At 45.6% G+C, this 285,000-nt stretch overlaps 2 protein-coding genes and 3 long non-coding RNA genes across 5 annotated transcripts; all 5 read right to left on the bottom strand.

The window, feature by feature from the left end:
* Positions 1-80,418: 80,418 nt before the first annotated feature.
* On the bottom strand, positions 80,419-84,566 carry LOC136569555 (uncharacterized). Its single transcript, XR_010785383.1, has 5 exons — positions 84,156-84,566; positions 83,569-83,633; positions 82,886-82,949; positions 82,120-82,195; positions 80,419-82,013 (listed from the first exon to the last, which is right to left on the bottom strand). It is a non-coding gene; the product is annotated as an uncharacterized lncRNA (long non-coding RNA).
* A 9,417-nt stretch (positions 84,567-93,983) lies between these two features.
* Positions 93,984-98,761, bottom strand: LOC136569554 (uncharacterized). The gene is made up of 5 exons (XR_010785382.1): positions 98,351-98,761; positions 97,763-97,827; positions 97,080-97,143; positions 96,353-96,428; positions 93,984-96,246 (listed from the first exon to the last, which is right to left on the bottom strand). It is a non-coding gene; the product is annotated as an uncharacterized lncRNA (long non-coding RNA).
* Positions 98,762-125,260: 26,499 nt separating this feature from the next.
* Positions 125,261-229,410, bottom strand: LOC136569556 (polypeptide N-acetylgalactosaminyltransferase 18-like). Its single transcript, XM_066569938.1, has 13 exons — positions 229,369-229,410; positions 228,514-228,555; positions 228,252-228,419; positions 228,089-228,173; positions 221,051-221,234; positions 219,985-220,182; positions 217,118-217,232; positions 201,184-201,313; positions 200,501-200,562; positions 196,109-196,246; positions 187,267-187,362; positions 161,673-161,837; positions 125,261-125,740 (listed from the first exon to the last, which is right to left on the bottom strand). Exons 1-13 carry the CDS (start codon positions 229,408-229,410, stop codon positions 125,594-125,596), a joined length of 1,572 nt encoding a protein of 523 aa, XP_066426035.1. The 3' UTR covers positions 125,261-125,593.
* Positions 224,843-226,503, bottom strand: LOC136569558 (uncharacterized). Its single transcript, XR_010785384.1, has 2 exons — positions 226,392-226,503; positions 224,843-226,314 (listed from the first exon to the last, which is right to left on the bottom strand). It is a non-coding gene; the product is annotated as an uncharacterized lncRNA (long non-coding RNA).
* A 9,147-nt stretch (positions 229,411-238,557) lies between the features above and the next one.
* On the bottom strand, positions 238,558-253,598 carry LOC136569557 (DNA-dependent protein kinase catalytic subunit-like). The gene is made up of 8 exons (XM_066569939.1): positions 253,517-253,598; positions 253,098-253,224; positions 242,363-242,427; positions 241,680-241,743; positions 241,359-241,385; positions 240,926-241,001; positions 240,053-240,174; positions 238,558-239,629 (listed from the first exon to the last, which is right to left on the bottom strand). Exons 6-8 carry the CDS (start codon positions 240,968-240,970, stop codon positions 239,542-239,544), a joined length of 255 nt encoding a protein of 84 aa, XP_066426036.1. The 5' UTR covers positions 240,971-241,001; positions 241,359-241,385; positions 241,680-241,743; positions 242,363-242,427; positions 253,098-253,224; positions 253,517-253,598; the 3' UTR covers positions 238,558-239,541.
* Between the last annotated feature and the right edge of the window lie 31,402 nt (positions 253,599-285,000).

Below are 285,000 nucleotides of genomic sequence, written 5' to 3'. Positions count from 1 at the left end.
AAAATGAGTTGAAAAACCTGAAAAGCAAAAGTCATACAAGGTGACAACCCTAGAACCCTTCAACACACACACAATTCCTTCAGCTTACACACAAACCCACACTAAATCACACCTCGACTGCTCTGCTAACCCTCAGCACACACTCACGCCGCTCCTCGGGAACGTGGTTCCCGGGAGCCTCCAAAAAATCCTCCTGCCTGACGAAAACCCCGGTCCCTGGAGGGTCCGCACCCAAACTTTGGCGATGAACATCGCCTCGCAGACCAACCAGGACCGGGGAAAAAAAAACCCAGCCGGGGGGAAAAAAAAAAAACCCCCCGGCTGGGGATTTTTTATTCTAAATTTAAAAATGAGTTGAAAAACCTGAAAAGCAAAAGTCATACAAGGTGACAACCCTAGAACCCTTCAACACACACACAATTCCTTCAGCTTACACACAAACCCACACTAAATCACACCTCGACTGCTCTGCTAACCCTCAGCACACACTCACGCCGCTCCTCGGGAACGTGGTTCCCGGGAGCCTCCAAAAAATCCTCCTGCCTGACGAAAACCCCGGTCCCTGGAGGGTCCGCGCCCAAACTTTGGCGATGAACATCGCCTCGCAGACCGACTGGGACCGGGGAAAAAAAAACCCAGCCGGGGGGAAAAAAAAAAAAAAAACCCCGGCTGGGGATTTTTTATTCTAAATTTAAAAATGAGTTGAAAAACCTGAAAAGCAAAAGTCATACAAGGTTACAACCCTAGAACCCTTCAACACACACACAATTCCTTCAGCTTACACACAAACCCACACTAAATCACACCTCGACTGCTCTGCTAACCCTCAGCACACGCTCACACCCCTCCTCGGGAACGTGGTTCCTGGGAGCCTCCAAAAAATCCTCCTGCCTGACAAAAACCCCAGTCCCTGGAGGGTCCGCGCCCAAACTTTGGCGATGGACATCGCCTCACAGACCGACCAGGACCGGGGAAAAAAAAAACCCAGCCAGGGGGGGAAAAAAAAACCCCCCAGCTGGGGATTTTTTATTCTAAATTTACAAATGAGTTGAAAAACCTGAAAGGCAAAAGTCACACACACAAGGTTAAATCCAGTCAGCATGCACTCACACACGCAGACAGACATATGCTGTCACTCACGCTCTTCCCATTTACATGCTTGGTGTGGCCCTTACTCGAGACACTGAAGAACGCGCTTCCACGCTTCTTCTGGCTGCCGCTCCTTGACATCAAATGGTAGATTCGGGGGAAATCGGTAGCCTCGGGGACCTGTGAGACAACAGGAAGCAGTCAATGAGTGGCTATCTGACAGCTAGGACTTGTCCCTGCTCTGACCGATAAATTTTCTACCCAAAACCCCATTAAAGACAGATGAACAGTAAAGTTTTTAAAACTCTTCTACCTAACTGTGACTACATGCCAGGGCAGGGCAGCTCCAAGCATAAGTGGTACAGTGTAAGTACATACAGTATAAACCAGCATAGGCACACGCAATATAAGTACATACAGTATAAGCCAGCATAGGTACACACAGTGTAAGTACATACAGTATAAGTACATACAGTATAAACCAGCATAGGCACACGCAATATAAGTACATACAGTATAAGCCAGCACAGGTACACACGGTGTAAGTAGATACAGTACAAGTACATACAGTATAAGCCAGCATAGGTACACACAGTGTAAGTAGATACAGTACAAGTACATACAGTATAAGCCAGCACACACACACAGTGTAAGTACATACAGTACAAGTACATACAGTATAAGCCAGCAGAGGTACACACAGTGTAAGTACATACAGTGTAAGTACATACAGTATAAACCAGCATAGGCACACACAATATAAGTACATACAGTATAAGCCAACACAGGTACACACAGTGTAAGTACATACAGTATAAGCCAGCATAGGTACACACAGTGTAAGTAGATACAGTACAAGTACATATAGTATAAGCCAGCACACATACACACAGTGTAAGTACATACAGTACAAGTACATACAGTATAAGCCAGCACACACACACAGTGTAAGTACATACAGTACAAGTACATACAGTATAAGCCAGCAGAGGTACACACAGTGTAAGTACATACAGTGTAAGTACATACAGTATAAACCAGCATAGGCACACACAATATAAGTACATACAGTATAAGCCAACACAGGTACACACAGTGTAAGTACATACAGTATAAGCCAGCATAGGTACACACAGTGTAAGTAGATACAGTACAAGTACATATAGTATAAGCCAGCACACATACACACAGTGTAAGTACATACAGTACAAGTACATACAGTATAAGCCAGCAGAGGTACACACAGTGTAAGTACATACAGTAAAAGTACATACAGTATAAACCAGCATAGGCACACACAATATAAGTACATACAGTATAAGCCAACACAGGTACACACAGTGTAAGTACATACAGTATAAGCCAACACAGGTACACACAATGTAAGTACATACAGTATAAGCCAGCATAGGTACACACAATATAAGTACATACAGTATAAGCCAACATAGGTACATGCAATGTAAGCCAGGACTTGAGATAGCTCTCTGGAAGATGAATTCTTGAGCCCTATACCCCTTAGTAGGATGGAACATATCGAACTCCTGCGGTCACGTGAGGAGGGTGTAAGACGCTCCCTCGGGAAGTCCAAGAGAATGGCGTGGAAAAAAAGGCACTACCAAAGCCGGTAGTGAGAAGGAAGACGGATGAGAACATTTTGTCCCTTTGAGGATCTTGTCCCTTCCTGTCTCAAAGAGTAAAAATGTAAAGATGCTGGAATAAGGGATATCCGGAAAGGAACATGAGTAGAATATGGCCTACGTGGCACGGAATAGTGCCGATAAAGCGTCGAGACGAGACAAGGACCTGTGACATGGAAGATGACAGACACAGACTACATAACACAGACACAGACGACATAACATAGACACAGATGACATAACACAGAGACGAGTGGCAACTGCCTGGCACTGTCCCCTTAGGGACCCAAGATGCATAGCCCAAGATGAGCCAGAGGCTGATGATGCCAAAGGAAAGGAAGCCCTATGACGATGGCACGTGATGATGAAATGGAACTCGTCAAAACAAGTTAGTGCCAAAGCACTTAAGAGGATGCTCGAGAGGCTCGGCGAGCCTAGAGAAGGAAGCCGACTGCCGGGTGACCGTGGCCGTAGCTCCGGACGTGAAGGCGAGCTCCTCGGGGGAAAGATCCCTGACGACATCGGGCCGAGGGAGGCGGACGACGCAAAGTACGCGAAAATGTGAAGATGGGTCGGAACTGCCCTGCCCAGCAAAGGCTCTGGCGAGGCTGAGGGGAAACCCTCTCCCTTTACTTCCAGAGAGCCCGCCCCACTACAGACCTCTCCAGTAAGCTGACATCAAATTGCCTCCTGTGAGAGTAAAGGCTATTCCCCTTGTCCCAGCCACTGGCCCCCGACACTTAGCTTTTGGAAGAGGAGAGGGCAAAATCCATCCTCGGTCGGACGTGGACGTTGAGATGCTCTCCGTGTGTGCTTCGGTGCTGCCGTTTCCAAGCTTTGGCTACGAGCCTCCTCAGGGTACCTAAGACAAAACAGAAAACCTGACTATTGCCCTCAAAAACAGTAATTCCCGTGACTCCTCCGCACCGCTGCCCCCGCTCACCTCAAATCTTGATTTGACTCCGGAGGGTGCCCGGAAGAGACCTGCAAAGAGAAAAGGGACACGCTTCGCATGCTGCTGTGTAACGCTCACCTAGGAGTCAGCCTGCCTAAACTCCGACTCACCTGCCCTCCTCTGTTCCTTGGCGTGCCTAGGGCAGCGACAGCACCTGCAAAGAAACAAAGCGGAAAAGCATGCTGAGATACTGTGAAAACGCAACCTCCCAAATCTGACAAGGATGCCACACCGATACCTTAAGCTCTCACCCACCTGGCATAGGCATGCTCGGCCAGGAGAGATAGCAAGTGGACCACCTAAAATAAAAAAAAAGTGGAGATGCTTAGAGCTGCACCAAAACTGAGACCTCAGCAATAACAACTGCTTCTGTATGCTATTCAATGCTCACCTCACCCACTCGGCCTTGACTGCTGCTCTCAGCCTTGAGTTCCTAAAAAGACAGACAAAGAACAATGCTGTAACAGCCACCATTTATGCTTCCTCTGCAGAGACAAACAGTGACTGACCTGCTCAGGGCAATCCCCGCACCTGGGATGGGGGGCTCTGCCCTGGATTTTATCCTTCTGCATCTGAAAGAAAGTTAGGACAAGAGTCAAACTGTTGCAGGATAACTTAAGAGCTCCTGATATCCTGTGTCCATCTACAAATCCCACCTAGAGTCCAACTACACCCCACATTACAAACTTCAAGTCCCCAGGACTTCTCCTATTGCACCGGGCTATGCGGCAGGACAGAGCAGCTGCGGCACAAATGTGTGCTGACACCCGTGACACAGGACAGGACGTGACAGACAACGGGGACACGACACAGACAGAAATCTCGAGACAAGAAGCATGACTACAAGGAGCACAAGGACAGAAAATTAGATGACTGAGGTAAGACCGATGGCGAGCTGATGAGGCTCAGAGAAACCGGGAGGAAGAAGATGCTAAACTGAATGATTTAGTCCAAAAACTGCAAAGATGGATGCCCAAGAATCCTACGGCCAGAAGCCTCTACCTGCCCTCACGTTCTTTCAAGTCCTAGTCCGCCATAATGGATCCTGGCGGGGCAGAGCTGTCCATACAACTCAGAAGAAGACCTGAAAAGACATCTGACCGGATGCTTCTAAAGAGACAAGAGAGTCTGATGCCTGTCTGAGCTCCTGAGGCAAAAGTTCTATGGCCTGGGTTCCAGGCCAAGAAATGCAGAGATCGCAGATGCTAACAATGATGCCAGGGTGTCTGACAGGCCCCTCAAAGGCCTAAGGTAAAGGACATGACATATCCAAACAACACATAATACACAAAAGACAAGTGACACGATACACACCGGGACTGCTCTGCCCTGCGCACATCAGCACTGTGATCAAAAGTCAGGCTTTGCTTTTATGGGGCCTAAGGGGTCGCCCAATGGACAGCCCCTATCACCAAAGTGGACTCAAAAACCCCTCCCAGTAATTCCCAAACCAGCCCCCTGCTTTCATCCCCTCTGTGGGTCGTGGCCCTCTACTTATCTCTCGCACAGCTGGGGATGCCGGTCTCGGGTGCGAAGAAAGGCCACCTCGTCAGCTGGGAAGGTCCTGGTGGCACCAGGCTGGTGTCTCTCAGACAACTGTATTACAGAAAACCAAACATCCTGATCTTGGCAGCCCCTCGGCCAAAACCCCACAAGTCTGCTACTCACCGTGCTCCTAAGAACGCTCAGCTCCTCGGGCCGCACGCTTCGGGCACGCTCGGAGACCGAGGCCGTCGTCACAGGGGGTGCCTGGGTTAAGAGGAGATGAGGTGATTGGGCATGGCTGAAAAGTGAGGGGACCCTCGCTCCTCCTCCCTACTTCCCCGACTCACCCCAACTCCTTGGCAGGTGCCCAAGGTCACCTGGATGGCACCTTGAAATAGAAAAGTTCAGGGCTTCATCACCAGGTCCTGTAATGCATCCACAGGGCTCACACGGGCAGGGAACCCGGTGCATCGGCCGGCTGGTGACGGGGGCTTGGCAGGCTCCGAGTGGATCGCCTAAATCACAAAAAAGAGAATGGAAGCTTAGAGCAGCACCAGAAACTGAGACCTGAGCAATAACAGCTACTTCTCTCCACTGCTCACCTTGACTGCTGGTATCCAGATTTACTTCCCAAAAAGAAAGACAAAGAACAGAGCTGTAACAGAGTCACCACAAACACTTCTGCTGCAGAGATAAACGGTGCCTCACTTGGTTGGGGGAAACCACTCACCCGGGATGGGGCCCTCTGGCACATATTTAATCCATCTGAATCTGAAAAAAAAGTTAGGACAAGAGTCAAACTGTTGCAGGATAACTTAAGAGCTCCAGATATCCTGTGTCCATCTACAAATCCCACCTAGAGTCCAACTACACCCCACATTACAAACTTCAAGTCCCCGGGACTTCTCCTATTGCACCAGGCTATGCGGCAGGGCAGAGCAGCTCCGGCACAAATGTGTGTGCAGACACCCGTGACACAGGACAGGACGTGACAGACAACGGGGACACGACACGGACAGAAAGCTCCTGGCAAAGAAAATGGCTGCGAGGACTGAGAGAATGCAAAAGGAGATGACCGAGGGGAGACCAAAGGTGAGCTGATGAGGCTCAGAGAAACCTGGAGGAACAAGATGCTAACCGAATTATTTATTCCAAGAACTGCATACATGGATGCCCGAGAATCCTATGGCCAGAAGCCTCTACCTGCCCTCACGTTCTTTCAAGTCCTCGTCCGCCATAATGGATCCTGGCGGGGCAGAGCTGTCCACACAGCTCAGAACAAGACCTGAAAGGACATCTGACCAGATGCTTCTAAAGAGACAAGAGAGTCTGATGCCTGAGCTCCCAAGCCAAAAGTTCCATTGCTTGGCTGCCAGGCCAAGGAATGCAGAGAGCACAGATGCTAACAATGATGCCAGGGTTTCTGACAGGCCCCTCAAAGGCCTAAGGTAAAGGACATGACATATCCAAACAACACATAATACACAAAAGACAAGTGACACAATACACACTAGGACTGCTCTGCCCTGCGCACCTCAGCACTGTGATCCAAAGTCAGGCTTTGCTTTTATGGGGCCTAAGGGGTCGCCCCATGGACACCCCCCACCTCCAAAGTGGACTGAAAAACCCCTCCCAGTAATTCCCAAACCAGCACCCTGCTTTCATCCCCTCTGTGGGTCGTGGCCCTCTACTTATCTCTCGCACAGCTGGGGATGCCGGTCTCGGGTGCGAAGAAAGACCACCTCGTCAGCTGGGAAGGTCCTGCTGGCACCAGGCTGGTGTCTCTCAGACAACTGTATTACAGAAAACCAAACATCAGTGCCTGATCTTGGCAGCCCCTCGGCCAAAACCCCACAAGTCTGCTACTCACCGTGCTCCTAAGAACGCTCAGCTCCTCGGGCCGCACGCTTCGGGCACGTTCGGAGACCGAGGCCGTCGTCACAGGGGGTGCCTGGGTTAAGAGGAGATGAGGTGATTGGGCATGGCTGAAAAGTGAGGGGACCCTCGCTCCTCCTCCCTACTTCCCCGACTCACCCCAACTCCTTGGCAGCTGCTGAAGGCCACCTGGATGGCACCTTGAAATAGAAGAGTTCAGGGCTTCATCACCAGGTCCTGTAATGCATCCACAGGGCTCACACGGGCAGGGAACCCGGTGCATCGGCCGGCTGGTGACGGGGGCTTGGCAGGCTCCGAGTGGATTGCCTAAATCACAAAAAAGAGAATGGAAGCTTAGAGCAGCACCAGAAACTGAGACCTGAGCAATAACAGCTACTTCTCTCCACTGCTCACCTTGACTGCTGGTATCCAGATTTACTTCCCAAAAAGAAAGACAAAGAACAGAGCTGTAACAGAGTCACCACAAACACTTCTGCTGCAGAGATAAACGGTGCCTCACCTGGTTGGGGGAAACCACTCACCCGGGATGGGGCCCTCTGGCACATATTTAATCCATCTGAATCTGAAAAAAAAGTTAGGACAAGAGTCAAACTGTTGCAGGATAACTTAAGAGCTCCAGATATCCTGTGTCCATCTACAAATCCCACCTAGAGTCCAACTACACCCCACATTACAAACTTCAAGTCCCCGGGACTTCTCCTATTGCACCAGGCTATGCGGCAGGGCAGAGCAGCTCCGGCACAAATGTGTGTGCAGACACCCGTGACACGGGACAGGACATGACAGACAACGGGGACACGACACAGACAGAAAGCTCCTGGCAAGGAAAATGGCTGCGAGGACTGAGAGAATGCAAAAGGAGATGACCGAGGGGAGACCGATGGTGAGCTGATGAGGCTCAGAGAAACCTGGAGGAAGAAGATACTAACTGAATGATTTAGTCCAAAAACTGCAAAGATGGATGCCCAAGAATCCTACGGCCAGAAGCCTCTACCTGCCCTCACGTTCTTTCAAGTCCTAGTCCGCCATAATGGATCCTGGCGGGGCAGAGCTGTCCATACAACTCAGAACAAGACCTGAAAAGACATCCGACCGGATGCTTCTAAAGAGACAAGAGAGTCTGATGCCTGTCTGAGCTCCTGAATCCAAAGGTCTAATCCAAAGGCCTGGCATTGGTGCCAGGCCGAAGAATGCAGAGATCACAGATGCAAACAATGATGCCAGGGTTTCTGACAGGCCCCTCCAAGGCCTAAGGTAAAGGACATGACATATCCAAACACACATAATACACAAAAGACAAGTGACACAATACACACCGGGACTGCTCTGCCCTGCGCACATCAGCACTGTGATCAAAAGTCAGGCTTTGCTTTTATGGGGCCTAAGGGGTCGCCCAATGGAGAGCCCCTATCACCAAAGTGGACTGAAAAACCCCTCCCAGTAATTCCCAAACCAGCACCCTGCTTTCATCCCCTCTGTGGGTCGTGGCCCTCTACTTATCTCTCGCACAGCTGGGGATGCCGGTCTCGGGTGCGAAGAAAGGCCACCTCGTCAGCTGGGAAGGTCCTGCTGGCACCAGGCTGGTGTCTCTCAGACAACTGTATTACAGAAAACCAAACACCAGTGCCTGATCTTGGCAGCCCCTCGGCCAAAACCCCACAAGTCTGCTACTCACCGTGCTCCTAAGAACGCTCAGCTCCTCGGGCCGCACGCTTCGGGCACGCTCGGAGACCGAGGCCGTCGTCACAGGGGGTGCCTGGGTTAAGAGGAGATGAGGTGATTGGGCATGGCTGAAAAGTGAGGGGACCCTCGCTCCTCCTCCCTACTTCCCCGACTCACCCCAACTCCTTGGCAGCTGCTGAAGGCCACCTGGATGGCACCTTGAAATAGAAGAGTTCAGGGCTTCATCACCAGGTCCTGTAATGCATCCACAGGGCTCACACGGGCAGGGAACCCGGTGCATCGGCCGGCTGGTGACGGGGGCTTGGCAGGCTCCGAGTGGATTGCCTAAATCACAAAAAAGAGAATGGAAGCTTAGAGCAGCACCAGAAACTGAGACCTGAGCAATAACAGCTACTTCTCTCCACTGCTCACCTTGACTGCTGGTATCCAGATTTACTTCCCAAAAAGAAAGACAAAGAACAGAGCTGTAACAGAGTCACCACAAACACTTCTGCTGCAGAGATAAACGGTGCCTCACTTGGTTGGGGGAAACCACTCACCCGGGATGGGGCCCTCTGGCACATATTTAATCCATCTGAATCTGAAAAAAAAGTTAGGACAAGAGTCAAACTGTTGCAGGATAACTTAAGAGCTCCAGATATCCTGTGTCCATCTACAAATCCCACCTAGAGTCCAACTACACCCCACATTACAAACTTCAAGTCCCCGGGACTTCTCCTATTGCACCAGGCTATGCGGCAGGGCAGAGCAGCTCCGGCACAAATGTGTGTGCAGACACCCGTGACACAGGACAGGACGTGACAGACAACGGGGACACGACACGGACAGAAAGCTCCTGGCAAAGAAAATGGCTGCGAGGACTGAGAGAATGCAAAAGGAGATGACCGAGGGGAGACCAAAGGTGAGCTGATGAGGCTCAGAGAAACCTGGAGGAACAAGATGCTAACCGAATTATTTATTCCAAGAACTGCATACATGGATGCCCGAGAATCCTATGGCCAGAAGCCTCTACCTGCCCTCACGTTCTTTCAAGTCCTCGTCCGCCATAATGGATCCTGGCGGGGCAGAGCTGTCCACACAGCTCAGAACAAGACCTGAAAGGACATCTGACCAGATGCTTCTAAAGAGACAAGAGAGTCTGATGCCTGAGCTCCCAAGCCAAAAGTTCCATTGCTTGGCTGCCAGGCCAAGGAATGCAGAGAGCACAGATGCTAACAATGATGCCAGGGTTTCTGACAGGCCCCTCAAAGGCCTAAGGTAAAGGACATGACATATCCAAACAACACATAATACACAAAAGACAAGTGACACAATACACACCGGGACTGCTCTGCCCTGCGCACCTCAGCACTGTGATCCAAAGTCAGGCTTTGCTTTTATGGGGCCTAAGGGGTCGCCCCATGGACACCCCCCACCTCCAAAGTGGACTGAAAAACCCCTCCCAGTAATTCCCAAACCAGCACCCTGCTTTCATCCCCTCTGTGGGTCGTGGCCCTCTACTTATCTCTCGCACAGCTGGGGATGCCGGTCTCGGGTGCGAAGAAAGACCACCTCGTCAGCTAGGAAGGTCCTGCTGGCACCAGGCTGGTGTCTCTCAGACAACTGTATTACAGAAAACCAAACATCAGTGCCTGATCTTGGCAGCCCCTCGGCCAAAACCCCACAAGTCTGCTACTCACCGTGCTCCTAAGAACGCTCAGCTCCTCGGGCCGCACGCTTCGGGCACGCTCGGAGACCGAGGCCGTCGTCACAGGGGGTGCCTGGGTTAAGAGGAGATGAGGTGATTGGGCATGGCTGAAAAGTGAGGGGACCCTCGCTCCTCCTCCCTACTTCCCCGACTCACCCCAACTCCTTGGCAGGTGCCCAAGGTCCCCTGGATGGCACCTTGAAATAGAAGAGTTCAGGGCTTCATCACCAGGTCCTGTAATGCATCCACAGGGCTCACACGGGCAGGGAACCCGGTGCATCGGCCGGCTGGTGACGGGGGCTTGGCAGGCTCCGAGTAGATTGCCTAAATCACAAAAAAGAGAATGGAAGCTTAGAGCAGCACCAGAAACTGAGACCTGAGCAATAACAGCTACTTCTCTCCACTGCTCACCTTGACTGCTGGTATCCAGATTTACTTCCCAAAAAGAAAGACAAAGAACAGAGCTGTAACAGAGTCACCACAAACACTTCTGCTGCAGAGATAAACGGTGCCTCACCTGGTTGGGGGAAACCACTCACCCGGGATGGGGCCCTCTGGCACATATTTAATCCATCTGAATCTGAAAAAAAAGTTAGGACAAGAGTCAAACTGTTGCAGGATAACTTAAGAGCTCCAGATATCCTGTGTCCATCTACAAATCCCACCTAGAGTCCAACTACACCCCACATTACAAACTTCAAGTCCCCGGGACTTCTCCTATTGCACCAGGCTATGCGGCAGGGCAGAGCAGCTCCGGCACAAATGTGTGTGCAGACACCCGTGACACAGGACAGGACGTGACAGACAACGGGGACACGACACGGACAGAAAGCTCCTGGCAAAGAAAATGGCTGCGAGGACTGAGAGAATGCAAAAGGAGATGACCGAGGGGAGACCAAAGGTGAGCTGATGAGGCTCAGAGAAACCTGGAGGAACAAGATGCTAACCGAATTATTTATTCCAAGAACTGCATACATGGATGCCCGAGAATCCTATGGCCAGAAGCCTCTACCTGCCCTCACGTTCTTTCAAGTCCTCGTCCGCCATAATGGATCCTGGCGGGGCAGAGCTGTCCACACAGCTCAGAACAAGACCTGAAAGGACATCTGACCAGATGCTTCTAAAGAGACAAGAGAGTCTGATGCCTGAGCTCCCAAGCCAAAAGTTCCATTGCTTGGCTGCCAGGCCAAGGAATGCAGAGAGCACAGATGCTAACAATGATGCCAGGGTTTCTGACAGGCCCCTCAAAGGCCTAAGGTAAAGGACATGACATATCCAAACAACACATAATACACAAAAGACAAGTGACACAATACACACCGGGACTGCTCTGCCCTGCGCACCTCAGCACTGTGATCCAAAGTCAGGCTTTGCTTTTATGGGGCCTAAGGGGTCGCCCCATGGACACCCCCCACCTCCAAAGTGGACTGAAAAACCCCTCCCAGTAATTCCCAAACCAGCACCCTGCTTTCATCCCCTCTGTGGGTCGTGGCCCTCTACTTATCTCTCGCACAGCTGGGGATGCCGGTCTCGGGTGCGAAGAAAGACCACCTCGTCAGCTGGGAAGGTCCTGCTGGCACCAGGCTGGTGTCTCTCAGACAACTGTATTACAGAAAACCAAACATCAGTGCCTGATCTTGGCAGCCCCTCGGCCAAAACCCCACAAGTCTGCTACTCACCGTGCTCCTAAGAACGCTCAGCTCCTCGGGCCGCACGCTTCGGGCACGCTCGGAGACCGAGGCCGTCGTCACAGGGGGTGCCTGGGTTAAGAGGAGATGAGGTGATTGGGCATGGCTGAAAAGTGAGGGGACCCTCGCTCCTCCTCCCTACTTCCCCGACTCACCCCAACTCCTTGGCAGGTGCCCAAGGTCCCCTGGATGGCACCTTGAAATAGAAGAGTTCAGGGCTTCATCACCAGGTCCTGTAATGCATCCACAGGGCTCACACGGGCAGGGAACCCGGTGCATCGGCCGGCTGGTGACGGGGGCTTGGCAGGCTCCGAGTAGATTGCCTAAATCACAAAAAAGAGAATGGAAGCTTAGAGCAGCACCAGAAACTGAGACCTGAGCAATAACAGCTACTTCTCTCCACTGCTCACCTTGACTGCTGGTATCCAGATTTACTTCCCAAAAAGAAAGACAAAGAACAGAGCTGTAACAGAGTCACCACAAACACTTCTGCTGCAGAGATAAACGGTGCCTCACCTGGTTGGGGGAAACCACTCACCCGGGATGGGGCCCTCTGGCACATATTTAATCCATCTGAATCTGAAAAAAAAGTTAGGACAAGAGTCAAACTGTTGCAGGATAACTTAAGAGCTCCAGATATCCTGTGTCCATCTACAAATCCCACCTAGAGTCCAACTACACCCCACATTACAAACTTCAAGTCCCCGGGACTTCTCCTATTGCACCAGGCTATGCGGCAGGGCAGAGCAGCTCCGGCACAAATGTGTGTGCAGACACCCGTGACACAGGACAGGACGTGACAGACAACGGGGACACGACACGGACAGAAAGCTCCTGGCAAAGAAAATGGCTGCGAGGACTGAGAGAATGCAAAAGGAGATGACCGAGGGGAGACCAAAGGTGAGCTGATGAGGCTCAGAGAAACCTGGAGGAACAAGATGCTAACCGAATTATTTATTCCAAGAACTGCATACATGGATGCCCGAGAATCCTATGGCCAGAAGCCTCTACCTGCCCTCACGTTCTTTCAAGTCCTCGTCCGCCATAATGGATCCTGGCGGGGCAGAGCTGTCCACACAGCTCAGAACAAGACCTGAAAGGACATCTGACCAGATGCTTCTAAAGAGACAAGAGAGTCTGATGCCTGAGCTCCCAAGCCAAAAGTTCCATTGCTTGGCTGCCAGGCCAAGGAATGCAGAGAGCACAGATGCTAACAATGATGCCAGGGTTTCTGACAGGCCCCTCAAAGGCCTAAGGTAAAGGACATGACATATCCAAACAACACATAATACACAAAAGACAAGTGACACAATACACACCGGGACTGCTCTGCCCTGCGCACCTCAGCACTGTGATCCAAAGTCAGGCTTTGCTTTTATGGGGCCTAAGGGGTCGCCCCATGGACACCCCCCACCTCCAAAGTGGACTGAAAAACCCCTCCCAGTAATTCCCAAACCAGCACCCTGCTTTCATCCCCTCTGTGGGTCGTGGCCCTCTACTTATCTCTCGCACAGCTGGGGATGCCGGTCTCGGGTGCGAAGAAAGACCACCTCGTCAGCTGGGAAGGTCCTGCTGGCACCAGGCTGGTGTCTCTCAGACAACTGTATTACAGAAAACCAAACATCAGTGCCTGATCTTGGCAGCCCCTCGGCCAAAACCCCACAAGTCTGCTACTCACCGTGCTCCTAAGAACGCTCAGCTCCTCGGGCCGCACGCTTCGGGCACGCTCGGAGACCGAGGCCGTCGTCACAGGGGGTGCCTGGGTTAAGAGGAGATGAGGTGATTGGGCATGGCTGAAAAGTGAGGGGACCCTCGCTCCTCCTCCCTACTTCCCCGACTCACCCCAACTCCTTGGCAGCTGCTGAAGGCCACCTGGATGGCACCTTGAAATAGAAGAGTTCAGGGCTTCATCACCAGGTCCTGTAATGCATCCACAGGGCTCACACGGGCAGGGAACCCGGTGCATCGGCCGGCTGGTGACGGGGGCTTGGCAGGCTCCGAGTAGATTGCCTAAATCACAAAAAAGAGAATGGAAGCTTAGAGCAGCACCAGAAACTGAGACCTGAGCAATAACAGCTACTTCTCTCCACTGCTCACCTTGACTGCTGGTATCCAGATTTACTTCCCAAAAAGAAAGACAAAGAACAGAGCTGTAACAGAGTCACCACAAACACTTCTGCTGCAGAGATAAACGGTGCCTCACCTGGTTGGGGGAAACCACTCACCCGGGATGGGGCCCTCTGGCACATATTTAATCCATCTGAATCTGAAAAAAAAGTTAGGACAAGAGTCAAACTGTTGCAGGATAACTTAAGAGCTCCAGATATCCTGTGTCCATCTACAAATCCCACCTAGAGTCCAACTACACCCCACATTACAAACTTCAAGTCCCCGGGACTTCTCCTATTGCACCAGGCTATGCGGCAGGGCAGAGCAGCTCCGGCACAAATGTGTGTGCAGACACCCGTGACACGGGACAGGACATGACAGACAACGGGGACACGACACAGACAGAAAGCTCCTGGCAAGGAAAATGGCTGCGAGGACTGAGAGAATGCAAAAGGAGATGACCGAGGGGAGACCGATGGTGAGCTGATGAGGCTCAGAGAAACCTGGAGGAAGAAGATACTAACTGAATGATTTAGTCCAAAAACTGCAAAGATGGATGCCCAAGAATCCTACGGCCAGAAGCCTCTACCTGCCCTCACGTTCTTTCAAGTCCTAGTCCGCCATAATGGATCCTGGCGGGGCAGAGCTGTCCATACAACTCAGAACAAGACCTGAAAAGACATCCGACCGGATGCTTCTAAAGAGACAAGAGAGTCTGATGCCTGTCTGAGCTCCTGAATCCAAAGGTCTAATCCAAAGGCCTGGCATTGGTGCCAGGCCGAAGAATGCAGAGATCACAGATGCAAACAATGATGCCAGGGTTTCTGACAGGCCCCTCCAAGGCCTAAGGTAAAGGACATGACATATCCAAACACACATAATACACAAAAGACAAGTGACACAATACACACCGGGACTGCTCTGCCCTGCGCACCTCAGCACTGTGATCCAAAGTCAGGCTTTGCTTTTATGGGGCCTAAGGGGTCGCCCAATGGACAGCCCCTATCACCAAAGTGGACTGAAAAACCCCTCCCAGTAATTCCCAAACCAGCACCCTGCTTTCATCCCCTCTGTGGGTCGTGGCCCTCTACTTATCTCTCGCACAGCTGGGGATGCCAGTCTCGGGTGCGAAGAAAGGCCACCTCGTCAGCTGGGAAGGTCCTGCTGGCACCAGGCTGGTGTCTCTCAGACAACTGTATTACAGAAAACCAAACATCAGTGCCTGATCTTGGCAGCCCCTCGGCCAAAACCCCACAAGTCTGCTACTCACCGTGCTCCTAAGAACGCTCAGCTCCTCGGGCCGCACGCTTCGGGCACGCTCGGAGACCGAGGCCGTCGTCACAGGGGGTGCCTGGGTTAAGAGGAGATGAGGTGATTGGGCATGGCTGAAAAGTGAGGGGACCCTCGCTCCTCCTCCCTACTTCCCCGACTCACCCCAACTCCTTGGCAGGTGCCCAAGGTCCCCTGGATGGCACCTTGAAATAGAAGAGTTCAGGGCTTCATCACCAGGTCCTGTAATGCATCCACAGGGCTCACACGGGCAGGGAACCCGGTGCATCGGCCGGCTGGTGACGGGGGCTTGGCAGGCTCCGAGTAGATTGCCTAAATCACAAAAAAGAGAATGGAAGCTTAGAGCAGCACCAGAAACTGAGACCTGAGCAATAACAGCTACTTCTCTCCACTGCTCACCTTGACTGCTGGTATCCAGATTTACTTCCCAAAAAGAAAGACAAAGAACAGAGCTGTAACAGAGTCACCACAAACACTTCTGCTGCAGAGATAAACGGTGCCTCACCTGGTTGGGGGAAACCACTCACCCGGGATGGGGCCCTCTGGCACATATTTAATCCATCTGAATCTGAAAAAAAAGTTAGGACAAGAGTCAAACTGTTGCAGGATAACTTAAGAGCTCCAGATATCCTGTGTCCATCTACAAATCCCACCTAGAGTCCAACTACACCCCACATTACAAACTTCAAGTCCCCGGGACTTCTCCTATTGCACCAGGCTATGCGGCAGGGCAGAGCAGCTCCGGCACAAATGTGTGTGCAGACACCCGTGACACAGGACAGGACGTGACAGACAACGGGGACACGACACGGACAGAAAGCTCCTGGCAAAGAAAATGGCTGCGAGGACTGAGAGAATGCAAAAGGAGATGACCGAGGGGAGACCAAAGGTGAGCTGATGAGGCTCAGAGAAACCTGGAGGAACAAGATGCTAACCGAATTATTTATTCCAAGAACTGCATACATGGATGCCCGAGAATCCTATGGCCAGAAGCCTCTACCTGCCCTCACGTTCTTTCAAGTCCTCGTCCGCCATAATGGATCCTGGCGGGGCAGAGCTGTCCACACAGCTCAGAACAAGACCTGAAAGGACATCTGACCAGATGCTTCTAAAGAGACAAGAGAGTCTGATGCCTGAGCTCCCAAGCCAAAAGTTCCATTGCTTGGCTGCCAGGCCAAGGAATGCAGAGAGCACAGATGCTAACAATGATGCCAGGGTTTCTGACAGGCCCCTCAAAGGCCTAAGGTAAAGGACATGACATATCCAAACAACACATAATACACAAAAGACAAGTGACACAATACACACCGGGACTGCTCTGCCCTGCGCACCTCAGCACTGTGATCCAAAGTCAGGCTTTGCTTTTATGGGGCCTAAGGGGTCGCCCCATGGACACCCCCCACCTCCAAAGTGGACTGAAAAACCCCTCCCAGTAATTCCCAAACCAGCACCCTGCTTTCATCCCCTCTGTGGGTCGTGGCCCTCTACTTATCTCTCGCACAGCTGGGGATGCCGGTCTCGGGTGCGAAGAAAGACCACCTCGTCAGCTGGGAAGGTCCTGCTGGCACCAGGCTGGTGTCTCTCAGACAACTGTATTACAGAAAACCAAACATCAGTGCCTGATCTTGGCAGCCCCTCGGCCAAAACCCCACAAGTCTGCTACTCACCGTGCTCCTAAGAACGCTCAGCTCCTCGGGCCGCACGCTTCGGGCACGCTCGGAGACCGAGGCCGTCGTCACAGGGGGTGCCTGGGTTAAGAGGAGATGAGGTGATTGGGCATGGCTGAAAAGTGAGGGGACCCTCGCTCCTCCTCCCTACTTCCCCGACTCACCCCAACTCCTTGGCAGCTGCTGAAGGCCACCTGGATGGCACCTTGAAATAGAAGAGTTCAGGGCTTCATCACCAGGTCCTGTAATGCATCCACAGGGCTCACACGGGCAGGGAACCCGGTGCATCGGCCGGCTGGTGACGGGGGCTTGGCAGGCTCCGAGTGGATTGCCTAAATCACAAAAAAGAGAATGGAAGCTTAGAGCAGCACCAGAAACTGAGACCTGAGCAATAACAGCTACTTCTCTCCACTGCTCACCTTGACTGCTGGTATCCAGATTTACTTCCCAAAAAGAAAGACAAAGAACAGAGCTGTAACAGAGTCACCACAAACACTTCTGCTGCAGAGATAAACGGTGCCTCACCTGGTTGGGGGAAACCACTCACCCGGGATGGGGCCCTCTGGCACATATTTAATCCATCTGAATCTGAAAAAAAAGTTAGGACAAGAGTCAAACTGTTGCAGGATAACTTAAGAGCTCCAGATATCCTGTGTCCATCTACAAATCCCACCTAGAGTCCAACTACACCCCACATTACAAACTTCAAGTCCCCGGGACTTCTCCTATTGCACCAGGCTATGCGGCAGGGCAGAGCAGCTCCGGCACAAATGTGTGTGCAGACACCCGTGACACGGGACAGGACATGACAGACAACGGGGACACGACACAGACAGAAAGCTCCTGGCAAGGAAAATGGCTGCGAGGACTGAGAGAATGCAAAAGGAGATGACCGAGGGGAGACCGATGGTGAGCTGATGAGGCTCAGAGAAACCTGGAGGAAGAAGATACTAACTGAATGATTTAGTCCAAAAACTGCAAAGATGGATGCCCAAGAATCCTACGGCCAGAAGCCTCTACCTGCCCTCACGTTCTTTCAAGTCCTAGTCCGCCATAATGGATCCTGGCGGGGCAGAGCTGTCCATACAACTCAGAACAAGACCTGAAAAGACATCCGACCGGATGCTTCTAAAGAGACAAGAGAGTCTGATGCCTGTCTGAGCTCCTGAATCCAAAGGTCTAATCCAAAGGCCTGGCATTGGTGCCAGGCCGAAGAATGCAGAGATCACAGATGCAAACAATGATGCCAGGGTTTCTGACAGGCCCCTCCAAGGCCTAAGGTAAAGGACATGACATATCCAAACACACATAATACACAAAAGACAAGTGACACAATACACACCGGGACTGCTCTGCCCTGCGCACATCAGCACTGTGATCAAAAGTCAGGCTTTGCTTTTATGGGGCCTAAGGGGTCGCCCAATGGACAGCCCCTATCACCAAAGTGGACTCAAAAACCCCTCCCAGTAATTCCCAAACCAGCCCCCTGCTTTCATCCCCTCTGTGGGTCGTGGCCCTCTACTTATCTCTCGCACAGCTGGGGATGCCAGTCTCGGGTGCGAAGAAAGGCCACCTCGTCAGCTGGGAAGGTCCTGCTGGCACCAGGCTGGTGTCTCTCAGACAACTGTATTACAGAAAACCAAACACCAGTGCCTGATCTTGGCAGCCCCTCGGCCAAAACCCCACAAGTCTGCTACTCACCGTGCTCCTAAGAACGCTCAGCTCCTCGGGCCGCACGCTTCGGGCACGCTCGGAGACCGAGGCCGTCGTCACAGGGGGTGCCTGGGTTAAGAGGAGATGAGGTGATTGGGCATGGCTGAAAAGTGAGGGGACCCTCGCTCCTCCTCCCTACTTCCCCGACTCACCCCAACTCCTTGGCAGCTGCTGAAGGCCACCTGGATGGCACCTTGAAATAGAAGAGTTCAGGGCTTCATCACCAGGTCCTGTAATGCATCCACAGGGCTCACACGGGCAGGGAACCCGGTGCATCGGCCGGCTGGTGACGGGGGCTTGGCAGGCTCCGAGTGGATTGCCTAAATCACAAAAAAGAGAATGGAAGCTTAGAGCAGCACCAGAAACTGAGACCTGAGCAATAACAGCTACTTCTCTCCACTGCTCACCTTGACTGCTGGTATCCAGATTTACTTCCCAAAAAGAAAGACAAAGAACAGAGCTGTAACAGAGTCACCACAAACACTTCTGCTGCAGAGATAAACGGTGCCTCACTTGGTTGGGGGAAACCACTCACCCGGGATGGGGCCCTCTGGCACATATTTAATCCATCTGAATCTGAAAAAAAAGTTAGGACAAGAGTCAAACTGTTGCAGGATAACTTAAGAGCTCCAGATATCCTGTGTCCATCTACAAATCCCACCTAGAGTCCAACTACACCCCACATTACAAACTTCAAGTCCCCGGGACTTCTCCTATTGCACCAGGCTATGCGGCAGGGCAGAGCAGCTCCGGCACAAATGTGTGTGCAGACACCCGTGACACAGGACAGGACGTGACAGACAACGGGGACACGACACGGACAGAAAGCTCCTGGCAAAGAAAATGGCTGCGAGGACTGAGAGAATGCAAAAGGAGATGACCGAGGGGAGACCAAAGGTGAGCTGATGAGGCTCAGAGAAACCTGGAGGAACAAGATGCTAACCGAATTATTTATTCCAAGAACTGCATACATGGATGCCCGAGAATCCTATGGCCAGAAGCCTCTACCTGCCCTCACGTTCTTTCAAGTCCTCGTCCGCCATAATGGATCCTGGCGGGGCAGAGCTGTCCACACAGCTCAGAACAAGACCTGAAAGGACATCTGACCAGATGCTTCTAAAGAGACAAGAGAGTCTGATGCCTGAGCTCCCAAGCCAAAAGTTCCATTGCTTGGCTGCCAGGCCAAGGAATGCAGAGAGCACAGATGCTAACAATGATGCCAGGGTTTCTGACAGGCCCCTCAAAGGCCTAAGGTAAAGGACATGACATATCCAAACAACACATAATACACAAAAGACAAGTGACACAATACACACCGGGACTGCTCTGCCCTGCGCACCTCAGCACTGTGATCCAAAGTCAGGCTTTGCTTTTATGGGGCCTAAGGGGTCGCCCCATGGACACCCCCCACCTCCAAAGTGGACTGAAAAACCCCTCCCAGTAATTCCCAAACCAGCACCCTGCTTTCATCCCCTCTGTGGGTCGTGGCCCTCTACTTATCTCTCGCACAGCTGGGGATGCCGGTCTCGGGTGCGAAGAAAGACCACCTCGTCAGCTGGGAAGGTCCTGCTGGCACCAGGCTGGTGTCTCTCAGACAACTGTATTACAGAAAACCAAACATCAGTGCCTGATCTTGGCAGCCCCTCGGCCAAAACCCCACAAGTCTGCTACTCACCGTGCTCCTAAGAACGCTCAGCTCCTCGGGCCGCACGCTTCGGGCACGCTCGGAGACCGAGGCCGTCGTCACAGGGGGTGCCTGGGTTAAGAGGAGATGAGGTGATTGGGCATGGCTGAAAAGTGAGGGGACCCTCGCTCCTCCTCCCTACTTCCCCGACTCACCCCAACTCCTTGGCAGGTGCCCAAGGTCCCCTGGATGGCACCTTGAAATAGAAGAGTTCAGGGCTTCATCACCAGGTCCTGTAATGCATCCACAGGGCTCACACGGGCAGGGAACCCGGTGCATCGGCCGGCTGGTGACGGGGGCTTGGCAGGCTCCGAGTAGATTGCCTAAATCACAAAAAAGAGAATGGAAGCTTAGAGCAGCACCAGAAACTGAGACCTGAGCAATAACAGCTACTTCTCTCCACTGCTCACCTTGACTGCTGGTATCCAGATTTACTTCCCAAAAAGAAAGACAAAGAACAGAGCTGTAACAGAGTCACCACAAACACTTCTGCTGCAGAGATAAACGGTGCCTCACTTGGTTGGGGGAAACCACTCAACCGGGATGGGGCCCTCTGGCACATATTTAATCCATCTGAATCTGAAAAAAAAGTTAGGACAAGAGTCAAACTGTTGCAGGATAACTTAAGAGCTCCAGATATCCTGTGTCCATCTACAAATCCCACCTAGAGTCCAACTACACCCCACATTACAAACTTCAAGTCCCCGGGACTTCTCCTATTGCACCAGGCTATGCGGCAGGGCAGAGCAGCTCCGGCACAAATGTGTGTGCAGACACCCGTGACACAGGACAGGACGTGACAGACAACGGGGACACGACACGGACAGAAAGCTCCTGGCAAAGAAAATGGCTGCGAGGACTGAGAGAATGCAAAAGGAGATGACCGAGGGGAGACCAAAGGTGAGCTGATGAGGCTCAGAGAAACCTGGAGGAACAAGATGCTAACCGAATTATTTATTCCAAGAACTGCATACATGGATGCCCGAGAATCCTATGGCCAGAAGCCTCTACCTGCCCTCACGTTCTTTCAAGTCCTCGTCCGCCATAATGGATCCTGGCGGGGCAGAGCTGTCCACACAGCTCAGAACAAGACCTGAAAGGACATCTGACCAGATGCTTCTAAAGAGACAAGAGAGTCTGATGCCTGAGCTCCCAAGCCAAAAGTTCCATTGCTTGGCTGCCAGGCCAAGGAATGCAGAGAGCACAGATGCTAACAATGATGCCAGGGTTTCTGACAGGCCCCTCAAAGGCCTAAGGTAAAGGACATGACATATCCAAACAACACATAATACACAAAAGACAAGTGACACAATACACACCGGGACTGCTCTGCCCTGCGCACCTCAGCACTGTGATCCAAAGTCAGGCTTTGCTTTTATGGGGCCTAAGGGGTCGCCCCATGGACACCCCCCACCTCCAAAGTGGACTGAAAAACCCCTCCCAGTAATTCCCAAACCAGCACCCTGCTTTCATCCCCTCTGTGGGTCGTGGCCCTCTACTTATCTCTCGCACAGCTGGGGATGCCGGTCTCGGGTGCGAAGAAAGACCACCTCGTCAGCTGGGAAGGTCCTGCTGGCACCAGGCTGGTGTCTCTCAGACAACTGTATTACAGAAAACCAAACATCAGTGCCTGATCTTGGCAGCCCCTCGGCCAAAACCCCACAAGTCTGCTACTCACCGTGCTCCTAAGAACGCTCAGCTCCTCGGGCCGCACGCTTCGGGCACGCTCGGAGACCGAGGCCGTCGTCACAGGGGGTGCCTGGGTTAAGAGGAGATGAGGTGATTGGGCATGGCTGAAAAGTGAGGGGACCCTCGCTCCTCCTCCCTACTTCCCCGACTCACCCCAACTCCTTGGCAGCTGCTGAAGGCCACCTGGATGGCACCTTGAAATAGAAGAGTTCAGGGCTTCATCACCAGGTCCTGTAATGCATCCACAGGGCTCACACGGGCAGGGAACCCGGTGCATCGGCCGGCTGGTGACGGGGGCTTGGCAGGCTCCGAGTGGATTGCCTAAATCACAAAAAAGAGAATGGAAGCTTAGAGCAGCACCAGAAACTGAGACCTGAGCAATAACAGCTACTTCTCTCCACTGCTCACCTTGACTGCTGGTATCCAGATTTACTTCCCAAAAAGAAAGACAAAGAACAGAGCTGTAACAGAGTCACCACAAACACTTCTGCTGCAGAGATAAACGGTGCCTCACCTGGTTGGGGGAAACCACTCACCCGGGATGGGGCCCTCTGGCACATATTTAATCCATCTGAATCTGAAAAAAAAGTTAGGACAAGAGTCAAACTGTTGCAGGATAACTTAAGAGCTCCAGATATCCTGTGTCCATCTACAAATCCCACCTAGAGTCCAACTACACCCCACATTACAAACTTCAAGTCCCCGGGACTTCTCCTATTGCACCAGGCTATGCGGCAGGGCAGAGCAGCTCCGGCACAAATGTGTGTGCAGACACCCGTGACACGGGACAGGACATGACAGACAACGGGGACACGACACAGACAGAAAGCTCCTGGCAAGGAAAATGGCTGCGAGGACTGAGAGAATGCAAAAGGAGATGACCGAGGGGAGACCGATGGTGAGCTGATGAGGCTCAGAGAAACCTGGAGGAAGAAGATACTAACTGAATGATTTAGTCCAAAAACTGCAAAGATGGATGCCCAAGAATCCTACGGCCAGAAGCCTCTACCTGCCCTCACGTTCTTTCAAGTCCTAGTCCGCCATAATGGATCCTGGCGGGGCAGAGCTGTCCATACAACTCAGAACAAGACCTGAAAAGACATCCGACCGGATGCTTCTAAAGAGACAAGAGAGTCTGATGCCTGTCTGAGCTCCTGAATCCAAAGGTCTAATCCAAAGGCCTGGCATTGGTGCCAGGCCGAAGAATGCAGAGATCACAGATGCAAACAATGATGCCAGGGTTTCTGACAGGCCCCTCAAAGGCCTAAGGTAAAGGACATGACATATCCAAACAACACATAATACACAAAAGACAAGTGACACAATACACACCGGGACTGCTCTGCCCTGCGCACCTCAGCACTGTGATCCAAAGTCAGGCTTTGCTTTTATGGGGCCTAAGGGGTCGCCCCATGGACAGCCCCTATCACCAAAGTGGACTGAAAAACCCCTCCCAGTAATTCCCAAACCAGCACCCTGCTTTCATCCCCTCTGTGGGTCGTGGCCCTCTACTTATCTCTCGCACAGCTGGGGATGCCGGTCTCGGGTGCGAAGAAAGACCACCTCGTCAGCTGGGAAGGTCCTGCTGGCACCAGGCTGGTGTCTCTCAGACAACTGTATTACAGAAAACCAAACATCAGTGCCTGATCTTGGCAGCCCCTCGGCCAAAACCCCACAAGTCTGCTACTCACCGTGCTCCTAAGAACGCTCAGCTCCTCGGGCCGCACGCTTCGGGCACGCTCGGAGACCGAGGCCGTCGTCACAGGGGGTGCCTGGGTTAAGAGGAGATGAGGTGATTGGGCATGGCTGAAAAGTGAGGGGACCCTCGCTCCTCCTCCCTACTTCCCCGACTCACCCCAACTCCTTGGCAGCTGCCCAAGGTCCCCTGGATGGCACCTTGAAATAGAAGAGTTCAGGGCTTCATCACCAGGTCCTGTAATGCATCCACAGGGCTCACACGGGCAGGGAACCCGGTGCATCGGCCGGCTGGTGACGGGGGCTTGGCAGGCTCCGAGTAGATTGCCTAAATCACAAAAAAGAGAATGGAAGCTTAGAGCAGCACCAGAAACTGAGACCTGAGCAATAACAGCTACTTCTCTCCACTGCTCACCTTGACTGCTGGTATCCAGATTTACTTCCTAAAAAGAACGACAAAGAACAGAGCTGTAATAGAGTCACCACAAACACTTCTGCTGCAGAGATAAACGGTGCCTCACCTGGTTGGGGGAAACCACTCACCCAGGATGGGGCCCTCTGGCACATATTTAATCCATCTGAATCTGAAAAAAAAGTTAGGACAAGAGTCAAACTGTTGCAGGATAACTTAAGAGCTCCAGATATCCTGTGTCCATCTACAAATCCCACCTAGAGTCCAACTACACCCCACATTACAAACTTCAAGTCCCCGGGACTTCTCCTATTGCACCAGGCTATGCGGCAGGGCAGAGCAGCTCCGGCACAAATGTGTGTGCAGACACCCGTGACACGGGTGACACAGGACATGACAGACAACGGGGACACGACACAGACAGAAAGCTCCTGGCAAGGAAAATGGCTGCGAGGACTGAGAGAATGCAAAAGGAGATGACCGAGGGGAGACTGATGGTGAGCTGATGAGGCTCAGAGAAACCTGGAGGAAGAAGATACTAACTGAATGATTTAGTCCAAAAACTGCAAAGATGGATGCCCAAGAATCCTACGGCCAGAAGCCTCTACCTGCCCTCATGTTCTTTCGAGTCCTCGTCCACCATAATGGATCCTGGCAGGGCAGAGCTGTCCATACAACTCAGAACAAGACCTGAAAAGACAGCTGACCGGATGCTTCTAAAGAGACAAGAGAGTCTGATGCCTGTCTGAGCTCCTGAATCCAAAGGTCTATGGCATTGGTGCCAGGCCGAAGAATGCAGAGATCACAGATGCAAACAATGATGCCAGGGTTTCTGACAGGCCCCTCCAAGGCCTAAGGTAAAGGACATGACATATCCAAACACACATAATACATAAAAGACAAGTGACACGATACACACCGGGACTGCTCTGCCCTGCGCACCTCAGCACTGTGATCCAAAGTCAGGCTTTGCTTTTATGGGGCCTAAGGGGCCGCTTCATGGACGCCCCCATCTCCAAAGGAGACTCAAAAATCCCTCCCGGTGGGTCCCTACCCTGCGCCCCGCTTTCATCCCCTCTGTGGGTTGTACGCCTCTACTTATCTCTCAGACATCTGGGGATGCAGGTCTGTGTCAGGTGCAACAGAAGGCTGCCTCAACATCTGGGAAGTTCCTGCTGGCACTGTTGTTCAACAACTTCCTGTTGTTTCTTAGTCAGCTACATGAAAGAAATGCAAATATTAATGCATGATCAATGCAGCACATTGGCCAAAACCCAACAATTCTGCCACTCACCGTTCTCCTAAGAATGCCCGGCTCCTGGGGCCGCACCCTTCGGCCGCCCTCCGAGGCTGATGCCGTTGTCACGGGGTAAGCCTGGGGTAAAAGGAGACGAGGTGATGTGGAATTGCTGAAACCTGAGCAGACCCTAGCTCCGCCTCCCTACTTCCCCGACTCACCGCGACTCCTCATCCAGTGCCCAAGGCTACCCTGGTGACACTTGTAAATAGAAAAGGCAGAGGCTTCATCAACGAGTCCCGTGATTCCTCCGCAGGGCTCGGGAGAGCGGCGCACCCGGTGCGTAGGCCGGTGGGTGACGGGGGCTCGGCATACTCCGAGTTGATTGCCTAAAGCACAGAAACAGGAATGGATACTTAGAGTTGCACTGGAAAGTGAGACTGGAGCATTAACAACAAGGTGAGCTACTCAATGCTCACCTTGCCCACCTCATCTTGACTGCTGATATCCAGCTTTACTTCCTAAAAAGAAAAAGAACAGAGCTGCAACAGAGTCACACTTTACACTCCCCCTGCAGAGACAAATGGTGACTGACCTGCTCGGGGGAACCTCCTCACTCGGGATGGGTGGATGGATTTTGCCCTGGATTTTATCCTTCTGCGTCTGAAAGAAAGTGAGGACAAAATCAAAGGGCTGCAGGATGACTTCACAGCTCCAAACATCTTCTGTCTATCTAGGAATATCATCTAGAGTCTGGCAACACCCCACAAACTGCGAGTCCCTGGGACTTGTCCTCTTGCAGCAGGCTATGCGGCAGGGCAGAGCAGCTCCGGCACAAATATGTGCAGACACCCGTGACACAGAACGTGACAAACAGGGGGACGATAAACACAACACATTATGCTTGTGGTGAGAGTCTTGAGGGGAAAAGGCAAAAGGGACCCCAAAGACACACTAGGTAACACGGTACGCCGGACAACACGACGGGGACCGGAACTGTTCTGCGCTGCCCGCCTGAAAGCTGCCATCAAAAGTAGAACCTCTCCCTTTAGCTGTCCTAAGAGGCCCCTTGGAGGAGATTGCTTTTCCCTCTGCTAATTTTTAAATCTGTCCCAGGAACTCCCAACCCGCTGCTCTCCCATTGTCCCATCTCCAGGCTGTGACTCTGACTTATCTTTTGGATGATCGGTGATGAGGATCCACGTTGCACCTGAAATGAGTCTGCCTCGGAGGGCCCCGTGATCACCTGTTAGCCTCTCGGTCAGGTACAATAAAGAAAAACAAAACCAAAGTATGAGTACAGAGTTATGTGGGCCAAATCCCAGCGAGTCAGCTACTTGCCCTCTCCTGAGTGTGCCTGGCTCCTTCAGGCTCCAGCTTCATCCTGATTCCAAGGCTGTGGCCATTATTGTGAGTGGCACCTGGGTTAGAAAAAGGCAAAGTTAAATGGCATTCCTGTGAGTGCAGTGGATGACCTTGTGTGCTGCAAGACGTGTGAATGCCTCTGCCATGCTTCTGAAAAGCCTTGGGGTGGGGGGGCCTCAAATAAACACCCTTTCTCACCCTGCTGCCTTCAAAATCACCCCCCCAACAATAACTCCTAACTGGATACCTGCTCACCCTCCCTCTCCTAGTCACAATCCTCAGCTCACCTAAAGCCTCAGTCTCAAACATCATCTTGGACACTGGGCAGATGCCTCTTGTGATACGATGAATCTGCTGAAAAAAGTGTTGTAGCTGACACAACCTGGAGTCTCTGGAAGCTGCACTTCTCCTAAAAAAATACAAAACAATATAAGAACAAAACCAGAAATTACAAATGCACTTTACCACCCCTAAACACAAAACCCAAAATTGTGAACTTAAATACTCGCTGTATTCCAGGCTGTTTTCTTCACAGTATCTTCAAAGCCTCTGTTGCTTTAGTTGCCCAGAAACACCTGCTGAAAACAAGCTGTGATAAGCTGAAAGAGCTTCTTCACTGAAATGAGAGGAGAGCTCTTATCCCAGCACCTCTCAGAGGGGGAATGAAGGCCCTGAGCCAAGGCTGGGGTTAATATACCCCTGATGGTGCCCGCCTCTCGTTCCCGTGGCACCCGGGAAAAGGGAGGGGGCGAATCCCACCGGGTATAAAAACCCTCAGAGCAGCTGCTGCTGTTTGGCTCCTCTGACTCGAGTTCAAGGGGAGTAAAGGGCTTGTTATAGAAGAAAACTCTTCTGAAAAATAACAGCGCTTTCTTTTTTTGCAACAACTACTTGGAGTTAATGGGCAGAAAACTGGTAAGAAATAAAAGTTTCTGTTTAGGCAGCATATCTAGATAAATTGGGTGATTTGCTGTTAACTTACATAATTATTCCTTAGTGGCTACTAAGTAGTATTTCATATGTGACTATGCTGGGTGGAAAAGAATGCTTATGATATGAATAGTCAAAGTCTCCTTGGGACCTCTAATTAGGTCTATCAACATTATAAGTAAAAATAAGATAAATAAAAGCTTCCCAGGCAGTGTAAGGGTTAAGTGCATGCTAGGTGCCAGGCTCACCCTGCTCTGAGATACTTGGTCCTATGGCACAGAAAGAAGGGCCATGAAATGCAGTTTTAAACCCTTAAAATGCTGAAAAAGGCAGAGCTTCCTTCCAGTGAACCCCTTAAACAGAGGCAATGGGGCAGTTACCTCTACTGAAACGAATACAATAGCAAATAAATAGTTTCTGCCCTTTAATTTATTCTCCTTAATACTGGGAAAAGAGGGATTTTCCTCACTTTAGATCTCTCCAGTGATGAAAAAAAGAGGGATTTTTTCCTCAGTTTAAACTCTTATGGAGAGATAGCTGGGCTTCTCCCACAATTTAGGCGTGAGGACAACAAAAAGGGGGTGGCTGCCCTTAATTCAAATCCATAAGAAACATTTCCAAGATTTTCCCCTTCTACTTAAACAGGAAAATAATAGAAAATGAGGACTCCCTGTCAATTAACACCCCAAACAGCATAGAAAAGGCAGGGATTCTTTCAACTGAGACCATTAAAATTGCAGGGGAAGCAGACTTCCTCCCAGTTTGAACACAAAAAATAAAGGAAAAGGATGCTTTTTCCCTTTTTTCTAAACCCTTTTTCTCCTAATAACCCCTCTCCTTTCTGGGAGTGCTGTGGAGGGTCTGGGGGCTCTGGGGAGGGACTGGCACAGTAAAAGGGGAAAGTTGAAAGCCCTCTCCTGGAACCCCACATGCTGCCTGGCCCGCTCAGATGCTGCCCCTTGGCAAAAGGGCTCTTCCCTTGGCATTTTCTCAAAGTGTTGCTCCGTGCCCGGGTGGGTCCGGCTGCTCCCTAGTCCGTGCTGGATGCTCCGCCCGTAGTTCCTAGAGGGACCCTTGGGATGCCCCTGTTACCCTGTGTTTCCTCCGACCCTGACCGTAATCTTCCAAATATGCTAAAGACTCATAAAATGGCTTTGAAAAAGCCCCAACAATACCCTAAGAAGTCCCAGAAAAGTCCCTTCCAAAATCCCCTAAATACCTGTAAAAGTCCTGGAAAAAAAGCCTCACAAAGACATGCTCAGTCTCCAAACTCTACCTCGTGCTGTCTAGCCCACAGATGTCATCCCTACCTTACTGCAGTGGGTCTGTTGTCCTCTGAGGGTTCTGTCATTGTGCTGCTGTGTGAGGGTTGCTGTCTGGTCCCGCTGTTAGGGTTGCTGCGTTGTGCTGCTGTTGGGGGAAAAGGCTGTTTTTAGGGGGGCTGCTTAGGCTGAGGTTAGGGCTGGGGTGAGGGGTGGTACAGCCGTACCCTGTACCCCTGATCTCCACTGGACTGTCCAGCCCTCAAGCCCTCTCCCTTTACCCCTCAACCGGTCCCTCTGCCCCCCAGCTCCTGTGTGTCACCCTTGACCCCTCTCCTTTGCCCCTCAGCCCCCAGCTTCTCTGTGTCACCCTACAGCTGCCCCTGCCACCCTCAGCATCTCTGTGTGTCACCTGCTGTCCCCTCTCCCTGTTCCTCCCTCAGCTCCCAGCCTCTGTCACCCTCAAGCCCCCACAGTGCCCCTCAAGCTGCCCCTCAGCCTCCATGTGTTGTGCCATGAAAAACCCTAAAAAAACCTAAAAATTCCCTGAAAAACTCCTAATCTTCAAAATGTCCTAAAAACCCCATGAAAACCTAAAAACAGCCTCAGAATGCTGTTAGAATACACTGGAAATACCCTACTTTTAAAAAACCCCTAAAAATCCCCAAAGAACCTTTAGAAATGCCTAAATATACCCTAAATAGTCCAAAAAGAGCTCTAAAAGTACCCCAAAAATCCTTAAAATGCCCTGATAAGACCCTAAAAAAGCCTAAAAATTCCCTCAAAAACCCTAAAAATACCCAAGCCCTGAAAAGTCCTCCACATCCCCTCAATAGTCCTAAAAAAGCCCCAAGAGCACACAAAGCCCCCCCCAAACAATTCTTAAAAGTACTAAGAAAGCCCTTAAAATACCCTAACAAAATCTTTTAAAAGCCCTGAAAAAGCCCTAAAAGTATCCTAAATGTTCCCAGAAATTTCCTGGAAAACTCCTCCATAAAAAGCCCTAAAATATCCTTTGAAAGCCATGAGAAAAACCCTAAAAAAAACCCTAAAAAACTGCTCAGCCCCCAACTCCTACCTCTCACTCTCTAGACCACAAACATCATTGCTACCTTTTTATTAGGGTTGCTGCCTGCAGGTGCTGGGAGACTTCTGGGGCTGTCCCAGCATTGGGGTTATTGCCTTGTGCTGCTGTTGGGGAAAACTGGGGTCCTAGGGGTGCTCTTTAGGGTTACCTTGGGGTTGGGTTGAGGGCTGCTGCACCTGTACCCTAACCCTACCTGGTACCCTGTGTCCTTTGTACCCCTAACCCTCGGTGTGAGCTCTCCGTCTGTCAAGCCTCCCCCTCCTTGCCCCTCAGCCCGCAATGTCTGCGTGCCACTCCGAGACCTCTGACATTGTCCCTTGGCCCCCTGGCCTCCACCGTGCACTCTCCGCCTGGTTAGGGGTGGTGTGAGGGCTGGTTCACCTGTCACCCTCAAGCAGCCCCCACTTTGCCCCTCAAGGCATCTGCTCCCCCTCACCCTTTTCTTGTCACCCTCAAGTTCCCCACTCCCAGCATCTCTGTGCCACCCTGGAGCCCCCCAATTGCTCCTAACGCCCCCTTCTGCCTCTCAGCTCCCCCCATCCTCTGTGTCACTCTCCAGCCCCCTCCCCTCAGCCCGCAGCCCCTTGTGACACCCTGCAGCCCACAGACGTTGTCCCTGCCTGTCTCGCCTGGGTGTTGTCCTGCTGCGAGAGCTGCGCCGTCCTCCGAGGGTTCGGGCTCCTGCGTGCTGCTGGAGGGGACTCACGGGTGGGCGGTGGGTGAAGTAATGGATGGAGCGGGAGGTGTGGTGGGACGGGTTAAGGGCGGAGTGAGGGATGGAGCAAGGGCGGGCTGGAAAATAGAGTAGGGTTAGGGGCGGAGAAGGGGACGCAGCAGCAGGGGGCTGAGGTGGGGAGGTGAGTGTTAGGAGGAAGCGTAACTCCGTAACTCCAAGACCGAGTCTGCGGCCAACGAAAACTCTGAGTGACCTGGGAGTGCCGAACGTCTTCGGCAAACTGATGTAAGGAAACTGGGGTGATGAGTTTTGTTTCCCTTGGAAAAGGGATGGGATTTGTGTCCCTGGGTCTGCACCCTGCCCGGGACCTTTGATCTCGAGTGGGCTGCCACCTCCTAAAATTCCAAACATCGCAGGTGAGACAGGGGGTTGAAAATTTTACTTGGGGTAGAAACCAATTTTGGATTTAGCTGAAGTCTGCTGGTGAAACTTCTGTAGTCTGTTAATCGGTGTGCTAGCAAAAAGGCCTGCAGAGAGAACAAAGGAAGTTCGAGGCTACTGCTGGAAAAAGAGAATCTGGGTTACGACTGAGTGCACGGCCTCGTCCCTGTGTGAGTAAAAGTTTGAGGTTTTGCCGGCAGTGTCACTGAGTGCTGAGGGGTCCCCTGGTCGATAGGGCAACTTGGGAGGGTTTGCTTCAGGCTTTGCTTGTGAAAGGTGTGAGAAAAGCTTCAGCTGTGAAGCAGATGAGCCCCCTCTTGCCTGTTGAAGTGTTGCATAAATCAAAGATAAACCTCAAGGTCCCTTCCCACCCAAGCCATTCCGTGATTCTTTGCCCTGGAGGCAAGGGTGCACCTGGCACCGCATTTCTCTTCACAGAGAAAAGCAAGGCACAATTCTTCCCAAGAATATTTCTGGGATTCACATTCTCTGAACCTCAGAGGAAGGAAAAACAATTCTTATCTCATTTGCTGTGCCTGTGTTTGTGCTGAAGTAGAATGCAGCGTGGAGATTGTTCACCCAAAGTGATGGTGTTTTGTTTCCTTGGCCTGTCAGGGCCAAGTGTGTATGTGTGTCGGGACTGTTGGGTGACAGTCATGAGTTGTGTGCGGTGTGTGTGGGGTTGAGTACTTGGCAGATTCGGTTTAGATGTAATGTAATATAGTATGATAAAACAATTAATTAGCCTTCTGATAAGGCAGAATGCAGATGGGAAATATTTGCACATATGATATTAAAGGACACGTGAGCCACCTTTCTGTGAGACAAAGACACGAGACTTGGCCCATCCCTAACTTAGGACAGAGCTAAAAAATAATAGATAAAATAATTTTTAACCTATTTTTGAAGAACTCTCTAAAACTAATGGCAGATGATATAGCTATTTTATCTGGCAAGCTTCCGTGCAAAGTTTCCTGCTGATGCTGGCTCAGACGGATGGAGATTTGGGAGGAGGGGGAAGAACAAAGTGCCACGGGGCTTTATTGGATGAGCCTTGAAAGGTTTCTGCAAGTTTCTATTGCAAGGTTGATGAACCTTGTGTTTGTTAACTTCAGTTTTGCTCAGTGTTTTAACCCTGCTTTATCTCCTGTGGTCCAGATGACACATTCACACATCTTTAGAAAATTCAGTGGGATGCTCTTCAAACAACATGTGACTTTGCACCAGTGACGGCAGAAACTTGATGCTTTTACCTCAATCTATAGTTTTTCAATATTCCTATAGAAAGTGCTTTTCTGTGAAATGTCTACTTTGGTTAGGGAAGAGAGAGGGCAAAAGGGACCCAAGGCTGCCCCCAGGGTCCCCATGCCCCTGGCTGCCCTCCCCTGCTCCGGCCCTGCAGCGAAGTGGCAGCACAGCATTGACAGCAAGGCCGTGAAAAGAGCGGGAGGGGTGCTAGCACTAAAAGATAAAATCAAAGCAGAGATTGCTGACTCTCCAAACCTCACAAAGTGGGTTGTTGTTCTTAAGTAAGAAGGTTTTTGGTTTTTTCTTTTGTGTGTTTTGTTTGCTGTTAAAAAGAAGTTTTTTTGTTTTTGTTTTTTTTTCCTGAAGAATGGGTTTGTAAGGCTAAAACAATTAAATGCTGCCCAAAAAGTAAAAAGCAATAGATGTGATACATCTCGTGTTAAAATTGGTCTAGCTTTTCTTATTTAACTAACTGTAACTCACAGAAAGAAGAATTTGCCTCTGCAGCTATTAGCACAGCTGGATAGAAGAAGAAGAGGCTGCTGTGGAAAAAGCTTTTAGCTAAACCCAGAAAGTTTGGAAGAAAAGTGAATGGTAAAAGTTAATGCAGTATTGTCTTTCTTTTATTACTATGCTATTAAGAAGTCCTTTCCAGGTACTACTGAAGCAACAATCAGAATCACAGAAAGAGGGTGAATTCATGCCAGCAGAATCAAAGGACTATCACATTTAAACCGGGTGATACCAAACTGACTTTCCAATGGGGACTGAGTGGTAATAGTTTGGGAAAAGCCAAATGATCCAAGAAATGTACAAAGAATAACACTGAATTCAGAAGTAAGACAATGCTTATACCACTAGGTTCAAGCACTGCCTGAATAAAACATCTCCTTAGGGGAGGAATACTCCAGATAGAAGGATCAAGACTGTTTTTGTGTTCTGACCTTAGCCTGAGAATTGTACAGGGGAGAAGGGGAATTACCATTTCCATCAGTAAACTTTATTTGATTCATTCCAATACTGGACATGCTAGCTGGGTTATAAGTAAATGCTTGAATTGTGAGAATAATTAGTATTGTAGTTCACAACATTTATGCCTTTATTGCAAAAAGTGTTAAAGTAATAACTTAGCTTTGTGGATGGGAATTCTTAGTGCCTGGTGAATGAGAGATACCTGAAGAACCGTAAGAGACCACAGTTAAAGGGTGTCCAAACCAATTTGCCTGGAAATTAGTTAAGAGAAAGTGACAAGGAAATAGAGGGCAAGTGCAGATTGGCCTCTGTATTTCGCCACCGAGAAGATCAAATACACCTGCTGTGGGTTGCAACCCCACAGGCCTGGGAGGTGGGAGTATAAGCCATACTGGACCTCTGTTATTCCTGTTTCTGGCACTCATTTGTTCTCTTTTCCCTTTCGGGATACCAGCAAGATTGTGTCACAAATGCTGCAGAAAGCATCACGTGGAAAGAAACCAAAGTTCCTCTTTAATTACACACACCTACGTCAACAGCCACTGTTATAACACATCCAAATTAAGAACCTGTAAGCAAAATGGAGTAAATTATTGGATTACAAGAAACTTAGGAAAAAGTGGTAATATATTTGGAATTGAATGTCCAAAAGGAGAGAGATGGATTTGTTTTACATTTAATCTTGAAGATACGGTTCGAGATTTGGTAAAAAAGCAAATAATAAAGGAAAAGCTAAAACCAGCACAGCAACTTAACTCTGTATTGACCCCAAATTATCTATTGAGTCGTATTACAAGACTCCAAGCAGTTATCGAAATGATAGCAAATGGAGCTGCCCAGGCATTGGAGTTAATACCAAGTCAGCTAAGCCAAACAAAAACTGTAGTGTATCAGAATAGGTTGGCTTTACACTATTTATTGGCCAAAGAAGGGGGTGTTTTTTGGAAAGTTTAATATATCAAATTGTAGAAAATTGATGAGCACAGAAAAGTCATTCTAAAAAAAGCAAAAGAAATCAAAGAAGAAAAAAATACATATGTATATAATAACCGAGGTACCGGTCCAAAAATTAGAAAACAATGTTAAAACCTATCTGGTAGGTAATGTATTAGAAGAAATTAAGATCTTTCATTTTATGTGTTGCAACTATTTTTATATTTCTTCCTTGTGTAATCCCCTGTTTTATTTTGCCCGCATAGTCCAGAAGGTGCAAGTAGATAAGAAATATTGCTCAAGCCAAAGGATTTACAAAGAATAAGAGTGGGGATTGTGAAAAATGCGTGTATTTTATGATTGGTTTTTGGAAATATTAAAACGAATATTATATGTGTTGTGTTAGAAAGTAATGCTGTATTAATTCTCTTAAGTAGTGTGTTAAGTATAGGTTACAAAAACTGTTAAAATAGAAACGATGCTATGTAAGATACTTTTTTTAAAGAAAGGACTTGCAGCGAGATAGCGGCCACAGGACACCTGGATCTTTCAGAGAAAAAGAATTTATTGCCCTCTTATCAGAAGAAACGAACTTGTTCCCGCCTCCAAAGCGCTGTTAGGATTAGAAGGAAGAAGTGGATGATGACCAGACAGAATCCTGTGTTTGAATGGAATTTATGCACCATGTATGAAGTGTATGACTATGCAACAGGCTATTGCTTTTAAGGGTTAATCCTTTGTTAACGGGGGTCCTTTTTCGGGCTCATGCTGCCCAGAAAAAGGTACCCCGATGTCCATAACTCTTTGTTTTTGTTGTCTCATATTGTCCTAATTCAAATTGTCCAAATTATTATTACTCTAATGTATGACTATTTTTATAACTATTTTATTACTATTAAACTTTCAAAACTTTTAAAAGCAAGTGATTGGCGTTTTTCACACCAGTCTGTTAGGTGAAAATTATCAAAAGATTTTTGTGAGTTTTCTAATTTTGGCATTAATGCTGGCGAATTTTCAGGGTTTACTATCTCATTTTGGGTCGAGAAATCTGTCCCAAACACTGAAGGGACTCTGGAGCTATTTGGGAACAGTTCTTTTTCGAAATTCTTTGGTATTGGGATCAAAGGGCTGGCATTTGCAGGGGCAAAATAATTCTCTGTCCTGTATTTATTAAAGCAGCTGTCATATTCCAGCCTCCTCCTCCTCCTCCTCCTCCTCGCACGGTTTGTGTGCATGGATGTGGCTGTGCAGACAAATCGTGACACAAAGTAGTCCCACTGGGTGCTAGGAGTGTGGAAGGCAGCGGAGCTACGGAAACGGGGCTGCGGCCGTGGAAGGGAACGCCGGGACGTCCGTGGTTGCAGGAGGCGGCGGAGCCGCGCCATCCAGCAGCTCTGAAGCGGGAGGGTGCGGTGGGGAAGGCGCGGCTCGGCCCGCCATGCAGCGGCGGCAGGAGAGGGGAAGCGACCACGGGTGGCGCTGACGGGAGCCTGGGCTGGAGCGCCGCGGCGCTGGCATGGGGTGCCTTGGGTGGCTGGGGCGCCCGGGTAAAACAGTCATTAAAACACCCTAAAAATTATTGAAAAAGCCCTAAAGGTATCCTAAACATTTCCAGAGAATTCCTAAAAAACTCCTGCAAAAAAACCCCTGAAATATCCCTAAAAATCCCTGAAAAATCACCTGAAAGACCCTAAAAAACAGTTTAACCCCTACCTGTAACACTGTGGCCTCCAAACATCATCTCTACCTATTAATCGGGGTAACTGCAAGACCCTCAAACACCACCACAATCACCAGCTTGAGTTGGTCTGGGCAGCACCAAATAAAATAAAAAAAAAAGCTTTAAAAATAGAAAAATTAAAAATAAAAATTAAATAAAAAATAAAATAAAAAAATAAAATAAATGCTTTAAAACTGGGAAAATAAAAAAAATAGAAAATTTAAAAAATAAAAAGCTTTAAAAACAGAAAAATAAAAACTAAAAATTAAAAAAAAAAATTTAAAAAATAAAAGAAATGCTTTAAAAATAGAAAAATTAAAACTAAAAATGAAATAAAAATGAAATTAAAAAATAAAAAAATGTTTTAAAAATAAAAAAATCAAAACTAAAAATTAAATAAAAAATAAAATTAAAAAAATAAAATAAAAGCTTTAAAAATAGAAAAAGCAAAAAAAAAACTTAAAAAATAAAATTAAAAAGATAAAATAAATAGTTTAAAAATAAAAAATTAAAACTAAAAATGAAATATAAAATAAAATTAAAAAATAAAAAAGCTTTAAAAATAGAAAAATTTTAAAAAATTAAATAAAAAATAAAAAAATCTTTAAAAACAGAAAGATCAAAAATAAAAATTAAATAAAAAATAATATAAAAATGCTTTAAAAATAAAAAAATCAAAACTAAAAATTAAATAAAAAAGAAAATTAAAAAGATAAAATAAATAGTTTAAAAATAAAAAATTAAAACTAAAAATGAAATAAAAAATAAAATTAAAAAATAAAAAAAAGCTTTAAAGATAGAAAAATTTTAAAAAATTAAATAAAAAATTAAAAAATCTTTAAAAACAGAAAGATCAAAAATAAAAATTAAATAAAAAATAATAAAAAATGCTTTAAAAATAAAAAAATCAAAACTAAAAATTAAATAAAAAAGAAAATTAAAAAAATAAAATAGTTTAAAAACAAAAAATTAAAACTAAAAATGAAATAAAAGATAAAATTAAAAAATAAAATAAATGTTTAAAAATAAAAAAATTAAAACTAAAAATTAAAAAAAATTTAAAAAGCTTTAAAATAGAAAGATCAAAAATAAAAATTAAATTTAAAAAAAATGCCTTAAAAATGAAAAAATCAAAACTAAAAATTAAATAAAAAATAAAATTAAAAAAATAAAATAAATGCTTTAAAAATAGAAAAAGCAAAACATAAAAATGAAAGAAAATATAAAATTAAAAAATAAAATAAATAGTTTAAAAATAAAAAATTAAAACTAAAAATGAAATAAAAAATTAAATAAAAAAATTTTTAAAAGCTTTAAAAATAGAAAGATCAAAAATTAAAATTAACTAAAAAATTAAAAAAAGCTTTAAAAATAAAAAAATCAAAACTAAAAATTAAATAAATAATAAAATTTTTTTAAAAAGCTTTAAAAATAGAAAAAAGCAAAAAAAAGAAATAAAAAATAAAATTAAAAAATAAATTATTTAAAAATAAAAAAAATTAAAACAAAAAATGAAATAAAAAATAAAATTAAAAGATAAAATAAAAAGCTTTAAAAATAGAAAAATCAAAAATAAAAACTAAATAAAAAATAAAAAATAAAATAAATGCTTTAAAAATAAAAAAATCAAATCTAAAAATAAATAAAAACTAAAAAAATAAAATAAATGCTTTAAAAATAGATAAAGCAAAAATAAATATGAAATAAAAAATAAAATTAAAAAAATAGAATAGTTTATAAGTAAAAAATGAAAACTAAAAACTAAAAAATAAAATTAAAAAAATAAATGCTTTAAAAAAATAAAACAAAAATTAAAAAAAAATTAAAAAATAAAATAAAAAGCTTTAAAAATAGATAAATCAAAAATAAAAATTAAATCATAAATAATAAGAAAAAAAGCTTTAAAAATAAAAACCTCAAAACTAAAAATTAAGAAAAAAATAAAAAAAAAAATTTTAAAATGCTTTAAAAATATAAAAATTTAAACTAAAAATTAAATAAAAAGGAAAATTAAAAAATAAAATAAATGCTTTAAAATAGAAGAATTAAAACTAAAAAAAGATTAAAAAAGCTTTAAAAATAGGAAAATTTTAAAAATTAAATAAAAATTAAATTTAAAAAAAATTAATTAAAAATAATTAAAAAACCAAATAAAATCCGTAAAGTACTGTAAAGTACCGTAAAAGGTCCATAAAAGGTAGTGTCGTAAAGCACAACTGTCGAAAAAACGCACCTTTTACGACAGTCGCGCTTTACGGCACCTTTTACGGCACCTTTTGCGACAGTCGCGCTTTACGGCACCTTTTGCGACAGTCGCGCTTTACGGCACCTTTTGCAACAGTCGCACTTTACGGCAGTTTTACGACGTTTATGGAAATTTTACGGCACTTTACAGCACTTTAGAGTTTTTATTTTGTTTTTCATGTATTCTTAATTAATTTTATTTTATTAATTTTGGGTTTTTTTAAATTTTTCTATTTTTAAAGCTTTTTATTTTATTTTTTTAATTTTTTATTTGTTTTTATTTTTAATTTTCCTATTTTTAAAACTTTTTATTTTATTTTTAAAATTTTTTTTAATTTAATTTTTAAATTTAATTTTTCTTTTTTTAAAGCATTTATTTTTTTAATTTTGTTTTTTATTTAATTTTTATTTTTCTATTTTTAAGGCTTTGTATTTTTTTTTTTTATTTCTTTTGATTTTTAAACCTTTTTATTTTTTAAATTTTTTATTTAATTTTTTTTATTTTTAAAGCATTTATTTTATTTTTTAAATATTTATATTTAATTTTTAATTTTTCTATTATTAAAGGGGTTTTTTTAATTTTATTTTTAATTTTTTTTAATTTTTCTCTTTTTAAACTATTGTTTTAATTTTTTTTTAATTTTTATTTTTCATTTTTCCATATTTAAAGATTTTTATTTTGTTAATTTTTATTTATTTTTATATTTCATTTTTTTATTTTAAAGGATTTATTATATTTTTTAATTTTGTTTTTTATTGAATGTTTATTTTTCTATTTTTAAAGCATTTATTTGATTTTTAAAATTTTTTTATTTAAGTTTTAATTTTTCTATTTTTAAAGCCTTTTTAAAATTTTTTAAATTCGTTTTTATTTTTAATTTTTCTATTTTAAAAACTTTTTATTTTATTAATTTTTTATTTAATTTTTATATTTAATTCTTTTATTTTTAAAGCATTTATTATATTTTTTAATTTTGTTTTTTATTGAATGTTTATTTTTAATTTTTCTATTTTAAAAGCATTTATTTGATTTTTAAAATTTTTTTATTTAATTTTTAATTTTTCTATTTTTTAACCTTTTTTAAATTTTTTTTGTTTTTATTTTTAATTTTTCTATTTTTAAAGGTTTTAATATTTTTAATTTTATTTTTAATTTTTTTATTTTTAAGTTTTCTATTTTTAAAGCATTTATTTTTTTAATTTCATTTTTTATTTATTTTTCTATTTTTAATTTTTGTATTTTTAAAGCATTTATTTTTAATTTTGGTGTTTTTTTAATTTTTATATTTATTTTTTCTATTTTTAAAGCATTTATTTTTTAATTTTGTTTTTTATTTAATTTTTATTTTTAAAATTTTCTATTTTCAAAGTTTTTGATCTTTTAAATTTTATTTTTTATTTATTTTTATTCTTAATTTTTTTATTTTTAAAGCATTTATTTTTTTAATTTTATTTTTTAATTTAATTTTTATTTTTAATTTTTCTATTTTCAAAGCATTTTATTACATTTTATTTGGTGCTGCCCAAACCTGCTGTAGTGCATTTTTATACTTTGTAATACTTTGAAGTAATTTTGTTTTGTATCCTCATATTTTTCCCAAATGGTTTATCCCAAACTGTACCCCCCTCCCTTTACCTGTGTTATCCCTCTCCCGGGATGAGATCATCCCCAAACCCCCACCCTGGCTCTCTGTCAATCACTCAGCCTCCCATTCCCTCCATCCAGAAGTTTCGGTCCAAGTCCTCGAGTGATTAGCCACAGGCTAGGGGTCAGCCCCCCAGGCCTTGCCCCATACGCTGTCCTATATGTCTATCCCCCAGCATCCATCCCTTAGGGTCACTTAATGGTTGGTAGGATGTTATCTACTGTCGGTTTCCACCTCCCTTCAAATGTAACCTTGGCACATCTCCCGGGGCTCTCGGCAGGAGCCCCCTGAGGTGCAGGAGCTCCTATGGGACTCCTAATAAAACCTTGCATTAACCCCTGCTAAGAGTCGGCCCTTTATCATCTACCGCTGTCTCTGGTGTCTCTTGTGCTGCAAAGGCGACCAGGCCAGGTGCCCTCAGCACCCTCGGGGCACAGAGAGTGTCTCCCCCCAGCCCAGGTGCCCTCAGTACCCTCGGGGCACAGAGAGTGTCTCCCCGCTCTCGGCCGTGCCGGGGCTGCAGACTCAGGACCGGCCGAGGGTTCCTGAGGGGCTCGCACAAACCCGCTCGGCCGCTGATTGTGGTGGTGTTTGAGGGTCCTCCAGGACAAGGGAGGAGATGAGAATCTTGACTCCCCCTTTCAGAAGGCTGAAATATTATTTTATGATCTCTATTATATTAAAAGAAAATGAGATATTAGAACTACACTAAAAGAGCAAGGAGACATCAGAAAGCTGGAAAGGAATGAATAATAAAAACCTGGGACTGATCACAGCCCCGACACCGCTGGACCATGATTGGTCATCAAGTAGAAACAATGCACAGGAGACCAACCCAAGATGCCCCTGTTGCTAAACCATCTCCAGCCCACACTCCACAGCCACCAGATTGTTATTGGTTCCATTTCTGTTCTGAGGCTTCTCAGGAGAAAAATCCCAGCGAAAGGATTTTCATCAAACTCGTCAGTGCCAGGTGATGGCACAGGCAGCATGGGCTGGCAGAGGTCACTGTGACATCCCTGCCAGCCCAGGTGTTACAGCAAGGAGGAGAGAGTTCACCCTGTGCTCACCCTGCAATACAGAGCAATACAACACAACACACATATTAACACAAGATGATAACCTTTTTCTATTTTCATTACTTGTGGATTTATTGTTACAGGACACCCAAAACAACAAAAGCACACAAAAAACAGCACTCATCTACCATTAACACCCCCGTCACATTACACACAAACTCACCATCCCTCTCACCACAACTGCTAAATTACACCCCAGCAATCATTGCTCCTTGGGAACGTGGTTCCCAGGAGCCTCCAAAAAATCCTCCTGCCTGACGAAATACCCGGTCCCTGGAGGGTCTGTGCCCAAACTTTGGCGATGAACGTCGCCTCGCAGACCGACCGGGACCAGGGAAAAAAAATCCAGCCGGGGGAAAAAAAAAGAAAAAAAAAACAGCCGGGGGGGTGGGGGGGGGTAAACCCAGCTGGGGATTTTTTACTCTAAATTTACAAATGAGTTGAAAAACCTGAAAAGCAAAAGTCACACACACAAGGTTAAATCCAGTCAGCATGCGCTCACACACGCAGAGACGAGCAGACGCAGAGTGACACAGGCACGTGCTCTCACACACGCTCACGCACTCCTCCCATTTAAACGTTCCCTGCGGCTCTTCCTCGAGACGCTGAAGAACGCGCTTCCACGCTTCTTCTGGCTGCCGCTCCTCGACGTCAAATGGTAGATTCTGGGGAAATCGGCAGCCTCGGGGACCTGTGAGACGACAGGAAGCAGTCGATGAGTGGCTGACAGCTACGACTTGTCCCCGCTCTGGACCAATAAATTTTCTACCCAAAATCCCATAAAAGACAGATGAACAGTCAAGTTTTTATAACTGTTCTACCTAACTGTGACTATGTGCCAGGGCAGGGCAGCTCTGAGCGTAAGTGGTACAACATGAGTACACACAATAAAAGCAGACGCATACAGTGCAAGTGTACAAGGAGTGTAAGTCCATACAATATAAGCCAGCATAGGTACACACAATGTAAGTACATACAGTGTAAGCCAACAGAGGTAAGCGCAATGTAAGTACATACAGTATAAGTACATACAGTACAAGCCAGGATAGGCACAAACAATGTAAGTACATACAGCATAAGCCAGGACTTGAGATAGCTCTCTGGAAGATGAATTCTTGAGCCCTATACCCCTCAGGAGGATGGAACCTATCGAACTCCTGCGGTCACGTGAGGAGGGTGTAAGACGCTCCCTCAGGAAGTCCAAGAGAATGGCGTGGAAAAAAAGGCACTACCAAAGCCGGTAGTGGGAAGGAAGACGGATGAGAACATTTTGTCCCTTTGAGACATTCCTGTCCCAAAGAGTAAAAATGTAAAGATGATGGAATAAGGGATATCCGGAAAGGAACGTGAGTAGAATATGGCCTACGGGGCACGGAATAGTGCCGATAAAGCATCGAGACGTGACAAAGGCCTGTGACACGTAAGACAATGGACACAGACTACATAACACAGACATGGACAACATAACATAGACACAGATGATATAACACAGAGACGAGTGACAACTGCCTGGCCCTGTCCCCGTAGGGACCCGAGATTCCTAGTGCAAGGTGAGCCAGAGGCTGATGATGCCAAAGGAAAGGAAGCCCTATGACGATGGCACATGATGATGAAATGTAACTCATTAAAAGAAGTTAGTGCCAAAGCAATTAAGAGGATGCTCGAGAGGCTCGGCGAGCCTAGAGAAGGAAGCCGACTGCCGGGTGACCGTGGCCGTAGCTCCGGACGTGAAGGCGAGCTCCTCGGGGGAAAGATCCCTGACGACATCGGGCCGAGGGAGGCGGACGACGCAAAGTACGCGAAAATGTGAAGATGGGTCGGAACTGCCCTGCCCAGCAAAGGCTCTGGCGAGGCTGAGGGGAAACCCTCTCCCTTTACTTCCAGAGAGCCCACACCCCTACAGACCTCTACGCTAAGCTGACATCTGATTGCCTCCTGTGAGAGTAAAGGCTTTTCCCCTTCTCCCAACCGCTGGCCCCGACACTTAGCTTTTGGAAGAGGAGCGGACAAAATCCATCCTCGGTCAGACGTGGACGTTGAGATGCTCTCCGTGTGTGCTTCGGTGCTGCCGTTTCTAAGCTTTGGCTACGAGCCTCCTCAGGGTACCTAAGACAAAACAGAAAACCTGACTATTGCCCTCAAAAACAGTAATCCCCGGGACTCCTCCGCACCGCTGCCCCAGCTCACCTCAAATCTTGATTTGACTCCGGAGGGTGCCCGGAAGAGACCTGCAAAGAGAAAAGGGACACGCTTAGCATGCTGCTGTGTAACGCTCACCTAGGAGTCAGCCTGCCTAAACTGCGACTCACCTGCCCTCCTCTTTTCCTTGGCGTGCCTAGGGCAGCGACAGCACCTGCAAAGAAACAAAGCAGAAAAGCATGCTGAGGTACTGTGAAAACGCAACCTCCCAAATCTGACAAGGATGCCACAACAATACCTTAAGCTCTCACCCACCTGGCATAGGCATGCTTGGCCAGGATAAATGGCAAGTGGACCACCTAAAATAAAAAAAAAACAAGAGGAGAAGCTTAGAGCTGCACCAAAACTGAGACCTCAGCAATAACAACTGCTTCTGTATGCTATTCAATGCTCACCTCGCCCACTCGGCCTTGACTGGTGCTCTCAGCCTTGAGTTCCTAAAAAGACAGACAAAGAACAATGCTGTAACAGCCACCATTTATACTTCCTCTGCAGATACAAATGGTGACTGACCTGCTCAGGGCAATCCCCTCACCTGGGATGGGGGGCTCTGCCCTGGATTTTATCCTTCTGCATCTGAAAGAAAGTTAGGACAAGAGTCAAACTGTGGCAGGATAACTTAAGAGCTCCAGATATCCTGTGTCCATCTACAAATCCCACCTAGAGTCCAACTGCACCCCACATTACAAACTTCAAGTCCACAGGACTTCTAATATTGCACCAGGCTATGCGGCAGGGCAGAGCAGCTCCGGCACAAATGTGCGCAGACACCCGTGACACGGGAAAGGATGTGACAGACAACGAGGACACGACACGGACAGAAATCTCCTGGCAAGGAAAATGGCTGCAAGGACTGAGAGAATGCAAAAGGAGATGACCGAGGGGAGACCGATGGTGAGCTGATGAGGCTCAGAGAAACCTGGAGGAAGAAGATGCTAACTGAATGATTTATTCCAAGAACTGCAAAGATGGATGCCCGAGAATCCTATGGCCAGAAGCCTCTACCTGCGCTCACGTTCTTTCAAGTCCAAGTCCGCCATAATAGATCCTGGTGGGGCAGCGCTGTCCATACAGCTCAGAACAAGACCTGAAAAGACATCTGACCAGATGCTTCTAAAGAGACAAGAGAGTCTGATGCCTGTCTGAGCTCCTGAGGCAAAAGTTCTATGGCATTGGCGCCACGCCAAGGAATGCAGAGAGCACAGATGCTAACAAGGATGCCAGGGTCTCTGACAGGCCCCTCAAAGGCCTAAGGTAAAAGACATGACATATGCAAACAACACATAATACACAAAAGACAAGTGACACGATACACACCGGGACTGCTCTGCCCTGCGCACCTCGGCACTGTGATCAAAAGTCAGGCTTTGCTTTTATGGGGCCTAAGGGGCCGCTTCATGGACACCGCCACCTCCGAAGTGGACTGAAAAACCCCTCCCAGTAATTCCCAAACCAGCACCCTGCTTTCATCCCCTCTGTGGGTCGTGGCCCTCTACTTATCTCTCGCACAGCTGGGGATGCCGGTCTCAGGTGCGAAGAAAGGCCACCTCGTCAGCCGGGAAGCTCCTGCTGGCACCAGGCTGGTGTCTCTCAGACAGCTGTATTAAAGAAAACCAAACATCAGTGCCCAATCTCGGCAGCCCATCGGCCAAAACCCCACAAGTCTGCTACTCACCCTTCTCCTAAGAACGCTCAGCTGCTCGGGCCGCACGCTTCGGGCACGCTCGGAGACCGAGGCCGTCGTCACAGGGGGTGCCTGGGTTAAGAGGAGATGAGGTGATTTGGCATGGCTGAAACCTGAGGGGACCATCACTCCTCCTCCCTACTTCCCCGACTCAACCCAACTCCTTGGCAGGTGCCCAAGGTCACCTGGATGGCACCTTGAAATGGAAGAGTTCAGGGCTTCATCACCAGGTCCTGTAATGCATCCACAGGGCTCACACGTGCAGGGAACCCGGTGCATCGGCCGGCTGGTGACGGGGGCTCGGCAGGCTCCGAGTGGATTGCCTAAATCACAAAAACAGAGAATGGAAACTTAGAGCTGCACCAGAAACTGAGACTGGAGCAATAACAACTACTTCTCTCCACTGCTCACCTTGACTGCTGGTACCCAGATTTACTTCCTAAAAAGAAAGACAAAGAACAGAGCTGTAACAGAGTCACCACAAACACTTCTGCTGCAGAGATAAACGGTGCCTCACCTGGTTGGGGGAAACCACTCACCCGGGATGGGGCCCTCTGGCACACATTTAATCCATCTGAATCTGAAAAAAAAGTTAGGACAAGTTATCCTGCAACAGTCTGGCTCTTAAGAGCTCCAGATATCTTGTGTCCATCTACAAATCCCACCTAGAGTCCAACTACACCCCACATTACAAACTTCAAGTCCCCGGGACTTCTCCTATTGCACCACGCTATGCGGCAGGGCAGAGCAGCTCCGGCACAAATGTGTGTGCGCACACCCGTGACACAGGACAGACAGGACATGACAAACAACGGGGACACAACACGGACAGAAATCTCCTGGCAAGGAAAATGGCTGCGAGGACTGAGAGAATGCAAAAGGAGATGACCGAGGAGAGACCGATGGTGAGCTGATGAGGCTCAGAGAAACCTGGAGGAAGAAGACGCTAACTGAATGATTTATTCCAAGAACTGCAAAGATGGATGCCCGAGAATCCTACGGCCAGAAGCCACTACCTGTACTCACGTTCTTTCAAGTCCAAGTCCGCCATAATGGATCCTGGCGGGGCATAGCTGTCCATACAGCTCAGAACAAGACCTGAAAAGACATCCGACCGGATGCTTCTAAAGAGACAAGAGAGTCTGATGCCTGTCTGAGCTCCTGAGGCAAAAGTTCTATGGCATTGGCGCCACGCCAAGGAATGCAGAGAGCACAGATGCTAACAATGATGCCAGGGTCTCTGACAGGCCCCGCAAAGGCCTAAGGTAAAAGACATGACATATGCAAACAACACATAATACACAAAAGACAAGTGACACGATACACACCGGGACTGCTCTGCCCTGCGCACCTCGGCACTGTGATCAAAAGTCAGGCTTTGCTTTTATGGGGCCTAAGGGGCCGCTTCATGGACACCGCCACCTCCGAAGTGGACTGAAAAACCCCTCCCAGTAATTCCCAAACCAGCACCCTGCTTTCATCCCCTCTGTGGGTCGTGGCCCTCTACTTATCTCTCGCACAGCTGGGGATGCCGGTCTCAGGTGCGAAGAAAGGCCACCTCGTCAGCCGGGAAGCTCCTGCTGGCACCAGGCTGGTGTCTCTCAGACAGCTGTATTAAAGAAAACCAAACATCAGTGCCCAATCTCGGCAGCCCATCGGCCAAAACCCCACAAGTCTGCTACTCACCCTTCTCCTAAGAACGCTCAGCTGCTCGGGCCGCACGCTTCGGGCACGCTCGGAGACCGAGGCCGTCGTCACAGGGGGTGCCTGGGTTAAGAGGAGATGAGGTGATTTGGCATGGCTGAAACCTGAGGGGACCATCACTCCTCCTCCCTACTTCCCCGACTCAACCCAACTCCTTGGCAGGTGCCCAAGGTCACCTGGATGGCACCTTGAAATGGAAGAGTTCAGGGCTTCATCACCAGGTCCTGTAATGCATCCACAGGGCTCACACGTGCAGGGAACCCGGTGCATCGGCCGGCTGGTGACGGGGGCTCGGCAGGCTCCGAGTGGATTGCCTAAATCACAAAAACAGAGAATGGAAACTTAGAGCTGCACCAGAAACTGAGACTGGAGCAATAACAACTACTTCTCTCCACTGCTCACCTTGACTGCTGGTACCCAGATTTACTTCCTAAAAAGAAAGACAAAGAACAGAGCTGTAACAGAGTCACCACAAACACTTCTGCTGCAGAGATAAACGGTGCCTCACCTGGTTGGGGGAAACCACTCACCCGGGATGGGGCCCTCTGGCACACATTTAATCCATCTGAATCTGAAAAAAAAGTTAGGACAAGTTATCCTGCAACAGTCTGGCTCTTAAGAGCTCCAGATATCTTGTGTCCATCTACAAATCCCACCTAGAGTCCAACTACACCCCACATTACAAACTTCAAGTCCCCGGGACTTCTCCTATTGCACCACGCTATGCGGCAGGGCAGAGCAGCTCCGGCACAAATGTGTGTGCGCACACCCGTGACACAGGACAGACAGGACATGACAAACAACGGGGACACAACACGGACAGAAATCTCCTGGCAAGGAAAATGGCTGCGAGGACTGAGAGAATGCAAAAGGAGATGACCGAGGAGAGACCGATGGTGAGCTGATGAGGCTCAGAGAAACCTGGAGGAAGAAGACGCTAACTGAATGATTTATTCCAAGAACTGCAAAGATGGATGCCCGAGAATCCTACGGCCAGAAGCCACTACCTGTACTCACGTTCTTTCAAGTCCAAGTCCGCCATAATGGATCCTGGCGGGGCATAGCTGTCCATACAGCTCAGAACAAGACCTGAAAAGACATCCGACCGGATGCTTCTAAAGAGACAAGAGAGTCTGATGCCTGTCTGAGCTCCTGAGGCAAAAGTTCTATGGCCTGGGTGCCAGGACGAGGAATGCAGAGATCACAGATGCTAACAAGATACCAGGGTTTCTGACAGGGCCCTCAAAGGGCTCAGGGAAAAGACATGACATATGCAAACAACACATAATACACAAAAGACAAGTGACACAATACACACCGGGACTGCTCTGCCCTGCGCACCTCAGCACTGTGATCAAAAGTCAGGCTTTGCTTTTATGGGGCCTAAGGGACCGCTTCATGGACCCCGCCACCTCCGAAGTGGACTGAAAAACCCCTCCCAGTAATTCCCAAACCAGCACCCTGCTTTCATCCCCTCTGTGGGTCGTGGCCCTCTACTTATCTCTCGCACATCTGGGGATGCCAGTCTCAGGTGCGAAGAAAGGCCACCTCGTCAGCCGGGAAGCTCCTGCTGGCACCAGGCTGGTGTCTCTCAGACAGCTGTATTAAAGAAAACCAAACATCAGTGCCTGATCTCGGCAGCCCCTCGGCCAAAACCCCACAAGTCTGCTACTCACCCTTCTCCTAAGAACGCTCAGCTGCTCGGGCCGCACGCTTCGGGCACGCTCGGAGACCGAGGCCGTCGTCACAGGGGGTGCCTGGGTTAAGAGGAGATGAGGTGATTTGGCATGGCTGAAACCTGAGGGGACCATCACTCCTCCTCCCTACTTCCCCGACTCAACCCAACTCCTTGGCAGGTGCCCAAGGTCACCTGGATGGCACCTTGAAATGGAAGAGTTCAGGGCTTCATCACCAGGTCCTGTAATGCATCCACAGGGCTCACACGTGCAGGGAACCCGGTGCATCGGCCGGCTGGTGACGGGGGCTCGGCAGGCTCCGAGTGGATTGCCTAAATCACAAAAACAGAGAATGGAAACTTAGAGCTGCACCAGAAACTGAGACTGGAGCAATAACAACTACTTCTCTCCACTGCTCACCTTGACTGCTGGTACCCAGATTTACTTCCTAAAAAGAAAGACAAAGAACAGAGCTGTAACAGAGTCACCACAAACACTTCTGCTGCAGAGATAAACGGTGCCTCACCTGGTTGGGGGAAACCACTCACCCGGGATGGGGCCCTCTGGCACACATTTAATCCATCTGAATCTGAAAAAAAAGTTAGGACAAGTTATCCTGCAACAGTCTGGCTCTTAAGAGCTCCAGATATCTTGTGTCCATCTACAAATCCCACCTAGAGTCCAACTACACCCCACATTACAAACTTCAAGTCCCCGGGACTTCTCCTATTGCACCACGCTATGCGGCAGGGCAGAGCAGCTCCGGCACAAATGTGTGTGCGCACACCCGTGACACAGGACAGACAGGACATGACAAACAACGGGGACACAACACGGACAGAAATCTCCTGGCAAGGAAAATGGCTGCGAGGACTGAGAGAATGCAAAAGGAGATGACCGAGGAGAGACCGATGGTGAGCTGATGAGGCTCAGAGAAACCTGGAGGAAGAAGACGCTAACTGAATGATTTATTCCAAGAACTGCAAACATGGATGCCCGAGAATCCTACGGCCAGAAGCCACTACCTGTACTCACGTTCTTTCAAGTCCAAGTCCGCCATAATGGATCCTGGCGGGGCATAGCTGTCCATACAGCTCAGAACAAGACCTGAAAAGACATCCGACCGGATGCTTCTAAAGAGACAAGAGAGTCTGATGCCTGTCTGAGCTCCTGAGGCAAAAGTTCTATGGCCTGGGTGCCAGGACGAGGAATGCAGAGATCACAGATGCTAACAAGATACCAGGGTTTCTGACAGGGCCCTCAAAGGGCTCAGGGAAAAGACATGACATATGCAAACAACACATAATACATAAAAGACAAGTGACACAATACACACCGGGACTGCTCTGCCCTGCGCACCTCAGCACTGTGATCAAAAGTCAGGCTTTGCTTTTATGGGGCCTAAGGGGCCGCTTCATGGACACCGCCACCTCCGAAGTGGACTGAAAAACCCCTCCCAGTAATTCCCAAACCAGCACCCTGCTTTCATCCCCTCTGTGGGTCGTGGCCCTCTACTTATCTCTCGCACATCTGGGGATGCCAGTCTCAGGTGCGAAGAAAGGCCACCTCGTCAGCCGGGAAGCTCCTGCTGGCACCAGGCTGGTGTCTCTCAGACAGCTGTATTAAAGAAAACCAAACATCAGTGCCTGATCTCGGCAGCCCCTCGGCCAAAACCCCACAAGTCTGCTACTCACCCTTCTCCTAAGAACGCTCAGCTGCTCGGGCCACACGCTTCGGGCACGCTCGGAGACCGAGGCCATCGTCCCGGGCGGTGCCTGGGTTAAGAGGAGATGAGGTGATTTGGCATGGCTGAAACCTGAGGGGACCCTCGCTCCTCCTCCCTACTTCCCCGACTCACCACAACTCCTTGGCAGGTGCCCAAGGTCACCTGGATGGCACCTTTAAATGGAAGAGTTCAGGGTTTCATCACCAGATCCTGTAACGCATCCACAGGGCTCACACGTGCAGGGAACCCAGTGCGTCGGCCGGCTGGTGACGGGGCCTTGACAGGCTCCGAGTGGATTGCCTAAACCACACAAAAGAGAATGGAGACTTAGACTTGCCCCAGGAATTGAGACCTCAGCAACAAGAAATGCTCCTGATCACCTTGCTCTCCTGAACGTGACTGCTGAGATCCAGCTTTACTTCCTAAAAATAAAGAAAAAGAACAGAGCTGTAACAGGGTCACCACATACACTTCTGCTGCAGAGATAAACGGTGCCTCACCTGCTCGGGGGAAACCACTCACCCAGGATGGGGGCTCTGCCATGGGTGCAATGCATCTGCACCTGAAAGAAACTCAGAACATATGTCAAACACCTGCAGGATAACTCAAAAGCTGCAAACACCTTAGGTCAATCTAGGAATGGCATCTAGATTCCAAGTACACCCCACATTACAAATTTCAACTCCCCAGGGCTTGTCCTATTGCGCCAGCCTATGTGGCAGGGCAGAGCAGCTCCGGCACAAATGTGTGCAGACACCCGTGACATGGGACAGACAAGACGTGACAGACAACGGGGACACAACACGGACAGAAATCTCCTGGCAAGGAAAATGGCTGCGAGGACTGAGAGAATGCAAAAGGAGATGACCGAGGAGTGACCGAGGGTGAGCTGATGACGCTCAGAGAAACCTGGAGGAAGAAGATGCTAACTGAATGATTTATTCCAAGAACTGCAAACATGGATGCCCGAGAATCCTACAGCCAGAAGCCTCTACCTGCCCTCATGTTCTTTCGAGTCCTAGTCCGCTATAATGGATCCTGGCGGGGCAGAGCTGTCCACACAGCTCAGAACAAGACCTGAAAAGACAGCTGACCGGATGCTTCTAAAGAGACAAGAGAGTCTGATGCCTGTCTGAGCTCCTGAGGCGAAAGTTCTATGGCATTGGTGCCAGGCCGAGGAATGCAGAGATCACAGATACTAACAATGATGCCAGGGCTCCTGACAGGCCCCTCCAAGGCCTAAGATAAAAGACATGACATATCCAAACACACATAATACACAAAAGACAAGTGACACGATACACACCGGGACTGCTCTGCCCTGCGCACCTCAGCACTGTGATGAAAAGTCAGGCTTTCCTTTTATGGGGCCTAACGGTGTCCGCTTCATGGACACCCCCATCTCCAAAGGAGACTCAAAAATCCCTCCCGGTGGGTCCCTACCCTGCGCCCCGCTTTCATCCCCTCTGTGGGTTGTACGCCTCTACTTATCTCTCAGACATCTGGGGATGCAGGTCCGTGTCAGGTGCAAAAGAAGGCAGCCTCAACATCTGGGAAGTTCCTGCTGGCACTGTTGTTCAACAACTTCCTGTTGTTTCTTAGTCAGCTACATGAAAGAAATGCAAATATCAATGCACGATCTCTGCAGCACACTGGCCAAAACCCAACAATTCTGCCACTCACCGTTCTCCTAAGAATGCCCAGCTCCTGGGGCCGCACCCTTCGGCCGCGCCCCGAGGCTGATGCCGTTGTCACGGGTTAAGCCTGGGGTAAGAGGAGACGAGGTCATGTGGCATGGCTGAAACCTGACGGGACCCTCGCTGCTCCTTCCTGCTTCCCTTACTCACCGCAACTCCTTGGCAGCTGCCCAAGACCACCTGGATGGCACCTTTAAATAGAAAAGATCAGGGCTTCATCACCAGATCCTGTAACGCATCCACAGGGCTCACACGTGCAGGGAACCCGGTGCATCAGCCAGCTGGTGACGGGGGCTTGGCAGGCTCCGAGTGGATTGCCTAAGGCACAAAAAAGAGAATGGAAACTTAGAGCAGCACCAGAAACTGAGACTGGAGCAATAACAACTACTTCTCTCCACTGCTCACCTTGACTGCTGGTATCCAGATTTACTTCCTAAAAAGAAAGACAAAGAACAGAGCTGTAACAGAGTCACCACATACACTTCTGCTGCAGAGATAAACGGTGCCTCACCTGCTCGGGGGAAACCACTCACCCGGGATGGGGCCCTCTGGCACACATTTAATCCATCTGAACCTGAAAAAAAAAGTCAGGACAAGAGTCAAACTGTGGCAGGATAATTTAAGAGCTCCAGATATCCTGTGTCCATCTACAAATCCCACCTAGAGTCCAACTACACCCCACATTACAAACTTCAAGTCCCCGGGACTTCTCCTATTGCACCACGCTATGCGGCAGGGCAGAGCAGCTCCGGCACAAATGTGTGCAGACACCCGTGACACGGGACAGACAAGACGTGACAGACAACGGGGACACGACACGGACAGAAATCTCCTGGCAAGGAAAATGGCTGCGAGGACTGAGAGAATGCAAAAGGAGATGACCGAGGAGAGACCGATGGTGAGCTGATGAGGCTCAGAGAAACCTGGAGGAAGAAGACGCTAACTGAATGATTTATTCCAAGAACTGCAAAGATGGATGCCCGAGAATCCTATGGCCAGAAGCCACTACCTGTACTCACGTTCTTTCAAGTCCTTGTCCGCCATAATGGATCCTGGCGGGGCATAGCTGTCCATACAGCTCAGAACAAGACCTGAAAAGACATCCGACCGGATGCTTCTAAAGAGACAAGAGAGTCTGATGCCTGTCTGAGATCCCGAGTCAAAAGTTCTATGGCCTGGGTGCCAGGCCGAGGAATGCAGAGATCACAGATGCTAACAAGATACCAGGGTTTCTGACAGGGCCCTCAAAGGGCTCAGGGAAAAGACATGACATATGCAAACAACACATAATACACAAAAGACAAGTGACACAATACACACCAGGACTGCTCTGCCCTGCGCACCTCAGCACTGTGATCCAAAGTCAGGCTTTGCTTTTATGGGGCCTAAGGGGCCGCTTCATGGACACCGCCACCTCCGAAGTGGACTGAAAAACCCCTCCCAGTAACTCCCAAACCAGCACCCTGCTTTCATCCCCTCTGTGGGTCGTGGCCCTCTACTTATCTCTCGCACAGCTGGGGATGCCGGTCTCGGGTGCGAAGAAAGGCCACCTCGTCAGCCGGGAAGCTCCTGCTGGCACCGGGCTGGTGTCTCTCAGACAGCTGTATTAAAGAAAACCAAACATCAGTGCCCAATCTCGGCAGCCCATCGGCCAAAACCCACAAGTCTGCTACTCACCCTTCTCCTAAGAACGCTCAGCTGCTTGGGCCGCATGCTTCGGGCACGCTCGGAGACCGAAGCCGTCGTCACAGAGGGTGCCTGGGTTAAGAGGAGATGAGGTGATTTGGCATGGCTGAAACCTGAGGGGACCATCACTCCTCCTCCCTACTTCCCCGACTCACCCCAACTCCTTGGCAGGTGCCCAAGGCCACCTGGATGGCACCTTTAAATAGAAAAGTTCTGGGCTTCATCACCAGGTCCTGTAATGCATTGTCGAGGTTTAGGGCAAATTTGGAGGAGAATTTCTAAATTAGGGCTCCTCCAGCAAGCAAACCCACACAGCCCCTCCCCCCAACCGGTTCGGGAAGGATTTCTCAGAGAGGAGTGGAAAGAACCTGTTTATTTAACAAGCACAGCACCCCCCAGCACACAAAATGAACAATACCGGATGACACCACTCTGCAAAAGATGACAAATTCAGAAAGTCTCTCTGGGGGTAGTCACTGTGTTCTCAGTCCCTCCGGCGCTGGGGCTGCTGCTGCAGGCCAGAAGGTGCAGGATCTTGGTGTTTCTCAGGTCCCAGTCCGGAGCAGGTTCGAAATGATCAGAAAAAGGAAAGGAGAAACCGTCCAGGAAGAAATTGGACAGTTTAGCTGAACTAGCTAAAGAGCAAAAGCAAGCAGAAGCAAAGCAAGCAAGAGTGAGAGAGCAAAAGCCAAAAGCAAAAAAACTGCAGTCTCTGTGTCCCGCCAGGCTGATAAGAAAACCAAAACAAAACTTTCCCTCTTCAGAGCCGGTCTTAAAGGTACAGAACATAATATCCAACATTAACAGAACACATGAATGGGGATACAAGCATCCTAACGTCACCCTAGGACATTCCACCCCTTATCCCCATATCATCAACATACTACCACACATATCATTCTCACCCCACAATCAGATCTCCCTGTGGTACACATCGTGTTGTTCCATCTCTTTGCATTATCCACCATGTGCAACCTGGTCCCTGAGCAAAGACAACCCCACGAATGGGTTTGTCTGTACTCAAGGCAGAATTGACCCATACATTCTTCCCTAACAAACCTCTAACACGTACCACTGGGACTTTATCTCCATCTGTTACATTCAGGGACTCAGACTGGGCAGGACCTGCTCGGTTGGTGGAACCTCGGGTGTTAACTAACCAGGTGGCCTTCGCTAAATGCTGCTCCCAATTTTTGAAAGATCCCCCACCCAAAGCTTTTAGCTGGGTTTTTAGTAGTCCATTGTACCTCTCCACTTTGCCTGCAGCTGGTGCATGGTAGGGGATATGGTACACCCACTCAATGCCATGTTCGCTAGCCCAGGTGTTGATAAGGCTATTCTTGAAATGAGTCCCATTGTCTGACTCAATCCTCTCAGGGGTACCATGTCTCCACAGGATTTGGTTTTCCAGGCCCAGGATGGTGTTCCGGGCAGTAGCATGAGACACAGGGTAGGTTTCCAACCATCCAGTGGTGGCTTCCACCATGGTCAGCACGTAGCGCTTGCCCTGGCGTGTCTGGGGCAGTGTGATGTAGTCAATCTGCCAGGCCTCCCCATACTTGTACTTGGACCACCGCCCGCCATACCATAGGGGCTTCACCCGCTTGGCCTGCTTGATGGCAGCACACGTCTCACAGTCATGGATAACCTGAGAAATACTGTCCATGGTTAAATCCACCCCTCGGTCTCTTGCCCACTTATAGGTGGCATCTCTGCCCTGATGGCCTGAGGCATCATGGGCCCATCGAGCTAGGAATAACTCTCCCTTGTGTTCCCAATCTAGGTCTATCTTTGACACCCCTATCTTTGCTGCCTGGTCTACCTGCTCATTGTTTTGGTGCTCCTCATTGGCTCTACTCTTGGGGACATGGGCATCTACATGGCGGACTTTCACAGGTAGCCTCCCTACCCTGGTACCAATATCTTTCCACTCATCAGCAGCCCAAATTGGTTTTCCTCTACGCTGCCAGTTAGCCTTTTTCCACCTCTCCAGCCATCCCCACAGAGCATTGGCTACCATCCATGAATCAGTGTAGAGGTAGAGCTTTGGCCATTTCTCTCTTTCTGCAATGTCCAGGGCCAGTTGAACGGCTTTGAGTTCTGCAAGTTGACTGGATCCACCTTCTCCTTCAGTAGCTTGTGCAACCTGTCGTGTGGGGCTCCATACGGCTGCTTTCCACTTCCGGTTCATCCCTAAGATGCGACAGGAACCGTCAGTGAAAAGAGCATAGCGTGTTTCCTCTGGGGGCAGTTGGTTATATGGAGGGGCCTCTTCAGCCCGTGTCACTGGTTCTTGTTCTTCATCTGTGACACCAAAATTCTCACCTTCGGGCCAATTTGTAATTACCTCCAAAATCCCAGGGCGATTCAGTTTACCTATATGGGCGCGCTGAGTGATAAGAGCAATCCACTTGCTCCAGGTGGCACTGGTGGCATGGTGAGTGGAAGGAACCTTGCCTTTGAACATCCACCCCAGCACCGGTAGTCGGGGTGCCAGGAGGAGTTGCGTTTCTGTACCAATCACCTCTGAGGCGGCTTGGACTCCTTCATAGGCTGCCAAGATTTCCTTCTCTGTGGGAGTGTAGTTGGCCTCAGAGCCTCTGTAGCCTCGACTCCAAAATCCCAGTGGTCGACCCCGAGTCTCCCCAGGCACCTTCTGCCAAAGGCTCCAGGACAAGCCATGGTTCCCGGCTGCAGAATAGAGCATGTTCTTCACATCTGGTCCCGTCCTAACTGGGCCAAGAGCTACTGCATGAGCGATCTCCTGCTTGATCTGGACAAAGGCCTGTTGCTGCTCAGGGCCCCAGTGGAAAGTGTTCTTCTTGCGGGTGACCAGGTAAAGAGGGCTCACGATCTGACTATACTCAGGAATGTGCATCCTCCAAAAGCCTATGGCACCTAGGAAAGCTTGTGTCTCTTTCTTATTGGTGGGTGGAGACATTGCTGTGATCTTGTTGATGACGTCTGTAGGAATCTGACGCCGTCCATCTTGCCACTTCACTCCCAGGAACTGAATCTCACGAGCTGGTCCCTTTACTTTGCTCTTTTTAATGGCGAAACCAGCTCCCAGGAGGATTTGGATGACTTCCTTCCCTTTCTCAAACACTTCCACAGCTGTGTTCCCCCACACAATGATGTCATCAATATATTGCAGATGTTCTGGAGCCTCACCCCTTTCTAGTGCAGTCTGGATCAGTCCATGGCAGATGGTAGGACTGTGCTTCCACCCCTGGGGCAGTCGGTTCCAGGTATACTGCACTCCCCTCCACGTGAAAGCAAACTGAGGCCTGCATTCTGCTGCCAGAGGAATGGAGAAAAATGCATTGGCAATGTCTATAGTGGCGTACCACCTCGCTGCCTTGGACTCAAGCTCGTACTAGAGCTCTAATATGTCTGGCACGGCAGCACTCAGTGGTGGAGTCACCTCATTCAATGCGCGGTAGTCCACAGTCAATCTCCATTCTCCTTCAGATTTTCGCACAGGCCAAATGGGGCTGTTGAAGGGTGAGTGGGTCTTGCTGACCACCCCTTGGCTCTCCAGCTCTCGGATCATCTTATGGATGGGGATCACAGCATCTCGAGTGGTTCTATACTGTCGTCGATGCACTATGGAGGTGGCAATTGGCACTCGTTGCTCTTCTCCCATCAGACATCCTACTGCAGATGGATTCTCAGACAGCCCAGGCAAGGTGTTCAATTGCTGGCTGCCCTCTGTCTCTACAGCAGCTATCCCAAATGCCCACTTGAGTCCTTTTGGGTCTTTGAAATACCCACTTCGAAGGTAGTCTATGCCCAAAATACATGGGGCCTCTGGGCCAGTCACAATAGGATGTTTCTTCCACTCATTCCCAGTGAGGCTCACATCAGCTTCCACCAAAGTGAAATCCTGGGATCCCCCTGTCACGCCAGCAATAGAAACAGACTCTGTCCCCACATGTCTCGATGGAATTAATGTACATTGCGCGCCAGTATCAACCAAAGCTTTATATTCTTGTGGTTTCGATGTGCCAGGCCAACGAATCCACACAGACCAGAAAACACGATTTTCCCTGGCCTCTACCTGGCTAGAGGCAGGGCCCCTCTAAGCCTGGTTATCCTTCTTTCCCTGGGCATATGTCTTGGATGTTCCTTCAAGGGGATCAGACGTGGCATCATCAGCATCATACCTGGTGGTTCGGCTACGGGCAACTGGAGCTGCTTTCTTCCTGGTGGCTTCCTTCAATTCACGCACCCGTCGTGCCAGAACAGCAGTAGGTTTTCCATCCCACTTCCTCATGTTTTCTCCACAGTCACGCAGGTAGAACCACAGCTCTGTTCGTGGGGTGTACCTTCTCTGGCCATCTGGGGAACGTCTGCCTTGGATACCAGAACCTCTGATCTGTACTGCCGAGATTTGGAGAAGGTCTTCTTTAATCTCCTCTCTGAGCTTCTTATGATTCTCCTCTATCTTATCCTCTAAGTTCTGCAGACGTGTTTCTACCGCTGCAATTCTGGCATGTGTTGGGCCATGCACAGCATCTGCATATGCTCGGAGCTTCCCTGCCATATCCAGCACAGTCTCATCCCTCTCATCCCGCTTCATTATGGCTAGGGCAGAAGCATATTCGTGTGGCCCAAGTCGCACAAGTTTCCGCCACATCACAGACGTGCATGGCACCAAGTCTGGGTTCCTAGTTGTCACATCATCTGAGAAGATAATCTCTGCCACTGCCATCTCTCTCAGGCGTTGGATCCCTTGCTCTATGGTCTTCCACTGTGTCTGTTGCATATAAAGATCATCTGCACACAGGTATCTTTGTGCAACACTTTCCAAGACCCGTGCCCAGAGGCTCTGAGGGTTTGCCCCCCTCATCATTCCTTGGTCGATGACAGGATCATGTGATAGGGATCCCAAATGCCTTGCTTCTGTGCCATCCAGAATTGTAGCCTCGCCTGCAGCATCCCAGAGACGGACTAACCAACTAATTATAGATTCATCAGGTCGTCGGGTGTAATCCTTCCGTAAGCCACGAAGGTCCTTCAGGGAAAAGGACTCAATATTTGCATCTGGTCTTGCACCTGCTGCTTTGACTCCTGATTTTATGTCAGGAGGCATTGAGGTTCCTTCTGCTGCATCATCATCATCATCATCATCCACTGGTCGATTGGTCTTGTCCGTGCATTTCCCACTTCTGGTACTGGTAGCAACAGCCATTGGTTTAGCTGCTGGCTTAGGCTCACTATCTGGTTTGGCTGCTGGCTTTGAGCCTGTGGTGTTGGCTGCAGTCTGAGTGACTGGGATAGCTGATTTATCTCCCTGCCCCCCTGCCTCCGTCTGCTGTCCTACAGTCTCCAACAGAGTGCGATAAGCATATGCCAGGGCCCAGCTCACTGCAATGACCTTTCTCTCCTTAGGCTCATCCTGGTATTTCTCTTTCAGATATTTCCCCACCTCAGCTGGGTTCTGAATTTGTTTATGGGGAAAATCCCAGACTATAGGGTCGGAGAATTCCTTCAGGATTTGGCCCATATCCTCCCATTTCCCACACCACTCAGGATGTTTCACACCTGGGTCTACTCCTGAGTCAGGGGTCTCATCAGCCCGTCTAGAAATCTCAGCCCTCATTCTGGAGAGACAGCAGACTGTATAGAAGAAGGTTACCAGACTGAATACAAGAAAGATGGTTTCTCTAACATTCAGGGGAAACTGAACATCCTTCACTACTGATGCAACCGATTCATAGGAGAAGAAGGAAAGCAAAGGCTGAAAAGCCTCATTCCCTACTGCTCCTCCTCTAACAAACTGGACGAATAACCATAACCAAGAACCATTCATACCTGGAGCAGACCCCAACATGTTTATAAACTTCTTGCACATCATTGCCATCAAGCCCAGCAGGATAGCTATTCTGGTCACTGCCCCTCTGCTGTAAAAACTACGTATGAGGGACAATACTAGAACTATTTCAGGATAGGAAAATAAACCTAGGGACCACAGAGGTATTAAAATCTCGAAAAACCCTAGGGACCAGAAGCACATGCAAGCCTTCACCCCAACACTCATCATGAATTCAAAAAGCATGGCTATTAACTGCTTCAAACAAACAGAGTAATGGCAACCAAAATACCCTCAAAACAGGGTTTTTCCACTCACTCTCTCAAGCCCAGCGTTGGGCGCCAAAATTTTGTCGAGGTTTAGGGCAAATTTGGAGGAGAATTTTTAAATTAGGGCTCCTCCAGCAAGCAAACCCACACAGCCCCTCCCCCCAACCGGTTCGGGAAGGATTTCTCGGAGAGGAGTGGAAAGAACCTGTTTATTTAACAAGCACAGCACCCCCCAGCACACAAAATGAACAATACCGGATGACACCACTCTGCAAAAGATGACAAATTCAGAAAGTCTCTCTGGGGGTAGTCACTGTGTTCTCAGTCCCTCCGGCGCTGGGGCTGCTGCTGCAGGCCAGAAGGTGCAGGATCTTGGTGTTTCTCAGGTCCCAGTCCGGAGCAGGTTCGAAATGATCAGAAAAAGGAAAGGAGAAACCGTCCAGGAAGAAATTGGACAGTTTAGCTGAACTAGCTAAAGAGCAAAAGCAAGCAGAAGCAAAGCAAGCAAGAGTGAGAGAGCAAAAGCCAAAAGCAAAAAAACTGCAGTCTCTGTGTCCCGCCAGGCTGATAAGAAAACCAAAACAAAACTTTCCCTCTTCAGAGCCGGTCTTAAAGGTACAGAACATAATATCCAACATTAACAGAACACATGAATGGGGATACAAGCATCCTAACGTCACCCTAGGACACGAATCCACAGGGCTCACACGTGCAGGGAACCCGGTGCATCGGCCAGCTGGTGACGGGGGCTCGGAAGGCTCCGAGTGGAATCCCTAAAGCACAAAAAAGAGAATGGAAACTTAGAGCTGCACCAGAAACTGAGACCGGAGCAATAACAACTACTTCTCTCCACTGCTCACCTTGACTACTGGTGTCTGGACTTACTTCCTAAAAAGAAAGACAAAGAACAGTGCTGTAACACAATCACCATTTACACTTCCTCAGCAGAGACAAATGGTGCCTCACCTGCTCGGGGGAATCCCCTCACCCGGGATGGGCGGCTCTGCCCTGGATTTTATCCTTCTGCACCTGAAAGAAAGTTAGGACGAAAGTCAATGAGCTGCAGGATAACTTAAGAGCTCCAGATATCCTGTGTCCATCTACACATCCCACCTAGAGTCCAACTACACCCCACATTACAAACATCAAGTCCCCGGGACTTCTCCTACTGCACCAGGCTATGCGGCAGGGCAGAGCAGCTCCGGCACAAATGCGTGCGTACACCGGTGACGCGGGACGGACGGGACGTGACAAACAATGGGCACGAGACACGGACGGAAATCCCTTGGAGAGGAAAATGGCTGCAAGGACTGAGAGAATGCAAAAGGAGATGATCGAGGTGAGACCGATGGTGAGGCTCAGAGAACCCTGGAGGAAGAAGATCCTAACTGAATGATTTATTTCAAGAACTGCAAAGATGAATGCCCAGGAATCCTATGGTCAGAATCCTCTCCCTAACCTCAGATTCTTACAAGTCCTAATCCACCATAATGGATCCTGGCAGGGCATAGCTATCCATACAGCTCAGAAAAAGACCTGACAAGACAAGACATCTGACTGGATGCTTCCAAAGAGAGAACTTTTGATTGCGGAGCTCAGACAGGTATCAGAATCGCATCTATGGCCTGGGTGCCGGGGCAAGGAATGCTGAGATCACAGATGCTAAGAATGATGCCAGGGTTTCTGCTAGGCCCCTCAAAGGCCTAAGGTAAAAGACCCGAGATATGCAAACAACACATAATGCACGATAGACAAGTGATACGATACACGTCGGGATTGCTCTGCCCTGTGCACCTCAGCACTGTGATCAAAAGTGAGACTTTCCTTTTATGGGCCTAAGGGCCCACTTCTTGGCTACCCTCATCTCCAGAGCTGACTCAACACCCCCCCCCCCCCCAGAGAGTCCCAACCCAGCACCCCACTTTCAGCCCCTATGTGGGTTGCAGCCCTCTACTTATCTCTCGGACGGGTGGGTGTGCCGATGCGGTGTCAGCTTCGATAGGAAGCGGATGCACCGTCTGGGAAGTCCCTGCTGACACGGGCTATTGTTCTCTTAGTCTGCCAAGAGAAAGGAAACCAAACGTGAGTGCACGATCTTAGCAGCATGGCAGCCAAAACACGACAAGTCTGCTACTCACCCTTCTCCTAAGAATGCTCAGCTCCTCGGGCTGCACGCTTCGGGCTCGCTTGGAGGCCGACGCCGTTGTCGCAGGGTGCGCCTGGGTAAAGTGGAGACGAGGTGATTTGCCATTGCTGTGACCTGAGTTGAGCCTCCCCCCTCCTCCCTACCTCCTCCGCTCACCGCAACTCCTCGGCCGCTCCCGAGGGCTCCTCGGATGGGACCGTGAAATAGAAAATTTTAAGGCTTCATCATCACGGAGTCCTGTAATACTTCCATGGAGCTCATATTTGCAGGAAACCCGGTGCATCGGCCGGTTGGTGACAGGGGCCGGACATACGCCGAGTCGATTGCCTAAATCGCACAAACGAGAATGGATGCTTGTAGTTGCACCAGAGAGTGAGACTTGAGCAATAACCACTGCTTCTGTACGCTGCTCAATGCTCACCTTGCCCACTCAGCCTTGACTGCTGCTCTCTGCTTTGACTTCCTAAAAAGAAAGACAAAGAACAGTGCTGTAACACAGACACCATTTACACTTCCTCGGCAGAGACAAATGGTGCCTCACCTGCTCGGGAGAAACCCCTCACCCGGGATGGGTACCTCTGGCATAGATTTAATCTATCTGAATCTGAAAAAGAGTTAGGACAAAAGTCAAAGGGCTGCGGGATAACTTAAGAGCTCCAGATATCTTGTGTCCATCGACAAATCCCACCTAGAGTCCAACTACACCCCACATTACAAATTCCAAGTCCCCGGGACTTCTCCTGTTGCAGCAGGTTATGCGGCAGGGCAGAGCAGCTCCGGCACAAACGCGTGCAGACACCCATGACACCGAACGCGACAAACCGGGGGATGTTAAACATGACACATTAGGCTTGTGGTGAGAGCCTCGAGGGGAAAAGGGAGAGATATCTGACCAAAGGGACCCCAAAGACACACTAGGTAACACGGTACACCGGACAACATGACGTGGACCGGAACTGCTCTGCCCTGCCCACCAGCACGCTGCCATCAACTGTGGAGTCTCTCCCTTGAGCTGTCCTAAGAGGCCTTTTGGAGAAGATTGCTTTTCCCTCTGCTATTTTTTCAATCTATCCCAAGAACTCCCAACCCACTACTCTCCCATCTCCGGGCCGTGGCCCCTGACTTATCTTTTGGATGATTGGTGATGTGAATCCACGTTGCACCTGAAATGAGTCTGCCTCGGAGGGCCCCGTGATCGCCTCTTAGCCTCTCTCGGTCAGCTACAATAAAGAAAACCAAAACCAATGTATGAGTTATGCGGGCCAAATCCCAGCAAGTCAGCTACTTGCCCTCTCCTGAGTGTGCCTGGCTCCTTCAGGCTCCAGCTTCATCCTGATTCCAAGGGTGTGACCTTTATTATCAGTGGCACCTGGGTTAGAGAAAAGCAAAGTTAAATGGCATTCCTGTGAGTGCAGTGGATGACCTTGTGTGAGGAAAACATGGGAATGCCTCTGCTATGCTTCTGAAAAGCCTTGTGTGGGGGGGCCCTCAAATAAACACCCTTTCACACCCTGCTGCCTGCAAACCCCCCTGCCCCCCAATAACTCCTAACTGGATACCTGCTCACCCTCCCTCTCCTAGTCACAACTCTCAACTCATCTGAAGCCTCAATCTCAAACATCATTTTTGACACTGGGCAGATTCCTCTTGTGACACGAATCTGCTGAAAGAAGTGCTATGCTTGGCACAACGTGGAATCTCTGAAAGCTATGCTCCTCCTAAAAATAATAAAAAAACCAAAATAAGAACAAAACCAGATATTGCAAATGCATTTTACCACCCCTAAATGCAATACCCAAAATCATGAACTTAAATACTCCCTGTATTCCATGCTGTTTTCTTCACAGTATCTTCCAAGCCTCTGTTGCTTTAGATGCCCAGAAACACCTGCTGAAAACAGGCTGAGATAAGCTGAAAGAGCCTCTTCACTGAAGTAACAGGAGAGCTGTTATCCCAGCACACCCCAGAAAGGGACTGAAGCCCCTCAGCAAAAGCTGGGGTTAATATACCCCTGATGGTGCCCGCCTCTCGTTCCCATGATGCCCGGGAAAAGGGAGGGGGCTAATCCCACCGGGTATAAAAGCCCTCAGAGCAGCTACAGCTGTTTGGCTCCTCTGACTCAAATTCAAGGGGAGTAAAGGGTTTGTTATAGAAGAAAACTCTTCAGAAAAATAGCAGTGCTTTCTTTTTTGCAGCAGCTACTCAGAGGAGAAGAACAGAAAACTGGTAAGACATAAAACTTTGTGTTAAAGTTACATAGCTAGATAAATTGAGTTATTTGCTGTTAACTCACATAATTATTCCTTGGTGATTACAAAGTAGAACATCAAGTGTGACTAAGTAGGGAGGAGAAGAACACTAATGATATAAATAGTCTAAGTCTCCTTGGGACTCCTACTTAGGCCTATCTACATTAGAAACAAAAATAAGAAAAAGAAAAAAAACCTCCTTGGCAGTGTATGGGTTAAGTACATGCCAGGCTCACCCTTCTCTGAGATAGCTGGTCCAAAGGCACAGAAAGAAGTGCCCAGAAATGAATATTTACATCCTAAAAAATGCTGAAAAAGACAGAGCTTCCTTCAAGTGAACCTGTAAAAATGAGAAACCAGGGCAGTTAGGTCCACTGAAACTGATAAAATGACAAATAAACAAATTCTGCCCTTTAATTTATTCTGCAAAGATATTGTGAAAAGAAGGGTTCTCCTCAATTTCAATCCCTCCAGCGATGAAAAAAACAGAAATTTTTCCCTCAATCAAAACCCTTAACAAGGAGGGACAACTGGGGAAGGTTTGCAGGAGGCACTTAAGACTCACGAGGCAGCCTGACTTTGCGATGGTGGCAGCTTGTGTCTGGGAGATATTTGGCGCAATGCACAGTTTTTAGCGTGCAGCTGGCCACTCTGGGCCACAGGCCTCTGAACACCAGTGCTGGCCCTTTTCCCTGGCAAACAAAACTAACTACTCCAGGTTCCTGAAGGCAGATTGCAAGAGGCACTTGGCACTACCAAAGTACCTTGAGTTGGCACTGGTGCCAGCTTGGCTCTGGGAGGCATATTTCGCAAAGTAGAATTTCACCAGGCAGCCGGCCGCTCCGGGCCACAGGCCTGTGAACACAAACACCGGCCCTTTTCCCTGGCAAACAAAACTGACCGGACTAGGTTCCTGATGGCAGATTGCAGGAGACACTTGGCACTGACTCCGCAGCCTGATTTTGCAGTGGTGGCAGCATGGGCTTGAGAGGCATCCTGCGCAATGCTGAATTTCAGAAGCCGGCCGGCCGCTCGTGGCACCTGGGCCCTTAACAAAAACGCTGGCCCTTTTCCTATGTTAACAAATCTAACCAGCCCCAGTTCCTGGTGCTGGTTTCAGGTGGCACTTGGAACTGTTAATGCAGGCCGAGTTTTCACTGGTGCCAGCTTGGGTCTGTAAGACATCTCGCACAATGCGGAATTTAAGGATCCGGACGGCCGCTCCGGACCGCAAGCCCCCATAGACCAAAGCCAGCCCTTTTCCCTGGAAAACAAAACTCACCAGACCAGGTTCCTGATGGCAAATTGCAGGAACACCTTAAGACACACAAACCAGCCGGAGCTGCAAGTGGTGCCAGCTTAGGTCCTGGAGGCATCCTGCGCAATGCGGAATTTCAGCAGGCGGCCGGACACTCCGGGCCTGAGGCACCTGAAAAAAAACGCTGGCCCAATTCCCTGGCAAACAACATTCACGAGCCTGGGGTCCTAAGGTCCACTTGAAGGAGGCCCTTCGTACCGTCAAAGCAGCCTGACTTTGCGGTGGTGGCAGCTTGGGTCTGGGAGGCATCCTGCACAATGCAGAATTTCAGGAGCCAGCCGGCCGCTCTGGGCCACAGGCCCCCAAAAAACAACGCCGGCCCTTTCCCGGGAGAAGAAAACTCCCCAGCCCAGGTTCCTGGTGGCAGTTTGAAGCAGGCACTTAGCACTGTCAAAGCAGCCTGACTTTGTGGTGGTGGCAGCTTAGGTCTGTGAGGCGTCTTGCGCAATGCGGAATTTCAGGAGCCAGACGGCCGCTCCAGCCACAGGCCCCCAAACATCAAAGCCAGGCCTTTTCCCTGGAAAACAAAACTCATTGTCCCATGTTCCTGATGTCAGATTACAGGAGCCACTTGGCACTGTCAAACCACCTCGAGTTGCAAGCGGTGCCAGCTTAGGTGTTGGAGGCATCCTGTGCAACAGGGAATTACAGCAAGCAGTGGGCCACACCAGGCCTTAGTGCCCATGAAACCAAATGCTGGCCCTTTTCTCCAGCAAACAAAACTGACCATCCCAGGTTCCTGATGGCAGATTGCAGGATGCGCTTGGGACTCTCAAATCAGCTCGAGTTGGCAGAGATTCCAGCTGAGATCGAGGAGGCATGCTGTGCAATGCGCAATTTCAGCAGCCAGAGGGCCGCTCGGGCCCACAGAGCCCCAGAACAAAAACGCCGGCCCTTTTCCCTGAGAAACAAAACTCACCGGACCAGATTCGTTAGGTCAGCTTGCAGGAGGCAGTTAGAACTGTTAAACCAGCCTGACTTTGCGGTGGTGGCAGCTTGGGTCTGGGAGGCATCCTGCGCAATGTGGAACTTCAGCGGTCAGACTGTCGCTCCGGGCCAGAGGCCCCCGAATAACAACGCCGTCCGTTTTCCCAGGTACGCAAAATTCACCGGCCCAGGTTAGCGATGTCAGTTTGAAGGAGGGACTTGGCACTGTCAAAGCAGCCTGACTTTGCGGCGGTGGCAGCTTGGGTCTGGGAGGCATCCTGCGCAATGTGGAACTTCAGCAGGCGGCCGGCCGCTCCGGGCCTTAGGTCCCTGAAACCAACGCTGACCCTTTTCCCTGGCAAACAAAACTGACCGGCCCAGGTTCCTGATGGCAGATTGCAGGAGACACTTGGCTCTCTAAATGCAGCTCGAGTGGGCACTGGGACCAGCTTGGGTCTGGGAGGTATCGCGCGCAATGCGGAATTTCAGCAGAGAGCCCGCCTCTCTGGACCGCTGGCCCCTGAACACCCGCGCTAGCCCTTTTCCCTGGGAATTAAGACTCACCGTCCCAGGTTTCAGATGGCAGATTGCAGAAACCACTTGGCGCTGTCAAGCCAGCTCGAGTGGGCACTGGTTCCAGCTCAGGTCTAGGAGGCACCTGCGCAATGCAGAATGTCAGTAGCCAGCCGGCCCGTGAGCCCTGAACACAAATGCCAGCCCTTTACACAGGTAAGCATAACTCAGCAGTCAAGGTTCCTGATGGAAGATTGCTGGAGCCACTTGGAACCCTCAAACCAGTCTGACTTTGGGGTGGTGGCAGCTTGGGTCTGGGAGGCATCCTGCGCAATGCTGGAATTTCAGGAGCCGGCCGGCTGCTCCAGGCCACGGGCCTCTGAATGCTAGCGCTGACGCTTTTCCCAAGTAAGCAAAACACGGCTGCCCAGGCTCCTGATGGCAGATTGCAGGAGGTGCTTGGGACTCTCAAACCAGCTCGACTGGGCACAGGTGGCACCTTGGTTCTGGGAGGCATCCTGCGAAATGCGGAATTTCAGGAGCCAGCCGGCCGCTAGGGGGCCCTGGCCCTGAAAGCCGATGCCGGCCCTTTACGCAGGTAAGCGTAACTCACCAACCCAGGTTCCTGATGGGAGATTTCAGGAGACACGTGCCATTGTCAAAGCAGCAGGAGTTGGCACTGGTGCCAGCTTGGGTCTGGGAGGCATATTTGGCAATCCAGACTTTCAGCAGGCAGCCTGGCACTCTGGGCCGCAGGCCCCTGAACAATAACTCCGTCCCTTTTCCCTGGAAAACAAAACTTACCAGTCCAGGTTCCTGAAGTCAGTTTGCAGGAGGTACATGGCACTGCCTACGCAGCCTGACTTTGCAGTGGTGGCAGCTTGGGTCTGGGAGGCATTCTGCGCAATGCTGAATTTCAGCAGGCAGCCGGCCGCTCCGGGCCGCAGGCCCCCAAACAACAACGCCAGCATATTCTCAGAGAAGAAACTCACCGGGCCAGGTTCCTGATGGCAGATTGCAGGAGGCGCTTGGCACTGTCTACGCAGCCTGACTTAGCGGTCGTGGCAGCTTGAGTCTCGGAGGCATCCTGCGCAATGTGGAATTTCAGCAGCTAGAAGGCCACTCAAGGCCTTAGGCCCCAAAAAAACCCACTGGCCCTTTTCCCTGGCAAACAAAACTCAGCAGTCCAGGTTCCTGATATCAGATTGCAGGAGGTACTTGGCCCTCTAAAAGTAGCCCGAATCGGCACAGGTGGCAGCTTGGGTCTGGGAGGCATATTTCACAGTGCGGAATTTAAGCAGGCAGCAGGCCACTTCCAACCACAGGCCTTCCGAAAAAAACACCAGCCCTTTCCTAGAATAGGAAAACTCACCATCCCAGGTTCCTGGTGGCAGATTGCAGAGACGCTTGGCACTGTCAAACCGGCCTGACTTTGCGGTGGTGGCGGCTTGGGTCTAGGAGGCATCCTGCGCGATGCGGAATTTACAGAGCTGGCCGGCCGCACCGGACCGCGGCCCCTGAACGACAAGGCTGGCCCTTTCCCAGAAGAAGAAAACTCACCAGGCCAGGTTCCTGGTGACAAATTGCAGGAGGCGCTTGGGACTCTAAAACCAGCTTGAGTTGGCACAGATTCCAGCTCGGGTCTGGGAGGCATCCTGCGCAATGCACAATTTCAGGAGTCTGCTGGCCACTAAGGGCCCCTGAGCCATGAACACCAATGTCAGCCCTTTACACAGGTAAGCATAACTCACCAGGCCAGGTTCATGATGGCAGATGGCAGGAGGCACTTGGCCCTCTAAATGCAGCTCAAGTGGGCACTGGGACCAGCTTGGGTCTGGGAGGCATCCTGCGCAATGCGGAAGTTCAGGACCCAGCCGGCCGCTCAGGGCCGCCCCCCTGAACACCAACGCTGCCCCTTTCCCAGGTAAACGAAACTCACCAGGGCAGGTTCCTGATGGCAGATTGCAGGAGGCGCTTGGGACTCTCAAACCAGCTCGACTTGGCACAGGTGGCAGCTTGGATCTCGGAGGCATCCTGCGCAATATGAAATTTCAGGAGCCTGCCGGCCGCTCGGGGGCACGGGCTGCTGAACGCCGGTGTTTTGCGGAGATAATCAAAACTCCACAACTTTGGTGAAAGTTGTAAAGCCTGTATGTTTATTACAGCCCTGGACGCATATGAGTATCGTTCCCCTAAAATGACATGCGTACCTCGGGGAACTTCAGGTCTCTTTTTATCCCCCTCTCAAATACATATGCATACAATTTCACAATAGGTTCGTATGTATTAATTTTTACGAATTTTGCGTTATATTTTCTGCTAGTTTTTCTTTATCGGAAAGAATTCCTAGGTCAGGTTGACCTGCTCTCACAGCAGTCTCTCTGTCTCTCTCTATCACCTTCTGTCTCCCCCACCCCTTATCTCTGTCCTTCTCTGAAGTAGTTTCTCTGAGCCTCAGCTTTGCAGTCAGGCTAAATGGCTATGTTTTCTAAGCACAGACTCAACTCAAAAATGTACATTTGATCTAAATCAAAATGGATTTCTACCCTGGAAAATTTCCACTCTGCCTCATTCCCCCCTTTCCTAAAAGGAAGAAGTAAATTCTTTTACTTCATGCAAATTCCTATGACAATAAGTGTACTTTAGTGCTTTACCGTGTACGTTTGATAAGGAGGTTAACGCAGCTACTCGCTGTAGCGTTCTCTAATTCCAAATTAGCTGTATAATGGATAATCTTAAACTTCTTCTAACTAATATTAACAAAACTACAATGGGATGACACAACTTATTAAAGATTGCATTTGCAGTTGGTGACCACCCAAAGATCACATGCCACCGGTGATGATCTGCATTTTGTTTTATTCTTTGCAGAATTACGGTTATTTCCTTTTGTATCGTGTTGGACAGTTCTCTCCGCTTTCTTGCGTTTTTCTTCAAGATCCCCAGTAGGTCTTGGTGCTTAATTAATTGTTGTACCAATGTAAGGTCCATTCCAATAGGAGTAAGTGATAGTCTGTGATACATTGTGTAATTGGTTTTAATCAACTGGTGGGATGTCACTTGGGCCAAGTACGAAAACCGCACTTGGTAATCTTAACGAATTACAAAGACAAAAATTAAAATGATTTCTGCTAGACAAAATAACATCGTTGTTATCAATTTTTACAGCGGCACAAGCAGTTCTCGGGCACACGCAACCTTTATCGGTATATACGAGCACAGTTTTCTGGTCAGTGACTGGATGAATTTCAAAGTGTTAAATACTCTGTTCAGTGTCTAGACACACATCTTGGGCATTCATAGTATTGCTTTAACAAATTAATCCCAGCTGTTCTCTAGTAATGCAGGATTTTAAGTTTACTTGTTCTAAAGGGTAGAGCACTGTTTATTTCATGATTTAATCTTAGCGCAATGACGGGATGGAAAACGTAAACAATGGCATTACATATGGTAAGCACAAAGGCAGTGGCCACATTAGAAGCAGGATAATAGGTGAAATTTACCATAGTCCACGGGGATTGAAACTTCTTTTCAAAATCAATTGCATTATCTCAGACAACTTTCCAAATTTCAGCTGGAAAATTACCTTCACCTCTTTCCCATATGATCAGAGCTGCTGTTGCTTGCATCTATAACAGTGCTTGTATACAACTGAAAGCTAAAGACACATTATCCTGAACTGTACTAAGCGCTTCTTCTATTAACTTGTGGTCTTGGTACCTGGCCTTTTCTCACTTGGGTAGGACTTTTGAAATCTGCCACTGGCTAGTTCCTAATGCCGATAGAGATGACTGTAAAGGCTGCTTCAATTTTGCTAGGCTACCTGCTGCAGTGGCCAGCTTATTCATCAGTATTTCTGAATCAATTCCATTTAAAAATCTCAATCCTGTCCTTAATATCTCAGTTAGATCCTTTCTTATTCTGCTCTTGGGGTATACTTATTTTTGTAACCATGTTGTCTAGCTCTTAAAGGATGTTCTTAGGAAAGAGCAGCAGGCTGGTTGGATTTTTGAGATGTTAATTTGCATTAGCAACTCAACACGTTTGAGAGGCCATTCTGGATTGAAGAACGGTTGTTGTTCGCCCTCATTCCTCACTACGTAAGGGCCTATTTCATATGCTTCAGGTTCACGTTTGGGTTGCGTCTGAACTATTTGATTAGTAGTGTGGGTTGTATAAGGTCCTGCTGTTGCATAAAGTGCAGTGTCTATTTTAAACTGAAATGAGAGCCTGATAGCATCCTGAGCCTAAAGGCAGGTCACTTCTACAGGCTGTATCAAGGTGAAATTACACCAACGGTATGATTCGCTTAGGCTATCGCAAACTTCCTGGTGCCTCTATACCGGAGAGGTTGAGACACTAATTGCATCTGGTCTCTCATAAGCCATCCGATTGACCACCCAGCACCCTACTTTGATTTCTTCTCTCCTGATCTCTTGAAGTGTCCACAGTTCTCGTTCCTGCCGCTCCTGCTCCTCATATACCTGATCTTCATGAATTACTACAGTGGATAGGTTTAGATCTTTTATCTCAGCAAGTTCTCCCATGGATCTAGTATACTGATTAAAAGCCTAGGACCAAGGCCATTCAGCATTGCTTTGGATAGAGGCACTCTCTAATTCTAAGACTCCGGTTATAATTATATACAAAACAATTCTGTAAATGAAATTACAAACTACCCCCGGCCACAATATACTCATTTTGTCCGAGTAAGCTTAATCTCAGTTCGTTGTCTCCTGATGTCACTCTCTGAGGGGCTCCTGGGGCCTTCTTCACTCAAGAGTGATGGATCTAGGCATTCTGCTCTTTGATCTTGATTGTGGTGAAGGTGGTGAGAAGCACTTGGAAGGGTCCCTCCCACTGTGGTTCCAAAGTCTTTTCTGCAAGAGGCTTAACATATACATAATCTCCAGACTGTATGTTATGTACTGGTCTATCTAGCTCTCTGCTCTGAGTTCCAGCCACGTGTTTCTCAATTTCTCTAAGCTGTTTGCTTAAAGCCACTGTGTAGGTGGCCAGTGTTATCTCCCCAGTGTGGGTGGACATTCCCTTTTGTATTCCATATGGTCTTCCATAAAGCATTTCAAAAGGACTCAGCTTTCCTTTAGCCCGAGGTTTAGTTCAAATTTGCAATAGTGTCGGTGGAAGATCTTGGGGCCAGGGTAGATTAACTTCCTGCCCCAGTCTTACAATCTGCTGCTTAATCAAATGATTCATTTTCTCTACCTGGCTGTTTTACCAGGGGCGGTATGGAGTGTGAAGTTCCCAATCTATGCCCAGGTGGCTACTAATCTGTTGCGCTACTTTGGAGAATAAATGTGATCCTCTAGCCGAGGATATTGTGGCTGGAACTCTGAAGCGTGGTATTATTTCTTGTAATAATACCCTGGTCACCTCTTGAGCTTTGACAGTTCTGGTGGGGAATGCCTCTGGCCACCCGGAAAATGTATCTGTTAATACCAATAAATACTGATACCACCCCTTTCCTTGGGAGTTCTGAAAAGTCAATTTGCTGCTGCTGTCCAGCCCGTGGTCTCTCCCGGTCTGACCGAGTTTCGGCCTGGGGGTATTTTTGGGGTTAGTCTGGAGGCGAGGATCACGCTGTCGGTTTACCTGAGTAACAGTGGCATATAAATTCCTGGCAACGATTCTTTCAATCAGATACGTGTCCTAGAAAGCCTGTGGAAACTACTACTTAAAAGTCAACACTTCATTTCAATGCACTCTGTATCACTGGCAGCCTTGGTCATTCTGGGAAAGGAGCCACACTTTATAAAAGCTTTTAACTAGTTAGGCCCTAGTGTGTTTTCTAGTGCTCCTCCTTCGCTAGTGACCACAAAAATGGGAAGGGATTACCAGCTCTCTTTCAATGGTAGCCCACCCCTTGTGGTTGCATGTCTCTTTTGATTAGTAGTATTATATTCTGGCTTACCTTCAAGGAAAATCTGTCCATAATTACCTCACCTTTTGCTTTCTTTGCCTCTCCATCCACCAGCTCGTTTCCTTCCTCCAATTCTGAGCTCACTCTCTGGTGTGCCTTAATATGCCTTTTCAGGCAGTTGAACCGCTTCCAGCAGCCGGATTGTCTCTTCTTTCCTTGTGAGGTTAGCAGTCCCCTCTCCTTCCAGATGGCTCCATGTGCATGCCCAGCTCTGAATGCATACCTCGAGTCTGTATAGATGTTTATTTTCTTTTCTATTTCTAAGGCATGGGTCAGGGCATTTATCTCGCCCTTCTGTGCAGAGGCACTTGTCGGTATGGGTCCAGACTCTATTACTTTATTACCTCTCTGCAGGTAGTCACCGTGTACTTAGCATGTAGCTTTCCACTGGCAACGTAGCTGCTCCCGTCAGTGAACTAGGTCTCTGCATCGTCCAGAGGAGCGTCTTTCAAGTCTGAGTTGCTGGAGTAAGTAGCTTCAGTGGTGTCTAGGCAATCGTGCCGTACTGCTTCTCCTTGATTCCACTGAGAGAAGAAGCTGGGTTGACAATATCAGTCACTACTATCTCTACATCACTTTGCTCTACCATGATGGCCTGGTATTTCAGGAACTTCTGTGGTGAGAACCAGTGGCTGCCCTTTACTGCCAGTACTGCGGACACCGTGTGGGACATTAGCGCGGTCATTTTTGTCCCAGGGTAAACTTGCGTGCCTCTTAAATGCTCAGCACGACTGCTGCTACGGCCTGAGGCAACCTGACCATCCCTTTGCTGTTGCATCTAGTTGCTTAGAGAAGTAAGCAACTGCCCTCTGGTATGGACCCAAGTCCTGAGCCAGTATTCCCAGGGCAATTCCTTATCTTTCATGGGAAAATAGAAAGAATGGTGTACTTACATCTGGAAGTCCCAAAGCTGGAGCTGACATGAGGGCACTCTTTAGCTGGTGAAAGGCCCGTGTGGCTTCTTTTGGCCACTGGAGATCTCTGTTTCCAGTGGCAATAAGAGCATAGAGGGGTCTGACGAGCGGTCTATAATTATAAACTCACAGCTGGCACTACCTTGCCGTGCCTAAGAAGGTTCGGAGTTCCTTCGTTGTCTGGGCTTTTGGGGTTTGGCTTATGGCTTCCCTGCCCTAAAGTCCGCTGCTCGGCACTCGCTCCGTACCCCAGGTAGATTACTTTCTGTTTTGCTACCTGTGCCTTTTTCTTTGATACTCTGTATCCTTGGAGTCCTAGGAAATTTGAAAGGCTTACCGTCTAGGCCACACGTGCTTCCTTTGTCCGAGTGGCTACTAGAAGATCATCTGTGTACTGCAACAGCCTCCCTTCTTCTTGTGGAGCTTACCAGGACTCTGGATCTTTGCAAGTTGTTCTCCAATCAGAGTGGGGGAATTTTTGAAGCCTTCAGGCACATGGACCATGTGAGCTGTGTTTTGCACTGCTTCTAGGGCTTTCTCACGCGAACGCAAAAATTTTCTGGCTGGCTTCGTGGATGGGGAGGCAAAAGAAGGCATCTCTCAGGTCTAAAACAGTAAACCAGGTTAACTCAGGTGTTAAACAAGTTAGTAAAGTATATGGATTTGCTACCACAGGGTATAAATTCTTGGTTATCTTATTGACAGCCCTCAATCCAGTACTATCAATTATTGGGCTGATTTCTTTCCTATCTTCTTTTGAGGGGGTACTGCTTAATTCTTACTGGTTGTGTTCCTTCCTTAAGCCTGATTACCATGGGGGGCATTTTTCACTCTCCCTGGTACAGCAGAGGAACATACCCCAAAAATACTTATTTACTTATTCTAATATCTCTTTCCTAATGTCTTTCTTAATTTCAATGGCTGTTAATGTTAAGCCTAACATCTTTATATCATTTGCCTCCAGAATAACCTACTCATTTGAGATTGTTTAGTGAATTGAGTGTATACAAAAGCTTCTAAGTACACATGTTACTTTAAAGGTTTGCAAAAGTATGCCTTCTCAGACTGGCCAGTTGTTCACCACACTACAACATAAACATTCTCCACAGGTACTAAAGCTTTATTTAAAACTGAATATATGGCCCCTGTATCAACTAAAATTCCACCTTTTTCTTTCTTCTGATCTCACTGCCTCTTGCAGAGGGGTCTGTTACCTCCTAGTTCTGGATGAAATCGGACTGCCAGGAGGGGGATGAGTGCGAATGGGTATACCTTTGGAGCCTGAGTCCTCTTCCCTTTTGGGGAGGTCATCCTTATCCTTCCTCCCTTACCTCATGAGGAGCCTTCAACAAATCATATGTACTCATTTTGCGAACTGTAATCGCTTTGCATTTCAGCATGATAATCTTTGTCTGACTTCATACATTGCTATCTTATGCTGCATACTGAACAACATGTTTGATTTGTCTTCTCTTTCCTTTGTTTTTTTCTTTTTTTTTTGTTCAAGAGCTACACCAGTAGGTCAGAGGGAGCTCTGACCCCACAGTTAATCCACCATTCTGGGTGATTTCTTAAAGCAAAAAAAACACATCAGCATACGGGACCTTATCCCGTTTACTTTTCCATTTTAAAACAGCTTTAACTGCAATGAGGTATTATAAATATTTTTATTTTCTGAGCTGCCCCTACTGACAGCCTTGTCCCAGCCAGCCCATCCCAAAAGGGGCTGGTTCAGGAACCTCTTTGCTCTGGTTAGTTCTCATTATCTCCTTCTCCTTATGCTATCTTGTTTCCCCCCAAGCCTCACAGTGTCTTTTCTCAGTTTTTCCTCACACACAGATCTCCAGGTGGCAGGTATCAGATGTGATTGTTCACACAGAAGCTTTAAGATCTCAGGTTCTGAATTGGCTTCATCAGGAACCTTTAATGTACACTTAAGACACAGTACAGCAATACTAGTGCCTCTCACAAACTCTTGCACATAAGGTGCCAGCCTCTCAATGCACCAAAAACTCCCGGGAATTGCCTGCAGGCTATTCCGTTTATCACTTCGGCATTTATTACTTAACCTCTATGGCGGGTTGTTCTCAGTCTAAACTTACTGTATTACACACTGAAGTCCCATAAATTCATTCATCTCTTCTATCTAAACTCTATTTTACAAAATCTCAGTCTATTTTAGTTCTCTTCTTGCACAATCTAATTAAAGCATTGCTTCTACTGACACTCACTTTACTGCCTTGCAAAAGGCTGTGCCTGTTACAGCAAAAACTCTGATATGCTCACACACACAGACACACACACACCACTGATCACAAATTCACTAGAGCCAGGCCGTGCCAAATTGCCCGTGTGCCTCGGCAACTGCCCAGGCCGTGCCAGGAGGGCTCCTGAGCGGGAATGTTCCAGGCCAGGCCACAGGCACAAGAAGCGCCCTCAAATGCAGCGGCACAGCCCGATTGCAGCCCTGCAAACGCTGCCAGAGCTGCAGCTTCCCGCAACTGAACCCCAAAACTGACGCCGCGGATGGGGCTCACCTTGCTTCAACAAAGGCAAAGAAATGTGTTCTCCCCTTCAAGTTCATCGCCTAGGAGAGCAGAAAAGAAGGGGCTTTCCTCCAATGAAATCCTTCAAGCCATGTGGAAAGGGGGATTTGGACCTCAATTCAAACCCTTGCAAAGGAGGGACACCAGCGCTGTCCCCTCCATTTAAATCTTAGGATGATGAAAATGGGTTGGCTGCCTTCAAATCAAACCTGCCACTGGCAACTATTTACAGACTCGAACAGGACGGGCCACTCAAAAATCAGTGTCTTGAGCTGGTATATTTCAACATCAGTCTCAACACTTAACAATGGACACACTCGATGTGAACAGCTCACTGATTTAAACAGAATGCCAAAGAAACATAATGTTACAACACAGCATAAAGCAAAATCTTCCCAAGTTTCAGCCAATCACACATAGAGCAAAAGCATATTCACATTACTTCTACCCAATTACATGGAGAATACATAGCTTTGGTTAAAACAATAGCGGCATATTTTCTAACACAATGGCTAACAAACTAACATATTCATGTAAGCCTTCTAAAATATACATCAAGTAAATTTGTTGCAACCAAAAAGGACAAACCACATAGGCTTATTATTCTATTTCTCATGTCTAAGCTGCAGCATAAAACTCATTCTGCTATCCTGGCATTTCTCTGTCTTTGCTAGGTTTTTGGGGCCTGCTTTTTTACCATTTTCTCAAAACCCTTTAACTTTATGGATTCCAGCAAACCCCATAATATGACAACAATACTTTGCCCATTCCCGTTCAAATGGAACGCAGGGATTCCCTGTCACCCCTGGGATACCCCTAACAGCCTGGAAAAGACAGGTTTCTTTCAATCAACACCCATAAAATGGCAAGTGAAGGCGGATCCCTCCCAGTTCGAACACAGACAATATTAGGAGAGTAGCTGCTTGCCTCTCCTTCATTTATTTTGTCTTCACGAGCTCCATTTTTGTTCCTGGGGAACCGGGGAGGGGGGACTGCCAAGATCAAATTGAAAAGGGAAAGGACCAAAGTCCCCGCTCCAAATCCACACGCGCTCACCCGTTCGGCTGCTGCTTCCCGGCACAAAGATTCGTCCCTCGGCACCTCCTTGAAGCGATGCTCCGCGTCTCCAAGCGCGCATCCAGGTGTTCGCCCAGACGCTGCGAGAAGCTCTCGCAGTCCTTCCATGAGACAGCCCCGGGAGCCCCCCATGAACCCCTCTTCTCAGCAGCTCCATGCAAAAGGGAGCTGAGGCGAAGCCTCCCCCTAAAACAGCCTCGCCCCCCCACCCCCCCCCCACCCCCCCCCCCCCCGGCAGGAGCCGGCCCCTCATCATCCTCACAGCTCACACCTGGCGCTGATGCCACTCTCCAACAGCGCCTCTCCCCGTCCAGCACACAGCCCGCTTCTCACAGACACAGAGCCAACAGACATCTGCTCCGGGTGCTGGCTGTTCTTAGTCCGTCTGCTTCCACAATTCAGACACGGACGTGCGCTGATGGCACTGAGGGAAAGCTTTCCAGTGCACAAAACTGTCATTCTGGTAGCACGCTTTGAGACGCCTTCAGAAAAAGCAGAATCAGCGCCACCTCCTAAGAGCCCTGCTGAGGAACCCCGCCCTCCTTGGGACACCCAATGCAGCAGAGCTCGAAAAACAAAGGGAAAAGTCAAGCTTGGAGTGGAAAAAGACAATAGAAATACAGCAGCCTTTCAAGAAAGCCTTCACACAGTAATAGTGGGACCCGGTCACATTTCTTCTTTCCTTGCTCTCTGGAATGACATCAATACGAAGTACAAAACCCACACGAAACCCAAGGCAGAGCTGGGATTTTACACGTCTTCCTTTTGGCTCTCGGGATGACAAGCGCCTCTTCCGGGACTGCGACACGATTTGGGCGCTGGCAGAGAACGGAGGCAAAAGGTGCCAGAGAGCCCCTTCTATCGCCTTCAGCCCCTGCAGCTGTTCTGAGGGTTCCAGGGCACAGCTCGGTCCGTTCCTAGATCAAAACCTCACGGCAATATCTTCAGAACTACTACCCATCTCCAGTCGGAACCTTCTACATTCCTGGAAACAAATGAGTGCGTAGAGAGGGTTTCTCCCCAGCTGAGTTTAGAGACCAATTCCTATTCTTTAGCAATACCTAGAAAACCGAACGCCTTGCCAGGTTTTAGCATCCTACACCCACTCACCCCTCCCTGTGCATTTGGTGGCAGCTTTGGGTCCCTCTGGGGGACGGCACCCAGCGTGACCCCCGCCCCTCGCCCGCCCCCCACCGGTTCCTGCGCCGCAGTGGGGCTCCCTCTCCTGGGCACCTTGGGGTGCCCCCAACGGCATCAGAGCCCCGAGTCTTCACACCCCCCCCCCCTTTTCCTGACCCCCAAAGAAGGCTCAGAACGAATCCGACTGCCCTGGACAGCAGCGCAGCGCTTCCCCCAAGCCCTTCCCACACGTGCATGGCCCCAGCAAGGGATTCTGCTGCAACAAGAAAGCGGGGGCAGCCCCCAGAAGGCTTGAGGTTCCTGCCCAGCCTCGCTGTCACGGGCCGGGGGCAGCGAGAGAGGGAGCGGCACAGACGGCGGGGACGGCCCGGCACAGGGCGGGGGCCGCTCTCAGCGCGATGCCGGCAAAGCCGCAGCTCCGGCGCTGTCGGCCGGGCTGCTTGAGCGGCACGGGGGGATCCGCCGAGAGCCTCTGGCCCCGCGCGGGGACTCCTGCAAGGGCCCAGGGCCGCCGGGCTCCGGCCCTCGGGGCTTTATTCTCCGGCAGCCCGAGCCCCGCGGCTGCGGGGCAAAGAAGGAAAGGGGGCACGGGAAGAGAGGAGCGAGAGCAGGGCATGAGAAAGGGCGGCGAGCGAGCTCGGGCTGCGCAGGAAAGCGGGACGGGAAGGGAAAGCCCGGGACGAGGGTACAGGGAGGCTGGGCAGAGGAAGGAGAGAGGGGGAACAGAAGGGAGTAGCGGGCTAGGGACAGGACAGGAAGGAGCCGGGTTTGTGGGGGGAGAGGGAATGGGGGAAAGGGAGCGAGAGAAGGCGAATACGGGGAGAAGGAAGGAGGGCTAGAGAGAGGGACAGGCGGGGAAGCCTCCCAGAGCCCCGGCTGCACCCCGAGCCCGGCCCGGCGCCTCGCCCTGCCCGGGATGCTGCGCTCGGCGGAGCTCGGCTCGCTCCGGAGACGCTCGGCTCGAGTCGGCTCTTGTCGCCTCAACTCGGCTCTTGGCGCCTGCATTCGCCTCTTCGGCAGAGCTCGCCTCGCTTCGGCCCAACTCCCAGCCGCTCTGTGCCTTGGGCGCGCCTCGGCTCCGCTCGCCTCGGTTCGCTCGAGGCCGTCAGGGTCGGCCGCTCTCGCCTTGCTTCGGCCGAGCTCGTGCGATTCCCCCGAAGGCGGCGTCGTTCGGTTGTGTTTTTAGAAATATCTTTCTCTATCGATTGTATCTTTCTATAGTTAGATTTATATTTCTAGAATACTTCTATTAATCCAAATAAAAACCCCATCTCTAACCAAAAAAATACACGAAAACACCTTCTTTTAAACGGTATCGAAATATTTTTATACTTTGCATAGTTATACTCACATTTATATATATGGTTTCTTTTGATGCAATCTATTAATAATTATCTATAATATCTATAAAATTCTAGACATGTATTTAAAGTATTATTTATATTATGTATCGTATCTACTGCTGCAACTGATTTTTTCTTCTAGTTTTAAACTTTATCTGTACGTATTTATGATATATTTCTAGACTTAGATTTCTACCTTCATATTCTTTGTATTTATCATTTTTATCATCAAAACCCTGCCTACTGGCAAGTAAAAAAAACCGCTTTCTTTAACGATTTAAAAAATATTTTTATATTTATAATTTTCCTATTTCTATTTATCATTTGCTCTCTAGTACGTGATAACATACCTGCTCCTGCACCGCAGTGGGGCTCCCTCTCCTGGGCACCTCGGGGTGCCCCCAACGGCATCAGAGCCCCGAGTCTTCACCCCCCCTTTTCCTCTAGTTAGAAACTACACTGGAACTTTTTTCTGGAAACAAAGACACGACCTAAATCCTCTCCCCATGTCCTAGACAGATAGATGTTCAGTTCTTAGTTGACTGGGCAGCAGTTTCTTCAACAGAACGAGAAACAATATGGAAACGTTTTAGCTACAAGCAAATAGGCAAATCTGAACAAGGTCCTGGTGGCCAGCCGCTGCAGTTATTTTGAAGCCATTTTTTAAACAATCAAGTACTGATCCCACAAAAAATAAAGCAAAAAGCTGACTACTGGCTAAGAAAGAAGGAAAAATTAACTTTTGACGACAACAACAACATTCCAAGGACACAGGCTTTTTTCCAATCTCATACCTTATTACTACCTCTCTTGGGAATTCTCATCGTGGATCCCAAAAGGAATAAATCCCTCAGCGTGTCCTAAAGCACCAAGGAGCTACCTACAAGTGAAGGTGGCTACTTTCAGTGCAGACACAGCTGATGACACAGCAGTAGCGCAGTTCTATGCTGCACAGGGATAATACTGTCTCCTCTTCTCCAGCAGCTGACTCTCTCCTGCCATGGTTTCTGTAAATGCATCAGAGCACGACCTTAAACACAAACAGGCAAGAAAACACCATCAGAAGTCTTTCATTAAGCACTACAAGAAGGGTTCCAAGCAGAGACCAACAGAATTTCAAGGAAGCAGTATGCAATTAAACCACCTCAGACTCGTTCAAGTATCCGGCAGGTAGATGGAACCAAAATGGAACCATTCAGAAACGACAAAGAAAACCTCCCCAAGTATTTATACAGGAGTCCTTAACGTCAGAAATGGGATGACAGGTTATGTTCAGATAAGATGAATGTTTATTTGGATGTAGAAATAAACTTCTCTCATGGTCCTTTGCCAAAAAATAGAACCTACAAGTGAACACCTACACCTGCCTAAAAAGACCTAACGAGCCCCTGGCAGCCACCGGCATCAAAGCACAGGGGATGTTTCTAATCCAGGCTAAGGAGAACAATATCACCTTTTGTTCTCTCCAGTTTGTTTCCTCTGCAGTCCTATTTGCTTCTTATGATTTTTACACTCTCTGTATCTTCTCGGGCAGCGCTGAGTCTGACGACCAGGATACGAGAGTCCTTCCCTGCCCTACGGAGAGAACCAGGAAAAAAAGTTAAAAAAAGAACAGGGCAGTTTGAAGCTAATACTTCCGACGAGAAGCAGCACCTGACAAACAGAGTGAACAAAGCGTGATACCTCCCTGGGGACAGAAGACTTACAAACTCTCCGGGATTTACAATCCTAGTAACCAAGCCCTTCAGCACAGCAGCCAAGTGTCCCATTAGGTGGTGCTGCACCAAAGAATGATCCGAGAGGTTCCAAAGAGTGAAACGCACGTTATTTTCCAAAGACGTAAAATCGTGCAAAATAACAAAACTACAATAGATCTAAACTACAGGGCAAGAGTACAAGTGTTAACTTGAGGAGCTGGAACCATCCAGGTGAGCAACTGCTAACTGGATCCTCAACAGAGTCTGAGGAACCCTCCAGGATACAGAAGGGTTTTCCCCAGAAATTACACAGGCCGAGTTTTGATAGAAGTACACTTGCCAGATGCTCAGAAACGTCACCCATCCTCCTCCGGGTGTCCTGAGAGAGCTGCGAATGGCTCTCACGTGGTTTGAGCTGGTTCTGTAAGGGCTCAGGGTGAATTTCACCAGATGCAACCAAACTGGGCAACACCCAGTGGGACAGAAGGAACCCAAAGCTTGGGTAAGCAGAGCTCCAGCAAATACTGAGGAAACGGACAGAACAGGGTAACAAATAATAAACATACCTTTTTTTTTTTTTTTTTTTTTTTCAGATGAGCAAAACAATTAAGGAGAAGGTGGAAAACTCACCATGACTGAACATTTCATCACCTGTAAGCTGACCATCCTTAGCATAGAGGACTCCAAATTTAAAATTCACCGATCCCTGGAAAATAAAACCAAATATTACTTGGTAAACAGTCAAACAGAAGACATAACAATTTGGGTCCTCTAATCTTTGCATACATCCTACACATCAGAACATACATTTGATACTATCTCCTACTACACGATAATTTACCTTTAAACTTTGATAGTATAGCATAAAACCATTAACTTAGATGGGTGATCAATTATTATTAAGTTGGTGCTTCAAGTTATTTTTGCTGTCAGGTTCAAAAAAACATTACTTCTTTTTACTGTAACGAGCAATTGATTTAGAAGTCATCAAAAGCCCATCAAAATACAAAGCTGTACTCACCGGACGGGTCTGTGAGCAAGAAGTAGTTAGGCTTGTACTCACCTCTTGCCCTTCAAGAACCAATAAATCCTGTCAACAAAAACAGCATCTTTAGCCCCCTCCTATTAAAGATTCTACAAGGATGATGGTTTTATTTGTGTTTAGAAGTTTGGATTTGAAATGGCCAGTTCAATGGATAAAGAGACAGTTTAAGTAGTATTAGATTATTATTATTGTTATTATTATTATTATTATTATTATTATTATTATTATTATTATTATTATTATTATTATTAGCTACTGGAAGAAACAAACCAGTAGTATCTATACTTAATTACTTCTATTTCCAGGAAATCATAAAGAAAAAGAACCAAACAAAAAAAAGTCACTTCCTACCTTTTGTATCTCAGGATGAAAAATGTCTCTTGGGCTCTTCTCCAGTTTCTCCAGACTCCTGGCACTGAAATGCAAATGAACAAGTGCTTTAGAGGAGGGCAAGTGCACATTCCAACCCCGAACCACCAACCGATTGCAGTTACAGCGCTTACAAAATGAATCGTTCCCAGAGCCTCTGGGAAATGGAACGGTTGGTGCAACTGCCATTTCTTCCCCAAAATACTAACTTCCAACACTTCCTAAACTTAGTTTGCATTTTAAAAACAGAAATTAGGGAGACTCAGGGTGGAGATCAGGTTGAAATTGATTTCCTTCTAAAGCACAGGGCTCTGTTCCATCACCCTTCACTTTGGCTCCACACAGAATCACGGGGAGCATTTTAGGAGGGCCCAAGAACCAATTCTATTTCTCTCTTTTTTCTAGTTCTCTCTCTTCCTAAATCATTCAAGGCAAGTCAAATGAAAAAGGACAAGTTCAGCATCAAATTCACACTTTTTCCCTTTGTCTGCTCAAGAACAGGCTTTTAAACCACTTCTTGCTGCCTTCAACGATTAAGACTTGCAAAACAGTTTCGCAAGTTTGATAGGTTTATCATAAAAACCACAGAACGCAAGCTCTGAATTACAGGAAAAGGTACACAGGCAAATATCTCAGCTGATGGTGGCTTATTTGTAAACACATACCTTAACGGAGATTGCACTGAGAATGTTTCAGTGGGACTCTAAGGGAAAAGTATTTTCTGAGTACCCTGTAAACAAGAAAAGCTAGGATATATTACAGGACATACCCACTTGTTCTGCATATTCAAATAGGATTATCAATAAAAACATTTAAGAAGGAAGAAAACCAAGGTAATTTTACTCAGCTATATTTGCTGCCGATTTAGAGAAAAAAAAAAAAAAAGTCACGGGTGCTGCAAAGAAAAAAAAAAAGTGAACCAGAAACGCCTACAGTAGAACTTTAAAACAATTGCTTGGATAAAAGCAGCTCATGGAACATGAAGTAGAAAAAAAGCGAAACCAGTATCAGACCTGCCTATTTTCTTACCATTGCACAAGAAAAATCCGACAAGCGGTATAAAGTCACTGCCTAAAACCGATCCTAGGATGTAACCAAGAACAATTGAGGCATTTGCTAATCTAAACGGAAACCTTTTCCGGACCCTAGTGTCAAATCACACGTTTTGTCTTGCAGCAGCTCGAGGCTGGAGAGCATTTCCCCTGGGGGTCGGGAGGGTAGGGGCACAAGGGGCTGAGTTTGCGGATCGCACCTGTGCCAGCAGAAGGATCCAGCCCGCGCGCTCCTTGCGCTCGCCATTCTCCGGGCCATCGCTGTGTTTTACTGCTCAGCGATGCCGCTCCATCTGTTTGCGTGGAAGAAAGAGCCACGAGCACTGAGGCACTCAGCAGCCGTGTCATTCCAGCCGCTCGTCCGCCCCCGCCCGCAGCAGCGGCAGCAGCCCGAGGGACACGGCTGCAGCTCGGCGGCTCCCGCGCCTCCGCCAGCCGCCGCACAGTGACCGCGGCAGCGCCCGGCGCCGCTCGCCCGGGGCGGCTCCTGCAGCTCCCGGCCCGCGGCAGCAAAGCACCGCCTGGCGCTCCGCCATCGGCGGGCGGCAGCGCGCCCCGCCCGAGCTGAGCCTCCGCCACCGGGACCGCTGAGCGAGGCCGAGGCACCGGGCGGACGCCCCTTCCGCGCCGCTCGGCTCCGTGCGGGCGGCCGGCCGGAGGCTTCGCCCCTCCAGCGTCGCTGCCGCGGCTCCGTCCCGCGCGGGAGAGGCGCCGGGAGCTCCCCGCGCCCAGACGGCTCCCCCGGCGCGCAGCCGCCTCTGCCCGCCAGCCATTCATATGGCGCGTCGGCCGTTGCGTCAGACGCCGCGCTTTACGGCCGCAGGGCCTGCCGGGAGTTGTAGTCTCGGACTGACAGCCACCGCTCCGTTTTCCGCCACCGGGAGCTGCGGTCCCGCCGGGGGATCAAACGGCTCCTTCGCTCCTGGGCGCGGAAGCACCTTAGGCAGCACCGCCCCTCCCGAATGTCCTTTCTTTTCCACTCCAACTCTTTTTTCTTTTTTTCACTCTGTTTTTCACCCCCTTTTCCACTTTCGCTCTTTCTTTTTCACTCTCACACTTTTCCTTTTTCATTTTTTTTTCTTCCTTTCTCTTCCTTCTTTTTTTTTTTTCTTCCTTTCCTTTTTCCTTTTCTTTCTTTCTGTCTTTCTTTCTCTCTCTCGTTCTTTCTTTCTCTGGCTCTCTTCCTGTCTCTTTCTTTCTTTCTTTCTTTCTTTCTTTCTTTCTCTCTTTCTCTCTTTCTCTCTTTCTCTCTTTCTTTCTCTCTTTCTTTCTCTCTGTCTGTCTTTCTCTATTTCTTTCTCTCTCTCTTTCTTTCTTTCTCTGGCTCTCTTCCTGTCTCTCTCTTTCTTTCTTTCTGTCTGTCTTTCTCTATTTCTTTCTCTCTCTCTTTCTTTCTTTCTCTGGCTCTCTTCCTGTCTCTCTCTTTCTTTCTCTCTGTCTGTCTTTCTCTATTTCTTTCTCTCTCTCTTTCTTTCTTTCTCTGGCTCTCTTCCTGTCTCTCTCTTTCTTTCTTTCTGTCTGTCTTTCTCTATTTCTTTCTCACTCTCTTTCTTTCTTTCTCTGGCTCTCTTCCTGTCTCTCTCTTTCTTTCTTTCTGTCTGTCTTTCTCTATTTCTTTCTCTCTCTCTTTCTTTCTTTCTCTGGCTCTCTACCTGTCTCTCTCTTTCTTTCTTTCTGTCTGTCTTTCTCTATTTCTTTCTCTCTCTCTTTCTTTCTTTCTCTGGCTCTCTTCCTGTCTCTCTCTTTCTTTCTTTCTGTCTGTCTTTCTCTATTTCTTTCTCTCTCTCTTTCTTTCTTTCTCTGGCTCTCTTCCTGTCTCTCTCGTTCTTTCTTTCTGTCTGTCTTTCTCTATTTCTTTCTCTCTCTCTTTCTTTCTTTCTCTGGCTCTCTTCCTGTCTCTCTCGTTCTTTCTTTCTGTCTGTCTTTCTCTATTTCTTTCTCTCTCTCTTTCTTTCTTTCTCTGGCTCTCTTCCTGTCTCTCTCGTTCTTTCTTTCTGTCTGTCTTTCTCTATTTCTTTCTCTCTCTCTTTCTTTCTTTCTCTGGCTCTCTTCCTGTCTCTCTCTTTCTTTCTCTCTGTCTTTCTCTCTGTCTCTCCTTCTTTCTCTCTTCCTCTCATTCTGTCTGTCTTTCCGTCTTTCTCTCTGTCTCTCCTTCTTTCTCTCTTTCTCTCATTCTGTCTGTCTTTCTGTCTTTCTCTCTGTCTCTCCTTCTTTCTCTCTTTCTCTCATTCTGTCTGTCTTTCTGTCTTTCTCTCTGTCTCTCCTTCTTTCTCTCTTTCTCTCATTCTGTCTGTCTTTCTGTCTTTCTCTCTGTCTCTCTTTCTTTCTCTCTTTCTCTCATTCTGTCTCTCTTTCTCTCTGTCTTTCTGTCTTTCTCTCTGTCTCTCTTTCTTTCTCTCTTTCTCTCATTCTGTCTCTCTTTCTTTCTCTCTGTCTTTCTGTCTTTCTCTCTGTCTCTCTTTCCTTCTCTCTTTCTCTCATTCTGTCTCTCTTTCTTTCTCTCTGTCTTTCTGTCTCTCTTTCTTTCTCTCTTTCTCTCATTCTGTCTCTCTTTCTTTCTCTCTGTCTTTCTGTCTTTCTCTCTGTCTCTCCTCTTTCTCTCTTTCTCTCATTCTGTCTGTCTTTCTGTCTTTCTCTCTGTCTCTCTTTCTTTCTCTCTGTCTCTCCTTCTTTCTCTCTTTCTTTCTCTCTGTCTCTCCTTCTTTCTCTCTTTCTCTCATTCTGTCTCTCTTTCTGTCTTTGTCTCTCTTTCTTTCTCTCATTCTCTCATTCTGTCTCTCTTTCTTTCTCTCTTTCTGTCTCTCTTTCTCTCTCACTCTTTCTTTCTTTCTCTCTTTTTCTCTCTCTATTTCTAATCTTGGCTTTCCATTCTAGCTTTAGAATAAAAAAGCAGCAGTAGAAACATTCAGGCTACCGGGGAGTGCAAAAAACCCCAAAACGGTAATGATTTTAGGAAAACTATTTCCTCCATGGGAGCCTGAAATTTTCTACAGCTGCAGGTGACATAGAGCTTTTATTTCTTCTTCTAGATAGTTGATACTTAATACTCTATTTATACAGCGCCCCCTGCCGTCTGCATGGGCGCACTGCAGGCACAGCGCCCCCTGCCGCCTGCTTTGGCGCACTGCAGGCACAGCGCCCCCTGCCGTCTGCATCGGCGCACTGCAGGCAGAGTGCCGCCTAATGACGTCACCTCGTCAACACGGCGCCCCGCCCCGGCCACGCCCCCAGCGCCCCTTGGAAAGACCCCAAGGCGTAGGCGTTTTGCCAGCTGCCTGATCAAAATGCCGACACCCACCTCGAGCCCTAGAAACGATTTCCCGCGACGCCGAACCCTGCAGGCGAACCGGAATGCCATCATCGCAATTGAAACGCCACAGAAAATCTCGTCGGGGCCGCGGCGGCGTCGGTGTTCCGTGCAGGCAGTCCGGATAGACACACCGGGGTCCTCCGGTTTCCCGCCCTTTTGGCCGCCATTTTTAGAAGGTCAAACAAACTCCCGCGACATTGGTGACGCGCCACTCCCAACATGGCGGCCGTGGGAGGACCCCCCCCCCCCCCCCCCCTCGGCCGAGAGAGGCGGTTACTCAGATGCCGGTCAGAAAACCGCCGAAATACGCCCGCCCGCGGCGCCGCTGACCGCACAGCCCGTCTCGGGTACACCTAAAACGCCACAAAAATTCCGCCGGCGCCGCGGCGGCGTCGGTGTTCCGTGCAGGCAGTCCGGATAGACACACCGGGGTCCTCCGGTTTCCCGCCCTTTTGGCCGCCATTTTTAGAAGGTCAAACCAACTCCGCCACGCGCCACGCCCAAGAGGGCTGCCTGGCGGCGGCGGGCTGCAGTACCGCGCTCTGCCCACAAGGCGGCAGCACTGCCGCCCACCCCAGCCGGGGGCGCCGCGCGCCTTGGGGCTGCGGGCAGCCAAGGCGGCAAAAAAGAACAGGGGCGATTCCCCCCCGCAAAAAACTCCTCTAAAAATAAATGCCAAAAACCTGCCTCTTACCAAACAAGAACCAAATAAGCCCCCTTTCTTTCAAGCCTTCTTGAAATAAATTTTATAGTTCTAGTTTTCCTAGTTCTATTCACACGCATATTTATACCGGACATTGATGTGTTACGTCGTTTATACAATCTATTATGCCTATTCCTATTATCTGTATTTATTCATATTTTGTGGTTTTATCAATATCATTATATATTGATTGCATATTTCTATACTTTGATTTAGATTTCTATCATACTTTTATTAGTCCAAAAAAAATCCCATCTCTAACCAAACAAATACCAAAAAACCCTTCTTTTAAACTATATTGAAATAGTTTTATATTTATAGCTTGCATAATTATATTCACTTTTATAGTCACAGTTTATACTGATGCATTCTCTTCATAATTACATATCACATATATATTATTCACATCATATAGATAAATTATTATTTTTATTATGTACCAAATCTACTGCTACAACTTCTTTTTTCTAATATTTTCAATTTTTATATCCATCTTGATGTATTCATGAGATATTCTTACAAGTAGATTTCTACCTTTCTATCATTTGTATTTGTAGTTTTTATCATAAAACCCCTGCTTTTGCCAAGTAAAAAACAAAACCATCCTTTCTTTTAAACTACTTTTAATAATATTGTTGTATTTACATTTACCATATCTATAATGTTTTAGATATTATATCATAGTGATGTACTAGATTTATGGCTATTTCCTATAATAGATCATAATAAGATATATACAGTATCACTTGTATTACGTGTTGTATGGATTTATGTCACTTTAGATTTACAATCCTTTAATAATTTTATATATATATATCTGCATAGATTCGCAACGCATTTCTATATTTAAAATTTCCTTTGAGCTGTGTTTATATTTATCATCTCTATTGATATATCTATAAACATACACAACGCTCTATTAAAAAATACAATATCTTATTGGAATATATCATGACTTATGTTACCTGTTAAATTTTAAATATAGATCGAATAGATCAAAATAAAAGTTTATTCCCATTTCTGCACATCTACTTGTTTTGTTTAAAGATAGCTATCCTTAGAATTTTACATTTAAAATCCAATTCCTAAATACAAGGACAAAACAAACAGCATCGAATTCCCACCAATGTCTTCCAAAACCATCAAGATACCTCCACCAGCCAAACAACTGCCAGCGAAAAAAACACACAACACTCTTTTCACTGACAGTTCTCATCACATCAGAAAAATGGAACCAAACGAAAAGAAAACCCTGGAGAAACACACGCAGCAAATCACAAAAGCCTCTAAAAAAACCCAAACCAACTCGCTCAACTCCAATCAGTGCCACTGACCCTGAACGTCATTTTAAAAACTAACCAAAATTCTACATCTACACTAACTCAAAGAATAAGCAATACTCTGTCAAAAGAACTTTAGAAAGCGAACTAATGAACGAAATAGAAAAAAAAACCAAAAAATCTCAACCACTAAAAAATAAGAAAATAACTACCCAAATTAAAAAAAAACAAACCAAAAACCAAAAACAAACAACTACTTAAAAAGACCCACCATATAAATACCCACGTTCCCAAAAATAAAACTGATCAACAACCACCAAATACGTCGAAGGACAACAAAAAACGAAAAGAAAAAAAAAAGAAAGGAAAAATCCAAAAGAAAATACATTTGTAAAACAAAAGTCCCCCAAACCAAATCAACTTTAATTTACAACAAAAAAATTATTCCCAGCTGAAGAATAAACGCATAGAGCCTCATTCGATCAAAATAAAAATACCACCCAGAAATAAACACAAAGCCTAAAGAGAAACGTAACCATTAACAATATCTCCCAAATGATCCCGTAACAATACAACATACACTACAATCAAACAAACCAAATCAATAAAAGCCCTGGAAGACGATAAACACGAACGCAATTAGAGAGATTTTAAAAACCCCGCTGCTATTAACGACACGACGCCACCTCGAACCCACCGAAACAAACGCTACACGCCCACGCTAATAAAAGCCACCGCGACAGAATTAAAATCCGAGCCGCTGCTTCGCGCAACGACCCGTAGAAACCATTGCACGCCTTTAAAAACAGAATAGCCCGGCAAAAAAAATATCCGACTACAGAACTCGATTCAAACCAAACCTTTATCGTCACCACCTGAACCGAGAACCGTACCGGTCAGGAAGAACGCCATAGCCCTTAGCGCACACCCACTGCGACCCACACAAAACCGTGCGATCGATCCCTACAGAGCACCTCCGAACCACGACACCCAAGAACTTGCGGCAGCCGAACCCCGCGCTGCCGGCCCCGGACAGAGCGCGGCTCCCGGCGGCAAAGCGGCTCCTCCGGCGCGCAGGGGCGGTGCCGCCCCGGAGACCCCCCCGCCCCCGCCCGCTCCCCCTGCCCGGGGGACCCCGGCGGCGCCCGAGCCCCGCGCCCGGAGCGGACAGAGCGGCCGGCACCGGCCGGGCCGGCGCAGCAGTGCCCGCGCCGCCTCTGCCGCCCTCGGCCGGCCCGGCGCCAGCCGCCCTCGGCTCCGCACGGCGGCTCGCACCTGCAGAGCGGCTCCGCCGCTGCCGCGCCAAATTCCCCGTGCGCCTCGGCAACCGCCCGGCCCGGGCCGGCAGCGCTCCCGAGCGGCAACGCTCCGGGCCGGGCCGCGGCCACAAGAAACGCCCTCAAATGCAGCGGCACAGCCCCGACTGCAGCCCTGCAAACGCTGCCAGAGCTGCGGCTTCCCGCAACTGAACCCCGAAACTGACGCCGCGGGCGGCGCTCACCTCGCTTCAACAAGGGCAAGGAAATGGGTTCTCCCCTTCAAGTTCATCCCCTGGGAGAGCAAAAAAGAAGGGGCTTTCCTCCAATGAAATCCTTCAAGCCGTGTGGAAAGGGGGATTTTGACCTCAATTCAAACCCTCGCAAAGGAGGGACACCAGCGCTGTCCCCTCCATTTAAACCTTAGGATGATGAAAATGGGCTGGCTGCCTTCAAATCAAACCCATCCGATGACAACAATACTTTGCCCATTCCCGTTCAAATGGAACGCAGGGATTCCCTGTCACCCCTGGGATACCCCTAACAGCCGGGAAAAGGCAGGTTTTCCTTCAATCAACACCCTTCGAACCGCAGGTGAAGGCGGATCCCTCCCAGTTCGAACACAGACAATATTAGGAGAGTAGCTGCTTGCCTCTCCTTCTTTTGTCTTCACAAGCTCCGTTTTTGGTCCTGGGGAACCGGGGAGGGGGGACTGCCAAGATCAAATCGAAAAGGGAAAGGACCAAAGTCCCCGCTCCAAATCCACACGCGCTCACCCGTTCGGCTGCTGCTTCCCGGCACAAAGATTCGTCCCTCGGCACCTCCTTGAAGCAATGCTCCGCGTCTCCAAGCGCGCATCCAGGTGTTCGCCCAGACGCTGCGAGAAGCTCTCGCAGTCCTTCCATGAGACAGCCCCGGGAGCCCCCCATGAACCCCCTCTTCTCAGCAGCTCCATGCAAAAGGGAGCTGAGGCGAAGCCTCCCCCTAAAACAGCCTCGCCCCCCCCCCCCGGCAGGAGCCGGCCCCTCATCATCCTCACAGCTCACACCTGGCGCTGATGCCACTCTCCAACAGCGCCTCTCCCCGTCCAACACACAGCCCGCTTCTCACAGACACAGAGCCAACAGACATCTGCTCCAGGTGCTGGCTGTTCTTAGTCCGTCTGCTTCCACAATTCAGACATGGACGTGCGCTGATGGCACTGAGGGAAAGCTTTCCAGTGCACAAAACTGTCATTCTGGTAGCACGCTTTGAGACGCCTTCAGAAAAAGCAGAATCAGCGCCACCGCCTAAGAGCCCTGCTGAGGAACCCCGCCCTCCTTGGGACACCCAATGCAGCAGAGCTCGAAAAACAAAGGGAAAAGTCAAGCTTGGAGTGGAAAAAGACAATAGAAATACAGCAGCCTTTCAAGAAAGCCTTCACGCAGTAATAGTGGGAGCCGGTCACGTTTCTTCTTTCCTTGCTCTCTGGAATGACATCAATACGAAGTAAAAAACCCACACGAAACCCAAGGCAGAGCCGGGATTTTACACGTCTTCCTTTTGGCTCTCAGGATGACAAGCGCCTCTTCCGGGACTGCGACACGATTTGGGCGCTGGCAGAGAACGGAGGCAAAAGGTGCCAGAGAGCCCCTTCTATCGCCTTCAGCCCCTGCAGCTGTTCTGAGGGTTCCAGGGCACAGCTCGGTCCGTTCCTAGATCAAAACCTCACGGCAATATCTTCAGAACTACTACCCATCTCCAGTCGGAACCTTCTACATTCCTGGAAACAAATGAGTGCGTAGAGAGGGTTTCTCCCCAGCTGAGTTTAGAGACCAATTCCTATTCTTTAGCAATACCTAGAAAACCGAACGCCTTGCCAGGTTTTAGCATCCTACACCCACTCACCCCTCCCTGTGCATTTGGTGGCAGCTTTGGGTCCCTCTGGGGGACGGCACCCAGCGTGACCCCCGCCCCTCGCCCGCCCCCCACCGGTTCCTGCGCCGCAGTGGGGCTCCCTCTCCTGGGCACCTTGGGGTGCCCCCAACGGCATCAGAGCCCCGAGTCTTCACCCCCCCTTTTCTTGACCCCCAAAGAAGGCTCAGAACGAGTCCGCCTGCCCTGGACAGCAGCGCAGCGCTTCCCCCAAGCCCTTCCCACACGTGCATGGCCCCAGCAAGGGATTCTGCTGCAACAAGAAAGCGGGGGCAGCCCCCAGAAGGCTTGAGGTTCCTGCCCAGCCTCGCTGTCACGGGCCGGGGGCAGCGAGAGAGGGAGCGGCACAGACGGCGGGGACGGCCCGGCACAGGGCGGGGGCCGCTCTCAGCGCGATGCCGGCAAAGCCGCAGCTCCGGCGCTGTCGGCCGGGCTGCTTGAGCGGCACGGGGGGATCCGCCGAGAGCCTCCGGCCCCGCGCGGGGACTCCTGCAAGGGCCCAGGGCCGCCGGGCTCCGGCCCTCGGGGCTTTATTCTCCGGCAGCCCGAGCCCCGCGGCTGCGGGGCAAAGAAGGAAAGGGGGCACGGGAAGAGAGGAGCGAGAGCAGGGCATGAGAAAGGGCGGCGAGCGAGCTCGGGCTGCGCAGGAAAGCGGGACGGGAAGGGAAAGCCCGGGACGAGGGTACAGGGAGGCTGGGCAGAGGAAGGAGAGAGGGGGAACAGAAGGGAGTAGCGGGCTAGGGACAGGACAGGAAGGAGCCGGGTTTGTGGGGGGAGAGGGAATGGGGGAAAGGGAGCGAGAGAAGGCGAATACGGGGAGAAGGAAGGAGGGCTAGAGAGAGGGACAGGCGGGGAAGCCTCCCAGAGCCCCGGCTGCACCCCGAGCCCGGCCCGGCGCCTCGCCCTGCCCGGGATGCTGCGCTCGGCGGAGCTCGGCTCGAGTCGGCTCTTCGGCTAAACTCGGCTACTGTCGGCTAAACTCGGCTACTGTCGGCTAAACTCGGCTACTGTCGGCTGCACTCGCCTCTTCGGCCGAGCTCGGCTCGCTTCGGCCCAACTCCCAGCCGCTCTGTGCCTTCGGCGCGCCTCGGCTCCGCTCGCCTCGGCTCGGCTCCCTGACGGCGGGCGGGCAAGCGCCGCCGCCTCACGTTCAGCTCGCCCAGCTCGGGGTTCTCCCGCTGCCGCGTCCCGCGGGCGGCCCGGCCATGGCGCGGACACGACCGGGAGCGCGGGCTCGGGCAGGAGCTCATTAGGCTGGGACCGCACTGGCGCTAATTAGCGCGCACGAGAGCGGCAGGCTCGCTTCGCCTGAGCTCGGCTCGCTTCGCTCCAGGCAGCCTCGGAAGCCTCGCCTCGGTTCGCTCGAGGCCGTCAGGGTCGGCCGCTCTCGCCTTGCTTCGGCCGAGCTCGTGCGATTCCCCCGAAGGCGGCGTCGTTCGGTTGTGTTTTTAGAAATATCTTTCTCTATCGATTGTATCTTTCTATAGTTAGATTTATATTTCTAGAATACTTCTATTAATCCAAATAAAAACCCCATCTCTAACCAAATAAATACAATAAATGCCTTCTTTTAAACGATATTGAAATATTTTTATTTATACTTTGTAGAATTACATTCACATTTATATTTATAGTTTCTTTTGATGCAATCTATTAATAATTATCTATAATATCTATAAAATTCTAGACATGTATTTAAAGTATTATTTATATTATGTATCGTATCTACTGCTGCAACTGATTTTTCCTTCTACTTTTAAACTGTATGTATTTATGATATATTTCTAGACTTAGTTTTCTGCCTTCATATTGTTTGTATTTTTAATTTTTATAATCAAAACCCTGCCTACTGACAAGTAAAAAAACCCTGCTTTATTTAACGACTTAAAAAATATTTTTATATTTATAATTTTCCTATTTCTATTTATCATTTGCTCTCTAGTACGTGATAACATACCTGCTCCTGCACCGCAGTGGGGCTCCCTCTCCTGGGCACCTCGGGGTGCCCCCAACGGCATCAGAGCCCCGAGTCTTCACCCCCCCTTTTCCTCTAGTTAGAAACTACACTGGAACTTTTTTCTGGAAACAAAGACACGACCTAAATCCTCTCCCCATGTCCTAGACAGATAGATGTTCAGTTCTTAGTTGACTGGGCAGCAGTTTCTTCAATAGAACGAGAAACAATATGGAAACGTTTTAGCTACAAGCAAATAGGCAAATCTGAACAAGGTCCTGGTGGCCAGCCGCTGCAGTTATTTTGAAGCCATTTTTTAAACAATCAAGTACTGATCCCACAAAAAATAAAGCAAAAAGCTGACTACTGGCTAAGAAAGAAGGAAAAATTAACTTTTGACGACAACAACAACATTCCAAGGACACAGGCTTTTTTCCAATCTCATACCTTATTACTACCTCTCTTGGGAATTCTCATCGTGGATCCCAAAAGGAATAAATCCCTCAGCGTGTCCTAAAGCACCAAGGAGCTACCTACAAGTGAAGGTGGCTACTTTCAGTGCAGACACAGCTGATGACACAGCAGTAGCGCAGTTCTATGCTGCACAGGGATAATACTGTCTCCTCTTCTCCAGCAGCTGACTCTCTCCTGCCATGGTTTCTGTAAATGCATCAGAGCACGACCTTAAACACAAACAGGCAAGAAAACACCATCAGAAGTCTTTCATTAAGCACTACAAGAAGGGTTCCAAGCAGAGACCAACAGAATTTCAAGGAAGCAGTATGCAATTAAACCACCTCAGACTCGTTCAAGTATCCGGCAGGTAGATGGAACCAAAATGGAACCATTCAGAAACGACAAAGAAAACCTCCCCAAGTATTTATACAGGAGTCCTTAACGTCAGAAATGGGATGACAGGTTATGTTCAGATAAGATGAATGTTTATTTGGATGTAGAAATAAACTTCTCTCATGGTCCTTTGCCAAAAAATAGAACCTACAAGTGAACACCTACACCTGCCTAAAAAGACCTAACGAGCCCCTGGCAGCCACCGGCATCAAAGCACAGGGGATGTTTCTAATCCAGGCTAAGGAGAACAATATCACCTTTTGTTCTCTCCAGTTTGTTTCCTCTGCAGTCCTATTTGCTTCTTATGATTTTTACACTCTCTGTATCTTCTCGGGCAGCGCTGAGTCTGACGACCAGGATACGAGAGTCCTTCCCTGCCCTACGGAGAGAACCAGGAAAAAAAGTTAAAAAAAGAACAGGGCAGTTTGAAGCTAATACTTCCGACGAGAAGCAGCACCTGACAAACAGAGTGAACAAAGCGTGATACCTCCCTGGGGACAGAAGACTTACAAACTCTCCGGGATTTACAATCCTAGTAACCAAGCCCTTCAGCACAGCAGCCAAGTGTCCCATTAGGTGGTGCTGCACCAAAGAATGATCCGAGAGGTTCCAAAGAGTGAAACGCACGTTATTTTCCAAAGACGTAAAATCGTGCAAAATAACAAAACTACAATAGATCTAAACTACAGGGCAAGAGTACAAGTGTTAACTTGAGGAGCTGGAACCATCCAGGTGAGCAACTGCTAACTGGATCCTCAACAGAGTCTGAGGAACCCTCCAGGATACAGAAGGGTTTTCCCCAGAAATTACACAGGCCGAGTTTTGATAGAAGTACACTTGCCAGATGCTCAGAAACGTCACCCATCCTCCTCCGGGTGTCCTGAGAGAGCTGCGAATGGCTCTCACGTGGTTTGAGCTGGTTCTGTAAGGGCTCAGGGTGAATTTCACCAGATGCAACCAAACTGGGCAACACCCAGTGGGACAGAAGGAACCCAAAGCTTGGGTAAGCAGAGCTCCAGCAAATACTGAGGAAACGGACAGAACAGGGTAACAAATAATAAACATACCTTTTTTTTTTTTTTTTTTTTTTTCAGATGAGCAAAACAATTAAGGAGAAGGTGGAAAACTCACCATGACTGAACATTTCATCACCTGTAAGCTGACCATCCTTAGCATAGAGGACTCCAAATTTAAAATTCACCGATCCCTGGAAAATAAAACCAAATATTACTTGGTAAACAGTCAAACAGAAGACATAACAATTTGGGTCCTCTAATCTTTGCATACATCCTACACATCAGAACATACATTTGATACTATCTCCTACTACACGATAATTTACCTTTAAACTTTGATAGTATAGCATAAAACCATTAACTTAGATGGGTGATCAATTATTATTAAGTTGGTGCTTCAAGTTATTTTTGCTGTCAGGTTCAAAAAAACATTACTTCTTTTTACTGTAACGAGCAATTGATTTAGAAGTCATCAAAAGCCCATCAAAATACAAAGCTGTACTCACCGGACGGGTCTGTGAGCAAGAAGTAGTTAGGCTTGTACTCACCTCTTGCCCTTCAAGAACCAATAAATCCTGTCAACAAAAACAGCATCTTTAGCCCCCTCCTATTAAAGATTCTACAAGGATGATGGTTTTATTTGTGTTTAGAAGTTTGGATTTGAAATGGCCAGTTCAATGGATAAAGAGACAGTTTAAGTAGTATTAGATTATTATAATTGTTATTATTATTATTATTATTAGCTACTGGAAGAAACAAACCAGTAGTATCTATACTTAATTACTTCTATTTCCAGGAAATCATAAAGAAAAAGAACCAAACAAAAAAAAGTCACTTCCTACCTTTTGTATCTCAGGATGAAAAATGTCTCTTGGGCTCTTCTCCAGTTTCTCCAGACTCCTGGCACTGAAATGCAAATGAACGAGTGCTTTAGAGGAGGGCAAGTGCACATTCCAACCCCGAACCACCAACCGATTGCAGTTACAGCGCTTACAAAATGAATCGTTCCCAGAGCCTCTGGGAAATGGAACGGTTGGTGCAACTGCCATTTCTTCCCCAAAATACTAACTTCCAACACTTCCTAAACTTAGTTTGCATTTTAAAAACAGAAATTAGGGAGACTCAGGGTGGAGATCAGGTTGAAATTGATTTCCTTCTAAAGCACAGGGCTCTGTTCCATCACCCTTCACTTTGGCTCCACACAGAATCACGGGGAGCATTTTAGGAGGGCCCAAGAACCAATTCTATTTCTCTCTTTTTTCTAGTTCTCTCTCTTCCTAAATCATTCAAGGCAAGTCAAATGAAAAAGGACAAGTTCAGCATCAAATTCACACTTTTTCCCTTTGTCTGCTCAAGAACAGGCTTTTAAACCACTTCTTGCTGCCTTCAACGATTAAGACTTGCAAAACAGTTTCGCAAGTTTGATAGGTTTATCATAAAAACCACAGAACGCAAGCTCTGAATTACAGGAAAAGGTACACAGGCAAATATCTCAGCTGATGGTGGCTTATTTGTAAACACATACCTTAACGGAGATTGCACTGAGAATGTTTCAGTGGGACTCTAAGGGAAAAGTATTTTCTGAGTACCCTGTAAACAAGAAAAGCTAGGATATATTACAGGACATACCCACTTGTTCTGCATATTCAAATAGGATTATCAATAAAAACATTTAAGAAGGAAGAAAACCAAGGTAATTTTACTCAGCTATATTTGCTGCCGATTTAGAGAAAAAAAAAAAAAAAAGTCACGGGTGCTGCAAAGAAAAAAAAAAAGTGAACCAGAAACGCCTACAGTAGAACTTTAAAACAATTGCTTGGATAAAAGCAGCTCATGGAACATGAAGTAGAAAAAAAGCGAAACCAGTATCAGACCTGCCTATTTTCTTACCATTGCACAAGAAAAATCCGACAAGCGGTATAAAGTCACTGCCTAAAACCGATCCTAGGATGTAACCAAGAACAATTGAGGCATTTGCTAATCTAAACGGAAACCTTTTCCGGACCCTAGTGTCAAATCACACGTTTTGTCTTGCAGCAGCTCGAGGCTGGAGAGCATTTCCCCTGGGGGTCGGGAGGGTAGGGGCACAAGGGGCTGAGTTTGCGGATCGCACCTGTGCCAGCAGAAGGATCCAGCCCGCGCGCTCCTTGCGCTCGCCATTCTCCGGGCCATCGCTGTGTTTTACTGCTCAGCGATGCCGCTCCATCTGTTTGCGTGGAAGAAAGAGCCACGAGCACTGAGGCACTCAGCAGCCGTGTCATTCCAGCCGCTCGTCCGCCCCCGCCCGCAGCAGCGGCAGCAGCCCGAGGGACACGGCTGCAGCTCGGCGGCTCCCGCGCCTCCGCCAGCCGCCGCACAGTGACCGCGGCAGCGCCCGGCGCCGCTCGCCCGGGGCGGCTCCTGCAGCTCCCGGCCCGCGGCAGCAAAGCACCGCCTGGCGCTCCGCCATCGGCGGGCGGCAGCGCGCCCCGCCCGAGCTGAGCCTCCGCCACCGGGACCGCTGAGCGAGGCCGAGGCACCGGGCGGACGCCCCTTCCGCGCCGCTCGGCTCCGTGCGGGCGGCCGGCCGGAGGCTTCGCCCCTCCAGCGTCGCTGCCGCGGCTCCGTCCCGCGCGGGAGAGGCGCCGGGAGCTCCCCGCGCCCAGACGGCGCCCCCGGCGCGCAGCCGCCTCTGCCCGCCAGCCATTCATATGGCGCGTCGGCCGTTGCGTCAGACGCCGCGCTTTACGGCCGCAGGGCCTGCCGGGAGTTGTAGTCTCGGACTGACAGCCACCGCTCCGTTTTCCGCCACCGGGAGCTGCGGTCCCGCCGGGGGATCAAACGGCTCCTTCGCTCCTGGGCGCGGAAGCACCTTAGGCAGCACCGCCCCTCCCGAATGTCCTTTCTTTTCCACTCCAACTCTTTTTTCTTTTTTTCACTCTGTTTTTCACCCCCTTTTCCACTTTCGCTCTTTCTTTTTCACTCTCACACTTTTCCTTTTTCATTTTTTTTTCTTCCTTTCTCTTCCTTCTTTTTTTTCCTTTTCTTCCTTTCCTTTTTCCTTTTCTTTCTTTCTGTCTGTCTTTCTCTCTCTCGTTCTTTCTTTCTCTGGCTCTCTTCCTGTCTCTTTCTTTCTTTCTTTCTTTCTTTCTTTCTTTCTTTCTTTCTTTCTCTCTTTCTCTCTTTCTTTCTTTCTTTCTTTCTTTCTTTCTTTCTTTCTTTCTTTCTTTCTCTCTTTCTCTCTTTCTCTCTTTCTCTCTTTCTCTCTTTCTTTCTCTCTGTCTGTCTTTCTCTATTTCTTTCTCTCTCTCTTTCTTTCTTTCTCTGGCTCTCTTCCTGTCTCTCTCTTTCTTTCTTTCTGTCTGTCTTTCTCTATTTCTTTCTCTCTCTCTTTCTTTCTTTCTCTGGCTCTCTTCCTGTCTCTCTCTTTCTTTCTCTCTGTCTGTCTTTCTCTATTTCTTTCTCTCTCTCTTTCTTTCTTTCTCTGGCTCTCTTCCTGTCTCTCTCTTTCTTTCTTTCTGTCTGTCTTTCTCTATTTCTTTCTCACTCTCTTTCTTTCTTTCTCTGGCTCTCTTCCTGTCTCTCTCTTTCTTTCTTTCTGTCTGTCTTTCTCTATTTCTTTCTCTCTCTCTTTCTTTCTTTCTCTGGCTCTCTACCTGTCTCTCTCTTTCTTTCTTTCTGTCTGTCTTTCTCTATTTCTTTCTCTCTCTCTTTCTTTCTTTCTCTGGCTCTCTTCCTGTCTCTCTCTTTCTTTCTTTCTGTCTGTCTTTCTCTATTTCTTTCTCTCTCTCTTTCTTTCTTTCTCTGGCTCTCTTCCTGTCTCTCTCGTTCTTTCTTTCTGTCTGTCTTTCTCTATTTCTTTCTCTCTCTCTTTCTTTCTTTCTCTGGCTCTCTTCCTGTCTCTCTCGTTCTTTCTTTCTGTCTGTCTTTCTCTATTTCTTTCTCTCTCTCTTTCTTTCTTTCTCTGGCTCTCTTCCTGTCTCTCTCTTTCTTTCTCTCTGTCTTTCTCTCTGTCTCTCCTTCTTTCTCTCTTCCTCTCATTCTGTCTGTCTTTCCGTCTTTCTCTCTGTCTCTCCTTCTTTCTCTCTTTCTCTCATTCTGTCTGTCTTTCTGTCTTTCTCTCTGTCTCTCCTTCTTTCTCTCTTTCTCTCATTCTGTCTGTCTTTCTGTCTTTCTCTCTGTCTCTCCTTCTTTCTCTCTTTCTCTCATTCTGTCTGTCTTTCTGTCTTTCTCTCTGTCTCTCTTTCTTTCTCTCTTTCTCTCATTCTGTCTCTCTTTCTCTCTGTCTTTCTGTCTTTCTCTCTGTCTCTCTTTCTTTCTCTCTTTCTCTCATTCTGTCTCTCTTTCTTTCTCTCTGTCTTTCTGTCTTTCTCTCTGTCTCTCTTTCCTTCTCTCTTTCTCTCATTCTGTCTCTCTTTCTTTCTCTCTGTCTTTCTGTCTCTCTTTCTTTCTCTCTTTCTCTCATTCTGTCTCTCTTTCTTTCTCTCTGTCTTTCTGTCTTTCTCTCTGTCTCTCCTCTTTCTCTCTTTCTCTCATTCTGTCTGTCTTTCTGTCTTTCTCTCTGTCTCTCTGTCTTTCTCTCTGTCTCTCCTTCTTTCTCTCTTTCTTTCTCTCTGTCTCTCATTCTGTCTCTCTTTCTGTCTTTGTCTCTCTTTCTTTCTCTCTTTCTCTCATTCTGTCTCTCTTTCTGTCTCTCTTTCTCTCTCACTCTTTCTTTCTTTCTCTCTTTTTCTCTCTCTATTTCTAATCTTGGCTTTCCATTCTAGCTTTAGAATAAAAAAGCAGCAGTAGAAACATTCAGGCTACCGGGGAGTGCAAAAAACCCCAAAACGGTAATGATTTTAGGAAAACTATTTCCTCCATGGGAGCCTGAAATTTTCTACAGCTGCAGGTGACATAGAGCTTTTATTTCTTCTTCTAGATAGTTGATACTTAATACTCTATTTATACAGCGCCCCCTGCCGTCTGCATGGGCGCACTGCAGGCACAGCGCCCCCTGCCGCCTGCTTTGGCGCACTGCAGGCACAGCGCCCCCTGCCGTCTGCATCGGCGCACTGCAGGCAGAGTGCCGCCTAATGACGTCACCTCGTCAACACGGCGCCCCGCCCCGGCCACGCCCCCAGCGCCCCTTGGAAAGACCCCAAGGCGTAGGCGTTTTGCCAGCTGCCTGATCAAAATGCCGACACCCACCTCGAGCCCTAGAAACGATTTCCCGCGACGCCGAACCCTGCAGGCGAACCGGAATGCCATCATCGCAATTGAAACGCCACAGAAAATCTCGTCGGGGCCGCGGCGGCGTCGGTGTTCCGTGCAGGCAGTCCGGATAGACACACCGGGGTCCTCCGGTTTCCCGCCCTTTTGGCCGCCATTTTTAGAAGGTCAAACAAACTCCCGCGACATTGGTGACGCGCCACTCCCAACATGGCGGCCGTGGGAGGACCCCCCCCCCCCCCCCCCCCTCGGCCGAGAGAGGCGGTTACTCAGATGCCGGTCAGAAAACCGCCGAAATACGCCCGCCCGCGGCGCCGCTGACCGCACAGCCCGTCTCGGGTACACCTAAAACGCCACAAAAATTCCGCCGGCGCCGCGGCGGCGTCGGTGTTCCGTGCAGGCAGTCCGGATAGACACACCGGGGTCCTCCGGTTTCCCGCCCTTTTGGCCGCCATTTTTAGAAGGTCAAACCAACTCCGCCACGCGCCACGCCCAAGAGGGCTGCCTGGCGGCGGTGGGCTGCAGTACCGCGCTCTGCCCACAAGGCGGCAGCACTGCCGCCCACCCCAGCCGGGGGCGCCGCGCGCCTTGGGGCTGCGGGCAGCCAAGGCGGCAAAAAAGAACAGGGGCGATTCCCCCCCGCAAAAAACTCCTCTAAAAATAAATGCCAAAAACCTGCCTCTTACCAAACAAGAACCAAATAAGCCCCCTTTCTTTCAAGCCTTCTTGAAATAAATTTTATAGTTCTAGTTTTCCTAGTTCTATTCACACGCATATTTATACCGGACATTGATGTGTTACGTCGTTTATACAATCTATTATGCCTATTCCTATTATCTGTATTTATTCATATTTTGTGGTTTTATCAATATCATTATATATTGATTGCATATTTCTATACTTTGATTTAGATTTCTATCATACTTTTATTAGTCCAAAAAAAATCCCATCTCTAACCAAACAAATACCAAAAAACCCTTCTTTTAAACTATATTGAAATAGTTTTATATTTATAGCTTGCATAATTATATTCACTTTTATAGTCACAGTTTATACTGATGCATTCTCTTCATAATTACATATCACATATATATTATTCACATCATATAGATAAATTATTATTTTTATTATGTACCAAATCTACTGCTACAACTTCTTTTTTCTAATATTTTCAATTTTTATATCCATCTTGATGTATTCATGAGATATTCTTACAAGTAGATTTCTACCTTTCTATCATTTGTATTTGTAGTTTTTATCATAAAACCCCTGCTTTTGCCAAGTAAAAAACAAAACCATCCTTTCTTTTAAACTACTTTTAATAATATTGTTGTATTTACATTTACCATATCTATAATGTTTTAGATATTATATCATAGTGATGTACTAGATTTATGGCTATTTCCTATAATAGATCATAATAAGATATATACAGTATCACTTGTATTACGTGTTGTATGGATTTATGTCACTTTAGATTTACAATCCTTTAATAATTTTATATATATATATCTGCATAGATTCGCAACGCATTTCTATATTTAAAATTTCCTTTGAGCTGTGTTTATATTTATCATCTCTATTGATATATCTATAAACATACACAACGCTCTATTAAAAAATACAATATCTTATTGGAATATATCATGACTTATGTTACCTGTTAAATTTTAAATATAGATCGAATAGATCAAAATAAAAGTTTATTCCCATTTCTGCACATCTACTTGTTTTGTTTAAAGATAGCTATCCTTAGAATTTTACATTTAAAATCCAATTCCTAAATACAAGGACAAAACAAACAGCATCGAATTCCCACCAATGTCTTCCAAAACCATCAAGATACCTCCACCAGCCAAACAACTGCCAGCGAAAAAAACACACAACACTCTTTTCACTGACAGTTTTCATCACATCAGAAAAATGGAACCAAACGAAAAGAAAACCCTGGAGAAACACACGCAGCAAATCACAAAAGCCTCTAAAAAAACCCAAACCAACTCGCTCAACTCCAATCAGTGCCACTGACCCTGAACGTCATTTTAAAAACTAACCAAAATTCTACATCTACACTAACTCAAAGAATAAGCAATACTCTGTCAAAAGAACTTTAGAAAGCGAACTAATGAACGAAATAGAAAAAAAAACCAAAAAATCTCAACCACTAAAAAATAAGAAAATAACTACCCAAATTAAAAAAAAACAAACCAAAAACCAAAAACAAACAACTACTTAAAAAGACCCACCATATAAATACCCACGTTCCCAAAAATAAAACTGATCAACAACCACCAAATACGTCGAAGGACAACAAAAAACGAAAAGAAAAAAAAAAGAAAGGAAAAATCCAAAAGAAAATACATTTGTAAAACAAAAGTCCCCCAAACCAAATCAACTTTAATTTACAACAAAAAAATTATTCCCAGCTGAAGAATAAACGCATAGAGCCTCATTCGATCAAAATAAAAATACCACCCAGAAATAAACACAAAGCCTAAAGAGAAACGTAACCATTAACAATATCTCCCAAATGATCCCGTAACAATACAACATACACTACAATCAAACAAACCAAATCAATAAAAGCCCTGGAAGACGATAAACACGAACGCAATTAGAGAGATTTTAAAAACCCCGCTGCTATTAACGACACGACGCCACCTCGAACCCACCGAAACAAACGCTACACGCCCACGCTAATAAAAGCCACCGCGACAGAATTAAAATCCGAGCCGCTGCTTCGCGCAACGACCCGTAGAAACCATTGCACGCCTTTAAAAACAGAATAGCCCGGCAAAAAAAATATCCGACTACAGAACTCGATTCAAACCAAACCTTTATCGTCACCACCTGAACCGAGAACCGTACCGGTCAGGAAGAACGCCATAGCCCTTAGCGCACACCCACTGCGACCCACACAAAACCGTGCGATCGATCCCTACAGAGCACCTCCGAACCACGACACCCAAGAACTTGCGGCAGCCGAACCCCGCGCTGCCGGCCCCGGACAGAGCGCGGCTCCCGGCGGCAAAGCGGCTCCTCCGGCGCGCAGGGGCGGTGCCGCCCCGGAGACCCCCCCGCCCCCGCCCGCTCCCCCTGCCCGGGGGACCCCGGCGGCGCCCGAGCCCCGCGCCCGGAGCGGACAGAGCGGCCGGCACCGGCCGGGCCGGCGCAGCAGTGCCCGCGCCGCCTCTGCCGCCCTCGGCCGGCCCGGCGCCAGCCGCCCTCGGCTCCGCGCGGCGGCTCGCACCTGCAGAGCGGCTCCGCCGCTGCCGCGCCAAATTCCCCGTGCGCCTCGGCAACCGCCCGGCCCGGGCCGGCAGCGCTCCCGAGCGGCAACGCTCCGGGCCGGGCCGCGGCCACAAGAAACGCCCTCAAATGCAGCGGCACAGCCCCGACTGCAGCCCTGCAAACGCTGCCAGAGCTGCGGCTTCCCGCAACTGAACCCCGAAACTGACGCCGCGGGCGGCGCTCACCTCGCTTCAACAAGGGCAAGGAAATGGGTTCTCCCCTTCAAGTTCATCCCCTGGGAGAGCAAAAAAGAAGGGGCTTTCCTCCAATGAAATCCTTCAAGCCGTGTGGAAAGGGGGATTTTGACCTCAATTCAAACCCTCGCAAAGGAGGGACACCAGCGCTGTCCCCTCCATTTAAACCTTAGGATGATGAAAATGGGCTGGCTGCCTTCAAATCAAACCCATCCGATGACAACAATACTTTGCCCATTCCCGTTCAAATGGAACGCAGGGATTCCCTGTCACCCCTGGGATACCCCTAACAGCCGGGAAAAGGCAGGTTTTCCTTCAATCAACACCCTTCGAACCGCAGGTGAAGGCGGATCCCTCCCAGTTCGAACACAGACAATATTAGGAGAGTAGCTGCTTGCCTCTCCTTCTTTTGTCTTCACAAGCTCCGTTTTTGGTCCTGGGGAACCGGGGAGGGGGGACTGCCAAGATCAAATCGAAAAGGGAAAGGACCAAAGTCCCCGCTCCAAATCCACACGCGCTCACCCGTTCGGCTGCTGCTTCCCGGCACAAAGATTCGTCCCTCGGCACCTCCTTGAAGCAATGCTCCGCGTCTCCAAGCGCGCATCCAGGTGTTCGCCCAGACGCTGCGAGAAGCTCTCGCAGTCCTTCCATGAGACAGCCCCGGGAGCCCCCCATGAACCCCCTCTTCTCAGCAGCTCCATGCAAAAGGGAGCTGAGGCGAAGCCTCCCCCTAAAACAGCCTCGCCCCCCCCCCCCGGCAGGAGCCGGCCCCTCATCATCCTCACAGCTCACACCTGGCGCTGATGCCACTCTCCAACAGCGCCTCTCCCCGTCCAACACACAGCCCGCTTCTCACAGACACAGAGCCAACAGACATCTGCTCCAGGTGCTGGCTGTTCTTAGTCCGTCTGCTTCCACAATTCAGACATGGACGTGCGCTGATGGCACTGAGGGAAAGCTTTCCAGTGCACAAAACTGTCATTCTGGTAGCACGCTTTGAGACGCCTTCAGAAAAAGCAGAATCAGCGCCACCGCCTAAGAGCCCTGCTGAGGAACCCCGCCCTCCTTGGGACACCCAATGCAGCAGAGCTCGAAAAACAAAGGGAAAAGTCAAGCTTGGAGTGGAAAAAGACAATAGAAATACAGCAGCCTTTCAAGAAAGCCTTCACGCAGTAATAGTGGGAGCCGGTCACGTTTCTTCTTTCCTTGCTCTCTGGAATGACATCAATACGAAGTAAAAAACCCACACGAAACCCAAGGCAGAGCCGGGATTTTACACGTCTTCCTTTTGGCTCTCAGGATGACAAGCGCCTCTTCCGGGACTGCGACACGATTTGGGCGCTGGCAGAGAACGGAGGCAAAAGGTGCCAGAGAGCCCCTTCTATCGCCTTCAGCCCCTGCAGCTGTTCTGAGGGTTCCAGGGCACAGCTCGGTCCGTTCCTAGATCAAAACCTCACGGCAATATCTTCAGAACTACTACCCATCTCCAGTCGGAACCTTCTACATTCCTGGAAACAAATGAGTGCGTAGAGAGGGTTTCTCCCCAGCTGAGTTTAGAGACCAATTCCTATTCTTTAGCAATACCTAGAAAACCGAACGCCTTGCCAGGTTTTAGCATCCTACACCCACTCACCCCTCCCTGTGCATTTGGTGGCAGCTTTGGGTCCCTCTGGGGGACGGCACCCAGCGTGACCCCCGCCCCTCGCCCGCCCCCCACCGGTTCCTGCGCCGCAGTGGGGCTCCCTCTCCTGGGCACCTTGGGGTGCCCCCAACGGCATCAGAGCCCCGAGTCTTCACCCCCCCTTTTCCTGACCCCCAAAGAAGGCTCAGAACGAGTCCGCCTGCCCTGGACAGCAGCGCAGCGCTTCCCCCAAGCCCTTCCCACACGTGCATGGCCCCAGCAAGGGATTCTGCTGCAACAAGAAAGCGGGGGCAGCCCCCAGAAGGCTTGAGGTTCCTGCCCAGCCTCGCTGTCACGGGCCGGGGGCAGCGAGAGAGGGAGCGGCACAGACAGCGGGGACGGCCCGGCACAGGGCGGGGGCCGCTCTCAGCGCGATGCCGGCAAAGCCGCAGCTCCGGCGCTGTCGGCCGGGCTGCTTGAGCGGCACGGGGGGATCCGCCGAGAGCCTCCGGCCCCGCGCGGGGACTCCTGCAAGGGCCCAGGGCCGCCGGGCTCCGGCCCTCGGGGCTTTATTCTCCGGCAGCCCGAGCCCCGCGGCTGCGGGGCAAAGAAGGAAAGGGGGCACGGGAAGAGAGGAGCGAGAGCAGGGCATGAGAAAGGGCGGCGAGCGAGCTCGGGCTGCGCAGGAAAGCGGGACGGGAAGGGAAAGCCCGGGACGAGGGTACAGGGAGGCTGGGCAGAGGAAGGAGAGAGGGGGAACAGAAGGGAGTAGCGGGCTAGGGACAGGACAGGAAGGAGCCGGGTTTGTGGGGGGAGAGGGAATGGGGGAAAGGGAGCGAGAGAAGGCGAATACGGGGAGAAGGAAGGAGGGCTAGAGAGAGGGACAGGCGGGGAAGCCCCCCAGAGCCCCGGCTGCACCCCGAGCCCGGCCCGGCGCCTCGCCCTGCCCGGGATGCTGCGCTCGGCGGAGCTCGGCTCGCTCCGGAGACGCTCGGCTCGAGTCGGCTCTTGTCGCCTCAACTCGGCTCTTGGCGCCTGCATTCGCCTCTTCGGCAGAGCTCGCCTCGCTTCGGCCCAACTCCCAGCCGCTCTGTGCCTTGGGCGCGCCTCGGCTCCGCTCGCCTCGGTTCGCTCGAGGCCGTCAGGGTCGGCCGCTCTCGCCTTGCTTCGGCCGAGCTCGTGCGATTCCCCCGAAGGCGGCGTCGTTCGGTTGTGTTTTTAGAAATATCTTTCTCTATCGATTGTATCTTTCTATAGTTAGATTTATATTTCTAGAATACTTCTATTAATCCAAATAAAAACCCCATCTCTAACCAAAAAAATACACGAAAACACCTTCTTTTAAACGGTATCGAAATATTTTTATACTTTGCATAGTTATACTCACATTTATATATATGGTTTCTTTTGATGCAATCTATTAATAATTATCTATAATATCTATAAAATTCTAGACATGTATTTAAAGTATTATTTATATTATGTATCGTATCTACTGCTGCAACTGATTTTTTCTTCTAGTTTTAAACTTTATCTGTACGTATTTATATTTCTAGACTTAGATTTCTACCTTCATATTCTTTGTATTTATCATTTTTATCATCAAAACCCTGCCTACTGGCAAGTAAAAAAAACCGCTTTCTTTAACGATTTAAAAAATATTTTTATATTTATAATTTTCCTATTTCTATTTATCATTTGCTCTCTAGTACGTGATAACATACCTGCTCCTGCACCGCAGTGGGGCTCCCTCTCCTGGGCACCTCGGGGTGCCCCCAACGGCATCAGAGCCCCGAGTCTTCACCCCCCCTTTTCCTCTAGTTAGAAACTACACTGGAACTTTTTTCTGGAAACAAAGACACGACCTAAATCCTCTCCCCATGTCCTAGACAGATAGATGTTCAGTTCTTAGCTCTCGGCCGTGTCGGGGCTGCCCCCCCGGTGTCTGCCGACTCGGGACCGGCCGAGGGTTCCTGAGGGGCTCGCACAAACCCGCTCGGCCGCTGATTGTGGTGATGAGGGTCCCCAGGACGAGGGAAGAGACGAGAATCTTGACTCCACCTTTCAGAAGGCTGAAATATTATTTTATGATCTCTATTATATTAAAAGAAAATGAGATAGTAGAACTATACTAAAAGAGCAAGGAGACATCAGAGAGCTGGAAAGGAATGAATAATAAAAACCTGGGACTGCTCACAGCCCCAACGCAGCTGGACCATGATTGGTCATCAAGTAGAAACAATGCACAGGAGACTAATCTAAGATGCCCCTGTTGCTAAACCATCTCCAGGCCACACTCCACAGCCAGCAGATTGTTACTGGTTCCATTTCTGTTCTGAGGCTTCTCAGGAGAAAAATCCCAGCAAAAGGATTTTCATCAAACACGTCAGTGCCAGGTGATGGCACAGGCAGCATCGGCCGGCCGAGGTCACTGTGTCATCCCTGCCAGCCCAGGTGTCACAGCAAGGAGGAAAGAGTTCACCCTGTGCTCACCCTGCAATACAGAGCAATACAACACAACACACATATTAACACAAGATGATAACCTTTTTCTATTTTCATTACATGTGGATTTATTGTTATAGGAAACCCAAACCAACAAAAGCACACAAAAAACAACACTCATCTACCATTAACACCCCCTTCAAATGACACACGAAGTCACCATCCCTCTCATCACAACTGCTAAATTACACCCCAGCAATCATTGGTCCTCGGGAACGTGGTTCCCGGGAGCCTCAAAAAAATCCTCCTGCTTGACAAAAAAACCCCGGTCCCTGGACGGTCCGCACCCAAACTTTGGTGATGAACGTCGCCTCACAGACTGACCGGGACCGAGGAAAAAAAAAAAAAAACAGCCGGGGGGGGGGGGGGAACCCAGCTGGGGATTTTTTATTCTAAATTTAAAAATGAGTTGAAAAACTTGAAAAGCAAAAGTCACACACACAAGGTTAAATCCAGTCAGCATGCGCTGACACATGCAGAGACGAGCAGACGCAGACAGACACGTGCTCTCACACACGCTCACACACTCTTCCCACTTACATGCTCGCTGTGGCCCTTACTCGAGACGCTGAAGAACGTGCTGCGACACATCTTCTGGCTGCGCTCCTTGACGTCAAATGGTAGATTCTGGGGAAATCGGCAGCCTCAGGGACCTGTGAGACGACAGGAAGCGGTCAACGAGTGGCTATCTGACAGCTAGGACTTGTCTCCACTCTGGACCAATAAGTTTTCTACCCAAAATCCCATAAAAGACAGATGAACAGTAAAGTTTTTATAACTCTTCTACCTAACTGTGACTATGTGCCCCGGCAGGGCAGCTCCAACCATAAGTGGTACAATATAAGTACACACAACAATGTAAGTCGATGCATACAGTGCAAGTGTACATAGAGTGTAGGTACATACAGTATAAGCCAGCACAGGTACACACAATATAAAAGCCAGGACTTGAGATAACTTGCTGGAAGATGAATTCTTGAGTCCTATATCCTTGAGAAGATGGAACCTATAGAAGTACTGCAGTCACATGAGGAGGGTGTAAGACACTCCCTCTAGCAGTCCAAGAGAATGGCATGGAAAAAAAGGCACTACCAAAGCTGGTAGTGAGAAGGAAGAGGGATGAGAACATCTTGTCCGTTTGAGACATTCCTGTCTCAAAGAGTAAAAATGTAAAGATGCCAGAATAAGGGATATCCAGAAAGGAACGTGAGTAGAATACGGCCTATATGGCACAGAATAGTGCCGATAAAGCATCGAGACGTAACAAAGGCCTATGACATGGAAGACAACGGACACAGACACGGACAACATAACATAGACATGGGTGACATAACACAGAGACAAGTGGCAACTGCCTGGCACTGTCCCCTTAGGGACCCGAGATTCCTAGCGCAAGATGAGCCAGAGGCTGATGATGCCAAAGGAAAGGAAGCCCTATGACGATGGCACGCGATGATGAAATGTAACTCGTTAAAAGAAGTTAGTGCCACAGCAGTTAAGAGGATGCTCGAGAGGCTCGGGGAGCCTAGAGAAGGAAGCGGACTGCTGGGTGACCGTGGAGATAGCTCTGGACCTGAAGGCGAGCTCCTCAGGGGAAAGATCCGTGACGATGTTGAGTTGAGGAAGGCGGACAACACAAAGTTCACGAGAATCCTGAGATGGGTTGGAACTGCCCTGCCCGGCAAAGGCTCTGGTCAGGCTGAGGAGAAACCCTCTCCCTTTACTTCCAGAGAGCCTGTCCCACTACAGACCTCTCCACCAAGCTGACATCAAATTGCCCTCTGCGACAGTAAAGGTTTTTCCCCTTCTCCCAACCACTGGCCCCGACACTTAGCTTTTGGAAAAGGAGCAGACAAAATCCATCCTCAGTCGGACGTGGATGATGAAACGTGCTCCGTGTGTGCCTTGGTGCTGTCCTTCCCAACCTTTGGCTACGAGGCTCCTCAGGGTACCTAAGACAAAACAGAAAAGGTGACTATTGCCATCAAAAACAGTAACCCCCAGGGCTTCTCCGCACCCCTGCCCCGGCTCACCTCAAATCTTGATTTGACTCCAGAGGGTGCCCAGAAGATACCTGCAAAAAGAAAAGGTACACCCTTAGCATGCTGCTGTGTAATGCTCACCTATGAGTCAGCCTGCCTAAACCCCGACTCACCTGCCCTCCTCCGTTCCTTGGCATGCCTAGGGCAGTGACAGCACCTGCAAAGAAAAAAAGCAGAAAAGCATGCTGAGACACTGAAAACACAACCTCCCAAATCTGACAAGGATGCCACACCGATACCCGAAGCTGCACACACCTGGAATGGGCATGCTCGGCCAGGAGAGATGGCAAGCGGACCACCTAAAATAAAAAAAAAAGTGGAGATGCTTAGAGCTGCACCAGAAACTGAGACATCAGCAAAAACAACTGCTTCTGTACACTACTCAATGCTCACCTCGCTCACTCGGCCTTGACTGCTGCTCTCTGCTTTGACTTCCTAAAAAGTGAGACAAAGAAGACTGCTGTAACAGCCATCATTTATGCTCCCTCTACAGAGACAAACAGTGACTGACCTGCTCGGGGGAATCCCCTCACCCGAGATGGGGGGCTCTGCCCTGGATTTTATCCTTCTGCACCTGAAAGAAAGGACAAAAATCAAAGAGCTGCAGGATAACTTAAGAGCACCAGACATCTTGTGCCCATCTACAAATCCCACCTAGAGTCCAACTACACCCCACATTACAAACATCGAGTCCCCGGGACTTCGCCTATTGCACCAGGCTATGCAGCAGGGCAGAGCAGCTCCAGCACAAATGTGTGCGCAGATACCCATGACACAGGACAGGACAAACAACGGGGACACAACAGGAACAGAAATCTCTGGGTAAGGAAAATGACAGCGAGCACCGAGAGGACGCAAAATTAGAAGACCAAGGTGAAACTGATGGCAGGCTGATGAAGTTCAGAGAACCCTGGAGGAAGAAGATGCTAACTGAATGATTTATTCCAAGAACTGCAAAGATGGATGCCCGAGAATCCTACGGTCAGAAGCCTCTACCTGTCCCCACGTTCTTACAAGTCCTAATCCATCATACCAGAACCTTGCAGGGTGCAGCTGTCCGTACAGCTCAGAACAAGACCTGAAAAGCCATCTGACCGGATGCTTCGAAAAAGAGTTGCTATTCTGATACCTGTCTGAGCTACCAAGTTAAAAGTTCCATGGCATCGGTGCCAGGGCAAGGAACGCTGAGAGTACAGATGCTAAGACTGGTGCCAAGGTTTCTGACAGGCCCCTCAAAGGGCTATGATAAAAGACATGAGATATCCAACAACACAGAATACACAAAAGACAAGTGACACAATACACACCGGGACTGCTCTGCCCCGCTCACCTCAGCACTGGGATCAAAAGTGAGATTTTGCTTTTATGGGGCCTAAGGGGCCACTTCATGGACACTCCTCACCTCCAAACCTACTCACCTCCAAAGCGGACTCAAACGCCCCCCTCCCAGTAATTCCCAAACCAGCACCCTGTTTTCACCCCCCTGGGGGTCGTGGCCCTCTACTTCTCTCTGACATCCGGGGATGCTGGTCTCAGGTGCGAAGAACGGAAACCTCGTCAGCTGGGAAGGTCCGGCTGGCACCGGGCTGGTGTCTCTTAGACAGCTATATTAAAGAAAACCAAACATCAGTGCCTGATCGTGGCACCACATCGGCCAAAACCCCACAAGCCTGCTACTCACCGTGCTCCTAAGAACGCTCAGCTGCTCGGGCCGCACGCTTCGGGCACGCTCGGAGACCGAGGCCGTCGCCACAGGGGGTGCCTGGGTTAAGAGGAGATGAGGTGATTTGGCATGGCTGAAACCTGAGTGGACCCTCGCTCCTCCCCCCTACTTCCCTGACTCACCACAACTCCTCAGCACTTGCCGGAGGCCACCTGGATGGCACCTTTAAATAGAAAAGTTCAGGGCTTCATCACCAAGTCCTGTAATGCATCCACAGGACTCACATTTGCAGGAAACCCGGTGCATCGGCCGGTTGGTGACGGGGGCTGGGCATACTCCGAGTGGATTGCCTAAAGCGCACAAACGAGAATGGAAGCTTAGAGCTGCACCAGAAATTGAGACCTGAGCAATAACAACTACTTCTCTCCACTGCTCACCTTGACTGCTGGCATCCACATTTGCTTCCTAAAAAGAAAGACAAAGAACAGTGCTGTAACAGAGGCATCATTTACACTTCTGCTGCAGAGACAAACGGGGCCTCACCTGCGCGGGGGAAACCCCTCACCCGGGATGGGGCCCTCTGGCACACATTTAATCCATCTGAATCTGAAAAAAAAGTTAGGACAAGACTCAAACTGTTGCAGGATAACTTAGGAGCTCCAGACATCTTGTGTCCATCTACAAATCCCATCTAGAGTCCAACTACACCTCACATTACAAACTCCCAGGGACTTCCCCTATTGCACCAGGCTATGCGGCAGGGCAGAGCAGCTCCGGCACAATTGTGTGCGCTGACACCCGTGACACGGGACAGGACGTGACAGACAGGGGGGACACAACAGGGACAGAAAGCTCCTGGCAAGGAAAGTGGCTGCAAGGACTGAGAGAATGCAAAAGGAGATGACCGAGGTGAGACAGATGGCAAACTGATGAGGCTCAGAGAACCCTGGAGGAAGATGCTGGCTGAAGGATTTATTCCAAGAACTGCAAAGATGGATACCCAGGAATCCTACGGTCAGAATCCTCTCCCTAACCTCGCATTCTTACAAAGCCTAATCCGTTGAAATGGAGCATTGAGGAGCACGGCTGTCCGTGCAGCTCAGAACAAGACCTGAAAAGCCACCTGACTGGATGCTTCCAAAGAGAGATGCAATTCTGATGCCTGTCGGAGCTCCCGAGTCAAAAGTTCAATGGCCTGGGTACCAGGCTGAGGAACACTGAGATCACAGATTCTAAGAATGGCGCCAAGGTTTCTGACAGGCCCTTCACAGGGCTAAGAGAAAAGACATGAGATACCCAAATATCACATAATACACAAAAGACAAGGGACACGATACACACCGGGACTGCTCTGCCCTGTGCACCTCAGCACGGTGATCAAAAGTGAGACTTTCCTTTTACGTGGCCTAAGGGGCCACATCTTGGCTACCCTCATCTCCAGAGACAACTCAACCCCCCCCCTCAGGAGCCCCGACCCAGGACCCCACTTTCATCCCCTCTGTGGGTCGTAGCCCTCAACTTATCTCTTGGACATATGGAGATGCCAGTCCATGTCAGGTGCGAAGGAAGGCCGCCTCGCCAGCCGGGAAAGTCCTGCTGGCACCGGGCTGGTGTCTCTTAGACAGCTATATCAAAGGAAACCAAACATCAATGCCAGATCGTGGCACCACATCGGCCAAAACCCCACAAGCCTGCTACTCACCCTTCTCCTAAGAAGGCCCGGCTCCTCGGGCCGCACGCTCCGGCCGCGCTCGGAGGCCAACGCCGTCGTCGTGGGGTACGCCTGGGTTAAGAGGACAGGAGGGGACGTGGCATTGCTGAAACCTGAGTGGACCCTCGCTCCTCCTCCCTACTTCCCTGACTCACCGCAACTCCACGGCAGTTCCTGATGGCTGCCTGGAACGCAGGGCTCGTGAGAGCGGCAAACCCGGTCCGTCGGCCCATTGGGGATGGGAGCTTGGCATGCTCCGAGCAGATGGCCTAAGGAACAAAAACGAGAATGGAGACTTAGACTTGCCCCAGGAATTGAGACCTCAGCAACAAGCAAGGCTACTGCTCCTCACTGCTCACCTTACCCTCTTGAACTTGACTGCTGAGATCCAGCTATACTTCCTAAAAATAAAGACAAAGAACAGTGCTGTAACAGGGCCACACTTGACACTCCCCCCGCACAGACAAATGGTGACGGACCTGCTCAGGGGAACCCCCTCACCCAGGATGGGGTGCTCTGCCATGGATGCAATGCATCTGCACCTGCAAGAGAGTTAGAACATATGTCAAACACCTGCAGGATGACTCAAAAGCTGCAAACACCTTATATCAATCTAGGAACAGCATCTAGAGTCCAAGTACACCCCACATGAAAAATTTCAACCCCCCAGGGCTTGTCCTATTACACCAGGCTATGCGGCAGGGCAGAGCAGCTGCGGCACAAATATGTGCGGACATCCGTGACACAGGACAGGACAAACAATGGACACACAACACAGACAGAAATCTCTTGGCAAAAAGGATTACTGCGAGCACCGAGAGCATGCCAAATGAGATGACAGAGGTGAGACTGATGGCAAGCTGATGTGGCTCAGAAAACACTGAAGGAAGAAGATGCTAACTGAATGATTTATTCCAAGAACTGCAAAGATGGATGCCCGAGAATCCTACGGTCAGAAGCCTCTACCTGTCCTCACATTCTTTCAAGTCCTAATCTGCCATAATGGATCCTGGCAGGGCATAGCTGTCCGTACAGCTCAGAACAAGACCTGAAAAGCCATCTGACCGGATGCTTCGAAAAAGAGTTGCTATTCTGATACCTGTCTGAGCTACCAAGTTAAAAGTTCCATGGCATCGGTGCCAGGGCAAGGAACGCTGAGAGTACAGATGCTAAGACTGGTGCCAAGGTTTCTGACAGGCCCCTCAAAGGGCTATGATAAAAGACATGAGATATCCAACAACACAGAATACACAAAAGACAAGTGACACAATACACACCGGGACTGCTCTGCCCCGCTCACCTCAGCACTGGGATCAAAAGTGAGATTTTGCTTTTATGGGGCCTAAGGGGCCACTTCATGGACACTCCTCACCTCCAAACCTACTCACCTCCAAAGCGGACTCAAACCCCCCCTCCCAGTAATTCCCAAACCAGCACCCTGCTTTCATCCCCCCTGGGGGTCGTGGCCCTCTACTTCTCTCTCAGACATCTGGGGATGCCGGTCTCAGGTGCAAAGAAAGGAAACCTCGTCAGCTGGGAAGGTCCGGCTGGCACCGGGCTGGTGTCTCTTAGACAGCTATATTAAAGAAAACCAAACATCAATGCCGGATCGTGGCACCACATCGGCCAAAACCCCACAAGCCTGCTACTCACCGTGCTCCTAAGAACGCTCAGCTGCTCGGGCCGCACGCTTCGGGCACGCTCGGAGACCGAGGCCGTCGCCACAGGGGGTGCCTGGGTTAAGAGGAGATGAGGTGATTTGGCATGGCTGAAACCTGAGTGGACCCTCGCTCCTCCCCCCTACTTCCCTGACTCACCACAACTCCTCAGCACTTGCCGGAGGCCACCTGGATGGCACCTTTAAATAGAAAAGTTCAGGGCTTCATCACCAAGTCCTGTAATGCATCCACAGGACTCACATTTGCAGGAAACCCGGTGCATCGGCCGGCTGGTGACGGGGGCTGGGCATACTCCGAGTGGATTGCCTAAAGCGCACAAACGAGAATGGAAGCTTAGAGCTGCACCAGAAATTGAGACCTGAGCAATAACAACTACTTCTCTCCACTGCTCACCTTGACTGCTGGCATCCACATTTGCTTCCTAAAAAGAAAGACAAAGAACAGTGCTGTAACAGAGGCATCATTTACACTTCTGCTGCAGAGACAAACGGGGCCTCACCTGCGCGGGGGAAACCCCTCACCCGGGATGGGGCCCTCTGGCACACATTTAATCCATCTGAATCTGAAAAAAAAGTTAGGACAAGACTCAAACTGTTGCAGGATAACTTAGGAGCTCCAGACATCTTGTGTCCATCTACAAATCCCATCTAGAGTCCCACCACACCTCACATTACAAACTCCCAGGGACTTCCCCTATTGCACCAGGCTATGCGGCAGGGCAGAGCAGCTCCGGCACAAATGTGTGCGCTGACACCCGTGACACGGGACAGGACGTGACAGACAGGGGGGACACAACAGGGACAGAAAGCTCCTGGCAAGGAAAGTGGCTGCAAGGACTGAGAGAATGCAAAAGGAGATGACCGAGGTGAGACAGATGGCAAACTGATGAGGCTCAGAGAACCCTGGAGGAAGATGCTGGCTGAAGGATTTATTCCAAGAACTGCAAAGATGGATACCCAGGAATCCTACGGTCAGAATCCTCTCCCTAACCTCGCATTCTTACAAAGCCTAATCCGTTGAAATGGAGCATTGAGGAGCACGGCTGTCCGTGCAGCTCAGAACAAGACCTGAAAAGCCACCTGACTGGATGCTTCCAAAGAGAGATGCAATTCTGATGCCTGTCGGAGCTCCTGAGTCAAAAGGTCAATGGCCTGGGTACCAGGCCAAGGAATGCAGAGATTACCGATGCTAACAGTGATGCCAGGGTTTCTGCTAGGCTCCTCAAAGGCCTAAGGTAAAGGACATGACACATCCAACCACACAGAACACTCAATAGACAATTGACACAATACACACCGGTACTGCTCTGCCCTGCGCACCTCAGCACTGAGATCAAAAGTGAGACTTTGCTTTTATTTCCCCCCCAAGCCTAAGGGGCCACTTCGTGGACACCCCCGTCTCCAAAGCGGACTCAGAAACCCCTCCCGGTGGGTCCCTGCACTGCACCCTGGTTTCATCCCCTCTGTGGGTCGTAGCCCTCTACTTATCTCTCAGGCATCTGGGGATGCTGGTCTGTGTCAGGTGCAAAGGAAGGCTGCCTCGACAGCTGGGAAGGTCCTGCTGGCACTGTTGTTAAACAGCTTCCTGTTGTTTCTTGGTCCGCTCCAATAAAGAAAACGAAATATCAATGCATAACCTCAGCAGCACATTGGCCAAAACCCAACAATTCTGCCACTCACTCTTTTCCCAAGAATGCCCGGCTCCTGGGGCCACACGCTTCAGCCACACTCGGAGGCTGACGCCATCGTCGTGGGTACGCCTGGGCTAAGAGGAGACGAGGTGATGTGGCGCTGCTGAAACCTGAGCGGAGCCTCACTCCTCCTCCCTACTTCCCTGACTCACCGCAACTCCTCGGCCATTGCTGAAGGCTACCCTGGTGACACCTTTAAACAGAAAAGGCAGAGGCTTCATTGCCAAGTCCCGTGATACTTCCCCAGGGCTCGGGAGAGCGGCACACCCGGTGCGTCGGCCGGTTGGTGACTGGGGCTCGGCGTACTCCGAGTGGATTGCCTAAAGCGCAGAAACAGGAACAGATGCTTAGAGCTGCACCGGAAAGTGAGACTTGAGCAATAACAACTGCTTCTGTACGCTACTCAATGCTCACCTTGCCCACCTCACCTTGACTGCTGATGTCCAGCTTTACTTCCTAAAAAGAAAAAGAACAGAGCTGTAACAAAGTCACACTTTACACTCCCCCTGCAGAGACAAACGGTGACTGACCTGCTCGGGGGAACCTCCTCTCCCGGGATGGGTGGATGGATTTTGCCCTGGATTTTATCCTCCTGTGTCTGAAAGAAAGCGAGGATAAACGTCAAAGGGCTGCGGGATATCTTCACAGCTCCAAACATCTTCTGTCTATCTAGGAATATCATCTAGAGTCCGGCGACACCCCACAAACTGCGTGTCCCTGAGCCTTGTCCTATTGCAGCAGCCTCTGCGGCAGGGCAGAGCAGCTCCGGCACAAACATGTGCAGACACCCGTGACACAGAATGTGACAAATGGGGGGACGTTAAACACGACACATGATGCTTGTGGTGAGGGCCTGAGGGGAAAAGGCAAAAGGGACCCCAAAGACACAGTAGGTAACACGGTACACCGGACAACACGACGTGGACCGGAACTGCTCTGCCCTGCCCACCTGCACGCTGCCATCAAATGTGGAGTCTCTCCCTTGAGCTGTCCTAAGAGGCCCCTTGGAAAAGATTGCTTTTCCCTCTGCTAATTTTAAATCTGTCCCAAGAACTCGCAACCCGCTACTCTCCCTTCTCCAGGCCGTGGCCCCCGACTTATCTTTTGGATGATCGGCGATGTGAATCCACGTTGCACCTGAAATGAGTCTGCCTCGGAGGGCCCCGTGATCGCCTGTTAGCCTCTCGGTCAGCTACAATAAAGAAAACCAAAACCAACGTATGAGTTCAGAGTTATGTGGGCCAAATCCCAGCAAGTCAGCTACTTGCCCTCTCCTGAGTGTGCCTGGCTCCTTCAGGCTCCACCTTCATCCTGATTCCAAGGCTGTGACCTTTATTATCAGTGGCACCTGGGTTAGAGAAAAGCAAAGTTAAATGGCATTCCTGTGAGTGCAGTGGATGACCTTGTGTGAGGAAGACATGGGAATGCCTCTGCTATGCTTCTGAAAAGCCTTGTGTGGGGGGGCTCTCAAATAAACACCCTCTCTCACCCTGCTGCCTGCAAACCCCCCTGCCCCCCAATAACTCCTAACTGGATACCTGCTCACCCTCCCTCTCCCAGTCACAAACCTCAACTCACCTGAAACCTCAATCTCAAACATCATTTTTGACACTGGGCAGATGCCTCCTGTGACATAATGAATCTGCTGAAAGAAGTGCTGTGCTTGACACAACCTGGGATCTCTGGAAGCTGTGCACCTCCTAAAAACAATAAAAACACAAAACAAGAACAAAACCAGAAATTGCAAATGCGCTTTATCACCCCTAAACACAAAATCCAAAATCGTCACCTTAAATACTCCCTGTATTCCATGCCATTTTCTTCACAGGATCTTCCAAGCCTCTGTTGCTTTAGATGCCCAGAAACACCTGCTGAAAGCAAGCTGAGATAAGCTGAAAGAGCCTCTTCACTGAAATGACAGGAGAGCCCTTACCCTAGCACATCCCAGAGAGGGAATGAAGCCCCTCAGCAAAGGCTGGGGTTAATATACCCCGATGGTGCCCGCCTCCCATTCCCATGATGCCTGGGAAAAGGGAGGGGGCTAATCCCACCAAATATAAAAGCCCCCAGAGCAGCTGCAGCTGTTTGGCTCCTCTGACTCAAATTCAATGGGAGGAAAGGCCTTGTTATAGAAGAAAGCTCTTCAGAAAAATAGCAGTGCTTTCTTTTTTGACACAACTACTTGGACCAGAAGAATAGAAAAATGGTAAGATATAAAGCATTGTGTTTAGGTAGCATACCTAGATAAACTGGGTAATTTGCTGTTAACTTACATAATTATTCTGTGTTTAACAAAAGCCATCTAATAAATTAACACCCAAAACTCCAGCAGCCCAGCTGGCCCTACCAAATCTCTCTGTTGATACATACAGTAAACAAAACCAAAATCCCAGGAATACCTACCAGAAGTCTAGGAAAGAAACCTCTTGAAATTAATCCTACCTCAAATACAAACCAACCCATCCAGAAAGGTAGCTTCACTCAAAAAACTATTTACACAGAGTTAATAAGACCAAGAAATAAAACAACACACCATCTACCACCAACAAATACAACAGTGAAGGAAAAAACCCACGTTTTTTTCTTTTTTTTATTTCAACTAACTTCCTTTATTACTAGAACCAAAGATTTTGCCAGGGCTGTAACAACAACAACTTCTTTTTCTTCTTTTCCTTCTGGAATGTCCCTTCTCCTTCCCAAATTCCTTACAACTTCTGAGTTTAAATCCAAGCCAAAAGCAAAATGCGTGCACTTGTGAGTCCGGTGCTCCTGTCAGATTCTCTGTCTCACTCCACATCTTCTCACACTTTCAGTCTGAACGCTGTCCTGCCCTGATGAGTTTGACAGAAGCATTGGCACATGTTAAGAGAGCATTTCCCTCCCTCCCTGCCTCCCTCGCCAGAGCTGGTTTCCTTAGCGCATTTCAATCGATCCCAAGCCCGCAATGATGCGCGCTCACCCTCAAGGCTCACAGCAAGCACGCAGCAGCTCAGGCTGACTTGGCTCCAGGGCTCCGTGCCTTGGATAGCTGAGAAAACTTCCCATGAGCCTCTGTCCCAAGACATTGGAATGCAATTTCCCTGCGCATTTGGTGGCAGCTTTGGGTCCCTCTGGGGGACGGCACCCAGCGTGACCCCCGCCCCTCGCCCGCCCCCCACCTGCTCCTGCACCGCAGTGGGGCTCCCTCTCCTGGGCACCTTGGGGTGCCCCCAACGGCATCAGAGCCCCGAGTCTTCACCCCCCCCCCCCTTTTCCTGACCCCCAAAGAAGGCTCAGAACGAGTCCGACTGCCCTGGACAGCAGCGCAGCACTTCCCCCAAGCCCTTTCCCAGATGATGAAATCTCCATGTGATTCAATCTCTCCTAGGAAAATTCAGTCAAGGGTTTAATATCTGAAAGCTTTACTCTCAAGAAGAATTATTTAAATTTGCCATCCTTGACAGGAGTTGTGATTGTGAGACCAAGTAGAGGAAGTCATGCTACGGAACAATAAAATGATTTAAATATGAACTGGTTCAAGCCTGAACTGACACTTTGAACGCTTCTGTCTCTCTGCTAAAAAAACTGGGTGTAAGAGAGGGGTTTTTCTTTAACTTTGTTCATTGCTAAATACACAGAAATCTAACATTGAAGTGCCTAGGCACAATACATACAGGTTAGAAAAATGGAGGTGGTACACATTGCATTCAGCTGCAGGCAGAAGGATTAGCTATCTCACACATACCCAATGTGCCTTCCAAGATATTCAACTGAACTTTGGACTCTGATTTCTAAGAACAGGAAAGTGAGGCAGATTAGGAAAGTGATGCCTGCCAGAAATGTAAAGCTAGCTTTGATACAGGTTTGATGGTTTTGTGGTGTTTTTTTCCCTCCTGCAATGCACGCCCAGGTAAAAGGTGTTCAATAGCAAAGCATGTGAGGCACACTAAAAGTCAAGGCAATTCACTTCTTTAGTGTGATGATCTTTCTTCATCTCTTAATAAAAGAAGCTCTCTCTGAATGGCTGCCAGATCTGATGAGATATGGTCAGCAAAAATGCCTAAAGCACGAGACCTGTTTTGGAAAGTGCTGCCCATGCACAGCTTTTGATTCTTGTCTTTGCACTGCTTGTGTTGTACTTTTTCTACTGTTTAGAAAGGTCTCAGCATCCAATATTGGTGGCAAGGTCCTTTTTGTGCAACAGGATGCTTTTTGTGGTTGTCAGTGCTTCTTCAAGGTGATCTGTCCACAAGTTTGGGACATATTTTTAGAATCTCCTCTTTAATTGTGAGCATTTCCAGAGCATTTAACTCAAGTGATACTTCTTGTGTTAACAGCTGAACAATGTCTATGAGAATACAGAAAACTATAAAATAATGGTAAATCACAAAAATATGATGCACAGAAAACCCTTATTAACAGATGCTGAAAATAAGAATGTAACCTTTGGTGGCTTGTTTTGAATTTGAACGAGTGCTCTTGTCATCTGCAGCAAAATATTCCTAACTGGTATGAGAATAACTGGCATTTATGGGCACTTAAATATGGTTATTTACTATCTGTGTTTGCAGAAAATGGGCAGATCTTCCTGAGGTTACCTGTTGGTATGCCACTTCTAGAGCAGATGGGGAAATAAAACACTGAAATCAAGTGATTTTAGCAATGAGAGAAAGTAAGGGACTATCAGTCCAAATGACAAGCTGGAGCTCACAACATTCTTTGTGTGTGCTTACAGGAGCTTTGGTTCTCTAGGAGTAAGAAAGAGTCTCTACGTTAAAATGTTTGCCTGCTATTGTTCGTTAAAGAAACCCCAAAACTGCCACCCACACAGACTTCTGATCAAGAATGTCAGCAGAGTTTAAAGGCTGAACTCTTCATACTTTTAGGCCTGAGCAGTCACCACCTTCTAAACTGTGGTCTAGTTTATTTAGACTACTCAGTTTCTTTCCTTTTAAAATTTGAATTAAAATTTCATGCACCTTTGGCCTTTTGAACTAATATATATTTGTTGTTTTCATATCCTAAGATTATATTCTTCAATTGAAAAACTATCCTATCATATATGCACCTCAAATGAGACTACTTCACTGGAAACAATATATTATCATGAAAAGTATGTTTTTGTAGTGCTAAACAGTTTTCAGCTGGTTTATCACAAAAATCCCCTCAGACTGTTCAGAACAAGACTGAATTCAGGTAAAACTGTCATTTCATGTGACAATGCAAAGCTCATGTTAGCCAGTAAACAACAATACATTGCTTTGCTGTTAAAATGTAGCCATGAAGGACAGACCTGAGACTCAACTTTTGCACTTTTAAGTATTTTTAAAGCAAGGTGTGCAGCAGGGGGAAAATTTAGAAAATCAGTAGAAAATGCACTGTTAGATAAAAGCCTTGCTAATTGCCTCCAGAGCCTCTGTGTGAACACAGCTATTTTGTATTCTGGTTGGAGAAGTTATTGTGGAAAACTTCTAACATTCACTTGAAAAAATGTTGAAAAAGGATCACGTGTTCTGCGTTTTTTGTCAGCATTAAAGATAGCTGCAGTGCAGAAGGTGATCTGTGTAGCAGTGATGTACTTGTGAACCAAAGCTGACATTTTGGTCTCTTATCTGCACGTCTCAAAAGGCTGTAGTTGGAGAAAGTGCACTTTAATGTAATTCTGCTTCTGTTGTGGTTGGCCAGTGAGCTGTCTGTGTACATGCATGCTGATGTTTTAAATATAAATTTACACGTATTTGATGATGTAGAGATATACACACACAAATACACATAATTTAGGTCTGCAAGCAAAATTGTGCAAGCAAAATGATGCTTACAGACACATTTTTACATTGATTGTAAAATGTAAGTATGACCTTCTAAAATCTGTTTCCCTTTATATCTCCAGCTAAATAAATATTCAGTGCTACCCAGTATAAAATGACATATGACAGCTACTTGCTTAATTATAATTTTTGCAACTACCTCTTGATTACCATACACAAAAAGGCTCAGTGATTAGTTTTGACTGATTAACTTCTGTTTATAAAAGACACAGAAAAAGACACATGGTGTTGGAGGATGAAATTCTGGTCCTTCAGAAAGATGAAGCCAAAGAACCTTCCCCAGCAAAAGAGGACAATCCTAAACCATGCCCTGCACAGTCACTCCCAGCAGATGTTGGCCAGCCTGGAAAGATCAGGCAGGCAAGGATAATCAGGAATTCTCCTGTCAGAGTTCCAGCTGGGAATGACTGGGTATGGTGTCAGGAATCTGTGCTCCTGAAACCTGTAGCTTTGTAAAAATAAGTATATAAACATATCAATGAATAAATTCCTGGAACCTGGATCCCTTCTGAACAGCCCATCTTCAAAAGTATTACCCAGGGTCTCTGATAGCAACCAAGCCCTAACAGCTTTTCCCTGAGGATGTGGAGATGCTCTGCAGGCTCTCCTCACATCACCAGCACAACTTTTTCCTCCTTGGTGCTGGTGGCTTGCCCCAAGTGCAAATGTGGTGAGAGAACACACAGTGGGAGACCTTGGGAAAGCACCCTAGGTGATATCCTGGCACAAGGGATGATACCTGACAAGATATTTGCTGTCCATAAATATTTAAGCAAGTACCGTAGGAAGGCGGCTTGGGGTGTCTTGCCATGTTCTATTTCCTTTAATTGTCAGTATCTCCTTATCAGCTGGTAGATGTGGTAGGTGTACTGTTATTGTCAAGAAAAACTGATCAAAATATGGGGGAATTTACATACAAATAAAAGCTGCTGGAAATGAACTCTAGTAATCCCAGTGCTCTGGTTTACCTCATCAAATTTCCTCTCCTCACCAGTCTGAGAAGAGATGAAGTGATATGGAATTGCATTCACACCTCCTTCAAGGCAGGAAGAAAAGCAGAGTGAATTCATCCCTTTTTCTCTTGGATGGAGCCACTTTTGCCCAAGTCTGCAGCACCCAGGGAACAACTGCATTAAAAAAAAAAGACTTGTAAGAACAATGAAGAATTGGAAGGAAGGTTCAGCCACTGAAATGGAGGCCAGCCCACTGTGAAATGTCAGGGTTTATATTTTACTTTTCTTCCAGTAGCTGCTGCTTTTCTCTTGGGATATTTTTTCCCTTCTTTTTAATAAATTCTCTTCCCTGCCTCACTTGAGCCCTGGAGCTTTCTCTGGGGTTTTATTAAGTGGTACTGGAGAGGAAAAATACTTGGGGACATAACACCTCCACACCCCAGACCTTTCCCCTGTATTTGCACACCGGTACCTACCGTGGCCTAGACAGATCTCTGGAGGGAGAATGGAGAAAATCCTCCCTTGCTGTAGCTGTTGGTGTGCAGGTAGAACTCTTTATCCAAAGTCTGCAGAATTCTGATGCTCTGCAGCAACATGCCAGGATCAGGCTTGGGTTAATGAAGCAATGAAACCAGCACTTAGCTTCCAAATTGATTTCCATGGAGACACCTACCCAGTAACAGTGTTTGGGCTTTTTTATTCAATAAAAGTTTGAGATATAAATATTCTCCATTTGCTTAATATTTACAGTTGTGAAATATTTTAGGATAGCCTACCCATCACCTGTCATTCAGCATCTCTATAAATGTCGTGAAAACATCATTGTGAAATAAAAACTTCTTATTTCCAGCCCACAAACCCTATTTCCACACACTCACAAAATCAAATCAGAGACAAAAAGGGGAGAGAAGGAGCTGGGGGGACGGGGAGCGGGAGGGATACAGTACAGCAGGCGACAATGCAGTACTTGCTACACAGTAGCAAAAGAAATGGGTACAAAATTTAGTCTGCTATAATGACAAGCTTCTCAGGACATTTGTTATGGACCAGCGTTGTCCCGTGCACTTGTGAAGGACCACTTGAAATCCAAATTCATTTTCATTGTTCTCCTGCAATTCCAGGCAGCGCTTGGATTTTCGGTTCTGGATAGGACCTCCCTGTAGAGATTGGGGCAAAAAGAAAAAGAAGAAGAAAAAGAGGGGTTTGTGTTAAACACTGACCTTGTTGCATTGCTCCTGCGGGGTAACAGAAGTTATAGAACATTCCAGTGTCCATCTACTGTGAAAACCTTTACAGTTAGAGACAAGGTAAGGATTTGCTGGATTTGGAATAAGGTTCCTTTGTTGCAGGCTGCTTTAATCTCTGATGCAGTTTGCAATAGTCTCAATTGCCTGGTTTCCATTTCAGCAAATGGGATTTCTGGAATTGAGCTGTGTTTCTACCCATGCATTTTAACCATAAAAAAGCCAAAAGCTTTCCTGTTTGCTTGAGTTCCCTGATTTTGTGGTTCTGCTGCACTTCTGAACACCAAAATAAGGCAAAACACAGCCATGGTATGCTGTGTAAATGATAAAATGCAAAAACTCTTTTTTCCTTGAATACTGAAATGTCTTTTATAATCTTTTCTTGCTAATTCTCAGTATTGATTCTGTTCAATTCCCAGCTTAATGCTGCCTTATTAAAGCCTTGCCTTCATTTTTGAGTTGCATCAAGCTTTAAATCTCTGCTATCACACAAAAACCTATAGACCTCAATTACAATTAAATTGTCATGCAGGTGACATAAATTACATTTCCCCCTCTTTAAATCTATTTTCAGTTGGTTGTCTCCTCCTCTCTCCTGTCTAAGGAAGGCAACAGATAGATAGATAGATAGATAGATAGATAGATAGATAGATAGATAGATAGATAGATAGATAGAGTAGAGTAAATTGCACACAGGTCTGAAAGTGGCTTTCTCTAAAAAGGACCTTGGGCTTGTGTAGAGAATCACTGGCTGAATCTGTAAATCAAAGAAAGGATTTGGTGCAGATTAGTACACCTGAAGTATGGAAGGAGCAGAAGCATTCAAATCGCTTATAGGTACGATGGGAAAAAAGAGTTTCTGTAAAAAACCCAAACTGAATACCCAATTCCATACAAAAGCCCACCACCTCATAGCTCTGTTCAAGTCTGTGTTGTACCTTGTATTATAAAGTCATTACAAAGTGGAAGGACATTGGCACAAACCCCACAGAAAGGCTGTGTGCTGTTCCCCAGCCAGGGGCAGCTTGTGCCACTCAGGGCAGGTTCTGCTTCATGCACACAGGTGGCTGAGGGTCCCCTCCTATCCCACCAGTAATGCTTAGCGAGAACCTTCTCTGAGATGGGACTTCTAAAATAGCATTTTGGGCCTGGTTAATGAAATACAGAATTAGGTTTGAAAGCTCCACATTTTAAATATAGCTTTGGACAAGAGGGAAATTTCTAGAATAATCCACAAAAATTTGAAACATGTGGCTCCCATAAATCCTCCTGGTAGGCCTATGTGCAGCCTCGATAAAACTCCCACTGATTACTTTACCAGACAGACAGGCTTGCAGAGGCATTTTAATACGCCTCCATAATGAAATGCTGAATGAACTGTATTTTCCCACTGCTGTGTAACTGTTATTGACATTTGTATTAATAACAGTAGTTAAATTTGGCTTCCTGGTGGGAAAATAAACTCCAAACTATCCAAAAGTAATAACACTGCATGACATACAAGAAATTTGAAGAAACTAGGATGAAAATTTTTTCAGTTCTGTATTAGATGCCATTTCTTGTCTTATCCTAGACACTCACACTTTATCCCTGCCCCTCCACTCATCTCATTCCCCCATTCCCTTTGTTACTTTGGCCTTCTGGAGATGACTGTAGTGAGGTTGACTTTTTTTTCTCCAAGTTAATTTAATGAGCTCTGAACCAGATTATTCACATGTGAAACTCTGAGGTAATGGATATTTTCTCACTGTGAAAGGAACAGTTATCCTGTTTTCTTCCAGAATAACATTTCCATCCTTGATGAAAGCTGTAGAGTGTGGTTTTCCACTGGGGAGACTCAGTGTTGCATGGCACCCAGGCTCAGCTCTCTTGGCTTAAACTGGCAGTTGGGAATTACACCTTACAAGTGTTTCTGCCTAAAGCCAAAACCAAGATGAACTTCCCTGTGTTCTCAGCTGATGCTGGAGGTGCTTGTGTCGCTGTTAGCTATGTAAAGCAGTTTTGCATCTTCCATTTATTGGTTGTCTCTCATCCGACTTCTGGTGCTTGAGACATTCTCAGCTCGGAACCTGCACTGGAAGCTGAGGAAAGTTGTCCCAGTTTGTCTTGTTAGAAAACTACCTTAGTTGGGGTCCATTATTTGCCTGATTTCTGGACTTGGGATATGACTCTGTGCATGGCACTCTTAGGCTTCTCCTGTCATTTCTAATTTACTGGCGTAAGAACAGGAACAGAATTCCCTCTCTCCATGTTTTTGTGAAGTAGAGCACTTGGAGCTCTGTTAGGTAGAGGAAGGCACAGGGTTAAAACTTAAAGACTGCCATGAGGAGTTGGAATTTTTCTGCTTAATTCCCATTTGTGTCAGTGGTTAAGGGTTTCTTTCACTTGAATGGGCTGAAATGCCATGTGGATTTGGGGGTGGAGGAAGGAGGATGTTCACTGTGGAGACAACGTTTTTTCCTTTTTTCTAAATTTTGTAGAGCAGACCTAGGTGTTATAGTAAATGTGTTCATGAGAAACACTAATACAGGCAGCTACACAAACTAAGTGTAAACCATTCCTAAGGAAAAACAAAACAAACAAGCAACCAAAAAACCATATTAAAAGCCCCCTCACACTCCTTCACTCTCTCTGAAGTGCCCTCATGTAAAATCTGGCTTTTATTTAACAGAAACAAGTGAGGTGAAGCCCCTAAAACAGTTACTTTCAAGAGATGATGGGTTAAAGCATAGAAAGCAGTTATGGGAAATATTCAATGTTAGGAAACCACATAGAGCAATAAATTGGGTAAGGTATGGAACACAATGACAGGGAAGAGATAAGGACAGACAGTGATAAGTTCAGTGCATTTCAGAACCAAGAAGAACTGCTGGGTAAAGCACGTTTAGGGCCAACATGTCAAATTGACCCTGAGACCCTTGCCAAGGCCTGGAGACTAAGCCAACTACACCGGGAATTGACCAAATTTGGGGAGAGGTTCAAAAGTTTAAAGAGGAAGACTCCTCGAAGCTGATGAAGGCCGACCGGAACGACCCCTGAGAAGATCCTCAAAAGAGAAGTCCCCGCCCACGCTCCGCCTACACCACTCCCCATATGTATATGCATGAATATGATGTAATCCCAAACCTAAAACTGTATAAAAAGGTACGCTTTTGCTGTAAGGATTTAGAAATCCCATTTTAGGATTTCTCCGACGTCGTAATAAAATACCTCCTGCTTATTTGACTGAGTCTCTTAAGCAGTAATTTCTCGCCTTTTGGGGCAAAAATCGGCATCATTTCTGGCGACCCAGATGGGACGAAGCAGGGGATCCAGGATCTGAGGAGTCCCCTCGCTGGGTCCGGGGCTGGGACCCTCTGGGCGCCCCTGACGACTTTTTGTCAGAAGAGACTCCCCCTCGGACCAAGCGCTCTTTGGTGGACGAAGAGTTCCCTGCATCTCCTGCTTCTCCTGCTCCAAATTAAAGAGGTATTTTTTATCATTGTTCATTGGTTTTAGGATAAAGCGCTTTATGGGAACACGGGGTCAGACGTGACCACCGGAGGGTAAACCAGAGGACGCTCTGGTAAAGAATCCCTAATTGGTATTTTTGGGTACCTTTTGGTAATTGGTGTCTTTGCTAACCAGTAATTGATGCCTTTGGTGGGTACCTTTTGGTAATTGGTGTCTTTGCTAACCAGTAATTGATGCCTTTGGTGGGTACCTTTTGGTAATTGGTGTCTTTGCTAACCAGTAATTGATGCCTTTGGTGGGTACCTTTTGGTAATTGGTGTCTTTGCTAACCAGTAATTGATGCCTTTGGTGGGTACCTTTTGGTAATTGGTGTCTTTGCTAACCAGTAATTGATGCCTTTGGTGGGTACCTTTTGGTAATTGGTGTCTTTGCTAACCAGTAATTGATGCCTTTGGTGGGTACCTTTTGGTAATTGGTGTCTTTGCTAACCAGTAATTGATGCCTTTGGTGGGTACCTTTTGGTAATTGGTGTCTTTGCTAACCAGTAATTGATGCCTTTGGTGGGTACCTTTTGGTAATTGGTGTCTTTGCTAACCAGTAATTGATGCCTTTGGTGGGTACCTTTTGGTAATTGGAAGAAAAAAAAAAAAAAAAAAAAATAAGGAGAGTAAGAAAAAAGAGGCAAGACTCTGATGCACTTGTTCTTCTTGTATTGATCTTGTTGGCTTGTTTGAAACTGTGATTTAAGGGTTAAAAAGAGTGGTCAGTTTTGTTTTTATCTGAACTGAACTAAATCCCGGGAACGGTTCCAGGCTGACCGGGAGAACGTCCAACAAATCCCGGGACTCGGTCCAATTTTCTCCACTACCTTTGTTTAACCCTGTTGTATGCTTTGATGTATTGACTGTAAGATTTTTGTAAAGGGACGAGTTTAGTGGTTTTTATGTTGTCTGAAATTTGTTGTGATATTATCGGCAAAACCGTACTATTGATTTACAGCTTTGCGAGTGTGTGACGGCCTGGAGCCGACCAATATCGGTATCTTACGGTCTGCCGGCGACATCTTGCAGTAAAGCAGTGTATTCTGATAGAACGGAAAGGTAGGACAGTTTGAATGAATTGGCACCGTGTATGAGAGAGTGTGTCTGAGACGCAGCCCGGCTGCGAAGCGAGTGGGAGTCCGGCTCTGCAGTTCCTGTCCCTCGCGAGAGGCCAGGTCAGAAAAGGACGAAGCGCTTGGATATTGTATGAATGAGGTGCTAAGATAAACTGGTATATAGTGCTTGTGGGAAGGAGATTTACTTGGTGGGATAAGAAACACCGACCCAGAAAATAGCAATGGGGAGTCAACCGAGCAAAGATATAAATATGAAAACCCCCTTAGGATGTATTCTGAAGCATTGGAAGGACTTGGGGGGGATTCCAGGAGGAAGTAAAAAGACACTCCTTAAATACTGCACGCAGTGGTGGCCGTTGTATAAATTGGATGATGGTGAGAAATGGCCACCAGAGGGGACAATTAATTATAATACCATTTTACAACTAATGCTCTTCCTCCGCCGGCTCAATAAATGGGATGAGGTGATGTATGCAGACATGTTCTTCACCCTGAGGAATAAACCTGAGTGGCAAAAGGAGTGTGGAATTAATGCAGCCCCTCAAGACCCTCTGGTACTAGCCCTGGAAAAGGATAAGAAAGGCTCAAAACCTAAAGAACGTTGCTGCGATGCATGTAGCATTGGGCAGCGATGTCTTAAGCTAACAAGGAGGGACAGTGGAAAAGAGAGTGAAATAAGCCTGTGGGAATACCATCCAGGGCCCCTCCCCAAACCAGGAGAGGAACGAGAGGATCCGACCCCATTAAAAGAACTGGAACGATGGTGGAAATCTAAGTTTGAGTGCAGCCCTGATAAGTTAGACAAGAGTTGGGGGGAGGCTAGCCCGTTATGAGACCCCATCAGAGTTCTTGGATAGACTTAGGGCAGCCATGAGACAATACACACCCCTGGACCCAGCGACGGAAGAAGGGAAACAACACCTGTTAGGATTAATGATGGGACAAAGTAATCCAGACATCAGGAAGAAATTGCAAAAGCTTGAGCATCCAGCAAATAAAAACCTAGAGACACTGCTAAATGAGGCATGGAAGGTGTATAATAATAGGGAAATTGAGGAGAAGAAAAAGGAGGACAGGAGGATAGCTCGAGTGGTGGCTGTAGCCGTGGCAGCTCAGAATACAGGTTACTCGGGACCTGGAACCAGGGGAAGAGGTAGAGGCAATCCGGCAAGAGGGGGGGGGGAGACTCCAACCCCACCCAACTAGAGTGGGGCCAAACCAGTGTGCGTACTGCCTGAAAATGGGACACTGGAAGCAGGAATGCCCCCAGTTAAGGGAGAGACTATTGGGCACTACTACGGCCACACAACAGGATAACGACTGAGGGGGACCGGTGGGCCGTTCCCTAGCAGACCCACTGGTTAAAATGGAGCTAGGGGAAGGTGAAAAGGAATTGGACTTTTTGATTGATACGGGAGCAACCTTTTCGGTTCTAAATCAGGAATTGGTACCTAAAAGTGATGAATTTGTGCAAGTTGTGGGAGCAACAGGCCAACCAGAAAAAGCTTACTTTTTGAAACCCATCAAATACAAAATTGGGAAACAAATGGGAATCCATCAGTTCCTGTATTTACCAAATTCGCCAAAGCCCTTATTGGGGAGAGACCTATTGGAGAATTTGAGAGCTATAATAAAGTTCAACAAAGACAAATTGGAATTCCAAGTAAATGAGGAACAGCTGATCACAGCTCTAAGCCTGACAATCAGCTGTGTGGAACCAAAGCCTGAGAATCATAACATCAGGCGAATCCTAAGTGAAGTATACCCACTAGTATGGGCTACTGATACACCTGGGAAATCAAAACAAGCAACACCCATCATTATTGAACTTATACCTGGAGCAAGGCCGGTGGTTAGGAAACAATACCCACTGAGGTTAGAGGATAGAAAGGGAATCGAGCCCATAATTAAAAGGTTCTTAGAATTAGGATTATTGATAGAATGTGAATCAGATTTTAACACCCCAATTCTGCCAGTAAAGAAACCTAATGGAACTTATAGATTAGTCCAAGACTTGAGAGCAGTAAATGAGATAACCAAGACATTACATCCGGTAGTTGCTAACCCATACACGCTTTTAACTAAACTGAAAGATAGTTTGACATGGTTCACCGTATTGGATTTGAAAGACGCATTCTTCTGCCTTCCTTTAGCTCCTGAGAGTCAAAAGATTTTTGCCTTTGAGTGGGAATTTGTGGATAGAGGAAGAAAGACCCAACTTACGTGGACAGTATTGCCCCAAGGATGGTGTAACTCCCCCACGATTTTCAGGAATCAGTTAGCCAAAGAGTTAGAGCAGTGGGAAAGGCCGCTGGGAGATGGCACTCTCCTACAGTACGTAGACGACCTCCTAATAGCAACAGTGACAGAGGAAGAGTGCATTGCATGGACTATTTCCCTGTTAAACTTTCTGGGTTTAAGTGGATATCGAGTCTCCCAACAGAAAGCGCAGCTGGTGCAAAAAGAAGTGGTGTACCTGGGATACGAAGTCTCCAGAGGACAGCGATCCCTGGGAGCAGCCAGAAAAGAGGCCATCTGCCAGATGCCTAAACCAGAGACGGTGAGAGAACTGCGTGCCTTCCTGGGGATGACAGGTTGGTGTCGGCTATGGATCTACCAGTACGGGATGCTCGCTAAACCGCTGTATGATTTGTTGAAGTAGACCAAGAGTGTCCTAGTTTGGACTCCCGAAGCAGAGGGGGCCTTCAAAAAGCTGAAACAGGAGCTAATGAGAGCACCAGCTTTAGGTCTCCCAGATGTATCAAAACCATTCTGGCTGTTCTCCCACGAGCGACAGGGGATGGCCCTAGGAGTCCTGGCACAGCAGTTAGGACCACGTAAGAGAGCTGTGGCCTACTTCTCCAAACAGTTGGATGAAGTAAGCAAGGGATGGCCTGGCTGCCTGAGAGCAGTGGCCGCAGTAATCATTAATATAGAAGAGGCCAGGAAACTCACGCTGGGCCAAAAGGTAACGGTGCTGGTGTCTCACACCGTCTCAGCTGTGTTGGAGCAGAAAGGTAACCACTGGCTGTCACCTTCCAGATTTTTAAAATACCAGGCCATTTTGGCTGAGTCAGATGACGTGACTATTCAGGTCACTAACATTGTGAACCCAGCTTTATTCCTAGAAGGGAGAGCCCCAGCAGAGCCGATCGAGCACGACTGCCTGGAAACAATTGAGGCCGTCTACTCCAGCCGCCCGGACCTCAAAGAAGAACCATTCGAAGATGCGGACGACTGGTTCACGGATGGAAGCAGCTTCGTGAGGCAGGGAGTGAGAATGGCCGGCTATGCAATTACCACCGCAGAAGAGGTAATTGAGTCGAACCCTTTACCTGCAGGGACTTCAGCCCAGAAGGCAGAACTGATAGCTCTGATTCGAGCCCTGGAATTGGCGGAGAACATGCGGATCAACATATGGACAGACTCTAAGTATGCCTTTTCCGTCGTACATGCTCATGGGGCCATCTGGAAAGAAAGGGGACTGTTAACTGCTCAAGGAAAAACAGTCAAACACGCAAAAGAGGTCCTGCGACTGCTGGAAGCAGTCCAGCTCCCAGCACAGGTGGCCATAATGCATTGTAAGGGACATTTAAAGGGGGACACTATCCCGGAGATAGGGAATAGAAAAGCAGACGCAGAGGCTAAATTAGCTGCTGCAAGAACTGAAGAAATAAAAGTAGCAGCTCTAGTACCAGGTGAGTTAGACACAAATTTTCGGCCAGAATATCAGGAGTCAGATCACAGGTGGATTCAGAGAAATAAAGGTAAAATGTTAGAGAATGGTTGGGGTCAATTGGAAACGGGACAGTTAATAATACCAGGGAATACGATGTGGCAGTTTGTGAAAGCAGAACACGAGAAAGCCCATTGGAGTTTGGACCCGCTATACCAGTATTTGCAGGCTCGGATAGCAGGACCAAAATTGTTCACCACTGTAAAACATGTCACATCCCAGTGTGAGAGGTGCCTGAAGAACAACCCGAATACAGGAACTAAGATACATCCAGGGGCCATAAATCGAGGTAAATTCCCAGGTGAAGTGTGGCAAATTGATTTTTCTGAGCTCCCAAGAAAAGGAAGGTTTCGATATTTGCTGGTATTAACTGATACATTTTCTGGGTGGCCTGAAGCATTCCCTTGCAGAACAAATAAGGAAAGAGAAGTGACCAAAGTACTGTTGAATGAAATCATTCCACGGTTTGGGGTACCGAAGAGCATTTCTTCGGATAGGGGTACACATTTCTGTGCAAAAGTGGTAAGGGCAATAAGCAAAGCACTACAAATCAAATGGCAATTACACACGCCCTATCGCCCACAGGCCAGCGGCCAGGTGGAAAAGATGAACCATCTTATTAAGCAGCAGATTGCCAAAATATGCCAGGAGACTAATTTGCATTGGTATCAAGCTTTGCCTATTGCTCTGCTTAGACTGAGAGTCAAGCCAAGATCGAAAGAAAGGCTAAGCCCATTTGAAATTCTGTACGGCAGACCTTATGCTATGCAAACTGTAAATGGGGACGCTGTAGATCAAATAGGTAATCAGTATATTTATGACTATGTGATTATGGTGGGGAAGCAATTTGACAAGAATGCTGCGGTGGTGATTGACCACCAACCTAAACAACCTAACTGTAAGTTGCATCCTTTTAATCCCGGTGATTGGGTGTATGTTAAGAATCCTTATTTAGCTTTGGAAAAGTTTGCTAATAAGTCTATTTTGGATGCCAGAGAATTATATGAGGCCCCTGAACAAGTGGTATTAGGGTGGTGTTTTTGGAAAGCGCAACGCTGGTTTCAAAAGTGTTTAAAGCTTAGTCGCTCTAAAGTATTAACAGCCCGATGTCATGCATCTGTTCCAAAACATTCTCTTACAATTGAACAAATAGGACCATTCAAGAAACAGAGAGATTTGGACTCAGAATTAGAAAAGGTTATTACACGAGTTAACCAAATTTATTTTAGGCAATATAGACGTCAGAATCCAGCACCACCCACACTAAGGAAATACAAATGGTAGGAAGATCAATGGGGGAAACCATACTTATGATAGTTATTTTTCTAACATCCATACAATTCGGGCAGAATGTAGTTTTTCCTCGAAACTCTGCCCCAATAGACCCATGGTCCAATGCACACCAGTGTATTCATCCGGAGTCAGGGATGAAGGGGCCCTATTTCGAGGTTTATGCCTTACGTAACAATCAGTCATACCCAAAAGAGGAATGGGATAAGCGGACATACCTAGTGGCACAGAAGGGAGATCAAATCCAAATTGGGTGCCGGGAACTTGACCCAGTAGAAGGAAAAACAAGGCGGCTGGTATTAACAATCCAACCCTTGATGCCAACTCTTAAACATAATCTGATTACCTTTAGTCCAGTGAAAATGGGCAAGCCCACCGTTTGGATCCAGCAAAAGGGCCCAATTTCATGTCTGTGGAGTGACTTCAGGGAAGACCCACCTGGATCACAACCCCGAAACTCGGTAATTTATAGAGAAGATTCACTTGGGGAATTACATCCTCAAAATATAACCTTTGACCCTCACCCTCTCCTCTTTCCTGTGGGAAAGATCGTAGCATCTAGCGGTCCCGAGGAAGGGAAAGCACAGTGTGAGATGGCATTTAGATTAGATCAGTCGATGACGTTCGCATGTGAAAGGGAGTCGAAAACGCTGGAACAGGGTACTAGTTTCCCCAGACGTGTTACCAGATACGAAGTGGCATCACCGGAAGACGTGATCTCCTTATATCCAAATTTAGACTTGCCCCAAGAAATTACTCCACCAATTGAATGTAGAAAGGTGCATAACTTAACCTTTATCGGGCCCCAGGTAGTAAGGAGGTCAGATGAACTGAAACTGCTGCTAGACCCCACGTACTCTCTGAAAAAGGTGCAGATGAATATTCAGACTAACATTACCCATCTGCAAAAGGACTGTCAACCGTTCATACAACAAAGCCTTAAAGGATGGGAGGCATGGCTAGCTACTAGGTCTTATCACAGGCGGGCGCAAAGGGATATAAGTGGATGGGTCGGCACTGGATTTGGAATACTGAATACCATAGATCAAGAGGTATTGGTTAACAAATTGAGTACTGTCACCACCAACTTAGGAAAACTTAAAGTGCCCCTGAGTTCATCTATGCTTACATTGGCAGAAACACAATCACTGGTAGTTAGGTTACTAACCCTGGTAGCAAATCACACTGCTGAAGATTTTGCTAGAATTGCCGGCTATACAGGAGACATTAGCAAGGAAATTGCGCTTGCTATCCAATGCACACAAACACAACAGTGGGTACAGTCAGTGGCAGCAGGGATAATAAGAGAAGGAACGTCAGGAACGCTGTCCCAGGAAATAAGAGAAACGATACTGAAGGATAGTCGTACTACACAATTTGAAAGGGACCATCAAGCCTGGTGGCAATTAGTAAACTTTACTTATGTACCACAGCATGAGCACATTGAAGCCTATGTTCTTACCATCAGTGCTGCAGAGGAAAGGGCGATTTTCCCTATCCTTACCTTAGGGACCATACATCAGAATGTCCTTGTTAGGCCAGTAGATCATAATGTTTGGGCGAGTTATGATGACGCCAAAAATAAGTGGCAGTCTGTTAGTACAGAAGCATGTATTCCTAGGGGGCAACTAGGATACATATGTGAAAATGCTATAGTAGATACAGAAGATTTATGCTTAGATGCTGAAAATAGTGTATGCACTTTTGAAATGCTTCCACACAATAGAGTACGGTCGCAGGTTTATTATGTAGGGAATGGATGCGCCTGCGTCAGAACAGCTTGCAGTAACGTAACTGTAGATAGTTGCCAAGAGGAAACTAACAATACTAACTTTTGTGTATGTAATTTTACCAAGATTATAGGTTGTGATTTTAACTATACCGCTCCTGTAACCACCCAGCAGCTAATTAATGCAGACTATGACCTGTATCATGAGTTGCCAAAATTACAGATAGGTATGGATGTTGAGGTTCTTAAGGCGATGCTCGTGCATCCAGAAGTAAGAAGACTGGTGCAAAAAGTGAACCAAACAGTCAAGCGCATGGTCCTACAGGTGGAGCACAACTCAGAAAGAATAAAAAACATCCTGACTGAAGTAGAACAAGTAGGCCAACACCACTGGTGGGACGTTTTCACAGGATTTTCCCCAACAGCAACACAGGTCTTTCATTACGTGGTACACCCGATACTAATTTTAACTATAGCAATGCTTATACTGACTTTTATGAACTTATGCTTGTGGTGGAGGCTGAAATCCTTGATGAGTAAGATCCAAATGATTTGGGCGATGGTGCGGGCGTATCAACGCCCCGAAGGATTAGAACTTGACGAAAGAATTCGTAAGTTATAAGAAAAGGAGGGAAATGAAGCCCCTAAAACAGTTACTTTCAAGAGATGATGGGTTAAAGCATAGAATACAAAGCAGTTATGGGAAATATTCAATGTTAGGAAACCACATAGAGCAATAAATTGGGTAAGGTATGGAACACAATGACAGGGAAGAGATAAGGACAGACAGTGATAAGTTCAGTGCATTTCAGAACCAAGAAGAACTGCTGGGTAAAGCACGTTTAGGGCCAACATGTCAAATTGACCCTGAGACCCTTGCCAAGGCCTGGAGACTAAGCCAACTACACCGGGAATTGACCAAATTTGGGGAGAGGTTCAAAAGTTTAAAGAGGAAGACTCCTCGAAGCTGATGAAGGCCGACCGGAACGACCCCTGAGAAGATCCTCAAAAGAGAAGTCCCCGCCCACGCTCCGCCTACACCACTCCCCATATGTATATGCATGAATATGATGTAATCCCAAACCTAAAACTGTATAAAAAGGTACGCTTTTGCTGTAAGGATTTAGAAATCCCATTTTAGGATTTCTCCGACGTCGTAATAAAATACCTCCTGCTTATTTGACTGAGTCTCTTAAGCAGTAATTTCTCGCCTTTTGGGGCAAAAATCGGCATCATTTCTGGCGACCCAGATGGGACGAAGCAGGGGATCCAGGATCTGAGGAGTCCCCTCGCTGGGTCCGGGGCTGGGACCCTCTGGGCGCCCCTGACGACTTTTTGTCAGAAGAGACTCCCCCTCGGACCAAGCGCTCTTTGGTGGACGAAGAGTTCCCTGCATCTCCTGCTTCTCCTGCTCCAAATTAAAGAGGTATTTTTTATCATTGTTCATTGGTTTTAGGATAAAGCGCTTTATGGGAACACGGGGTCAGACGTGACCACCGGAGGGTAAACCAGAGGACGCTCTGGTAAAGAATCCCTAATTGGTATTTTTGGGTACCTTTTGGTAATTGGTGTCTTTGCTAACCAGTAATTGATGCCTTTGGTGGGTACCTTTTGGTAATTGGTGTCTTTGCTAACCAGTAATTGATGCCTTTGGTGGGTACCTTTTGGTAATTGGTGTCTTTGCTAACCAGTAATTGATGCCTTTGGTGGGTACCTTTTGGTAATTGGTGTCTTTGCTAACCAGTAATTGATGCCTTTGGTGGGTACCTTTTGGTAATTGGTGTCTTTGCTAACCAGTAATTGATGCCTTTGGTGGGTACCTTTTGGTAATTGGTGTCTTTGCTAACCAGTAATTGATGCCTTTGGTGGGTACCTTTTGGTAATTGGTGTCTTTGCTAACCAGTAATTGATGCCTTTGGTGGGTACCTTTTGGTAATTGGTGTCTTTGCTAACCAGTAATTGATGCCTTTGGTGGGTACCTTTTGGTAATTGGTGTCTTTGCTAACCAGTAATTGATGCCTTTGGTGGGTACCTTTTGGTAATTGGAAGAAAAAAAAAAAAAAAAAAAAATAAGGAGAGTAAGAAAAAAGAGGCAAGACTCTGATGCACTTGTTCTTCTTGTATTGATCTTGTTGGCTTGTTTGAAACTGTGATTTAAGGGTTAAAAAGAGTGGTCAGTTTTGTTTTTATCTGAACTGAACTAAATCCCGGGAACGGTTCCAGGCTGACCGGGAGAACGTCCAACAAATCCCGGGACTCGGTCCAATTTTCTCCACTACCTTTGTTTAACCCTGTTGTATGCTTTGATGTATTGACTGTAAGATTTTTGTAAAGGGACGAGTTTAGTGGTTTTTATGTTGTCTGAAATTTGTTGTGATATTATCGGCAAAACCGTACTATTGATTTACAGCTTTGCGAGTGTGTGACGGCCTGGAGCCGACCAATATCGGTATCTTACGGTCTGCCGGCGACATCTTGCAGTAAAGCAGTGTATTCTGATAGAACGGAAAGGTAGGACAGTTTGAATGAATTGGCACCGTGTATGAGAGAGTGTGTCTGAGACGCAGCCCGGCTGCGAAGCGAGTGGGAGTCCGGCTCTGCAGTTCCTGTCCCTCGCGAGAGGCCAGGTCAGAAAAGGACGAAGCGCTTGGATATTGTATGAATGAGGTGCTAAGATAAACTGGTATATAGTGCTTGTGGGAAGGAGATTTACTTGGTGGGATAAGAAACACCGACCCAGAAAATAGCAATGGGGAGTCAACCGAGCAAAGATATAAATATGAAAACCCCCTTAGGATGTATTCTGAAGCATTGGAAGGACTTGGGGGGGATTCCAGGAGGAAGTAAAAAGACACTCCTTAAATACTGCACGCAGTGGTGGCCGTTGTATAAATTGGATGATGGTGAGAAATGGCCACCAGAGGGGACAATTAATTATAATACCATTTTACAACTAATGCTCTTCCTCCGCCGGCTCAATAAATGGGATGAGGTGATGTATGCAGACATGTTCTTCACCCTGAGGAATAAACCTGAGTGGCAAAAGGAGTGTGGAATTAATGCAGCCCCTCAAGACCCTCTGGTACTAGCCCTGGAAAAGGATAAGAAAGGCTCAAAACCTAAAGAACGTTGCTGCGATGCATGTAGCATTGGGCAGCGATGTCTTAAGCTAACAAGGAGGGACAGTGGAAAAGAGAGTGAAATAAGCCTGTGGGAATACCATCCAGGGCCCCTCCCCAAACCAGGAGAGGAACGAGAGGATCCGACCCCATTAAAAGAACTGGAACGATGGTGGAAATCTAAGTTTGAGTGCAGCCCTGATAAGTTAGACAAGAGTTGGGGGGAGGCTAGCCCGTTATGAGACCCCATCAGAGTTCTTGGATAGACTTAGGGCAGCCATGAGACAATACACACCCCTGGACCCAGCGACGGAAGAAGGGAAACAACACCTGTTAGGATTAATGATGGGACAAAGTAATCCAGACATCAGGAAGAAATTGCAAAAGCTTGAGCATCCAGCAAATAAAAACCTAGAGACACTGCTAAATGAGGCATGGAAGGTGTATAATAATAGGGAAATTGAGGAGAAGAAAAAGGAGGACAGGAGGATAGCTCGAGTGGTGGCTGTAGCCGTGGCAGCTCAGAATACAGGTTACTCGGGACCTGGAACCAGGGGAAGAGGTAGAGGCAATCCGGCAAGAGGGGGGGGGGAGACTCCAACCCCACCCAACTAGAGTGGGGCCAAACCAGTGTGCGTACTGCCTGAAAATGGGACACTGGAAGCAGGAATGCCCCCAGTTAAGGGAGAGACTATTGGGCACTACTACGGCCACACAACAGGATAACGACTGAGGGGGACCGGTGGGCCGTTCCCTAGCAGACCCACTGGTTAAAATGGAGCTAGGGGAAGGTGAAAAGGAATTGGACTTTTTGATTGATACGGGAGCAACCTTTTCGGTTCTAAATCAGGAATTGGTACCTAAAAGTGATGAATTTGTGCAAGTTGTGGGAGCAACAGGCCAACCAGAAAAAGCTTACTTTTTGAAACCCATCAAATACAAAATTGGGAAACAAATGGGAATCCATCAGTTCCTGTATTTACCAAATTCGCCAAAGCCCTTATTGGGGAGAGACCTATTGGAGAATTTGAGAGCTATAATAAAGTTCAACAAAGACAAATTGGAATTCCAAGTAAATGAGGAACAGCTGATCACAGCTCTAAGCCTGACAATCAGCTGTGTGGAACCAAAGCCTGAGAATCATAACATCAGGCGAATCCTAAGTGAAGTATACCCACTAGTATGGGCTACTGATACACCTGGGAAATCAAAACAAGCAACACCCATCATTATTGAACTTATACCTGGAGCAAGGCCGGTGGTTAGGAAACAATACCCACTGAGGTTAGAGGATAGAAAGGGAATCGAGCCCATAATTAAAAGGTTCTTAGAATTAGGATTATTGATAGAATGTGAATCAGATTTTAACACCCCAATTCTGCCAGTAAAGAAACCTAATGGAACTTATAGATTAGTCCAAGACTTGAGAGCAGTAAATGAGATAACCAAGACATTACATCCGGTAGTTGCTAACCCATACACGCTTTTAACTAAACTGAAAGATAGTTTGACATGGTTCACCGTATTGGATTTGAAAGACGCATTCTTCTGCCTTCCTTTAGCTCCTGAGAGTCAAAAGATTTTTGCCTTTGAGTGGGAATTTGTGGATAGAGGAAGAAAGACCCAACTTACGTGGACAGTATTGCCCCAAGGATGGTGTAACTCCCCCACGATTTTCAGGAATCAGTTAGCCAAAGAGTTAGAGCAGTGGGAAAGGCCGCTGGGAGATGGCACTCTCCTACAGTACGTAGACGACCTCCTAATAGCAACAGTGACAGAGGAAGAGTGCATTGCATGGACTATTTCCCTGTTAAACTTTCTGGGTTTAAGTGGATATCGAGTCTCCCAACAGAAAGCGCAGCTGGTGCAAAAAGAAGTGGTGTACCTGGGATACGAAGTCTCCAGAGGACAGCGATCCCTGGGAGCAGCCAGAAAAGAGGCCATCTGCCAGATGCCTAAACCAGAGACGGTGAGAGAACTGCGTGCCTTCCTGGGGATGACAGGTTGGTGTCGGCTATGGATCTACCAGTACGGGATGCTCGCTAAACCGCTGTATGATTTGTTGAAGGAGACCAAGAGTGTCCTAGTTTGGACTCCCGAAGCAGAGGGGGCCTTCAAAAAGCTGAAACAGGAGCTAATGAGAGCACCAGCTTTAGGTCTCCCAGATGTATCAAAACCATTCTGGCTGTTCTCCCACGAGCGACAGGGGATGGCCCTAGGAGTCCTGGCACAGCAGTTAGGACCACGTAAGAGAGCTGTGGCCTACTTCTCCAAACAGTTGGATGAAGTAAGCAAGGGATGGCCTGGCTGCCTGAGAGCAGTGGCCGCAGTAATCATTAATATAGAAGAGGCCAGGAAACTCACGCTGGGCCAAAAGGTAACGGTGCTGGTGTCTCACACCGTCTCAGCTGTGTTGGAGCAGAAAGGTAACCACTGGCTGTCACCTTCCAGATTTTTAAAATACCAGGCCATTTTGGCTGAGTCAGATGACGTGACTATTCAGGTCACTAACATTGTGAACCCAGCTTTATTCCTAGAAGGGAGAGCCCCAGCAGAGCCGATCGAGCACGACTGCCTGGAAACAATTGAGGCCGTCTACTCCAGCCGCCCGGACCTCAAAGAAGAACCATTCGAAGATGCGGACGACTGGTTCACGGATGGAAGCAGCTTCGTGAGGCAGGGAGTGAGAATGGCCGGCTATGCAATTACCACCGCAGAAGAGGTAATTGAGTCGAACCCTTTACCTGCAGGGACTTCAGCCCAGAAGGCAGAACTGATAGCTCTGATTCGAGCCCTGGAATTGGCGGAGAACATGCGGATCAACATATGGACAGACTCTAAGTATGCCTTTTCCGTCGTACATGCTCATGGGGCCATCTGGAAAGAAAGGGGACTGTTAACTGCTCAAGGAAAAACAGTCAAACACGCAAAAGAGGTCCTGCGACTGCTGGAAGCAGTCCAGCTCCCAGCACAGGTGGCCATAATGCATTGTAAGGGACATTTAAAGGGGGACACTATCCCGGAGATAGGGAATAGAAAAGCAGACGCAGAGGCTAAATTAGCTGCTGCAAGAACTGAAGAAATAAAAGTAGCAGCTCTAGTACCAGGTGAGTTAGACACAAATTTTCGGCCAGAATATCAGGAGTCAGATCACAGGTGGATTCAGAGAAATAAAGGTAAAATGTTAGAGAATGGTTGGGGTCAATTGGAAACGGGACAGTTAATAATACCAGGGAATACGATGTGGCAGTTTGTGAAAGCAGAACACGAGAAAGCCCATTGGAGTTTGGACCCGCTATACCAGTATTTGCAGGCTCGGATAGCAGGACCAAAATTGTTCACCACTGTAAAACATGTCACATCCCAGTGTGAGAGGTGCCTGAAGAACAACCCGAATACAGGAACTAAGATACATCCAGGGGCCATAAATCGAGGTAAATTCCCAGGTGAAGTGTGGCAAATTGATTTTTCTGAGCTCCCAAGAAAAGGAAGGTTTCGATATTTGCTGGTATTAACTGATACATTTTCTGGGTGGCCTGAAGCATTCCCTTGCAGAACAAATAAGGAAAGAGAAGTGACCAAAGTACTGTTGAATGAAATCATTCCACGGTTTGGGGTACCGAAGAGCATTTCTTCGGATAGGGGTACACATTTCTGTGCAAAAGTGGTAAGGGCAATAAGCAAAGCACTACAAATCAAATGGCAATTACACACGCCCTATCGCCCACAGGCCAGCGGCCAGGTGGAAAAGATGAACCATCTTATTAAGCAGCAGATTGCCAAAATATGCCAGGAGACTAATTTGCATTGGTATCAAGCTTTGCCTATTGCTCTGCTTAGACTGAGAGTCAAGCCAAGATCGAAAGAAAGGCTAAGCCCATTTGAAATTCTGTACGGCAGACCTTATGCTATGCAAACTGTAAATGGGGACGCTGTAGATCAAATAGGTAATCAGTATATTTATGACTATGTGATTATGGTGGGGAAGCAATTTGACAAGAATGCTGCGGTGGTGATTGACCACCAACCTAAACAACCTAACTGTAAGTTGCATCCTTTTAATCCCGGTGATTGGGTGTATGTTAAGAATCCTTATTTAGCTTTGGAAAAGTTTGCTAATAAGTCTATTTTGGATGCCAGAGAATTATATGAGGCCCCTGAACAAGTGGTATTAGGGTGGTGTTTTTGGAAAGCGCAACGCTGGTTTCAAAAGTGTTTAAAGCTTAGTCGCTCTAAAGTATTAACAGCCCGATGTCATGCATCTGTTCCAAAACATTCTCTTACAATTGAACAAATAGGACCATTCAAGAAACAGAGAGATTTGGACTCAGAATTAGAAAAGGTTATTACACGAGTTAACCAAATTTATTTTAGGCAATATAGACGTCAGAATCCAGCACCACCCACACTAAGGAAATACAAATGGTAGGAAGATCAATGGGGGAAACCATACTTATGATAGTTATTTTTCTAACATCCATACAATTCGGGCAGAATGTAGTTTTTCCTCGAAACTCTGCCCCAATAGACCCATGGTCCAATGCACACCAGTGTATTCATCCGGAGTCAGGGATGAAGGGGCCCTATTTCGAGGTTTATGCCTTACGTAACAATCAGTCATACCCAAAAGAGGAATGGGATAAGCGGACATACCTAGTGGCACAGAAGGGAGATCAAATCCAAATTGGGTGCCGGGAACTTGACCCAGTAGAAGGAAAAACAAGGCGGCTGGTATTAACAATCCAACCCTTGATGCCAACTCTTAAACATAATCTGATTACCTTTAGTCCAGTGAAAATGGGCAAGCCCACCGTTTGGATCCAGCAAAAGGGCCCAATTTCATGTCTGTGGAGTGACTTCAGGGAAGACCCACCTGGATCACAACCCCGAAACTCGGTAATTTATAGAGAAGATTCACTTGGGGAATTACATCCTCAAAATATAACCTTTGACCCTCACCCTCTCCTCTTTCCTGTGGGAAAGATCGTAGCATCTAGCGGTCCCGAGGAAGGGAAAGCACAGTGTGAGATGGCATTTAGATTAGATCAGTCGATGACGTTCGCATGTGAAAGGGAGTCGAAAACGCTGGAACAGGGTACTAGTTTCCCCAGACGTGTTACCAGATACGAAGTGGCATCACCGGAAGACGTGATCTCCTTATATCCAAATTTAGACTTGCCCCAAGAAATTACTCCACCAATTGAATGTAGAAAGGTGCATAACTTAACCTTTATCGGGCCCCAGGTAGTAAGGAGGTCAGATGAACTGAAACTGCTGCTAGACCCCACGTACTCTCTGAAAAAGGTGCAGATGAATATTCAGACTAACATTACCCATCTGCAAAAGGACTGTCAACCGTTCATACAACAAAGCCTTAAAGGATGGGAGGCATGGCTAGCTACTAGGTCTTATCACAGGCGGGCGCAAAGGGATATAAGTGGATGGGTCGGCACTGGATTTGGAATACTGAATACCATAGATCAAGAGGTATTGGTTAACAAATTGAGTACTGTCACCACCAACTTAGGAAAACTTAAAGTGCCCCTGAGTTCATCTATGCTTACATTGGCAGAAACACAATCACTGGTAGTTAGGTTACTAACCCTGGTAGCAAATCACACTGCTGAAGATTTTGCTAGAATTGCCGGCTATACAGGAGACATTAGCAAGGAAATTGCGCTTGCTATCCAATGCACACAAACACAACAGTGGGTACAGTCAGTGGCAGCAGGGATAATAAGAGAAGGAACGTCAGGAACGCTGTCCCAGGAAATAAGAGAAACGATACTGAAGGATAGTCGTACTACACAATTTGAAAGGGACCATCAAGCCTGGTGGCAATTAGTAAACTTTACTTATGTACCACAGCATGAGCACATTGAAGCCTATGTTCTTACCATCAGTGCTGCAGAGGAAAGGGCGATTTTCCCTATCCTTACCTTAGGGACCATACATCAGAATGTCCTTGTTAGGCCAGTAGATCATAATGTTTGGGCGAGTTATGATGACGCCAAAAATAAGTGGCAGTCTGTTAGTACAGAAGCATGTATTCCTAGGGGGCAACTAGGATACATATGTGAAAATGCTATAGTAGATACAGAAGATTTATGCTTAGATGCTGAAAATAGTGTATGCACTTTTGAAATGCTTCCACACAATAGAGTACGGTCGCAGGTTTATTATGTAGGGAATGGATGCGCCTGCGTCAGAACAGCTTGCAGTAACGTAACTGTAGATAGTTGCCAAGAGGAAACTAACAATACTAACTTTTGTGTATGTAATTTTACCAAGATTATAGGTTGTGATTTTAACTATACCGCTCCTGTAACCACCCAGCAGCTAATTAATGCAGACTATGACCTGTATCATGAGTTGCCAAAATTACAGATAGGTATGGATGTTGAGGTTCTTAAGGCGATGCTCGTGCATCCAGAAGTAAGAAGACTGGTGCAAAAAGTGAACCAAACAGTCAAGCGCATGGTCCTACAGGTGGAGCACAACTCAGAAAGAATAAAAAACATCCTGACTGAAGTAGAACAAGTAGGCCAACACCACTGGTGGGACGTTTTCACAGGATTTTCCCCAACAGCAACACAGGTCTTTCATTACGTGGTACACCCGATACTAATTTTAACTATAGCAATGCTTATACTGACTTTTATGAACTTATGCTTGTGGTGGAGGCTGAAATCCTTGATGAGTAAGATCCAAATGATTTGGGCGATGGTGCGGGCGTATCAACGCCCCGAAGGATTAGAACTTGACGAAAGAATTCGTAAGTTATAAGAAAAGGAGGGAAATGAAGCCCCTAAAACAGTTACTTTCAAGAGATGATGGGTTAAAGCATAGAATACAAAGCAGTTATGGGAAATATTCAATGTTAGGAAACCACATAGAGCAATAAATTGGGTAAGGTATGGAACACAATGACAGGGAAGAGATAAGGACAGACAGTGATAAGTTCAGTGCATTTCAGAACCAAGAAGAACTGCTGGGTAAAGCACGTTTAGGGCCAACATGTCAAATTGACCCTGAGACCCTTGCCAAGGCCTGGAGACTAAGCCAACTACACCGGGAATTGACCAAATTTGGGGAGAGGTTCAAAAGTTTAAAGAGGAAGACTCCTCGAAGCTGATGAAGGCCGACCGGAACGACCCCTGAGAAGATCCTCAAAAGAGAAGTCCCCGCCCACGCTCCGCCTACACCACTCCCCATATGTATATGCATGAATATGATGTAATCCCAAACCTAAAACTGTATAAAAAGGTACGCTTTTGCTGTAAGGATTTAGAAATCCCATTTTAGGATTTCTCCGACGTCGTAATAAAATACCTCCTGCTTATTTGACTGAGTCTCTTAAGCAGTAATTTCTCGCCTTTTGGGGCAAAAATCGGCATCAGAGGTGGGAGATAAAAAGCCAAGGAAGCTCTTTTTGATGTGGGGAAAGTGCTCTGCATTGGCTACTGAAAACCAGCCTGCTGAGTACATTGGAGCTGCTGTATGGAATACACAGAGACACCAAAATTAAGTAGTGGTTCATGTGTGTGAATTGAGTATTGCAGGGAGCACAGATGCTTCTAGCAAGATGTGCCTTTTTTAACCACAAAAGGGAAATGTGAAGGCTCAAGCCCTGTGAGGAGCTAAGCTGTTCTGTTTCCAAGAGATGAGAGGCCTGTGCAGAGCCACTGCCTCAGCCTTCAGAGTGGGTGCAGTGCACACTTTACTCAGAGTCATTAAGAAAATTCAATCCTCCCCAAAGAGTTAGGCCCAAACATTCTGCAAGTGTTTTGAAAGCCAGTGGCTGCACTCTGCCCCGGGGGCTCTGGTGAAATCCAGCTGTGGTGAACGTGTGAGGACGGGGCTGCAGCACAGCTGGATGAGCACTCCCAGCTCACCTGCACCGCAGCTCTTCAGGGAACTGGGCAGATCATTTAAACCCCCACAGAGCCACTTGTTCTCCTCTGCACGGGGCCTTGAATGTGTCCTACAGCAATGGCCTGGGGTGCAGCAAGGAAGAAAGGCAGGATGAGCACTGCTGGCTCTCAGATCCACAGAGACAGGGAGGAACAAGAGCAGAGCCTGGTTCAGCTCTGCCTCTGCTTTGGCTTTAGAATTGCTCTGAAGTACAGGGAGGAAGGTTTCTATACTCAATTCACACACATTACTTAAAATTTCCTGTTATTTTTCTACTTACTGTGTTTGTTTTCACCCCTTCATATGCCCAATCCAAGCCTGGGACAGTGGTACTGTCCTGTCAGCTCTGGACTGCTGACAGTGCACCTAATACAGGTTGCAAAGCCTGAACTAGTGAGCTGTGTAAGGATTAAAGCACACAAACCGAGTAACTCCAGAAAAAAAAATGAGCAGGCAGGACTGAGGCATCAAAAGCTAACACTGTCTTGTGCTCCTCTAACTGGCCTGGCCTCCAAATTCCAGCATTCCTGAATGGTTTCTGCAGTCTGTTGTCATCATTAGCATTTGGAACCCTAAAGCCAAATGCAGGCAAAGGTGCCCTTTAAGTTAATTATTTTTTTGCCTTTTTTTATAGTAAGCAGTTATCCAAACTTGTATAAAACTCTCATAATTGGATTTACTGCATGCTTGGCAAAAGGGTTTATTGTGTTACTACACTTCATGCTCACTGAAAGGAGAGATGCCCATCTGGGTTCCTTCCCCCATTCCAGGCAAGATCTCTACTTTCCAATTTAAAGGCAAAAATTGATAGCCTAGAGTAATGTCTTTAATCATGAAACATTAAACACAATTCTGTAGACTGAAAGAAGTTTCAAGAGGCATTGTGGGCAATTGAACAGAATTAGGATTAAGATCACTGATGATGAGAGACAGCTCAATGGCAGTAGGAGTCTCAAGAGGATAAATAAGCATCCAGGTCAACTCTTCTGTAAAAAATGGACTGAACGTGTCAGCACTAACAGGTTTGACTGGGAACTGCATGGTTTTTGCAAAGCAAATTGAAGCAATTCCTGTGAGAAACACAAATGCTCTCAGCTCCTGCTGGTACCCAGACACACAGAAGGCTGACTGGGTGATTTGTAAGTGTACTGTTAATGCCAACACTGTCCCAAGTCAACATCCTGGTACACAGAGTGGAAAGCAACGCTTCTGACTTCCTTCAGAGTTACTGCACTTTCTGCATTTCTACTGGATGGAAGGGGTTTCCTTCCCAGTCCTTCACTAAAGCAGAATTTATCCAGTACCATGGCATTTAAGGACACCATCTGCTGTGCCTGCAAACCCTTGCAGTACAAAGTTGTGCAAAGCAATCAGACAGTTTAGACATGCTAGTTTTTGCTGAACTGTTCTATGGGATCTTTTTTGGTTTACTGGGGGTGGTGGATGCACAGTTACCAAACCTGATCACTCTGTCAGACCCGGTCACTTGCAGAGAAGAAGGATGAGGGCTGGAGGTTGTCAGCACTACTGCAAATCAGACTGAGGCTGTTTTTAAGGACTTACTCTAAAGCGAACACTTTTCCTTTCAGAGTTTACACCTGCTTTTTGCTCATCATATTAAAGCTCCTGTTATTCTGCCTGAAAGAGAAAAAACATGCTTGCCTAAACATGGATTTTTCAGAAAAAGGTCCTTAAAGGTTAATAAGTATATCCAGCCTCCTATCACATACACTGTATAGATCACTGCATTCTCTAGTCTATTAATTTTCTATGTGGACCTCAACCAGTGACCTCAAATATTTACATGTTCACTCTGCCTTTGAGGCAGAAACTCTAATCTTTGCTGTTGCTTTGATACATTTGAATCAAAGAATTATGGTGAGGTGTATGAGACAATCTCCACTTCAAACAGAACACTTGATCTCCTTGTGCATTTCCCAGGAATACTGGGCTACATTTTCAGTGACTCTTAGTACACCAAATTTAAACCTAAAGAAAATTACTCAAATTATACAAAATATATATATATTTTTTTTTTTCCTCCGTGTGATTCACCTCTGTATGGATGTGGAAGCAATAAGAAAATGTTCACAGGAAGAAGGGAATAATTTATCCCATCCAGTAATTTATGCATTTTCAGTATTGCCCATTTCTTAGAAATATTGGCTGATGTTATTCAGTTTAAATTTTCTGCTTTTTAGCTGTATAAAGGACACAGATATATATAACATAGAGGAAATGAATTAACTTCTTCTTGAATGCAAAGAAATATGACAAATTTTCCAACTCTTTGTCTAACAGGTGTGCTGGAAGTAAAGCAGGCTCTTTAACATATCTTTTCCTGTTCAAATGTTTCATCAATTAACTTGAACTATTTTAATTCAAATATTTCTCACTGAAGTATATTGATAGCTGCCCTTACTCAAACACATGCTTCCTAATATATTTTAGATGAGTACTGTGAAAATGAGGTGCATTTAACTGCTTTTATGTATATGAAGTATCATATACAGCAGGTTCATATATTAAAAATATATTGTTATCTGTTCAGCTATTTGGATCTTTATTTAAAGGGTAGCTAAGCACATGAGAATTTTTACAAGACTCACTTAAAATCTGAATTCATTTTTCCAGTACTAAACAAAACTAATTATGATGTACAATGAAAACTTAAGTAGTGTTATAGTAGGGATCAGCCAAACCATTTCTTAAGGGAAATGTAAACTCTTTCCCTCCTCCTGCACTCAAGTTCTGTTGTCAGGTAGCCACCCAAGCACTGACATCCACTTGCTGGTACTCAGTGTGTAAATACTGTGAAACATCCTCTGACAGAGGGATCAGGCACACCATTCAACAGTTACAGAGCTTCAATGTCTACATCACAATTTTGTCTCATTCCTTTCCCAAGACATCTGAGTGTTCAGGTTTTACATGATCATAAATGCTACATTTTCCTAATGCTGCACTAAATTTTTAATACTGCAGCTGTGACAAATCAAATGAAGCAGCCTCATCTGCATGTCCAGAGCAGGATTTAATAACTAGACATCTGTGCAATCATTTTCTGTTTTCTTTACTCTAGATTGGATGGTCTGATTTGCTTACTCTCTCCAGGATGTAGAAATACACTATATTGTTAATTGAGGTATTAAAATAAAAGCAATTAAACCTGGTACAAGGAAATGCAGCTTCATTCAGAGAATGTAATTGGAATAGAAAAAAAATTAGAGAGATGCGGCATAAAAATCAGAAATGGAACACGTGGATCTATACCTATCACTAACATTTCTCCACATATAAAAAAAAATATCACAGATTTCTAACAGGTTGCAGTCCTGGTAATAGCAAGATTAGGAAAATAATAACTTGGAAATAATTAAATTCAAGCCTTTACTGAAATACCAAGAAGCTCTTCAGGATATCACAGCTGGAAATGTGTTTCACTACAGAAAATTTGGATAAGACTACAAAACCAGAAGTTTTGGAGAAGAATACATTAGCCAGACTAAGATATTTTACAGAAAGTAAACATGAATTATTATTCTATCAGCAGTGGCCAGGAAATCTTCCTGACATGCTAGAAAAACACGCAGAAACAGCTATTCTAGGTCTATGATGAGATTTTTGTAATTAATTATTGAACACTGTCTCAGGGCTGGGGGGTGGCTGTGGCAGAGTGGAAAGCAGATTAAAAAGGGAATCCTTTATCCCTACATGGCCCTGATAACGATGGGAAATGCAGAACTTAGAGCTGCATGCATTGTTTGGTTTTTATGTGGCAGCAAACCCAGATGATGCTGTGTTGTGTTGATGTTCTGAGAGCCAGGGTTACCTGGCAAGCCATTTCTGAAAAGGAAGGACTGGCTTGATGCCCTGCAGCTGAGGATGCTGTGCTGGGCTTTTCTGACCACAGCTGTCCTGAGTAACCCCTACCAGCACTCAGGAAGAACTGCCTGTTTGGGAACTTGGAGGAGTAAGCTGCAGAGATGCATGCTGATGAGGGATGATTCACAGATGGGTATTTCTGATTTTATTTTCCTCATCACTAAAGGGGATGATGTTCACACTTGTCTTTTGTGTCTTCCCTTGCCCTAATCTGCCTGCTTATGCTACTGGGCAGCACTCAGAAACCTCCATATGCAGAACCCACCACATTCAGTGCTCACTGGCTACTTCGTGCTCCAGCTCTGATACTCAAGCACTAAACGAGAACTTAAGATGTGTTTCTAAACCATGTCAGCTCACAGCAACAACTGCTACATTTTATACTCCCTCTAGTACAAGAGTTGGATATAGGCAAATCCTGCATTTTAAACACTTCTGGAGTCATATCTGAGACTTAACCTATGGAAAATATCCAAAGTTAATGCTTTGCCCAATGTTTTCTGCAGGGTAATTCTTCTCTAACTAAATCCAGAATTCTTTCCTATCTTTTCATTTATTGTGCCATGCAACAGCTGCTTTTGTAGTGAAACAATACCTTGATACAACCAAGAAAAAAACAGGAGTGCTGGAGACATTTGCTTTATTTGTTTTAGTACTGCATTTTGTGAAACTCTCAGAAAAGTTACCTTTTTCATTCTGAGATTACACAAATTATTTCTGCAAACAACTCAGGCTTGATTTATCTGCTGTGATCTAGGCTGGCTTCAAGATGTTCAAAGTGTAAGCCAGAGGAAGGCAACAAAGCTGTTTTGAAGTGTGATGGACTGTTCAGATGGTGGGGAATTACAAAATACAGTAACATGAAATAAAACCAGGACTTTGCTTAGTAGGGGAATGGACATTAGTGGGACCTGCCTTTAGTGTTCCAAAGTATGCATACCTGTGAATAGCAGTGAGGAACTGGTGAACAAAGCTTCTAAGGAAAAAATAAGTGTTAGGTTAAAAATTTGCTACAGCTATGGTGATTTATCAGAGTACAGGAAACCTGTTGAATTCCCTGTCTCAGACATCAGTGCTCAGTGACTGACTAGATGTTTTTGATGGCTGAGTTAATTTTAAGAGTGCTGATAACTCTTTTTAGGCATGCTGAGATGATCATTCAGACAAACCAAGCCTCAATCTTCTCGAAGAGAGCAAATCAGGGGTCAAGAAGGAAATCCTCCTCTTGGACTTACAGTGACTTGCTGGCTCACAACAGCTCATTTCTGTGAAACAGCAAGCACTGCCCATTGCCTGGGACAGTCTTCTGGAGTAGGTAAATAATCCACTTAATTAATTTTGTGATCTGTGATGCAGCAAATTGTATATTCCTAGGTTTTGCCTTCCTATTTGGTTTTAATAAAAGTAATATCACTGTGGTACCTGGAATTACAGAAGTGTCCTTTTAGATCACTGAGTTCAACTATTAATTCAACACTATCAATTTCATAACCAAACCAAACCATGTCCCTAAGTGCCACTTTTAGGTGTCTTTTCAATATCCAGGAATGGGGACTGCACCACTTCCCTGGGCAGCCTATTCCCCTGCCTGACAACCCTTCCCTGATATCCAATCTAAACCTCCTCTGGCACAGCTCGAGGCCATTTCCTCTCCTCCTAGCACTGAGAAAAGATACCAACATCCACCTGGCTACAGCCTCCCCTCACAAAGAGCAATGAGGGCCCCAGGAGCCTCCTTTTCTTCTGACTATACACCCCCATGCCACCATGGCATTTTTTGAAAAATCCTCTTTGCCCAGGATTTTCTCCTGGGAAGCTGAGAAGCCTCAGGGAGGAATGAAAACAATAATTATCTGATGGCTGCTCCTGTGTTTGCTGCTTTGGAATGTGGCTTGGGCATTGTTTACCAACAGGTGAATGTTTGATTGGTTCCATGTGAATTGTTTTAATTTAATGACCAATCATGGTCCAGCTGTGTTGAGGCTCTGAGGAGTCTCAAGATTTTATTATTATTCATTCTTGTGAAGCCTTCTGATGTATCCTTTCTCTTTCTTTAGTATAGTTTTAGTATAGCATTCTAGAATAGAATAGAGTAGAATAGAGTAACAGCATAGCATATCATAATAAATCAGCCCTCTGAGAACATGGAGTCAGATTTTCATCTCTCACCTCGTCCTGGGGACCCTCACAAACACCACATCCCCATCTCCCTCAGCCTCGTGCTCCAGACCTGTCACCAGCTCTGCTGCCCTTCTCTGGACACCTCCCAGCATCTCAGTGTCCTGCTGACAGTGAGGGGTCCAAACCTATTCACATTCACATCTTGCAGCTGCAGCTCATGCCTAGGAGCACCTCACTGCCTTGTTCTTTCTCTTTTTCTCTCCATGGATGAAAATATTGTTCTAATATAGCACAAGTGATGTGAAGAACACAACTTCACATTGCTATTTACCAGCCTTAGCATAGGTTATACCTAGTTACTCTTCTTCAGCCAGATAAATGAGAAACTCCTTTCAGCACAACTAGGAAACCCAAGATTTTTATATTTTTCCCAGACATGTTAACGGACTTGCAAAGGTTTATGGGGTTTAGATGAGATTATTTGTGAGAAATAACTCCCTTGGAAAACAAAAATACTGAATGATGATTTTATTTCCTTTGTGTGGGTGTTGTATTTAATTAATCTAAGTTTTCTAATCTGAATGCTTCATAAGAAGGAGGCTTAATGCATTTTAACCCAGAAACTGAACTACTTGCAAAGATTCAAACTTTCTGCTAGAAAATTACTCCAAATAGAAAACTGAACTGATACAATGAAATTTGGGTTACCACTAGCTATGGCAATAATTAACAAGTAAATTTAGCATCAGTTGGTAATAACTGCCAAGCAAATCTAACATCAGTTTTTAAAACACAATATTGTATAGTGATATTTCTATTCCATATTTTTTGCATGTTTTTAGCATTTACATTTGCAGTCAAGTACTGGTCAAATTGCAGTCAAAATGGAGAAAGCCTGTATGCATTTAAATTTTTGTACTTCTCCATTCCATTCTGCATAAATGGTACTAAAAATGTTTATAGGTTTTTAGTAAGACATAGTCCATGATGAATAAAAAAGAAATATTTTAATGCACCTTTTTTAAAATTCATATTGTCATATTGAAATATGACAAGAATATTAAGTTACACATTTAGGGACCAATTTATGAGAGAAAAATGCAAATTGAAATATGAACTACAGTTTTGTCATGTCTAAGCAGAACAATGGTTCAGCTTCCTCATCCTCCAGCCATCATTCCTTCTGCTGTTATCCAGTTAGTTCAAATATGAAGTACAGGCAAGCTGGGGTAGTATTTGAGAAAAAAAATCAGCAAAGAAGACCTAAATTTAGAAATGCTGCTGATGCACTGGACCTCTACACCAACGCTGAGCCATGGGGTTTGTGGAAGTGCTCTTTTATGTCTGAGGTTCAAAACTCCACACTTGGCAACACTGGTTACTTAAAAATCAGATTGCCTCACTAAAATACAGGGCTTAACCTGGTCTGTTGGCTCATTGAATGGAATAATTAGGTTCTGTTTTTCTTTATATTTCTCCTGCAGGATCCAAGTCTGAATTTCTTTTAACAGGATCACCATCCCTTTCTGTTCTGAGCTGCCAGGCAAACAGCACTGCCTAATCACACAGCTCTGTAGCAGTACAGCATGGCTTAAGCTACAGAGACATACTGAGAGTATTAGAAATACCACATTAATACAGATTCCTTGTAAATCAATGATGCTGCTTTGCCAGCCTGTGGCTCTCATAGTGGAAGAATCTGATGAAGGGGATGGGGGCCACTGTTCCCTTAGACACACAGAGCTCTGCTGAGATGAATCCCTCTTGTATGCTGGTGTCCTTGGCTAATGGATGGGATGCAAACAGGAGTGGACATCACAATTTGGCTGCTCTGTAATGGTGTTGGGCTCTGCTTCTGCATGCTGTGTGCTCAGCAAGGGGGCATCTGAAATTGGTACAGAGATCCTCTGCTTGCTCCCCAGCCCACCAGATTCATCTGGCTGTGCAGCTGCATTCCTCTGCTTCTCTGGGCTGTGGCACTGGGTAACCTAGCGCTGCACTACCTTTATTTTCATTAGATAAAGGTGGGTAAGAGAAATTTAAAGGCAAAAGCCTTTAGGAGGAACGAGACGTAAATTCAGTCATTTTAAGGTCTATTGTTTCTTTATACAGCTAAACAGACCTCCTTATCTAACACCTATTTAAGTAAGATCTAAATCATCATATTTATCTGAGGAATACCTGTAACAACTCAGTAATTAATATGCTTGTCTGTCTTCCCTTTTCCTTCCCAAGCAGTTCCTACTATGACATTTAGGAAATACATTTTGTAACTACAGCCATCAGCAACAAATTTCATTTACAATTTCTGGCCATAGCATAAACCACTCCCTCCAGGCATTTATGAATGGGAAGACATCCTGTGGAAACCTTCAGCAGTGACTAGAATCACAGTCCTCCACACCATGCACAAGCAATGTTATCAGAAGATATGGGAACAGGAGGGTGCTGAGAGCAGGCCCTGCACATCTTCTCCCTCCCAGGAGGGATGTGGTGAGTGCCCATCCCTAGAGATGCAGATTCTTCCTACCTTTCTATGGCAACCACACTGGAAGTGGAATTACTGAAATTAACTAAGTATGAAACAGCTGTATAGGATTGACCCCAAGTTTGTAGCTCAGCCTGGTGTCCTTTCTTTTGCCTCTTTTTACACAGAGCTCTCCCCTGTTGCATTTCTCACAACAGCAGAAAGTGAGAGCGTGGCTTGTCTGGTTAGAATGGAATGGTCACATCCCTGTCCAACTGAACAGAAACAGGACAGCTCATGATAAAGAGTAATTAAAGAAAAACTTCCCCTTTTGCCTTTGCTATGCCTCTGGAGGAGCCCTAACGAGGTAAATGAACTTTCCAACTAATCTACTGCCACCCAGGTGAGGTACATAGAGACAAATTTCACTTGTAGGGCAGGCAACTGACTCTGCATCAGCAACAAAGCTGGAAAATCAGATTGGAGACTGAGAGACTTCTTAAAATCCTGCAAATTTGGGATTTGTTCTCTGAAAAACCTGGCTGCAGCACTGAGAATGTACTGCTTCTCCAGAACATCAACAAACCTAATCCTATCAGAGGACTGATATGATGGCCACAAGCAGTTTCTACCAACAGATGTCCTGAGGCCTCACCTGCCCAGGTGCTCTGGCCTTCATTTCCCACAGCCCCTTCTCTGCCACCGACCAGACCCTGTAGCACCATCACTGCAGCAGTCCCAGCAGCTTCACTGAGCTCTGGGGACAGTGACACTGAGCTCTGGGGACAGTGACACTGAGCTCTGGGGACAGAGACACTGAGCACTGGGGAGAGTGACACTGCACAATGGGTACAGAGACACTGTACAATGGGTACAGCTTCACTGAGCTCTGGGGACAGTGACACTGAGCACTGGGGACAGTGACACAGCTCTGGGCACTGGGGACAGTGACACTGAGCTCTGGGCACTGGGGACAGAGACACTGAGCACTGGGGACAGTGACACTGAGCTCTGGGGACAGTGACACTGAGCACTGGGCACTGCGGACAGTGACACTGAGCACTGGGGACAGTGACACTGAGCACTGGGCACTGGGGACAGTGACACAGCTCTGGGCACTGGGGACAGTGACACTGAGCTCTGGGGACAGTGACACTGAGCACTGGGCACTGGGGACAGTGACACTGAGCTCTGGGCACTGGGCACAGTGACACTGAGCACTGGGGACAGTGACACTGAGCTCTGGGCACAGTGACACTGAGCTCTGGGCACTGGGCACAGTGACACTGAGCACTGGGGACAGTGACACTGAGCTCTGGGCACAGTGACACTGAGCTCTGGGCTCTGGGGACAGTGACACTGAGCTCTGGGCTCTGGGGACAGTGACACTGAGCTCTGGGGACAGTGACACTGAGCACTGGGCACTGGGGACAGTGACACTGAGCACTGGGCACTGGGCACAGTGAGAAATGCTGCTGAGCTGGTGCTTTGTCCCAGCCCTTGGTTCCATGGGAGCTGCTGCTGCTGCCAGCAGTGGCTGCACCTGCTCCTGGCCAAAACCAGCTGACAGCCTGAGGTTTTGCTTTCCTCATGCTTCATGATGCCAAAGCAGCTTCCTTGAGACCATGTTTCGAATAATATTTTACTAAAATTCTGACCTTTTTCTACCAAATAATTCTTGCCTCTATCTCCTCTGCCTTATGTAATTTCTGATCACTTACTGGGCTTTTTGCTGGAAGCTCTGGCTTGGTTCTGATTAAATGAAAAAGTGATGAGACAGACTGAACTAGGTGAGCTATCAAACACCTAGAAAACATTCCAGCATAAAAGTATTTCCAAAACAAACATTTCTCTAAGAGAAGACTTGACAAACAGCCTGAACAATCAAATTCTTGAACACCACCCAGTTGATGGGACTCTTTTCTGGGCTAATTTACATAATTTGACATAATTACTGTTGTAAACACTTGAAGATGCTTTGCAAGCAAGAATGACACCAAAGCCTGCATTTTATTGGGTCTCATTGCATTTGGCAGCTGTACAAAACTGTGGAGTATGGAAATGTGCTCAGAGAGATCCTGATTATACAAACACACACTACAAGCTTTGAATGCTCAATGCAAGTTTCTGTACAGGACAAAGACACCAGAGGCAGTGATTCCCTCCAAGTGCCTGCCCATCAAACCACAGTTTTGTCCACAAAGTAGCAGTGGACACCTGGCTGCCTGACTCCAACTGCCTGCAACTGAGGATAGCCAGGGAATTTAAAATTTTAAAACCAAAGTAAAAGATAAAATAATAAAAAAAAAATTGATATATATGCACAACATATATATATAGGTGTGTATACACATACTTCTGATCTAAAAGATGTGACTTAATAATTAATTAAATAGTTCTGTAATAGATCTACAGAAGCAAGGAGTCCCCTAACTGAGGGTAACCCATCTTCTACTTTTGCCATATGGAATTCACTCATCATAACATAGTACAAAGGAGGATCAAAGTGTTACCTGAAGGATATTTTTTTTTAAAAGCTGTGCAGTTTTCTATCAACCAGACTGCTGTACATGTCCCATCACAGATTGTTGTGGGGCCTCTCAGACTGTAGTGCTTCCTCATTCAAACTAATTTACCATAAATGTCTGTCAGGAAAAATGCAGTTTTTTGTGCTGGTCAGGGAAATCTAGTTCAGCTGGTTTATCCTACTTTGGGTGCTCAGTCTGTTTCCTGTTCCCCTTCTCACACAGTTCCCCACTTGCCCTGCTGTATTTTTACTTACCTACACCATCAGACATTCCCATGGAATGGCCCAAGAGCCCAGAGAAGTCAAAGCACAGCTCCAGCTAAAACAAAGTGCTACAAAAGGCTACAACCAGCATCTACATTTTAATTAATGGTTCACAAATTTCAAGGCAATATAAGCATCAGTATGATACTCACAGTAGTCCTGCTCACTGCACATATGGATAAGAAAAACCAGAACTTTAAAGATGTAATGAAAAGTCTTTTTAGAGAGAACTTCCAAGATGGCCACACAAATACATCTGTTCACCAGGCTAAATGGGTGCACTGCAAATGGAGTTCATCAGTGATCTTGGCAAGCCCTGATTACATTCATTAACTTTCTTCTAACTTACAGAAGGTACCCCATTGAGCAATAATGACATTTTAATTGCCTTGGGCTTAGCAAAATCCTTTCTGAACAGAAAACTTTTAATTCTTTCATTTGTCTCTTAATTTATCATGAACAAACAACTAACTAGCTTTCACTTCTCTCAGGGAGATGTTCCTTTGCAGAAGGAAGAGGGAGGCCACAGAGTTGAGTTTACCAGTGCTGCACCTTCCTTGAGAGACTGTAGCTGGAACAGGGAATTGCAACAGTCCTGATACTGCTGAATCCCATTTTTAAAGATTTTAACAGCTAAATTATCAAGGCCTTCTGCTGCTGTCCCCTGCCCCCACAGTAAGATCTAACACAATCAGTATTATGAAATAGCAGTAGTATCCTGGAGTAGAAACCATTAATTGTCACCAAAACCTTGGGGTATACAGTGCAATCACTGGAGAGGTGAACCATGCTAAAATGTTACTGAAATACTCTTCAATTTTAATTATACTTTTTAGAATTGGTATAAAAAAATCAAGTGCAGAGATGGATACAGTGAGGCTCCCCTCATGAAAAGACTAGTGTTAAAATTTGTGACAAAATATAATTGAAACTTTGCCCTTGAGTGGCCAACTTAGGGATTTAAGATCTATTGCTTGAGAGTTACCTCCTACAGACCTAGACAACTTTCAAGTATAAATACAAAATAAGCTAATACTATGCTTTAATGATTAATGTCCAGATGCTTTCTGCACCAAGATTGATACTAACTGTATTACAAATGTCCTAAAGGATATGGATAATGGCTATTAAAGAAATTATTGAGTTGACAGAAAAGATATTTGCAAATCCACATGGATGTTACAGAAAAATTAAATGTAGGAAAAAAAATTGCTTTTAATGGTGAGCCTCAGCCTGTGGGCTGGAGTACCCAACTAGATTTGTTGACTCAAAACTGCAGAGGAGCAACTATGATACCAGCAAACTCACACTAGACATGTAATGACTTAGTAATGTCATTTCATTTCATTGAGTCACCAGCATGCCAGCACCTGACATGGCAAAGTTCCACTGTGTTAAACTTACCTTAGGAAAAACTCATCTTTCTTTGAAAAACAGAATTTGACTGTCTTTGGCTTCCAACCATTGGAACCTGTTTTGTCCTCAGGGTATAGGTTAGCCTGAAGCCAAAACAGGTTCCAGTGGTTGGAAGTGTTCCACTGTGGAAGCACTGAGATGCCTTGAGTCACCCTGCTGTTTCCTCTTAGCTAAACCAGAGTGATCTCCCTAAGTGTTGGAGCACCTTTTCCAGCCCCAGAACTTCTGGGGCTTGTTTATTCTCCCTCATGTTTCTAAATCAGTTAGGAATGCAGACACCAGGCCCGGCCTTAGTGTCCTATCAGCATTCTCATCCCTGTGAAAGCACCTCTCAGCCTTTCCTCGAGCCTCTTTCTGCCTCTCTCACACTCATGTGTAAAAGCCTGAGCCTTTTTACAAAAGAAACTGCAGAACTAGCTCATTATGAGGCTGTTAGCACCAATGATCCACTACCACCATTTGTGACAGCTACTTCTAAAAGAAAACCATACAGATTTCTGTTCCTCTTTCCGAAATAGGTTACTTTGCATTTGACTCCACTGAAATAACCTTTTTTTCCCACTCCCCATAACAGTACTCTGCCTTAGAAGTTATTCATGGTGAACTCAGAAAATATAATACAAGTTTTGTACCCTACTGAGGTAGCTGACATTGGGATCAAAACTAAACCTGCACAGAGCTTCCTGGCTCTGTGCAAAGCAAGCGAGGATAAATCTGGTTCTGTTCTGCTAATAAACAGATTACTCACACTTCAACACAGAAACAGAGCTTTAAAACTTTCTGAAATGGCTGCTGGGCAAAAATTACCTGAGTAAATTGCCAGTAAAGCTTCATTCTCTTGGCTTTGGCATAATTGCATTCAATGAGCCTGGGCCTGCTGTTGACATCCACCAGGCATCTGTTGTCATCGTCGCCGATGGTGGGGCTCAGAACACCCACGTGGAGCTGCTGACTGCTTGTGTAATGAACATTCTGCAACAGGAAGCACAAACAGGATTTGTGGCCTCTACACAGAAGCAGCACTTTCACCCAAAAGCTAATGGCAAAGATAAATATGCTGAATAGGCTGACCCCATGGTGGCTTTGAAAGGATCTCCTTTCATGCAGGAAGCAACACAACATTTTAAAAGTTGGTCTAAATTAACAATTAATTGCTTAAATATTGGTTAAGTATTGAAGAGGAAATATGCAAATACAACTGATTATTGTCTCATGTGACTTTTTCCTTCTGTTTTTCCTTCTGTTTCTGAGGGTCTTCAAAGAGGAAGATAGACACCCTGGGATTGGCTTGAATATGGCCATCAGCTCTGATTAGACTGTTTCATCTGTGGATAACACCTCACTGGAGAGCTAAAAAAAGAGAACAGCAGCACAGGAGTTCAGAGCATCTCAGTCTTTTATAGGACAGATAGAAAGATAAATTAAGGTTTTCTGCAAACAAATGATAAAATCCACACTTGAAGCAGATGCTATATAGAAAGAAAAAGTTGTTAGCAACTGGTGACAGATACAGGCATGAGAGAGAACAGAATGGCCACATTGCAAGGCATTTGTTCTCATTTTACATTTCCTAAGTCAATACACACAGATACAAGAGACAAAGAAGAGGGACAGACACTGGCTGCTCTGTATTTCTAGCAGAGAAGGGCCCTCAAAGGCCTCAGGGATTACACCTGGGACCAAAGACATGAGTTTATTATGTTATACAAATTCTTTCTACTCTGTTTGACTACAAAGATATGTGGAAGGTTTCTCTGGAAGAAAGGAAAGAAGGGGAAGGATGGAGGGGATATGTCCCCTTTCAGATTGGCAGGTTACGTGTAAGCCCAGGAAGGTAACACAGGATTATACCAGGATTGCCTGATTGCTAATCACAAATAGAATTTATTTTGCTACAATCAGACCTTTTTCTTGGAAGGACCATGAGAAAGATTAAAGGGAAACATCGTGCTCCAGGTTTTAAGTCTGTGGTAACTCAGTGGTGGCAGAGTCACAACAGACAAGAGTGGACAGAAGCACCAAAATAATGCCCCTGCCATTTACTGTAACTATTCTATTTGTCTGTAACAAAAGGGAAACTGGAAATTCTGCTGGGTGTATTTGGGAATCTTTTTGGTGCCCAGATTTTCCTGGTATTTGTTCATTGTTGGTGTTGTGAACTGTTTTATGTGTGAGTGTTCTCCTTTGTGAACACTCTGGTAAAATAAGAGAGAAAGCAGAAAAGCAGAACAAGCCAGGTCTGATGAAAGATTTTGGAGCTTCATGTAATAAATAAAATTAAAAAAAAATGGAATGCTGTAAGTAGTCAATTCGGGGATTGAATACAACCACAATAAATGGTGGTGTTCTGGGCAAGACTGTGTCCCCAGTTTACCCTCCTGTAGCACTGCCAGGGCAGATGTAACCTGCCAGAGCTGCACTAAAGTTAATTACGTTACCATTAATGGTTTAGACTAAGCCAAGGTTTTGCCCCCTTAATGAAGTTTCATTGTTTTCACCCCACAGAAACAGTAACAAGCTTGAGCTGGCTGAAGTGAGGTGAGTGGAAGTTTTAAGAGGTTGAACAGAGAAAAGCTCAATAGTTTAGTTATGCCCTACAGGAGGAGAGCAGGGTAATAAAGGAACTGGCAGAGCACGTTTCCAGAATGGATGGTTACGACTGAAGTAAACTCTAAGAACTATAACAAGATCACTCTGCATCCACAAGTCAGGTTATTAACATTCCTGCAAACAAAACTGATGCCTTAGAAAACTGTTAAACATTAAGAATGCACTTTCTAGACAGGCCCAGAGCAACTATTTTAGACATGTATATGATCTATTTAGACATTTTTTTTGGAGAAACTGAGGTAGTGACCGAGCAAGGCTAAAAGATCAAGATGATCTTACAAAGGGATTGTTAGGACACCCTACAGATGAACTTTTTGTCGCAGCTCGTTTACCTCTTACCTGAAATTACGACTAGAAAACATAAAGGGAAATTGTTGGTTATTTAAATTTTTAATTAACAGGAAGGGATATTCCATTTCAGCATGTTGTCACTACAGAAAACATGATGTAAGAACATAAAGGGGGGTTGCATTTTTTTCTTATTTACACGTATCAGTGGCTGGAAACCGATGAGCAGGCTTGGCTGTAACTCTGAGAAGTGCATTCTGTGGCCTGAGGTCTGCACAGAGAAGGCAGTGTGCCTGCAAACCCTCGTGGCTGAGCTGTTTTTATCAGCTCACACACCTCAGCCTTTGGCAGCAAAGGCTGCAGGTAATCATTTCACCTTCTGGAGGGACAGAACCAACCCAGTTCACACTACAGCTCTGCCAGCTGCTTCTGGTGTCAATGCAGCCATGGCTCAGCCCGAGCCTCCTTCTGGGCAGGAGCAGAACCATGGCTCTGGCTGGAGGAACTGCTCAATTGCTTGTTGGCAACACTGTACAGAAGCAGAACAATCAAACACAGAGTTAATTAGCAGGCTGCTAATTGAAATATAACTGCATTTTTCATTGTGGGCCAGGTGGAAACAGAGGTGAGAAATCCTGAATTCTCACCCAGTGTTGGAAAGGCACCTTTCAGCTTGGTAAGTGGCACAAGCTCAAACTAAAACAGAACGTGGGAGGGGGGCAGCCTGTCCAGCAAGGCTCTTCCAAGATGTTGCTTTGCTTATCCAGTAATGTGGACAATATTTAACTGTTCTGTGTATCATTACAAACATTTTAGTCTCTTATACAATAAATCCATTTCTTATTTCCCTTCAGAATTTAACACGTTGCACAACCTCGCAGCTTGACTGCTGTCCTTTTCTACTGGAGGAATCAAATTAAAACCACACAACTTCTAAAAATTCAATTTGAGCAGCATGTTAGCCAATAGGAAGGCATTGGTTTATGTTGCACTTAGCCAGAAAACTTTTCTTAAAACCTACCAACAGCCCCTGGTTCCTGTCCCCCACTCTGAGACTTGAACAGCGCCTGCACAGAGAGAACACAGTAATAACCCTGTTGGGATGAAGGGAGGAGATCCATTTGGTAAAAGAGAGTTCACTATCACTGATTACTGTTCCAGTCTGAAACCTAAAGCTACTAAACATGAAACCATGGTAAAGCATCCCTTTAAACAGTTTCATATATTCAAAATACTTTAATTGCTTTCATACAAGACCTTCCTGTTTCTATTTGCTTATTTGCATTTTCCAAAATACTTTTTGAAGGCTTGTTTTGTTTTGGGGTTTTGTTTGGTTTTTTGGGGTTTGTTTTGTTTTGTTTGAGGTTTTTTTGTTTAAGGATGGTACACAAATTAGTTGTCTGGAGCAGGCCATAGGAGATGACCTGAGTTACATGAACTGAATTACCCTCTCAAAATGTACATGTCAGCCATGCACACTCTGCCTTTTTTTTTAACATATTTTAACTTGACCTGCAGGTAAAGTTTGGCCTTACAGATTAAAACCATGCTCATGCTTTAAGATCCTGCAGCTGTATAAACACACAGCTTGCACTTGTCACTTAAACAAGCTGTTACATACATCCTCCTTCCTTAGGAGGATGCTTTTAAGAAGCATCAACAAGCACACAAGCTGTTTTGCAGTGCACTTCAGCACAAAATGGACAATTGAGGCACTCTCGTTTAAAACACTTGAAAAGATACAGGTGAAATGCATTTCACTGGCACATTTGTTCTACAATACTGCAAACATCGCCATCAACCAACACAACAGGACAGAAATTCTGCAGTAATTCAGGGCAGTGATTTGTTGAACAACCACTCCAGTACTGCCCTGGAAGTCCAAATGACTGAACACTAAATATGAGCTTCTGAATTGTTGCGTTAACTGTGAAATTTTTACTTGGAACTTGGAGTTTTCATTTGAGCTACAACAGCAAATGTCACAGCAGTGTTTGTTCAAGGGACTAAGCCTTAGACAAAAATTTATTTTGATCCACTGCAGTCAAGACACTTGCTGTATGCTGATTTACAGCATTCATTCCAAGTTCCTTAGCAAAACAAGCACAGATTTTCACATCACCATCAAACACATACTCCTGGAGGAGCTACTGAATTTCCACAGGAAGAATCCTGCTTGAATATTGGTACCAAAGCACCAGGTAACAACTCTCTTTGTCTGTAACAAAATAAGCCTCCTTACATTTCATTAGTCTGTTCTAGCCCACAGCATTTTACCATCTTGTTTTCTCACTACAGCAGCATTGACGTACAACTGTGTCTCCTGGGCACCTGGCAGGGAGCACTTCTGTTCAGGAAATCACTTAGGTTTGACAAAAGGCACTCACCTTCTCAACAAGTGAAGCTGCAAGGACTCAGCATTGCTGTCAGTGAGAAACTCTGTGAAACCTTGGGTAGGATTTGTGACCCACAAAGTGTCAATGTGTGCCCTGAGCCTTTGGCACTGCCCCTCTCCTCCCAGCACTGTCCCAGCAGGTGGGTGAGTGCCCCGCACACAGGGACAGGATGACTGGAGGCTGCCTCCCTTCCCTGCAGGTCCAGCTGCATTCAGGGACCTCAGGAAACGCTCCCTGCAGGCCTGGGGCTCGCAGCAGACTGAAGGGATGGGAAAGGAATTCTTCAAAACAAAACCCTGGGTTATCAACCTAAAGGTTTGCAGCAAGCAAACAAATAAATAACAGAGGTTTCCTCCCTGGGTGTGAAGAGAAGCACACTGGCTGCCTCAAAGCAGGACAGAGGTGTCTGCCACAAGGCTTCTGCTCCAGTCTCTCTTGTGTTCTCAAAGACCAGCCTCATAACTAAACTCTTCATAGATAATCTTCCCCCAGACTGTAAAACGTGGGGGTTTCTTGTAAACTGTTGCCAGTATTTTTAATATCTGCTGAGAAACTTGGCTTGCAAATACCCTTTTATCCAACCGAAGGAACAATCAGTCTGCAGCTTTCTTGAATTTATTTTACTAGAAGTGTCCTATCCAAAGCCATCACTTAACTTCCGTTTGCTCTACCCAATAATCTGTCTATTCACATTAGGACAAGCAAAGTGAGATTGGTATCACATAATTAAAACTAATTAAATGGTTCCCCAAATCCTCATATGAGGTGACAATGTGTGGTTTAGTCAAGGCATACTTGTTTTCGTTAAACAATTTATCTTTTTTTCTTAAGAAAAACATTTATTTGTCCTGAAAAAAGATAGCTAAAGGATATTGAAAGGATTCATGAGAACATGAATGAGTGGTAGTTGAGAACTGCACAGGATTCTCAGGAAATCATCATAATGACTAGGAACTATTAGAGAAAATTGGGTGTTTTAAATGTTCTTCAGACATGCATTTCAGATGAACTTTTGCTCAATGTTATTTTTTTCTATTTAATATTCTAAGCTTAACATTTTCTAAGAGTTTGCTGCACTATCAAGAACGCTTACAATATTGCCAAGAGCTGTATTCAGTACTGCTACTCAGACCAACTCCAGAAGTAAGGAGAAGCAGCTTCACTCTTTATTTGTCATTGCACCAAGACACACCCTTGCTCATTTTTGGGGAATGCCAGGACTCCCCTCTCTCCTGATGCAATCTCATGTAGCAAATCAGCAGGGAAGAGGGAAAATTGAGAGTTCATGCTTGGAATCACAGTCTCCTCTAAATCTCAGTAGTTAAATTCAGAACAAAGGGTCTTTTGATCCTTCTTTCCCACCCATCTCCTCCGAGACAAATTCTGCTTTCAGCTGTAATCTTGAACTATCACTTGCACAGCCCTCTCACTGCCAAAGAGCTCATCCTCTGCTCAGCTGCTGCTCCCTGAAAAGCCCTGCAGAGTGCACCCACAGGTGCCAGGGGGCAGGGAAGGAGCACAGCACAGAGCAGAGCTGAGCAAGGAGGCCCAAAATCAGCAAATAACAGTTAGGGATGTAGAAAGGTTTAGAGCTGAGACAATGTAAATGGAACTACACATGCATGTAGAGTACTTCCTTGCTGATATTAAAGATCTGTGACAAGGTTTGGTTGCCTCTGTTTCACACAGGGGGATGATGCTAAGCACCATCCACAGAATGTCCTCCTGTACTTCAGCTCTGGCCCAGCCTGGTCAGACAGAGCCAGACCAGAAGGCTGGGCCAGACCTCACTGTACAGATCAGCCACTCAGTCAGGGCCTGCCAAAGTGAAAGGTGCTGCTGCTCTTTCTGAAAATCACCAACTCAATCACCTTGGCAGGCTTCCTGAGGGCTGGAAGGATCATCTTGGTGCAACACTCACATTTCGTGTAGCTGCGTTGCAGTGGCACAGTGCAGAACACACCTAAGCCTGCCATGGCAGAAATTACACCCAAGGTAATCCAGCCAACATTTTTTTGCCCAGTGAAAATATTTCAAACACTTACCCAAGATAAAATCTGCACAACCCCCCATGATGCTGTAGAGTACAGGGAAGGGTAAATGAGCTCTGCTTACTTGGACACAAATGCACAGCTTTGGCCTTTTCAATGCTGTCATGCAGAACTTCTGTCCTTGAGAAGTTTGCCCTGAAAGGTCAAATTGTGATTCCCGTTGCAATTAACACTGAAATTCCACTGACTTTGAGTGTGATGGGAGTCTTGGATCCAAGTTTGTTATTAAACTTTGAAAAGCCACCAGACTTCATAAAGGCTTCAGAGCTGAAGTGGGTTGCCAGTTGCAGTAAGTTATTCATGGCAGCTGGTTTATCATGTTGCAAAAAATTACACTTAGATGTTCAACTTAACACAAGATGATTATCTGAAGGATAAATTGCCAACTCCCCACTGTAAGCTTAGAGCAATACATACCAATTTTCAGGCTGAAAGCCATTTGTAATCCTTGTGGCAACGTTCCCAGATGAAATCACGCTGGAGACTGGGACACGTCTCTGCATTTATAATGAGCAAACTTAATGCTCACCACCAGCAGTATTTATTTGCTACTTTGCCTTTGGCATAGTAACTGAGGGATAAGAAGCCTGATTCACCACTGCTTTATTCCATCTTTGAACCATATTTTTTTCCAAATGAATCCATGAAGTCATTTATTGTCAGGATTAATATATTAACATACTAGGTCCAAAGTCTCAAAGCAGATTCATACTTGACTGTAACTCCAGCCAAGGAGCAGTCTGATGGATTCCAGTAAATCCAGACTTAGCTCCCATTGCCTTTATTTGGCTGTTTGTATTGTTCCTAATTCCTATTCTGGCACTTCTTGCTCCATAAATACATCAGAAAGAAAGAGCTTTCCAACCCTGATTAGAAAATGCCCAACAGAATGCAAGGTCATTCTGAACAACACAAACATATACATCACTAAGATGAAAATCAAGTGTTTTCCCATTTATTATTCATGTAGGAAGTGGCAGAGGAGAGAGGCTGTGCTGTCCTGTAGCAACAGCATCTCTCTGTCCTGTGCTGCCCTAAAACACTGCTGAGGAAGGAAATACATGAGAACATGGGCTGAGAATTACAGAAAGTTACTCCCAAGCCACAGGTCAACCCTCAGAAGATTCATGCTGGTTTTGGAGGCAGGTTTTCAGCCTGATGGTTCAACTTTAGAACCATTATGATGATACTGTACCCATGCTGAGGATCAATTAACTTGCAATCTTGCCTTCGTGAAGAGCTGACAGACAGCTCTGGTACACCAAGTGTAGCCACACCTTAACTTGGATTTTAATGGTAATAAAGTGAGATTCACTATTTCACTTCAGTGTTTAGATTTGAATCTACTGAATTAAGGCACCAGCATACTGATTATTTGACCTACTTGCTCTTCTTCATGTCCATGCACTAATTAGGACCTGAAATCCAAGCAACAATATTTGATAGTAGTAAAACCAAGGTGCTCAGAAACCTTCAATAATACACTGTGGTGCTAGAAATACATGCTTAAAATCACAAATATGTTAACATTTTGATAGAAAATAGACAGGTACTAAATGCCAGATCTTTTCTTTTTAATTTAAACTCATGAACTCATATTGCAGTGGAATACTTAATTCTGATTTTGCCTACTTTGGTATTCTGCATTGGTTTTATTTTAAACAAGCAGACAAAAATCCTATTAACTTAAGCTCCGCTTTTTAAATTGAATAAAGCTGTCAATCATGGGTTTTATATATGCTCTCAGTATTTACTGCCATAGTTCTCCTAATTCTGGTAAGTACAGAATTAACAGGAACTGGATAAATTAAAATTTACTTGATTTGGTTCCTAGTGTTTCTCTGGGTTTTGCTGTTTTCTCTGCACAAGATCTCTACATGTCTTCCACAAGACAAAAAAAAAAAAAAAAAAAACAACCAAAAAACCAGGGCAGCAAAAAAATCCAGAACCATTTTGGCACCTGTGTCCTGCTTTTTTAAAAACACGTTGTCTTACGGCTCCTGTGACTTGGACCTATCTGCAGTTTCCTTCACCCTTTCCCACTAACCTCTCTTGAACCTTCACAGTTTTCTTTGTGGATTCCTAAAGAATCCCATGTCTTTCTTACCCTGTTTTCTTTTCCTTCCACACAGACTCACCAGGGAACAAACAGCTTTTGTTTCCATTCGCTGATGGACTGGTCCATCCTTTAAAGCAGAGCTGACTTCTAGGCAAATTAAAGTCTGAGCTAGTTCACTGCCATCTGTGGATAAGCACTTGGTAACTCAGCATCAATAACTCTAAAAGCAGGGTTTTTACCTCTTCATAGCTAGACCTCCAGATTAGAATGGGCACAGTCATGTTCAGATAATTGTGTGTTTATATAATGCACATCTTCACCCTGAACCTCTTCCCAATCATCAAGACTTGCCATACAGCCTATTTTTCCTGCAATAAAATACAACTTTTCCACTTCAAGTTGACCCTTGCTGGTTTCCTCGCTGATGTCGAGATGCATGCCCACTTCAAATCCCCGAATGCTTCCTAATGTCGGTTTCCAGGCTGCCTTTCTGAAAGGCAGTATCTTTCCTCTTGTTCTGTTTTCCACACTGCTGAAACTCGCTTGTCTTCATTCTCAAAGCCCTTCTGAACCCTTCTCGTGTTACTTATCAGCCAAGCAAGTATTACCAGCTTATGATCCAGCTCCTAATTGCCAGCCTTCACTGTTCTCTGCCCATTCCACAGAACTTCCCAAATGTTCAAAATGAAAAAAAATAAACCAGTAATTTGAATTTTTCTGATTAATCCAAGAATGCTCTGTCAGTACCTCCTAGCATTCCCTTCTCCTGTCTCCCAGAATCTCCTGTTTCTAATACTCTGTTTGTAGGCTTTAGCTCTTCAAGTCAAGGGTGTACTGAGTGCATCAAGTCAAGGTTTTATTCTGAGGTTGTAGAGCACTTGATATAGAAGACATCTGGGTAATTATTGGAGTGCTTAGAACTGCAATAATAAGCATAACAATAAAAGAGATGCAGTGCCAGGGATGTATCATGCAGCTTACCACTCTTCAGAAAGTGGTTCTTCTAGTGGCATAACCTGAGAGTTTTCTAAAAAAAACTTGTTATTTCTACCAGTATTATGTTTTCTAAACTAAATTAGATGAATTTTTTTGTCTACAAGGGATAAGTTAAGGCAAATTACAGCCGAATGCCACACCCTCTTAAGATGCTCCACAGTAAACACCTCGATCTCAAGGGTTTTGAAGTTCCTGCTTGTTTGTTTGAGGTTTTCAGTTTGTAGATTCATTTAGTTTTGCTTTGTAATCCAGCCCTGTCATGTTTAATTTTGTGTGGCAGTGAGCAATGGCTGTGGATACAGAGCTCCTTTAATTCCTCTTGAGTTCCACAAGTGCTGTAATTTTTCATCATTTTGTGACAGGAACAAAGGAAGGTAGTTACTGTACAACTCTGGAAGAATCCCCAGCTCCCTACAGGTATGGCTTTACACATAAGCCTATTCTTTCCCCTGGCTTCACTTAAAGGAATCACAAATCTGTTTCTAAGATCAGATGAGCCAGTCTCACCCATTCTTAGAATCATGTCTGCATTTGATGTCAGTTTTCCAGAGGTACTACACTGGCAGCAACACATGCAAATTCAGGAAAAAAATTATCTAAAATGTAGTTACTTTTTGTGCTAAAGACAAAAGACATTAAAACTTCTGTGTGGAAGTGAACTCATTTTAACCTAAGTTGTTTAGTGACAATCTCTCTTTTGTTTGTTGTTTTTTTTTTAACTACTAGCAAGGACATATTCTTCCCCCACAGAGACACCTCAAAGAACAATACAACCACAAGAGTTCATCAGCCAGAGTTAAGTTTCTAAAGGGACCCTCATGCAAGCACCTTTAAGAAGCCAAATTGAAATGTCAAACCACCTGCAACCAAAGAATCCGCTTAGAGACTTCAGTTACAATGGCAATGCCAAAATTCTTATGCCAATTAAAACTAAAACAATAGCTTAGAACATCCCAGTGTGTCAGAGCACTTTGACAAAAGTGAAGCTCGGATGTTCTCACCTAGTCCCATTAGCAGTGCTTCCTTCAGCAGCAGTTTTAACCTCCCACTCGACCTCCTAACCTCTGAAATAATTCTACTCTGAAAGTCTAATTGTGGATATTATAAAAGCTGGAACACGACCCTTCTGGAGACCCACAGGATGAGAAGCACCAATGGTCTGGAGCACTACCAGGGCTCCAACACAGTGAGGAGGGACAAAAGCCTCTGCAGTGCAGCAGAGGGCCTCAAACACCAAAACTAAAAGAATGAAAAAGAATTTCACTTTGTTCAAGCACAGGAATGTGAGAGAAACTCAGCACAGATGCACAGCAGTCACACAGACAATCTTGTTCAGTGTTTTGTCTCTCACCTGGTTTCAGGAATTGTCTTACAGCTGAGATACGGCCACTGGGGAACCACATCTTAAAGGCTCATTACTTGCAGGTACATTGTGCATTTCCATGCACAGAACATTCAGTGCTGCCCTTTCAGTGACAAACAGCTGGTTTTGTGTCAAGCTCCACCACTTGAGCTGCTCAGTGGGTACTTCTGTGGTCCTCTCCCAGGTTAGAATTAGTCACATTTCAGAGTTCAACCTGGCACTATTTGCCTCAGGTTATCATGTCATACATGCCTACACTGACAGAAAAGACAAATACTATATGTAGCCTAGTTTCACACTCAGTAACGTTATTTTTAATCAACTAAAATAAATGAGATCTCTGTCAGGTTTAGCTGCATGCTTTGTCATAATATGAATAAAATTTCAGACATCTGATGTCTGTGCTGTGCTTTTCTTTAAATGACTTACATGACTTAGCAGCCAACTTTACAACAAAGTACGGATTAGACAGCTTGAATTCTGATGTCGCAGGCACGACTGAAAACCACCAAAGCAAAGAGCACATTTACCATTTTTTGTTGATTATCTCTGTCATCAACAGATGAGCTTTTCTCTTTTTATGAAAGAACAAAGGCTTTCTTTCCCTTTGGGCTTGTGCTGAAGGGGGCCTGTGGTGTGGCTGTTCATCAGGCAGGGGTGAGAGGTGCAGCTTGGTGCAGTTTCCCTTTCATGGAGAACAAAGCAAAGTTACTCTGTTCCCATCTGGGTGCACCCAGGAGTATTTTTCGTCTTAAACCACGTTAAAAGTCCATTAAGCTGAAGAAAATAATTTCTCCTATTTTAAATGGACAGCATCGAAATCCAAGCAAATCCTTAATCACAGTAGCCTACAAAAAGTAAAAATATTATGCCTTAGCTGTAGATAATATATTTCAAGTAATAAAGCCTATCACTTCAACTGATTTGTTTCACTCTTTACTGTTGCTCTCTCTCCATAGACTGACAGGAGCTCATGAAGTTTTATCCATCCCAACTGTATCCTAAAAGAAAATTTCTTCCCTGAAATACTTTTAAGCTTTCCAAGGCAAGTGGAAAAATATATGTGCCTTACTAGAATAGGCACTTTCCCTGCCTGCCAAATGCCTTGAGGGAGTGGCTCCACAGTTTTCAGGGTGACAGCAAATGACACTCAGAGAAAGAAGTCACAGCTAACATTTAAATGAGGATCCTGCACACTATGACCTCATGCAGAAGCTGGAGCTTCAATCCTGCCTGTGCTCATGAATAAATTGACAAGTTCAGAAGGCTCTGCAAGTCAGATTGAGATGTGTCTCGGGCTGGAATAGTGTGCTCACATCCCAGAGATTCCTCTTTTATTCTGCTCTTCAGGCACCCAAAAGAAGGGCAAAGAAAAGCATCACCTACTACATTTCTATCACTAAATGTACTTTTTGTGCTAATGGCATTTTAATGGAAAGATGGAAAAGAAGAATGCCCCTAGAAGCAACTATACACCAAGATTTCTCACCATGAGTATTTAAGTCTTAAAAGATTTTCTGAACTAGGAACAAATAAACAAACAAAGCAGTTCAAAAAGCAGAAAAGTGCTTTGATGTCAAGGAGGACAAGAATTCAACTGCCTGAGCTGTGAGGGAATCCTTACTGTGCTTGGCTGAGGGAGCTTCACTTCTCTTACACCTGCAAATGTTCCCAACTCTGTGTTGAGCCCTTTGCACAAATTAGGCTGTAAACCTTGGCAAGAAATAAAACTGCAAATGCTGTGATATGCAAAGGCATGTTGCTTAATCAGGCAAATAGTAAGATATATGCCCCCATTTTCATTCATTTCATTTAATTTCATTTCTAGGCCACTCAGTCATGCAGTGAAGGCTAGATATAAACTCAGGCCTTCACGGGCTAAGCAGAAGAGGCTCAGATTTCTGACTAGCAGCTTATCAGATGGATGAGGCAGCAAAATAAAACCAACAGCTCTAAAGCCAGGATGTTTAAATGACCTTCAAGTACAACACTGAATAGCTAAAAGAGCTCTGCTAAGCTCCAGGCCCCGAGATACCACTGGGCTGTGACGCTGAGCTGCCTTCAGCACCAAAGACAGATTATGTCAGGTTTTCCCCTGCATTTTCTGCATGCCTTTGGAGGTTTTATTTTAATATCTGAAGTAGATTATCCCAGAACAGTATCAACAGGACACAGACTTAAAGAAAAGAAAAAGCCTGCTGTCTTGCTGTTTAGAATTAATACAAAAACTAGGCACATCAGTCACTCATAATTAAAAGTCACTGAGTATTCACAATATAAATAATAGTTCTTTCAAGACTCTTTTAAGTAAATTAATTTTACAATATCCTTTCGATTGTTCTAAACCAACAACAACGCCTACTGTTAGCTTCTGAATTTGCATATGAATCGAAACACTAGTAAGGATTATTACAATTGTCTAGTGCACAGTAAACTATTTAGTGATTTGTATTATTTTGTGCAGATTGTCCCTAAAGCACAAATCTATGGCCCTACACAGGCCCTCTAGGGCTAGATGTTCCCTCAGAGGGCAGGGGCATGCTCTGGAGAAATATTGGTTTGGGAATTCATTAATAATCAGTGGAATGGAATTGTGCCCTCCTTCCCAGGGGACACTGGACCATGCCCTCAGCAATGCTGTGCTAGGACACTGCCTTGGGGAGACACCACCAGTGCAGCCCTGCCCCATGTGTGCAGCCCAAACTGTACAGAGAGAGGACAGTGACCCTCTCAGTTCCTAGAGACAGCTCCAAGGCCCAGGCAGCCTGGGCAGGAGCTCAGCAAAGAGGCAGCTCACACCCTGTCCTTGTCCCAGCTGGGCTGCTAGGACCTGGGATAGGAAATGAGTGTGGCAAAACCCCAGAAGAGCAGAGCTAGGTTTGACCCAAAACCACGCTAACTGTATCTAGCTTTTCCCCCAGACCCAACCAGACTGAGGGAAAGCACCAGATTTTTAGCCACCAAACTGTTGGTGCAGATCTCCCCTAGCTACACACCTGGAGGACTCAGCTACAGTCAGCTGCAAGTTATTCCTTCAGCGTGCTCCTTTCCCAGCCCACTGCTGGCAGCCTCCTAAGCAGAATCTCAGGGCAGAAATGTGTCAGTCTCCAGTACAACTCAGCCTGTGACTTGCACCTGTCAGATTCACTGCAGGAAGACAGTGGAACAGGTAAAATCACACCACCCACACTCTTGATGATTCAACATGAAATCTCTGCATGCTTCAAGCCAACAGAGCCCTTTCCTCATGATACTAGATTGCATCACACCTAAAAAAGGTGCCAGAAAATTTTGTTCCTTCAACAGCCATAGAACAATCTGGGAGATGAATGGGAAGCTGAGGTGACAGGCTACATCCTCACCTGAGATGCTGAGTAACACTGATGCACCTGATCCTGGTACAGTGCTGAGCACTCTCTAAATAAAACTAACTTCACATTCTCTATGGCACATGGGGCACCTGATTTACTCTCCTGTGGCACAAAGTATCTCTCAGACTTTTTTGCAGCTGCTTTACACTTAAAGCCTGATTTAACTATTATTTAATTAGCCTCATTTCATAGCTGTTACCCAGGAAGCATTTCATTAAGCACTGACTGAAATCCTTGGGCCAGGCTTGCTGAAATTAGAGCTCTAGTCACTGTCCTGTCCTGCTTCATGATCAGCTGGGGGGCTCCATCCCCACTGCTGTTTTCACTGTTGACTCACTGCTGCCACTGTTTGGTACTGAAGATGAACCATTTCATTGGGTCCCTCTATTTGGTTAGAGTTACCTTATCTCTTGAATGCTTGGTTTGCTCCTTTAAAGAAGAGCTGTCAGAAATACCAGAGTTTCTTTTCTATCTCCCTCAAGTCTTGGAGAGCTTTTAGCCTTTTGGGGAAGTGATGGACCTGAGATCGTGGAACCTTTTTTCACCCCTGTCCAGACAACATATTTGTCTTGGAGTTGGCAAATTTGGGAAGAGATTGAATTATTTTCCCACACAGGGGACTCCTCTTGCCCAAGATGAACTGGGTTTCATCTGCATTTGTGGATAGAATAGGAAAATAAAGTATCATGAGATATTTTCCTTAAGCAGAGGGGTTGGACCAGATGGACTCCAGAGGTCCCTTCCCACCTCAAACATTCTGTGACTGTGGGAAATAGTTTCCCATAAGAACAAGGCTGAAAACTGCTGAAGAGCAACGAAGTTGGAGGGACAGGAAGAATCCTAAGAGGTAAATGTTTAATTAACAAAAAAAGTTAATCAGTATTGATGTTTAGAAGTCTGAACAGTGCCAAAGAAGCTCAAGTAAACATCTAACCTGACACAGTATCTGTAGGTGGTGTTGTTTCTTCTTAGTGACCTTTACTACAGCGTTATCTCGGGGAATATTGATCAAATTACAGAATTGCTTCAAATTTATGTGCAGCAAGCTGAGTCTGCAAGGGCAGATTGAACTTACTTGAGAACACGTGACATAGGGTATTAGAAGATATTTGGAAGCCAGAAATGGGTGCCCATGCATCATTAGGTGTGCTGAAAGTGGGAATTCGGTCCCTCAGAGGGCTAACCACGTACGTCACACATCTGGCACAATGACATGCAGCTCACTTGACAGCTGAGGGTTAAATGTGCCTTGAGTGCTCCAGAAGGTCCCAAGAGTCTCAGGCTCTCTTTACACACACACTCACAGTGACTCTCATTACTATGATACTGAATTTCAAAATGCCAGCTGGGGAAAAAAACAACATGCTCCAAAAATGCTTAACACCCCCACCCCCAAATTCATAATTGCTAACAAGAATGAGGTTAAACTTGATGAGATGTTTAATTCAATGCAGTAGGTGAAAGGACTAAGTGTTTTGACTGCACTGGACACAAATAAATTAAATTAAGATTGATAATAATTTGATAATTTGATCCAGCAGTGCAGACAGCACACAACCCTGAGATCAGATGGTACCCAAAACATGTCCCATATAAAGAAAACACGTGCAGGCACAATTTAACAAAGGAAACCTTTTCAGCACACTGTATCCCTCTAATGCAATGGTATTTGATAATTTCTATTTGGACAGTTGAAGATTTCCTTGCATAAACCCATTTAAGGACAAGTAAAAATTTTAAGGATTTGGTTCTGGGTTACTATAAAAAAGAAGATCAAATTAAATCCCCAAACCAACATGAAATTTACAGCTCTGATTTACCATGATCTAATTTTTCCATACCGAGTTCTGTCCCTGCCCTTTTGGTCGCAGACCTCCATCCCAAAGGCAAAGCAGCACTATCTAAAAAATTCCAAGTTTAATGCAGTAACCTCAGTTTTATCTTTTTAAAATATTTATTTAAACCTCATGTTATTTTTACCAAAACTAGTGAGTTCATGAGCTGTGCTGCATTTTTAATTTCCCAAACTGCCATTTGTGAGTCGGTCAATGCAGACTTCACAGTTTTAAGGCTAATTTGAGAGCTTGAAAGCACCAAAAATAACTGCTGAAATGGAATATGCATGCTGAACAAATCACTACGTCTTTAATACAGCAAGAGCAACAAAGCTCCAATGTCCACAATCAGTGCAGTTCCCAGCCAAAACCCCCCAAAGTTAATTCTGTAGTAACATCAGAATTACTTAAATGCTTTTCTCAGCTTTTCCACTTGATTGCTTTGAGCCTTTGTGGACAGCCAGCTGAGCAGACAGGCCTGGCATAACACAGCTATTGCTGTATAATTTGTGCAATCACACTTTAGGAGAAATAAAACAAAAAAAAGAAAAGGAAAATTAATTCAAGAAATTCAACAACTATTTTTAAAGCTATACAGAAAAACACATTAAACCCCTACCCCCCAATTTCTTTAAAGGCACACCATGATTCATCCACTGTAACAAGCAAGCGTTATTTCTGAACCCTCTCACTGAACTGGAATGCCAAGAAGCCCGAGCTGCAATTGCCACTAGGGAAGCTGAGGTGACAGGCTACATCCTACATGTCAGAGGATTCATGAGCCAAAAAGAATAATCAGTTTTTCACTCTGCCCCCCCATATGCCACAACCTCCATATTTCCATGTGCTTACCTCTAAGTGCAATGATTTGTATTGTATTAAATTACAGTTTACAGAGTTGTGTCAGCTTGGATGATGCCAACAATTACTTCCTGTGATGGCCACTGACCTGCTCTGACAGAACATGCACCACATTCCTAATGGGCATCCAACTGGCTTTAATTTCTAGCCATTGGCTCTTGAAACTGCCCTAGATTAAAATCTCTACTATCCCATATTTTCTTGGGGAAAAATGCATCCACTCTGTAAATGTATTCAGGTTTAGACTGAACTCAAATCTTGCTAAGAGCTAGTTTGATTGCTGATTTCAAATAAATTATCTGACAAACACAGCTCCTTCCTTGGCTTCCAAATCAATGCAAGATTTCTTTTTTCAGAGTTACTCATAAAGATTCAATCAACATTTTATGTGAACAAATAATTTCTGACATTCTCTGTGCTTCCCAATTGGACAAATGCTGGTTAACCAGCAGGACAAAAAAAAAATCCCCTATTCACAGAAACACACTGTGGATACAATCATTCCATAAAATTTCTGCAAATAACCACACTCTGTAAGTGCAGAACAATCTCAGGGAGAACCCAAGCTGAAGCTGAATTGCTGATCAGAATCTGAATGAAGGCTATGGAAGTAATATGGCTCATGTAATTACAGAGGGAGTTAAATGTGCTTTCATGGGAACTGAATTTGGGCCATGAATTTTAAATGAGCCAGTGGATGACTTCAATTAATGGACTGACATAATAAAGTTATCAATAAAACTAAAGTAACTATAAAGTGAATTTTCCATCTATTGTATTAACTACCTTCTCTAATAGTTAATAACATAGTGTTAAGAATTTGAGAAACAAAAATCTGACCTTCAGAATTTCTGTCTGATGAAGCGACAGGAGACAGTGTAATATTAATCAAAAGCACGTTTAAATTGACAGCCATCCCACAATTACTACATCATCCATCTCCAAGCGCTCTACACGTACTCCAACAACTGTTAGTTTTATGCTGAATTTGGACTGTAAGCGACAATTGGTTTTAAAAACTCCTGATTGAAGTGCCAATTTGCAATGAGAAGAGACATCTTTAAAATATGGATAACTCTAGTAATAGCTACATAATATCTAACTCTGACCTATTTCAAATTAACACACTCACAAAATGTGAAATGCTCCCACAGTATTAGATGATGAGACTGGACTGCAGGTACCCAAAACAGCTGCTCTGTTTCTCCAAGAGTGTGAAATAAAACCATTTCCCAATTAGCAAAGGAAAGCCCTTCCCTTCCTTTATGGTTGTATTACATCATCTCATACAAGAAATGCTCATTTGCAAAGAGGCTGAGGGAGAGCTCGGAGGGGGCAGCTCTGGGCCCCAAGATCAGGGCAGCAACCAAGCACTGCACAAAGTGGCAGCAGCCCCAAAACCATGACACCTTGAGTATTTGGGGATGTGGGCTTCAAAGCCCTTCAGCACCAGCCCACAGCTCTCAATCCAAATCCAAAATCTAGCATCAGGCTTCCCATCTAGCAGCCCATCAATATTTCACCTCCACATTTTACGATATTTTAACCTGTTGAGATCAATTTGACCAAAACTAGCCTTACAAAAAAATCACTTGTTATAGCATAGCATAAGAAAAAAAAGAAAAAGCCTGGAAATGTACGTGCATTTTTATTTCCTAGATGAGAACAGTTCTAAACTGCTGTATAATATTCAGGGCAACAACTCTAATCTCTTCTAAATTAAAAAAGTACAAGAGAGCTTGAAATGCTCTGATAATTTTAAATTCTTAGGCACTGCAGTTGCTCTCAACAGTTTGTTTCAATTACATTTTCAATGCAGGAGTTTTTTTATTACAGATATTCTGGGCAAATTGCCTTAAAATGTAAACTAGGGAAGAAAGCTCTTACAGTGACCATGAGAAGCTCAATAATAATTATTTGAATAATATAAAATTCAAAAAACCTATCAAAAGAGGGCATTACATAGCCTGGAAGTCAGTTTTATATTCTATTTGCCTTCTTCCTGCACCAGCCTCACCTATTTAACAAAATGCTGAATAAATTGCTTCTGGTCAAACTATAAAGACAGCAGATATATGCTCCTCTCCTTCCATACCAATAACAGACATAGCAACTGTGGACAAGACATCCAAGAAAGATGATAAAGATGGATTTAGTCATACAGAAAGGCAACAGAATTCAAGATGAAGAGAATAACCCAAAGGCTGAAAGGCAAATGCAACACCTAAGCAATACAGAAAACAGGCAAGGTAATGATAACATGACACACAAAACACAAAGTGAAAACACTTTATAAATTATTAAAATAAAATCTGTGAGGAACCTTCTGTTACGTACGTTGTGGAGACCGGTGGCCCTACACACAAAGGGTCCGTGACGGTTCCTTGGAAGGACAGACCCCAAATTGGAAAAATCTCCCCTGTTCAAGGCAACTGAGCAGAGCCTCTCCCAGGATGCTTTGTTGTATATGCAAATGTACCCCAGTTCTGCCTCCCTGGTTGGCCCGCTGGCCTCTACGCCCCTTTTTCCTTATATGCATTTGCCCTAGAATGTTCTGCCGTCCCTGCTTACCCATTGGCCCCTTCTGCTGCAGTGTCCCGCCCCTTTACCCTATTGGCTGCCACCCCTTGTCCCGCCCCTGTAGTGCCCTGAGCCCTCAGCCCATTGGCCCTGATGCTGTGCTCCGCCGCGGCCCCCATTTGCAACCCTGGAGCCCGCGCTGTCCTTTTGTTTTTGTGCCTGGCCCCGTCCGTGCATGGCTGGAATAAAGCTCCTCAAAACTCAAAAGAGCCTTCCCACTTCTTTGCCATTACTGATCCTACAAGAGCTGCTGGAAGCATGTGCTGGAGTGGGGGTGTGTGAGTGATAGGGTGTGTGAGTGATAGTGTGTGAGAGTGATGGTGTGTGCCTGTGATGGTGTGTGTGCTGCAGTGATGGGGTGTGTGTGTGTGTGTGTGTGTGAGTGATGGTGTGTGTGAGAGTGATAGTGTGTGAGAGTGATGGTGTGTGCCTGTGCCTGTGATGGTGTGTGTGCTGCAGTGATGGTGTGTGTGTGCTGCAGTGATGGTGTGTGCCTGTGATAGTGTGAGTGCTGCAGTGATGGTGTGTGCCTGTGATAGTGTGAGTGCTACAGTGATGGTGTGTGTGCTGCAGTGATGGGGTGTGTGTGTGTGTGTGAGTGTTGGTGTGTGCCTGTGATAGTGTGAGTGCTGCAGTGATGGTGTGTGCCTGTGCTGGTGTGTGCTGCAGTGATGGTGTGTGTATGCTGCAGTGATGGGGTGTGTGTGCTGCAGTGATGGGGTGTGCCTGTGCCTGTAATGGTGTGTGAGTGCTGGTGTGTGCCTGTGATGCTGTGCCAGTGCTGGTGTGTGTGTGTTCCTGTGCCCCCGAGCGAGCGGCTCCGTTGCTGGATTGTCCTGGAAGGTCGTGGCACCGCTGCCTCTCGCTCGGCCGCCAATGGGCCGGTGGCTCACGACACTACAGCATCATCAACTAACCAGTTTTTCTTAAAAGCAAGAAATAAAAATCCTCCCAAAGACATCACGCAGTGAGAAAGTCCCCAGTGTAAGCCATGTGGTCCAACAGAGGGGAACAGATCTATTAATTGATTAATTGAATAATCCCACTGTCTCTCCACAGGAGCATCCCCTGTCGTCCCAGGGTGGTGCTCTGAGCACTCCACAAGCTCCCTCACTACTATTTTTTTGCTGACACAATGCCTTATTCTTTTCTGCAGTAATGTGATGAAAGCTGAGTTTATCAAGTCCAGGTAAATTCCATCAGATTTTTTTGCCAGTTGAAGTTTCTATTATCTCTATGGAAATCCTGCTTTACTCGGCAAAAGCTGAGGAACTGAATGTCTTTGATAGCATCTTCTGAGTACCCTTCTGATATTGCTTCTGATCAGCATTTGAAATTTTTCCTCCCATTAAAGGTCAACTTATGCCTCTCTATCTTTTCAGCACATCTTCTAATATATGGAAAATTGCACCAGTACCTCTACTGTAAAATATTAAATAGATCTGCTATCATAAAAGAGCTCTTACCCATTCTCTAAGATGAGCATTTCCTTCTTACTTAGAAGAATGGATGAGTGAACAGATACAGCGTATCACAGACAACTGCTCTTATTCCTGGGGCATGTACTTACTGCAACTACAACAACCATCTTTTCCATGCAGAACAGGGACACAGCAGGAAATACATCTTCTAAGACCTAAATGTAGGACTGAATTGTTGCTTTACTTTAACAAGTTCAGGAATTAAACCACTACCTTTATCCTCTTCTATATGAACCACATAAAAAAAAACCCAAAAAACTCAGCAAAACCCCCAGAGACTCACAGAACTTGGTTTTAGTTACTGTTTTGCCCAAAGTGTTCTTCTGCCTTCACATTTATCTCCTCTCACTGCCACCCCATCTCCCAGTTTTCCTGATTCCCTCAATCATCACTCTGATGGGAAGATGCTGTGTTTTCCCTCTGAGCTGATCTTATGTGATTAGAGCAACATGATTTCTACCCTCACTAAACAGTGTATTAGGAGCCTGGTTTAACTCCTGTAGTTAGATACTTTACCATGTTGCATTTACTTTTTTGGATGTTTCAACAGTTGCAGAAGCCAGGTTGTGTCCAGCTGTGCCAAGCAACTGCACTACAGGAGAGGCTTGATGTGGCAGGCTGACACAGCCACTGGAAGCCCCTGACTGTTGTTGTTCTATTATTTCTCTAGAGTCCCATAATGATATCATCAGACTTCTGAAGTCCATACCTCCTTGGTGTGTTCTCATGGCTGCAGATCTTCACTGACTCCTTCTGCTGCCTGTTGTTCTCTCCCAGTTCAGGGCTCCTCCAAGGCTCTCCCTGACTGGCCAACCCACCCCCTTTTATCCCAGTTCTCTTCATTGGTCACAGCTGCAGCCCAGTTAAGGACATGGCAGCTGCAGCCCATCAAGGACAACAGGGACCTCTGGGGCAAAGCCTCTATACAGATATTCAAGTACATTTCCTCTACTATACCTTACAGTGGCCAGCAGCACATCAGAGGTACCTAAACCACCTGATGACCTTGGTCTGTGCACATCTAACAGCTGCCTCCTGGCACTGTGGTGGCTGGAGGTGTGATGGTGATGTTCCTGCAGATGAGTTGGGGAGTTATGCCAACACTCTGTGCAGCTGTACAGATGGAGCAGAAATTACAGTGCTGGTTTGGGCAGAGACTGTCCAAAGGCAGGAATGGAAAGATGTGATGCTTAGGGAGAAATATTCTTCAGCAAAAGAACTGGGAGGATGAGCTACTTAGCCATGTTCAGATGGCACCACTTGGACAAGGATCCTCTCAACAGAAACTCTAATTATCTGGGCAGCATTTTGTAATGAATTCATTCTCACCAAATGTAAAGGAATAGCAATTCTTCCCTTCAATTCATGTGAGTGCATTGCAGGATCATGACCCTTTTTGTTTTTTCCACCAGTCAAGCATTCAAGGTGCTCCCCTCAGTGAATGGTACCGTAACTCCCGAAGTGTCCAGGCTCCTGGGGACCGGGACCAAATACAGCTGCCACAGAAGGCACCTCTGAACACAAAGGGAGGGTAGGAAACACACCTAAGCACAGACTGGAGTGTTTCAAATACCTTCTGTCTTTTCAGGCCAAGCCAAACACCCTGCTGTGAGGAATTCTTTCACATTAGCAGTATCAGAGGATACAGAAATGGACAGATTATATTTTGATTTTCTATTCCATCTTAGTACTTAACCACACATAAGATTTGCATCAGTTTATCTGTAGAATAGAAGTATGAAGTAAACACAGTTATAAAGCATTCCAAGATACTTGCAGGAATGAACTGTGAATATGCCAATGCTACTGACAGTAGACACAGAGTGGACTGTGGAAAGGTTTGGAAATCTGAATCACAGAAGTCTTAGCATCACTAATCCTGATTCTATTTAAAACGAAACAGAAACACCACAGGAAAATACACTGCTGATCATTTAATTGCAATATTTTAGGATATTTTCTACTGCTTTTAATTATGAAGCTATACGTGATGTTTTGATACTGTCTAGAAAAAAAGAACAAGCATGGAATTTTAATATCAGGTATGCAGTTCCCTTTTTACTGACTTTGATGATTTCTTTCCTATATAAAGCATATTAAAAGGAAACAGTACCTATGATTGTAAAACAATTCCTTGATGTCAAACACCTTATCTAAGCCACTTCTCATGCAAAAAGATGAGAATTCAAAAACATCTGAAAGCAGTTAGTGGAGGAAAAAAAAGAAGTTATCCAAGTTAGAAGAGAGGCTGTAGTAGTAACCAATAATAGCAACTTTCATGCATATGAGGGCGTGGTTCCTGGCAGTCAGATATATTCTTGCCCATCTAGATGCAAGTGTGCCAAGTGGTGGCAGCAATAAAACTGTAAATGGAATAGCTACAACAGAAAAACTTTGCATCTGAGCTAAGAACAGCATCACCCAAACACTCAAACAGCCAGTCCTGAATCAGGGCACTAATCTGTTTTTGTAAGGACTGCCAGGTAGGAAAAATAACAGCATTTCCCACTACTAGAATAAAATGAACATCTTACCAGTATCTTTTGTGCTATTGGCAAGATCACTAAGATTAAAAGGAATATTTATACAAATATTTCCAACATATAATAGAAAAAGTACATGGCTGGGCTGCAGCTCAGCCTAAGCAAGAGATGCAACATTGCAGTGGAAATCTCATAGGAGTATGCTGAGTGATGTTAGTTCTTTCCCTCTTAATACCATAATCCCTAACACAGAAAAAGTCTAATTCTCTTTTGAAAAAGTTCTCAGTCATTACTGGGATCTTACTCAAGTATGGGCTCTTCTGGATGTTGTTGTTAACAGTAGTTACAAAATGAAATACGTAGTAATGGGGAGGAGACACGGCATTTTAATTATGAAGGAGCAGAGTGTGCTCTAGAAAAGTTCCCCTTGTCTCTTTCTCCTCGGTCATTTGTGTGCTGCTATCTCATTTGTACAGAACTTGAGCTGACATTCAAAGGTAGTTCTTTATCTGGTGAATACTGAACTGTGCTAATTGAAGTGACTTTTGCTTTTGTTCTTTGTCTCTCAACTATAATTAAAGTTTCTAACTGGAATTTACAGGCATGCCTGCAGTGTGTTCTCACAGATGAGGTGCCACAAGAGTTAGGGTGCCCTGCCAGGAGATGAGGAATAAAGGCTCTGGCCCAGGGGTGAAGTGCACAGCTCCTTTGCAAACACTGAGGACTGTCTTGCACAGCTCCTGCAGGCAAACAGTGGCTTCCACATCATTATGTGACAAATAAGGCACAGCCCATGCAGTGAGTGAGGCTGATGGATGGGATTTTCACATATTTCTGGCTTCATCATCCATAATCTACTGCAGCACAATGTCACTAGTGATCAATCTGAAAGGCTCTTGGTGAAGGAAGCCAGTGCAGAAGAGAGCTGCAGCATGTGCAGCTGGGCAGGGCAGTAGAGAATCAATCTGCAGCTCACCCAGCCCATGCTCCCAGTTCACTGTGAGGCACAGGGGACAAGGCCACCCTGCTGCTCTCTGTTTATTCCTGAGATACTGTGAGGATTCGTCTGCTGCATAGTCAGATCAGTAACTGACAACTCCTGGGTACAACTACATTCCATTACTCCACAGGGTGGAGTGTTATGGGATCCTCCCAAGAAAGCAAATATAAAGCGTAGTCATGTAGAAAAATCATTCAAACTGGAGGGATTTTTCAGTTTCTCTGGTCACTCCCACATTTCCTTTACATCATTTTTGCATATATTACTTTTAAGTTTAAGTAATCTGCTCATCTGTCTTTGAAAACCATGTTTGAGGCCATGCAACATTATTTTTCCTGTCAAGATTTGCCTCAAAACCCTTTCACTTAAGCCCATGTGTTTAGCTGGGGAGACACAGGTCTTAACCCTCTTGTCTGCCAAGGCAATAAATCCAGCTGTTATGTAGGAAAATGGAAAGGTTTTGGTAATTTGAGTCTTTGGCACATATTACAGTAGCAGGACAAGAGCAGAGAAAGAAAAAAAGGAGATTTATAGGAGGGGTTTTCACAAGAGCAGGGTTTGGAATTTGACACAGCTGTATGGTGTGAAGAAGGTGGCTCTGCATTTCACATTTATGGAAATGACACAGTAAATGAAGTAAAAAAGCAGGCATCTTCAGAGAATCCCTAAATAAACTCTGAGTATACTATGCATGCATGCAAAATGTTTTAAAATGCATTGCTTCATTCATATGACATATGCACAGTTAAGGATCAGAAATGAAAGCTTTTATCAGCAAATCTAGGTCAGTGCTGACTCTCATATTCCTTAAATTCTTTCAAAATTAATAAATCAACTTCCTTGTCAAAGCATTATTATACCATTGCTTCTCAATCTACAGCAGGAATAATGCTGCCTCTATTTAAAAGAGCTACTAAACATCTTACCAAGGGTTTGTTGCAGGAAAACAGTGACAGGTACAAGGTGGTTCCTCCCACACAATCTGCTAACAGCAGCAGCAAAATTAGAGATCATTAGACAAACTAACCTGTGGTGTCATTCCGTGGCAGATATACATGATTGGGATATTCTCTGTGTCTGGCCCTTGATCAAGGCACAAATCACTTTTCAGGGAATTCTGCAGCTAAAACGAACAGAAAGAAAAAGAAATCAAGCAAGTTTTATATGAGAAAAAGATGGTGTGATTACTTTCTTTTCTTTGAGAATATAAATTGTATGTAGTTGAGGAAGGAAATATGCAAAATTAAAATATGTTACAGTGAAGATCTTGAAGAGAAAGCATCTAGACTAAATTCTTCCTTGCAGATAATCTAGCACCACTGATTTCAATAATGTTACACAAAGTTTCAGGCAGGGTATATTTCAAAAAGCCTTCAGAGATAGCAGTAATTTTTTGATAAATGTTTTAAAAATATTTAGTCTCTGGTACACACTATAGAGAGAACCTGAATATATCCTGCTGAGCAAGATAGATGAGGTATTAAATAGCTTGTAAGAATCTCTATGAGAATCTTCTGATTTCTGGAAGCAATTCTAAAAACTGCTTTTTTCAGCTGACATCTGGAGACTTCAGGGCAATTGTTATGCACCAGCTCCCCTGATTATTCTGGGCTAACCCATGCACAGCAATGAGCAGACTGCAAAGTACTTGGCCCTGGTCAGCACAAAGCCCTGGGAGAAACCTAGGCTATGCTAAGACAGAATTTCCTAAGAGTGAGGTGCTAAATTCATGAGCACAGATAGCAGGGAGGTCTGTCCAGAGTGTGAGGACAAAGATGTGCACTGCATACCCATGGATGTGCATAAAGGTGTTCAGTGGTGTTAGGTGGCTCAGAGAACAGGACACAACTGCCTGATGGAGGGGAGATGTGGTTTGAACCACCTGTAATTAGCTGGGCAGCTCTGTCAGCTGTGCACAGGGGCCTCTTTTGAGGAAACCAAAATAATATCTTTAGAAAGGAAGCCTAGAGCTACATGTAAGAAGAGTGGGCAAACCAGAGGCTGAAGCCAGGCAGTGAATAAAATCAAAACCATCAACTCATCTCTACAAGACTTCCATCTCTAAACCTAACTCTAAATCCAGTAATGGACAGGATGCATCTCAACACTAGAGAGAAAATATGCATTAGGTATAAATACTAGCATTACTCTCAAAAATTAAAGCCTTGACCATTACATAGAATCTTCTCTCTCAAAGCTTTCTACTTCTTATTCATCATGTCAGCATAGCCATGACTCTAATCACAAACAGATGTCTAAGCACCCCCTCTATCCAAACCAGTGATAAGTATCACCTTATTAATTCATGCCTGGGTCTATCATTACCTGTGAGAAATAAACTCAAACTTTACAATTTCAAAGGTTTATTAAACCTTAACAAATACAACAAATAAGTGAATAATGAGAAAGCACAGCACTGGGAGTGTGGAACTAAACCACCACGTGCTCCCCCACAAAGTGGCTGGCTCCACCTTTATGCAACTGGTGTTCCATCAGGTAACCCTGGCCCTCCCAAAGTCTGTCAGTCAATTCCTCACTGTCCATAGGTGGAAACTGCTTCTCTGTGAGAGGAATAGCAGATTTGTCTTTCCAAACAAGCGGTGGGGCTGCTGGTAGGTAAAACTAGCACTGGGAGATAAAAGAAACAATGGGAAGGATTCCACTGATTGATGAATGGAAAAAGATATTTGCTTTTACATATAAACTTTAGGTTTGCTGAGAAATGAAATTAGACATTGAAAGATGAAAGAAACAATGGGGTAGAAAACCCCCTAAATTCCATAGGAATTAAAAATTAAAAGGCAGGGTTGTACATTAGAGGGAAATCTTCGGTTTTAGGCATGTCGGGAAGTCTGAACCTCTCAAGTACCTCAGCCAATGGGGAATAGGAGAAGGTTTGTATATGGTAGAGATAATTCATGCTATTAATGTATAAAATATTGCAAAATCCAAGCTATGTCTTTTGACCACCCCAGCCGGGAGCAGAGTCTTATTTTTAATCAGTTAGTTCTGGACAACTGTTAAGATAATATCGAGTCTGTTAACGTATGAATGGAACCTTCCTGAGCGGGGTGATCGGGGACTTGCCTGGAATGCAAGAGAGATCCGCACCTCCAAGATTGCATCTACTGCACTGAGCACCACTTCCCTGGAATGCAAGAGAGATCTGCACCTCCAAGATTGCATCTACTGCACTGAGCACCACTTCCCTGGAATGCAAGAGAGATCTGCACCTCCAAGATTGCATCTACTGCACTGAGCACCACTTCCCTGGAATGCAAGAGAGATCTGCACCTCCAAGATTGCATCTACTGCACTGAGCACCGGTGCCGACTTCTCCGGAGTGCTCTGACAACATCCAGACACCTGGAACTGGACTTTGTCTACCCCTGCACATGTCTGGACCCAGTTCTGCACGTGAAGGGACACAAAGGAACACTGGGTCATTTCTGCCTCAGCCAGAATAAACCATATAAAAGCTCGCTGCGTGAAGCAGCCGGTGTGAACCAAAGGGGAGACTCTGACATTTTGGTGGTCGGATCCAGGTTCACCCAGCGCCAGTCCCGGGGCTGACGCTGCCCTTGGCTGAGGTGGTTTTTTTTCTGATCGAAATTCTGTTTTGCTGACAATCTAATAAATCATTGCTAAATTTTCTTATACATTTGGCTCCCGATTTGATCATGTATAACAAAGGGAAATGCAGCCAGGAAATTAGGATAAAAAGGGAGGCTGCATCCTCCAAAAATTTGAAAGATCCCAGGGGAATGCCCTGTGGCCTCTCCCTTTGTTCGAATAAAGTAAAAGGACTCTGTCTCCTTTTTGGACATAAACCTCTGGTGTTTGTGGATTAATTTTCCCAACACCTGCAATTTGACAGGAGGTCAGGTGTTGCCATGCTGTGCCTCCCAGTACCTAGCCTGCCCTCCCCTCCAAATGCCCGGCTACCCAGGCCATCCAGTGACAGCAATACAAGGAGGAGGGGAAAGAGCATATGGGGAGAACATACCACAATAACATAACTCTACACCACTAAAACTTCTCTTAACATGCACACAGTATTAATCCCTTAATTGGGAGAGCCAGCCATCGCATTACCCATCTATAACACTACCTCTGTGCTTTCAAAACTTCTTCCATCAACTCCAATCCTAATGCTTATCCTGGTGTGAACGTTATAAGCTTTTCCACAACAATCCCCATAATAAAGGAAGCAAAAAACCAGAAACAAAACAGCCACTGAGCTGTTAACTAATAATGCTGTTTCAAAATCTGAGGCCCAGATTCTCAGGAACAATCACTTCACAAAATCTAGTGGCTTTGTGGCAACCAACAATTAACCTGAGTAATGCAATTTTGGCCTACCAAGACTTAATTTTAAAAACAATACAAAATATAACAGACAATCCCTGTGCTGAAACCCACAAATAATGACTGTTACACTGAATACAACAGCTTTTGGCCCAGTGACATTGCTTTCCTCTAAATAGGAGGGTACTGCACAATTTAGAAAGAAGTTTGCTTTCCAAATATTTACTCTGCCACCAATCCCAACCCTAGCTATATTCCACAGCATAAGCTAGACCTGAATGCTGCACCCATTTTCCTAACTCTCACAGAACACGAGGAAATGTAGGATTCAGGAAATAAATATGTGGGGTGTCCCTGTAGGTGCCTGTATCCTAGCCTTTACTCCCATTCTCACAGCTTTTTCAATTACTATGATTTTTTTAAATTGATGATAATGCTATAGTAGCAGTATCTCTATTTTCTAAAAAAAAAAATGAAGCATTTAGAGAATCAGAAAGCAGCTGACTTGCCTTGAAATATCACACCTTTCTCTGGTGTAAGATGTGCAAGCAAACAGCAAAGCAGACAGAAAAGATCAGACATCCAAGTGATTCTTTTACTAGAAGGATAGGGGCATCTAATCTTGTGTCATACAACAGTATTTCATACAACAGTAAGCTGTGTATTTCACAATATGTGCCTTCTTTATCTGTTGTCAGAGTTGTTCACTACTTCCTTTGTGATGGTACAAACAGGACCTGTTCCTCCCATCTCTCTCAGCTGATGATGATGGTGTGCGTTATTGGGCAGTACCTAAATCACAGGATCATAGAATGGCTTGGGTTGTGCTGGGGGTTGGGTTTCTTCTGTTCTTTCCTTGTTACTTGTGGAATTTCTTCCCACTGAGTTGCTGAAGCCAAGCTTCCCCAAGAAGCACTGATGGCTGGGTGCTGGAGAGGAACTCCTTTGGTTTTGGGGAGTTTCTCTGGGGGGCAGGCAGAGACACCACGATGTGAAAAATGCCTATTTTATGATTGGCTTTTTGCAAATATTAAAAAGAATATTATATGTCTTATGTTAGAAAGTGATGCTGTATTAATTCTCTTAAGTACTGTGTTAAATATAGTTTTAGGTTATAACATATTGTTAAAATAGAATCTATGCTATGTAAGATACTTTTTTTAAACAGAGGACTGGCAGTGAGATTGCAGCCACAGGGCACCTGAATCTTTCAGAGAAAGAGAATTTATTGCTCCATTATCAGGAGAAACGAAATTCTTCCTGCCTCACTCGGGCAGGATGATGCCGTCAGGATTCAGAGGAAGAAGCTGACACTGCCCAGACAGAATCCTGTGTTTGAATGGAATTTATGCATCATGGATGAGGTGTATGAATATGCAACAGGCTGTTGCTTTTAAGGGTTAATCCTCTGTTGACATGGGTCCATTTTCAGGCTTATTTTGCCTAGAAAAAGTACCTTGACTGTCCGTAACTCTTTGTCCTTTCTGTCTCTTATTGTCCTAATTCAAATTGTCCAAATTATTATTACTCTAATTATATTGCTATTTTTATAACCATTTTATTACTATTAAACTTTTAAAATTTTAAAAACAAGTGATTGGTGTTTTTCACACACGAGAATGGGGGCAGGTGAAAAGAGACAGGCTTGGGGGCAGCTCTTGTCTTGCTCTTTGGCATCAGGAGAGGATGGCCAGGCTATTGCTAACTGCGAGGAGAACTCACCAGCACTGCTGAGCTCAGCTCTGAGGGACCGATCACCATCTGCTGGTGTGCCCCAGGAATGCCAAACCTCGTGTGCCCCGGGAATGCCGAACCTCGTGTGCCCCGGGAATGCCGAACCTCGTGTGCCCCGGGAATCCTGAACCTCGTGTGCCCCGGGAATGCCGAACCTCGTGTGCCCCGGGAATCCTGAACCTCGTGTGCCCCGGGAATGCCGAACCTCGTGTGCCCCAGGCATGCCGAACCTCGTGTGCCCCGGGAATGCCGAACCTCATGTGCCCCGGGAATGCCGAACCTCGTGTGCCCCAGGCATGCCGAACCTCGTGTGCCCCGGGAATGCCGAACCTCGTGTGCCCCAGGAATGCCAAACCTCGCCTCTCCCCGCCCTGCTCGGAGCTGGGCCACTGCTGTCCCGCTGTCCCTTGTCCTAGGGTGATGTTGTGATGCTGTATCCCCATTCCTGTGTTCTGTTCATGCTGGATATCATGTTCTGTGCCTTCAAGGCTGGCTCTGAAGAGCGAATGTTTTGTTTTGGTTTTGCTATCAGCCACTCCCCTATGGCTGGTGAGACACACAGACAGGGCAGTGCATGGTGCTGCTTTTGCTTTTTGCTTGGCTTTTCACTTTGCTCTTGCTCTTACTTCTGCTTAGCTCTTGCTTTTTGCTTCTGCTCAGTTAGCTTAGCTAAGCCATCCGAATTTTTCCCTGGACTGTTTCTCCTTTCCCTTTTTTGGGCCTATTTGAACCTGCTCCGGACTGGGACCTGGGAAACACCGAGAGTTTGCATCTTGTGGCTGCAGCAGCTGCCCCAGCACAGGAGGGACTGATAACAGAGCAACCACCCCCAAGAGAGACTTTCTGAAGTTGTCATCTTTGTCAGAGTGGTGACAGAGTGGTGTCACCTGGTATTGTTCATTTTGTGTGCTGGGGGTGCTGTGCCTGTTAAATAAACAGGTTCTTTCCACTTCTCTCTGAGGAATCCTTCCCGACCCGGCTGGGGGGAGGGCACATGTGGGTTTGCTTTCTGGAGGGGCCCCTTCTGGAGGTTTTCTCCCAGATTTGCCCTAAACCAGGACTGCCTGCTGTTTGTTGGGCACTGCTGTGGATTTCTGCACGCCGCAGCCGCTCCCTGAGCCTGGCCCACATGTCCCTGCAGTTCCACCTTCCGCCAAACTGCTGATCCTCCTCGCCCACCAGCCCAAGATTTCTGCTCATTCCTGTGATAGATGAGTAATGCAATGATTTGCTCTCACAATTAATGGACAACTAGCATGTACATAGGCTAAGAAAAGTTTGATAGATTTATAGTTCTGCTGTACCCCCTTATCAGGGGGCAGCTGGAGTTGGGACATCTGGGAGGGCTGGCTTGTCATCACTATGGGACACCTGATCTCCAATCAGGATTTGAGGAAGAGATCTCCACCACTGGACAGCAAAGAAGGGGTAGATGGACAGAACTTTGGCAGGTGTTAAAGGGTTAAAAAGGGAAAACCTCCATTGTGAGGGGGCTGAGCACATGGCGGGGAAAAATCTTTTGCTCCCAGCACCGTAACCTTTTTTCTTTACTCAGTCTTCTGTGGTACTTTTGATAAGGTTTAATAAGCCTTCCTAAACTATGAAAAGTGAGTATCTATTTCTCACATTCCTGCTGGCTGTGAACAACAAAGGGGAGAGTGCCTGCAGTCAAGGAGACTGGTACTGGCTCCCTGGTTCTGTTTGTTGTTAAGGCCACAGTTATTGTTTTGTTTTGCCTTGATATAGATAATAGTAAAGAACTGTTATTCCTATTCCCATATCTTTGCCTGAGAGCCCCTTTAATTTCAAAATTATAGTAATTCAGAGGGAGGGAGGGAGGGAGGGGGTTTGCATTTTCCATTCCAAGGGAGGCTTTCTGCCATCCCTAGCAGACACCTGTGTTGTAAACAGGTCAGAAGACACATTAAAGCTTATCTCATTCCAACCCCCTTCCACTAGACCAGGTTACTCAAAGACCCATCCACCCTGCTCTCAAACATCTCCAGGGACAAAGAGTTCATTATCTCTCTGGGCAACCTCTTCCAGTGCCTCACCACCCTTAAAGAATTTCTTTCAAATATCTAATTTAACCCTGCCTTTGTTCAGTTTAATGCCATTCCCTCTTGTCCTATCACTATACATCCTTGTGAAAAGTCCCTCTCCAGCTCCCTTTAGCCCTCTTTAGGTACTGGAAGGTTGCTCTAAGGTCTCCCTGAAGCCTTCTGTTCTCCAGGCTGACCACTGTGCTCAGTATTTCTGTAAAAAACTCTTCTTACTCTTTCTGGTTGATGAAAATCTCTCAGCAGAGTATAAAACCACTGTTAATGATTTTCCTTTTGACTTGCACAATGTGCAGATGATCCTAAGATGAGTACTTTAGCTCGTCCACAACCCATCTTTTATTTATATTGTATCACTTCCACCTGAAAAGATTTTTTGTCCAGAGCCACCTACAAGCAGAACCATGCACTACTTAGCTGCTATGCCTCCTTCTTCCTCAGGATATTCCCCACTTTATTGGATCACAGCATCACTGAGGGCAATTCCATGGCGTGTGGCAGAGGCTCCTCGCACACAGGTGGGATTTTGGCATTGTTCTGAACTAATTTGGGAGGTAACCATTAAGTCATTCATTTAGCAATGACCTAAACCTTTGCTGGAAGTGCTTTTCTTGTGTGCCTGTATGAAAAGCCAGCATGGTTATTTTAAGCTATTATCACAGGGGCCATGGAACTTCACAAGACGTAGCATCCCTTCATTTGCCGAAACACGGCAGCTGCTCTGCGGCACCCTCAGGGCCCTTCCAGAGCCAGACTGGCCCACTGCACAGCTCAGTTTTCTGAAGACAAACCTTTCACTTGCATCATCTGCTCTCACATTTTCTAATTAGGATTGTCTTACAAAAAGAAAAAAAACTAATTCAAAGGAATCAATTTTTGTGAAAATGACAGTGGAAGAGAATGTGAAAAGGTCATTTTCACGTTGTAGACCTACATCCTTGGTCTACTCCCTTATTATGGGCCTGTTTTAATTTACTCTGCTCATCTTCCATGCCATGCACACCTGCTCTCTCTGTTTGGGGCCCTGTCAGTGTCTGAGGGGCAAGAATTGCTTCTGCCCTAATTAGCACCATGCAACTCAAGCTTGATTGCAACACAGACAAGGGCACTACTGTCCCACAAGGAATGATGAGCCCACAATGCATGGATTTAGCTGCCCTTTCTGCTGGATGCAACGTGATTCTGGAACCTCTCTAGCGGTGCTCTCTACATGGGTTAGGTATGTGAGATTTGGTCAACTTGGAATGTTCGTCTTGGATTGTGATACCTGTTCTGGGGTGGATCAGCATTTCCCTTGAATGGCTAAATCTAGTAAGAGAAAGCATCAGCCCTTAACAGTTGGATTTGATAATATTAAAGGTCTTTCCATCCTAAATGACTCCATGATTCTAAATTAAGATCTGGCTACAATCTTAACAAGGTTGCAGTTGAAATACCGAGTCTATTTTGTGAATTCCCCTGCTGCCACAAACCTGCCAGCTCCAATGTGTCTGCAAAATCACACCTTGAGTATTTCTGTGTGGAAGGCAAGCCATGAAGCAAACAAACAAACAACAAACAACCAGGGAGGAAGGTAATGTTCAGGACATCTCAGCACAAATGACAGCAGAGCAGCTGTCTCTGTCAACTAACCATATTATTTAACTTATGACTCTAAATTGATCTGATTCTTTTACTTGAGTCAGGCATTGTCTTCATTAATTACTTCCACTATTACACCTTTTTCCCCCATGTTTGTACAAAGGGAAATGTAAACAGGATCCTTACCACCCCATAGGCGATGGTATCTGAGTACATTCTCATTTCTGGATACACACTGACAAGATACCACCTAAAGGTCTTGCACTGGAGCTTCCTCCTTAGGGCCTTCCTCTCTGAAATATCACCAATATCAACTCCAGAGTCCTGCAGAGGAAACAAAGGGCAGAAAAAGCCGGAGAGACATCAGTGATACACTTCTGTGTAAACCGCACACCCAGAACCTCCCTCACTGCAGAATCACAGAACAAACGGAGTTGGCAGGGACCCATCAGGATCATCAAGCCCAGCCCTTGGCCCTGCAGAGCACCATCTCCAAGAGACAAACACCATTTTGACTATGACAATAAACACATTTTTGCTGTGGAGTGGGTCTGTTACCCACACATACCCCAGAAGTGCCCCAGTTAAATATGATACAGTTCACCATGGCCGGGTCTCTCCCACAGTGTGCTCTGGTGAATGGCACTACTCCTGTTGACTCCACTGGGCTTTAGATCCAGTCTCCAATGAATATAACTGATGTTCTCTAATTTCCTGGCACTTTCCAAATCCAAAAGGAATTAGCAGGAAGTAGCAAGTTGCCCTAGAAACATGGGCATTGCTGGTGTCCCACTGTGGCCTAATCAATAGTGTATGACACTTTCTGGCCATTTCTGAAGTCTGGATTACTGCTTGACTGCTCACCTCTCTGAAATAGCACTTATTAAAGTTCTTTTGTAATGTAAAGAGAGAAGTTGTTATTTTTGTTAAAAGCAATTGCGGAATATTCTCTCCCATAATTTTTATTCTGTTTTGCACTTCTGGCTAACCTAGTTTCTACTTTTCATAAGAGCAGATCACAAAGCATGACTTTCATAAAGGCCCTGTATATAAAAATCAGTAATTTATCACATCAAAATCACACAGCAGAAATTTTTAGAGATGGATCTAAGTGCAAATCTGTGGCTGCTCTTGACAGGAAGTAAAATGAGACATTTTGCTGTGCTCAATGAATTCTCCCTCAGAGCAAAACACAGGATAAATACATTTTCATAGGGAAATCTTATAATCTATCTCCTTAAACAACAGCCTTTACTGGGCCATGAAAACCCCAAAGATTTTGACAAGATTAAAAAAAACCACTGAAAGCACTGAATTTTCTTAGTTACACAAGAAAAAAGGAATCTGTGTAAGTATCTATATTTCTGAGCTGCTGAAACAACCACTGCATCCCAAAGCACCGAATTAATGCTAATATGGAACAAGTATATTTTATTATAGAGGCATTTTCTAACTAAAGTAAAACTGACTTCTACATTGGCAAAGAATGCTAAAAAGTAGGAAACAGTGATCTGGCATTCACAAATTAGACATAACTATTTTAAAAATGGCGATTCCCTTTATCAAGCCCTATATAATCCGTCAAACTTTATATGGAGCCACTCCTAAAGTGGCAATTTTTTCCTGAATTTTGCAGCAAATGACTAAATAAAGAGGCAGTAGTGTGCTGAAAGACAATCAATGGGTGTTGTGAACAAATCCCACTCATGCACCACTGTGGCTGCACTTGCCAGTGTGCCTGACGCTTGTGTGAAGGAAAAGGAGGGTGCCAGCACACAAGCATTCCTCTTCAAGCATTAACCAGGCTTCCTGGGATCAAGTGCTACATTGGTCCACTGCCTCTCAAATCCTTTCTCATGCAACCCTGAAGGCACCAGTGCCTGCTCCCTCACAGCTCACAGTATAAGAAAGAGCATTAAGGGCCTCAGTAATCACATCCTTTCATGCTGCTGGAGAAGAAATATAGCTCACATGTAGCACACTGGCTTTATCAGCACCAATAAGAGAGTGCGTTCCCCAAAGCTGAGAATATGATGGGGAAAAAAACCCAGCAAACAAAACCAGAAGCACAGGCAGAACACATGCAAAGCACAGTTCCTGATTCTGAGACTTGAAGAATCTTTCCTCTGGGTTTCAAGTGCTATTCTGAATCTATTTATCCAAGTGTCAGTGATGCAGAAGTCACCATGGCAGTGGAGGTCTCCATTTGAAGCCCTCAGTACTTCAGAGAGAAGCCCACAGAGATCCCAAGAGGGCAGTCACAGCACACTGCAACATGCACCTCACTCCTCTGGATTATTATTATTATTATTATTATTATTATTATTATTATTATTATTATTATTATTATTATTATTATTATTAGTGCCCAAAGACTAAAACCTTTGGAAACATCTGACTTCTCAGAGATGTAGGAATTCTTCCATGGAAAAAATCAGGTCCCGTGTTTAACACTTTGGAATAACATATTTCATGGAAAGTCCTGACTATTGGAACTAAATACATTTCTATTACCTACACAGTCCATTACCAGTATTCATTAGCTTCTAGATAGAGAATTGCTCCTGTAATTGCCCAGCTGCAATTTACCTTTGCATTCTTTATGAATTTGATCTCTAATTGCATTCAGATCTCAAATCTGCACAAGATTAAGCAACAGCACCATCACCTCTGAATGAATATGATGCAAATCAGTGTATAGTGCTGTACATCCTTGTTAGCAAAAGGAATTTCTAAGTTTTGCGTTAATGTTCTGTTTGCGAGTCAAAAAACTAAAACTTGGATTAATCAATGAAGATGAACCAGTCTTCAAGAAAATAATTAACAATATGAAATAGAAACTGAAATGTAAATCTACCAGGCTATTCACAAATAAAATTCATTTGGGATTGCTTTGACCTAAAATAAGTAACCCTATCCTGTGCAGAAATGTCTTTATTCCTGTATGGACTTCTGTGCAACTACTTAAAACAGGGACATGTAGAGGACAGTTTGGATTCCATGAACATGGAACTTTCAGAAAAGTCCTTTCCTATATCAGGTTATAGAGGATTTTTGTTCATGGTCATAGCAAATCATGTGGCTAATGCTGCAACCTAAAATAGGACAATGACTTCCCCACTTTGCCAAAATTATCTAGTTTTAATCACAGGAGATGCAAGAAGCTACTGAGAGCAGCTGAACCAACATCAGTTTTCGTGTATTTAGCTGATTTTTTGTTTCTAACATTTTCTTCTAATTAAACTAAAGGAGAAGTACTGCATTTTATTTATTGACACAGAAATTGCAGCAAAACCAGTTTCTCGGAACTGTTGTCAAATTAGAGATATTTTATTAAAGAGAAAGTAATCTGCCCTTTAATTTAAGTCCAGACTTTGCTTTTGCTATAATGATGAGAGCTGTACTAAGTTAAACTCCAAATTCAACAGAACCATGCTTCCCAGCCTCTAGGTGGAAACAATCACCCAGATTCTGAGTAAGTGCAGTCCCCTAGCTCCGAGCCCTTCAGCTCATAGCTGCTCACAGATTAAACACCACTGACTACAGAAATGAGGAACAGCTAAAATCAAACTCAACTCTGACGCTGGCCATCTGATAGCATCTCTTCAATTCAATGGACCAAGCAGTACTCATCCATGGAAAAGAAATCAGGACAGTCCAGTGGGGAGTTGCTGCAAGAATCTGCAACATGTCATGACACCCACCAAGCCACCCTCACTCTGATGTGCAGTACTTATCAGACACCCCACGCTTGCATCAATAGATGTCAACACCCCCTGGCAGATCTCTCCTCACAAATCTGATGGAATTACAGCTCTCTGTGATGGTAAATAGGAGACTAAAATTCAAATTAAGATGTGAAATGTAGATTTGATGGTTTTTTCCCCCCTGTATTTCTGCAGCTACTAGTTTAAAATATCCATGAAGAGTCATCAGTGAAGAGAATAAACTAAACAAGAAATTAATTTTTAAGGGACCTAAAGACAAAAAAAATTCTAGAATAAGACACGACTACATATACATATTTATATGCAATTGTGTATGTATGAGCATATACCTTATGCCTGTATGTGAGACATAAATACATACCAGAAAAAAATCAAAATTCAATGTAGTAACTACTGTATTTGTGGGGTGCCCAGATGAAGGAAGGAATGATGAATCTGACTCCATGTTCTCAGAAGGCTAATTTATTATTTTATGATACTATATTATATTAAAGAATGCTACACTAAACTAAAGAATACAGAAAGGATACTTACAGAAGGCTAAAAAAGTAATAATGAAAACTCCTGACTCCCTCCAGAGCCTCAACACAGCTTGGCCCTGAGTGGCCAATAAGTCAAAATAATTCACATGAAACCAATGAAACAATCGCCAGTTGGATAAAGAATCTCCAAACACATTCCAAAGGAGCAAAACACAGGAGAAGCAAATGAGATCATTATTGTTTTCCTTTTTCTCCAAGCTTCCCAGGAGAAGAATCCTGGGCAAGGGGATTTTTCCAGAAAATATGACTGTGCCAAGTAACCAAAAGGAAAAGGATCTAAAGCTAAAGCTCAGATCTTTATGACTCACCTCCTGGGGTATGTTCCAGGCCATATAGACTTGGCTCTTAAACTCATCCATCCAGACCTCAGCTGTGGGATCTCAGCACATCGTTCCCAATGTCCAGAGATGCCAGGAGAACCCTTGGGGGTCTCGAAAATCCTGGAATGTTGCCAAGAGTGTCTGGTGGCTTGATTTTGATCCATCCACAGAAATAACGAGAGTTTGAGGACAAGAGAATCACTTTAGAGTAAAAGGTGTAAAAGGGACACATTTAGAAGGTGAAATATAGATTTTAAGGTTTTTAGGTACAGGGGGGTTATGGAGACAAGATGGAGGGATCAGGGCGTGTCTTGTCCTTCTTCTTCCTTCTTCTTGTCCTCCATCTCCTGTGGTGATGTTGGCATTTGGGGATTGGTTTATGGTGAAGGTGCACTTGCCAACATGGGTGAAAAGCATTGGGAAATAAAGGTAAATATTATGTACGTAGATATTAGTATAAAAAGACATGACCGCCCCGTGGGTGGTCAGAGAGTGCCTGTGACTGCTTGCAGATCAGACCTCTGTTGGGCAGACAGAAAATTTTGTAGATAAGAAATAATAAACAACCTGAAGACCGAAAAGCTGAAGAGTCCAGACTCATCCTTTAAAACGCGTGCCACCCAAGAACCACACTACCCGTGTCGGGGCAGAGACAGACAGCCGAACCCGACACTCAGCCACCCTGAGCGCGTTCCTGCGGACGTGAGCAGTCAGATCCTCCGTGTACGGTTTGTGTGCTCGCTCGATGTGGGCAATCCTGGAGCAAGGCAGAACCTCAACGCTTCCTCCACACTGCCACACCTATCAGGGAGAAAGCAAAGGACATCCTGCTAGTGGCAGCTCCCTGCAGCACTGCTGCCCTCCAGCAAACACGCTGCAATTTTTTACTTCATTGTTAGTCAGGAGAACAACCGCTCAAGACTTCTTGGACTACACAAAGGGGTTGTGAGGGGAGGGTTATTACTTTGCCATATCATAAATTATTACTGTTACTTCACCCTACTACAGAGTTTCTACAGTATCAGTCGCCTCTCATCACACTCTGCCTGCATCCATTCAGTTGTTTTCAGGATTATTAATAAAATTATTTCTAGGGAATTCAAAGTAATAACAACACCTGGTTCAAGTTTTAAGTCTTGCAAGACTTTTCTCTGAGGTTCTGCACAGTCCATACCAGACCATACATGCACTACTCAGAATCATAAACCAGGCAGGTTGTCATTGTAGGGAAACTAAGCCAACCAGCTTTTTAAGGCCACTGAAGTCTCAAGTCCCATGAAGATGAGGAATATAAATGCACCTTATGCTTTACTTTGACCATGGTTGAGAAAGGACCAGATCTGTTCCTTTTGAGGAGAGATGAAGACCGAGAGTGCCTAATGAAAATGCTGTGTGAACAATTTGATTAGAAACTACTCTTATTATAGCTTCTTTATGTAGGTTACTCTACCTGCTCAATTAGATTTCAATTTTGCCCACTCCCACAACTGAGCTAAAGTACACAATATTAATCATAATTACTGCTTTCATTTCTGATTTACTCTTTCTGCTTTCAACAAAAGAGAAAACCACTTTGGCAAACTTAAGAATCAGTGAAATACATGAGTTATTTTACATAGCAGCCCTTTTTCTGTCTATCTTGTATCATGTAAGCTTCCTAACAAGATCAAGGCAGCCCATTCATCATGGTTGAGTGGATGCTGCTCAGGTGAAAGACCAGATGTACCCAAACCGTTTGATTCTGCTGAACAAGTCCCTGGGTGTCCCAGAGGCAGGTGTACTCACTGAGAAGTGACAGAGTTTGCCTTATGGTAACTGCCAGCAGAAACTCCTGAGGCTTGGTACCTCAGATACTGAGAGAGCAAAACATGAGAGGAGCAAGGGTGCTTCTTTCTTGTACCCTCATCCAGGGGGTCATATTCTGGTCTCCCTCCTGGTGGCCAGGGATGTGGGCTGGAAAAACATTCTGTTCTGGAGCTGATCTCAGGCCCCTCAGATCTGTCCACCCTACAGGCACATGCTCTGCTAAGGAGGCACTTTGTTCAGTCATGCATTTTATGTATTTAGACATCTGGCTTGAATTTAGGCATTTGGCAGCTCCTGAGACCAGAAAATGTGGCATGAATTCAGAATGTTTACAAAGCTTCTTTCTGAACTGGTGCCTAATTGCATTCAGCATATGCTGGGAGAAGAGATAGAGCCCAGGTTTTCAGAGCTCTGTGGAAAGGGAGCTAACCCATGAACCTGCTGTACAGTCAAAAAGGGAGATGAAAAGACTTCAGCACATCTCTGTGTCACCAACCTGGAAGACCATTAGAGTAAATAAACATAACCATTATCAAAATCAGGGCAAAACTGAGATGATCATCAATATTTAAAAATAAATATGCAACTGATCTGGCACAAAAATAAATAATCTGGAAACAAAATTGGTGTCCTGTCTTTCTAAATATCATATTAAGTGGGCAATCCAGTTTACCAATCTAACAAAAATAATAGTTTGAAAACATTTAATTATAAATGGTCCAGCTACACCTCCTAATAGAGATTAAATGTGAAGTACCACCAGGCTGTGCTCACACAACGCCTGCTTTCAATCCAAGTAATTTCTCAGTACAGCATGGACATCCAGCTATAAATTGTTTCAGAGTTACTCACTGTACACTGCCTAAATTAGTATCATAAAAGACAAGGAAGATGTAGAGATGGTCATAACTTAGCCCAGGACAGGGCAATTCACAATCCACATGCACTGTGGACCCTGTCCTGCCTCTGCTCATTCCAAGCAGTGATGGCCTTGAGCCAAGGCCAGCAAGGGAACACCAAATCTTTTGTGGGATGGTCAGAGCTAGGTCACAATGCTGTCTTGACAACAACTTGAGCCAAAAAGTTCACAGTCGACACTAAGCTGAATTTCCAAGCATATTTCTAGGAACTAAAATTTGGAAGAGCAGTGTCGTGTATAATTTCAGCATTGATTCAGTTATCAGGAAACTATGATTTGACTTAATAATGAAGTGAGATGTCTTCAAAAAACAACCTGAGACAATCAAGTCCTTAACAAAGTTTGCAAATAAAAATTACCCACCACCTGAATAAACACCAACTAATCAATTCCAGTGGCCACTCCTTTCTCCCAGACACTGTCAGTCTTTGTTCTATTTTCAAAGAGTAATTAATTTCAATCAATTAATTAGCTATCAAAACAGAACTGCTAAGTTTCATTGAACAATTTCAAAATCATATTATTTCCAGACAAAAATTTCCTAAAATGCACAAAAATTAGCTAGAGCACTCAACAAGGAGCATGACCTTAGTTACAGGCCATGAAACCTTGCTGAGTGGAAGCAGAGGCAATGCTTTAAAAAGGCAGAAGGTACAATCCTGACATGCTCAGCTGGTCACATCTGGGACAAGGCAATGTCCCTTCTCCCTCCCACTGTTCTTTGCCAGTGGGATTACAGTCCAGCAAGAAATCTCTTTTTTATCCAAATGTTCCATTGTATTTAGGGAGCGGTGAGTTGTTAAAAAAAACCAAACCACAATAGAAATGCAGGTAGCAGGCATTAAAGCAGGATTTCCAAATGAAATTATGCTCTCGTGGAATCTCATGGAAGTGAGGATCCCCAGCTGCCTAAAATATATAAAATCTCCAGCCAAGGAATGAAGGGCTTTGCTATTCATACACTAAACACTACACTGAACTGCATGTATGAATACTAAACAATAAACATAATTAATTGCTACAAAAACCATCAGGTTTTCTTTTAAATTCTTCCCTGATTATATTTTAAACAATGGAATTTCTTGCAGTTTCTTTCCCTTCTAGCCCCAATGTCCACTTGAATCTGACCACTCCTACCTCCGCCCATCTCTTTCACTCATTTACATTAATCCCTGGTGCTCTAACCATTGTCTTGGAGCTATTGTGGATAGCTGGATGGTTTTTCAAGAGAAAACCTTGAGGTGGCATAAACCTCACATCACAAGTGCACAGAAAAGACTAATTAATTACTCTAACCAAATACCTTTCAGTCAGCTACAATGTTGATGGTTTTTTCAAAATTAACATTTTAATACTAAGAAATACATTTTCTCAAAGACTCTACTCAGAGGGAAGCTGAGAAGCCTTTTGGAGTGGCCTGTCTTCATCCAGTAAAATTCCTGTAGACAAGAAGAAATAGCAACTGAGGGGTTAGTTCCTCGCAGCTTCACACACTGCCCCTGTGGATTTTGCAGCTGGTTTTTGCTGTCATTAGCAATCTTTATTCAGGCTTTATCCACACTGAATAGCACCGTACTAGTTTTCCTGTACTGCTATTTTATTTGATGGCTATAAACACATGCAAAAGTTAAAAATCAGTAGAGCTTTTTTAAATTATCACCCATGGCTTTAGCAAGAAGTCTAAAGATAAGAAAACCATGTGGTTTGAAAGGCTTCAAAACCTTTTTCAAACCACATGGAATGGTTTGAAGTAAAATGTTCTATTTCTGAGCATACTGTGGCTGCAATCAGTAATACTTAATGACTAACCTACTTGTACACATTGCAAGGAAAACACTTGATTAATTTCCTAAACCATGGTTAAAAGGAAATTCAGCAACTTTACCTATTGCCCACGAAGATAATTTACCTATGATAGGCAAGCAGTGGAAATTACCAGCAAAAATCTCAGTTTCCTGCCAAATCCTGAAATAGACATACGCAGTTGTAAAAAATAACATATGCTTTCATCACTGTGACACAATAAATAGCAATTCACATGCCATGCTGTCAAGGCATCAATTGCAATGTACCAGCAGGCCTCAGACTTTGCCTCAGAAAGTTTTGAAATGTGATCAATGTGGTCAATGTATCTTTGGGAGTACTTTCCATGATTGCTGGAGTCTCAGGGAGGCAAAACGTTTGCTTTACTCTGGAGGAACTTCCTGAGGTTCTGGTCCTGCTGGCTTACATTGCAAAAACAGTCTTTCAGGAAAAGAACACAGCAGCTTGGAGTTTCCCTTCCAAAGAGCTCTGAGCCCACTTCAGTGCATTTTCAATGTTCCCTTCCAAGGCAGCCTGAGAAAGGGCTCTTTATTCTTGAATTTCCTGAGGAGGTTCATATATTTGGTACAGCCCCAAGAAGGGCTTAGAGAGATTTCTCTTCTTGAAAACTTTCCTTGTTTCTTCATTGCTAGGTAGCAAAATTACATAAAAAAATTCTAGGTCCAAAGGGACAGTAGCAGTGCCAAGGTGAACACTTAGAGAGCTGAAAGACTAAAATCAGCATAGCCCATGATCTAAACTAAGCAATCAAAGGAGAGATGACAGGGACATGAAATGAGTACAGAGAATCTATTGGAGGGGAGGGGAGAGGGAGGGGAAAACTCTCTTTTGCATCTTCAGGTGTTGTGCCTTGTGGACAATCTGTGCACTCTGAGCACTTGGTGCTGGTAAGTACTGAATGTTTATTGGCACATCGTTATAGCTGTGGCCCTAAATCTGGGAGTATTTCTGTTTACCAAGGTTCCAGCAGCACGTCAGAGCAACAGAAAACAGGGGCTCCACACTGGGAGAGTCAGGAGAGCAACTTAGAACCACGGAGAGGACACAGGTGGTGGCACACCTGTGCTGGAGGGGGACAGGAGCTGAGCACGGGGCAGTGCAGGGGGATGGCTGGCACAGGGGAGGCAGCTACAGGGGCAGGAGCACACCGAGTGGCTGCTCAGAGCAACTCGTGAAGTCCTGAAACCCCTGTCAGCCCTCACTCGCTCCCACCAGGCATCCCACAGCACTGCAGAGCCACGTGTCACTCACACTCCTTACAAATACCCACATCCATCTGCTAACAAGGTGTTTTAAGCAAATTCCATTCACATCTGGAAAACATCTTGCACTACATTATTTAGTAAATCCTCTCCAATTTCATTTAAATGTATTTGAATTTGCATATTTAATCCAAACAATTGCAACTCTGAAGTTGATCCCTTTCTCAAATATTTAATATATACTTCATTATAAAATGATATAACACTTCTTCATTAGAAGTTTCTTTTTATCTCTTTAATTACTGAGTGTTCTTTTTATGTTCTAGAACCTTAATCTAATAACAAAACCAAAAACCTACAAGTCATGGAGCAGTTGATTAGCATGCACTGCATTCATTAAATTTACACAGAGCGTGCAGTTCCTCCAAGAGCTGATGTGACCTTGTTTGATACCATCACCTCATTTGGACTGCAAACAAAAACCTCTTCATAATTAAGTGATTTCTCAAAAAGCTGAAGTAATTTCTAGCTTCTGTGAAGGTTGCAAACTACAAAATTAGAAGTACTCATTAAAGATGCCCCAAAGTTAAAAAAACAGTCAGTGTAAATTAATTACTACTGTGGATACAAGCTAATTAGTTACCAGTACCTTTGAAATATATTTTTGGGAACAATTTATTGTAAAAACTACTTGCAAATCTTGTCATCCTTTGTCATTACCATTAATTGTTTACTGATAAAAGTAATGAGCCTGATGTTCTACAGACAAGTATGAATAAGCTATTTGCATTTAATACCATAATCATTTTGAATCTGCATTTTTATTTTGGTATCTGGACAGGTGACTGCAGAAAGGACAGAGAGAGTGTCAGACACAAAGATCACTGAAATCAAGGTTCATATTTCTAGTTGCTATCAGTGGCTTTTCTATCACACCCTGGAAGTTTTTGGATTGTTGTGCACATTTGTTGGGTATCTGCCTCTGCAGAGCTAGAAACTATACCCACTGGATGGAATATGTTAATATTTATTTAGGTAATATCTCCACTGAATTCAGATAACCTTTACTAAATATGTCTGATCATCACACAATCCGGTCATACTTTCATGACCGGTAAACTTATTTATTTGTATGGAAGAACAGCCTTTTTTCATAACCAAGCTGATAGATTAATGTGAAACTCTAAGTAACCGACAAAAACACCCCCTCACAATCTAAAAGGCTTTTTTAAAGAAAAATAAAAGACTTGAACATAACTAGAGCTGCTCTTCAGTTTTAATATGTAAATTATCCCTTAAATCTAACTTTTGAAGTCATCATTAATTGCCTCACAGGCCTCATTTTACATTAATTGTGCCTTCATAGAACACTCTTATTGAAAACCTAATACATGTAAAGATTCTTCACAAATTAAATTGTCATTAATTTTCTTCCTCTTTTAGCTAATTGCTTCATTATGTACTTTTTAAATTGTTTTGTTCTGCAGGGATTAATTTTGCATGTATCTTCATGAGCTGTGAAACTGTTAGAGTGTACTGTTAAACTATGCATGGTGTGCTGCTGCTTTGAACTGCAGGAACCACTCTCCACCTGTGTTACTTGGAGGTAACACATGGCAAGGGTCACTTATGGCCCCATCCAGTTCTCTGCCAAGTGTGTCCATCTCATTGCCAGGCACAGATAATAACCCACACATCAATCACTGCGTTGCCAATTTAATGTTATCAACAGGAAGTAAAAGAAATCACTTTTTGTCTTAAAAAGCACAAAAGGAGACTGAAAAACAGGATTGCCACTGGTTTAGTATTCATGGAGCAATGTACTGTGCTGGCCATCTTTTATGGCTTTACCTTTCTCTCCTTACCACAGCTACACTTAGCCTGATCAGTCTTGTTAATCTTGCACTGTGCCTAAAGCCTGATCATAGAATACAACATGCTGGGGTGGGAGGGACCCACAAGGATCATCAAAGTTCAATCACTGGCCCTGCACAGGACACCACAAGAGTCACACCACGTGTCTGAGAGCATTGCCCAAACACTTCAACTCTGTCAGACTCGCTGTGGTGGCCACTTCCCTGGGGAGCCTGTTCCAGTGCCCAGCCACCTCTGTTGTCACGGTTATATTTTATGAAACATCCCTTCACCAGGATTTTCTCCTGAGACGCTGAGAAGCCTCAGAAAAGAAATGCAAACAATAATTGTCTGATTGCTTGGAATGTGGTCTGGAGGTTGCTTATCAACAAGTGCATCTTTGATTGGTGCCATGTGAATTGTTTTTAATTAATGACCAATCACAGCCAGCTGTGTCAAGACTCTAGTCAGTCATGGTTTTTTATTATTCATTCTTTGCTAGCCTTCTGATGTCTTTCTCTTTCTTTAGTATAGTTTTAATATATCATTCTCATATCATATAACATAACATCATAATATAATAAATCAACCTTCTAAAATATATAGAGTCAGATTAATGTCTCACCTCATCCTGGAAACCCTCACACCTGATGCCCTCAGGACAGGCCTGGCCCTCCTGCCTGTGCCTGATGCCTTCAGGACAGGCCTGGCCCTCCTGGCTGTGCCTGATGCCCTCAGGACAGGCCTGGCCCTCCTGCCTGTGCCTCAGGACAGGCCTGGCCCTCCTGGCTGTGCCTCAGGACAGGCCTGGCCCTCCTGGCTGTGCCTGATGCCCTCAGGACAGGCCTGGCCCTCCTGCCTGTGCCTCAGGACAGGCCTGGCCCTCCTGGCTGTGCCTGATGCCCTCAGGACAGGCCTGGCCCTCCTGCCTGTGCCTCAGGACAGGCCTGGCCCTCCTGGCTGTGCCTCAGGACAGGCCTGGCCCTCCTGGCTGTGCCTGATGCCCTCAGGACAGGCCTGGCCCTCCTGCCTGTGCCTCAGGACAGGCCTGGCCCTCCTGGCTGTGCCTCAGGACAGGCCTGGCCCTCCTGGCTGTGCCTGATATCCTCAGGACAAGCCTGGCCCTCCTGGCTGTCCCTGATGCCCTCAGGACAGGCCTGGCTCTCCTGGCTGTGCCTCAGGACAGGCCTGGCCCTCCTGCCTGTGCCTGATGCCCTCAGGACAGGCCTGGCCCTCCTGGCTGTGTCTGATGCCCTCAGGACAGGCCTGGCTCTCCTGGCTGTGCCTCAGGACAGGCCTGGCCCTCCTGGCTGTGCTGATGTCCCCAGAACAGGCCTGGCCCTCCTGGCTGTGCCTGATGCCCTCAGGACAGGCCTGGCCCTCGTGGCTGTGCCTGATGCCCTCAGGACAGGCCTGGTCCTCCTGGCTGTGCCTCAGGACAGGCCTGGCCCTCCTGCCTGTGCCTGATGCCCTCAGGACAGGCCTGGCTCTCCTGGCTGTGCCTCAGGACAGGCCTGGCCCTCCTGGCTGTGCTGATGTCCCCAGAACAGGCCTGGTCCTCCTGGCTGTGCCTCAGGACAGGCCTGGCTCTCCTGGCTGTGCCTCAGGACAGGCCTGGCCCTCCTGGCTGCAGGGCACTGCTGACCCACATTCAGTTTGCCATTGGCAGGACCCCCAGGTCCCTTTCCACAGCACAGTAGCCCAAATTCTATCAGTACTATTAAAGACTGAGGCAAGAGCTCCTGAAGAATTCCCTGTTCAGCCAGGCTGGTCTTTTGCCTCACTGCCTTGCCTTACAACATAAGGTGCTGTCACACACATAAAGGTGTCTGGCCTTCACACCTGTGACCTGAACATGCTGCATCCATCCTGGTGAACCCATCTCAGTCATCTACTCACTTCTGTACTACCACAATAACCCCTTGCTCTCCCTCACTGGTCTTCCTCTAATCTTTGTTAGATTACTAAATCAGTCTTGCAATATTAAAATATCTCAATGAAATTAAATACTAGAGGAAAGCCACAAATATGGAATCTTCCCAGCTTAGGCCGTGAAGACTTGGAATATAAGAAGGTACAATGGCAATTACACTATGACTTGAAAGTGCAGAGAGCATTAAACATGAGGCTAATAATGCACTAATTAACTTGCATCTCACCTGAGTCCATTGATGTGTAAGTGTATATTGAGTTAAACTGTTTTACTATTTCCCATACCACTATAAATAACACTTTCCTCTCATAAAACATAAATATATCTATATTACTTCCCAGTTGGTAATGTGCAACTACACATGCACAGTTGGTGAAAAAACAGTTGTGAGAAATCTCCAAGTGCCTCCTCATCCTTCCTTGTAGGGTATAGTGATGGCCCATGTTAGCTGCTGCTGTAATACTTTTCTTTCCTGTGGGAGCAGCTAATAAAATGTTCTCTCCCCAGAAATAGCAAAACCACAAAACTGATTCACTAGTAATGTATAATTACACGCGCTGTAGCTGCAGATTACCTGCTGAGGCATTCATAAGAACAGAGGGAAAAACAATTATTCCAATGTAGGAGTGACTGAAACCAGAGCAAGCCAAAAAACTCAGTAGTGTCATGACTGGCAGAATTTGGAGGCATGGCAATTACTTGTTTTGTTCTCAATAGAGCCTTTCTTTTTTTAACCTGTTGGAATTACAATCCTGTAAATAGAGAATTTTAGCCTGTGTCATCTTGGGATTCAAATTGTTGACACAGTGAGGTACTTTGCAAAACAAAATTAACCTCAGGAATAATCCTGTGCACACAGATAAGCCACTGCTGGTTACACAGGGTGCTAGGCAAGTGCTTATGCCACATTTGCACTGCTAAGGAATTATTTTCGTCTTGGTGAAAGTGTGAGCTATGAAAATCATTGGCTACATCTTGTAAGAAGCAACATTTGGTCAATCTTTACAATCTTTTTCTTTCAGGCTTCAATCTAGAAATTGTCTCCTCTTAATTTCACAAAATGGATAAAAGCAAAATAAACTTCTCTCTATTTAAAGCTTTAATGCAAATTTAAAGAGAAATCATTATATGAAAAAGCAGTATTTAAAAGTTACCTCAGAGTAACAACTAAGGCTATTTCTATTTTTGGACTTCTCAGCCCTTTGCCTTTACACATCACCAACCTTGTACTGTTGAGCAGCACTTGTGATCACGTACTGAGGATGTTTTCTGGAGAGCAAATCATTCCCTAGTGGCAAAGGATATTGGCCTTCTTACTGAAAACAAGCTAAAAACATGGCTTTAAGACTACAAGAAGTGATGATAGCTGCAAGTGCGAAAATGGGGAACATCTTGATTAATTTTCCTGAGGCATATTTGGGGAAGATCTCTATTGCTCAGTGGAGTGCAAGGGAGGTAAGCCCAGCAACAAGGACAGAAAGGGACACCAGGCACACATGGCACAGCCCACTACTCCCTCTCCATGCAAACAGTCCCACAACACAGCAGTTTGGTGAAAAATCCCTTCATCTTCTTTGTTCCTTTGCTGACATTTCTTCTACCTCTTGGTGTGAGAAATGAAACCCTGGAGATGAGAGCTCTTTTTCAGAGAAGTAATTGCTAGTTGGTGTTAATGACGTTGATAGGGTCTTAATTTGAAGTGTCGGTCTGTTGTTAAACATTGAATGTTAGAGTTCTAGGACTTGCCTTGAGTTGCTGTTGTTCTGTGTTACCATTTTACCCTGTATTTGTATCTCTCTCTGTCATACTCTGTATTTGTGCCCCTTTCCATCTCACCTTAGATTTGTATCCATTCCTGTCAGGAACCACTTCCCCTGCTCCCAGGAGGCCTTGCATCTGGACTGAATTTAAATGAGAGGCCGTGGGAACTATATGAACCCTCTCAAAACAACCAACATGAACTCTGACTTTAACCCACCAGAACCACACTAAATCACCCACCCTTGACCAGAGCCGGATTCCGTCCTGCCACCATAATTTTAATAGTGCTCATCTTGGATGATACCCCTGGACTACAAGCCAACATCATCTTCCTAAGGACTCTCTTGAGGGTGGAAGCCCCAGCTCTGCCAAGAGACAAAGCTGCACGCACCCTCCTGCTGCACTCCTCCTCCTCCTCAGCATCGTGCTGTGGGAGCAGCGGCGCTGTGCGCGACCCCTCGGGTAATAAAGGCCTTTTTAAAGGAGTCTCCTGGCCATATTTATCACACTGGCACGCCAGCCTGTCAATCTGCCTAACAAAACAGTTTGTGAGGCAGCAGGGCAAATCACTAACTGATTAGCATTACAATTAACCCTGTATTTGAAAGACAATAAAAGTTTACTGAAGCAGAGGTGTTCAGAGGCAGCAGTGTGGGGCAGACCACTGTGCTGGCAGGGCCAAAGCACTGGTGAGCTGCTGCAGGAACTAGAACAAGAGCATGGCAAGGAGAAGGAGAAAATGTAACCCAGTGTAGCCTATGTGCTGTGAAACTTCACTTGAGCTTGAACACTGTTGGTGCAGTCTAACATTATCCTCATCCTAAACCCAAAACACAGCACTGTACCAGCTTCTAGGAACGAAATTATCTCCACCCCAGCCATGGCCAGGACAGCTGTGCAAAGGCTTTCCTTAATTAAGTCAGACATCTATTTACATGCAATATAGTCCCAGTTTCGTGTCATTTATGGCCTGTGTTAGGAACACCGACAGGTAAAATTGCTGGAAACTTCCAGGTAAAGAGGAAAAGGGTGAAATGTTTCCCCATAAATATGGAGATTTGGGGCCGAGTGTAAGTACCTTCACTTGCCTGTGATTAACAAAAAGAACACTATCCCAAGGGCAATATTGTAAGAAAGATCTCAGGTGAGAAACAATCAGGATACACACACACTGTGGACTGGAAATGGCTGGAACATGTAAGCAGCCATCAGTTTCTAGGCACCAAATGGGAGAGACTCACTTAACTAAGAAGCAGTGAAAAATCACGATCCCAGAAGCATGTTGTGGGGAGGAGGTTAAAGAAAAGACAAGATAGGTAAGACCCAAAACCACATTAATAAACCCCAAACAAACAACAAACCAAGACCCAGCCCAAAACTAACAAACAAATATTAACTTCTGGAATTCAAAAACAATAGATCAGAGAGAGCCATGACAGACTTCACATCTGCTTGCTTTGCCACAGAGGGACCTTCATGGATGGAAAATACCCCAAAGAACCCTAGGACTATTTTTTGCTCAAGTAACTAATTTCTCCATCTCTATTCATTAACTGCATTCCTCCAGTTCTCCACCATCAGAAACAGCATGAGATTCACAAAAGGTCTGCAGACAAACCACCAGACTAGCAAGAAATGAAGCAATTTCACTACAGAAATATACTACACAAAAGTAGTGCGCCACACTCAGTCTAACTATAAATGCAATTTTCCTCCTGGGTCAGCCGATGTAAAGTCCTGATATAGCATTTAGTTGGAACAAGACCCAATCCCTTAAAGAGCTTTTACCTTCTAATAAATTTTCCTCTTACCCACTTAAGAGGGCCATTATATCCTAGAGAACACAAATTCATCTGCAAGCACAAAGTCTTTGTGACACACAGAATTACTCTAAGTCAAAGCCTGGGCTTGCATTCCCATGACTCTGATGATGACTTAGTCTGGGACCTGAGGCAGATCACTGAGTATTTGTTAGGGCATCCCTAAAAGTGGCACAAATAACTTCTTGTAACAGATATTCCAGAGCTTTATCAAGCATGTAGGCTGCTTTAAAAGACAAAAGAATTGCTACAGGGTTGCTTTTGATAGAAAATCTTCTTCTGACTTCAGTAGGAATTGGAAGAGGCCTTTAAGAAGCCTACTGCAAACCAGACATGAACCATGCAAAGCAGAATCTGGCTGAATGAATGCAACTGATTGCAGAGGATTTGTAGGGTCTTCCACGGCCACAAGAACTGCTTGTGCAGGCCCAAGCCAGAAGCTGAGCCCAAATGACACTGAGAAACACCAGCCTTACACTCACATTCTTTTAAGGCAGTTACCAACACAGTTCCTGCTTGGTCACATGGATGAAAATGTGATTCCAATCTGCCCTCTAAAGCAACCTGGTAATTTAAAAGCACACTTAAGTCCATTCAATTGGGAATGACTGAACAAAAAAGAAGCACCACTCATTCTAACTTGATTTTATAAATATGATGCTTCTTCACAGTAAATGAATCTTTCTAAACCCCAGTTAAAATGATTGAACTGCTCAAAGAGGATTCTATTAAGTCTTGCATCAACCAGCCTGCCTTTTTTGTCTTATGAGGCAAATAAACAGATTTACAAGAAAACATTTGGTTGAAGAGTAAAGAGTTTCTTCTAAGAATCAAATCCATTCGTGTTTTGAACTCATCTGCCAGCTTCTAGCTCAAGGCAAAAGATTTCTATTAATATTTATTTAATAATATATGTTTAGTATTTTACAAATGCTGTTACAAATCCATAGACAAGGGTAAAAATCTTAGTAGTTAAAACAGTATTCCAAATCAGAGACCAACAGAGCTGAGTAGCAGCTCTGAAGCAAATTCAGAATCAAGAGAACAATCCTCCAAAGTCCTGCTCTCTGTGGCTTGTAATGGTTTGCCAGCAATGGATCCTTCAAATACAGTTTCCAATAGTTGGTGATTTTCTTGCACTCCTATAACATAAATAACTAGATATTTGTGCAGATGATGAGGTGACAAACATAACTCCTGGGTGAGGATAGTGGGAAAAGTCTCCATTTGTCAGGGTCTAATTCCTCACAGAAGTTTTACATCCTCTGGAACAAAATCAGTGATATATGGACATGGGACCATGTTCTACCCACTGTGTTTAAGATAAACAGGTAGCTCAAATGATTCTAACATGTGCTATTTCTGCAGTCAAAAATAAACTCTCCAGTTCCTCTAGATGTTTGCTCTTACAAGCTTTTGCATAAAATTTCCCTAGCAGGCCATTTTGGACAGACAGTGTCTGCTTGTCCATTATCCTGAATGATAATGCTTTTCACACAGCAGAATAGTAAAAAAATCTAGATACTTCTTTTAAAAAAGGAAAATGACAATGAAAGAGGAGGTGCAGTGAGCCTACATAGTCACAGATTGGAGAGCAGCATTTTAAAAGGCAAACATTATTCATTGCACTAATACTGTAATTACAATGTCGTTTTTGTAGAACAATGACTATTTTGATTAAGGCATTCATCAGCAGCCCCACAGCTGAAAGCACCACAAGTACTGTAGAGATGTTCCAGCGCCCAACCACCCCTGTGAGTGAAAAACCTTTTCCTGATATCCAACCTAAACCTTCTGTGACACAACTGGAGGCCGTTCCCTTGGGTCCTGCCCCTGGCCACCCGAGTGAAGAGATCAGTGCCTGCACCTCTACCTCCCTTGGTGAGGATATTGAAGACCACACTGAGGTCTCCCCTCACTGAGTCTCACCCTTGTATGATCTCAGACACACTGAGGATTGTGAGAAGAGCATTAATAAACTGTTAAACAATCTGTAATTTATTACAGCTCTGTAATTTGCTTTCATACAGGCAGATCCAAGCCAGCATAAATTCAGATAAGGAAGCATGTATTATGTTACCTTGCACACTACAATCTGTTACAGATGAGAGTATTTTATGTAGGTCAGGCACTGCTTCCCTGGAGACAGAGAAAAAGCCATAAGGAAATCAGAGCAGTGTCAGGCCTTATTTCAGTGATCCAGCATACTCCAAAATTTCAATTATGCAGAGATTGTGTCTCTCTGGCCTTGTCTACCAACATACCAACATCAACTCCTCCAAGGCTAAGTGCTGCAGCCCAGACAGGATACATCTCATGATGCAAACCAAGAGACAACTCCTTGCACTCACGAGGAAACAATAATGTTTTGTCAGTTGGAAAAAGAACAGAAAAATCAAAGTGATGGTAATTTTCAACTCATTGCAACACTGAGCTGCAAAATAAGTTTTTGGGAGCAGAAGGCAGCTCTCTGGCCCTTACAGTGAGAAGAACAATGTTATTAAAGAAGCAGTCTTGCATTTCTCTCTCCCTTTCCTTAAAAAAGTGAAAGAGGGAGAGAGAAAGCTGAAAGAGGGTCCGTGCTTCACTCTGGCTGAAAAACCTCTTTATCTCTAACAGGCAGAAGAAAAAGAATTTCAAGTAACCCGAAATAAAAAATGAGTATTTTTTGTTATATCTTGCTGTCTCAGGAAATAATTATATATTCTTACAGTAAGTTCCCCTTTTTTTGCTATTGTACAACGGTATGCTTATATTCTGGCAGCTAAAAGGCTCAAAACACAATGTTACCTCTCCCTTACATTTCCTAGCAGGGCTCAGAATTTAGTTTTATAACACACCACCCCATTTTTCACTACCATTATCTACCTAGGAATTCCACTCTTATCAAAAACCTGAGAGATTCTCAAAGAGAACAGAAAGGTGTTTAACTGTGAAGAGATACAGAAAGAAGTACACAAATCACACACAATACTGCATTATAGTAAACAGGTGAAGAGTGTACAATGGAAAAAGAAAACATATGCACTCACAATATATTCACATTATGAATACCTTAATTCCCTTATGTCTGGAAGGCAGCATAAATGCCCCTATATTCTACTTTGCTCCACAGTGATTTTCCTAATTCAAATAAACCAAATAAACTAGAAAGGTTTTTCTCATCACACCTGCGAGAAACTTTTCTTACTGAGTCTGGGACCACAGGTAAGCAGGGAAATTTAGCTATCAACTCTGCAAAACTCTGTTGAAAGAACAATCCTAAATTCTACACATCTACTCTTGTCCCAGATTAAGTTCTGTAAAGAGAGCTATTGCTCTTTTTTCCCTCCTCTCTCCTCAAATAAATGTACATGTCTGCAGAGCTGTGGATCTCCTTTTCATGCCATCATCCATGGTTTGGACTGCTTTCCCCCTCTGCAATAAGAAGTAAGCTATATTTTAAATGTAAGCCACCAGTATGGGCTAATTGTTTTCCTTACTTACCCTGATTCCAAGCTCCACATTCTCTCCTCCATATACTTCCATGCCTTCATCCAGCAATCCAATCTCTTGGAAGTATTCTCTGTCTACTATGAAGCATCCAATCAGTGCAGGACTTCTGGAAGAATAAATCATCAGCAACCAAAATTAGCAGATAAATTATGAAGAATTTTATTTTTCAGGCACAGATTGTATTTATCATTGCTAGGTAAAATGATGCAGCAAAACAGATTCTTAAGAAAGTATTTCTCAAAGAGCTTTATTGAGCCTTGCCTTCTGACATTCCTAATTCTAAAGTGAAATGAGCACCATTGAAAGAAATTAGAGACAAATTATTGGACATAAATACTCACCAGAGCAGTAAGGATTTCAGCGCTAGTAGTGTGAGATCCAGGTGCCCCAGTTTTGTTTCTGGGGCACCAGCCAGTGTAGTCTCTGCCCTTGCTAAGTCCTCAAGGCTCTTGTCTGTGACAATTGCAAATGATGTGCAGTTCTGTGTGTTTAGCCAGAAGCCAGGTTCAGCTAGAGCTAAAAACTTGTGTCTGTAAGCTTACCTAAAGAAAGAGATTATTTCTTGAATAGGACCATCCAGATAAATTTTTTTTAATACAGAATCAAGCAAAGCCTGCCTTTACCAGCATAACATTAGTCCATTATCCTGAGCCAAACCTAAACAAACCACATCGCTTTACTGGATCAGTAAACTCTACTTATGTCATGGTGGGAACCAACCAATTTTTACTACACAGAGCAAATTTTAGTCAGGTAAGAGTTCAGCCACAGAGGGTACAATTTCACCTTATGAGTAGAGAAGGATACAGAGTCATTTAGCCTTTTCATTTTTCTCCTACCTTATAATCCACAATTGCAAGAAATAAATATGTGTTTTCAGATTATTATGCTGGCACTCTGGTAATGACAAGATATTAATTAGCAGTACAGGAGAAATCACCCTGCTTTTATGGAGAACACTCAAGCTACAGCTAGTGGACACATCTGCTTTCAAACAGATCATAGGCTGTCTTAATCACAAATTGTACAGTTCTACAGAAATCTATATATTAATGCCTCCAAATGCTATAGTACCCGTTTTATAACAATGAAAGACCATCTTTGATGTATTTATTCATGAAGAAAACAGCAGTTAACATCAATACAAAACTTATGCTTCTTTTATGATAAGGTCCTTTTGCCTTTGTTGTTGTTTTTAAGTGTTTCTCAGTGCATCTGCTTCCCTTTGCTATAATTCTAAAAGAATAATGGAGGCACGATAGAAACCATCCATCAAGACACATGGCTTTGTTTGTTGGTGTGTTTGTTTTAATTATCCAACACACACATGCAGCATATTGCACTGAATTAAAAAATGTGCCAGGGAAAGAGCTAGGGAACAAACCTGAAATTCATAAAGTACACGCACTGCCCAGTCCTCATATGGAACAGAGTTTGGGGGTAAAATGGAAAAGTGTATTCGCTCATTACTTTGTGTTTCACTACTTTTAATTTTAAAAATCATAATGGTTACTCCCTATAATTAATCCCAGGATCATAGAATGGCTTGGGCTGGAAAGGACTTTAAAGATCATCTCATTCCAAACCCCAGCCATGAGCAGGTACATCTTCAAACAGATGAGGTTGCTCAGAGCCCCATTCAGCCTGGCTTTGAACACCTCCATGAACGGACATCCATAACCTCCCTGGCAACCTGTTCCAGTGCCTCACCACACTCACAGAGAGAATTTCATCTCAATATCTAACATAACCCTGCCTTCTGTCACTTTAGAGCTGTTCCCTCTTGCCCTATCACTACCTACTTTTGTCCCTTACCAGTTTTCTTGGAATCACCATTTAGGTACTGGAAGGTGCTGTAAATCTCCCTGGAGCCTTTTCTTCTCCAGGCTGGACAACCCAAACTCTCTCAACCTGTCTTCACAGGAACATTTTTATCGTGTCAACAGAGTTCATTAACAGCAATAACTATTTCTAATGCTGTGGAAATTAACCCCTTTTTACGTTTGTCTTTGGCAAACCTGTTAATTTTTATCTCCTGCTTTCCAATTCTAGGTTCTGTTCATAGGTCAGTGCAGTTCAGAGTGTGTTAAACTGACGGAACCTGAGAAAAGTGCCTGCCTGCAAAGATAGCTGCTGGATGAAAAACAGCTGCCAGTGCTGTTTGAGGTTCTGCTTTCAGGAGGTAAGAACAGCATTCACACTTTCTTTCTGCAGGGAGCTGGAGCGCAGGTACCAGTGCCCTCCTTGGAATGAATGTGTGCCTACAAGCAAGGCCTGTACTCTCAGCAGAGCTGCTCAGTGGGTTCAGAGGGTACTACTCCCCTCCCTGAGACAAAGGTATTGTTCTGTACCAGTCTGACAACACTCTGGACATGGGAACAAAGTACAGACCCAGACTGTCCCAAAGCAAGGACCCAATACAGCCTTTGCTCACAGTGTCAGTGACCAGACATTAACTCCTGGCACACAGCACAGCTGTGCACCTATGTGACAACACTATAGAGAATACAGCTGTCAGGTCAGCTCTGCTTATGCAATGTAACTGCAAAGAAAATTCCATTTCTGGCCTGTAAGCACTAAATTAGCAGGCAAGACATTTGGAGAATGGAGTGCTGCTGAGCAGCCCTGCCTACCATTCCACTTGGGCAGGAAACCTGTTTAAAAAGATCTACTGAAAACGAAAGTTTCCTTTAAAAACATCTACTGAAAACAGGAGTTTTCTTGATGACTGTGTAGGCATCAAGGACATTTAAGTATTTGAAGTTTACAGTCAGTAAAACCTATCACACAGCTGAGCCCACTTGCCCCCTGTCACACCCAGGAGAGCTTTTAGACACTGTAATTTAGTTATTTATTACCTTATTGGAGCAGTTGTGTTCTCCAGTTTCCACCAGGACTTAGGAGGGTTCAGATACCTGCACCACAGCTCCCAGTCAAAGCCTTGTGCTGAGAGGGGATACTCCTCTATTTCAAAATTATCGTACTTAATGCTATCGAATGATGGAGAAATTACTCTTTTTCTGTTTTCTTTTATCCTGGTGAGCACTGGTTCAGCCCTAAAAAAATGAAATACACTGTTAAGATTATACCAATGCAAGCATAGCACTGATGGAAATCATGGAGTAGTTTGGTTTGGAAGGAGCCCTTAAAGAGTATTTAGTCCACCACCAAATAAACAATATAGCAGCTAATGCTGTATTTTTCAGAAGGAGCAAAGTCTAAAGCTGTTACCCATTCAGAGCCCTTTCTGCCCCAAAATAATACACGGCAACATATTCTCTAGGACGCTCTGTTGTTAACCTTGATTTGAGCTGGTGGATGGAAGAAATGAGTATCTGCATATCATAGAGCATTTATATCCTTGCTACCAAGTAATGATAACTTCAGGCTCTCAACACTACCAAGGACATCAGGAGCAGAGTTAATAATAGATCTATCCTAGAGAGAGAAGCTCTTGCCTTTTTGCCTCACTTTTACTTAAGGAGCAAGGGAGATATTAAATCCAGACTGAACATGTTAAAATACATTATTTTAGTTATGTTTACTTTTGCAGAGTGGCCAAAATAACCAAAATAGCGCTTCTTTGTTTACATTGCAGAATGTAAAAGAAACATAATATTTTTTAATGAAGATACATTCACCCTCATGGGCAAAGGGCTACATTACTGGAGCAGATTTTTAATGTGCAGTTTTCTAATATGATTTAACTACCTTGTAATTAGATCAGCAGATTACTCAAACCATAAAAATGTATCTAGATCATATTACACAGCACAAACACATTTTTCCTGCTTGTGTCCATGATTATGTCTGAATTTTCATTAAAAAGCTCAAAATTCTAACTCACCCTCTAAATGCACGTCAGTAATTTACCACCAGTGCTTGGAAAAGGTCCCTGGGTGAGAGAATGGAAGGGGCACATACCAACCCACGTTGAATTCCACATGGGCATCGAAGAGAGTGACGACTGGTGCTGTGGCTGCTCTCCAGCCGCTGACTCGGGAGCGGATCAGCCCCTCCTGCCTGCTGTGCCGGACAACCTCGATGAAACCTGGCTTGTGGGCATTCACCTCATCAACATACTGCTGCAGCTTCTCCTTGAGCTCCTCTGTAGAAGGGCAAGAATCGGGCATCAGCAAGAGATGTCAGCTTGACAAGGTGTAAAAATCCGCGCTTTCTGTTGTAGATGAGCGACCCCCATCCGGGGAATGATGTGCTCTGACTCCATGATTCCAGAAGGCTGAACAAATGCTTTATTAAGCTTTATTAAGCTGTATTATATTACACTAATACCATATTAAAACTACACTAAAGAGATACCAAATACTACTAAAGAAAAACACATGACTCTCTGGAGACAGTCACAACACAGCTTTGCCCCAATTGGCCAATCAATCCAAACAACCCTCGCTGGTGTCCAGCTCACAAATCACTTCTGGTAAACCATCTCCATGACACATTCCACATGTTCCAAACAGGAGCAGCAAGTAGAGATAAGAATTGTTTTCTCTTCTTCTCTGAGGTTTCTCACTGCCTTCCCCAGGAAAAATCCTGGGAGAGAGAATTAAATCTCTCTTTGTTCAGAGAATGCCAATACCACACTTTCAGTAAAACAGGAGTAGCCTTCACACGGCTACTCAGAACTCTCAAATAGTCAGTCTAAAAGGAGGCAAACAAAAAGGAGAAGGACCATGAAGTATTTAGCAATAAAAAAATTTCAGATATAACTATTTAGCCTACATGACTGCCATCAGAATCCTGGCACTGTTTACCAGTAACAAGCCACAAAATGAAGTTTCATAGCTACATAAGAGTATATTATTTTACTGTAACAAAAAACAAGGCACCTGTCTTATATTTCCAGGAAAAAAAATAAAAAGCCTAAGTATTTTCCATGAATATTCTCTACCAATATTGCAAGAAAAAAAGAGAACTAAGAGTAAAAGGCATTATTTTTCTCTTTCCATTTTTCTTTCTAAACTTTGACAACTGGTTTCTGTCTTGACTAAAAAGTTCAACAACTTTCGCTCTTAGAACAAAGACAAGTAAAAGCTCTAGAGAAGAATCATTCCTAATTAAAGTATAATAACTCTTAGATCAACAGCTGTTATCTCTCTGGTTTGAAGACCACTGCATGAGAAAATACAATATGTGGAGTATAAATATTGTGTTCACAATTATTATTAACTGAAAGCAATGTTCACTTCATTCTTTATTAGCATTCCTATGTTCTATTTACATTATGGTATCGCTCAGAATTCCCTTTGGGACAATAAATTCCCTTTATTCTGGATCTCTCCACAAATCCAGGAATGTCTTTGCTCTGATGCAGAATAATGCTCCTGTGGCTATTATGCTGTACTGGGCATTATCAAATCTGCATTAAAGCTCAATGCTGACTGTGAAAACCCTAGCAAGCCATTTAACTTCTCCTGAGGAACGGGTTCCCCAGGGAAGCAGTCACAGCACCAAACCTGCCCGAGTGCAGGAAGCATTTGGACAACCTGAGATACATTCTCAAGTGAATTTGGGGGTGTCCTGCCATTGAGCCCCAGGCAGTTTGAGAATCTGAGAAATCAGCCTTTCACTCTGGGAGCTGCTCACCTCCAACAGATCTGAACAAGCAGCATGCTGGAATGGGTAATGGCACAGAAAATTAAAAGCAAGCACACTTTGTGAGCCATATTAAATATTCATCCTTGGAAAGGAGGGGGGTGCGTGCTCTCTTGAGCTGACAGAACAACAGAGCTCATCAATTACAAGTTCATCCTAAAGTTCATCCCTGTTTGTGCAGACTCTTGGACATCCACCAGGTGTGATGCAGCTGTTTCTCAGGCCTTGCAGGACTCTGCATGCCATGTACCTTTGAATCAATGAACTCTGCATGAACCGAGAATATCACAGAAAAATCCTGATTCTTGCAGGTTTTCAGACAAACAAGAATTAAAAAGAAACAGTCTGCTGATCATGTCCCTCACAACATTTAAACTGCAGCAATATTTTAGGAATTGACTGGATATACTCCCAAAATTTTCAACATTACATTGCCAATATCTATTCAATTTGTTTGTCTGCGACTGCATCACCTGGAATATACAATATGAGCCACTTACATAGCATAGAGCACTCTTCTGTTTCGGATTTGACTTGCTGCTTATTGATCAATACACTTGTTCTCCTTTATGAAGTCAAAAAACCCACATTAATTTCCTTCACGCTTGTGCCAAACTCCATGTTCTTACTGCTCACCCCCTAACACACAGAGATTTGTAGCAAGCACAGAACTATCAAACCAACCACTAGCTAACAGCACATTAAATTGAAAAGAAGACATTTATGTTACTGTAATTCCATGCACCTAAAAATAGCACAAACCCGTTCTCTATTCCCAAAATGCAGCACTGCAGAGGATGACTACCAAAACGTGAAGATTAAAGCTTTGTTCTTGGTCTAAGTGGCTGCTCACAGCTCTGCAATACCAGAGGCTTTATTTGCCACAGCAATGCAGCATCACCACGGAGGACAGAACTGCGAAAGGAAAGCAGGCTCTAATGGAGGACTCGGAAATCAGTAGCCTGGACAGAGTCATTGCTCTCTCAGTCACTGCATTTCAGTAAGTGGGCTACTCTTACTCCTGCCTTACAGATGTCCTAACGTGGACTGACTTTAGAAGCTTGAGTAAACATAAAATCTATTTCATAGCTGTTGTAGTGCATTTTTATACTTTGTAATACTTTGAAGTAGTTTTGTTTTGTATTCCCATATTTTTCCCAAATGGTTTATCCCAGACTGTACCCCCCTCCTTCTACCTGTGTTATCCCTTTCCCGGGATGAGATCATCCCCAAACCCCCACCCTGCCTCTCTGTCAATCACTCAGCCTCCCATCCCCTCCATGCAGAAGTTTCGGTCCAAGTCGTCGAGTGATGAGCCAGAGGCCAGGGGTCAGCCCCCCAAGCCTTGCCCCATACGCTGTCCTGTATGTCTGGATCCCCCAGCATCCATCCCTTAGGGTCACTTAATGGTTGGTAAGATGTTATCTACTGTCGGTTTCCACCTCCCTTTAAATGTGACCTTGACACATCTCCCGGGGCTCTCGGCAGGAGGCCCCTGAGGTGCAGGAGCTCCTTTGGGACTCCTAATAAAACCTTGGATTAACCCCTGCTAAGAGTCGGCCCTTTATCTTCTACTGCTGTCTCTGGTGTCTCTTGTGCTGCATAGGGGCCCAGCCCAGGTGCCCTCAGCACCCTCGGGGCACACACAGAGAGTGTCTCCCCCCAGCCCAGGTGCCCTCAGCACCCTCAGGGCAAAGAGAGTGTCTCCCCCCAGCCCAGGTGCCCTCAGCACCCTCAGGGCAAAGAGAGTGTCTCCCTGCCAGCCCAGGTGCCCTCAGTACCCTCGGGGCACACACAGAGAGTGTCTCCCCCCAGCCAAGGTGCCCTCAGCACCCTCAGGGCAAAGAGAGTGTCTCCCTGCTGTCGGCTGTGTTGGGGCTGCTCCCCCCGGTGTCTGCCGACTCGGGACTGGCCCAGGGTTCCTGAGAGGCTCGCAGAGAAACAGAGACAACTTAGGAGCTCCAGACATCTTGTGTCCATCTACAAATCCCATCTAGAGTCCAACTACACCCTGTCGGGTTCGGCTGTCTGTCTCTGCCCCGACACGGGTAGTGTGGTTCTTGGGTGGCACGCGTTTTAAAGGACGAGTCTGGACTCTTCAGCTTTTCGGTCTTCGGGTTGTTTATTATTTCTTATCTACAAAATTTTCTGTCTGCCCAACAGAGGTCTGATCTGCAAGCAGTCACAGGCACTCTCTGACCACCCACGGGGCGGTCATGTCTTTTTATACTAATATCTACGTACACAATATTTACCTTTATTTCCCAATGCTTTTCACCCATGTTGGCAAGTGCACCTTCACCATAAACCAATCCCCAAATGCCAACATCACCACAGGAGATGGAGGACAAGAAGAAGGAAGAAGAAGGACAAGACACGCCCTGATCCCTCCATCTTGTCTCCATAACCCCCCTGTACCTAAAAAACCTTAAAATCTATATTTCACCCTCTAAATGTGTCTATTTTACACCTTTTACTCTAAAGTGATTCTCTTGTCCTCAAACTCTTGTTATTTCTGTGGATGGATCAAAATCAAGCCACCAGACACTTTTGGCAACATTCCAGGATTTTCGAGACCCCCCAAGGGTTCTCCTGGCATCTCTGAACATCAGGAATGATGTGCTGAGATCCCACAACACCCCACATTACAAACTCCCAGGGACTTCTCCTACTGCACCAGGCTATGCGGCAGGGCAGAGCAGCTCCGGCACAAATGTGTGTGCTGACACCCGTGACACGGGACAGGACGTGACAGACAGGGGGGACACAACAGGGACAGAAAGCTCCTGGCAAGGAAAGTGGCTGCAAGGACTGAGAGAATGCAAAAGGAGATGACCGAGGTGAGACAGATGGCAAACTGATGAGGCTCAGAGAACCCTGGAGGAAGATGCTGGCTGAAGGATTTATTCCAAGAACTGCAAAGATGGATACCCAGGAATCCTACGGTCAGAATCCTCTCCCTAACCTCGCATTCTTACAAAGCCTAATCCGTTGAAATGGAGCATTGAGGAGCACGGCTGTCCGTGCAGCTCAGAACAAGACCTGAAAAGCCACCTGACTGGATGCTTCCAAAGCGAGATGCAATTCTGATGCCTGTCGGAGCTCCCGAGTCAAAAGTTCCATGGCATCGGTGCCAGGGCAAGGAACGCTGAGAGTACAGATGCTAAGACTGGTGCCAAGGTTTCTGACAGGGCCCTCAAAGGGCTATGATAAAAGACATGAGATATCCAACAACACATAATACACAAAAGACAAGGGACACAATACACACCGGGACTGCTCTGCCCTGCTCACCTCAGCACTGGGATCAAAAGTGAGATTTTGCTTTTATGGGGCCTAAGGGGCCACTTCATGGACACTCCTCACCTCCAAACCTACTCACACCGCCAAAGAGGACTCAAACCCCCCCCCCTCCCAGTAATTCCCAAACCAGCACCCTGCTTTCATCCCCCCTGGGGGTCGTGGCCCTCTACTTCTCTCTCAGACATCTGGGGATGCCGGTCTCAGGTGCAAAGAAAGGAAACCTCGTCAGCTGGGAAGGTCCTGCTGGCACCGGGCTGGTGTCTCTTAGACAGCTATATCAAAGGAAACCAAACATCAATGCCAGATCGTGGCACCACATCGGCCAAAACTCCACAAGCCTGCTACTCACCCTTCTCCTAAGAAGGCCCGGCTCCTCGGGCCGCACGCTCCGGCTGCGCTCGGAGGCCGAGGCCGTCGTCGTGGGGTACGCCTGGGTTAAGAGGACAGGAGGGGACGTGGCATTGCTGAAAACTGAGTGGACCCTCGCTCCTCCTCCCTACTTCCCTGACTCACCACAACTCCTCAGCACTTGCCGGAGGCCACCTGGATGGCACCTTTAAATAGAAAAGTTCAGGGCTTCATCACCAAGTCCTGTAATGCATCCACAGGGCTCACATTTGCAGGAAAGTCGGAGCATCGGCCGGTTGGTGATGGGGGCTTGGCATACTCCGAGTGGATTGCCTAAAGCGCACAAATGAGAATGGAAGCTTAGAGCTGCACCAGAAATTGAGACCTGAGCAATAACAACTACTTCTCTCCACTGCTCACCTTGACTGCTGGCATCCACATTTGCTTCCTAAAAAGAAAGACAAAGAACAGTGCTGTAACAGAGGCATCTTCTGCTGCAGAGACAAACGGGGCCTCACCTGCGTGGGGGAAACCTCTCACCCGGGATGGGGCCCTCTGGCACACATTTAATCCATCTGAATCTGAAAAAAAGGTTAGGACAAGACTCAAACTGTTGCAGGATAACTTAGGAGCTCCAGACATCTTGTGTCCATCTACAAATCCCATCTAGAGTCCAACTACAGCTCACATTACAAACTCCCAGGGACTTCCCCTATTGCACCAGGCTATGCGGCAGGGCAGAGCAGCTCCGGCACAAATGTGTGTGCTGACACCCGTGACACGGGACAGGACGTGACAGACAGGGGGGACACAACAGGGACAGAAAGCTCCTGGCAAGGAAAGTGGCTGCAAGGACTGAGAGAATGCAAAAGGAGATGACCGAGGTGAGACAGATGGCAAACTGATGAGGCTCAGAGAACCCTGGAGGAAGATGCTGGCTGAAGGATTTATTCCAAGAACTGCAAAGATGGATACCCAGGAATCCTACGGTCAGAATCCTCTCCCTAACCTCGCATTCTTACAAAGCCTAATCCGTTGAAATGGAGCATTGAGGAGCACGGCTGTCCGTGCAGCTCAGAACAAGACCTGAAAAGCCACCTGACTGGATGCTTCCAAAGAGAGATGCAATTCTGATGCCTGTCGGAGCTCCCGAGTCAAAAGGTCAATGGCCTGGGTACCAGGCCAAGGAATGCAGAGATTACAGATGCTAACAATGATGCCAGGGTTTCTGCTAGGCTCCTCAAAGGCCTAAGGTAAAGGACATGACACATCCAACCACACAGAACACACAATAGACAAATGACACAATACACACCGGGACTGCTCTGCCCTGCGCACCTCAGCACTGTGATTAAAAGTGAGACTTTGCTTTTATTTCCCCCCCAAGCCTAAGGGGCCACTTCGTGGACACCCCCGTCTCCAAAGCGGACTCAGAAACCCCTCCCAGTGGGTCCCTGCACTGCGCCCTGGTTTCATCCCCTCTGTGGGTCGTAGCCCTCTACTTATCTCTCAGGCATCTGGGGATGCCGGTCTGTGTCAGGTGCAAGGGAAGGCTGCCTCGACAGCTGGGAAGGTCCTGCTGGCACTGTTGTTAAACAACTTCCTGTTGTTTCTTGGTCCGCTCCAATAAAGAAAACGAAATATCAATGCATAACCTCAGCAGCACATTGGCCAAAACCCAACAATTCTGCCACTCACTCTTTTCCCAAGAATGCCCGGCTCCTGGGGCCACACGCTTCAGCCGCACTCGGAGGCTGACGCCATCGTCGTGGGTACGCCTGGGCTAAGAGGAGACGAGGTGATGTGGCGCTGCTGAAACCTGAGCGGAGCCTCGCTCCTCCTCCCTACTTCCCTGACTCACCGCAACTCCTCGGCCATTGCTGAAGGCTGCCCTGGTGACACCTTTAAACAGAAAAGGCAGAGGCTTCATCGCCGAGTCCCGTGATACTTCCCCAGGGCTCGGGAGAGCGGCAAACCCGGCGCATCGGCCGGTTGGTGACTGGGGCTCGGCGTACTCCGAGTGGATTGCCTAAAGCACAGAAACAGGAACAGATGCTTAGAGCTGCACCGGAAAGTGAGACTTGAGCAATAACAACTGCTTCTGTACGCTACTCAATGTTCACCTTGCCCACCTCACCGTGACTGCTGATGTCCAGCTTTACTTCCTAAAAAGAAAAAGAACAGAGCTGTAACAGAGTCACACTTTACACTCCCCCTGCAGAGACAAACGGTGACTGACCTGCTCGGGGGAACCTCCTCACTCGGGATGGGTGGATGGATTTTGCCCTGGATTTTATCCTGCTGCGTCTGAAAGAAAGCGAGGACAAACGTCAAAGGGCTGCAGGATATCTTCACAGCTCCAAACATCTTCTGTCTATCTAGGAATATCATCTAGAGTCCGGCGACACCCCACAAACTGCCTGTCCCTGAGCCTTGTCCTATTGCAGCAGCCTCTGCGGCAGGGCAGAGCAGCTCCGGCACAAACATGTGCAGACACCCGTGACACAGAACGTGACAAACAGGGGGACGTTAAACACGACACATGATGCTTGTGGTGAGGGCCTCGAGGGGAAAAGGCAAAAGGGACCCCAAAGACACAGTAGGTAACACGGTACACCGGACAACACGACGTGGACCGGAACTGCTCTGCCCTGCCCGCCTGCACGCTGCCATCAAATGTGGAGTCTCTCCCTTGAGCTGTCCTAAGAGACCCCTTGGAAAAGATTGCTTTTCCCTCTGTTAATTTTTCAATCTGTCCCAGGAACTCGCAACCCGCTGCTCTCCCATCTCCAGGCCGTGACCCAGACTAATCTTTTGGATGATCGGCGATGTGAATCCACGTTGCACCTGAAATGAGTCTGCCTCGGAGGGCCCCGTGATCGCCTGTTAGCCTCTCGGTCAGCTACAATAAAGAAAACCAAAACCAACGTATGAGTTCAGAGTTATGTGGGCCAAATCCCAGCAAGTCAGCTACTTGCCCTCTCCTGAGTGTGCCTGGCTCCTTCAGGCTCCACCTTCATCCTGATTCCAAGGCTGTGGGCATTATTATTAGTGACACCTGGGTTAGAGAAAAGCAAAGTTAAATGGCATTCCTGTGAGTGCAGTGGATGACCTTGTGTGAGGAAGACATGGGAATGCCTCTGCTATGCTTCTGAAAAGCCTTGTGTGGGAGGCCCTAAATAAACACCCTTTCTCACCCTGCTGCCTGCAAGGAAATGTACGTACATACACACTCTTACAAATGTACCTACGGTTTTGGGGTTTTTTTTCTTCTGAAGCTCCAAGAATGATTTCCCATCTTGAGTCATTCAGAAGAAAGGGCCCCTGTGACTCAGGTCAGAAGGGCGCCTGCGTTTTTGATCACGACAGCTTTTGGGTTTACCCTGTGAGCAGGAGCAGCCAGAGCTGAGGCTCAGCAGAGGCTGACCCCGGCCAGCCCCTTCCTCCCTTCCCTGTGTCACAATGACTTCCAGGCAGAAGGGTGCAAAGCAGGTTTGTGTCTTTTCTCTTCAGTGCCAATAGGTAAAAGATGTAGGCTTTGAAATAACTAATGACCCTCTCTTTGAACTCTCCCAAGGACAGTTTTAAAGAAAAGACAGAAGATTGCTGCTAAATCCATATGGGATAAGGACGAGAGCAGCAAGGAGGGCAGGTGCGTCCCCCGCCCCCCGAGGGTGCACCCAGAGCCCCGGGCAGGGACGGAGTCACTGACTGCTCTCTGGGGACGAGACCCTCCCTGCAGGTGACACTGGCTTGTCCTCTCCCTGTGGCACAGGGACCTCCAGGCTCTATGACCAGCCTCATTTTGTCAGCATCCAGGTGCTGTGCTAGAGCCAGAGGTGTCAAGGCTTTCCAGAACCATAGGATCCTCGCGGTTGGAAAAGCCTTCTAAGGACATCGAGCCCAGCTGCTGCCCCAGCACTGCCAAGCTGCCCCCCCAAATCAGGTCCCTAAACACCACATCTTGACATCCTTGACATGTCTCCAGGCACGGGGACTTCTCTGGGCAGCCTGCTCCTATGCCTGACCACCCTTTCAGTGAAGAAATTGTCCCTCCAATCCAATCTAAGCCTTCCCTGCTGCAAGTCGAGGCCATTTCCTTTTGCCGTGTCACTTCTTACCTGGGAGATCTTGGTACTTCAACCTTACCTGCTCCTTCCCTAGGCGGTCTCTGGCTTGGCTGGATGAGAGGAGAAACACTCCCACCTCAGGAATGGCAGCTCAGGAGGTCCCACACCAAGGCCAGGGGGAGCAGCCGTCCTCGCCAGAGCTCACACATCCCTTCTCAGAGATTGGCTCTGCTTTTCCTCCCAGGCAGATCTCTGCTGAGTGCTTCACAATTGCCTGTTTGGAGGAGGGGGGGAAAAGAGGTTAGCCAAGTTTTTTATCCAGACTTAGCTGGTGGCTTTGCCTCCTCCTGACTTCCTTCTGCTACAAAAACAGCTGCCTTTGGACTTCTAGGGGCAACTTGCACGTCATGCCTGAAAAGGAACTACAGCTGGCAGGCACCAGGCCAGCTCTGCTTCTCCTTTAAGTTGTTCCCAAATCTGCTGGAAGAACTGAAGGCTACTTTGGCCTTCCATTGCTCTGCTTGTCCCGAGAAAGAGCTTTGAGAGTTGTTACCCCTCCAGAAAGGAAGGGCCTTTCTGTCTCACACGCTCGGTGACACAAGGCTACGCCAAGCTGCAGCAGCCTCTGCTCCAGGTGGGAAGGGCTTCCTTCCTCCTCTGGCACCTGGCTGGCACAGGGCATGCTCTATGGAAGCACGTCCCTGCCCACGGCAGCAGCAGCCTTGGAATGAGGTGATCTTTAGAGCCCCTTGCAACCTGAATTATTCCACGATTCTGTGAACTGAAAAAAGCGGGGAAAGAAATCTGTAAAGGTCACTAAATGCATCAAAGCCCATCCCCATGGATCCAATCCTCAGCAGCCCATCCGGCCAACGTCAGAGCTCTCTGCCCACCGAGGACACGGCAAGCAGCAGGGACCTTTCTCCCACTCTCCAGAACGGAGAAGTGGGAAGCCAGAGGGAAGTTTACAGACACCGGAAGGCGGCGGCACGGGACGGGGCGGGCGGTCTTACCTTGCAAAGCTGGCGGCAGAAAGGGCGGGCAGCGCCGCCGCCACGCCGGGATTTTCCGGCCCGCCCTCGCTTCCAGCACCTGGAGAGGGGCGTGCGTGGGCTCGGGGGGGTGCAGCCCCGTTCCGACGGCGCTCGCCCGCCCCCGCTCGCTGCTCCCGGCCCGCGGAGCGCTGCGACCGCGCCTCCGCCGCCCGCCGAAAGCGGCCCCGCCGGGCCACCCCCCGCCCGGCCATTCTTCTCAGCCATCGTGTCCCTTCTGAACTCCTGAACGTCTTTCACCCCTCCCGGCCATTTACCGAGCCCGCCCCGCCCGCCGCTCGCTCCCGCCCCTCGCCCTTGCCTCGCTCGGCAGCCGCGTCGTTGCCCCGTGCCAGCGGCGAGGGGCAGGGCTCTGGCTCGGGGGGCTGCAGTACCGCTCTCTGGCCACAGGGCGGCAGACTCCCGGGTCCGCGATTTTCCCGCGCTTTTGGCCGCCATTTTGAGAAGGTCAATGAAGCTCCGCGACATTGGCGACGCGCCGCTCCCATGATGGCAGCCGAGAAAGGACCCCCCCCCCCCCCCACCTCGGCCGAGAGAGGCGATTATGCAGATGCCGGTCAGAAAACCGCCAAAACACGCCCGCCCGCGGCGCCGCTGACCCCACAGCCCGTGCCGGGTACACCTGAAACGCAAGAGAAAATCCCGCCGGGACCGTGCCGGCGTCGGTGTTCCGTGCAGGCAGTCTGGATACACACACCGCGGTCCTCCGGCTGCCCGCCCTTTTGGCCGCCATTTTGAGACGGTCAAACAAAGTCCGCCACGCCCAAGAGGGCTGCCTGGCGGCGGTGGGCTGCAGTACCGCGCTCTGCCCACAAGGCGGCAGCACCGCCGCCCACCCCAGCCGGGGGCGCCGCGCGCCTTGGGGCTGCGGGCAGCCAAGGCGGCAAAAAAGAACAGGGGCGATTCCCCCCCGCAAAAAACTCCTCTAAAAATAAATGCCAAAAACCTGCCTCTTACCAAACAAGAACCAAATAAGCCCCCTTTCTTTCAAACCTTCTTGAAATAAATTTTATAGTTCTAGTTTTCCTAGTTCTATTCACACGTATAGTTATACCGGACATTGATGTGTTACATCATTTACACAATCTATTATGCCTATTCCTATTATCTGTATTTATTCATATTTTGTGGTTTTATCAATATCATTATATATTGATTGTATATTTCTATACTTCGATTTAGGTTTCTATCATACTTTTATTATTCCAAAAAAAAAAATCTAATCTCTAACCAAACAAATACCAAAAAACCCTTCTTTTAAACTATATTGAAATAGTTTTATATTTATAGCTTGCATAATTATATTCACTTTTATAGTCACAGTTTATACTGATGCATTCTCTTCATAATTACATATCACATATATATTATTCACATCATAGAGATAAATTATTATTTTTATTATGTACCATATCTACTGCTACAAATTATTTTTTCTAATGTTTTCAATTTTTATATCAAGCTTGATGTATTCATGAGATATTTTTACAATTAGATTTCTACCTTTCTATCATTTGTATTTGTAGTTTTTATAATAAAACCCCTGCTTTTGCCAAATAAAAAACAAAACCATCCTTTCTTTTAAACTACTTTTAATAATATTGTTGTATTTATATTTACCATATCTCTAATGTTTTAGATATTATATCATAGTGATGTACTATAACTATTTTATAGCTACTTCCTATAATATATAAGAAGATATAGACAGTATCACTTGTATTATGTGTTGTATGGATTTATGTCACTTTAGATTTACAATCCTTTAATAATTTTATATATATATCTGCATAGATTCGCAATACATTTCTATATTTAAAATTTCCTTTGAGCTGTGTTTATATTTATCATCTCTATTGATATATCTATAAACATACACAATGCTCTATTAAAAAATACAATATCTTATTGGAATATATCAAGACTTATGTTACCTGTTAAATTTTAAATATAGACTGAATAGATCAAAATAAAAGTTTATTCCCATTTCTACACATCTACTTGTTTTGTTTAAAGATAGCTATCCTTAGAATTTTACATTTAAAATCCAATTCCTAAATACAAGGACAAAACAAACAGCATCGAATTCCCACCAATGTCTTCCAAAACCATCAAGATACCTCCACCAGCCAAACAACTGCCAGCGAAAAAAACACACAACACTCTTTTCACTGACAGTTCTCATCACATCAGAAAAATGGAACCAAACGAAAAGAAAACCCTGGAGAAACACACGCAGCAAATCACAAAAGCCTCTAAAAAAACCCAAACCAACTCGCTCAACTCCAATCAGTGCCACTGACCCTGAACGCTATTTTAAAAACTAACCAAAATTCTACTCCAATCAGTGCCACTGACCCTGAACGTTATTTTAAAAACTAACCAAAATTCTACATCTACACTAACTCAAAGAATAAGCAATACTCTGTCAAAAGAACTTTAGAAAGCGAACTAATGAACGAAATAGAAAAAAAACCCAAAAAATCTCAACCACTAAAAAATAAGAAAATAACTACACAACTAAAAAAAAAAAAAAAAAAAACCTACTTAAAAAGACCCACCATATAAATACCCACGTTCCCAAAAATAAAACTGATCAACAACCACCAAATACGTCGAAGGACAACAAAAAACGAAAAGAAAAAAAAGAAAGAAAAAAGCCAAAAGAAAATACATTTGTAAAACAAAAGTCCCCCAAATCAAATCAACTTTAATTTACAACAAAAAAATTATTCCCAGCTGAAGAATAAACGCATAGAGCCTCATTCGATCAAAATAAAAATACCACCCAGAAATAAACACAAAGCCTAAAGAGAAACGTAACCATTAACAATATCTCCCAAATGATCCTGTAACAATACAACATACACTACAATCAAACAAACCAAATCAATAAAAGCCCTGGAAGATGATAAACACAAACGCAATTAGAGAGATTTTAAAAACCCCGCTGCTATTAACGACACGACGCCGCCTCGAACCCACCGAAACAAACGCTACACGCCCACGCTAATAAAAGCCACCGCGACAGAATTAAAATCCGAGCCGCTGCTTCGCGCAACGACCCGTAGAAACCATTGCACGCCTTTAAAAACAGAATAGCCCGGCAAAAAAAATATCCGACTACAGAACTCGATTCAAACCAAACCTTTATCGTCACCACCTGAACCGAGAACCGTACCGGTCAGGAAGAACGCCATAGCCCTTAGCGCACACCCACTGCGACCCACACAAAACCGTGCGATCGATCCCTACAGAGCACCTCCGAACCACGACACCCAAGAACTTGCGGCAGCCGAACCCCGCGCTGCCGGCCCCGGACGGAGCGCGGCTCCCGGCGGCAAAGCGGCTCCTCCGGCGCGCAGGGGCGGCGCCGCCCCGGAGACCCCCCCGCGCCCGCCCGCTCCCCCTGCCCGGGGGACCCCGGCGGCGCCCGAGCCCCGCGCCCAGAGCGGACAGAGCGGCGGGCACCGGCCGGGCCGGCGCAGCAGCGCCCGCGCCGCCTCTGCCGCCCTCGGCCGGCCCGGCGCCAGCCGCCCTCGGCTCCGCACGGCGGCTCGCACCTGCAGAGCGGCTCCGCCGCTGCCGCGCCAAATTCCCCGTGCGCCTCGGCAACCGCCCGGCCCGGGCCGGCAGCGCTCCCGAGCGGCAACGCTCCGGGCCGGGCCGCGGCCACAAGAAGCGCCCTCAAATGCAGCGGCACAGCCCCGACTGCAGCCCTGCAAACGCTGCCAGAGCTGTGGCTTCCCGCAACTGAACCCCGAAACTGACGCCGCGGGCGGCGCTCACCTCGCTTCAACAAGGGCAAGGAAATGGGTTCTCCCCTTCAAGTTCATCCCCTGGGAGAGCAGAAAAGAAGGGGCTTTCCTCCAATGAAATCCTTCAAGCCGTGTGGAAAGGGGGATTTTGACCTCAATTCAAACCCTCGCAAAGGAGGGACACCAGCGCTGTCCCCTCCATTTAAACCTTAGGATGATGAAAATGGGCTGGCTGCCTTCAAATCAAACCCATCCGATGACAACAATACTTTGCCCATTCCCGTTCAAATGGAACGCAGGGATTCCCTGTCACCCCTGGGATACCCCTAACAGCCGGGAAAAGGCAGGTTTTCCTTCCATCAACACCCTTCGAACCGCAGGTGAAGGCGGATCCCTCCCAGTTTGAACACAGACAATATTAGGAGAGTAGCTGTTTGCCTCTCCTTCTTTTGTCTTCACAAGCTCCGTTTTTGGTCCTGGGGAACCGGGGAGGGGGGACTGCCAAGATCAAATCGAAAAGGGAAAGGACCAAAGTCCCCGCTCCAAATCCACATGCGCTCACCCGTTCGGCTGCTGCTTCCCGGCACAAAGATTCGTCCCTCGGCACCTCCTTGAAGCAATGCTCCGCGTCTCCAAGCGCGCATCCAGGTGTTCGCCCAGACGCTGCGAGAAGCTCTCGCAGTCCTTCCATGAGACAGCCCCGGGAGCCCCCCATGAACCCCCTCTTCTCAGCAGCTCCATGCAAAAGGGAGCTGAGGCGAAGCCTCCCCCTAAAACAGCCTCGCCCCCCGCCCCCGGCAGGAGCCGGCCCCTCATCATCCTCACAGCTCACACCTGGCGCTGATGCCACTCTCCAACAGCGCCTCTCCCCGTTCAGCACACAGCCCGCTTCTCACAGACACAGAGCCAACAGACATCTGCTCCGGGTGCTGGCTGTTCTTAGTCCGTCTGCTTCCACAATTCAGACACGGACGTGCGCTGATGGCACTGAGGGAAAGCTTTCCAGTGCACAAAATTGTCATTCTGGTAGCACGCTTTGAGACGCCTTCAGAAAAAGCAGAATCAGCGCCACCGCCTAAGAGCCCTGCTGAGGAACCCCGCCCTCCTTGGGACACCCAATGCAGCAGAGCTCGAAAAACAAAGGGAAAAGTCAAGCTTGGAGTGGAAAAAGACAATAGAAATACAGCAGCCTTTCAAGAAAGCCTTCACGCAGTAATAGTGGGAGCCGGTCACATTTCTTCTTTCCTTGCTCTCTGGAATGACATCAATACGAAGTAAAAAACCCACACGAAACCCAAGGCAGAGCCGGGATTTTACACGTCTTCCTTTTGGCTCTCGGGATGACAAGCGCCTCTTCCGGGACTGCGACACGATTTGGGCGCTGGCAGAGAACGGAGGCAAAAGGTGCCAGAGAGCCCCTTCTATCGCCTTCAGCCCCTGCAGCTGTTCTGAGGGTTCCAGGGCACAGCTCGGTCCGTTCCTAGATCAAAACCTCACGGCAATATCTTCAGAACTACTACCCATCTCCAGTCGGAACCTTCTACATTCCTGGAAACAAATGAGTGCGTAGAGAGGGTTTCTCCCCAGCTGAGTTTAGAGACCAATTCCTATTCTTTAGCAATACCTAGAAAACCGAACGCCTTGCCAGGTTTTAGCATCCTACACCCACTCAACCCTCCCTGTGCATTTGGTGGCAGCTTTGGGTCCCTCTGGGGGACGGCACCCAGCGTGACCCCCGCCCCTCGCCCGCCCCCCACCGGTTCCTGCGCCGCAGTGGGGCTCCCTCTCCTGGGCACCTTGGGGTGCCCCCAACGGCATCAGAGCCCCGAGTCTTCACCCCCCCTTTTCCTGACCCCCAAAGAAGGCTCAGAACGAGTCCGCCTGCCCTGGACAGCAGCGCAGCGCTTCCCCCAAGCCCTTCCCACACGTGCATGGCCCCAGCAAGGGATTCTGCTGCAACAAGAAAGCGGGGGCAGCCCCCAGAAGGCTTGAGGTTCCTGCCCAGCCTCGCTGTCACGGGCCGGGGGCAGCGAGAGAGGGAGCGGCACAGACGGCGGGGACGGCCCGGCACAGGGCGGGGGCCGCTCTCAGCGCGATGCCGGCAAAGCCGCAGCTCCGGCGCTGTCGGCCGGGCTGCTTGAGCGGCACGGGGGGATCCGCCGAGAGCCTCCGGCCCCGCGCGGGGACTCCTGCAAGGGCCCAGGGCCGCCGGGCTCCGGCCCTCGGGGCTTTATTCTCCGGCAGCCCGAGCCCCGCGGCTGCGGGGCAAAGAAGGAAAGGGGGCACGGGAAGAGAGGAGCGAGAGCAGGGCATGAGAAAGGGCGGCGAGCGAGCTCGGGCTGCGCAGGAAAGCGGGACGGGAAGGGAAAGCCCGGGACGAGGGTACAGGGAGGCTGGGCAGAGGAAGGAGAGAGGGGGAACAGAAGGGAGTAGCGGGCTAGGGACAGGACAGGAAGGAGCCGGGTTTGTGGGAGGAGAGGGAATGGGGGAAAGGGAGCGAGAGAAGGCGAATACGGGGAGAAGGAAGGAGGGCTAGAGAGAGGGACAGGCGGGGAAGCCCCCCAGAGCCCCGGCTGCACCCCGAGCCCGGCCCGGCGCCTCGCCCTGCCCGGGATGCTGCGCTCGGCGGAGCTCGGCTCGCTCCGGAGACGCTCGGCTCGAGTCGGCTACTGTCGGCTAAACTCGGCTACTGTCGGCTAAACTCGGCTACTGTCGGCTAAACTCGGCTACTGTCGGCTGCACTCGCCTCTTCGGCAGAGCTCGGCTCGCTTCGGCCCAACTCCCAGCCGCTCTGTGCCTTCGGCGCGCCTCGGCTCCGCTCGCCTCGGCTCGGCTCCCTGACGGCGGGCGGGCAAGTGCCGCCGCCTCACGTTCAGCTCGCCCAGCTCGGGGTTCTCCCGCTGCCGCGTCCCGCGGGCGGCCCGGCCATGGCGCGGACACGACCGGGAGCGCGGGCTCGGGCAGGAGCTCATTAGGCTGGGACCGCACTGGCGCTAATTAGCGCGCACGAGAGCGGCAGGCTCGCTTCGCCTGAGCTCGGCTCGCTTCGCTCCAGGCAGCCTCGGAAGCCTCGCCTCGGTTCGCTCGAGGCCGTCAGGGTCGGCCGCTCTCGCCTTGCTTCGGCCGAGCTCGTGCGATTCCCCCGAAGGCGGCGTCGTTCGGTTGTGTTTTTAGAAATATCTTTCTCTATCGATTGTATCTTTCTATAGTTAGATTTATATTTCTAGAATACTTCTATTAATCCAAATAAAAACCCCATCTCTAACCAAATAAATACAATAAATGCCTTCTTTTAAACGATATTGAAATATTTTTATTTATACTTTGTAGAATTACATTCACATTTATATTTATAGTTTCTTTTGATGCAATCTATTAATAATTATCTATAATATCTATAAAATTCTAGACATGTATTTAAAGTATTATTTATATTATGTATCGTATCTACTGCTGCAACTGATTTTTCCTTCTACTTTTAAACTGTATGTATTTATGATATATTTCTAGACTTAGTTTTCTGCCTTCATATTGTTTGTATTTTTAATTTTTATAATCAAAACCCTGCCTACTGACAAGTAAAAAAACCCTGCTTTATTTAACGACTTAAAAAATATTTTTATATTTATAATTTTCCTATTTCTATTTATCATTTGCTCTCTAGTACGTGATAACATACCTGCTCCTGCACCGCAGTGGGGCTCCCTCTCCTGGGCACCTCGGGGTGCCCCCAACGGCATCAGAGCCCCGAGTCTTCACCCCCCCTTTTCCTCTAGTTAGAAACTACACTGGAACTTTTTTCTGGAAACAAAGACACGACCTAAATCCTCTCCCCATGTCCTAGACAGATAGATGTTCAGTTCTTAGTTGACTGGGCAGCAGTTTCTTCAATAGAACGAGAAACAATATGGAAACGTTTTAGCTACAAGCAAATAGGCAAATCTGAACAAGGTCCTGGTGGCCAGCCGCTGCAGTTATTTTGAAGCCATTTTTTAAACAATCAAGTACTGATCCCACAAAAAATAAAGCAAAAAGCTGACTACTGGCTAAGAAAGAAGGAAAAATTAACTTTTGACGACAACAACAACATTCCAAGGACACAGGCTTTTTTCCAATCTCATACCTTATTACTACCTCTCTTGGGAATTCTCATCGTGGATCCCAAAAGGAATAAATCCCTCAGTGTGTCCTAAAGCACCAAGGAGCTACCTACAAGTGAAGGTGGCTACTTTCAGTGCAGACACAGCTGATGACACAGCAGTAGCGCAGTTCTATGCTGCACAGGGATAATACTGTCTCCTCTTCTCCAGCAGCTGACTCTCTCCTGCCATGGTTTCTGTAAATGCATCAGAGCACGACCTTAAACACAAACAGGCAAGAAAACACCATCAGAAGTCTTTCATTAAGCACTACAAGAAGGGTTCCAAGCAGAGACCAACAGAATTTCAAGGAAGCAGTATGCAATTAAACCACCTCAGACTCGTTCAAGTATCCGGCAGGTAGATGGAACCAAAATGGAACCATTCAGAAACGACAAAGAAAACCTCCCCAAGTATTTATACAGGAGTCCTTAACGTCAGAAATGGGATGACAGGTTATGTTCAGATAAGATGAATGTTTATTTGGATGTAGAAATAAACTTCTCTCATGGTCCTTTGCCAAAAAATAGAACCTACAAGTGAACACCTACACCTGCCTAAAGAGACCTAACGAGCCCCTGGCAGCCACCGGCATCAAAGCACAGGGGATGTTTCTAATCCAGGCTAAGGAGAACAATATCACCTTTTGTTCTCTCCAGTTTGTTTCCTCTGCAGTCCTATTTGCTTCTTATGATTTTTACACTCTCTGTATCTTCTCGGGCAGCGCTGAGTCTGACGACCAGGATACGAGAGTCCTTCCCTGCCCTACGGAGAGAACCAGGAAAAAAAGTTAAAAAAAGAACAGGGCAGTTTGAAGCTAATACTTCCGACGAGAAGCAGCACCTGACAAACAGAGTGAACAAAGCGTGACACCTCCCTGGGGACAGAAGACTTACAAACTCTCCGGGATTTACAATCCTAGTAACCAAGCCCTTCAGCACAGCAGCCAAGTGTCCCATTAGGTGGTGCTGCACCAAAGAATGATCCGAGAGGTTCCAAAGAGTGAAACGCACGTTATTTTCCAAAGACGTAAAATCGTGCAAAATAACAAAACTACAATAGATCTAAACTACAGGGCAAGAGTACAAGTGTTAACTTGAGGAGCTGGAACCATCCAGGTGAGCAACTGCTAACTGGATCCTCAACAGAGTCTGAGGAACCCTCCAGGATACAGAAGGGTTTTCCCCAGAAATTACACAGGCCGAGTTTTGATAGAAGTACACTTGCCAGATGCTCAGAAACGTCACCCATCCTCCTCCGGGTGTCCTGAGAGAGCTGCGAATGGCTCTCACGTGGTTTGAGCTGGTTCTGTAAGGGCTCAGGGTGAATTTCACCAGATGCAACCAAACTGGGCAACACCCAGTGGGACAGAAGGAACCCAAAGCTTGGGTAAGCAGAGCTCCAGCAAATACTGAGGAAACGGACAGAACAGGGTAACAAATAATAAACATACCTTTTTTTTTTTTTTTTTTTTTTCAGATGAGCAAAACAATTAAGGAGAAGGTGGAAAACTCACCATGACTGAACATTTCATCACCGGTAAGCTGACCATCCTTAGCATAGAGGATTCCAAATTTAAAATTCACCGATCCCTGGAAAATAAAACCAAATATTATTTGGTAAACAGTCAAACAGAAGACATAACAATTTGGGTCCTCTAATCTTTGCATACATCCTACACATCAGAACATACATTTTATACTATCTCCTACTACACGATAATTTACCTTTAAACTTTGATAGTATAGCATAAAACCATTAACTTAGATGGGTGATCAATTATTATTAAGTTGGTGCTTCAAGTTATTTTTGCTGTCAGGTTCAAAAAAACATTACTTCTTTTTACTGTAACGAGCAATTGATTTAGAAGTCATCAAAAGCCCATCAAAATACAAAGCTGTACTCACCGGACGGGTCTGTGGGCAAGAAGTAGTCAGGCTTGTACTCACCTCTTGCCCTTCAAGAACCAATAAATCCTGTCAACAAAAACAGCATCTTTAGCCCCCTCCTATTAAAGATTCTACAAGGATGATGGTTTTATTTGTGTTTAGAAGTTTGGATTTGAAATGGCCAGTTCAATGGATAAAGAGACAGTTTAAGTAGTATTAGATTATTATTATTATTATTATTATTATTATTATTATTATTATTATTATTATTATTATTATTAGCTACTGGAAGAAACAAACCAGTAGTATCTATACTTAATTACTTCTATTTCCAGGAAATCATAAAGAAAAAGAACCAAACAAAAAAAAGTCACTTCCTACCTTTTGTATCTCAGGATGAAAAATGTCTCTTGGGCTCTTCTCCAGTTTCTCCAGACTCCTGGCACTGAAATGCAAATGAACGAGTGCTTTAGAGGAGGGCAAGTGCACATTCCAACCCCAAACCACCAACCGATTGCAGTTACAGCGCTTACAAAATGAATCGTTCCCAGAGCCTCTGGGAAATGGAACGGTTGGTGCAACTGCCATTTCTTCCCCAAAATACTAACTTCCAACACTTCCTAAACTTAGTTTGCATTTTAAAAACAGAAATTAGGGAGACTCAGGGTGGAGATCAGGTTGAAATTGATTTCCTTCTAAAGCACAGGGCTCTGTTCCATCACCCTTCACTTTGGCTCCACACAGAATCACGGGGAGCATTTTAGGAGGGCCCAAGAACCAATTCTATTTCTCTCTTTTTTCTAGTTCTCTCTCTTCCTAAATCATTCAAGGCAAGTCAAATGAAAAAGGACAAGTTCAGCATCAAATTCACACTTTTTCCCTTTGTCTGCTCAAGAACAGGCTTTTAAACCACTTCTTGCTGCCTTCAACGATTAAGACTTGCAAAACAGTTTCGCAAGTTTGATAGGTTTATCATAAAAACCACAGAACGCAAGCTCTGAATTACAGGAAAAGGTACACAGGCAAATATCTCAGCTGATGGTGGCTTATTTGTAAACACATACCTTAACGGAGATTGCACTGAGAATGTTTCAGTGGGACTCTAAGGGAAAAGTATTTTCTGAGTACCCTGTAAACAAGAAAAGCTAGGATATATTACAGGACATACCCACTTGTTCTGCATATTCAAATAGGATTATCAATAAAAACATTTAAGAAGGAAGAAAACCAAGGTAATTTTACTCAGCTATATTTGCTGCCGATTTAGAGAAAAAAAAAAAAAAAAGTCACGGGTGCTGCAAAGAAAAAAAAAAAAGTGAACCAGAAACGCCTACAGTAGAACTTTAAAACAATTGCTTGGATAAAAGCAGCTCATGGAACATGAAGTAGAAAAAAAGCGAAACCAGTATCAGACCTGCCTATTTTCTTACCATTGCGCAAGAAAAATCTGACAAGCGGTATAAAGTCACTGCCTAAAACCGATCCTAGGATGTAACCAAGAACAATTGAGGCATTTGCTAATCTAAACGGAAACCTTTTCCGGACCCTAGTGTCAAATCACACGTTTTGTCTTGCAGCAGCTCGAGGCTGGAGAGCATTTCCCCTGGGGGTCGGGAGGGTAGGGGCACAAGGGGCTGAGTTTGCGGATCGCACCTGTGCCAGCAGAAGGATCCAGCCCGCGCGCTTCTTGCGCTCGCCATTCTCCGGGCCATCGCTGTGTTTTACTGCTCAGCGATGCCGCTCCATCTGTTTGCGTGGAAGAAAGAGCCACGAGCACTGAGGCACTCAGCAGCCGTGTCATTCCAGCGCTGTCAAGCGCTCTCTGCTCGCAAGGCTGAGCACGCCGCGGAGCCGCCTCCGCAGCCGCTCGTCCGCCCCCGCCCGCAGCAGCGGCAGCAGCCCGAGGGACACGGCTGCAGCTCGGCGGCTCCCGCGCCTCCGCCAGCCGCCGCACAGTGACCGCGGCAGCGCCCGGCGCCGCTCGCCCGGGGCGGCTCCTGCAGCTCCCGGTCCGCGGCAGCAAAGCACCGCCTGGCGCTCCGCCATCGGCGGGCGGCAGCGCGCCGCGCCCGAGCTGAGCCCCCGCCACCAGGACCGCTGAGCGAGGCCGAGGCACCGGGCGGACGCCCCTTCCGCGCCTCTCGGCTCCGTGCGGGCGGCCGGACGGAGGCTTCGCCCCTCCAGCGTCGCTGCCGCGGCTCCGTCCCGCGCGGGAGAGGCGCTGGGAGCCCCCCGCGCCCAGCCCGCTCCCCCGGCGCGCAGCCGCCTCTGCCCGCCAGCCATTCATATGGCGCGTTGGCCGTTGCGTCAGACGCCGCGCTTTACGGCCGCAGGGCCTGCCGGGAGTTGTAGTCTTGGACTGACAGCCACCGCTCCGTTTTCCGCCACCGGGAGCTGCGCTCCCGCCAGGGGATCAAACGGCTCCTTCGCTCGTGGGCGCGGAAGCACCTTAGGCAGCACCGCCCCTCCCGAATGTCCTTTCTTTTCCACTCCAACTCTTTCTTCTTGTTTTCACTCTGTTTTTCACCCCCTTTTCCACTTTCGCTCTTTCTTTTTCACTCTCACCCTTTTCCTTTTTCATTTTTTTTCTTCCTTTCTCTTCCCTCTATTTTTTTTTTCTTCCTTTCCTTTTTCCTTTTCTTTCTTTCTCTCTTTCTTTCTTTCTTTCTTTCTGTCTTTCTCTTTCTGTCTCCCTTTCTCTATTTCTTTCTCTCTCTTTCTTTCTTTCTGTCTCTCTCTCTCTTTCTCTCTCTTTCTTTCTGTCTCTCTCTCTCTTTCTTTCTTTCTTTCTTTCTTTTTCTTTCTCTCTCTTTCTTTCTCTCTCTTTCTTTCTCTCTCTCTTTCTTTCTTTCTCTCTTTAATTCTTTCTCTCTTTCTTTCCCTGTATTTTTAATCTTGGCTTTCCATTCTAGCTTTAGAATAAAAAAGCAGCAGTAGAAACATTCAGGCTACCGGGGAGTGCAAAAAACCCCAAAACGGTAATGATTTTAGGAAAACTATTTCCTCCATGGGAGCTGAAATTTTCTACAGCTGCAGGTGGCATAGAGCTTTTATTTCTTCTTCTAGATAGTTTGTACTTAATACTCTACTTATACAGCGCCCCCTGCCGTCTGCTTTGGCGCACTGCAGGCACAGCGCCCCCTGCCGTCTGCATGGGCGCACTGCAGGCACAGCGCCCCCTGCCGTCTGCATGGGCGCACTGAAAGCACAGCGCCCCCTGCCGTCTGCGCCGGAGAACTGCAGGCACAGCGCCCCCTGCCCTCTGGACCGGCGCACTGCAGGCAGAGTGCCGCCTAATGACGTCAGCCCATCGACACGGCGCCCTGTCCCGGACACGCCCACTCGGGAGGCCGTCGCCATCTTGTACGGCATTCCGTGACGGCCACGGCGCTGCCAGCCTATATGGCACAATTTTACGGCAGTCGCGCTTTACGGCACCTTTTACGACAGTCGCGCTTTACGGCACTTTAATTTTTTTGCGACAGTCGCGCTTTACGTCACCTTTCACGACAGTCGCGCTTTACGGCACATTTTACGACAGTCGCGCTTTACGGCCCCGTTTGCGACCGTCGCGCTTTACGACACATTTTACGACAGTTCTGCTTTACGACACCTTTTGCGACAGTCGCGATTCACGGCAGTTTTACGACAGTCGCGCTTTACGGTAGTTTTACGACAGTCGCCCTTTACGGCAGTTTTGCGACAGTCGCGCTTTACGGTGCCTTTTGCGACAGTCGCGCTTTACGGCACTACCCTTTATGGAACTTTTATGGTACTTTACAGCACTTTATGGTTTTTATTTTGTTTTTAATTTATTTTAAATTTATTTTAATTTTTTAATTTTATTTTTTACTTAATGTTTTTTTTAATTTTTTCTATTTTTAAAGCTTTTTATTTTATTTTTAAAATTTTATTTACTTATTATTTTTAATTTTTCTATTTTTAAAGCATTTATTTTTTATTTTTATTTTTTAATTAAATTTTATTTCTATTTTTTCTATTTTTAAAGCTTTAATTTTATTTTTTAATTTTATTTTTTATTTTTCTATTTTTAAAGCTTTCTGTATTTTTCTAATTTTATTTTTTATTTTTAATTTTTCTATTTTTAAAGGTTTTTAGTTTTTTTTATTTAGTGCTGCCCAGACCAACTCAAGCTGGTGATTGTGGTGGTATTTGAGGGTCTTGCATTACGGCACTACCTTTTATGGAACGATTACAGCACTTTACAGCACTTTACAGTTTTTATTTTGTTTTTCATTTATTTTAAATTAATTTTGTTTTTTTAATTTTACTTAATTTTCATTTTTAATTTATATATTTTAAAAGCTTTTTATTTTTTTAAATTTTATTTTTTATTTAATTTCTATTTTTACTTTTTCTATTTTTAAAGCTATTTTATTTTTTAATTTTATTTTTTAGTTTTAATTTTTCTATTTTTAAAGCTTTTATTTTATTTTTCTATTTTTTATTTACTTAGTTTTAATTTTTCTATATGTAAAGGTTTTTATTTTATTAATTTTATTTTTTATTTACTTACTATTTTTAATTTTTCTATTTCTAAAGCTTTTTATTTTAATTTTTTAATCTTATTTTTTATTTTAGTTTTTATTTTTCTATTTTTAAAGCATTTATTTTTTATTTTAATTTTTAATTTATTTTGTATTTTTATTTTTTTTTTTTAGAGCTTTAATTTTATTTTTTAATTTTATTTTTTATTTTTCTATTTTTAAAGCTTTTATTTTATTTTTCTAATTTTATTTTTTATTTATTTTTTATTTTTAATTTTTCTATTTTTAAAGCATTTATTTTATTTTTTTATTTTATTTTTTATTAAATGTTTATTTTTAAATTTCTATTTTAAAAGATTTGATTTAATTTATTAAATTTTATTTTTTATTTTTAAGTTTTCTATTTTTAAAGGTTTTTAGTTTTTTTTATTTAGTGCTGCCCAGACCAACTCAAGCTGGTGATTGTGGTGGTGTTTGAGGGTCTTGCATTACGGCACTACCTTTTAGGTACTTTTAGCACTTTACAGCACTTTACAGTTTTTATTTTGTTTTTCATTTATTTTAAAGTAATTTTGTTTTTTAAAATTTTATTTAATTTTTATTTTTAATTTTTTTATTTTTAAAGCATTTTATTACGTTTTATTTGGTGCTGCCCAAACCTGCTGTAGTGCATTTTTATACTTTGTAATACTTTGAAGTCATTTTGTTTTGTATCCCCATATTTTTCCCAAATGGTTTATCCCAGACTGTACCCCCCTCCTTCTACCTGTGTTATCCCTCTCCTGGGATGAGATCATCCCCAAATGCCCACCCTGCCTCTCTGTCAATCACTCAGCCTCCCATCCCCTCCATGCAGAAGTTTCGGTCCAAGTCGTCGAGTGATGAGCCAGAGGCCGGGGTCAGCCCCCCAAGCCTTGCCCCATACGCTGTCCTGTATGTCTGGATCCCCCAGCATCCATCCCTTAGGGTCACTTAATGGTTGGTAAAATGTTATCTACTTTTGGTTTCCACCTCCCTTTAAATGTAACCTTGACACATCTCCCGGGGCTCTCGGCAGGAGGCCCCTGAGGTGCAGGAGCTCCTTTGGGACTCCTAATAAAACCTTGGATTAACCCCTGCTAAGAGTCGGCCCTTTATCATCTACCGCTGTCTCTGGTGTCTCTTGTGCTGCACAGGGGCCCAGCCCAGGTGCCCTCAGCACCCTCGGGGCACACACAGAGAGTGTCTCCCCCCAGCCCAGGTGCCCTCAGCACCCGCGGGGCACAGAGAGTGTCTCCCCCCAGCCCAGGTGCCCTCAGTACCCTCGGGGCACAGAGGGTGTCTCCCTGCTCTCAGCCGTGTTGGGGCTGCCCCCCCGGTGTCTGCCGACTCGGGACCGGACGAGGGTTACTGAGAGGCTCGCACAAACCCGCTCGGCCACTGATTGTGGTGGTGTTTGAGGGTCCCCAGGACGAGGGAAGAGACGAGAATCTTGACTCCACCTTTCAGAAGGCTGAAATATTATTTTATCATCTCTATTATATTAAAAGAAAATGAGATAGTAGAACTATACTAAAAGAGCAAGGAGACATCAGAAAGCTGGAAAGGAATGAATAATAAAAACCTGGGACTGCTCACAGCCCCGACGCAGCTGGACCATGATTGGTCATCAAGTAGAAACAATGCACAGGAGACCAATCCAAGATGCCCCTGTTGCTAAACCATCTCCAGCCCACACTCCACAGCCAGCAGATTGTTACCGGTTCCATTTCCGTTCTGAGGCTTCTCAGGAGAAAAATCCCAGCAAAAGGATTTTCATCAAACACGTCAGTGCCAGGTGATGGCACAGGCAGCATCGGCCGGCCGAGGTCACTGTGTCATCCCTGCCAGCCCAGGTGTCACAGCAAGGAGCAGAGAGTTCACCCTGTACTCACCCTGCCCTGCCAAGGGACCGGCTGCCAAAACAGAGCCGTGCCATGCATGCCAGTGTCTGCATGGCAGAGAGAGGACATGAAAAGCCACTGAGGAAACTGCCACCTCCTCCCTCAACTCTGCCCTGCAGGCCGGGCCATGGGCAGCCACTTTGGGAAGGCTGCATTTGCTGCCCATCAGCTGCTCTGTGTCTGACAGGAATTGAAATAGCCCACGTTTGGGTTGGTGCTTAGCAGAGGGCAGGGAGGAGAAAGGGAGAAGGCTGTGCTGCAGGCCAGGTGGATCCAGGCAGAGCCAATTTGGGCAGCAGCCTTGTCTAACAGCATTTCATTTTCCACTTCTACTACATTACATTTCATTTTGCACTTCTGCTAGAACTGCATGTCAACAGCTTTCAAATATCCTCCTCAGTCCCAGCAGCCTGCTTGAAAGTGCTGTGTCTTTATCAGACCATTGATGGTCCTTCTGAAATGTGAGTCTCACTGGCTGCATCCAAACCTTGTGCTTGAACAGCATTCCTAAAAATTAAAGCAGATTGGGCCTTTGGGGAAGAAGGGGCTGCAAAGCATCTCCTAAAGCATTTTCTACTCCAATTTCATTGTGAGGAAATACACCTGAAGGATGATGCAGGGATTAGGATTGAGACAAAGATGAGTTTGGTAAGTCAATTTTACTTTGAGAGCTTGAGAAGCACAGGAAGCCCAAGTGATGATCCCAGAGGGTTGAACACAGAGGTTTCACCCTCCCAGATATACAAGGGCCTTACCTTAAAACCACTGCTCACAGCACACAGCTGTCTCAACACTGCATTAATGTTTTCTCCTCTTTGTGCATGTGTAGAATTGAAATCCCTCTTGGGGAAGAAGCTTATTCCAAGTAAATTCCGAAACTATCAGCTGAAAAAAACCCTGAAATGTTCTTTCCTATCCTTGTATATTTTTAAAGCCTTTGACATTTGAAACACTGTTCCCCTGCATGGCCTTCTCCTAATCCCAGCTTCTCAGAAGGCCCAAGGGGACAGGGTTGGCCAAGGGTGGAGCTGTTCTGGATTTGTTGGTGGTGCCTTGTAGTGAACGGTGTGTTCAGAGCTGCTCTGCTGGTTCTGCCTATCACTTTGACAGGGAAGAAGTGTGCTGGGATATGATAAATCACTAAATTGTCACTTCTAAATGCTGCTTGCAATGAAAATACTGTGCATAAACCCTCCTAAATGGTGTTAAATTTGTCTGCTGTATTTCTTCCCTCCCACCCCACCACTGCTGCTCTAAGATCCCTTAGTAGCTCAGTCTTTCTTTGTGTTTTGTTTGACATTTATGCCCACTTTCCCCAAAGCTCTGGGGGTTCTTTTTAAAATATGATATCGATTTTTTTCTTGGTTTTAAAAAAAACCTGAAATACACACACTAAAGAAGCAGGTCTCCATGGCTCAGCCCTGAGTGGTAAAGGAAGAGCAGCAGGAAGGGTGGTTTGTGGTGCTGGAGAAAGTCTCTGCCAGGCTTAAAGGAGCATCCCACTTCCACAGATGACTTTTTTTTTTTTAATGAGTTATGGTGCTGGCAAGATCTGGAAAGAGTGCAAGTCCCTCATTCCTGTTTGGATGTCTTGTTTTAAGAAATGTGTTCTTTCAGTTCTTGGAGAGCATAGTTTTGGATTCATCCTCACATCCTCCAGTCTTGGTGGCTCTATTGTTTTTTAATTTCCCTTTCTCTGCCCTTTTCCCTGCACTCACTCCCCTGATGGCTGCAGGGGATGTGATTCAGGCACTCATCACTGCTCTGCAGCTGCTTTACAGAGCTAAAACTGACTGGGTCTCTCACCCTCCTCTCATAGCAGTGGTGCAGAGTGAGGCACATGGCAGGGCAGGGCTTTTAGCTGTTGTTTTATCTTCTGGTTTGATGTTTAACACATGAGGCAGAACCCCAAGCCCTGCTCACCATGTCAGGCTAGGCTGCAGGGGAACACATTGAGAGCAACACAGTGGCTGCACCACAACCACCATCAATCAATCCGATAGAAAAAGGGTTTAAGGCTTCTAACAGTGCCACGGTGACTGAGCTGAGCCCAACCTGGGTCTAGCTTAATCCCTGATCTGTGTAAAGCCCTCTTCTGTGCTTTCCTGAGGCTGGGACAGCTGGAGAGGTTGCTCTCCATGAGCACAGGATGGCAGCTGTGGGCTGAAACTCGCTGAGCTGCCTCCCCAGTAGGGGATGGGATTGTGAGGGATTTAAAAGAAAAAACATTACAAAGTCTTTGTCAGTCTGCCATGCTCACTTAAGCTGGCTGTTGGTGATTTGTAGTATTTTTTAAAAGAAAAACCAAATGCTTTCCCTTTACAAGGAAATATGCTATGAAGAGGGCTTCAAAGGAAAGGTGATTAGTTACTATCCAACTGTTGCTAAATTCATTGCTTGATGGTCCATATACTGCATCTTTTAATGTTACTGATACAGACCATTCCCAAGCTGTTTGATAATTATTTATCAGCCATCTGCATCAGCATCATCTGCATGACCAGTGATGGCCAAAAAGCAGGAAGGAGAGAAAGGACTTAAGCTGTAGGCAGGAAAGGGAAGGCAGAAACCAAGCAGCAAACAATTGGCACCTGGGCTCCATTGAAGACTAAAAGTGGGAAAAAATGTCTTACTTGAAAAATCTGCCTATTGTGTGTGCAGTCTCCAAGGGGAAACAAACAAACCCATTCAAAGGAAGGGAAAAAAAGGCAAAGAATTAAAAAATCCTTGTGCTGTTATGCAGAATTGGGGGGTTTAACTCTTCCCAATCTCTTCCCAGTCTCAGGCAGAAATATTTCTATAACCAAACCATCTCCCTTTTTAAAGCATTTAGCTGGATTGAGTAATTTCTTAAGTCCTCCATCATCAGGACCAGTTTGGGTTTGGCAGCTCAAACACCTTGGCAAGGCCAGGACAACTTCAGTGGATCTCCCTGTCCTGAAAGAGAGGAGAAAAGGGAAGTTAAGCTCACTGCAGAATCAAAGCCTCCTGCACTTCATCTTTTGGCTTAGATTGCTCACCATGGAGTATGAGCCATAAAAAAAGGGGAGGTGGCACCAAATTGAATTAAAAAGTGCCCTTTCCCAGTGCTTTTTTCCAGACATTCAAAGGAAGCTAATTTTTCTTCTAGCATTCTTTCCCTCATTTTAGCAGAACCATTCTCATCCCAGACCCCACTCAGCAGTTGTTCAATCTTTTGGCACTGGATCTGGACAAAGGAAGGGACACATCTGGGTCACAGGAAAGCACGGAGAGAAACCCTCCAAAACTGGACAGAGAAAAATGAAATGCAGGAAGACTTACCTGCAGCTGGATGCTCTTTGCACTGGGCTTCCTTTAAAGGAATGGATTTGCTGCTAAACACATCTCAGGCTCAGATGTGACCAGGGAGAAGGTGGGATGGAGATGAGGAGTCAGACATGGAATAACCAGGGAGATGCAGGGCCCAGGAACATGAAGGATGGAGAAGAGAAGGAACAGGGATTGTTCTCCTTGTTTAGATCCATCAGTGCTGGGAGCTTGGGAAGCACATGAGGGTACCAGAGGGATGCTGGGCAGGAGCAGAAGAACTCCAGGATAAGGGCAAGCTGCTCCCACTCCAGGGCTGGGCCAGGGAATGAGGGGAATTATTTCTCTCCCCTTTCCAGTGGGATGCAGGTGCCACCCCATGCAGAGGCAGGAAAACTGCCTTGCAATCAAGTACAAAACCTGCCTGGCAAGCCCAGGATGCCAGCAGCCATTTCTCCTGGATTTCCTGCTTACAGGCATTTTAAGCTTGCTTTGTCTCAAAATGCCCTTTTTTGCCAAGGGCATTCCCATTTCTTTTGGGTCCTGAACAGAGGTTTGGAAAGCTGACTTTGATGAGGGAACTGTTTCCTATTTTGATCTGTGTTAACTTGGAGTTTCCCTTGGCACCAAAATTAGGGGGTGAACCCAACCCTTGAAAGGCCATAAGATCCTAACTATCCAATCCCCAATCCCCTCAGCATTGGCTTGTAGAACCTTCTCAGGGTTAATTTAGCAACCTTAAGGGTTTGGCAAGTTCACGATCTGGAGCGGTGGCCAGTGGAAAGTAAAACGCCCAGGCTAGATAAGTGTCCAGCCAACCTCCAGCCAGGAAGGCACTTCCCCAACACGAAGTCAGGGCCCGGTGCCTAGCGATGACAGGCTTACGGACGAGTGGCCGCAGTAGTGAGCTCCGAAGTCGCAGGATGAAATGAAGAGGCGACTCTCAGTTTCTTCAGGGAGGGTGGTTTTATTGGTAGGGAAAACGTGGAGAACGAGCTGAGAGCCTCGAGGCAAGAAAACCTCGGGTTTTACAGAGGGTGGGGGGGGTCAAAGATAGCAAATCAGAGAAGGATACACTAAGGATTGGCATAATCGGAGAACCAATCAAACACAGTTGTGGGAGGGACCCTGGCCCCTAACCCAATCACCCGACACCCTGGCCCGAACTATCTAGAAAAAGAGGCAGGGGTGTCGAGTGACAGGCAGGCAGCCAGGGGTGGGGGACAAGAAAGATACATTTACTAACCAAGACAACTGGGGAGGGGTTTGGGGATTGACACAAACTGGTAACAGGGCAGGACCTTCTGAGAGAAGAATGGGGGGAAAACTGAACAAACATAAAACACACCACAACAAGGATCGAAACAACCAAAAAGATTCATGAAAAAGAAACGGAACTGAGGCTGGCTAAAAGCTGACGACTCATTACAACAATTCAGTGAAAAGGAAGCAGGAGTGATCCTGTGAAAAACGCCAATCACTTGTTTTTAAAATTTTAAAAGTTTACCAGTAATTACATGCTTATAAAAATAGTAATACAATCCGAGTAATAATAATTTGGACAAATTAAATTAGGACAATATGAGACAATAGAGACAAAGAGTTACAGACAGTCCGGGTACCTTTTTCTGGGCAGCATAAGCCCGAAAAAGGACCCCCGTTAACAAAGGATTAACCCTTAAAAACAACAGCCTGTTGCATATTCATACATCTCATACATGAGGAATAAATTCCATTCAGACACAGGATTCTGTCTGGTCATCATCAACTTCCTCTGAATCCTAACAGCGCCTTCGAGGCAGGAAGAAGTTCGTTTCTTCTAATAAGAGAGCAATAAATTCTTTTTCTCTGAAAGATTTAGGTGTCCTGTAGCTGCTATCTCACTGCAAGTCCTTTCTTTAAAAAAAGTCTCCTACATAACATAGTTTCTATTTTAACATTTTGTTATAACCTAAAACTATATTTAGCACGCTATTGAAGAGAATTAATACAGCATTACTTTTTAACACAACACATATTCATTTTAATATTTGTGAAAAGCCACTCACAAAATACGGATTTTTCACATTTTCAATACTCACCAAGCCATCTGGCCAGAGTTCTGTGCCCACCGAGGACACAGAAACCAGCAGGGACCTTCCTCCCATTCTCCAGCACAGGCTTCTTCCCTCCACACGCAGGGAGCTGCAGCCACTCAGGGAACACCGACTTAGTCACAACAGGAGAGGCACAAGGATAATCTGGAACTCGTTGCGACCTCAATGCCGCCCAGACCCAGGAGAAAGCACTCTTACCATCAGACGGAGCGGGGTATTTCCTGTACCGCCCTCTCTTCGCCCTACCCAAGGCGCATGAGCACACTGCCGCCATCATTGGAAGGGCAAGTGAGTGCCGCCCTCAGCCGCCATCTCGGGTGTGGCGTAAAAGTGACCCTTTTTTGTCTCCCCTTTCCAATTTTCACCCTCAGCAGAGGCAGGAAAACTGCCTTGCAATCAAGTACAAAACCTGCCTGGCAAGCCCAGGATGCCAGCAGCCGTTTCTCCTGGATTTCCTCTCCGCAATCTTTGGTACTGGCAGAAGCCACTCCCGGCCGAGCTGCCATCTTTGTTGTGGTACCCTTAAGCATCCCCCGCTCCTCACACAGGCGTTTCTCTTGCTGGCTGCCTCAACCCAGTCCCGACGCCGATCCCGTGCTCTCAGCGCCATTTTCTGCTGCTTTTCCCGGCGGGAGAAAACGGTTGGCGGGGTTAGCGGCACTGGAACCCCACGAATCGCGGCAGGGAGCGGCGGAGACGCCTCTGCCGGAGTCCTGCCGCGGCCGCCATCTTGAGTGCGGCTGGAGCCCTACCCGGCTCACGCAGGATCCTGGTACGCGGGCGCTTCGCCATCTTGAAATGGGAGCTCTGTCCCCTCCGCACCTCCGCCGCCCACCGAAACCGGCCCCGCCGCTGTCGTTCTTCCCAGCCGCCGCCCCGCACGGCGGCCCCTCAAGCCCGGCCGCGCCCCTTTGCACTCCTCACTGTGCTTCGCCGCTCCCCTCTGTGCACAGCACCGCTCTGTGCCCACAAGGTGGCAGCACCGTCCCCCGCCCGGGCCGGGCTGGACGCGCCTTGGGGCAGGCAGGGAACAGAGACCGAAGCTGCCGGAGATTGATTTTGGATTGATTCCCTTCAGCCCCAGCAGCTGTTCCTACGGTTTAAGGGCACTTGATTGGTTTATTCCTAGGTAAAAACGTTATAACATTGGTTTCAAAACGACTACGCATCTCTAGTCAGAGTTTCCTGCATTCCTGTATACAATAGAATGGATAGATTATTTCCAAATCATTCTTTCCAAATGGTTTTAGAGATAAATTCCAATTCTTTGCCCACACCTATAAAAACGAAAAACTTGACAGGTTTTGGTGTTCTACACCCACCCCTCCGTGTGAATTTTCTGGCAGCTTTTGGTCCCTCTGGGGCAGGGTAACCCAGCATGACCCCCCCTCATTCCCCACTCACCTGCTCCTCCATCACAGCCTGGTGTGACCATGTTCACAGGAGTCTTAGGATGAGGGAAGAGACGAGGAGTTGACTCCATGTTTCAGAAGGCTTGATTTATTATTTTGTGATCTATATTCTATTAAAAGAATAGAAGAAAGGATTTCAGCAGAAGGCTAGCTAAGAATAGAAAAAGAAAAATGATTTCACAAAGGCTTGTGTCTCGGACAGAGAGTCCGAGCCAGCTGGATGTGATTGGCCATGAATTAGAAACAACCACATGAGACCAATCACAGATGCACCTGTTGCATTCCACAGCAGCAGATAATCATTGTTTACATTTTGTTCCTGAGGCCTCTCAGGAGAAAAAATGCTAAGGAGAGGATTTTTCAGAAAATATCATGGCTACAGCCTGGCTCTCCCTCCTAGGGACATTGCGGTGCCCCAAATGCCATCAGAGCCCCCAAGTCTCCAGCCCCTCTCCCTCAGCCTTACTTCCTCACCCCCAAAGAAGGCACAGAAGGAATCAAACTGCCCTGGACAGCAGAGTGGTGCTTTATTCAAGCCCTTTCCATGAGTACATCTCCCCCAAAAGGGACTCTGCTGCAACAAGAATGGGGGGCAGCCCCCAGAAGTTCCTCCCCAGCCCTGCAGTCACAAGAGAGAGGCAGAAAGAGGGAGGGGCAGCAGAGAGGACACAGGAAGAAAAGTAAGAACGGGGTGCAGAATGAAGTTGAAAAAACAACCAAAAACAAAAACAACAACAAAACCTGGGATGGGAAGCATAACAGAGAGGGATTAAAAAAGAACGGGTTTTGGTTCCTCAACTCTTCCTCATCAATTTCCTTATTGGTGACATTCAGCAGTGATGCCAAACAAGCACAGAAAACAAGTGCAGAAGAAATGCAGATAGTCAGCAGCCACCACCTATCAAAATTCATTTTAAATAGTGTTCAAAGGTCTCTAAGAGCAAGGTGAGGTGTAAATGGAGATACTCACACAGAAGTACTGCCAGCTGCTATTTTCAACATTTCCTCTGAGTTTCCTTTTCACTTGTTTATCTCTCACCTAAACAAGAGAAAAAAAACCCAAACAAATGTGACCTTTCAGGCACACAAAAAATGTAGTTGGTCCTTAAGAAAGCATTTTATTCTGCCTGTATAATAACGTGTTGGGAACAGTAGGAGCTTTTAGCAAAACGTCTCTGTGCTGTTGCAGTTGTTGTGCCACTGTGAGAAATCACAGGCATGGCTGCAAGGCTCCTGCAGCTCACCCTGGTGCGGGTCAGAGACCACTTATCCCTGCAGGGATCCCTGGGAATAATGATGGTGGGAAATGTGGAGGGAGCTGGATGAATAAATACTTGCCATTTCCTTACCAAAAAACCCCTCAAAACAAATCTATAAAAACAGTTTGCCTCTGAATTAGGAGAATTTCAATTAACTCTTTTAGGTCTGCTTTTGGTTCAACATTCATCAATCTGAATTGGAATATGCATAGAGGAAGTAATTAAAGGTAGCTGAAATTTAAGAATAAAGGTCTATTTCCTTGTTCATAACCTACATTGAAAGACATTAAAACCCAGTGTTTTGCTTTAGAGCTGCTTGGCATTGACTTCATTCAGTCTTAGACTCATTAGGTTATAAAAAACACAGGGAAATATATTCTCTGTTTCATGAAGAATGCATTATTAATGAGAAAGGCATAGCTTTATCAGAGTCACTGCTGATACCAACATTGCTTGGCTAAGTTCAAAGTACTGACACAAGAACATCATAACAAAAGCAACGCCCAACAGAACCTCAAACATAAAGACACAGTTCAAAGTTTTTCAGATGTCCTACAGTTGCTAAGGTATCTCCAGAAAGGTGAGCAAACTGAAAATAGCACAGGAAATTTTAAACCCATTTCTCTTTTTTTTTCCCCTTAACTTCCTTGTGGGCAAGAGAAAACTCCTAATCCAGGGAATGAAATGTAGTTTTCATACCTCAGTCATGAGTAGTCCCCTCAGTTTCAAGCAGACCCAGTGCTCAGTGAAATCTTAGAAAGGGTCAAATCATCAGTATGAAATTCCAATTCTGTAGAGAGCTTTTTGGATAATTGGTTAGCTGAGAAAGGACATTTCGATGTGATACCGATGGATAAGGATAGGAGAAACAAGCTGAGAACTAAGCAACCAGTGTCCAATCACTGACAAAGGTCACAGTGACCTTCTCTGAAACGGGAAGACGGGGGAGAAAATCGCTTGCCAGAAAATGTAGATATCTTAGGTAGAAAAGTTAGAAGAATGCAAACATAGAAGCAAAATAATTGTTAGAAGATAGAAGTAGGTGTGGTTGATCTAAGTGTGCTTAACCAATAATGAGCTCAGCTTTTGCAATATGTATAAGCTTCATTAACACCAATATAAATATGTGTGAGTTTTCAATAAACTTCGGGATTTGCTATTCACGCATATGGTGTGTCGCATTTCTCCCGCCATTCACGACACAATTCTATTTGTGAAAGTAGCTATTTTTTCTCCATTCCCCTCCCTCCCCAACATCAAGTGGGAAAGGCTCAAATTGAAAAATAATTCTTACAAAATTATACTTTGACCTAATAAGTTCGCTACAAGTTGCACCAGAAAGAGAAAGGAGAGCAGAATCAGAGGTTATCAAACTCAATAGAAAATCCAGCTCATGCTATCTCCAAAAGCCTCATTTCATTTATCCAGAATTTAAAAAAAAACCCCACATAATAAAAACTTCACATATTTTGTTAAATGCTTTCATTTCTATCTGAAATATTAATTATTACTCTGCTTTTCAGAAGTGAATTAGAAAGTTTTCTGCACCCACCTTCCCCAAATCTGATTCTAAGTGCTTGCCAGTTTAATCCCTTAGGAAGCAAAAGTAGCCCCATGTGTCTCAGGATCAATAGAAACTAAACAACAAAGCTTGACAGTCTATTAAATTGTCAATAAAGTGAATAAATATTTTCCACTGTAGAGACAGCTATCACCAGCCTGTGAATTTGGCTAGGGCAGGTTTAGTGAAGAAAAAACGAGGTCTTCATTGCCAAATCAGTCAGGAGTTGTTCTACTCTACTGCCAGTGTGAGGTGAGTGTAAACAGCACATTCCTCACAGCATCCCCCACAAAGAATTCCTCTTGAAAATGAAGGCTGCTTTTGAGTTGGACCCAATAGATGAGAACTCCCTGGTGTAGCACAGTGATGGCAGCATGGCCAGGCTCTGCACTGGAAGGCTGGGACCCAGCAGCAGATTCCTGACCAGATCTCCAAGGCTGAGTGTGCAGGGGTGCTGTGGTGGCCTGGCCCCCCTGGCCGCGCACTTCCAGCCACCATCACTTCCTCTCAGAAGGACAGGAGAGAAAATAAGAAAAGCAGGAACTGGAAAGCTCAGGCTAAAGTCAGGCAGGTCACTGATGAAACAGAGTTAACTTGAAAAATCTTATTTATCAGCAAATAAAAAGAGTATTTAATTATGTTATTACACACTATTATTAGACAGTCAGCCAGCCAGCCTGACCCCAAGCATGCTGCAGCATCGGGACCAGGCAGTGCCCATCTCCCAGGAGCTGATTTACCCATCCTTCTCAAGGGAATTGACCTGCACACAGTTCCACAGTGGAGCTGCCAGGCTGCCAATAAAAATATCTCTGGCTAAGAGTCAAACCCTAATACATAAACCATATTAAATGATTAAATGATATTGTGTTACTGGCTCTTTCTTCTATTTCAAATTTTGAAAATTATTCCCAAGAATTTTCAAAAGATTTCATAGGAAAAAGGTCGTTTTATGCTAAGATGTAAGGTGTGCATGATTGAATGTTTCATTCCACATCCTTACAAGCTGAGCCTTGACCAAGTTAAGAGGTGGAAGGACATGCTCACTGTAACGGAAAGATGGAAATAATGAAACTCTGAACACAAGAGAAAGGTTCACAGAAAAATTAAAATTCCTTGCTGAGCCAAGACAAAGGAGATAATTTTATCCAACAGATAGAAAAGCTCAGGTCAGAATAGTGACCGTTGCTTCTCAAGAGCAACATCCACTGAAACGCACAGTCTGCAGGTGGAATAAGGTTAAACCTTCCCAAAATGGGAAAAAACCCTTGACTCTGACCTCGATTATTTCATCATCTACACTTATTTACCATTTGGAAAATAGTACTAGAGTGTTCTTGTGACTTAAAAATCTTTGTCTGAAAAATCACCACATTAGAGAAAATTTTACGTCAGGATAACCTCGTGTTGAAATTATCCAGAAGAACAGGATAAAGTGAAATGATCATGCTGCAGACCTTTTTCTGATTTTTAGCAAATAGAATGCACTCGTATTGAGGGATGTTTTGAAAAAAAACAAACACATTGACATTACTGCATGGTCATGTGAAAAATATTCCTCTTCATCTTCAGTGCCTCTCACAGAATTAACACCAGGATGAAGTTGCCAAAGTGAAAAACACTGTCTAAGGAGTGGTGTTGCCCCACACACGGGATACCTGTGTGTGCTTCAGAGAGATTCATCCTGAGTTTGCTCCAGCCCCTGTAAACACCATAAACATGAGGCAACCATGGGACTGTTCCACAGCTTCTCTCCAAGCTTGTGACATGGGTTTATGCCCCCAATAGCTATTGCAAGGAGTACAAGTCAACAGCAAGGGGTGGCAGAATTGGACAAAAATACCAGCATTATTGGCATGTGAGAAATTAAATATTGATTGCCTAAAAGATCTGAACTCTGCACCTTACCTAGTGCAACTTCCATATTGAGGGTTTTAAACAGACACTGTAATTTACAACTTCTAATTTTTATGTCCTGTAGATGTGAAATCCCCAGCCACCAATCCAGAGTAACCACCTGAGTAACCAACTATTTGCTATTAAGATTTTATACCACCTTCTCCAGAGTAACCACCTGAGTAACCAACTATTTGCTATTAAGATATTATACCATTGTAAGCCTTATTGCTTACAATGTTCCTTTTCAGCAAACATACGGGTTGCATGACTACCTAAACTCAACGTATCCCCCACCATTTGTAAACTGTTACCAAGAGAAACTGTTTTTTCTGTGCTAATTGTTGACATCATATATTAGCAGGAATAGAGTGAGCATGGAGTAAGATTTTACACAGCAAAACAAAGAAGGCTCATAGACAGTAAACCCTGGATCCCAGCCCCAAAATCCTCTTTTATACTCATTTCTTTGGCTTTAGGAAGACATTAGGACAGCCTGCAGCTTCGCAGAAATTGAACAATGACAATCCTAGCTAAAGCAGCTGTTCTGCAGATGCAAAGGAAGATGTAGAATGTTTCCTGGACAAGCAGCCTGAAAATGACTCTCTCACAGATGAATAAGCATAAACACAAAACACACTGTTACAAACCTACTATTTCCATATAACAGATAATGAAAAACCATCTGTCCATTCTGGCTATTTGCCAAGCAGCCAGCCCAGCACACCATTTTACTACCTGTATCTAAGGTATCCTACTAATAAAGAATATTTCTCAACTGTTTTCATTTTGTCTGCACATGCTGATTAATAACTCCATCATTTAACCCACCTCTTCCAAAGTCAGTCATGTACATAACAAGGAGATTAATTCCTGAAAGTATAACTGTGCTCCTCTTTTGGATTTGGAGAAAAAAAAAAGCCTCTTTAGTGAAATCAGTGAAAATTAGGGCCAACATCTTATTCTGCAGGAATTTCCCCAGTTAAGCATAATATTTCTATGGCCTTCTAATGATCAATATCCTGTGCTCTCAATATCCAGTTCCTGTCCTGGTTGTCTTTTAGATACCAGAAGCCAGTGGGTATTAAGAGATAAATTGTACTCAGCGCTACTTTAGTCCAACATTTAACATGAAGAGGATGTTTGCAATTAAAATTCACACAATGCAGTATTTGAAGTGAACACATTTCACTATCAGTAGCAGCACAAGGCAATGATGAAAAATCCACAATGGCGTGGTACTGTGTGCTGCATTATGCAAATGGATGCAGCAAAGGTCAAAGCTCATCTCAATCTCATAATTATGTCGTCTATAGAGAATAATTAATTTACAGTGTGCTTTCTTATTTTGTGTACCACAACACTAAAAGCCATTTTATTTGTGAATTTTCTTGCTTTATATCGCAGAGAGAAATACATCAACGGCTTTCAATTTCCTCTTTGGGAACCAGGGGGGAAGGGAAGGCACAGCTCTTTATTTTCCATAGCAACACCAGGCTACAATTAAGCACCAAAAATACTGCCTTTTAATTACTCAAATGCTGTTCAATTTCAGTGTTTAGGAATGAGATTGCTGTGCCCAACAGCTGCCTCATGTTACAAGGGCACAAGTGTTTGAACAACTTCCATGAAGCAAGCAGTGCTGTAAGGATGCAGTTATATTGCACAGCTCCCTACAGAGGGTCACAGGTGAGACGTAGGATATATTTGTGAATTACTGAGGCCCTGTGCTGGGGATGGGAAGTGGGATCCAGAGCAAAAAGTTTGTGAAGCTGGACCATAAAAAGCCAGGATGCAAACCTGAGTCTGAGGTGCTGGTGGCAAGTTGGCAAACTGGTGTTCCATGAGTTCTGATTCTGATACTCTAATCCCCATCTTCTCCATCCACCGGGCCAGCTCTGTTTTCCTCTCTCTGCCAAAAAAACCAAGAATTCCTCAGCTCGGTAAGAAAAATAGCCTCCAAGAGCGATGTTCAGAGCAGCCCAAGGTACCTGATGCAACCTCTTTTTCACACCTATTTTTAAATACATGTTACACATCCAGAGATTTTAAAAGAGTGGTCCTCTGACATAAGCCTCAGGAGAACAACTCTCTAAGCAATAGGATGAGATGTTGGTGTTCTTTCAAATCCAAGGGATCTTATTCCTTACTCTCAAATATTTGTACTGATTTGGCATTTTGAGCTGGAAGCTAAATAGAGCTGCCTGGGAATCAGATGGGGTCACACTGCACAGATGACAGAAAACTGCCATGACCAAGAAGCAGTAATTCTCTTACAGGAACCCCTGTTTTACACAACTGGTTTACACAATTAACTGAGGACTAATTGATCCCACAGGAAATCTGTCATTCATCAGGAACTTTAACTTCCCAATTCCAGCTTCACTTGCTGTAGCTTATTTTTTCCTTCTGTTTTCTAGGAAGCTGCCTGCTTGTGGTTGTTTCTAAGGAACCTGAACAACGTGACCTTCATGTGATCCAGTGGCTTCTAAAGCTCATTCCCTACTCCTTGCACAGGTCAGAACAACTCTTGTGTGGTTTTTATGTCCCTTAGGTGACAAACTTGCACACAGGCAAGCACCTTTCCCCATCCCTAGAGATCATCTGTCACTGTTACCTCGAGTGTTCATCACAAGATGCAGAACTAGACCAGTGGCAATGCCATCCAAACTCACACAGATCCAGCTGTCCTTCTGTCAGTTACCTTGACACACTCTGGATGCAACCCCAGCAATTTCCAGGGAAGGTGGAAAAGCTGCAGAGTAGTTAATGTTGACAGTAGTTGCTAAAAGGTCATTCAGAGACATTCATTAGTTGTTTGCTGTAGCAGACAGTCATTATTATTGGCAGCAGAAATTGGCAGGAAGCACTCTTATTGTCAGAAAGCATTAAAAGAGTGTCATTTGTCAACATGTGCTCTTCCACAGAGCAGCAGGCTAAGAAAACTCCATCTCTCAATTTAACTGGAAAAAATAGCATAAATACCCTGACATGTTTTTATCTGCATCTCTGATGTGGGCATGGAAGATGCTTTAGGAACTCTGCATCAGCCCACTACCCTGCCTGGGAGCAGAAAAGCAGAAAACATGCAGAAGCATTTTACCCTGAATTTCAGTTTCCGGGGTTCTGCTCTGAGTTTTTCCAGAATGAAGAATCTCTGTGACTACCCACCTGTCAGGCTCATTTAGCACTAACTCTATTTCTAAGCACAGAGACTTGGATGTTGCTATGTAAATGAACTCAGATCTGTTTGCCCTTTATTGGGAAGGGGAAAAAAAAACATAGTAAGATTCAAGATCACTTTTTTTTCCATGTATTTCAGCAAATGTAACCATAATACATTAAAGACTTGCAAGGTGGAAGTAAATTATAAATCCAAGTTGCATCCCTCTATAATTTTGCATTATGGCAGTACAATAATGGAATTAATAAAACTTGCATTTTAATGCTGTCAAGTTACATTAAAAAGCATTATTTAGCCCTCCCCAAGCCTACACTCTAATAAATGTCAAGTCCCCAACTATTAGGTATTTAAATATTTGCACAAGGAGTCTTTAATAATGAGAACACACACTGCAGATACGTGTGCTGTTGTACTATTAACTGAAATAAATAACCTGGGACAATTATTCCCAGTCCTAATAAAGCTGATTTGCTAATCAAATGTCAATACAATGACTTGTTTTTAATATGGACACAATTGCACTAATAACTTAGAGTTATTAAATAAAGGCTTTCAGAATGAACACAGAAGCACTGTTGGTTTTTTTATGGCACCCTTCATTCTCCTGCTGGCTTCCTGCACCTCAAGCACTCAGAATCCTTTTCATTCGGTAAAGCAGTCAAAGGCTGGCACTTGACTTTCATTTCCATCTTTGTCCCTGTCACAGGAGAGGGGACAAGCAAGAAGATGGGAGAGATAACAGAAGAAAGGGAATAGTTTATAGCACAGCACCGTTTGTTTGTAGTTTATCTCACTGCTCACCAGCCAGGTCTCCATTTTCTATTGGATTGTCCCAACACTTTTCTGTAAGAAAGGAAATGAGCCAATTGCTGTAGCACACTTGGCCTAGCTCAGCCCTTCATTTGACTGTCTGCTGGATGCATTCAGCTTTCCAGGAGAAGTTCAACAGCTGAAAGCCAGGGCAATACCATGGGACGGGAATTACAAAGCAACTCAATGGGAACTGGCAATAGCAGAAGTGTTGATGAAAATCTCATGTCCTTGGGGCTGCTGACAGCTTTGAGTACTCATTTTGACCTTGACCATAACTCTTGTCCTCATTCAAGAGCTTTCCTTTTTATTCTGTTCATTAACAATGAAATTGAATTTCTAAACAGAGTTACACAGTGAAAGAGGGGGACATGTTCTCACTTCAAAGATTGACATATTCTTAAGGGACTTTTCATGTACCCTGTTGGTGAGTCATCAAGGAAAAGATGGTTACTGAGTTACAAAAGCAGTAAAACAGGCAATTTACTAAAACACTACCTGAAAATATCCATGGAACAATGAGTCTGATTAGCTAACAGCAACAGATGGGTTTATGATTACAAGTTTTATGACTCTTGGATAACATAAAGCCCTTTTTTTCTCAAAAGGAAGTTGCAGCACTTAATGCATTTGCTGAGCTTAGTGTTGTCAGCCCTATAAATCACTCCAATTGCACTCCCAGAAATAAGATCCGCACTGTATGGTTAGAAATTTACAGTGTGCTAATAAATTACTTGAGAGATAATTTCTGGCTTTCAATATCTAGTCCAAAGAACACTTATTCCTACAGTCAAAGGCATTTATTGCTGATAAAAATCTAACTATTAGCACCAGTTAGTTACATTTACTAATGACCATAACTGACCTGGAGCAAGTTGTTCCTTACATGTAAAATCAGTAAAAGATGATTTCTGATGATGGGTTTTGATTACACTTGCAAGATGCAATAACACAAGACAGGTAGACTGTACACTTGGCTGACAGCTTTTCATAACATTTCCCTGGCTGGAAATAAAGAAATACTTCTGGTCTTACTTCAGCTTTGGGGCAAACTAAATTATTCAGTTCCTTCAAAGTAGCCAAAAATCACATTTTCTCAGTGTTTGTTTCAAGCTCTGCTGTGTTGATTCTATCACAAACCAGTATTAATGGAATGCCACAATCACAGTTGCACAGAAATCAAACGCTGAGGCACTACGTCCTGGCACTGTCATACAGTATCCAAGGGCAAGTGAGTCCTTGACTGCAGGAATCATCTTGGTTATTACTCTACTATTGCTATTTTAAAGACTGATATTTATTTAAGGACTAATAATTATTATTCTAATGCCACATCAAAAAACTTACTGACAACACAGTGTTTGACACAAGAGTGAACTTAAAACAAATTAGAATTAGTGCAGCATCATCTCTAGAAGTACTCCTTCAACTTGATCTTCTATTAAGGCAAAAATGGGCAGAACTCAGCTGAAGAGGTGGCAGATCAGAATTATCCAAGCACTAAATAAAAGCAAAGTAAAATAATAACCCAGCAGCCAATTCAGTAGAAATGACAGGATAACCTTTTCCAGCTGGGTGGTTTTAAGTTCCATTAAGGCAGAAGTCCCCAGACTATTTCCAGGGGAGGTGAAGGTGTGGAGACCACAGCTGTTCCACAGACAGCTCATGGGTCACACAGTGACACTCTGCTCACCAGGCTCCTTCAGGCTGAGAAGGTCAAAGGACATATAACAAAAAAACCATTAAAAAGTGTGTTGATGATGTCACATTTGTCCATGAGCAACCATCATTATTCCAGAGAGGCCTCTGTGCCAAAGGATGCCCTCAGAGACACTAAGTCTTGCTAGAACAATCTCTGTTAGAACCAGGGCTCATCCTGCAGAGCTCTGCAGCATCCCCACGTGCAGCTGTCCCATTTGCCCCACGGGAAGCTCTCCCTGCAGCCACATGGAAGCAGCTGCTCACTCAGCCTGCTTCCCTCCCGCCTGGCCAGCATCAACTGCTCATTTCCTGACACAGAGATCAGCCCTACCCCATTCCTTCAGCACCAGCCTGACCAGTGCAAACAGCAACTACTTGCCCTGTTTAAACTGACACTGCAAGGCTCATGCTGTGCACTATGAATACCTTCTTAGTTTTTTGAATCTTGAAGGAGCACACACAGTAAGACATACAAATGAAGGCTACAGAATTTTGGAGTGCCTGGCATTGGAATGATGAGCTACAAACATCTGAAAGAGTTTAACAATATTCTTTTCTTAATCTGAATTATGTTTAATGAAGTACAAAAAAACTTCAGGTTGTTCTCAAACTCATCACGGTTTTACCTTACAATGCTCTGGTCTGTCTGACACACAAATCTGCAAATTAATTAGTCCTCTGAAAGAGCCATGTGGACACAAGATTTCTATCTAAATAGAGACCCCATCCAAGCTGTTTTTCCTGCTTCTGTGGCTCAAGAAACCACCTGTTTAACTGGAAACAACAGATAATTAGCCCATAACTGCAGCTGCTTGCATGTTGTCTGGTCTATTGACATATCCTTGAAACTATTATGCCCAATTAGTAGTTTGGATTGTTTCTCCCTTCTAGCAGTTAAAAGGGAACAATCTCTTGAAAAAGGTGGTCTCTCTTAGGCTTTCCACTGAATATGTCACTCAGCCACCCTTAGGCCACTGCTCTAAGGTAAAAAGCTGGGCCTTGATAAACCACTTGCTGTTTTTCCCTGTAACTAGTAGTGTGCACTGGGCACATGCACTCCATTGTACAGACACTGCCTGCTGAGTGCACTCCATGGTTAACAACCTGAAAGCACCCCTAATTTAAATCACTCCAATATTATAGGCACATTCTTCCTGAAGAAATGCAAAATACTTGTGAAATATTGCTTTTAAGAATCATGGTTTAACCTCTAAAACACCTACACACCAAAAAAAGTCTATTACAGCTTGTACAGTTTTACATTTTACTTTGTGGCTACAGTAAAACAAAATGAATTATTTTGGTGCCAGATGAAATATTTTAACAGCAACATTTAAAGTAAGTATTATTTTGAATAGCACTAGAACATGAAAATACTGTATGCCATGGAGGAGTTGCCTTTTGCACAGAACAGATAAGCAAAGACTGCACAACACTACATTAAGCACTGAGATGTACGTGTTCCTCAGAGCAGTTGTGCTTATCAGCTACACATAATTCCAATGTCTACATTCCTCCTGAAGCCATGGCTCCCTGCACGTCTCTCCCAAGCCATGAGGACACACACTAGACTCAGAACCGGCAATGCTGCCGCCCAGGACTCGCAGTGCAACCCGCAGGGAGAGCCGGCCAAGGAGCTGTTCCTCCCCAAGTGCTGAAGGCAAGCCCGGGGCCGGCAGAGGGCGAGATGTCTTACAGTCCATCCTGTGGGGCACTTCTTCAATGGCAATGAAGAAACCTATCGGTAGTAGACTCTCCTGTGTGTCTGGGAAGGAATTTAGCAGTTGAACTCCTTACCTGAGTTTAGCACACTGCTCCCTAATTGTATTCTCCCTGCTCTCCTCCTCCAAGTGATGTTAGGGCTCATCTCTGAGGCTGAATTCCCACTGCCAGGCCAATGGCACTTTTATTACCTAGCAGCAGCAATTCTTTGGGATCTTCTGCTGTGTGACTCCTTTGCAAAAGGAGGTGCCAAGTCACCACCTGAATCCCCTGCCAAAATGGCCTTTGGAGAAAGATGATGTGCACCACCAAAGCCTCTGCAGTGACCAGCAGCTGTAGGAGCTAGGACTCTCTCCCTCTCCAGAACCAGCTTTGCCTTGCTGCTATCCGCCTTGCCTTGAGGACACATTTCCATGCTGCTGTCAGCACAGCAGCTTCTGGCAAACACCACGACTGGGGTCTCACGCTGCTTGTTCCCCTTCAGCCCTGGTGCTCAGGCTGACTGCTTGCCCTGGTGCTGCTACTGTGACTGGCCTCAGGCTACACAGGTCTTGGCAGTGCACCTACCCACAGCTTGCCTAAAACATCAGCATCCCCCAAACACTTCACAGGTCTAGGGGAAGGTTTTAGTAAAGTAAAAAAAAATTTTCTGAGAACAAAGAAATATCCATGAATTTGTCAATGATTACGGTCAAGACAGATGGAATTTTTATTTCTAATTGTATACTACTTGACTGATATTTTACTTATTTCAGAGGGATACAGTTTCCTCAGATATTCTGCAGTCAATGCAGCATACAAATTTGGCTACCATGGCCTGTATAAAGAACACTTTTGCAGTCATGTTGTTCATCTCCAGCCCAGCATTTGCAAACAAAGCTCACTTAGGGAACTTTTCTTACATGGGATGTTTATGGATTTGTGTTGTCTGCTAATGCCCTGCATCAAAAGTGAATTCTTTTATTGCAGCACATTTTTGAAAAAGCTCTTGCTGCATCGGAACCACAAAAGTTTCACAGAAGGTAAAAACCAGTATAAGTCTTGACTACCTGTAACTAAGATGGAGTGACAGATGAGTTCCTCTCTGGCATTTCTGGCTGAAAGCAGCTCTAGAAACACATGCCATGGTAATGACACAGGAGGTAAGAAAAGGCATCGGCCCATTAGTGCAAGTACAAAAACAGCAGAAGGATAAACCAGGTTGATGTTGACATTATCTAACATCCTCCACCAATTTTAACAGATACTGTGTTTTCTGCCTTAAAAACACAACCATCAAAATAAAAAAAAACCAGAAAACAATTATGCCCCACTCCTGCAGCACAGAACTTCAGTTTAGAACATTCTAGTCCAAATTCCAACTCAAGAACCCTTTTTTGGTACTGGCTGCAGCAAATCTCCATGCCTCATTTTGACAATTATGCCATTAAGTGGTTGGATTAAGCACTTTTGTAGTGCATCTGCACAATTAAATACCAGTGGCTTGATGGTGGGAAACCTCTTGCTCCACTGAAGGCAGAAGCCCATCTCATTGACATGCTAGCCAGCCATCCTCTCATTCCCTACATCATCCATGAAAAGAAAAACTATTTTCATCCTATCCCAAACTGCACATGACAGCACAAATAAAGTGCTTTCAGCTTTACAGTATCCATTACAATTAATTATCCAGAAGTCCTTGGCATAAACTGTGAAAAGTCCTTGCTTTTTGAATAAACGGACTCCATCAAAATTCTACACGCACCTGAGCTGACTGCAAATAAACACAAATGTCTGCTGGCATTTTGTTACAAACAAAGGCCTTTTCTCTAGGAAGTTCTGTGACACAGGATTTTACTGCCCTGGATTTCCAGGAGAGCATGATGTGTTAGCAGATAAAGCTAAGCATGCGTGCTTTATCATATTTCAAGAGATAAGGCCAACAACAGGAGAAAACACTGATTTTTATGTAATCTTTTTCCCTTCATAAAGTCAGAGCTGTTTCACTATCAGTTTATTCAGTGTCAATTAGACTGCTCATGATGCTATCATAAACCACATAACAAATGAGAAATCTCCCAGGACCTCAGATAATACAAGAAGAGAAAGAACATCCAAGTAGACTACAGGCTAGAAATTTGCAAGTGGAAGGCACAAACTCCATTAGTGCGTTGAACTTACCTAAGCACTGGAGTTCTGTGTAGTTCTAAGGCTACTGAGTTGACAAAAGCTCAAAACTTAGCAATGAATCCCTTTTCCCTTCAGAACTGGAACAACAGAAAAGAAAATCAGCATTTTACCATTTCAGTTCCATGTTAAATGCCATCTTTTTGACACCACATTTGTTAAGGTTAATATTTGCCTTTCATTGTCCCTAAATAAATTCTGCCCATTATACTCACCAAAGTTACCTGGCATTTTATAGTAGAGTCAGCATTTGCTCTGCTGTGAGCTCTGCATAGTAGGTATTTTAAACTCTCTCCTTCCTCTGGGTAAAATTATTTCTGTAAAAATGGCTATTCTAGGCGTCTATTTTGGGATGAACCTATATCATAGCTGCTGCAAAAAGGTTGTCATTAAAATTGAAATGCAGAAGCACTACACTCCTCAGATGGCTTCACCCTTGTTCCACAGCACTTACATTTGTATTGATTTTATAATGAATGCACATGAGATGAGGAAAGCGCTGACTTTCCTTGCTCTGCCATGTCCACTGCTGCTTTCCTTGTCCAAGTGAGGTGCAGCGTCTCACTGAACTATTAAGAAAGACAGACTAACAATAGGAGAATGATTTTCTCTTACAGCAAAACCATTACAGAGCTTCCCTCCCGAGGCACTAGGTGTTAACTAGCTTAGTGCATTAAAAAAAAAAAAAAAACTGACACCTGTGATTTAGTGCTTTCTAGAATGCACAGCTTGGAAAAAAGGCAGTTTGGAATGCCAGTAAAACACTGACTGAAGCACCACTAGCAAGCATCTCCCATCACCCTCAGCACACAGAGATCCCATGGGTTGCATTGTGTAAGGGTCTCCCAGTGAGGATGGCAACGAGTTAGGCTGAAGTAAGGTACTAAAACACTGCCAAAGATTGGAGAAGTTATCCCAGGACATCAGTCCCATTTTCTTACCTGTGACACCTCTTGAAGATGTCATTTAGAGATAGCACCTAAACCATTAGCTGGCACTAGCGACATGGAGATGGCAGTTCAGCATCAGTGTAAGCACAGCTCAGAATGCCAAAGGAGAGCAATGCTGAACTCACACTTCAACACTGACCTTAAACAAACAAACCCTGTCCATAAGATACTTCCCCAAAGGCAAAAGCACAAGGCAAATTATGACAATGGTCTTGTTTCTTGACAATTAGTTCACCTAATGTGTTTAATACTACTAGAAACAGCATTTGCCACGAGACATTTAACACCAGGTGACAGACACAACGTCAAAGCTTCTTCCCAGGCTCTCTGCTTCAGAGGCAGTTTGCTGTTTGCTCAGCAGGCCACCTCAGCACACACTGCAGGCTGACAAGGGACAGCACCTTCACGATGAAATGTGCGCAGGTAAAAACACCTGAAATATCACACTTCAGCTCCTGAAATGTTTATTGGTACAGTGCATTAAATGAGAAGACACTTGGGCAGCTGTGCACTCTAAGCAAGAAAAAGAAAAGAAAATCAGTATTACCTGAAAATACACTGTTATGCTAGAAGGAGCTAAGAATAAAACAAAAAAAACACCACATTTTGTGCTTGACATATGATCAGTTATCAATTTTCCATGAAGAGTAGGTCTGTTCTGAGAGACTGCAGAGGTGAAAGATTCCCTGATTTAACAATATTTACTTAATCCAGGTCCCAAAACTGTTTACAGACACCACTGTACAAAATCACGACCAACAAAGCCAGGCCACAACACCATGTATGCCAAAGGCACGTGTCTAGGGCTTTTTATAACTAGAACTCTGCTTCATATTAAACCAAGTGGGAAGTCTGAACCTACCCATGGACACAGCAGGTTGTTTGTAAGGAAGTGACTGTAGCTTTTTTCTGCCACCAACTCAGCAATATTCTAAAACTTTGTGGGGAAGAAGAAATAGAAATAGAAGAAGTGTAGCTGCACAAAGTCTGCATTGATAAATGAAGAAGTTTCATACTCCTGTTGCCCATTCAAGTACCTCACTGTTATCAGCTACAGATTACATCTCTTGACAAATATACCTGTGGCTGAGCTTTGAATTAAGCACCTTGGATATAGATAGAGTGGGGTCAAAACATACTTGCTGCCCTATTATTTTATCTATCTCTCCACCTGGGTATTTAATACCTCCAGCACATGACTTGAGATGGCAAAGACAAGGCTAATTGGACTCCACAAAAGGCAGAGCAAAGAAAACATTACAGTCTTCTGAAAAAAACTCTCAAAGGCTTTTCATTTCCAAGAGGCTTTCCTCCTTTTCAGGAGAATCACTCCCCTGCCAGCTTTCTCACAAGAACAGGCCAGTTTAGATGTGACAAAAGCACAGCAAGCAGTAACAGAGGCTGCTCCCCCATCCCAGTGATCCCAGTGCTCCACACCGGGGTTGGTCCCTGGCCAGAGCCCCAGGCTGGGACACAAGAAGCCTCATTAGAGAGGGTGCTGAAATGCTGTAATGGCCTTGGAACAGGATCCACAGCTGAGAGCGAGCTGGAACTACCAGACACCCTGAATGGGCTGCAAAACCTATGACAACAACTGCTGCAGTGATTTTCATTTCGGTTAGGTACCACCTCTCTATTGCAATCAGGAACAAGCAGGCCCAGTGGTACCTAATGCTGGGATTCCCTGCTCAAAACTTCATGGCTCTCCAGTAAACATGACATTATTTCCTCAGCACTACTGTGACAGCAAAGGAGCTTACATCTAAGCTTAGACTTCCTGAGAACTTGTCTGAAGTGCTGCTGAAAGTACTTCTTCAACTGCAGTTACACAGAGAAGCAAAGAGAACAGACCATTACAAGCTTCCCCAGGTTCCAAACTAAGCAGATTTCACAACTAAACTGCTGTTCAAGCCTTCTTTTACCTGAAAAGAGCTTCCAAGAGAGCTTATTTCATAGATAAAAATGGTTGCAGTAAAAGTGATTAAAAATGTATTACATTATTTTCAGTCCAAAGTTATCTCTGCCTCAGGCAAGGTATTTATACCTTTCATCAGGATTAACTGTTTTTCCCAAGTATTTTTTAAACATATGTCACGCAATTTTAATTCAATCCATTACACCTGTAAGTCTATTTTGGAAAGATTTCTGGGGATTTATTTCACAATAGATGAGCTTAATGTGTATTTCAGTGGGAGACAGGATGGGTGCTTGGAGAGATATGGAGAGATGATCCATGTATTAGTCTCCTAACAGAAAAATTTAGTATTAACAGACAGAGAGACAGGAAATGCACACACTGGCTGGTATTTAAAGCTTGTTTCAATCCATCTTCTCTTTCACAGCTGAAAAAATATGCTGAAGCCACTGATAACATGTCCTTTGGGAGCACATATTATTAGTGGCTATTAACACACACACTGACTGCTGTGTTTGTCAGCTGATAAACACAGTGGTGCAGTGACACCCAGAAAGCAATTTCTGCATTGAAATTGCTGAATTTGAACAAAAGACTCCAATCTGTTGCACACAGACCAGCAGGCACTTCTCTATTTACTCTCTGTTAGCTGCTGAGGGAAGCTCCTGTATCAAAACCACAAGTCTTGAACTTGAGGCAAATTCTGCATTTTGATTACATACTGATGAAGCCTGTTAGAGAAATTCCACGTTTTTCAGGTCATTCCTAAAAAGGGTGGAATTCTGCTCTTATAACCAACATAACATTCTTCTTCTTTTCCTCATATCAAAAGGTACAGCTGCATTACATTTCCTTGTGCCACAACATCTGCATGTCAATTCCATTTGGAAATGTTTCAGTATTTGTTCAGCAACTTCCTACACACAGAATGATTTTTCCCCCTAAAGCAAAAAAAAAAAAAGCCCCAAACTAATCTTCTCTCAAGCACAAACGGAATGTCTGATACTGAAAAAACAGCCAGCCCAGTACTTTTCAGCTACATTTCTAAACAACCAACAGACGCAACGCCTTTCCCTCCAAGTCCTCTGAAGTAAATTGATTTGGTTTGGTGAGCACTGCCCAGCTGCCTCGGTGTCATCTGGAATAAGTAGATACATCCTCGGCTTTGTAAGATCCATGCTCACAAATTGCTGTGCATCATACCTGCCTCAACATTTCCCTGAGCAGCTTAATGAGATCCTTGTTGACTTCAATCTCACCAGGTGTAAACCTGAGCCTGCTGCTGGAAGCTCCTGGCACTCGTTCAATGTTTACTTGGCACACGGTACACTTAATATTTCAGTTGAGGAATGACTGCTGCTGTGTTTTGCACAACATTCTCAGACAGCTTCAAAGGACAGGGGCTAAACACAGCCCTTGTGCTTATTCTGTTGTTTTGGGGTACAGTTCCCCACCTCCCTGCCATACATTTCTGCTTTATGCAGCAGCATTTGTTTCTATTTGCATGACACATCAAACACACTAAAAGCTCTTTGCCATGTGTTATCAATGTTTCCCAGATTGTGTCCTGCTCCCCCACTGACAAGTTGGACAAAGCGATTCTTGTTGGACAGCAAATTAACAAAACTAACAAAATTTCTTCAAATTTTTGCAGATTGATTATATTCTGCTTTTTCCTTAAGGGACAACTTACACACGAAGAAAATGAAAAAATATTTATCCCCTCAAGAAACAACTCAAGCTACTTAGCAAGTTACAAGCAACAGAACACCGTCTGTTGATTGTTTTTGAATCCTTCCACTCAGAAAAGAAACCTCTTGCCTTGCTTCTGGGGTGAAGGGTTTACATAAGGACCAAATACAGGCATGAGGCTTAAGGTAAAAAAAAAGACACTTATTGACAATGGACAGCTAAAGAACACTACCTCTACCAATTACAAGGCTGTGAAGGCCTTTTTTTAAAGGAATGAGAGTTACATTTAGGTCATTCTTGCAGGGACAGTACCTCAGTAACTCACAGCAGATGCCATTCTGTTACTCACCCCATTATCCAGCTTTCAGACAGACTCACAGACAGATTCACCACACCACACTACAGACTGCACTCCCCATGGAAGAAGTAGCACATCCACCACACTACACAGAAAGAAGTGATAAAGGTACCATGAACTACCATCAGACTCCTGGTATTTGCTAGTAAGTTGCTTTAATTTCACATAACATGGATATTCTATTTTTCAATACTAAGTACAGGTGAAAAGCAATAACTTCTCTCCAAAACCCTGCTAGAAATTGTTCTATTAAACACTGAATACTCCATCAAAACTCACTTAAAAGGTGACACCAATTGTATTTTTTGACTATGTTTTCTGATCTTGATCTTAATATCTGTGTATTTCCACACAAGACTCCTTACAATAGATTTAACTTCTTGATTCTCCTCCATCTTTTGAAGTTGTACATGTTACCTTTAAAACCATTCTTTGCTTACAAATTCCAAGATAGAAAATGCAAACATTGCTGACTTTGGATTAGTCTCAGCTTGATCAAATACTTGATGAAGTTTAACAGTGTTTCCTACAGCATTTTGGAATTGTACCCTTCCTTTCAAAATCACCTTCTCTAGTTCAAATATTGCACAAAGCAACTTCTTAAAGCAATGAAACAGATCCTTTTTACCTGGCCAAACACAAGAAGAAATTTTCTAGTTTTAGTAATGCAAAGCCCTAAGTATTTTTTTAAAAAATCATGTCAAATTCTCCAGTCCCAAGCTTGAGTTTCTTACTCCAGTAATAAAGTCAGCTGTATCTCTAAGCAATGTTACCAATGTATTCAGAGGTTAAAGCTGAAAACAGTCACAACATGCAAGCAGCAAGAGCTGTACTTTGTCAGTAACCATTTCACTGCTAGCAGAAATAAGAAAAGTGACACCATGGTACTTGTTGCCTTAGTAAGACTGGCAATAAAATACAGTTGGGATTAGCATTTGAGAAGCTAAGGCTTGTGGACCAAAATGCCTGCTGAAAGCTGTGCCTGACCAATTGCTTCTTAACAGAGCTTCTTAAAATAATGAGAACCAAATCTGACATTTAAAGAAAAGAACAAGAACATTTGTCTACTTCATTATGTTGAGCCTGAAAGCATTTCAGTTCTCTAGTTTCCTTGCATTATGGTATTAAATAAGCAGCATTAGAATAGGAAAATACTAGGTATTATACTTCAGTAATTCCACACTATAAAAAACACCCTTCACACTATGTCAGAAGCCAACTAACAACTTCCCTTAGTTTACAATTGTGCTGCTTTGACTTGCTGATAAATACATTGTTTTAATTTGTTTGTTTTAATTTGTCCTTTGACTTTATGCCTCAGGATAACCACAGAGTGACAGCACCTGTTGCTACAGTAGATTTCCCAACACTTCACTAGAACACCTCCTGAGCCTGCCTCACTAATGACACCAGTCATGTCAGAGAGAAACCAGAGATGTCATCATCAGGATGGCTGAGACCTCAGTTACTTCTCTTCTTACCTCAGGAGGAAAATCCTGCTGGAATTGCTCCTGCAATATTCTTTACCCTGAACAGTGGTGGAGCAATTTGACTCTACTGTGCTTTTACACAAAAATCACTAATACCAAAAAGCCACATGCAGTAAGAGACAGGGTGCTCTCTTTTCTAAACATTTTGGGAAGCAAATCCTTTGTGAGAGACTCAGAGCACGTATAAAGTGGGACTATCTGAACATGCTGATATGTAAGGGAGATGGAAGGCAGTGTGGTAAACATCAAATGCAGGATTTTAATACAAAAAATATTAACCAGTTCTGCATAAAACACAAAAACTGGCATCACTTTTTCCTCTTCAGTTTGGTCACTGCTGTTGCAAATACACTTATACTGGAAATCAAAGCAGCAGAACCCAAGTACAATTTGATTCCTATAAAAAGTACATACCTTCCTCAAATCAGAAACACTTTCCAAATTCGAATATTATGAAGAGGAAACTGGAACAAAAACAGACTGTTATCCTACTTGGTAAGGAGGCACAAGGGGTGGGGGGAAAATGACAAAATTGCAGGCATTAATATTTTTTTTCTCAAAGCAAAACCACCTAGATTTTACCAACAAGATGCTCTAAACATATTTCTTAACTGAAATCCTCATCTGGGTTAACAAAACCTCCCATAGGCTGAAATACACAAAGTTGCAAAGCAAGGCCTTTGCAGAGTCATTTCCCTGCAGGACAAACTGGCTGCTTTGATTCCACCATCTGGCCGAATCATATTCCACCTCCTGAAGCTGTTGCACAGCTAGTAAAATAGATGGTATAAATACTAAAAAAGGAGTATTTTCTGTGCCATTAGCATGATGATCATTTCCTCAATGCCATTTTCCATAAGCACATGGAATAACTCTGATGTTTAACAGCTCCTTGTTACATAAAGCTGCACCCTGGTTCGGAATGCCTTGGCAAGAGGGCCACACTTGCTCATTAATTCCTTACTGCACCTAAACACTGAAGGTTCTTGGACCTCAAGGAACACAACAAACCCCAATTAAATTATTTTCAAAGGTTGCTGTATTTTGGGAAAGAAACACCAATATGACAGCAAGAAATTAAATCACCTATTGGTCAAAAAATGAGCTTCCCTCCAAAACTACACTTTCTCATTAAATCAATACAAACAACAAACCCCAAACTTGCACTGTTGAGCATCAGTGACACAACACACATGCACTATTTTTCATTAAGCAAAACCAGGTTTACTACAGAAATAGATCTCCAGGATTTAATGGAGAAGTAAACTTTTCTTAAGTAACTGCAAAAGATCTGAGAAACTCGGGCTTATCTGTTAATTATTCATGTTTCTGTTTTCATTTCCAGCTACTCTGGAGCTGCTGATGCTGGCACTCTCTACCAGGTTTAAGCATCCTTTCAGCTCTACTCTGCCAAATTAAACTGTCACTTTCTATTAAAAAACCTATAGCAGGAGGTTTTTAATCTTCTGATTTATACTTTGTAATAGCAAGTCAAAGTTTAAATTAGGACTGTATCAGCTTATGAAATAAAGCCTAAGCAGTGCAGCGACAACCCCAGTGAGGAAAAACCTCCTGCTTGCATTCAAGTGCACAGCAGAGCTGTTTTAGTTTCTGTCTTTTGGAAGGTTTTATTTTACACAGCTCCAGTCAATCTCACACTCTTATTTAAAACAGCAGTGCCTTGGATGCAGTCAGGACACATCTGAAAGAAGATGCCACTTGCCATCAAGTGTCTGAACTGTCCCTGACTTGACTGACCTGCCACACCCCCAGCCTCTCTACCTTTCAGGTGTATTAAGCAGGCAAGGCACAATTCAGCTTAATTAACATTTCCTTTGGTGAGCTACTCCTCATGAAACTTTCTTAAGGAGCTACAGACTCCACCATTCACTGTGTTTAACATTAAACCAAACCAACTTTTGTAGTTCAACAGCTCAATAAATATTACTCACCCCTTTTTTTGTGCATTCCTTAAAAATTGAGTACAGTAATAATCCTATTTATTTCCCTTTAACACGATCTATTCTTGACCTATTTTTCCTCCTAAGCACTTCTACTCTATCCTCTCTAGTGCTATCACTCCTGTATTTTCTAGCACTTCACAGCTGACAAAAACTTCATTATAAGATGTGTTACAGACAGGGAGAAGGTGACCTCAGTGTGGGAGAAACAGAACTTATTAGGGTTACTATCAAACAATTGCTCATAAAATGATTATTTACCATAATTACCGACACTGTCTCCAGTATGTCATTTCTCCTGACCTTTGAGATAATTTTTCAAGAAGTTTAAATTGCCTGTACGCATAATTTTGTTATGACATCTTTACCTAGTCACACAAAACCTTCCTCCCATTCTCCTTTTGTCCCAGGGATCTCTAGCTCACCCCTGCTAGTGACATAACCCCCTTGTGTGGCTCAGCACACTCTGCTGGGCTCGAGCCCCAGAGCTACAGCTGGGGCTCAGCCAGAAGTGACTCCCTCTTGCACAGACTGAGCCAGAGAAGAGATTGGTGAGCAGAAAGCAGAAGCTGACCATGATACCCTCAGTACCCAATGCTGCAAGGTCACGAGAGGATAATTCAGCTTGGGAAGAGGACTCATTTAGGCAATGATTCCTAGGAAGGATTATATTGCCAATCATTCTATCAGCGTTCAAGGGATTGAATACTTGGATAAATTAGAGTTTAGAACTTGAAGTATTTTAACTCTTGGATAGTTGTCATAACATCCAAATTTAATTGAATTGAAACTGTTTAGAAGTTGTCTAAAATGTACTCAGTAATAATATGTAATGACATTTTTCATGTCCATAGAATTTTTAAGACAGAGACGAAGAGCCCAGGTCTCTTCACTTCCCCAGCTGGATCTCACGCACACTGAGGAGTTCTCAGAACATGATGCTGTGATGTAGTGACCTTCATGTTCCCCTCTCCCACATCTAGGGTGTCCAAGAGCTCCTAAAGGAGGCAGTACAACAGGCTCTTTCTGCTGAATAACAATGAAACTTTTCCCAGTGTATTATTGTACACCATCTGAAAACTCAAACATCCTCTCTAAGTGACAAGGCAACCACAGCACAACTCAACTGCTGCTTCCTGTACTTGGTTTACAGCTGATGGCATGTGCTGCCCCACAGCTGCTTTTGGTACCCATTCTTTGCACTCAAAGCCTGATCCTCCACAGTGTGACACTGCTACCTTACTCAGAAAAAAGCCAAGTTGCATTTCAAAGCTCCATAACTCGGATTTCATGGGGATTCATCTCAAAACTCCATTCCAAGTAGTTACACAGATCAACTACACTGTGTGAAGTATCCCTTCTTTGGTTTCAAACCCAGGACCTGCTGCTTCATTTGAGGCCCTCCAGCTACCACATCCCTGAGTTCAGAATTTCTTCACTCCTTCTGCCCGCTTGGCTTTCCACCCAATTCTTGCATTTCCAGACTCAAGAGATGGCAAGCAGCCGTTCCTCACATGGAAGCCATTCCACTACTCTGATTGTCATCTCTACAAGATCTTAGACCTCTTATAACAAACTTTCATGATTTCCTCCCTCCCACCACATAAAAAACCAGAATAACCTCCTTTCCAGGATGACCACAGCTGCCAGTTAGAGGTTTAAAAAGCAACTAAGTCTAGAACTGACCATAAGGAGACAGGAGTGAAAAGCTGGTTCTCATCACCATTGCCACAAACAGTGTCTGACAATGGCATCACTGACCCTCCTCTCCCCCTCCCTACTTATGCCTAATTCACTTGGCTTACATGAAAATGTGAAACACCCAATTATGGAATAGAAATTAAACTGATAGAGAACATCAGACATTAAATACTGTGATAAGTATTTCCCGCATGGGAGTCGCGCAAATGGGGCAGAAAGTCGCCGTATGAACTACACATTATTAACTTTAATTATTCAACAATTAAAGGAATGTTTTTCTCACAAGGCTTGAAGAATTCCCTTCTCCTATAGAGCCATTTTTCAACTAAGAGGCAGTTAGAGATACAGCTTTTTACACAGCATGCCCCATTGGCTAAATTCAACAAGTTTCTACTCACATGTGAGCAAGTTAGATTTTAATCACCCCTCACATTTTGTATAAAGAGTCTATAAATTCAATAACATTCACTGAAGATGTTTAGAATTTTTTTGCTATTACAAGCAGCAGAGAATAAACAACCAGTACTGTAATTCAGACAACTCCTAAGCCCAAACTCCACTAATAAACACAACACAATCTCTACCTGGATACGCTAAAGCTGTTGGCAATTCTTTCCACAGAAGACAACAGTTTAAATCAGCCCCTCCCTGCAAGGGAAAGCAAAGATCAGCTTCCCTGTAGACCAAAGCTTTCCTGAAAAGAGCATGGCCACTCCAGGCTAGAAATAAGTATTGTAATTGCCTTCCTGGTGCCCTCAGACCAGCTCCTCTGTCACTTCTACCCTCACTGGGAGCTAAGCATTCTGAGGGCCAGTACACACACTCTTTTTAAAGGGGACAGTACACTTACATCAATGATTTAATGCACAAACACTTGGAATGCAGAGGTTTCTTTAAGGCTGCTTCTTGACTGAAAAGCTGGAAAGCAGATGAGTACCTCTGGATTAGGTATTCCCACCCTGATGCAGTTTGTCCTGATACTTGATTAACTGTCACAAGGAAAATTTCCTTCAAATTCTGCCAACCCTTCTAAAGGAGTCTTTGTCTGATAATAACCTCAAATGCCAATTGCTGTGACAAACTCCTCTCCTTTGAACTGTTGGCATCTCTGATGAAGACCTAGCACATTTATCTCTGCTGAAATCTAAAGTGACAGCCCCTGCAGCTCTCCAGCTTGTGTCTGCCCCCATAAGGTACAAGTGATATTCTACATTTTTCTGGGAAAAGATAAAATAAATGTCTTAATTTAATAGTTAAACTGAAAAGTATAAATCCCATCTTGTAAAAATACAGGAAGATTAGGATGTAGGCATACAAGGATATACCTTAGGGAAAAAATTTTTATTATAATGCTGCCATGTGGGAATTAAGCTGCAGCTATTTACACACACCCCTTATTAAAAGCTTTTCACCCTGTATTGGTCCACAAGGCACTGCTCAGTGACCTGTGTTTTTTTCTGAGGATTACCAGGCTAAATGTCAAGTGCAGGGAAAAATGTGAGCTCCAGCAAGCCTGTAGTTCTGCCACCTCTGCCATTTGTCTTTCTCATTCTGAATTGAAAAAAGTTGACAATGCTTTCTGTGAAAGCAAAACTGCCAAATTGCTGCCCGCTTCTCCCACCAGGCAATTCCAGTAACTTCTTAAAGTAACAGAAATAGGAACTTGAAATATCATGGGGAAATCAACCATAACATCAAGTACATTTAATCAAGATGATGGAAATTTGTTCTAATTCAGCGTCTGTCGCAGTGAGGGAAACTTGGATGCTCAATATAAGTGTTTAGCAAGCTTCATTTATTGAATAGAGCATCAGACTTTTATGCACAACAAGTAATAAGCTCAGACATATTCTGCAAGCTAAGCAATCTATTGGCTAAACTACAATACCAGCTCTTCCTCACACCTTAGGGGTCACATCTTTCTTTTCTCACGTCTCTCTCACTGCTTGTTATTGTACCACAGCTATGCTCAAGGACACAGTGTTTTGCAGGTGCAGGGACCCAGATTAGCTGCATCCTCCGAATTCTTGGTCCAGAACGTGGCCCCTGTCACATAGCCATTCTTCCACAAGTATCTGCCTCACACACCTTGTCAAATGCCCAGATTTAATACCTGTACCTTTTAAAGGAACTCTAGAAGAACTCTGCATCTGGAAGAAGACTAGATAATTCCAATTGTTTTACCTTCAAAGGATGTCACAATTCAGTGCAGATCTGTAAGTGTTTCCTGAAAAATCTTAAAGCCTTGTCTGGTTTGGCCACCACCTCAATCACTGTAAGCAAATTCAGCAGCTTTAGCCTAAGGGAATCAGATCTTCAGCTTGTACGTGTCCAAGATCTGCCTTACATGTCTCCACAGAGAAATCAATCCATTCCATTAAATAAAAGCTACCTGCTTAGGTTCTCACTGATTTATTATGGGATTATTCAGGACATGTCATTTCTTTCCTTGTCTGAAGTTTGGAACAGTGGCTAAGTTACACCAGAAGTTCACAAGAGGTAAAGCTACAAAGCAGCTGAGGTGTTTAGGTCAATAATGAGAAAAAGAAGCAAAAACAAAACAAAACTTCCAAAGATGCAATATTTTCTTCCTAACACAGCTGAGCAACTTGACTTCTCAGCTCCCAGTAAGAAAGTAGTATGGTGAAAGAGGGAAGGAATTATTTCATTTCCTTGAAACCAATTTAGCATTTCTACCTTTCAGATCACGATGTGCAGCTTTGGTGCCTTCCTGTCAAGTCCCTGATTGATTTTTTTCTTCTTATTATAAATGTCTCACACAGCACAAGTGCCCTCTGTTTTTCTAGTTTAATAGGTTGGGGGCTTTTGCCAATAACAATAATAAAAATCTCTTTTTAGTGGATCACCTCAAAAAAATATCAATGTTCAAATCAGGTGGGTGAAGTGACATTCCTTATGTTTGTCATAACTAACAGAACCAGATTTAACTGAATTGCTCAGTTTAAAATTGCAGAATGTATACCAAATCTTTTGTTTAAATATCTCTTGGTCCTGGATAAGGCAATTACACCCAAACCTGCAGCTGAGGCCATGCACACAACAGAAGTTCAATTACCCAAGTGAGGGATCTCAACAGCAGTCTTCTTCTAACAGTAAAGCTACTACCTGAAGATTGGGAAAACAATGATTTTCCATGTTCCTTTTTGCTGAAATATAACAAAATAAATAAACCCTAACACAAAGTCAGATGTGCTATTAAAACCAGCTGAAAATAAAAGAGAAAACCCCTTCTTTTTAAACTCTAACCTCCAATACCATCATTTCTTACCATCAGGTGACAGCATTGTGTAACACTTCCAATTCCCTGATGTAGCTGAAGTAGAGGAACATGTGCAACGCCATAGAATTGTATAATACAAGGTACTGTAAGCCAGAACTTGCAGAAACATATGAGAACAGGTTTTAATGCACATCTGGAGCAATAATGCATATAAACAAGACGAGAGACAAAGCAAGCATTACTATCTTAGGAAACAAGAACTCATCTTACTCCTCCTTCTTTCCAACTTTCTCAAGAAAATCTGAAAAGAACTTATATTGTCTGAATATTTGTATACACTTGTATAATGTCCAAAGGTTGCTCCATTTCATCACAACACCATGTACTTCCCAGGAATCAGTTTAGTGCATCTCAAGATAAGCATTTCAGGACATAGCTTACCAGCAAACCCTATTATGCCTCCTTTCACATTTTGGGTACTCGGCTGTCCCTACACATCAGTAGCCACACCCATGCCCTCTCATCAGACCAAGCAGTGGCTCAGTGCACCACATTCATTTTCCCCTCGAGGCCTCAGCTCCCTGCTAACACCTGGGCTAAGAGCAGGGAACCACCGAGGCAGGTACCAGAGTAGCTGCCAGTTCTGTGAAGGCACAGAGCCACGTGGGCAGGGTGGGCATTCCTGCCTGTTCTACCATGCAAAATAGGACCCGGCAAACACCTGAGTGCAGGGGCACCCGGGCTGCCTCCTAGGCTAGGAGGAGCATTACACCTGCACTGGCACAATCCTGTGCCTGCTTTCCATGCCCTGCTTGCCTCTGGAACAGCTCTGTCATCTCTGAGGCGCTGCTTTATGATGCCATTTGTACTCCCTTCATCTCCCTGCACAGGTTTTCAGTCAGCTCATTCATGGCTGTGATCACAACACAGCAATTCACTACTCACTGGTGACTCACAGACCTGCAGCCAGCTCTGACACAGTATCCTATATTCCATTCAGGATATCAACAGCTTTTTCTGCCATCTCCCTAGGGACATGACGGTCAACTGAGATTTCAAAGGGGTCTGGACGCCCACAGAATTGCGACAGGATTTCAGTTCCTCGCTGCAAGAACATTAAAGAACAGCTCTGACTTGCCTTTTCCCTGAAAATTAGCATGCCCTAACACACTAATCCTAAGTGCACAACCAAACAATGCACTGCACCCAGGAAACTATCCTTCTGTATGTACACGCCATTCCTAAACTATCACAGAGCTGCCTCTGAAAGAGCACCATTAGAATAGTGCTAGGGTATTGACCAACTTAGTTACTTCTGCCTGTTGAAGGCAAGGGCTTTGTTTCACTTTAAAGTGGAGAAGAAAAAACACAGAAGAAAAATTGATTTTTGCTCTCTTATATTGGTTTGCCTGTAGGAATATTGTCTTTCAATTTGAAAACCTGCATCTTCACATGCAAGTCATAACCTGCCATTTCATACCCCAAGCTTGACAGTAAGCCTCATTGATGATTTCCTACTTTTGGCTGCTGCAAGGTAAAATACTACACAAGATGACTGCCTGGCTTACTGAAAAACAGGGGAGTTTACAGGCTGGGAATCTACATTTACAAAATTGCACCAAGGAACTCTTGGTATAACTGGTCTAACTGCTCTTCCCATATCCACAGACTTTAATCACAGAACCTTAAAATGCTTTGCGTGGGGAGGGACCTTAAAGACCATCCAGTTCCAACACTCCTGTCCTGTCATAGTTCCTGTTTTTTAATACTAAATGCTTTTTCAGCAATCACTTAGAGTGCTTTGTTGGTGCTGTTGATGGAAATACACAAATAAGCAATTGTCTGAGTGCCACCATATGTTCAGCTGTAGCACAGTCTTGTGCAGAGACACACAAGTTTTGCTAACAATTACATCTTCAAGTTCATGATTTAAACCACCAGGAAACAGAGATTAAGAGCTACTGTGGATGTGCTTCCAACCGAAGTGAAAAGGCGATATCAATCAAGATATAAGTTTTCACAGGATTAAGCCTTGGCATAAATATTAATCCTTTTACTCTATCTAGAGCTGTGAAGAACTTCATAATATAGGCCACTTCCTCTTTTACATTTTAGGAGCACGAACTGCTTAGAGAGCATTTTTAGAATGAAATGCGCACCACTAATGTGATTTCTTTTTTCTTTTGCACAACACTTAAAAATATTAACTTCAGGTTTTGAGCTCATTATTAAAATCTGCTTTCAGTGAAAGAAAAGGCTCAAAAGCACCATCTGTTTTCATAGAACTGTGTGTTTTAAATAGGAACTACTTTTTTTTTCTTGAAAACTGAATGGTTGTGCTGCACAATAATTTATATTACGTGGTATGCATAAGTTATTTGTTCACCATTTCATTAGATCTCTATGGAGTTTTCTGAGGCAAATGCCATTCATAAGCAATGAATGGGGGAATCCAGTAATTGCTCAGAAAACCTCCAGGATTATCCTGAACTACATAAGAGGAGTCATCTTTTTAGTATTGACATGTCAGCACAAGAGCTCATCACCCAGTAACTGCCTTGTTCCATTGTGTTTCACAGCCATGCTCAGTCTGTATACACAGAACAAAGGCAATCTCAGTATGGGTGCCTTGACCACAAAAAGAACCCCACATCTTCTCTTCAGTTTCTGCAGCTGCACACGTTCAGTTTCCCATGCAGCAATCACTGTGTGCTACACAATTTACAAAAGGTGCGCTACTCCAAAAATAAACACAACTTCAGAACATATTTGACTACTGTTCAGAAAAACTACTGACAAGTAGCTGATAACAAAAACCCTATAAATATGTCCAATTTGCTTGGATGCCAATTTCACCACCCATGCCACT

The sequence above is a fragment of the Molothrus aeneus genome, unplaced genomic scaffold, assembly GCF_037042795.1.
Source record: "Molothrus aeneus isolate 106 unplaced genomic scaffold, BPBGC_Maene_1.0 scaffold_112, whole genome shotgun sequence".
NCBI lineage: Eukaryota > Metazoa > Chordata > Aves > Passeriformes > Icteridae > Molothrus > Molothrus aeneus.
Note: the sequence above shows the minus strand (reverse complement) of the source record. Positions and strands in the feature narration are given on the sequence as shown.

Coding starts and splice junctions, on each gene's coding strand:
- LOC136569556 (XM_066569938.1), bottom strand. CDS start 229,410: ATGAAGGTGGAGCCTGAAGGAGCCAGGCACACTCAGGAGAGG. Junction 228,420..228,513: donor GTCACGGTGAGGTGGGCAAG/GTGAACATTGAG, acceptor TCTGTGCTTTAG/GCAATCCACTCGGAGTACGC. Junction 200,563..201,183: donor CGCGCTCAGGGTGGCTGAGT/GTCGGGTTCGGC, acceptor GAGATCCCACAG/CTGAGGTCTGGATGGATGAG.
- LOC136569557 (XM_066569939.1), bottom strand. CDS start 240,970: ATGCTAAGGATGGTCAGCTTACCGGTGATGAAATGTTCAGTCATG. Junction 240,175..240,925: donor TGATGAAATGTTCAGTCATG/GTGAGTTTTCCA, acceptor TTCTCTCCGTAG/GGCAGGGAAGGACTCTCGTA. Junction 239,630..240,052: donor CAAACTGGAGAGAACAAAAG/GTGATATTGTTC, acceptor TTTGTGTTTAAG/GTCGTGCTCTGATGCATTTA.